The sequence below is a fragment of the Carassius auratus genome, chromosome 40 (genome assembly GCF_003368295.1).
Source record: "Carassius auratus strain Wakin chromosome 40, ASM336829v1, whole genome shotgun sequence".
In the NCBI taxonomy this organism is placed as follows: Eukaryota; Metazoa; Chordata; class Actinopteri; order Cypriniformes; family Cyprinidae; genus Carassius; species Carassius auratus.
Genome location: NC_039282.1, coordinates 4,928,371 through 5,200,941, shown reverse-complemented (window position 1 = coordinate 5,200,941; position 272,571 = coordinate 4,928,371). Strand labels below are relative to the sequence as shown.

The following is a 272,571-nucleotide window of genomic DNA, read 5'->3' as shown; positions in this document are numbered from 1 at the left end:
AATAAAACGATATGATTATTAATGAAGCCCTAAATGTGTCATATACATAAACCACCAACATATTTAGCATGCAATATATATGCTTCACCCTCTGTGCCTGTGTAACATTAACAGTATTACATAACCATCAGTTTAATAATGTAAAACAGAAATGAGAACAATCACAAAATGTGAATTCTGAGATCTATTAAAGAATATTACTGTTAATTATTACAAAGATATGCTTAAATACCATGTTGCTGGAAACACCTCGTAGTCCCCAAAACAAAAAACGAATAGGTTTCATTGTGTCTGAGGGGAACACATTATTGAGAAGATCTTCAACCAGGGTCACACTCATGACTCTGTATTATTTGTATAAATGGATCCTCAATATTACAAATTACAGCCACCATTAAGAAAAATCTTAATTTTATTAAAAAAAATTTATGAGCGTAAAAGTTAATAATAATTTAAAGCTTCTCACCTCAAACTATATTACATTTTTTTTTGCAACTATATTAAAAATTGTAATTACGCTTACCAGCCCAATATATATAAAAGGCTGGTAAGCGTAATTAAAATTGTTAATCTAATTAATTACATTATGTGGTGAATAATTGATCGAATTAATCACACATCAAATTTTTTTAGAAATTACCCTGAAAAGATCATTTAAATACATTGTTGTTCAACCGATCAAACAGAGATTACAAAAAGTAGGTTCAGCAAGAAATATTTTGTTTGATAATTTATTACATACTCTTTTGGACCATGTGAGTAAATGATGACAGAATTGTCATTTTTGGTTGGGTGAACTATAACTTTAATCATTTATTTTCTTGATTTTATTATTATTTCAAATATTAAATTAATTATGTAATGAAATAATACTCTAAATAATAAACTAAAACTAGTTGTAGTCCTGTCTCATATTAGTCATCAATCAACTGTATGAAAACATAAGTCTGGGGCGGGGCAAGTTCATTTTAACGTGATATCTTTCTCCATAATTAATTAATCTAATTAACGCGTTAACCAGCCTTAATATATATATATATATATATATATATATATATATATATATATATATATATATATATATATATATATATATATATATATATATATATATATATATATATATATATATATATATATATATATATATATATGTGTGTGTGTGTGTGTGTGTGTAATATATAAACACACTACCGTTCAAATGTTTGGAGTCTCTAAGATTTTTTAAATGTTTTTGAAATGAGCCTCTTATGCTAACCAAGACTACTATTATTTAATTCATAAAAAAGGAATACTGTGAAATATTAAATATTAATTATTTTCTATTTTATTTGCATTTTTTATTTCATCAGCCATTATCCCAGTCTTCCTTCTTTCAAAAACTTTACTGACTCCAAAGGTTTAAATTTGAGAACAATTTGTATAATTTATAATTATATATATATATATATATATATATATATATATATATATATATATATATATATATATATATATATATATATATATATGTGTGTGTGTGTGTGTGTGTGTGTGTGTGTGTGTGTGTTGTGCATACTGTTTTTTTTTTTTTTTTCTTTTTTTTTTTTTAATTTGTCTTCTAGATTTATTTCCATTGTTGTCACAGTTACTGTACTTTACCATTCTACCAGTATATATATAATCCATTACATTATCCTCAGTATCAAAAGTACTTGCTCTTGGAGCAAATAGGAACTGTGGCATTTGTCAGACTCATAGGTCTTTTTTCTTTTTTCTTTTACATTGTGCTACTCAAACGTAACTAACAGTGGAAGTTTCACAGAAACCAGCTAATGGGCAACCATTATGTTTTTGCTCAGCGATCCACCTCACTTTTCACCAGAACACTGAACAAAATCTACGGTTGCATAATACATAGCTTTACCACGGCTTGAAGACTCCCATCCTCCTTTTCCACAAAACAAGTTCACAATAACTAAAAATTGTGACATAAATGTACATTTTGCCTTCAATGCCAGGTAAAAGCTTGTATTCACTCAAAAACATTTACTGTCAGTTAACAGCCCTGCCTGGCTTGACAGAGAAAACAGCTCTTATTAGAAACAGCCACACATGTAGCCAAACCGCTTCCAAATCATGTTGTTTCTGGCCTGAGGAAAGAAAACCAATTAAATGATCACGTTTATAATTACGGCCATGACAGAAATTGTGACTACAAACATAAAATCAGTCAGTTTAACACCAAACTAAACAAGCTTTTATGCAGAACATCATTCATCAGAATTAAACATGCCTCACACCTTGATTTCATTTGACTGAAAGAAGGTTGCTTGTTCACACAGCTTGGGATCAACAGCTCCTTTCATTGGATTGAATGGACCCTGAACCTATATGAAAAACAAACAGACAAAGAGATGAAACTCCTCCTCAAGTGAATCATGTTGGGCAGCAGCATGTACTGAACGTCTCTCATTCTCACCGGAGTGTGTAAATAGCACTCCATTTGAAGGAGGCACTCTAGTGTTTCTATCATCTGCTCCTGATGAAGGGTGTGCAGTCTGACCCATCCCGCAGCTCCACACAGCTCCAGCTCCTTCACTGTGTGGTTAAGAGCTACTGCTGCACACTGCAGCGCACTGAGCCCTGCAAAGAAAATACCTTCAATCCAGGTTCTATACACAGGGCAGATGCTTTGATCAAAAGCAAGTTGAATGTGCAAGCTTATGGATTAAGCCAGGGTCAAAAATTTGCATATTTTGCCAATTAGTTTCTTTACCAAGAACTATTTCATGTTGCATCATTTAAATAAATGTAAGGTACACATACAGTAGTTGTATGTACGTGTATGTACGTGTATGTGTGTGTGTGTGTGTGTGTGTATAAATATATATATGCATCACCCTGACATTTTAGATTTCCACAAAATGTTGCAATGAATATTAATTCAGAAATTACAAACATGCTTATAATAGAGGAGGTGTATTCAAGCCGCTGTGTGTATGAATTTTTCATGTATTTCTGAATGAATTATTAGACAAAAAGTGTCATCACTGATCCATATTATTTACGTTAAACTATCTAAATGAGTGTATGAATGCTAATAGGTATTTTATTAGGCCTGGATGGCAAGACATATTGGTAGCACAATAAATCTTCATTTGTAAACAGTTAATTATACTGGTTAACATGAACTAACAATGATAAATACTTAAGTACTTATTAATCTTAGTGTTAAGTTCATTAAAATGTACATTACTAAGTTGGATCTGTTGGTATTATTTAATGGTCCTGAGTTATCATGAACTAAAAAAGCATTGTTGTATTTTATTAACTAACTAACTTTAATAACGTTCAATGAATAAATGAATACTGTGACAAATGCATTGATTATTGTTAGTGTTAGTTCATGCATTAACGAATGGAAGAATGAAGTTCATTCTTAATTCATTGGCTCAAAACGTATACTCTGCCAACAAAATTTCAACAACGATCTCATATCTTAAGTATCAAACCATTAAACCACACCACTTCTAAGCCTCTCTGATAACAAAACATGGTCGAATGTGACAGCTCTTTCACAACAAGGTAATAAAACAACAGGTTTGTGACTAGCGCTGCTGGATTCTTTTCAGGCGTATGCAGCAGGAATGCAGCCACAGCCTTACTGCAGCCAAAATGTCAACTTGACTTCTGAGAACAATATAAAAACAACCCTGCTGATTTTTACACAAATTAACAAAGCAATAACTGGTTATGCCATGCACATTTTAAATTATTAGCATAAAGTGAGCTAAACGCAACATACAGTACCGTTTGCATCTCTTTCCTCCAAATTAATATATACGCCATCTCTCATTAAACCTTTCAGGACCTGCCAACAAAAAGAAGAAAAAAAAGAAGAAGTTTTCTGTATGAGTGAGTGAACGTGTAGAAGAGTTCTGCTTGCTAACATTCCAGCACCACATAAAGATTTTACCTCCAAGACTCGAATATATCCATTCTCTGCACTGAGATGAAGACATGTTTTCCCATTCCGGTCCTTCACGTTGATTTCTGCACCAAGTGACACCAAATCAACCACAATTAAGTGTTGATTCGTCTGTGCAGCAAGATGAAGAGGAGTCTGGGAAGAAAAACAGGCCCATGTAACATTTCTGTGTGTTTGTCGAGTGACCGACACTCAGAGAATATGGACGTATGATTGTGTGTCACCTTTCCCTCCGAATCTTGGATATCCAGTTTATTCAAAGCCGCCATCCTCCTGGCCATAACATACACAAGGGATCTCTTTCCCTCCTCAACAGCTCTGTGTAAAAGACTGTGGAGAGGAAATGAAAGCTGTCACTTTCTATCACATGATTTGTTCGCTTTTCTATGTCATGGCTTCACTCATTGTAAACAGATGCATTCAATGGGTGGAGTACTATAGGGCCATTCCACTAAAAGGTAAACCCTGCTTGTATTTGCTTGACAACATTGTCATTTCATCTGGTGTAGTGTTTCAGGATGCTTATTAGATTTGTGCGGCCATTATCAATATCCATTGTTCAAATCATTTCATGCAAGAGGGCTTGTTTGAAGACCCTCTGTGCCATTTTTGTTGCGTCAGATTTCAAGCGGGTTCCCATTAATCTCTTTTATTCTGCTCTGCTTGAGAACTTAATAATGGGGTTTGTCATAAAGTTGGGAGTGGGAAACGAATGCCGTCGCTTATTGAGCGCGACAGCAACGATGGCAGACCCACTTTCGTTCTTTCTGTATTTCATAAAAAGTTTCAAATGATGAAGGTGGCACTGAAAAAGTACCCTTGCAATTCTTGGTACTTGAAGATTATTTCCAGAAACTGTGCATTTTCTTCATTTTTTTTAAAATTACAGCTGCCTTTGAAAGATTACTCATTAGGATCTGCATGAAGAAACCATCTGCAATGGCTTCAGTGAGTTTTTGAAGAAAAGTAAAATAATCTTACATCCTTCCGTTTCCGTCTACTGCGAGAAGCTCTTGGTCAGATATCCCTCGCAGCAGATTCTCCTCTCTTTCCAGTTGAGTCAAGAAGGTGGTCATACAGCTCCATTCTTTGTGCTGAGAATGTGGCCATGGTGGACAGTTCATCTTTTGAGAGGAAACCTCCCAAACTTCTGGGTTGGGACTGGCGTTGAATGACTCTTGTGGGGAGGGCACCTGGTATTCGCATGAGTTGGCAGGAGAGCAGCTCATTCTATATTGACCCTCATACCTGTAGCAATCCGACTCATAAATGCTATATTCTTCCTGATTCCCCAAGAAGACATCGGCACCCTGGCTGTAAGTTGGGGACGGGTAGGAGCTGCACACAGAGTGGACAGGGGAGGTCTCAGATGGGTAGCTTGGAGACAGAGGTATCTCATTCTCCTGGTCATTTGTGTTCATGAAACCCTGTGGAGATGCATCTTCAACCCGGAGCTCTGAAGAGCATGAAGCAGAAGGGCTTTTGTAATCTGGCAATCTGTATGACTGACAGGTCTTAAGATCCTCCTCCAACACTTCTACTATGATCGCAAGCTCCTCAAGACTTTTTGTTTGTTGTTTCTGTAACAGACATGAGGAATGTATCACAATCTGTCTGTCTAAACAAGGAGCTAGTTCTACAATAACAGAAAAAGATGCCACTCACTAGAAAACGTCTCCGGTTTCCACCTGTGTTGACTCGTTTCTTTTCCCCTTTGGGCCAAAGATAGTGCTAATTAGAAACACAATGAGGTTTAAATGATTATTCGTCTATGTCTAAAACTTACCTTCAGATGCCTTAGAATGATTTTCCTAAAAAAAACAGAGTCAGAACATGATGCGCCTGCCTCATTATGACCATAAAAGACTGTAAGACAAAGAATTATACCTGCAGATCTTTAGGCTCAATCCCTTTGGCTATCCGTATATTCTTGAGCATGTCCCGTACTGGCATTTTCACTCGGACTCCGAGGTATTTATTTTCAGAAGTGGACTTGTTTTTTTTGGATCCTAAAGGAGCACAGGCCTATTAGTGTTGTTGAACTTCAAGCCTGCATCCTTCAATATTACAAACTGCTAATTATAAACCTTTCATACTGCAACAGAATACATGTAACGTGATCAGTATGTATACGCCAGTCAAATTTCAGCCAGGAATTCATTTAAAGTAGAATTGATCATATTTATGCTAATGCTAAATCTATACAGAAAACACACTGGTACAGGTCATAACTTCCATAATGACTCCAGATTTAACACTGGCTTTTATGAAAATAAAACAGCATAAGGTGAATTTCTGCTAACTGTAGTTAAGAAGATCAGCTTAGGAATCAACATCAAACTCTCAGCCAACAATTTGGTCAAATTTATGTTTATTTATGTTTATTCATATGTCAGTCTTCCGTACTGAATATGTGGATGATTAAAAAAAACGATATATATGTGTGTGTGTGTATGTGTGTGTTTATTTATTTGTATTTATATTTTTAAGAAATAAATAATTTTATTCAGCAAGGATGTGTTCAATTTATTAAAAGTGATAATAAAGAATATTTTTGTTGTTAGAAAATATTTTTCTCTTAAATAATCATTGTTCTTTTAACTATATTAATCAAATAATCGTAAAAAAAAAAAAAAGTATCACAGGTTCTAAAAATATTTTAGAGGCAAAACTGTTTCCAACATTGATAATCAGTATATTAGAAGGATTTCTAAATGATCACGTGACACTAAAGAATGGAGTAATGATGCTGAAAATTCAGCTTTGCTGAAATAACAGAAATAACTTATATTTTAAAAGTATATTAAAATAGAAACCCATTAATTAAAATGGTAATAATATTTTACAATATTGTATTTTTGGTCATGATGAACAGAAGAGACTTCTTTAAAACACATTAAAAATCTTACTGACCCCAAACATTCGAACAGCAGTGTTTTCATCAAATTAGGTGACATCTTAAACCATTGAAAACGGGTTGATGGTCTTATGTATTGGACTGCTTTTAGAATGGTTTTGGTAAAGACAGACCAGCTTAAAACTAGCTTGGCCAAACAGAGAGACAATCCTAAACCAGAAAACACCATATTAAACCAGCACACCAACTCAGGCTGGCTTGAACTAGTTCCCCCAGCAGGAGCATCACAATGATAAATCTTTCCTGGACAGTGTTTTGGAGATATTTTGTACTCACCTGTTTGACAGCTGTTCTTGGCTTTACTGGCCTCTGACGCTTTCTGGGTCGGTTTCGGTAGATTCGGTATATTTGAATCTGAAGGGGGTTCTGCTGGCATCGGTGACCCTCCACAGGAATACTCGGGGTGTTCGGTGTCTTTGGGACCTGTGGCCTTGACTTGACTGCTCACCATCCTGATGTCCAGTTTTAAAGCTGACTATAGAGTGCCACGCGTTCAGACTGTTGTGATAGCAAACGTATAATGGTCGAGGAACGGGCTGCTTACCTGCTAGTCCTCATTCAACAGGTTTGTCCTGTCAGAGGCGGTTTGTTTTCATTACCTGATTTGAAGGGGCGGGACAGTCACCTATCTCCAACAGAACTCACCTGAGTTAACATGCGAGAACAGTGAACCCATGTGGAGCAAAGCTGTTCTATCCAATATGTGCTCTTTTATCTAATAATTAAATTAAATTATAATACACAATCTTGATTGTGTGTAAAAATGACAATATTCATTTTCCCTCTGAAATATAATAGTAGGCTACTGCAGTTATTGTTTTTGAAACAATAATCTATTGCAAAGTCTCAACTTCATTGCAACTATAACAAAATAAGTTATTATCATATGCAGGCCTATTTAATACAGTATATAGGGTGAAGTGCCCCAATGTGGGAATTTTTTTTTGCATTTCAGATTCTGTGACATATTGCAATATTTAACCAAAACATTAAATCCACAACTAATACCATTTTAAAAACCCCAGGATGTCTCCTTAATAAATCAAAAGAGAAAATGCAGATAACACATTCATAAAAGAAATGACAGACATATTAGTGCTCTTAGTGCAAATCGTTTGAGAAAATATGCAGCCTCCTAAAGTGGGACAGATGTGTTCCTAATGTGAGACACTGATAATAAAAGGCCAAAATAGCATTTTATGTAAAATAGTCAAATCTTAAATGTTAGTATTTATATTAGTTATGGGTGGATAAAATATGGATAATCAAACATCATCATACACATAATACAATATGATAGTCCCACATTATAGGCCTATGGAATGGATTTATTTTGAAGCATAATTAGCTACAGCATGTAATCATTTATTTTGTTGTCCAGAATAAGGTTATATTCAGTAAAATAATACGAATTCTCAAAGGTTTGAATAAACAAAACGAAGCCTTAATAAAGTAGAGAAAGTCATACATTTAGCAAGTAAACAAATTGAACTGAGGACATATTTTGACTGGCGTTATCTCCCGCCGTTGTCGCCCTCTCTCGCGTCATTATTAAACTGATACCATACTGACATCTATCGATGACATAAAAACACACACGCTGTAAAACAATATTCCTTTGACTTTTTTTAGCACTCCCTGCGATAGGCTACTGACTACCAATACATTTAGAAGCTACTGTACTCAAACTCAACGAGTTTAAAACGAACAAGCTAATTTAGGCTTAAGTTTCGTATTGTTTATCGGCAACGTTTTGTTTGTTTTCCTGCATGTGTCAGTCTCACAATAATAGTTTAACACCATCACACAATTAAAATAATAATAAAAAAAAACATACTATTTAAATAAGGATAACTAACTAACAAACTAACTTACTAACTGAATGAAAAAAATAAATAAATAGGTAGCCTACGCTTTCAAATAATTTAATTCACGTTAGTAACACGCAACACCAGAAAATCAGAATTACTGCATATTTCAGACTGCATATTTCAGCATATTGGTGGATAATGACATGTCAATATTCCGATATAAATTATTTGGCCAGTCGTATTATGTTTAGCCTTCACGCGTCACGTGTGCATTGACCTGACGGGTACAACTCATATACCAGTTTTATATATTAGAAATATATACCGTAAATAGATATTTATCTATATTTGTCTAATCTATGGTGTGGTTTCGTTATAGCTATTGTAGTTATTCAGAATTAGGTAACGTGAGCGAGCACAAGGAGTCCTAATCATCGCAGAGGAAAGCGCTGTCTCGCTGTATTAACACTAGGTGGCAGTGCTGCACTACACTGCACGCGCCACAGAACCAATCGACGTCTCTCAGTTTTCGTCAAATTTGTCTTTTGTTTCCAATAATCTAGCTCTACCCAGACAGATACATTCAGTGTTCTATATTCCACTGGGCTTCCTTAATCGTAGCCAATATAAATAATAAAACTGTTGCTAGTTGATAGGCTATTTCAGTTACATATGAATTGGCCTTTGGTTTAAGGACACATGGCAAGGTCTTTAGAAAGAGAATTTGACAGGCTATGCATTCTTTTTTATCTTTTTTTTTTTCAGCTACTTTTTTTTACTATATACTATTACTGTTTACTATTTTTACATTTTAAGCTTCTTCTGACAAACTTTTTACCTTTTTTTTCAGGCGTTGAAAGGATCAGTATGACCTATTTCAGACATTTTGACTGAATAATTTGATTTATGCACTTTATTAATGACGGTAGTAACAACGCTGATGCATAGCAGTGTCTACAAATCAATGTTGCATTAAATGGTTTTGTGATTTGCTTTCTATCATTTTACCAGCAAAGCTAATCTCTCATCTATCGCGCTTTCCCAATACTTCAAGATATAAACCTTGATAGGCTTTCCATAATGATGCGGGACAGATCGTCTTTTTCTTATCATTTTTACTGTCAAATATTCCCTAGAAGTTTAGAAGTGTCTGATAAAGATGGTGGAATAAGATGCATGAGTATCAATGACCTTTGTGACATCCCTGACTACATATTTATGTCTGCAAACAATGATGTTGGTGTTACAATTAATCATATCTTTTAATATTGCACACATTGTTAGTAGCACAAGCCCACACTGGCTGCAGAAAGTACTTCAATAATTTGACCTTAATTAGACCAACTGTCATTGAGAGATGTATGAACTCATTCAACTAATATTACAAGAGAAAGTGTTTAAAATCAAGAATGCAACCAAAAGCAGGATAGGAGGGAGATTGAGAATCTCATTTGGAACATGAATTTGAATATAGATCTTCTTGGTGTTTATGCTGTTGCTTTACTAGAGTTTTACAATCTTGTTGGTTTTATAAGATAAGGGATAGAAATGAAACCCCCAGCAGCTTAATACATTTAAAGTAAGTTCTGGAACAATAACTTGGAAGTTCCTTGGAAAAGCTGGACTGCTCCTTTTATTGAAATGTGCTGTTTAACTAAGATAAGCTTTAAAAAATCCCTGGCAACAAACCATTTGCTGTTTGTTCACAAAAGAGGAAGTATGTCACAGTTTGTGCCATTAAAAACAGAAACTGCAAAGTTTATGTATTCCTGAAATGATTAGCGATTTTATACCATTGTTTGTGTTAATGCTTAATCACGGTGTTACACAGAATTCAAGGATTTAAAACAAATAAATCTTTGATATAAATAACTGGTTTAGTTGAAGTTTGAAAATAGATACATCAAAAAAAAAAAAAAAAAAAAAAAAAAAAAAAAAAAACATAGCTACTCTTCACTTAAGTTTGTGATAACTGAAAGATGAAAAAAAGTAAGGAATTTCAAGATGGCAATAAAAAAAATTGCAAGGTTCATAAAAGGTTTATAATATCGATGACTCCTTACCATGAACAAATTAATATATCTCCAGTGGGCTGGTACGGGATGTTCTGACGATTTGTGCTATCTGCTCAAATTTGTTACCTCCCATTAAAAAGATAAGTAGAAAAGATAGGTTCAAGGATCCAGTAAGGGAATGCATTAGTTATAAGTTCAAAATAGCGCTAAAGCAGATAAATCATGGCTGATTTTATAGGCGAAATGGCAGAGAGAATATTGACTCACGTCCAGATGACAGTAAATTATTCTTTTCAGCATGAATTTGGCTTAAAAGCACAAGTGTTTTATAATTGATGCTGACTGAAGGTGATTTAGATTATGCAGTGATTAGTGGTTTAGTTATTCTGAATGGATCCATATAGTAGAATGTACAGTCAGGTTAAGGCCGGTGGTCTTTTGGTGTCTCTCTGTGGTCTTGTTTGGTATTGCTGATTAGTGATTATTATATTAAAGATGCTCTAAAGATTTTCTTTCTTTACATTCGTACATAACATACATTGTGAATTATGAAATTGTATAATTTATGTATGTATGTGTGTATTTGTGTATTTATTTAATCGCCATGTGCTTCTGTCACCAGAACAGGTCCAAAGATATCAGCACATGAGCAAGTTTAAAAAATGCCTTAAATGAGTCATCAGATGGCCATTTTCCTCAAGTTGATATGTTTCCTTAGGGTCTTAAGTCTGCAACATAGTTTGGTTAAAATTTCTCAATGGTATAACAACAGCCTTTATTTCCCCTGTCAAAAAAAAGCTCTTTTCAGAGCAAGCCATTTTGTAGCATTCTTCTTTAAATGTTAATGAGCTGTGCTGACTCCGCCCCTCTCTTCTGAGGTTTACTTATGTGCTTTCATTGTGAAACTTGCTAATTTGAACATTATTAGGAAAGGCGATATGTAAAGATTCATTAAAAGTCCTTACATTCACTTTTTTTGTTGGTGAAACTGGATCAGGAATGATTCTAGCGTAGACATTTATGTAGATGGGATCTGATATCGGCTTGATTTAAGAAAGGGGTAAATATTTTATTAGATTAAAAAAAAAACACTGGGTGGATTTTTATCATTATAGGGTGTTTGTAAGTGCATGTAGCATCCGATGACTCCTTTAATGATGGATTTGTTTCTTACACATACACAACCTTTCACTTCATGGATTCATGGACTGGATTCGTGTGGATTACTTGTGGATTATTGTGGTGTTTTTATCAGCTGTCTGAACTCTCATTCTGACGGCACCCATTCACTGCAGAGCAAGTGGTGTAATTCAGACTATCTCAAAATCTGTTCTGCTGAAAAAAGAAACTCATTTGCATCATAGTAAACTGCCAGAAAATTTTCTTTTTTTATGGGTGAACTAATCTTTTTCTCTCCAGTGCTATAATTTTTTGACAACTATACTGCACTAAGTTGAAGTGCTGTGAATTACAGCAAGGGTGATTACTTAAGAGCTTTTTGTTTAGATTGTCAAGTTGCATTAAATGATTATTGCTTGAATTTTGCTTTCTTGGCAAAAGAAAAAAAAATTATAACAATAAATAAACAAATAATTGAAATTTTTTTAATTAAATGAATCTTGAAAGGTTTATCTACTATCATTATTCTTCCCACAGATAAAACATGCTAATAGTGTTTCGTTACTGTGGTCTGGCCAGCAGGGGTGCTCATACCTGCAGTGCATTCACTTCACCCTGATGAGATGATGCTGTAGATCTGGGGAGCCAAACTCAGTTCCTGGAGGGCCGCAGCCCAGCAGATTTTAGCTCCAACTTGAATTAAGCACACCTGATTAAGCTAATAACGTCCTCCAGGCTCATTTTAAAACTACATGGTGTATGTGTTGTAGCAGGCTTGGAGCTTAACTCTGCAGGGCTGCGGCACTCCATGAACTGAGTTTGACACCCCTGCTCTAGACAGAGACATAAGGTGTGTTTCTGTGCCTGATTAGAATACAGAGAACAAATGCTGTTGGTCTTACATAGAGCACATCCAGCTTTGCCAGCTCATGTTCTGCTCTATTAATTCATCCATTGATTATTAACAAGTCATGCAGTAACACAAGTTTGTAGTTTGCTCAGTATGTAGCTTCACCATTTTTTTATTTTTTAAATAACAATCTGATCAAGACCTTTAATAACCTTTACTGACTTTTGGATTAATAAGCAATGGTATTAGTGGGGAAGTCGTGGCCTAGTGGTTAGAGATTTTGATTCCTAACCCTAGGGTTGTGTTTTCACTGCTCTGTGTGTGCACTTTGGATGGGTTAAATGCAGAGCACGAATTCTGAGTATGGGTTACCATACTTGGCTGTATGTCAACTCACTTAAGGAATTTTGATGCTTGTGATGGCAATGTACTGATTATGGCAATTTGCACTTTTAACTGTTTTTCAGGCTTGTTTAATTGCCTTAGTCTTTAAGACACTAATATTTTATAGATGGTAGGCAGTAACTAGGGACATTAAAGATACCTTTCTAGTGACACCGAAAAACACCATAAATAAACATGTGCAGAATTTCTTCTCACTTGGGTGAATATGCCATAACCGTGCTGCAGGAAGGCATGAGGACTGCAGATGTGGCCAGAGCAACAAACTGCAGAGTGTCTATAGTGTAAGAGGCCTAAGACAATGCTACAGGGAGACAGGAAGGTAGCAGTCACAAGCCAAGTGTGACCATCTGTCCCCCGAGATGTGTTCAAGAACTTGCAAGCACCTTGGTGAAAGAGTAAAGTAGCATCTCACTGCAAAAACTGGCAAATCTGATGCAGTCCATGAGGATGAGAGAGAACTGTAGTAGATGCACAAGATGCTCACTGAGACTTTTGATACTGATTTGCTGGGAATAAAAGATGCTGAATGTCAGAGGACATGTTTTGGTTAATGGTTCCATGAAGAACCTGCAACATCCATGGAACCTTTCCATTCAACAAAAGGTTCTTTAGATTATTTAACATTCTTCACAATAAGAAAATGGTTCTTTTATTAAGGACACCATGGGTAACCTGCAAAAGCCACTCTCTTACTCAAAATCCTTGAGATGAAAAAGTTCATCTCTCAAAAGTAAATATCTGTGTCAATGAACATGTCAGTGCCATCACATCGTCATTGTGTGCGAATAAAACAGTCAAATTGTTTAGTCATGTTGTCAAATTAACAGTTTACTCTGGAGGGATGTTCTGATGGAAACTATGGATAAAGTTTTGATGACAATTATTGTCAATTGTAAGTTACGTCTTAGTGTATGGAAAAGATTCAAATTTACACTGTTACTGTTTGTACTGTATTTTATTGACAGAACATGTCATTGAGATACAGAAATGAAAAGACAGCACTGAATAGCACACAAAAATAAACCAGGACAGATTTAGAAAAAAGTCTAATGGAAATATAGAAAGTATAGAAATATGCTTGACATATTATGATAACTTGTTCAACCATTTTGCATGTAAAGACTTTGAGCTTGTGCCTAAATGTTGTGGGGGGTGAGAGTATTCAACAGAGAACCAATATATTACATTTTGATCAACATGACATAAGCAACTGATAATGCAGGAAACAACAGAGAATTGTACATAATCATTTGCATGGATGCACCATAGCATTTGCATCTTGTTCAAAGAAATGAGAAACAGCTTTTTTGATGTGCACAAGTCAGTGACACAATGTTGGGAGAATTGAACAGGTAGTTTTGAGAATTTCAATTCTGATCTGAGAAATGTACCAAAGTGACTGGGAAAAAATGTATATTAATGATAAATGCCAATATGCCACACCATTAAACAGAAATTTATGTGCCAAAAATACATGCCAACCCTTTTTTTTAAGTAGTTAAAGTAAGATAATAGTAATCTTTAGTCAAGAAATTTGTCTTATCAGCCTTTAAACATTAACAGAATGAGCAAATTTCACGATAGCTTGAGGTGTTGTTCCTTGGCATGTTGCAACCAATTTATGGTTACAAAAAAAAAAAAAAAGCCTGTCCAACAATAATACTGATGTATCGAGTGACATCCTGTTCACAGGAAACCCAACTTTTCATAAGAATTTCGATACGGTATTTATTGTATTGGTATTTATTATCTTTGCATTTAACAGAACAATCTAATATCGGTATTTCCCTGTAGAGTCATTGCTGGTGTATGCAAACAAGCTGATTCATTTGAGACAATAGGAATTTAGTCTAGCCGCCTCGGGCCCTGCACTATGCTCCTGTCTTCATTCTTCTGTTCAGTTCCTTTCACTTATTCATTCTTTCTTTAACCCATCCCTCCCATCCAGCCCTCATGACACTAGTGAATCTACCGTGTGGCTTTGTGGCTGCAGATGAATCTATTGACATGATGTCTTTTCATAAAAGGTCTTTTGCTATTGTTGTATTGTGTATTAAGTCCTTAAAAGTTTTTTTCATAATGCTTTTGTTACATATCTGTTTAGTTGTAGCTTTTACTGCAGCTCGGTCATGTGCAACTACATGCCCCTTTTGTTTTGCAATACTAACAATATGCCATAAGAGAAAGGTAATCAATGGCTCTACTTTTTTTCCTCACAACAGTTCATGTCTGTACTTGAGTTCAGTTGAGTTCAGTACACATGAGATGTATTTGTCAATCTGTGGGGATTAGTTTCGGGTCCTCTGCTCGTGTATGTGGGAGGAGACACACGTGAACCAGGAGTTGTGTTTGGTGTCTGTTTCTTCATGTATCTGTTGAATTGTTGATAGAGTCGTGCAGGTTTGTTTGCTCAGCAGGCTCTTGTCTGAGAGTGGCATGTACACACAAGCTGTGACCTTGCCTGGCACACACGCTTAAGATTTCATTCATTTACATTTTCCTCAAAATAGATGAATTTAGTGGTCAAGTGATTCATTTAACCAAAGTTTGTGTTCTATTAAAATGTAATGTGTTAATTAAAATTATAATTTATGCAAAGCTTGATTTGTTGTTAGGTAATATGTAAAGACTCCTGCACTTAATAACAATTAAATAAATAACCATGTATATATATAAGCACAAAAATATTTCTTTGTAAAACAAAGTATAAAGCTTTGAAAGAAATTAATACTTTTTTAAATTAATACTTTTATTCTAATAAAATACTTTTATTTTATGATATCTAAAATTCATCAGATCAGTAAAAACTTTTCCAATGATATATATATATATATATAGAGAGAGAGAGAGAGAGAGAGAGAGATAGATAGATAGATAGATAGATAGATAGATAGATAGATAGATAGATAGATAGATAGATAGATAGATAGATAGATAGATAGATAGATAGATATAATTAATTATTAAATATATAAGCAATTGTGAAAAATGATGACAATCCCGCCAAAACCATAGCTGACCTAAAACATTCTTATGTTTGAGCATCATGTTAAAAAAATTATTACTTTTTTCCAAAACATTGCTTTATCTCATAATTTTTTCAAATTGCATTTTCAGCACATAGATCACTTTACATTTGTATTTACATTTGTAATAATTATTATTTGTTTTATCACTTGAAATAGAAACCAGTTATTTTTAATTGCAATAATAGTGTTATATTCTTTGTAATATTGTGGTTGTTGTATAAAATATTTGCGTGTGTGTGTGTTTGTGTGTGTATTTACATAATTCATATAATTAATATATACATATATATAATTTACTGTTTTACTGCAAATATTCTATTTTCTGTATAGAGCATCACAGTCCCGCCCACAGCTGGTGCCGGAAGTAAAGATTTGGGAAAATAAGCCATAAATGCATGTCAATGCAGAAATTGCATTGAATTTTTGCTTCCGGTACCAGCTGTGGGCGGGACTGGGATGCTCTATTGTCTGTATTTGTGTATTGTTTTAATGCTATGTGTTTTGTATTATATATGTATTAGCAATTTTGTAAATATTGACAATCATACCAAAAGCTTTGTTGATAATAAATATTTGAACATCACCATAAAAGATGAATTACTTCATTACTAAATCTTATCTTGTCTCATTATTTTTCAAAACAGCATTTTCAGCCTATAGATCACTAATATGAACCGATGGAGCGCCGTGACTCTGGAGCCCTGAGGCTGTTTTGTGGTACAGTATTTGCCCTCTTAGTAAAACACACAGAGCAGTGGGGTGTCTCTGCAGATGAGTGTGTGACCTGGCTCGCCTCTGCCCTCCTTACGCTGCTCTCCAGCGATGCTCCAGGTGAAAGATGACAGAGGATAAGACTCTTTTCATCCTTCACTGTCACACACAACACCTAAACATATAACCTAAAGTAACTGAACTTGTAAATTAGGATGTTCGAGTTGCCCGAAGCAACGCCGTACTTGTTTAATCACTTCCTCTTTTCTTTAAGTAACATCTTTCAAAAATAAAACAAGCTTGGTATAGTGATAAGTGATTTTTACATTGCATATTGTCTAGAAAGAGGGGTTAGACAACACTTCTAAAGGTCAAGACCTTATTTCCTCATCTGATAGTCCTCAATGGCTCTAGTTTGTGCTGGTGGTAAAAACACCTTTTCCCACAGTACTTCAGAAAATGTTTCATGTATTTGTGGAAAGAAACTGTGCTTTTTTAATAACTCCTCTTCACTGAGGTCTAATGAAAATTGCTTCTTTGCATTGAGCCCACACTGTAGTTTGCATTAGCGAATGCTTTCATGCATTAACCGTTGGCACTGTGTGGAATCTCATTTACGCTTTGTTTCTCAATTTAGAAGGAAGATCTGTCTTCGCACACATGGCTGAAGTAAGTATTTTTAGCCTTTTGACTTTTCCCTCATTAATACACCTTTGAGCGAGGCTGTTTCAAATACTGGCTACCAGGTTGAATACTGATGAGCCGAGAACTTTGAAGACGTCTTCAGAAATCCTGTGCGAGTCAGCTGTATTTTTAAATGTGCAGAGTTGAAGTGATTACATGACAGAGGATTACAAGCAGATGTATTTTGTTATTGTTATAAATAAAAAGCTGTTCCTTGTTTTTGTTGCTGAGATGTGTGATTGTTTGTGTAATAATAGAAAGAACTAAGCTGAGAAAAGGAACATGATGAGCTTCGTGGCTTAAGTGGTCAATGAAGCTCAAAGTATGTGCAGGTGTTTCCTTTAAACACTAATAAATTGACTAGCGTGGCAGTTTCACGTGGGTTACATCAGTTCTCAGCAGCCTAATATTAACTCCAATTTTAACAACTGCACCCAGGAAGAAACTACATTTATTTATTGCAGTAAAGTAAATATAAATCATATTTTGGAATGTAGTTAAACTGCCTCTGCTTTTTAATCACATAACATGTATTTATCAACCGAGCACGTCATGTATGGGTGCCTACAGACACCAAGTTATATAAAAAAAAATAAAAAATATAAGGAAATAAGCTATTTAATAAAATAAAATAGAATTCAGTTTGGTGGTCTCCAAGAAAAATTATATATATATATATATATATATATATATATATATATATATATATATATATATATATATATATATAGGTGTGTTTTAGTTGTAAAATTATACATTATTTTTTTTTTTAATTATTAACTTATTTGTTCCACAGCCATGCATTAAAATAAAATAAAATAAAAATGTTACATTTTAAATTTTAAATTTTAAATTTTAAATTTTAAATTTTAAATTTTACATTTTACATTTTACATTTTACATTTTACATTTTACATTTTAAATTAAATTAAACATTTCATTCAGATTTTCATTTGAATTTCAGTTTGAAATTTATTGGTGGGTTTTAGTTGTAAAATTATTGTTACTCAGTAATTTTGCTCCTGCTCATCAAAAGAAATTGATTGTGCATGTGTGCCACTGAGGTATGAAAATTATCTGATTGTCGTTGGATGGAGCAGTTATGGATATATACTTTGTAACTTTCATAAGATATGTTAAACTGAAACTTTAACATTGTGGTAAACTGGTGGTACTTAATGAATGTGAACTTCAGCTTCCCTTTGTAGTGACATCACTTGAAACTGCAATGCTGTTGCTTTTATAAGGCAGCCCACTCAAGCACCCACTCTACAATTATGAGATGATCTCAGGAAGTAAATAGAAAAGGTTTTTGACTAGATTCTATAAGAATTGAGTTTAGAGTATAAGACTGTGCACATGGGAAAATGTAAGTACAATTTCCGAATATCAATACAATATTTAGATTTGCACATTTCACACATTATTTTGAGTATGCAAATTTTAAGATATTTATTTACGAAATGCACTGCAAAAATCTGATGCAACAAAAAAAATATTTTTTAAGATGGAGCACAAAAATGCGAAACCTACCACACTCCTATTACATTATACAGACAGAAACCAATTGATCGTTTCTGTTGTTATCTGTTCAGATAAGTGGCATGATTAATTCATAACATAGTGTTTGCCTTTTCATAACCAGTAGAATTCAGGCTGATATTTGCCGTGTTTTATGATTTGACAATATCAATTTCGTTTAGCTATTTTCTTGTACAGGTGCAGATGGGTGACAGATACATTAATACAGAGGCCTAGTCTTTGGCTACTTGACAGAAACTCTAAATGTTCCTTTTGGGGTCATCTTATCAAATATATTATATATATATCTTGAAGTATCAATGTGATACTGCAATATTATCTAAGCATATAATATTTTAGAACATTCCAGACTTGATGACGCTCTTCGAAAGTTTTTTTTTTTTTTTTCTTCATCGTTCATGAAAAAAGTTCCAGTACTTTCTAGACATACATTTAAATGGGATTAAATTAAATGAATTATGGTCAAATTCTCTGACTGATGTAAAGATACTTATGCTGCTGCTTTTTTATTATTGTATTTTTCAAATGGAAGAAAAACAAGTTAATTATATGTATACCAGTCACATTCAGAAAATGCTTCTCTATTTTGAGCTGACACCGAAGGTTAAAGTTTAAAAAGAAAGAAAGAAAGAAAAAAAAAAGATTGGGTTTGAATCAGGGTTTTTATTGTTAACTAGAATAAAACTAAAACACATAAAAAAAAAATACAATACCTGAAATCAACTTAACTGAAAAAGAAATATTTATTAGGAATGTACAAAACAATTGCTGTATTCACTAAAACTTTAAAATTTAAGTAAAATTTAAATCGAAAGCTTAAATATTATAGAATCTCAATGATACTTAGGTGGACTAACTAACTAAATAAATATGGTTATTTTATCATTTCACATGCACAACTGTGGAATCTTATCTATTAACGGCAGTCCAATTTAAAAAAATTCTGAAATGGCTGTTCCTTCCACATCCTACATATCTTATGAAGTGAATGTGGATAGAAGTCAGCGGTGATGTTTGAGGTCATCACATGCATTGCCAATAAGTCCAGATAGACTTATGGTTATTACTTCTGATAGACCTCTTTGGAAACACGCATAGTACCATTTCAGAGACCAAGCATCCTGTGGAGTGGCTTAATCTTGATATGCAAAACCCTTCAATTACCCTCCTTCTGAAAGAAAAGACTTCACAGCTGCATAGCTTCCTCTTTTTTCAGCTTTTTAATTCATGCTGTACTTGTATTGCACAACTGTAGATGCCTCTTTGCCCTCCTTGTTATATATTTCCCTGTTTACAGTCAGTGTTCATCTGTGAATGTTGAAAATTAAAAAAATGAATAAATGACAAATCCTAAACAATCTCCACTCTATGAGAGAACAGTGCCTTACTGAAAGGAATTTTGATTGTTTGCACAATGACAATGTAGTAGACATTGATTAAAGAAAAAAAAAGACCTGACGGTTGTTTTGTTAAAGTTATGGAGAGTTACAGGTGGTTAGTTGCCAGCCTGTTCTAACAGAGACCAGTGTGTGTGGTGGATCTATGATGAATGGCACAGAACAGGTAGACTACTGATTCATTATTTGGTGATAAAACATTGAAACTTTAGCCTTAAGAAGTAACAGTTGTGAGAGAATTGGGTGTGGAGAGTGTGAGACTTTTAAGCAAACAATGTTTAGCAAACACCTCAAGCGATATCAGATTTTCACATTAAAGGACCTTGTTGAAGTTTGTGTGACTCACAAAATGACTGAATAATAAATCACAAATCATGACTTGAGTGATTCACTTAAAAACGGACCAAATTTACTGGGGGTGCAGAAATAAAACCGCTGGAGATTCATTTCAAATAAATAAAATAAAATAAAATAAAAACCCACAACTATACAAATATATCATTGAGATATACTGTACTGTTTTTATTTATCTTCATGGACATGCTGAAATGAAATCAACTCTGTTTGAATGACATTTTAATGGAGAAGAATGTGAAGATTCTGCAGGCTAACTGAATTAGTTACTTTGTGTGCTGTGAAAATAAATGGTAACAGTTTACAATAAAGTTAAACTCAGTAACTTATTTTAGTGCATTAGGAGTCATAACATAAAAATGCTTTTTTACAGATTATTAATGTTATTTTATAAACTATTGTTCATAATAGATTAATGCTATTAATTTTACATTAATGTAATTGAACATTTTAACTTGTAAATGTATTACTAAATATAGACATGAATGTTAACCAAATTCATAAAAGAAAAAACTGTTCATGTTAGCTATTAAATTATTACAAACAAGTTTAACTTTATTGAATAGTGTAACTAGAAACCTTAAGAAAGAAGTAATATAAAATTAAATTTGACAACATATTTTGATTTGTGATGAAAAATAACTTTCCCACATACCTTTGTGTAATGCATCACAACTGATAATACTTTATTTGCATATTGTGTCTATTTTTTGCTTTTTTTATATGTACACTACACAACGGCACATTATATTGATCAGAGGTGATAGGAAAGACATTTATAAAGTTTAAAATAAATGTTTTATCTTTTGAAAGTAAACCTGGAAAAAAATGTGTCACAGTTCCCACAAAAATATTATGTATAAACCATAGTTCACGGATAACATTTTTTTTTTTTTTTTCACAAAACAACTGTTTTCTGTTTGAAACAGATCTTGGATGTTATATTTCTGACTCTGAATTATATAGCTGTACAGAAAACAGTAGTACTCATCATGACATTTCTAAATGAAGTTTCTAAAATAAGACAAGCAGAAGAATTTGCTCAGAATCTACTACAACCATGTAACACCAACATATATGGTGCAGCATATGAGGACACGAGCAAGTGATATTTAATGAAAAATTATTATTAAACGTAGTTATATCCGACCATCTGCTTTGTTTGAATCGCTTAGGAAGTGGGATTTGTATAATTATATCTGCAAATAAGCTGATTTCAGTGTCACTCAGGCTCACTAGGTCAACACTATTCATTAATGGCTGAAATTGTTCAAGAAAGTAAGAGTTTGAGTGATTATTTTCTTGCAGTAGCTTTGTACTTCAGATTACATAATACAAAAAATGACGAAAGGTCCGGATAAAAGAAGTCTCTGTTGAGTGACTGAAACTTTCAACACTTTCAGACACACCTTGTTTAACTTGGCACCAGCAAAAAAATCAGTACGGTTCAAAGGATCTTTAAAGTGCATTAGAATACATTTTTTATACACTTGTCATGAGGTGTACTCATATCTGCCAGGTTTCTGTTTTTGTTTTTAATTTTCTTTTTTTTGTAACAGCACTGTCAGAGTCTTCTGCATCCAAGCCGTATCAGGGAGTGAGAGTCAAAGACCCAGTGAAGGAGCTTCTGCGGAGAAAAAGAGGCAATGCTGCTAGAACGACACCCCCCACTGCAGTAGGAACTAGAGCACACGTGTGTGAACTCACTTACTCAATAAGACACATGCTTCTGATTATAAAAACTCTCCCTTAACATTATCTCATTTGTTATTCATTCAAGTCCTAACTTGTTTTTTTTTTCTTGTTTTCTTCTTCTTCATCTAATCCATTCAATGCATAATGGTGATATCCAAATATGAGGCTGAAAAAGATTACTTATGAAATAAAAGAGGACCTCGGGCATTAAAGAAGGTTAATTGTTTGGTTGGTATCACTTAAGGCACCAAAAAAATGTTGCTCCAAACATGTAGGAGTTTCTTTCATCTGTGGAACACAAAAGAATACATTCTGAAGAATGATTAATGATCAAAGAGTCTTGGTTCTTTCATTGTATGGGCAAAAAAAAAAAAGACATTTCTCAAAATTTATTTTTTTGCATTCTACAGAAGAAATAAAGTGGCAAAGGTTTGGAATGGCATGATGGCGGGTAAATGATGACAGAATTTTCTTTTTTGGGTGAATAAATCCCTTTATTGCAATTGTAAATATGACAAATAATGGAGCCCAGGAGAAATAAAAACTCTCAAACTGGTTATAAGATTTGCGAAATATTGCAAAATATTGCAAGGACAAGTTGAGATGAGCTCACTTTAAAAGTCTAGTAACACTGTTTAAATGTCATTTTAATGAAAGAGAAGGCTACAATTTCACAATGAAATACTATTAATTGGCTAACTGCATTTCACCATGCAGTGAAAAAAATGTTAACACTTAACAAAACGAGACGAGCGAAAACAGTGTTTGTTTATGCTGAATCAATCAGTCATATTTTATTTATATAGTCCTTTTCCCACCAGATCAATGCAGTTCAAAGTGTTTTAAAGGCAAAAACAAGCGACTGACACTAGGCTTAAAAAAATGAAGTGAGGTGCATGTGATGATGCTTATATAAGAAGGGTTCCAATTGGTCCTTAAAATCCTTCAAAGTTTTTGAATCTGAAAAAAAAAAAATGTCAAGGTCCTAGAAATATTTTTAAAATAAACATACATAGAAACAGGTCCTTGCTTGATTTACATTAGTCATTGTGCATTTGCGTGTTTCCGGCATTAGACACTGCCATGATCTTCACACGCTCACAAAACTACTACAATGTTTCACAGACACACCGTGACATTAAAGGATTAGTTCACTTTCAAATTAAATTAACCTGGTCATTTACTCACCCCCTATGTCATCATCATGAGTAGAGTGAGCCTTGGCTCCCGACAGCGGGGGGCGACCAGAGGACTCATAGATGGCGTTGATAGCCTCGACTATCCAACGACTAATAGTCTGCTTAGAAGCAGGAGAACCCCTCTTGGGGGGACCGTAGCATACAAGCAATTGGTCAGTTTTTCTCCACAGGGCAGCTCTGTGGACGTATGCATCCAGCGCTTGAACTGGACACATACAATTTAGCTTCTCTTGGTCAGGCTCCCGAAAGGGAGGAGGACAGAAGGCCTGCAGCACTACAGGTGATGGTGTAACGGAGGGAACCTTAGGAATATATCCCGCTCGAGGGTATATGAACGCTTTGGTCATGCAAGGTGCAAACTCAAGATAAGTAGGGGCCACAGAGAGGGCCTGAAGATCTCCTACTCTCCGCAGAGAGGTGACAGCCAACAGAAAGGCGGTTTTAAGCGTAAGATGTCTGTCTGAAATATCTTGAATGGGTTCAAACGGGGGTTTGCACATTGCCTCTAACACCACAACCAAGTCCCACGGGGGAATACGGGACCGTACTGGAGGTCTCAGCCTCAGCTCACCACGGAGGAAACATGTAACTAGGGGGTGTCTTCCCAAAGACTGGCCATCGAGAAGGGCGTGGTAGGCCGTAATGGCATGGATGGGGTCAACCCTGCAGAGAGCCTGGCCTGTAGAAACTCCAGCACTGTACCAACTGGGCAGTTTGCTGGGTCTAGCTGGCGGTCTCTGCACCATGATGTGAAGAGCTTCCACCACAGGGTGTACAGTTTTCTCATTGAGGGAGCTCTGGATTGGAGGAGGGTCTCAACAACCTCGGTTTAGAGACCAGCTGCTAATAGTTGTGCCCCCTTAGGGGCCACACCCACAGCTTCCACAACTCCGTGCGAGGGTGAATTATCGTGCCCTGTGCCTGTGAGAGTAGGTCTGTCCTGATCGGTATCTGCCATGGAGAGCCGTCGAGGAGCGAGACCAGGTCTGCGGACCATACTCGGGCCGGCCAGAACGGGGCTACCAATAATAGACGGACCCCATCCCGGCGTACTCTCGCCAGAACTCCCGGGAGCACAGCAATAGGGGGAAAGGCGTACAGACGAAGCCTCTGCCAGGTCTGTACCATAGCGTCCAGTCCCAGAGGAGCTGGATGAACTAGAGAGAACCAAAGGGGACATTGTGATGTCTCTTGAGTCGCAAATAGGTCTACTTGAGCCCTGCCAAATACTCTCCATATCTGCTTCACCACCTCTGGATAAAGCCTCCATTCCCCGGGCCTCGGCCCCTGCCTCGACAGTATGTCTGCTCCCATATTTAGTTTCCCAGGAATATATACTGCTCTTAATGAGAGGGGTTTGCTCTGGGACCACACAAGGTTCTGGCGCGCCAGCTTGTACAAGGGGCGCGAACGCAGACCTCCCTGGTGGTTGATGTAAGAGACCACCGATGTGTTGTTGGTGCGCACCAACACATGGTGGCCCCTTAGGTCTGGGAGGAAGTGCTTCAGTGCACGAAAAACTGCTAGCATTTCTAGACAATTGATATACCATGTTAGATGGCGATCGCTCCACAGACCACGGGCAGGGTGGCCACTCATGACTGCACCCCAACCGGTGAGGGATGCATCCATCGCTAGTGTTACACGGCGACAAGGAGCTCCCAGCACCGGGCCCTGATTCAAGAACCAAGGTTTCTTCCACATGTCTAAGGCACGGAGGCAGTGCTGTATGACCTTGATAATGCGAAGTAGATTGCCCCTCGGGGAAAATCCCTTGGTCTCGAGCCACCACTGTAGGGGTCTCATGTACAACAGGCCAAGAGGTATCACGTTGGAAGCAGCTGCCATCTGACCCAACAATCTCTGAAATTGTTTGACAGTAAGTGACTGGCCTTCTCTGACTCTCTCGACTGAGATGAGGATTGACTCGATATGAGCAGGAGACAATCGTGCCTGCATCGCGGTCGAATCCCATACTACGCCTAGATAGGTGGTTCTCTGAACTGGAGAAAGTACACTCTTCTTGGCGTTTAGTCTCAAACCAAGCTCCCCCACATGTGCGAGAACGACATCTTGATGCCAAACCGCAACCTGCTCTGACTGAGCTAAAATCAACCAATCATCTATATAGTTGAGAATGCGGATGCCCTGCATGAGCAGGGGAACCAGAGCCATGTCTACACATTTTGTGAACATGCGGGGTGAGAGTGCAAGGCCGAAGGGAAGTACTTGATATTGGTAAGCTTCGCCCCCGAAAGCAAACCTCAGAAACTTTCAGTGTTGTGGAAGGATGGATATGTGGAAATATGCATCTTTGAGATCTATTGTGACAAACCAGTCCTCGGACCTGATCTGAGCTTCAACATGCTTGATCGTGAGCATTTTGAACTTCAGTGACTTGGAGCTCTAACTGGACAGACAAAAGTAAATAAAACTCACAAGACAAACAAGTGACATTCACACACAGAGCGCTTCCTAAAAGACACGAAGCTGACGGCAGCTGCGCGGCACATGCTTTTATAGCTTCCTGGTTGCTTGGTTGTCACCCCGCCTGTGACTTCACGCTCTTCCATTGGACTGATTACACACGATATTTAGCTCACGCTAAATGCGTTCCCCAAAGTGTTGTTTGACGCAGCTCGAGGTCCTGAAGTGGAACCCTGAATAACAGTTACATTGAAAAGTAAAAAAGTGCTGCAAATTATGTTGTTGAATCTGTTAGACAGTGTTTGTTTTATTTATAAAAGGCCTCTAACAATAGTTTGCTCTATTGTTTTTCTATTTCTATTTTCATTATTATATAATAATTAAAAAAAACGTGATAAGTGTACTGCGTTAAGTTAACTGAGACTTGTTATAGCACTTGCATATCATTGCTCTCTTGTTGATTTTGATCACTTCCATTTACCTCATTAAGCATATTTTTATATTCTTTTAATTTAACTTTAATATAATGTTATTTATCTTGACATTTTTTAAATGTACCAGTATATACAGAAATTAATGTTAAAAGATTAGTTATGAAAGAAGTGAGGACCTTGGGTTTTAAACATGGCTGATTGTTTGCTGACTGTGTCACTTATGAAACAGTTCACCCAAAAAAAAAAAAAATATGCTGTCGTTGTTCAATCACCCTCATGTCGTTTCAGACCTGTAAGACTTTCTCAAAATATCTTCTTGTATGTTCCACAGAAAAATAAAAAAAAATTAAGTACATGTTTGGATTGACATTAAGGTGAGTAAATGATGGCACAACCTTCATTCTGGGTGAACTATCCCTTTAATTGTAGTTGTTAAAATGACAAACACAAGTCAGGTCAGTTCATGGCACTTACTAATAACTGGCTGAATAATGGAGCCCAGGATGGCGAAGTATTGCAAAATACTGCATGGACATGTTGAGATGAGCTCACTTTAAAAGTCTAGCAACACTGTTCAAATTAAAATTCCACAATGAAATCCTGTTAACTGTTACCTCAAATTGATTATGTGATTGTGCAATATTCCAAAATCTATCTCAGCTTGAATTTTACAAGGAATTACTGAGTGCAGAAAGGCAGGCTCTCCAAACTCCAAGGGGATTTTGGTCTTATATAGTCCAGGTGTTTTTCCGTGACAGTTAAACTATTCCCCCACACAGCCGGAGGGGTTGGGCAAAGAGCCTTATGCAAATCCGGTTACGGATCTGCCAAGAGGCTTGCCTACCAACCTTCTAATTATTCTTGACAACACATAAAAACATATACATACAAACACACACACACTCAACAGCCTCCTTCTCACATTGAAAGCACATAATGGGTTAAACTCTGTTAAATGCCTTTAGCAAACTGTAGAAAAGCGTGAGATCTTATGAAGCATCTCTATGGCTCTTCTAATGCCATCCTGATTAATGCCCTTTAAGCTATTCTACAGAAGCTGATGACACTTCACTTAGTAATTGCGTCCTAAGTGGCATTACATATTATGGCAATAAGTGAAACCACACATTAGAATTAGACCTGCTCTCTGTTACTTTAGTGCTAACTAGGTTATCTGTAAGCCAGCCCCTTGATGTGCTCTCTGCCATTTCAATCAACACCTCTCTCGGTTTGGAGATGTGTGTTTTTAAACAGAACTGCCATTTGTTGGCTTGGGGGCCAAACACTGCAAACCACTTGATCCAAACAACTAGGTCTTAAATAAAAGTCCCTATCATCTGTTTAAGTGGAATCTAAGTGGAACGACTTGTCCTGACATGTTCATAATTTTACAAAGGTATTACATTGTGCTACAACTTAATTGTTTTGATCTGTTGTGTAAAAAGTAATGTATAGCAAGCTTGTCATTGTTATTGTTAAATAAACTGTGGTTAAGACAACTAGTTGTGCATTATCCTGCCAGATGCTGTTAAAATAACTACACACATGGACATAAAATATAGATTTATTCTGTAATTATTTCATTAACATACTTGTATATTAGTTTAAAGCATCCATTGAGTAAAACAGTCCATTACAATGTAGAAATTGGTCTAGCAAAGAGACAAGCACTGCAGTAATATTATAAATTCCAACAGTCTAGTTAACTAAAATATATAGCTACAATGTAACCTTTATTTCTCTATTTTAAGTTGTCTATCTTCGGTTTTTGTCTCTTACTTGTTTGTTGCTGTTTCGATGTATTCTTGTAAACTCCTGACTTTCTTCTATTCAAATGTGCTCACCGTAAAAGAAACACTTACATTTTTAGCTTTTCTAGAAAAAAATGATCATAAACTACATCTGGATAATATTCAGTACGATTATCAAAGCATAAATCCAGTAAATTGCTTCCATCAACGCCTCCAAAGCTTGCACAGACATATACCACCACCTGGATCAACATTTTACTCTTATTAACATTATGCAGTTTTCACTGATATCATGTGTCATTTGTCATTTACCAAAGATAGCATTATTTTTAATATGCATCTGTTTACATGAGAGATCGCTAATTTCTCCGTCCTGTCCATGTGTGGGTTTGTTCGGGAGCCTTTGTACTCATTCAGAAGATGTTTAATAGTGCCCCCGAGTGTATAACAGTAAAAACACGAAAAGCCGTAAAAACTCTTCTTTGGCGAGGAAACGTTGTCTTCTAAAAGACGCGATAACTCGTCAATGGCGGGGAAAGAGTTGTAATATCTTAAATGTAGCCTACCTTGATTCAAGAATATTTAGAAAATGTAATTATGTTTTATTTGTACTTTTTCTAGTTGATGGTTCCCAACAACACTCTGCCACCTTACACACATGCTGGTAAGTAACATATGAACTTTCTTTTTTAATTGATTAATGCAACTCCTTTTCATGCCATTTTTTCCCCCTCTGAAAGCATCTTCTAGCTTCGTAGAAGTCAACCAGAGCGCCCTTAATGATTCATTAGTGGATATCAGTGGGCTCTGCACAGGATGGTTTGCCCAGACCACCAGCACATCTGCTCTTCAACCTCTGAGTCACTGGAGTCCTCCTGACCAACACCACGACCCTGCCATCCCATCCCACGCAGATATGTACGTCCAGCCGATCTGTCCCAGTTACACTGTGGTGGGCCCTTCTCCTATGCTGACGTTACACACACCTCTCTTCACCAACCTTGCGGTGAGCCACAGACTGATGCTTAGCCACTGCTATTATTCATTGTCTAAAGATGTTAACTAGTCCCATATCTGGTTCCCTATTAGACCATGAGCACTTCCAGCTCAGCCCTGCCTCAGGTGGAGGCCCCGGACTCCTCCTTTACGTACATCCCTTGGGCTCAGCCTTTATCCACTATCTCCGGCTCCGTTGTGCAGGGCCCCTCGATGCCAGCGGCCCTGTCAGCCCCCCAGCTCTTCCCAGTGCCTCTGACCCTGCCAATTCTCTCCCCAGAACCTGAGCCTCAGCAGGTGGAGACCCCCCAGGCCCCCGAGGGCACTCTGGCCCTTGAGAAACTGCTGGAAGAAGATGAGGGCCAAAAAGAACCCTACATCTGCAGCTCCTCACTGTTTTCAGAAGATATTTAAGATATTCGCATTAGCACTCTTTTTGTGCAGCTTCTTAATATGTTGGATTTGCTAAGGTGATACAGATATTGAGCGTTTAGTACAGCATTTTGGCAGCTCTTATTAAAAATGTAATTTAGAAGAAATAACAAATTCTAGAAACTAATGTAAAAGGGATACACTCTGGTTCCATGAAGAACCTTTAAGAAACTCCATGGATCATTTCCATTGCAAACATTCTTTAGATTTATAAAATGTTCTTTACAAAACAATAAGTATATAAAATTAAATAAATAAATGTAAAAAAAAAAATGGTTCTTCTAAAGCATCTCTTTAGAGGACAGTGGTGTCATTATTCAGCTCAAATATATTTAAGTTTTATTCTCATCCAATAGTGACAGTGCTGTAAAATCGATAATATCAATGAATAAGAGAGCATATATTAATGTCAGTTTTAACTGGATTGTGTAGCTGCAATTAAAAAAAAATTATAATATCTGCAGGATCCCATAATCTGTTTACATTTGTTTAAATGCTAACATTTACAGAGTGCTCTTACTTCTTTACAGTTCATTAAAATGTCAGTTAGAAAGCCAGAAGTATTCTGAAAGTTGGAGAAATCCCCAGTGGATGTTATCATTTTATCTTCCCGTGTCCTTAACCTGCAGGCTTAGATGTCTCTCAAGTTAACACCTTTCTAATGAGATGTTTGAATAAGGGTCTACTCTGCACACGCTCCACCATTAAATCTGCTTCTTTAGAACTTCTGTACATAACGTAGCCTATAGTCTAAGGGTATGACAAGAAAGCGAATGAGCATTTGCAAGAATTTTTAGTGTGTGAGATGGTGGGGCTGTGTATGTGTGTGAGAATGTGAGAAATTTTCAATTGCTTCCATGTGGTTTTCATTGTTCATAAACAGTGTTTCTCAAACAAAACTGTGTTTATTTTGTGTTGCCAACAATTCACTATGCTTCACTAATTCAACACAGAGTCAGCAAAGATGATAAGTCAGGATCTAAGCCCAACACTATCCGCCCACTAACATAATAACTAAGGGATGACTTACTATATACAAATTCACCAATTGGAACATTCCATTTACATCAAATCAATTCTTGTCTCAATCTTTGAACAAGAGAGAGAGAGAGAGAGAGAGAGAGAGAGAGAGAGAAATCAGTTCATGTATAATGATGGATAACCCACTAAAATGAATGCTTCCCATGAGGTGCAGTTTTGTAAAGGCTGCATATAGTCTACTAAAACAGGAAATATAAAACAGCTTTAAACACTGAAAGTAAGCAATAAATATAAACCCAGTAAAATACATTGGCTGCACAGTCTCTCCATCACATATTGTTCTCCTGTGTCTCATAACTGATCATGAAGCATCTAATTTTAATATGAGCACATTCAAATCACATTGGCTGAGATTTGAAATCGTCAACAGATTGAAAGATTTTCAGTGATTCAAGTTGTTGGTCTGCTCCTCATAGTGGCTTCAGAAGATTTGAAATATAGCTTGTCTTTCATTGTTTGAAAAAGAGATGCAAACATACTACCTAACAGAAGAAAGAAATACCTGTTTGGAATAACACAAGGGTGAGTAAATTAGCATTTTTGGGTAAACTATTGATTTTACACGTGTGCTAGCTCTTTATTTTCATTTGCATTCAAATTTATGCATTCCCTGGGAATTTAATCCACAACCTTGGTATTGCTACTACTACTGGTTATAATTATTGTTTTAATGCTAGCAAGTCATAATTTAAACAAGCTTGGTCACAGTTCAAATCTTTAAAGCACATGAAATCTAGAAACAAGACAGAAGACACTGCTGTCATGACCCTCAGAGGTGAATGGGTGTTTTCAAACCTTAAACACTACTAAGAGTGAGTGAAACCAAGACACTGACATCTGCATTCATTTTTCTTGTTTCTCTTTTTTTTTTTTTTTTTGAGTGAATATTACCTTTGTGCACAAATTTTTGCACATGACTACTCAGGACACACTGTCCTGCCAAGATGCCTCTGCATACCTTTAAGGTGCCGCTGAATCTGCCTAACAGGATCCAAAGGCAAGTCTGCACAAAAGTTAAGAGATGGAAGGAGGTACAGGACAAGGTGTGACTTTTGAGGAGAAGCAGGGAAAGTGTGTGCTGGAGGCAGACGATATTTGGCACTTAGCTGAGCAGGATGAAAAGGAGGGAAACATCTAAATACCTGCTTAAATTGCTCCAATTACAGTCCATGCAGAAGTGTTCATTGAAGACTAAGCTAGATTTACTGTTTATTGCAAGCACTTTCACAACCGCCAAAGGAACAAAAATATGCCGTGATCATTGTTATGGGGCAGAAAACGGTTTGTATTTCTTTGTAGATTACTTGATAATTCTTTGGCAAACATTAACGGTAGATTTGTCTCTCTTCATGAGCCAACTCATTAATAATTCCCAGACACAATCTTCATAAGTGAGAAGGGATCCCAGTGATACAGAATCATGCCTGAAAAAACAAAAACATTTCCAAACTCCTCCTATCAAATGGCAGTTAGACAGTGCCAAGATCTCACACTTTTACTCTCTCCTTGGGAAAACTGCAGAAAAACCCAACTTTCTGGTTTTAAAGACAGATCATTGATGACAGTCAAAGAGCCGTGAGAAACTTCCGAGACTGCCAGGAAAACTGAAATTTAAGAAAAACATGGTAATTTGAACCATCTGTATGTTAGTTTTTTTTTTTAAGGTCTCTGTAAGTATTAAAATATATTTATCCATCCATACTGCAAACTGGGTGTCCTATGTAGGGTCATAGGGAATTGTATTATTATATTATATTAATACATATTAAATTTCCATATGTATAGTGGTCAAATCTAATTGGACATTTCTAGAAATATTTATTTATTTATTTTTATTAAATAGTGAAAATTCATGTTTGTAACTACTTCAAAGTTCTTCACCCTCCTTTGATTATCACAGGTGTTGGATCACCGATCACATGATATCTTTCAACACTGACCTCGCCATGGACATTAGGTGCTGCACTTTATTCTCCCTTTAAAAATTCATCATTTAGACTGCTGGATTAAATGGATGGGATCAAATACTACAGCAAAGATCACAAACCTATATACAAGAGGAACGAAGTGGTAAATAAACACAAACAAGTCTAGACCAAGCCATGCTGGCAAAGAGTCTATGAGAAAAATGTATCACCAACTCTTGAGAAATGTATTAGGAGAAAGCTGAGAGGGGCATGATACGACCTGCCCTCAGTTTCTCTAGGAAAAGAGATGACTTTTACTACTACCAATACTACAAAAAACTGGGTGACAGGCCATATAGACTGATTGCTAATAACAAAAAAACCCACTTCCAGCATTTTAGTGTAAAATACATTGAACCGTAAGTTCATTCTACTCCAGTTGTGTCAAAGAATAGATTTCCTCAACAGTTTCTGAGAGTTTTTATTGGTCAAATTAAAATTAATAATTTGTTAAATTGTCTTTTTGTCATAGATTCTGTTTAACTCAAGTTCTCTTCACTGTTGACATGTATCTGATCTTTTCAAACTTGAACAATCACTCCTTATACAATAAGAAAGTAATTTATGGCAGTGCCATTCAGGAAAGACCAATACTGGTATGTTAAAGAAGATGTTATGCATTCTGCCTGATTTATGCTGAATGCATGTTTTTTTTATATGTAAAAGACGGACAATAAGAGGCACTCTATCAGTGACAGTCAACGGTTTTCAATATTCTTAATGAACAGTAAAGGTTAATATATTGTTAAAGGTACAGGTTGTATGACCTGCCACAAGAGGGCGCACTAGCAAAACAATAACAATTGCGTGGTTTGATGACTCTAAGAAGGAGCGTGGAATGATGGGATTTGTTGTCTTCTACCCAACCGCTGAAGGCCATCAATCATATGGAAAGATAAATCATGGATTTAACGCGAGTTCAACGATTTGTGCGAGAAGATCACATAAAAAGTCAATGAAAAGACGCGATTATACTATGTATCAGACACGTCCTCGTGCGAGTCTAGAGACGCGATGCCCCAAGTTTGGCATGTATACCCCATTATACTAATCTTGTTGATCGTTATAATAGCATATGTATTCTGTAAAGATACGAATCAAAACAACTCACCTGTCGAGCAAAACACAATCGAGATCTGCATCTCTTTCTAGTTGAAGTTTGTCGCAAAGCTACTTCCACATTTGTCCACACACTGTTGTCATGTGGTTTCTACATCAGTAAAGGCGCTAACAAAGGGTAACTAACGTCATTGACAGGCGACCGCACTGCCCCTTGTCACTGTTTAGAATGGGAATTTTCTTATGATTTACAAGTAGTTGAAAACATTAGAGATATTGCTAGTAATCAGCTGGACAAAATATATAACACTAGCCTAGTGGCTTTCGAATGCAAATATCTTACAAATTGTACCTTTAATATAATAGACTACTATATTCCTTCAAATTTATAAAGTAAGAGTGGAACTGGTCATGCTTGAGAAAGGTGCTTTTAATTTTAATTAAACAATAAATAACACAAAATGTAAGGGGAGACCAGGTTAGCTGGCCATGGACAGTGTTGCAATATGGTTCATTTAATGTAACACTTACATGTGTGCCCTCTTGGCCTATACTCATTGTTTCTGTAAAGATATATTTTACTCCCTGTGTCAGTGTAGGTTTTGGCCCAAGTTCAGGAGATTTCCAGAAAAATAAGTCTACTTGTGATAGCTCATTGCATTTTCCTTCTAACGTTTTGCAGACTTTGTCTGTATCTCTCATAAATTTAAAACTACTCCAAAGTTCCCGAGAAGTCCCTTGTGAGGTTATGGAAATTATTAAGGCTTGAGAAAAATATGAAAAACAGCAGTCTTAAGCAAATGCATGTATTTGCAATCATCTAAACTAATTGGATCCAGGTGGAAAAGCACAGTAAACATATTGCTCAATACTCAGTTTTGCTGGATTGGAAATAAAAACTGCTGTAGAAGGATTTTTACTTATTGGAAAGAAACAAAAACGAAAACTGTGGTGATATAACAGGATGTCAGACAAGTGAGTTAGAATCAAACTAACGGGTTAATTGAGCAGTATAAAGGAGATGATGGAACTGATGATTATAGTGCAGGAGATGACACCGATACGGATATTCTATAGATTACTAGGTCTGTAGGAGATGATGAGGATAGAGGGCTTTCCAGAAGCTGGTGGAACTAAGCTGCATGCAGGGAAGTAGATGGAACACACACACAGATAGACACATTTTAACAATTTATTTAAGTCCACTTAAAATAAGTAACATAAATATTACATAAATTACATTAATATTATAGATGCAGTTAAATACATGTACAAGGTCATGGACCAGTGGCATGCAGCAGATCTTTACAATATGAGGCATATCACTCAGTTCTTATGGGTATAAATAACAGCGTCTCCTCCAAAAATATGATGGCTGCCTATGATAGCAGACAAAGCACTATACTTTGCTAGTCATTTGGCCCTCGTTTTGGCCATCCCAATTTGTTGAAGCCCTCTTATAACCAACCTGTGTGTGTGTCTTAAGCTGGCACATATAAAATCAAGTAATCTGCCTCGATAACCTATTTCTGAAATGGTATTTAGGAATTATTGATATTTAATGACTTTAGTCATGAAAGCTTCCTCCATACTACTGTAGAGTCAAAGGTGCCCGCAAACTACAAAACAAACACTTCTCTACACTCCTCATTAATCACAACAACATCTGGTGTGTTAGCAGACAAATGAGAAAAGATTTCAGAATTACTCAAACATGGATGAATTTACACAGGAATATTTGTATATTCTTCCTAAAGATGCATAACTTGATATATCTTTCACTATTAGGTCCACTATTCTGTCGTGGCGTGCTGTGTACATTCATTTGTAGGCATGACAGCCATTCAGGATATGTGGTAATGTTTCTTTGATCTGTTCTATAGTGTGATGCAGAGAGTGAGGAACCTGAGTTCTACTAAACCAGATAAAAATGGTTGAGCCTAGTAGGAAGTATTTGTAATCTGTTAAAATAACAATGTCCTCACTGAGTGAGAAATGAATGAGAAACAGCATGATCAGCAGAGGGAAGACACGCAAGTTTCCCTGAAGGATCAGTCCAGTCCAGTGTTGTTTTTGGTGATACTGATGTAATCCACGAGAGTTCGCCAGGCACCTGTGGATGTTAGTGGGTGGCTATACTCACCAAATGTGGCCGTTACTCTGACATAGATCAGGGGGTCAGCAATAATTTCCCTAAGACCCTCACTGTCCCAGAGTCAGACTGAGCCCTATCCAGTGATACTCCGGTTCCGTCCAGGAAGTCTGACCAGACACCAAAACCAACAGAGTGTGTTTCCAGTTTTCTGCTGGGTATTTTTTTGAAGCCAAGGAAATGGGGTCCTGACTAACGTCCCTGGCTAATGGCACCTTGCGTCTCCTGAGGTCCAGGAACAGGGAGGATCGAGCCAACTCCCTAACATCTTTGTCATCATTGTTCAGCATGTTCAGAAGGTGAGAAATCCTCATGATGGAATAAACCCATATCACGTTTGGCTTCCCCAACCCTCCTATAATAACACACACAGAAACACACACACACAGTGAGACACACACACAGAGACAGAGATTATCTGTAAGTATCTGTAATCACAATACAATACCTGCCTCTCGCCAGGCCACACTCAGATTAAACTCCGAGATGAGGACTGCCCTTACCAAAAAAGTAGTATACTTGAAGTTTATTTTACTTAGTACACTTAAGTAAAGTTCAAGTATATTTTTAAGTATATTTTATGTAGCAGGTATATAAGTGTACTGTTTCAATACTCCTTGGGACTAACTTGGACCACTTTAGTATATAAAAGTATACTTTTAAGTATATTTTAGGTATAACAGTAGCAAACATTGAAAACACAACATGTCTCTATGTTTGTAGTTTGTATTGCAATTATACTAAAAGTGAACTTATATGTATACTGATAGTTTACTAATTAAATGCTTTGTACTCTTTGAAGTATAGTCTCAGTAAACTACTAGTTTAGTAGTTTTATACTGCAAGTATACTCATAAGTTTTCTTTTATTTGAACTTTAAATCATACTTTAAATATACTACTATATCCCTCTTTAGTTTTGAATTTGTATATATTTTGTTGTATGAATATCTGAACATACATAACATCCGAAGAAAGAACAGTGTGTGCTTGTGCTACAAAAACATTTTGGTCTAGCTTCATGCATTCTTTTTTTTAAGTTTCATAAAAAATAAAGAAATAACATTTTGAACAAAATGCTGAAAAAAGACTATGAATTGGATTCAGAATGATAATCAAAACGTAGATTGAGTCGATCAACACCCCAAAACTTGACAAAACTTGTAATTATTACCTCTTCATCAGTCTACATTTTAGTCCATAAAGTTACAGTTTTGATGCTGTTTCATGTCAGAAGATCATGTTAGATTACATGTGTTAGTATCAAGTGTTTCTTTTTTCCTCTTCACTTGTGTTTTTTGGAAATTCTGTACAGAAGATGAGTACTAGCGCTCTCTACCGTATAACAATGAAAACACAGATTCTAGAAGCACAAGTATAGTTCAAATATATTTAGAATTTTTGTAAGTATAAGTCAAGCATACTTAAATGTAGCCCATTTCTGAGAAGTACATTTAAAAAAAATCTAAACGCATACCTTCCTATTTTTTTGTTTAAAAGAAGTATACTAATAGCACATTTGAATAAACTTATATTTCATAAGGATGGCCACTGCAAAACAAAATTAATTGTTATCATGTTCCACAGCAGTCCACAATGTTCTTGTTTAAACTAACGAGTCAGCAGGATCAGTTATAGTAGTGTCAACAGAAAGAATGATACAGCTACTTCAAAAAAAAAAAAAAAAAGTATTTCCTGTACTTATCAGGTCACGCTGCATATCCCACAAAAACAGGGACTTGTGTGTGGGGAGGGCTGGGGGCTTGTTTTAAATCTCATCAGCCTCTCTTCACAAAAAAATACATTTAAATAAATAAATAAAAAATTAAAAGTTTTTAATACTTTAAGATTAATATTGTACATAATTCTAAAGAATAACTACTGAATGTTTAAGAAACATCTTTCAATCAAACATTTGTATAATAGATTAGATTAGATTAGATTAGATTAGATTAGATTCGATTCGATTCGATTCGATTCGATTAGATTCAACTTTATTGTCATTATGCAGAGTACAAGTAAAGAGCTAATGAAATGTAGTAAAAATGCAATAGAATTTATATAATTAAAACAATGATACAACCATGAATGAAACATGTCTGCAACTGAATACACATACTTCCCTACTTCATAGGCAAAAGCAGTTTTTGAAAAGACTGGCTGAATTCACAGTCTTCTTGAAACAGTATGCGAAAAGCACCCAGATGACCCACACTTCCAGCAACATTCTGAAATGTGCATCCATTGGAATCTTTATTATTTCATGATCACAGGAGAGGAGTTGTGAATGACTGGTAGGTCACATGACAATGGCAACATTACAACTGAGCTTCTTGTCTTCCCTGCCTCTACAACTCTACAGCATGACTTCACCATCCAGCTAGGTTCTTTTACAGTTACCCCATCAACTTCATTCAGAAATATTGGTGTAATCTTTGATGACCAGCTGACCTTCAAAGAGCACATTACAAAGACTGCTAGATCTTGATGGTATGCATTGCACAACATCAGAAAGATCAGGCCCTGGGAAGGCCCTCACATGACCCTTCGGCAGCAATGCGCACATAGTCCTTTGTTCTGCTCACTTCAGACTGTCAGAAATTGTATATATCCTGTCAGTAAACTTTGAAGCACTCTTCACCTAGCCCACTATTAGTACCGCAACAATCAAGGACGTTCGGAAAAGAGAGATTGAACAATCGCCAATAAAGAATTTTCAATTTGGTTGTGGCTTGGACTGCAAGAGAAGAAATAGACTCTGCACTGAGCCCAGCACTTTGTGATCTACTTTTGGATATACAAACAACCAACGATTCTGTAAAAGAGCTAAAAACAGAAGTGGTAAAGCTGGCTAACGCAGGAAAGCAGTCACAGGACCAGATTGATTCCATTCAAGCAGCTGCACATAAGGATAGGAGGACAGTCACAGACTTAAGAAATCAGCTGGAACAACTCACAGAAAAATAACAGACACTGAATATAGGAGCAGGAGAAATAACATGACTGGTGGGGTTGCTGGAAGGGGCTGAGGGCTCCGATGAGATTGACTGGGCACATCACATGTTTGATGGAAGGAAAAACTCTGATTGGCCGCGTACACTTAGCATCCGTGAACTAAGTTGGCATAACACTTCGTCGATCATGAATGGTGCTCGGCAGGCATATCCGGTGAAACATATACAGGATAATGTCACACGATTATTTTTCTATAATGTTCAAAAGACATCAATACTTTTATTTATTTTGCTTTTCTTTTAAAAGGATTGTACATCTGGGTGGATTGGTATCTTTGATACATACTAACGTTTACATATCACTGGCAGTATTGCATTGCTTCTGTTTTTCTTCACATAGATATAATTTTGACATTGCGAGCACACAATGCATGTTCTGAATATTTTATAATTGAATGTCAATAGCTTAAATTTTCCTATTAAGTGCACCCAGATATTAGAATGTTTTCACCGTAAATCAATTCCATGTGCCCTGATACAAGAGTCCATTTTAAAACAATGCAATGTGGCACATTTTCAAAACAAGTATTACAAACTGGCAGCCTTCTCTTGTGCTCATAATAAAACTTAGGGGGTGCTTATCTTAGTCTATTGAACATAGTTAATGCACATACTCGACATGATGATGAAGGTAGATTTTTTTATACACTGTAAAATACATAGTGACAGGTTAGCACTGGTCTGCATTTACTGCCTGAATGAGGCAGAAAGTGCATTTTTCACAAATATTTCAAATATATTACTTAATTTATTGTTCTTTATTGATGGGTGGTGATTTTAATGCTGTCTTAAATTCTGCACTAGATAAATCGCTCCCTGACACTACAGCTTACCCATCCTCTAAGATTCATTTATCATGGAACTTAATGTAATCAATCTTACTAGAATCTAGAATACTACATCTAGGGACTTTCTCTAGGATAGATAACATATTTCTCAGTTTATCTCTAATTTCATCTAACTCTTCCATCTCTAATACAACCAATTTTATTGTCTGATCACTCTGCAGTGTTATGTAATGTTCACCTTTTCAACATTAAGACCAAGGCCCCTATATGGCGTCTTATCACATCATTACTAAATGATAAGACATTCATTAATTCTATCAAAGATCATATAAATTTGTTTCTTGAAATTAATATATCTTGTGATAGATCCTCAAATATTGTGGGAAACGATTAAGTGTGCAATACGAGGATTCTGTAGATCTTTCTCTTTTGCTCTTGCCAAAGCGAAAACCCACAAATTTACACAATTTGAAAATAAGATCCAATAAATAAAAAAAAAACTAAAAGTTTCTGATCAACAAGGTACACGATTGTCCTCCTTATAAGAGGAATATGAACAACTTTCACAATCAAAGGCAGAGTTTATTTTACACAGGATGAGGCAAAAATATTATTTTGAATCAGAGAAACCTAGTCACTTACTGGGCCTCAGGCTGAGGGAATATGAGTCTAAGGCATACATCAGTGCAATAAAATCTTCGGATGACCAGGTTAACACAAATCCTATGTTAATTAACAACATATTTAAGGGGTTTCACACAAATCTGTACAAAAACGAAACCGATTTTGATTAATCAGCTTGTAAAGAGTACTTTGATAAATTAGGGCTGCTTTGGATGACACAGATGGAGGCCCGGTTAAGTTTGGAGGAGATCCATGAAGCACTTAAAAGCCTTTAGAAGGGCACATCACCAGGCCTAGATGGCCTTCCTCCTGAATTATATTTAGAAATATGGGATGTGGTATGGACTCTTGTGTTTGATTCATTTAATTTTACAATTGAGCGTGGTATATTTCATAGAGGCCGAAAAAAAGTCTTTGATATAATTGCTTTTAAACCAAATGCTCCAAGATATTTTATATGCTGGCACGGGAAATAAAAAATGATAAATATAAATTTGATCTGGTTGTGGCCAATTCTATTAGGATCAAAAGGTAGGGTGGAATGTCTAATGGGAGGACCTTTCACTTTGTAACAACACATCCTTATGGCACAACTTAATTTTTTTATATGGAAATTGCCCATTTGTCCAGCCCTCTTTGTCTTCATTGATAACCAAAAACTCTGCTCATTTTAAGAACTAAGAACTAAGTTTTGTTTACCAGTATCATTATATTTTGTCTTTTTTTAATTACGTTCTGTTCTCAAGGCCTATGGAGTTTCCTGGGCATCCCATATTTCCTCTCATCCTATGTGGGATTGGATCGCACCATCCTCTGGTCGGCCATCTTTTCTTTAGTATATAATAAACTTAATTTTCACACTGCAAAGCCTCTTTTTTATTGAACCTATCCGGAATCGTGAAATTCACTGGTAACCTAAACTACATTCGAATGGAGATAGGCCCGTGGATGACAGAGTTGTTGACTCCAAGATGAAGGATTCTTCAGTCGAGAGAGAGTGTGTACACTGGTCCATGGCACTTAGTTCTCAGCTTTAGGGGTTTTTGGGAATGGAACGGTAGATCTACAGGGACCACAAGGATGGTTTGCTGGTTGGTTATGTCCGACCGATTGTGGTGGGCCAGTCTGAGCAAAAATGCCAGGGCCCTTTTATTTTGTCCCAGTCCAGCCCTGCTGGTTGTCCACCAAAGTCCCTGCGTTACCAACCATTAGAGTTTGTGATCGCCTCGACTCACCATCTGTGTTCTGGACTTCCTGTGTTGTTTGTTCTGTCTGACCTCTATTATTTACCTTGTCAATAAAGCACTTTGCTTTTGCATCCTGCCTTTGTCTCTGTTACAGCTACATGTTTTAACTGCATGTGTATTTTATTTTATTTAAACCTCCATTAAATTTAAAGTTAATCCATAATCGAGATTTAAATTTGAGTTTAAAGTTAGGTGCAACTGGATTTAAGTCTTAAATGGGCTATAGCTTAATTTAAATCCAGGATCAAACTGATGGGTTAAAATGTAAACCTGCTTATTTTTAAAGGTTTAAGGTTTGGTGCAACATAATAGATATACCTTGATTTAATCTAGATTTAAAATCAAAACCATTTAGCAACAATTTAATTTAAAAATAAAAATAAAAAGCAATATGAAACCTAATGACTGAAGTGGGCAAGCGACATAGGCCTATGATCATTTCAAATAGAATTTGAAGAAGTGTTTCATTCACAAAATGAGAACTGAATGACTATAAAATATACTTATATATAGGCTACTATATTTTTCTCCCTCTTCGCAGGCCCTTATGTCGCTTTCATTTCTTTCTGGATAAATGAATGAATCTGTTGTAGGCCTTTAGCACACATAATCCCTAAATTTAGCAATTTAGCAATTTAACTATGCATATTATAATCAACATTTAGCGTACAATATTTTTTAGCTTTTCTGTTAATAAAAAAAAAAAATCACTGCTTTTTCTATTTTGGCACAATCCCTGAATTTGAGTAAGGGCATCCATCTCACATGAAATTAAACGATGTTAAAACATATTCTACCTGCCTTCCTGAATTTAATTATTATACATTTGATATGGTAACTAACTCTGAGACTAATGAGCACAAAGAGCACTAATGACTTGTTTATGACTTGAAGCTAAAAGTTTAGGACTTGCAACTCGACTTTTGGACTTGCCTTTCTTGACTCGGGACTTGACTCGAGAATTGAATGCAAAGTCTCGAGAATTACTTGGGACTTCAAAAAACTTGATCACACCTCTGTTAGCCAGAAAAAAAAGAAAAGGAAGGAGAAAAAAACAGGTCAGCGGCCGAATCAACCGCCTGGACACCGGGAATTCTCCCGGTGCTCCCGATGGCCAGTATAGGCTTGGTTATTGCTATAATTAGTTAATTTATTAACTGACTGTTTACTTGTCTTTATGTATTATTTATTAAAATGCAAGGTTAAACGAGTCATTAAAAACTGTTAATAACAAATTCCTCTTTGTGTGTTGTTTTAAATATATTGCATATAAAACGGTAGCTATGTTGTAGGCTAATTGAAGAGAAAATGTACTAAAACCTCAAAACTCAGTTTTGCCCCCTTCCCCACCTGTCAGAGAGTTCCTCAGTGATGAGGACACAGCTGTTTCACGATTAGCCGGATTCACAAATGAAAACGATGATTTATTCACCTTCAGTTCCGCTAAAGCTCACAAATTTCTGTTTGTTTGTTTTTATGTAACCCTAGTGTTATATTGCCTCATGTTTATGAAGATATAACTGATAAAAACATACAGACCCCCACTTTGGTATTTAAATTGTGTAGTAAATTATTTGTGTAGCTTTGTTATTTTACGTCAAAGCGCTGTATTAAGCGATAAATAAAATATCGAATGCAAAGTGATTTTGTTGCTATACATGAAACCGTCCAAAACGTGTATTTGATAAATGTTGCAGATAACCAGATATGCAAACACCGAGCAATGATGGCAGTGATACCTATCAAACGTATATCAAGACTCTTAAAACACTCTTATTACTATTCTCAATTCAGCACCTGTTAACTGAGCTGACATAGGCCAAACTTTAGTGACAGATCTTACAAGGACGCTCATCGGATACGTGTTACAGCCAATCACAAAGAAGAGCATTACGCAACCACTGACTCACAAGATCCTGCAGCTTTTGGGTGCGGATTTTTTTCATAGCTCATTTAGACTGGTGAAAAAAGTCAGAAATCCTTTTCATTTCCCTACAAAAACGTAACCGGTTTGAACTGGAGTTCCCCGGACTATTCCACCCGCGTGCTGTAAGTCTGTTGGAAATTATATTGCTGGACTGCACACTCTGAGAAGAATAACAATTACCTTTTTTTCTCAGAAGGAAAAATAAAACGAGATAAGTTTGCTGGGATCAGTAGCTATCGCTATCAGACATCACGTTGTGCAGAGGAGAAGTGGGAGGGAAGCAGTTCTTAAAAATATACCAACGTGTGGATAGAGGAAGACTTCCTTGTCCTTTGCTTTCCCGAGGGGAATTCCAAGTTGGTGAGCAGCGGGCACAAAGCGTGTGCGTCTGCCAATTCTGGATCACTGTACACACCCTTCTGTTTGACTGCAAAACATTCCCGATGTCTTTAGTTAATGAATACACCTTTGCGTGACCGTTTAATTATTAAGTCGAAGTCGTGCCATGTTCCAAAGTTAAATACACGGGACATTTAATAGCTATAAAAAAAAAAATGATGTCTCGGCATGTTTAAAAACAGATATCCAAGCATGAATTGATTTCTAATTTCGGGACACTTAGGACAAGCTTAAAGTGAAAAGCCTTTGAGTGTGTATAGGTCATGCTTATCGTTAAGAAATCGTGTTTTATATAGGTACGATTGTCCCTTAGCAGTTTACATTATATGTGGAATTGTTAACCCCTTGAGATATCTCCACATTAAATTTAGTTTGTGGGATTCCTATTGTCTTTATTTAATTTAGCTTCATCTGAACCTCAGTTAACGGGACTGCGACTTTCATTCCATTTGATCTTTTGGTCAAAGTGTGTGATTACCGCACACTTTGAACAGTTTGTGGTGTGAGTGACAACCAGTTTATAGATCAATATTAAATCATCATCTATATTCTTATAGATAAGAAACTTCTACAAATTGACTTGTCTTGGTTTAATTTCGAACTAATTTTATGAGCTTTATAATTAATCAGTAAACCAGTTGGAAAAGTGCAATGCATGCTTTATTTTTACTTTAAAATAAAGAAGGCAGCAATTAAACGTTTGTTTTCAATGTGAGTTGACGTTTACCGTGTATTTGTTAAGAGCAAAGAAAAATGTTATTATCTGTAGTTACAAGACAAAATCTGTTTTCATAAATGACACATTTTAAGCTTCCTTCTGGTATTTTAACGACGTCGAATGTTGATATGCAAAATAATACATGAGCCCTCAGTACCACAGCCGCATTTGTACGTAAAAATAAAAAATAAATAAAAAATAAAAACTCGAAGCTCCGATGTACATTTAAAGAGTTAAAAAAAAAACTGCACACTGAAAATCAGAAATTTCCCCAATGCCAGTATAATTACGAAAAAAAAGTTTATTGTAAAAAAGATAAATGAGTAATTTGTAAATCATTCATTCAATCACTGCTTGTTCTTTTATCTAAACAAAAATACAACAAATGCATTCAAATAAATCAATTATGACACTGAATTTTCGCGCAAAGAGCTTCAAAATACATTTTATAAGTAACACATCTCTGAGTTTGAAGTATCCCTTCTGAAATAACTGTCGTTGCCATATGAATACAAACAGTCTGAAGAGCCATAGGGCGCAAACTCCGAAGTTGCCATGCCTTCCTGCAGATTGGACCAATGCGAAAGACAAAAGCAATTCTGTAAGTTGCAATGCTGGTAGTGGAAATTTTCTGGAGAGTAACTGGAGCTCAAATCCATCCGCGTTGGAGAGCTGTAGCACGAAGAAGATGAGGAGTTGGACTGAGGGGGAGAGTAACTGTTGTAGTCGACTGGACTTGAGAGATTGAAGGAATCTGAGGATGATCTCGATACCTGAGGGAAACATTTTAAAAGCACAAAAATGTTTCTTAAATAGGCCTATACTGCACGAGTGATTTTTTTTTTTTTTTTTTAGTGACAACATAGTCGAGCATCAGAACCGTCCAAATGCATCCCCCCCCCCCTTCAAAAAAAAAAACAGGTTTACTATAAAAATATTAAAAGCACCAAACACATACCATGCTAGTACTATAGAGGTCCGTATTAGAAGGTATATATCCATTCGACCACTGCGAAGAAGTGGGGCACACGAAATCACTGCCGCTGAAAGTCTCATGTGGCATCAGGTGCATCATCTGTTGATGATCATAAGCATTTTCCATCGGGACATTGACATTTTCGGTAAAGGGACGTGTGTGAAAATAGGGCTCTGGAGCTTGCATTCCAAAGACATCAAGGTGGGCTGTGGGTAAGACAGAAGAAAATGCTGGCTTGAGCACAGGAGAACATTTAAATTAGGCCAGCAAGACTTGAGATGATGTCACGAGACCATCAGCCAAACAGCTAAATCACATTTGAATAGTAGTTTATAAAAAGGAGATCATTCACGGATCTGTCAGGAACTCATAGATCTAGGTGTCATTGTTGTTTTATTTCATTTTCCCCCCGACAAGATTGTAAATGTAGAGCTGATGCCTGGCGGTGGATGAAAAGGGTTTCTATTTTGGAAAATAGTAAGTTGCATGCAGTCAGTATACTTCTTGTCTTTGCCTCAGGTTTCCTGATTAAAATTCAAGCTCTTACATGTTAGCAGGCAGAAGGTTTCTTAGCTACATTTACAAAAGGTGCTTGTAAATTTATTGAAATCTGATGCTTTTGTAAACAAGCTCTGTGAAATGTCTTGACTGCATGGGACAAAGGATTGAGATTACTATCAGTTATCATCGTCCAGTTAATTTGTTAGTATTTTAAACTTACTATTCATGGTCGTAGAGCAGACATCGCGAGCAGCCATGGCTTGGGATTTCTATAGGATTACAATTGTAAAAGAGAGAAAGAAGCAAAGAAAAATATTAATTACTGCTTTCGTTCAGTTGAAAAACAGCAGAAATCTGCCGTTAGTTTGTACAGTTATCTGGTAGGCTATCAACTGAAACCTCGAGCACAGATAAGGCCTGAGGGGGCGTGGTGCTTTAAGACAAATAGATGGTGATTAAAATCGGTATTGCACTGACCAGGCTTCGTTTTAGTTTGACTACCATAAACTTATATGTCAGTGTCTGACTTATGAGTTTTATTGGTATACAACACCATTGTTTACCGTTGCGGTTTTCTGTGCCTGCAGGGCTCTGTGCTTCTGCAGTAACTCCTTAACAGTGGTCTTCACACGCACACCCTGGTAAACCTTGGGTTTATCTGCTAGAAAAGAAAGGCAAAAAAGTTTATTTCATTTCCATTCACCGCTGGTATTAATTTTCAATATTTTTGTCCAAAATCAGATTCTGTAAAGCAGTTTTTTTTTTTTTTTTTTTTTTTTTTTTGTAAATAGGAAAATGTTAAAGTAGCCTATTGATATCAGAGTTTTTACATTCATCTTTAAGACAGTGTTTCTGGGTCAGTGAAGTGACTTTTGTTTGGATCTGATATGTCAATAAAACACACAAGAACTAAATAAATCTCTTCTATGAAGAACAAGCGTTCATTATCTAAATTTTGATATATGTGTATACATATGTGAGTATGTGTGTGTATGTATATATATGTAGCCTATATATATATATATATATATATATATATATATATATATATATATATATATATATATGTGTGTGTGTGTGTGTGTGTGTGTGTGTGTGTGTGTGTGTGTGTGTGTGTGTGTGTATATATATATATATATATATAGGCTATATATATATTGGGGGGGGGTTAATGTCCGTGTGGGAAGCGATTTAGTTGTTTTGCTATGTGCAAAATGTCTTTAAAACTGTTTTGAAAGAATAAAATAACGATCTCGTTGTCAAAAAGAAGTTGCAAGGAAAGTACCATTTTGCCACTTTTTACCTAATGGTTACACCATTAAACATTTTAGAGTCATTAAACGAATATATATATATATATATATATATATATATATATATATATATATATATATATATATATATATATATATATATATATATATATATTCGTTCTTAAATGTTATATATAAATGTTTTTAATGAATGAAAATGAATGAAACAACACCAAGACCTTGGGACATGTATTTAGTAGATCATTAAAATATTTCTCCTAAATATAATCTTCGACATCTTTATTTATCACTGCCCCTCATACACGGTTTCACCCTACACAGATATCATTCACTTTTTCCATATGCCATTGGAAAACGCCAATAAATATATAAGTTAAAATATAACACAAGATCAGAAAACTATGCCCGTCTTCCCAGTTGAGAGTCCATTTATCTGAGCGCACAGTCCGGCAGTGAATGGGTTAGTTTCGCATTACAATAGACTAGAGAGCTTGGAGAAACATGCTCTCCAGCCATCTTTACCTCGGGACGACGGTTTTGATTTGGAGATGGAGCAGTCTAGTTTTTGTAGCTGTAAATTAAAACCTGACTAAACTGGCGAGAAGCCTAATCTAATTATAGAGAGTTTGACTCGAGAGCAAAAAAGCGCAGAAAGTTGGTTTCGCGGGAGCGAAGAGAAAACACTGTAAAACTCTACTCGCGAGACAAGGAGAAAGAAGAAAAGCTTCTTTGGTAGACGTCTCTACGAATTACAACCGTAAGTAAACACGCTTGACACAGTAAAACGCTTTCAAGAGAACAGAGAATGTACTACATTGAAAAATAGATGGTAAACTCAAGCCGAAGTCCAACAGAAAGACAGTTTAGATTTGCTGGACCGAAGCCCGATTTATTTACGCGTGCGCTGTCGATAAACAACAGTTGGTTTTAATTCCCTAAAAACGTCCAGGGTCCAAGTTAGTTTTTGCTATCCGCTTGGTAAATGTGAAGTTAGGCTATTTCTTGATATAGTTAATGGGCAGTCCCCTTATCTCTTCTTACATGACATGAGTGAAGCCGCGCCTAATAACTTCCCCCAAACCGAAATGTGTAAAAAAAAAAAAAAGAAATAGATGAAAAATAGTTGTCGTTCTTTCCTAATTTTTTAATTGGTTGTTCAGCCCCGTGAAGACATACACAGTGGGACGTCTTCCTGATCCGCGTTAATATGGCTAGGATATATAAAAATTGAGTCTGAACATAAGTGATTCAAAACAACGCCACGCCATGGCTGAGTTCATGGAGGCAGTTGAGTTTACAGAGGACAAAAGTGGCTTCGCTGAGCGAAAACGTCCCTCGGCAGTGTTTTAATGAGCTTATTGACAACTAAACATATATTTAATAAGTAGCCTATTCATATGCGCTCTAAAGCAAAGTTTGGATTCTCGTCAAAATGTCTAAATTATATTCAGTCAGCGTTTAGCATACTGTTGGTTATTCAGGAAAACCTCTGCATTCAATAAATGTTGAAAATATAACGCCATAAACCAATCTTCAGGTAAATGCATGTTCAGTTTTGCTTGAAGAAAAGCTAAGTTTAAAATACAAAGCAGACAGGTAATTCAAGCTATGAAGAAAAATTTGAACTTGAGTGAATCACCAGAAATATTAGCCTGCTATTCCCATTAAACTGCAAGAAAGAAATGTAATGCAACAAACTTATCAAATTAACTGTATATATAAAAATGCACCAATTTGTTTTAAATGTAATCCATCACATGCTGTTTTAAAATATTTAAGTTTTGACCTATACATTTCCAAGAACTGTTTACCAATGCATTTAATTGTTTTAATTAATATATTTCTCTCTCTCAATGTTTTTCAGGTTGCTGAAGAAGAGAACATCTTATATGAAAGAAAAATATTTTTTTACTTACCAGACATATTGGTCTGAAAAGGAGGAAATCTCTGGAAGAGCTACAGTAAAATACCCCAACTTCACTTCTTTGCTCTGTTGTATGGGCAAGAACGAATTATTCACAAAAGTCTTAAAAAGTCTCAATAAAGTAAGCTCAAAACACTCTCAGGACATACAATTATACAGTAATATAGCTAGGGATATTTTAGTTTGAGTTTTTCTCCCCTCATCCCTACTATTTAAAACCCCAAGAACTCAATGATTTGACAATGATTTGATTGCGCGATACTTTCAATTTGAATATTCAAAGGCTTCGTAAAAAGACTTATTTCTGAGTGATATTCGCTATTAAAGTGCATTTAACAACATCTCTTTTAATAGAAGGTTAAGTTATTTCACACTTTGACATCAAGCAAATATATATTTTTAACATTTTATCATCATTTTGGTGTTGGTGGTTGGAGTCTCACTTAGAAGCACTATTTCAACTTTGCAGTGAGACTGAAGGCTCAAATGAGGTTTTACAAGCCATGACACATTTTAAATATCTTATGTAATAAGTAGTCATGTCAAAAAAATTAATATTGCGTTTTATGGATCAAATTTAGGTCGTTTTTAAGAATTATTGAAGTGGTGGGCGTGGCATAGGACAGCAGCCATGTTTGTCATCAGAACAATTGGGACATCTGCTGAAGTCAAGTTATTAGGACAGTGGATGCAGATATAACAAAGCTGAATATGAAATAAATTCAATTATAATTATAGATTTAATTGAAAGAGTCCTCGGCCATTCTTATAAATCAGAAGCCAAGTTAACTGAGACTCAAACGATCAGTGTTCACAATAATATTTATTAGTTTATTTTCTCAGGGTATTTTTTGTTTTAATGCAACATTTTATTTGATCATTGCATATAATCATCATTTAAATCCTTTAAAAATATATAAGTGGGGGTGTTTGATGCTGAGTGGTGCGGATCTCAAACAGAATCTCACACACCTGTCTTTAGTCACTTTTATTTCGGAAATAGCCTCATTTGCATCAAAAGCTCCAAGTGGCACATTTATATTTCGAGACCTGTGATATCACAAGGCCGTTGTTTATGTACTTGTGTCAGATTTAATTGTCGAATATTTAAGACTGAACGCATGTAAAATTATTAACCTATATGCAAAGGTTCTTTGTGTTAGGAAGGAGAAATCCGAAAACGTGACATGTAGTGCGGGATAATCTGTGAAAGAATATGCCTTTGTGAAATAGTTTTGTAGCGTTAATCCGCTGCACATAGACCTCCAGTTTCAAAATATTGTTTTCTTACCAGTCTTTTATTATCAGTCGAATTTATGAATAAATCTTCCATAAACCTCAGAAAATCCGGGTTGAGGAGGTCTGTTAGTTCGAGATAGTTAAATGTCGCCCCCTGCTGATCAGACAGTACACCTTCAGGTCATTTTGCAAGAGGCTTGCGTCTTTCATCTAACTCGGTTTATGTGATGATAAAGCATAATCACTTTATTTGGCAGTAGATATAATGCAATTTCTCCAAAAATTTTCACACGCAGAGAAAAATTCGATATAAATAAATTCTATATAAATAAATAAATAAAAATAAAAATGGAAAGATATTGCTATTGCATATTACTATTGAATTAGTAGCCTTTTCTAATTCAAAGAAATCTGTTTTAAATTATTGCTTGCAAGCTTTCAACTTTATAGCAGTTTTATTGTTTATTATTATTTAATTGATAATATTGTGAATTATAGTCTGATTTGTGCGCTCATTTCAGCAATCCTTCTGAAATGCTTTTCTTATATATGAAGTGAGTGTGTGTGTGTGTGTGTGTGTGTGTGTTATGCTAGTAGATAAATCAAAATTAATGTAATGTATTAGTTTTATATCGTATATTGTATGCGCATAAAAAGTTCATCCCAGACTCTTACTTTAGAATTGAACTGACATACAGTACATCTCTTTATCTCAGTGCCCTAACCATCAGGGAATAGCCCCCCGAATAAATAAAAATGGTAAAACTCTGAAAAAACAAAACGATATTTGAACTAGCCATTGTGTGTGTTCACTGCTGTGTGTGTATGCACTTCGGATGGGTTAAATGCAGAGCACAAATTCTGCGTATGGGTCACCGTACTTGGCTGTATGTCACATCACTTTAAACACTTTCACTCTGACCCAATGATGCAAACTACATGATTATTTCCACTTAAATATGGCCATTTTGAAAGAGACAGGATAAAAATTGCATGTGAATGATCTGTTCGTCTCAGCTTAACATTAGTTACTTTAAGAAACACCTCGTTGCTGCCGAGTCTTGAAAATATTTTATTATAATAAAAGGCAAGGGATAGTTTAGACAACATTTGTGCTTGCTTCTCAAACAGTATTAATTTTCATTTGTATAGGCTAATACATGGCATAGAAGAAGACAAAAGTGGATTGTGGGTCTATTTTCAGATGTTTAATGAGGCTCGGAGGTGGCATGAGTGCAATTAAATTCATAAATTTAAATTTAACACTTAATCACTTTGGATAAAAGAGTCAGGCTATCAAGTTTTACCTATCATGTGTTCCCAGGGGATCGAACAGGTAATGCTCTACCAATTGAGCTACAGGAACATGTTTTTATAAATATTCTATAATTGACTGAAATTATACTTTAAAAAGTGAACTAAAACTGCTGGTGGTAGCAGATCACTGATTTTATCATTGAATAATGATTTCAGTTGATTCACTGGAATAGCTGATTCCTACAGGAATGAAGCAATTATGAATAGGGAATCATGAATCATGAAACGCACGTTCTTTCATAAACAAAACACCACTGTGTTTGCTTTTAGAGATGCACAGCTTAGGCAAAAGTGTTACAGTCAGACAACGTAAATCACTTAATATTTCTTGTTTATTGAAATGCTGTCTTCAATCAGTTGCACTTTGCAAACTCCCTTAATAATCAATAAAAGCAGCCACTCTCCATAGTTCATCGCAATCTCACAAAGTTCCATCATAATCAGTACAAAAACACCTTTTACATATAAACCATATACATATATATTAGTCTAATTATTTGAATAAATAAAAAAAAGAAAAGAAAGGAAATGTTGTTATGTATTTTTTCCTAATCCTCTAAGCTGTATTTTAATAAGTATGAATATATTATGACTATATTAATGAAAAACTTGTTTTAATGTTTCCGTGTTCTTGAAAATATTTGTACATTCAATCATTAAATAAAATGTCTGAGATTTCATTAAATATAAAGTTTCTTTCTGTTCTTTGAATTCCATCATGCTGTAGAGTTACATCATTTGTTGTAATTCTAGTTTATTTACCCTTAAGACCATTTTCACAACAGGTTTTTGAAAAGAGTCACAAGAAGAGAAATCGGACTAGCTAGATATTACACACGGACTATAAATACTGTAACACTTAACGTTTGCAGGTAATATACATTGTCACAGTAATAAAAATGTGGATAAACAGACTCCTAATTATTCAGCTTAGACAAAATAAGTTGTGATGACAAAAAAAAGTACAAATATAATAAATGATACAAATAAATCTTTAAATTGAAGATATAATAATTTGTTCCCAATGTTACACCTTAGCTCTGCTGAGTAAAACTGGCAAAAATGTTTTAGTGCTAATTGTTGTGTATTGAAGTAGTGTTGATCTTCTAGGCTGGTAAGCCTTTATTTCCTTCCAGTTCAAGCTCAGAATGTCCTCCTGACCTCATACCGTGACCAAGTGCTAGCAGTGTCCTCCTTGCCCCAAGCCAGGCTGTCGCTCAAGGCTGAAGGGGCATGTTCAGTATCTTCTGAGGGCAGTACTGGCACTAGTTTGGATGCAGGCTCAGTCATGAATGAAGGGGAAGCAAAGCTGCCAGAGGTGGTTTGAAATGAGGAGTGATAATTGACTTCATCCAGTGAATGGAGAGAGTACGGCTGTGAAGGCGTCATGCTGGAGCCCCGGGACGATGAGCGGAACTGGGTCGGGCTGACGGTGTCGGGGTTGACCAGAGAACTGGGTGTAGATGGGGGCATGGGAGCCAGAGCATCTCCACACAGACCCTCCACGCCGTCGCTCCCCGTGGGCTCCCAGGAGTCCCTCTGCAGTGAGCACAAGCAAGAGTTCAATACCAAGAGTTCAATATCTATTGCTGTATCTCCTTTTACTAAAGACAAGATCTTTTAGAACAAGATGAATAACGATGGGAGAGATAACAGGCAACGGACAAAAATTTGAAAAATACACACAAAAAAGCCTGTATGATGTTATGAAGTGAGAACTGTTTAAAAGAACTGGTCAAAGCCCGAATAAACTTATGAAATAAAATAAAATATTTTTGTAAATTATTTAAATACTTGGATGACTGCAAACATTGTTATTTTTGTCAAAAATTTTAAATACACACACACACACACACACACACACACACACATATATATATATATATATATATATATATATATATATATATAATTATTAAAAAAAATCAGAAAATGTGTACCATTTGGTTAAAACGTCCGTATGATACTTGGATGAAACTGAAAAATATTTTAATATAAATAAATATAATAAAGTATATAGTATAATATATCTCAAAAGGAATATTATATATATATATATATATATATATATATATATATATATATATATATATATATATATATATATATATATATATATATATATATATATATATATATATATATATATATATATATACTAAAATTACTACTACATTTTTATATTTCTACCTTCCCCACACCACCAATTTTTTTTTTACATAAAACTAATGTTAATTTGAAATAAATTAATCAAATGAAAATATATATTTAATTGTAATCATATAAACATAGAAAATGTGATAATATTAATGTAATATATATATATATATGTATATTTTATTAATTACATAATTGTATTTTGTTTTCTAAAAACTTAGATTAAAACTTAGATTAAAATGCCTGCAAACTCATTTATTGATTCATTAGATTTTTGTCCCATATGCAAATAAAAGCAAAGAGAAAAAGAAGTCCCTTTATAGCTTAATATTGGCTGAATTACTAAATAGTTCTATCACAAAGCAGAACAAGTGTTGTCCCGCACTTGTAGACAGATGTTACACCATTTAAACAATTTTGGCTATACATTTAAACATCACTGACACTTCTGTAACTGTGCCACCTTACTCCATGTGCCATATCTTACCAGCAAATAATGCGATGTGTCACTGGAGTAAGAAGGAAGAAAAGAAGACAATGCAGAGGGCGAGAATATTGTACTTCCTCCGCTGGAGAAAGGTGTGCTGCGGTAGTCCCCAAATGACTCCGGGTAGTAGCTGTCTATAAGTGAGGAATACCCAGACATGCATCCGGGGTCAACCGGGAGAGACTTTCCCATAAGCGATGATGGGTAGACATCAGTAGAAAATGGTTTCGTTGAGGAACAATACTCTGTGTCTGCAATGAAAGGTCTTCTCATGCCGTAGTAACTCGGAAGCATGTGAGAACCTGAAGAGACCACAACAATCCTGATCATTACATGAAAATAATTCATGACCCAGACAGTATTATATAGAAATGGCATTGCATAGACCTGTTAAGTGTTTGGAGACTCACCAGTCATTTGAACAAATGGACTCGGAGGAGATGAGACACCCTGGAAAAAAAGGTTGATATCATCACTTTCCCATTAACCATCAGTTGTCTGTGATTATTTAGTTCATTTGACTAATGCAGTCCAGTCTTAATGGCACACGACAAGCTAACACGCCAAATATTTGCATGCATCCACTGAACTGCCGGAAATCTCAGAGAGATTGCAAAGAGTGTCTCACTTGCAAGTGTTTAAAACAAACAGCCTGGTCCCATGAACAACAAAACTCAAAAACACAATGATATCCATCAGTGCAGACTCTAAAACACAAAGATGTTGCATATCTCATGTTTTGCAAGACTAGATGATGCGACTAGTTAAGGTTCAGTTCTTCTACTACCAAAACACCAGTGGGAGCTAGAGATTTGTAGCTTACGATTGTGATATTAAATGGTTGAGAGCTATTGGTGAGGCAATAGACAGACACAGGCTCTCTTTCGTTTGCATATTACAAGCATAAAAGAGCTGATATAAACGCAGCACTGGCTAGAGGGCAAGCAAATTTTGAGGCTAGTATTTGAATGCTGTTTGCTCGTCCCAAGACTTCCCTGTGTGAACAGTCTATGCCTCAGTGCCTCTTTGAAGGCATGGTATGGAAATCGAGCTGTTGAAGAGCTCCATGGCTGTGGCACTTCACATGATACCTCCTCAAGATAAACCAAGCTGGAGTAGGTGAAAGTGGAGGGGTTGGTGGTTTTCAGGGTGGTCTCAAAATAACTCTACTGTACAAGAGTGTGAAACAGTCAAACGAAGATCAACCTGTGCATTAAGTTGGCAAGCACTTTATTCTCGTTTCATATTTACCATGATTCTGCTTTTGAAATGATGCCTGGATGATATGCATTATGTCCTTATGCATTATATGGAGAGTATTTGCTTATGCCAAGTTGTTAGAAATAAAGTGACGTTGTAGTGTAGATGCAAAAATTGTGTGATCCCCAGATTCCCAGTGTTTTTTTTTTTCTGTACTGATTCATTAATCATAGACTTGAAATCATTTTGAAATGGCTGTTACGATTGGTGCTTGTCAATTTATTTAATTTTAGTTTAACTTGGCACACTAAAATAACTATAACTATATATATATATATATATATATATATATATATATATATATATATATATATATATATATATATATATATATATATATATATATATATATATTACAATTCAAACTAATTTAAAATGTTAATAAAAATATAATACTGTCTCAATCCTACTAAAATACACTGACCACCAACACAATACTTAAAACAATATGTAAAATAAAATCCAGTCACATTCTGTAATATCAGCTCTCACTGTAAAATTTGTTTTATCTGATCCATGCAACTTTTATATTAAAACTCTTTTCTTTGACCAAAGATTATATAAGAGCAGTATTTTACTATTGTTCGTCTGGAACCCCTGGCAAGTGTCTGTATTGTTTTGGTCCTGTGTTTGGACATGACTTCTGTGGACAACATTTGCTGAAGTCTGCAGATGGCTCTTCTACCCCAAATAAAAGGCCATAGATACAGATGTAAGCTTATTATAAAGCAATTTTTGTTCTGCGTGGCCTCGACATGCTCCAGTTCTCCTGTGCAACCCTCCCCCTGCTCTGCCATTGTGGTACGTGTTTGGTCTCAGTCGTGTCCCCGTGGGCTCAAAATGATTGACACCTACATGCACGTCTTTTTATTATTATTTTATTACGTGTATACACTTGTGGTCACATTTACATTTTAAATTTAGTTACATTTTGACCACAACTGCATATTTAGACAAGTTTTAGACAGGTTAATTTTATTTCCACAATACTTAATACTGTTCAAGTATTATTTAGGACTGTCAAACCGTTTAATCGCGATTAAACGCATCCAAAATAAAAGTTTGTGTTAACATAATGTAAGTGTGTGAACTGTATATATTTATATTTTTATACAAACAAACATATATACATGTATATACTTTTTTACACACACATTTATATGCTTAAATATTTAAAATTTATTCCATAAATATTTTTATGTAAGTGTATTTATATTTATATAAACATAAAAATATATACAGAACACACACATATATTATGTAAACACAAACTTTTATTTTGGATTTGATCAATCGCAATTTTCCTTATGTTGAATACAAATGTTTTGTACAATTTAAATACAATGTTTACAATTTTGCAATACTATTAGTTTGTACAGTGACGAGCCAGAAGCCGAGCATTAAGCTACTTATTCAAACAAAAGCGAGTTCAGCGTGCCATTGACATGTAGAAAAGCTTTCTCTCTTGTGCAGCCAGATGTCTGCAAGTCTGATTTGTGCCTGTCTAAAGTGACGACAGGCGACTTGTCTGTGGTCTACAGGAGGAACAATACAGCGGAGCAGGTGTGCGAGTGTAAGACTTTGCATAGCCATACTACAGCAGCAAAAGAATGATTAACTCCCAAACCTCAGCAGCTCATGACCATCAGCACTGCTGCTATTGTCTGCCGCTCATGTGCAGGTATTCACTAACAGGCTTTGTTTCATCCCCCCCGTGTGAGAAAAGGACGAGGCTCCGCGGGCTTGTATCAGAGGCCATAAGCTCACCATTGGAATAAAAAAGATAAGCCAATGAGCAAATATAGTGGCCGGGCACAGAATATACCAACTGTTTTAAACTGTCTGTTTGCATATATGAAAGAAGAGTAGAGTGGCAGGGTGAATGGAGTGAAAGGAAGCATTGTGCATGACAGGGCGGGGTATGTTTCAGTTGAGGGTATTGACCAGGTGAGATTAAGTGCATGGTGGACTTACAGCGTAGCGCGGGCCGCTCGTCTGCCGTGACCTCTTTTCTGCCAGCAGATCTTTCACCGTGTGCTTCACCCTGACTCCCTGATACACTCTCTTCGTGAATTCTGCAGAGATATACACAGAGAGCATGACGTACTTGTAAACATGGAGGAAACATGCTGATTAACCATGGATGCCTGATGTTATTCCATTTGTGTAGGATATCGATCATATGAGTGAATGCCAGGCAAATGGCTTCACAGGAAGTCATATGCACGGAAAGACAGCTTGTGATAGCATTCAGTTCGAAGCTCTGGTTTGTTTTATAACTGCACGTTTATTATCACAAGTGTACAATAATTTATCATTTGCAGCTTGATTTTCGAGCAGGTACGGCATCTCTAGTCAGTTTTATGGCGTGCATCTATAACTGGCATGGAAATTATCTTTGGTTTTGGTCAATGCAAATTGATCAGTTTACAAACACTAACTCCGTCCAGTTGAAACGCCACTTTTACTTTTATGTGAAATATGCTATTACGACACCATAGTCAATGGCGGAAGATGGAAATGGAGTAAAAGAAGGTATCATCATTCAACATTTAAATATATATATGTATATACAATACGATGATTCCTGGGAAGCACAGATCCTAGTCAACAGAACAGTGTATTTGCAATTTAAAATGTCTGTGATAGGAAATTGCATGCAAAAATCATTGTAGCGTTATGTAAAAGACCCCAGCTTCATGAGTGCAGTTGAGGAGCTCTGAAGTCCTGCTGCCACTTACAAGCATCGAAGACTGTCCGATATATACATTTAATGCAATTTTCTGTTTTATAAGCAAGTTAAAACTGGTTGAAAGTGCACTGAGCCATGTCTATCATGACTTTGTCTTGTAATTAAGTAATCAGAGCGGTTAACATCCGAGTTAAATATTAAGTGATGTAGTTCAATCATTCCGAGAAGATTAATCTTAACCTTCCAAATAAACAGCATGACAAAAACAGAGCTCCAGCTACAGAGTTTTTAAATACCAATAACAGGTAAAACTACACCTCACCTGTCTCCATGATGCAGACACTAGATGTAAGTGACAGGATATAGTCAGCTATCTATCCCAGGGAAACAACTGTGTCTGCTTCCAAACTCCAGCTGAATTTGACCATTATACCAAAGACACAAAATCCAGCTCCGCTGTAGTGAACTATACTATAGATGCTGATCAGAAGTCAACTTTTGAAATGACCCTCACATATTTGTTTGCATGCAAATAATCAGCAGGACGTTTTTCAGGCATTTGCATCAACCTTCCAGATTAGCGAGGAGCATGCACGAATGACACGCCATCATCGTTGGTAATGTCAAGATTAACCATTGCTGGTCATTTTATTATAGCATGGTGCGATTCTCACACACCTTTGCTTAGCATTAGAGCACCATTCATGTTATATACTTACATTAAGGACAAAGGATGCCTACACATGATAGTTATAGACGTAGTGTTTCAGAACGAGGGATAAGTGTTGACCAGAAATGAAGATCTGATACCTCAGCTCTTACTAGTGAAGCCTTTTGTCTACACAGTAAATTCAAATGCCCTGGAGTATGTATGTAAGTTTTTTTAGTGACTTTTCATCTAGGGTTATTTAGACAGTGCGACTAGCAAAACATAGATTACCGTTTTTGTCCTCTCTGCGAGTGACTCATGTGCACACCTTCCTGTTTCTACATGGGTACCACCTCTTCCAGTTGGATATTTTTCCACCTCTCATGTAATCTCTTCTCACGCTAAGTGTGTCACTTACTAGAAACCTAAAATGGAAATGTATGAAAAAAATATTTGGTTGACTGAAAATACAGAGACGGCTAATTATTTTGCTTGTGTCAGGATAATAAGAAATCTTTCAACATTCAACATTCCTGATGGATGTTTTACACTACACGTCGAATTAAAGGGATTGAGATAATAAAAATCCAAATGAAAACTGCTGAAGGTGTTTAGAAAGTGGGCCACAGGTAAACACAGAATCAAACCAACAACACAAATTACAAAAATCACACACACACACACACACTGCAGGAGACTTTAGCGCTCCGTGATGTTCATTTCGCCTTCTCTGTCCGAAAAAAACATCAGGTCAATCGCAGACTATCCTGTCTCTTTGAGTTTAAATCTATATTTATTCACACCAACTCTTGAAAACCTCTATACCAACACACTTGTCCGACAAAGTGCGGGGGACGAAGTTCCGTGATGATAAAAGTGGGTCCCCCGTGTAATCTATGCCCCTGGGATGGGCATTATGTGGTGCACAGCTCTAGAAATGTAAGGCATTTTTATATTAACAATACATGACTTTTCTTTCTGACTTGCTGTCAAATATAGAAAAATGCAAATCTGACCGTGAGAGACTTTACAGTGAAAGTGAGTATGCATCTTACATTTTAAATAATGAGAACAGAAAGAATAATGTGATATTTTATTGTAAGGAAATTTTAACTTCCAGGGACAGAAATTTGCTCACTATAGTTGAATGATATAGCTTAATTCAAATTAATGCTGTTCAAAGAACAAAGCACATGTAATAATGGGATGTGATGCCCTAAATGTTCTTATTAAAAAAAAAAAAAAAAGATTATTATTTTTGTTGTCAGTCTGATAAATGTGTAACTATAATTTAACCTGTAAAATATTGTCAAACTGTCAAAAAAAAAAAAAAAAAAAAAAAAAAAAAAATCCAAAAGCAAATGCGGTGTGGTCATTATTTTAGAACACAAACTAACTGCATGGAATTATGATTATGCAAAGCAAGTCTCCATCTTTATTTCCAGCTAGCTACAGTGCTCTTTTATTAGATCAGTGACTCATTCCTGCTAAAGGATTAAGGATATGTGAGAATTTTCCATCAAGTAATATAAAATTACAACTGGCAACTGACTACACCTATCAGGTCTTCATTTGAAAGATGTAAAAATCACAATTCAACAGGTGTTGTCATTCTTTTAAAAACAATACATCTGTCAATGTCTGCAACACTATGTAAACACTAGGCCACACATTAACCTCACTTGCCCACAACCGACGTCTGTGGTTCATTTTGGGATCAATGCTGTCCTCTAGTGGACAAAGATAGACACTACATTTCAAAACGTTCTTCATTTAATGACAAGGTTAGCCTACTGATTCTTCATTTGATATATATATATATATAACTGTTGAATAAAGATATTTAAAGTTTGATTATAGTTTGAGCTTGATTATTGATTTATAGTTTGAGCTTGATTATGTTAATTTTGCTATATAGAGCCAAAATTTTTAATTAGTAGAGCTGTAATTTCTCACCAGTTAGCCTACAGTCATATAAATGGTAAGTAAAAACAAATAAATAATAATAATAAATATATTAATATTTATTATTTATTATGGAATAAAGCCTACAGTCATATAAATGGTAAGTAAAAATAAAAAAATAATAAAAAAAGATATATATATATTTTCCAAGGAAAGGAAACTAGTCCATCCCACTTCAAAGGAACAAAGTTTTATTGCATGCATAAAAAAAAACTCTAACTTTTGCTTGTAAAAATGAACACAAATTAAACTATATATAAAACAATAATTGTTATATTAACCGTGCACTGAGTACAACACAGAATAGTGATTAGACAAAATGCATTCTCCTAAAGTGTACCAGCAAGACTCAGATGCTTAAAATAAAATTCCAGGCTGGCATCACAATAAATTTATGCCTAGATAAAAGTGTATTTCAGTGTCCCCATAGGCTAGTATTTGTTTTATTAAAAGATCTCAGCTCATAAAGGGAGGCCTGTGAGAGGCCAATCGATGCTGGAAATGAAGCAAAACAATAAAACTAGCAGTTTGTGGCTGTAGATGAAAGTGCGTGACACATGAATAATCCAATAGAAAGTCTTCAACTCCAAAACTGGCAAATTAACTCGGGAGAACACAGGGCTTACATTAACTGAGACAAACCAGATAATTCATAAACACAGGTGGAACTGAATGAACTAATCAAGCAACACAGGAAACTATGGGTCAAGGCAGGTAGAACAGAAACTCAGGGATATCTAAACCAAAACAGAACACAAACGTGACAAAAAAAGAGTTTTGACTTTTCCAAAACAGTTAATTATTGCATGCAGAAGAAACATCTAACCTTTGCTGTATGTTGTGTGAAACATCTGTTATCAAAATATATGCTGAAGATTCCTGAATATGAATATTCAGTATATTTTCTGAACTATCAACTTGCAAATCCCTTGAAGCAGGGATAGTTCACAAAAAAAATGAAAATTAGCTGAAATTTCACCCTCAGGCCATCCAAATCCAAAATCCATCATGAAGGAAGTTTAACTTCAAATAAGTCCTCTGTCCATAATGTTGTTTTCTCCAATGAAAAAGTCATCTTTTGATGACTCTCGTGTTCATCTTCAGTTTTCTCTTTTCTCATTCATTCACGAACCGGACATCTCTACACTGCAGTGAACGCGCTCACAACAGACCAGGAAGAGAAGACAATGCTAAATAAAGTTTTTGTTATTTTTGGACCAAAATGTATTTTTGAATCCTCAAAAAATTCTAACTGATCCTCTGACCTCTGATCCTCTGATCCTCCGGACCACTTTGATGATGTTTTTCTTACCTTTCTGGACATGGACAGTAGACCGTACACACAGCTTCAATGGAGGGACTGAGAGCTCTCGGACTAAATCTAAAATATCTTAAACTGTGTTCCGAAGATAAACGGAGGTCTTACTGGTTTAGAACGACATGAAGCTGAGTTATTAATGACATAATTGTAATTTTTTAAGGATCTGCCTGTGAGACCTATCCAAGGCTTTGAGGGAGTGGACAGGTGTTTAAATCAATTCACTAATCACTGGCATACCTCAGGGTTCTGTCCATGGCCCTCTCCTTTTCTCGACCTGTAACATCTTTGAATCCTGTCATAAAGTCTCATGACTTTTCCTATTCATGTTACGCAGATAATAGAGAATCATTCCAGTTCAACAATCCCAAGATCCCTAGCTCAACCTTATGGAGGTCGACAACAATACAGCCAGACAGAAATTTTAATATTGTATTTGATATCCAGCTGAACTTTACAAACCACGTCTTAGCACGCATATCCATGCTCTGTAATATCAGGAAAATACGTGCCTTTCATATGTTTATATTTTACACATAAGTAGGAAAATAAGTAGCCAATTTATATGTTTATGTTTTGCACATACATTTTTGCTTTAGCTTTCTTCAATTAATTACATTCATCCAAAAAGATGTTTTTGTAATGTTTGAGCATTTTTATTTTCAGACATTTCATTGATAAGTTACAAAACAAAAGGAAAGCAACATCTGGAAACACTGCATAATTTGTATCCCATTTTATACAATAAAAATTTACAAAAATAAATAACTTTACAATGAAGAAGTAACAAATTACAATCCTTCACTGAAGGGATCATATATTTTATTGCATTTTTAATATGACTAATATGACTACAGCTGGGATGGTCAATACCATATTAACATTCATATATATGTGTGTGTGTGTGTGTGTGTGTGTGTGCTCTTGTTTTTGTGACATATCAGGACACAACTCTGTATAATGACTTGGGTATGACACAGGTATTACAAGGAGAGGGTGACTTATGAGGTCATAACCCATGTCCCCATTTTTCAAAACGCTTATAAATCATACAGAATGAGTTTTTTTGAGAAAGTAAAAATGCACAAGTTTCCTGTGAGGGTTAGGTGTAGGGTTGGTGTAGGCCCATAGAATATACAGTTTGTACAGTATAAAAAACATTACGCCTATGGGATGAACCCACTTTTCACAAAAACAAACGTGTGTGTGTGTGTGTGTGTGTGTGTGTAATCATTTTAAAGGAGCATTAACCATTTATCAGTTTAGTTTTATGTTGTACTTTTTTTCTTCATCTTCTTCTTTATTTCGTTTACATCTACACAGTTCTTTCAAGCTTTCAGATATTTCAACTCATGAAGTATGAAAAACCAGTAAGGACTGATGTTTCCAAACATCCAGTTTTTCATTCACATAGCAATTCACAACAATTTGTTATGTGCACTTTTGAAATAAAACAGTGTTTAATACAAATAACAGCTACAGTAAATCATAAGTTATACAACCTTCTGAATGGAAACAAACATTATGTTTTTTAAGGAATTTTTTTAAGTAGTTTCATAAGCTAGATCTAATTACCTATCTTTAATTATTAATGTTCCAGAATATAAATTAGGCTCAACCACTCTTAACCTCTGATACAGTTTTAAATATACTTGAAAATAGCTATAAAAATGTATATGATCATGCTTCATCAGGTGTTTTTGATACACTTCAACTCTGAAAGGGAAAATAAGACTCTGATAAATGCAAGCCAAGGTTTATAAAAAAAAATAAAATAAAATAAAATAACTAATCTAAAATTAATCATCTAAAATCAAAAATTACTGACCCAATCACAAAGTAAATCAATAAAAAAGAATGATATCACCTGCATTGCGACTTTCCATTCAAAGTAAAAAAAAAAAAAATTAATTTAGTAATTCCAAAAGTTTTTGGTATATCTGAATGTACAAATAGGCATACAAAAAAAATTGGAACTGATTTCTGTCCTTATTTAAAATAAAGTCAGCCTGACATTAATGTTATGTCTGAAATGATTTACTGTCGTACTGTTGAGAATCTTTAATATGACATACTTGAAAAATAATTTATGTGGAGTGCTCTAAGAAAGCAATTAGGCGACAGAAGTTAAGGAAACTACAAGAAAGCATTGCTTGCTGAGGTAGAGATCTATTAGATCAAACTTAGTGGTTATAAATATATATATATATTTAGATTGCGTCTATATCTGGAAAACCAAACCCAAAGTGATCAGTCCGTGCAAAATTCATAAAAGCTCAAATTTCCATCTAAAGCGAAATATTTCCTGCTCCAACCTGTTCACGGTCAAATGATGATCTTTATATTGTTTCTGGAGCATTTTATCACCTCTGAATAATTTGAAAGTCTGCATGATGTCCTCAACACTCTTGGTAGAAACACCTTTCAGATACTGATTCAGGCATCTTGGCAGGGTCACAGTTCTTCGGTTCCACAATTTTCCCAGCGTAATCAATGCAGAGAATCCTACGCTGGCGATCCCCGTGGCCACAAGTTTGTGAGCATGAAGACCAAGGCCCTATTTGCCATATAGGACATGGCAGGTCTGCGCAGGGCCTGATATCAGAGGGTCTGAGATCTTTATTGCAGTGGTTTGAATAAAAACCAGCATTGTCTTTACATTCCACATTTCTCCTGGACCATCCTGAACCACAAGTTTTGGAGCATTCAGACCACTCGCCCGAGACCCACTGTGGCACCCCAAATGGATGAATCAGTTTGCCAGCAATCTTTTTGTCTTTGGGTTTGCTAAAAGTTATGGTTTTGGGGATGTAGAAGTTGTATTTGACCTTCGGTGGGATGGTTTCCCCAGCGGTGGAGAGTAGCTGTATTGTGATTGGCTCCTGTAGCTGGTGGAAGCTCTGAAGTCTCTCCAGTGTGGTGGATGAGCCACTGTACTTCAGCACAGCCCCCAGCACTGGAATATACTGCTCCACTGTGGATACAGAGAAGTTGCCATTCAAGATATAATCACCATTTTCTCTTCGTACAGCCAGGTAATGCCCATCGTGTGGTATACTTCTATGGATCTGCTGTTTGATGTCAATGTTAGTGGCTCCACTTGGAATCGTCACAATGTCACTATATCCATTTCTAAAGAAATGGGAAAAAAAATTGACAGATTACAACAGTCGCCTTCCAGAAGTAAAAAAATGAATCCATTATCTCCATAGGGAAATATAACATTAACTTAAAAATATTTAAAGAAAACTCAGAAGTCGTTAAACAATGGTATATGCTTTTGATGAGGCCATCTGTTTTTTTTTTGTTTTGTTTTTTTTTTCAACTTATTTTGAAAATAAATGCATTTAACAGCGGAAGTCAGGGTAAACAAAAAAGAACATTACCAAAGTTGTGATTCCCCGTTTGGAGCATTTTTTTGTTTATTTGTTTGTTTTTTATTATTAAATGTACGTTTTAGTTTTTTTGCTAGCCGCAGACATTGAGGCTATGTTTGATCAGTTTAGCCTTCTCAGATTATCACAACTTGCCTAAAATAAGGTTCAAGCATATAACTGTGTGCATATAACATAGATAAATGTGTGCTGTATCCAGTAGTTTGCATGGAGAGTGGAAGCTAAAGCACACTTTGCAGTACATGGAGGCACCAGCGCAATCACTTACATTTTTTCAGTGGATACACCTTCTTTTTTGCTCATAAAGAAAAGAGTTATATATCATTCGTAACTGTAAAGGGTTTACTTTTATTTGTGTGCACTCACAATATCAACAAAAAGTTGTGCTTTTATAAAATAAAGAAAACAAACATGATGTGCTTTCTGCATCTCATCTTGAACAGGAGCACTTAAAAAAAATAAACCGAAACTCAGCAAATACATGCCTCACAGACATAATAAATATATCAATAGAAAGCTTTCAATTACTACTTATCGAAACAAATAAAAAAAAAAATCTCTTTCATTATACTCCTAATTATAATCCGTAAAAATGCACTTCTCTCTAAAAGTGTGTCTAATGAAGAGGTGGCGAGTCAGGATCTGTGACTTCATCCTTGCCACACCAACTCATAAAACACTAGTTATTAGTAAATTATTTAAATATCTATTTCCTATTTTTTGCCGATGCTTTGTGGCAATCCTAAGCTTATTGCGTATATTTGAACACAGAACTACTAATGCTGCTGCAGGACACTAAACAGCTTCGAGCCACTCTTGACATTCGCAGTAGCAAGATCTCGTGATGTTTCCACCGGAAGCCCACGTCTGAACTATGACATGAAAATTGGTCCAAAGCCCAGCCTGAGGGGCGTGAAAAAGTTGGTGGCCGTTTAAGGCTAGATGGCATTCAGCAAAAACTACTGGGTATTCGCACATCAATATAGCTAATTATTCCCACAAAGTACAACAATAATTACTATTTTTGCATTAATGTAAGTTTAGGGTTGGGGTAGGTGTAGACGTACATAATACACAATCTAATATAGGTAGAAAATTCAATTTATTGTTAGCTTCCGGTTTTTGCTGTATACCTTCTTGCTACAACCGTTTGGTTGGGGCTGAAATGCAGGGCTCTAATCTGATTGTCTGAAAAAAAAAACTGAGAAAATCATGTTTTTGTCTGGATAAGATTCAGATTGATGATCAGAACATAAATGTAATAGACTGCTTCCATAAACACATCCAAAGCTTGCAGGGTCCTATAGCACTTCCTTTAAAATCATTTTGTTTGGTAACATTAGGCAGTTTTGATTTATATGCTGTTTAATGTTAGATGATTGCGTTATTTTACACATGCATCTGCTTACATAAGCGTTCACTTATTTCTGCTTTTTCAGAAAGAAATTCTGTCAGAGATGGGGAAATAGTTAATTGTTTATAATGCTTTAATACAGAATTTTTCAAAATTCCCATGAGAAAAACTTGCAAATAGTATTTCTGGAGCCAACAAAGTTGAAAAAGTTGGCTGGCACTAATGCACTCTATCAGTATAGCCATAATAAACAAACTTTCATTAAAAAAAAAGCAGTGGGATATCCTTACATGACTTTATTGAATGAGCCAGATATCATCCTGCAGCTCTGCCCATTTCCACCACATACGCCACATTTATCCATCTTCTTATTAGAATCGATCTCCAGATCACAACCGGCTTTGATACAATGGCCTTGCACACAAAATGATGTGGTATCTGGACCACATGAGGTTCCATCAATTACCTAAGATTGAAATAATGTTTATACTTAAAACAAGATTTTTCTAATTTTACTGTTGTAGCTAAAACAGTAGAGCATGGTGCTAACAATGTCAAGGTCATGGGTTCGATTCCCAGAGAAAGTAGAAATCAATCAAATGTATACCTTGAATACAGTGTAAGTCAGACTGGATAAAAGTGTCTGCCGTCTGCCTAATGTATCATTTTAAATATTAAAATGGAAATTTCAAAAGTAAAATATTACTTACTTTAGCTGCAAACACTCTAAATTCACTGCTGCCCCTTGCTCTGCAAAAGAGTTTACACCTATCCCGCAATGATACTCCAGTGTATTTTGGTATCCACTGCTTCACATTTCCATGAACATCAAAATGATTTGGATTGTTGTACTTCTCGCATTGTTCCTCTCGGAAACTTTTCCCTGCAATAACAAAGAACTGTTACCTACTCTAATCACACAATATAAAAAGACAGATTACATTTACACACCTCGGTTATTCTCACAAGCCTGTTTGTTGCAGGACTGATACTTCACTCTCTGGCCCACACAGTATTTTCCAGCATTTTGAGGAGATGGCCGGGTGCACTCTCGGTAGGAGAACATCACTCCACCTCCACATGATCTGGAACACGGTTCCCATGGTCCCCACTCACCCCAGCCACCATCCACAGCTGGCTGAACCAGAAGAACCACACAACCAAATGAATGTCCAGCACTCCTGAAGTTGCTGTGTGTGATTTCAGTGGTACTAGCATTACCCAAGCAAATGCATTCTCAGAAAAAACAGTCACTGGAGTGGTACAAGCAGTACACCTTTGTACCTTTTTATGCATATTTGTACCTAAATGGTACATTTTAATACCTAAAGGGTACAATTAGTAAATTGTGAAAGGGTATTAGATACCTTAGGCCTCATGACTTCCTCAGAGGACATGCATGCACTGTTCAGGCAGGTCCTGTTGGGGCCACAGCTCGTGCCATCTGCCCAGGGAAGACTCCCGTTCCTGGTTGTGCACACAGACTGCCCTTCTCCCTGGCACCAGAGCTGTCCGCACACCTCACTGGCTGAAGTGTTGGGACAATGTGAAAACTCCTCTCCAAATATCTGTTGACACTGGCGGTCCAGGCTGTAAGTTATGCCTGGCAGCTCAGTGGGTAAAGCCACTGTCGTCTCAGGGGTGTCCAGTAAACAGTCTCCTGTTATTATCCAGAGGAAGAGTTAGAGTGTTGTAAATCATGAAATCAAAGGGTTGTGTAACAGTAGGAACACTGGGCTCCTGGAGCTGCATTTAGGGAGACTCGCAGGAATGCACATCTGGGGGAGTGAGCCGAAAGGAGGAACACGAGAGAGCAAAAATGCAATTGGGGAACATGGGCCACTGACCACTTCAAATGATACAGCAGTTCAAAAAGGAAATGTGCACAACTTATACTATAGAGAAAGAACACATTCGCTACATTCACGTTTTATGACCTGGAGTGAAGTGACAGGATTGCATTCTTACTGACATAACAGTAAGTAACAGAAAAAAATATGAATCTACATAATTACAAGCAAAAGTGTTTTACTATAAACAAGGGGAAACCCATGCTCAGTGCATAAGTTAAGCTGACTTTTTAATGATGTTCACAGGAATCAGTTCCCTGAGCTGTTACAAAGTCTTTCTCTTACTCAAGCTGGGTCACTGACAAATAAGACCACAATGAATTTAAAAACGAAAATATCAGGATTTGCCATTTTCAAGAAATCTTTCAATTGAATTACTCTAAAAATGTCATGCAGAGTTATTTTAGTATCACTAGTATAATTTTCATTTCATTTTTGAATCATTGTTTATTTTTATGTTTTCCGTTTTCATTTTAATTTGAGTAATTTGGCTGTTTTTGTCACTTTTAGCAGTTTTTATTCATCTTTAGTTCTGTTTTAGTTTTAGTTTAGTGTTGTTGTTGTTGTGGTTTAATACATCAAGTTAAACTAAATGAAAATGGTGCCTTGGCAACTGGCTATAATAAAATGCACATACCATGTCCATTGTCGAAAAACTCTGTGACGTACAAAGCACTGCAGGGAGACCAAGGCAAGGTCTTACTGAGCTGAGTGAATACAGGGGCCATGACATGGTGATCGTCAAGATATCCAAAAAGCTGCTCACAGTTCTTAGTGTCATCATGAGGCATACTCAAAACATGGCCTAAAAGCGGATCAAAATCATATTACTGAAGGTCAAATTAACTTGACAATTGCTTAGGGTCAGATTATCAGAGGACATCCACACCTAGCTCATGTGCAGTCGTGTAAGCAGCCTGAAGGCCATTGTCTTCAATCACAGAACAGCTCCTTTTGGTGTCACACATGGTTCCAACATCAGCTACACCCAAAGTGTCACAACTCTGATGTCCACAGATGTCCTGAAAGGCAGTTTAGGATACAAAAAAAAGAAGTCATTCTTACTGCTGTACCAGGTCTGTGGTTAAAAGTTAGCGCAAAAAACATATTTGCCAATTTTTCCATTATAAAACCAAGCAAATAGTTTTGGCAGGCAGCAGACTAATGAAGTGAGAAAACTAAACTGTATCTCAAAAACATGCCTGGAGTCTTTTCCTTCCTCTGCCCAGAGATCTGAGATGGAGACCATTGTTTCCAAAGCAGAAGACCACAAAACACACATGATTCAAGGCACATCTGGCCTTGGCACAGTTCAAGAGTCAGTCTCACATGTGTTCACCTTTCAGAGGAGCTCCTGTCTGTTCTTATTTTAGACTCGTTTTCGGTTTAATATGCCATTATGCCTGCTCTATTAATGAGAAACGCGGCAAACTATTAAAAATCTTATTTTTATTGAATGCACGCTTAAATCTTGCTCTCTACTTGCAGATAATATAATATTAATGAAATAAAAGGTCACTTAATAAGAATCTCATTTCATCATGGTCCCATAAATAGATATCACCTGACCCTGAAATACATAATAAATCACTGCTCACCTCTCTAGTAAAAAGTATGGCTGTATCGAAGTGCTCAGGATGCCTGTGGCTGGGCGGGTTGAACAGCTGTTGCCAGGCACAGAAGTTGCGCAAAGTGACGCCTCCATTGCTGGAGATGGACGGACCAACTTCTTCATCCTCCACGATCAGCATCTTCACAAGCACTATGTTGATTGAGTTCTTAATGCTGGGATGCTTGTAAATCTGAGCAGCCACTGACATCAAGGTCAGCATGTAGTGCTAAATAGAGAAAACCAACAGCTTGTTATTTGCCAACTCTGCAGCACAATGTTAAGATTAAAAGCATGACATCTTGGCAGGACAGCTAAAAAGTGCTGGAAAGGAGCAACTTTTACTCTACAGATTTTTCTGTGGATAGTAATATCTCCAGTTTTTAAGATCCAATACACTGCATTAGACGATGCATGTTTAAAAATAATAACATTTAATATTTTGATAAGAGAGAGAAGATTATTGATCACTTTTAGCAGGTATGTCAAAATCAATGTATTTCCTTCATTTATAGTAATCATCTGCAATACCACACACACACACACATACACATTTATGTGTGTGTATATATATATATATATATATATATATATATATATATATATATATATATATATATATATATATATATACACACACACACACACACACACACACATATATATATATATATATATAATTCAATGGGAATCATTTTAGCTGATACAGCCAAAAACCAGAGATTATTCTAGAGATTCTTTTCTGTTGACTCTACACAAATATGTGCTGTATTTGTCGGAAAGCCCTGACGTCAACATGAGGAACAGCTGGTGGTCCACACTAACATGAAGTTGTTCTATGAGGCATTTTGTTTCCATCTGCAAAGTTGGATCCCAAAATCAACATCTGGATTGCTATCTTCCTCATGATCCCGACCCGGACGACGCATTTTTTTCACACTCTAGTCTGCAGTCATTTGTTTTCAATGACTAGACGGAGGAGAATTTCAGGGGGCGGTGGATTGTATGTGGGTGTGAAGATCAGTATAGTACAATTCATATGAACCATGATGACTCACACTTCTCACACAACTGAAATCTATGGTATGTACATTTTGATAGGTCCCTCAAGGTTTAACAGCTCTTACTGTGAAAAGTTTGATCCTTCTTTTGAATTTAGAATAAGTCAAAACTAGGACTGTTATATCATCAGAGCTTTTAAATGAGGTCTAAAGAAATTTCATTATAATGTATGTAAAGACATTTATTAGCTGGAAGCCTACAAGCTGGTTGACAATCTTGGTCCAGAAAGTTACCAGTTTATCATGTCATCTTAAAATGGTCAGTCTGGCACCAGCACAGCTTAGATCAGCTATAAACCAGCTGCATGTTCTAAAACAGCTTCAACTAGATTTAAGATGAAACACATCTTTATATTTACAAATGTGACACCCTACCTTGATCTCGTCTCCATAGAAATGTGTCAAGGAAGCGTCACCGACCACCAAAGTCTCAATAAACCTGCGAGTAGAGACAAAACGCCTGCGTCTAGACATCAAATTCTGATCATAATCTCTGATATCTGACAGCGGTTCAGACACCTGAGGGGACTTCGTAAAACTTCTTCTTTTAATGACATGCAGCTGCTCAGTTAACTTTCCAGATGTTCCCAAGCCGAGAAGTTTGGGTTCGATTAGATATTCTTTACCATCTGTGATAAATGATCCTAAAATCCCATGACATAGACTGACTGAAACAATAGAGTCCTCATTGGAGTCAACAGAGCCGGTGTAAAAACAGCCTTTTAATAATTCTGCTCCAGTCTCTTCTGTTTGATTCAATGACTTGTAAAGATCTGTCAGCTTGCTAGCTGACTCAAGTCTTTTTTGTGGTGTGGCTTTGATGCGATAAACCTTCATTGCTGGCGATATAAAGGTGCTGTCCGGTGTCAAATTCAGGGTGAAATTCCGTCCGAAAGCCGTGAGTCTGAAGCTGGGCTGTTGCTCACTCCTCTTGGCCACTCGTCCAGCGGTGCGTTCATTCAGCCGTTCAGGTACAGTCTCCTCAGTCTCAAACCAGTGAGCAGATGTTTCAGCGAGGAGGCAAACTATTAATGAATATGTGAATACACACGACCACATTTTATTAAAATCTCGCTATTCCAAAAAAACAAAAAAAAAACAAAGAAAATAAAAGAAAAGGAAAAAAAGAAAAAGAAATAATGTATAATTGATTAGCTAATTGTTTGAATTTACTATTTAAAACAACTAATTATAAAATAATATCATAAACATTTATAATTACTGATCAGCATTTTCCTTCCTTATCTTAAATCTATTTTTGAAAATGAATAAATTATTAGCCTATTCAATGCAACCTAGGTGTAACCGAATTATAGCTAAAACGGAGCCAAGTTCGCGAGCTCTTATAAGTCCACCGGACTGTCTCTGGATTGAGGGGCTGGTATTTATACTTTCTGGGAAATGAGAGGTTTATTTTTTATGTCCAGTGCTGTAGTCTCTCCTCCCACTGTGCGCTCATGAAAAACCTCTGGATCGGGTTTGCCCAATGAAAACTGAGAAGCACTGCCCTTAAATAGCAGCAGTTTGTCAACCGAGTTAGTAGTGAATTTGTAGTTTTAAAGTGGTCTAATAATAATAATAGTAATATACAGTTATAATGTGTGTTGTTGTTGTTAATGAAACGTTGCTTAACTGTGTTGTGCATATGTAGCCTATGCATAATTTTATGTAATATAGCCAAGGTACTTAGTAAAATAACTTATTACGTTCAATTAACTACCAGCATTGTGCTTTGTTTGGAAAGAGCCTTGTTCAAGAGGGACTATATAACCTAGTGGGTTTTATTCAAACTGGATAAAAGCATCTTCTACAATGCTGTTTACTATTATACAGCGCTTTAAAAATAAAAAACTATGTTTGTCAGTAGTTGTCCGCAAGGAGGCAGTAAGGCATTGCATATGAATGTTCACACAACAGCTCATTCGTTTCATTCATGTTTTCGTTCTGATTCAGCAGTTTATGGATATTATCAGATTCAGACACTAGAGGGTGACGATGATTTAGAGGAGGTAGAAATAAGTCGAAAGACTGTGCGTTCGCAATATTTGAACCATTAGTAAATATAAATTAATTACGTAAAATATATTTAAATCTTTATACTGTAAGATAAACTGCATAATTGTAAGCCAGTATAATAACAACCAGTATTTATATATCGACTGAGAGTGAAAATAATATAGGCCTACACAAAGACAAGATATCAGTTGGTTTATAGCACATAGAGAACTTCTATTCTCTTATAACCTCAGCAGCAATGTTATACAGAATATGACATTTAGGTCAGCAATGAAGGACACAAACATGAGGAAAGGTCCTGATGTGCATTATAAAAACAGCAAACCAGCTGAGCTATTCCAATGACCACACAAGCTGGTATGTATATCTGACTTGTTCCACTGTGGGCAAGGGCAAATAAGATGCAGTGTTCCCTGATGTGGATCATCTGGTAGTTCTTGCAACAGTTCACAGTAGGTGTCATCATTGACAGTCATCTACTATTTGTGCTGCTTCCAGTGAGAGTGCAAGGCCCTGTCATGACCACATGTGTGGAGCTCAGCTGATAAGAGGGGGGTTGGGGGAAATAATGTGAAGGACTTTCTACAGCATCCAGCAGCAGCAGTACACAAGACTGCAGAGCTTGAAGTTATAAATATAAAAATAGTGCAATGATGGACCTGATTTATATGGTTTTTAATAACAAAGCACCACTCAAGGGAATGCATGATGGTTAAAAAAAAAAGGAAATCCTGTACATGCTCAGGTGCACATTTTTAAAATACCCTATTTACATATCATCATTTTTGGAGGTGTATTGATGACATTCATTTTGATTAATTCTTACAGTTAAATGACAATAATAATTGCCAGAACTTGGCCTGTTCAAAAATATAGCCAAATTTATTCAAACTTAGTTTACCATTATGCAATATTATATCTAAACTGCCAACCTCCACCCAAACTACTGAAACCATCACATCCTCCAAGAAGCAGCTAAGACACTTCCGCAAGCACAATCTAGTAAATCTGGCATTGTGTACTACAATAATTGTTGGCTCTGCGATGAACTGCTTTGTTCCTCTTTTTAAGATTGCTTTGGGTAAAGGCAATGCACAAATGTAAATGTAAATAAATGACTGTAAAAAAAAAATTATGTTGTAATAACAAATTAAATTAACAAATTAACAAAATTCCACAAAAAGCCTACTTTTTTTCAGATAGAGAACGTGCCATGCTGTATAAAAACTTAAAGTAGATTCAAAAAAAAAAAAACAGAGCACACCTTATGTAAAATAACTGCAGGTGATATGCAATTTTATATCACAACCATAGATGGCGACAGAGGGGAAAAGATTTTCGTTCAACTTTAAGTTGGCAATAGTTTTATATTAAAATAGATATTTAATGCAGTTACTAAGAGTATATATTTAAAATAATCTCTGTGTGATGTTTATGAATACATTTATGTGGTGACTCATAAGTGGTGACTTTAAATAATGGCCTACTTTCGAAAGTTCAAAACGTTCAGTTTTTCTTAGTTTAGTTAAAAAAATTTTATACTTTGGAAAATTCTCTGAACCATCTCCAACTAAAATGTTGCAGAAAAACGGCCCATAAATGTTTCTGAACTAACATTTTGAGAAGATTTATCAAAGCCCAGATTACTTTGAATGGACGTTCTATTATCTAATGAAATAAAATAATCAGAATTATTAGTATTATGTCTTATGATGCCTTTACCTCCTCTTATTAATAACGTAAATATAGTATTGGAATTGATTGTGCTTAACAAAACGTGCACATTAATTTTATGACATTTTATGAAATTGTTATAATTTTATTATTATTATTATTATTATTATTATTATTATTATTATTATTATGTAATTTATTTACATTTTTATTAGGATTTAATAATATATATATTTTAAAAAAATACGTATTTTAAAAACATGCCCCCTTACCATTTCCCCCCAAAGTCGTTTGCCAAGTATTCTCCAACTCCACAAATGACAAGCATTAGTTTGGAATGGGAGGTAACCTCTGAAGCGCTGCTGGTGCTTGATGCTCGTATTTAGAGCCAGAAGTTTCTGCGGTGTTCAACATGAATCATGATCTCTCATCTGAACTTCCCCAAAACTCTTACAATCTGCAATGTTTACATATGACGTAAAAGAATAAGAGAGAGAAAGAGAGAGAGAGCTGGTTTCACGAGAGATGGCGATTGTGGCAATGCTTAGTAGATCTCAGGACGGATACAGAACCGTGATCAACAGCATCACGGCGTGAATTACACTTTGAAGGATATATAATAATTACCAACAACGATGTCTTTTTACACCGTTGTTTTGTTTTGTCTCTTGCACATGCTGTTCTTAACGAAAATATACCTCTGTATGGAAACTGATTTTTGTGAACCTGTTCGACTTGACCGTGAAAATGACCCAAGTCATGACAAACTGAACAAAGAACTTGTTGTTTACAGAATAAACGCTTTCAATCAGGAATTGTATCTTAATCTTCTGCCTGACTCGAGTTTTCTGGCTGCTGATGGCACATTTCAATATAACACATCCTCTTCAAGTGCTTTTTTGGGAGATGATTTTAGAAGATGCTTTTACTCCGGTGATATTAATGCAGACAGGAATTCATATGCGGCTCTCAGTCTCTGTGGAAGCATCCGAGGAGCGTTCTCTTATAACGGGATGGAGTACTTCATAGAGCGCAGGTCGACCAACACAGCACCAGGACTGATCCCAGATGATGCTGAAAAAACGCACATCATCCGCAGAAGACATCTTCACGCCTCGACCTCAACATCTAGGTGCGGAGTTACATCCAGTTTAAACCAGGGCGTTTTGGACTCCATAGAAAAGTACAAACCTGTGAAGGGACACACCGAAACTTTGTTGAAAGGCATGAGCAGAACGAAAAGATTCGCCTCTATACCGAGGTACGTAGAGGTCCTGGTTGTCGCTGATGAGTCTATGGCAAAATTCCACGGCGACGACCTGAAGCATTACCTTTTGACTCTCATGTCTGTCACTGCAAAGCTGTACAAACACCCCAGTATCTTGAACGCCATCAGTATAGTGGTTGTAAAGCTTATGATGATTAACGAGGCAGAAAAAGGACCCAAAATATCCAGTAACGCGGCACTAACGCTGCGCAGTTTCTGCACCTGGCAGAAGAAGCTGAACAAGATCAACGACAAACACCCAGAGTACTGGGACACAGCGATTTTGTTTACAAAGCAGGTAAGAAATGATGTTCTCATATTAGTCAATGATTGTTTTTGTCTTCAAATAGTAGATTATTTAAAAGACATAAATAATTGTAATTCAATTCAAATCAATGCATCTCTATGATTAACTTTTTTCTGAATTAATGTTTTAATTTTTGTGGGTAATGTGTGAAAAAATGTCTTGATGCTGTGACTGTAGATTGCAAAACAAAATCAATCAATCAATCAATTTTCTGTATTTTTTAATCGTCTGATAAATTGAAGTCTGTGTGGTGTAACCAGGAATCTATTTTGTTGTCACCTGACAAGAACGTCATAAGACATCTGAGACCCCCTGAGACCCTCGTGAGAATTGAGAATTTGAATTTGATTTCAGTTCTTCATTTGCACCATTCAACATTTGTCATTCAGATGATTAAATCAAAACATTAAAAGAAACGTTTCACCTTTTAATCATCTCTAACATTACATCTTTCAGCAGTTTTGCCACAGTTGAAACACTTTCTATATGAACATGACATGCCATCTGAATAGAAAGTAGTAAAACATTTCTGGAAATATGTCAAAGCTTGTTGGAAATGCCCCTAAACGAAATAGTAATTCTCTACCATTTGATTCCAATATAAACTTAAGAGCACCATTACATCACCAGAAAGCTGAAAGCAGATGTCATAAGTTTAATAGTGACTCCAGCAGAGAAGTGATCCAAGTCAGCTGTCATTACACTTCTAACTATTATGCCAAAGTACCTGCGCGGCACCTGTTATTTTAACCAAATTAACTCTGTGCCTTTATAATACGTGAGAATACAGCAATGCAAAGTATTATTATTAGTATTAGGTAACATGTTTTTATGATTAAACTAAAAACAAACATATGACCATCATATGACCATCTCCTTTAAACTGCCCTATGTCTGACAGCATGAGAAAGTTTAAACATTTATGTCAAGACAATATTGGAATGTATTCACCCTTCCCGAAATTTTTCCCTTAAGTCTCCTGCACTATGATGCTCTCACATTGTTCCATCTGTCCATGTAACTATAGCTGTTTACAAGCATTCTTGGCCACCCTCACTGTTTCCTTATGCTTTTCATAATGTCAATACAAAATACGTTTGTATTTTGACCTGACAAATCAAAAATAGACAGTTCACACACACACTTTGGATCAGAAGTAATCACTGGGAAAAGCTCAGTGAGGAAGTATGGATTTCAGAGATGAATGAAGTGATGACAACTGAAACCCTGGCTATCATCTTCATACTGCTCCTGAAACACTTGATGCTTGTTATGTTACATAGTTTTTCATCACTGATTTCACACTATAATCATTTTCTTCACAGGACCTGTGTGGGGCTACCACATGTGACACTCTGGGTATGGCTGATGTAGGAACCATGTGTGATCCTAAGAGGAGCTGCTCAGTTATTGAAGATGATGGTCTTCCCTCAGCCTTCACCACCGCACATGAACTAGGTGAGAGCTTTGTTTGGCGTCAGAGTCAGTCTTTTGTGAGCAAAACAGGTGAACTGAAAGTCCCTGTCTGTGTTGTAATTAAGTTGAATCCTTTAGGTCGGTGGGATTTTGATGAGGCTTCTCACTCCTGAAATTCTAGCTCTGATTCCTTGATCTTTAAAGATGAATGTTGTGCCAGCTCTTTTCCAGAAAAAAAGTCCTGCCCTGCTTTATTATTAATTAAGAATAACAGTGACAACTGCATTCAGGAGTTTTCCACATCTCTTGATCCATGTGAAAACAAAGGTTTAATAAAAGACAGTTGGGAAAACATTAGCAGATGCTGAAGAACCATATTCACTGGGGCTGGTGCATCAGTGCCATCCTTATATGGTGTAGAGACAGACCTATGAAACTCTATGTGCATATATTAATCTGTTAGTTATCGTACACCTTACAAACAGATAAATAAATAGATGGATGGATGAAACCATAGAATGATGGATGGACGGAAGGGACAAATAGATAGACAGACAGACAGACAGTAGACAGATGTTGAATACATTTAAAGGATATTTTTATCAATGGACAAAAACTCTTAACTGTAACTATTAATGGCTTTTTCTGCTATGAAAATGAAAACAGACTTAGACGGCTTGACTATTTCTTCGGATCTTGTCCAGGGCATGTGTTCAGTATGCCACATGACAATGTGAAGGCTTGTGAGGAGGTATTTGGAAAGCTGAAGGACAACCATATGATGTCTCCCACACTGATCCAGATTGACCACACCAGACCCTGGTCTGTCTGCAGCGCTGCCATCATCACAAACTTCCTGGACGCTGGCCACGGTTAGTTTGACTGCTCTGCTGCAATCATCTTTGACGTGTGTCTCAGCCATGTCGAATAAATACATTGAGGATATGCTCAGCTATACAAATCACCAATATACTAAATGTAAAATCTGCATTAAGTACCTTTTGCTCACCAGGTGACTGTCTGCTGGATCAGCCCCAAAAGCTTTTGGCTCTTCCAGATGACCCTCCGGGCATCAGCTACTCTCTCAGCCGTCAATGTGAACTGGCTTTCGGCTCAGGATCCAAGCCCTGTCCATACATGCAGGCCTGCTCCAAACTGTGGTGCACGGGGAAAGCTAAAGGACAGCTGGTTTGTCAGACTCGCCACTTTCCCTGGGCTGAGGGTACTACCTGTGGCAGCAACAAGTTGTGCTATAGAGGGATCTGTACTGACAAGCAAAATACTACCAAAGACAAGGTGAGCGATGTGCTAACTACAGTATATCGGACTGCAGACAAATGTGCTGTTTTATTTGACACAAGCTTTTCAGTCAAGATGTTTTAGAAAAAAAATTTCTCTCATCAAGACTGCATTTATTTAATCAAAAATACAGTAAAAACAGTGATTATGTGAAATATTATTGCAATTTAAAAGGGTCAAGTTAAACTGATCAAAAGTAACAGTGAAGAAATATAATAGGACAAAAATATATATATATACTGATCAATTTAACTTGTCCCTGCTGAAAATCTTACTAACCCCAAATATTTGAACCCTGAAATTGAGATTTTTAACACTGAAAACTGAAACTGAAATTATTAAATTAGAGTATATTCCATTTATATATATTTATATTTCATTTATGGTGGGTAATGCATTTTTTGTTTAAGTTTCCAAAAAAAAAAAAAAAAAAAATCTAGTGTTGCTTCTCAAATAAATTTATATTTGTTGATCTTCTTTTAAGGATTTGTACATACTTTTTACTGAAAAAAGTAAAAGCTACTTGTAGTGGCAAAGAGTTCTTTAGATTATTAAAATATTGTTAACACTCATAAATAAAAAATCTGAAGTTCATCTCTGGCATCACTGCTGAAACCACTTTTTGGAACCTTCCCTTTTCAGAGTGTAAAAAAGTAGTTTGTTTTGTTTTATTATTTTATTTATTTAGTGCCGTATAAATGCTCATGATTTGATATTTCTGCTGACAATGAACATTTAAATGCTAGTCTTTTTGAAGAAGCAGCAGGGATGTAATTGTTTCTGAGACGTGTGGACTCTTTCCGCAGGCAGATGGACATTGGGGTCGGTGGGGTCCGTATGGTTTGTGCTCCTGTACTTGTGGGGGAGGGGTGCAGCTCGCCAAAAGGGACTGTAACAACCCCACCCCTGAAAACGGGGGCAAGTACTGCCAGGGACTGAGAGTGAAGTATCGCTCATGCAACTTAAAGCCCTGTAAAGACTCAGGTAAATTACATATTTTTCAGTCTAATGTTAAACAATATGCATAAGTCGATATCCGTGTCTGACAAAGACCATCTGTTTGTGACAGGAAAGAGCTTTCGCGAGGAGCAGTGTGAGGCGTTCAATGGCATCAGTCTGAACACTAGCAGACTGAGCCCGTCTGTGGTCTGGGTTCCGAAATACTCTGGAATCTCTGTTAAGGACAGATGCAAGCTCATCTGCCGAGCCAGCGGCACCGGCTACTTCTATGTCCTTGCACAGAAGGTAAATAAATGAAAATATATGCTTAAATACTGCAAAGTTGTTTGACATTCGATATTCATGAGTAAAAGGAGCCAGTGTGCGTTTCTTATCTCATGGAAAGAACAACATCCCCATTCCAAAGTGAACAAGATACTTTTAAAAAGTAATGGGGAGAGCTTATCTCTCAGATATGGCCATGTGGAAAGACACAGTGCAGGGCTGCTTCTCACAATCACTCGTGACGTAGATGGGAAGACAAAAAAACTCACAGTTTCAGTAACCTAGACAGCTATTGTTACACAACTAAAACTGTGTTCTAACTAGCTGCAATGCAGCAAAGTGACGAGTGATGCTATAATCTGTTAGTCACTGAGTTTCTGTGCTAGCCACACCCACATGACAACTCTTGGACCAAAATCTTGCTATGTGTCTTAAATATATATATATAAAAAAAAAAGAAATATTAACTTTTATTTAGCGTGGATGGATTCAGTTGATCAAAAGTGACAGTAAATACATTTATAACAAACATTTCTATTTCAAATAAATGCTGTTCGTTTTTAAATTTCTATTCATTAAAGAATCCAGCAATTAATATACTTTTAATTTTAAAATGCAAGTACTGCCCAGTAGCAATCCATATAATTCACCCATCGCAATATTTCAATCACTAAAAACAGCGGGACATTCTAAAACTTAATTTGAAAACACTTAAGGTGCCTTAAAATGGTGATCAAATTCAGTACAAACATTATTGTTGATGCGTGCTTTATGCAGGCAAGCAAATTAGCCCAGAATTGGAACGCAATGCACTAAATGGTTAAGCGTCTTGTTTATAATGGTTTTCTATGGGAAAATTTTTCATATCAAACTTTGAGCTTTGCGTTTATATTCTGAGTTAATTTGCTTGCCTGTAAAAAGAGTATGCATCATCAGTAAGATGTATACTGAATTTGGCCTTTAAATATCACTCTCTTACTGCATTACTAATTAATGCAAACCTTGTAAAAAATAATTGGTGGTCAGTGAAGGAAACAGTGTTTTGCCCTCCATGTGAGCATTCCTGTAAGGGTGTGACGTCACGTGAAAACTATCAATTGGTAGTATATGGCGCTAGCAAAACCAAGGTTATAGGCTTTAAGTTACCATACTTAAAAAGAGTGCAGAGAATGTGAAGATGTTATCTGTGTGACAGGTGGTGGATGGAACCCCTTGTTCTCCTGATACCTCGGCAGTCTGTGTTCAGGGAAAGTGCATTAAGGCTGGCTGTGATGGCAAACTGAGCTCCAACATGAAGTTTGACAAATGTGGTGTGTGTGGTGGAGACAACCACAACTGCAAGAAAGTCTCTGGAATGTTCACAAAACCCATGTAAGTGCTTTATCTCCGAGGATATGGTTTTACAAGATCTAAAGGACTAGAGTCAGCTGCAGCAATATCTTCAGGGTTGTTTGCCATTCAGAAGTGAATTACAAATTCCACTTCTGTTCTTGATTTTTATTAGAATTTAAATTTGTAATTTGTAAACTAAGTGGAGTAATTGTGATTTTAAATTGCAATTCGAATTTAAGGAAGCAAAATTAAAACTTGCAAGAATTTAAATTTTAAGGTGGCATAGTTACGTTACATGTACTTACTATAGTAATAACAGTAAATTATACATAATTACAAGTAACACTAAACCAAACCTTAACCCTATAGTAAGTACATGTAGTTAATGAATATTACAAAAAAGAAACCTTAAAATGAATTGAAATCCAAAGAAACTCATACATCTGCTAAAGGTGTAATTACCTAAAAATAGAAAAATAAAATTATCAAAAAAGAGATTTTAATTCTTTACATTTTATTTTAAAAATGTAATTTAAGAATGCAATCCTTTTTGGAACAACACTTCATTTAACATCATGCTATGATTTTTATTTTTACTGTATATTCCACTTTAACTTCATTCCAATTCAACTTCCAACTGAAATTCGGGAGTGGTGTCATCAATTCAAATTACAAATCATGAATCACAACGAAGTCAAATCTTAAATTCTGAATTTTGTCCAACTCTGTGATCTTATTTTTCAGGAATGGCTATAATTTTGTGGTGACTCTACCGGTCGGAGCTGCAAACGTGGATGTAAGGCAGCGTGGTTACCGTGGTTTGATTAACGATGACAACTATTTAGCAGTAAAGAACGATCACGGCAAATATCTCTTGAATGGAAACTTTGTGGTTTCAGCGGTAGAAAAAGACATTATCGTAAAGGGAAGTCTGCTTCGCTACAGTGGAACCGGGACATCAGTGGAAATACTGCAGGCCTTTAGACCTCTCAAAGAGTCTCTTACGGTGGAACTGTTGTCGGTGGGTAAAATGACACCTCCTCGTGTGCGCTACTCCTACTACCAGAATGTGGGACAGAAGGAGGGCAAGATCTTAAGGAAGGACGAAAGGAACCCTACACAGAACAGTGTGCTGGAAGACAGCAATATAGTGGAGCTAAAGAAGCCAGCCTATCATATGCCATCTTATAAATGGGTGCCAGCGGACTGGAATAAGTGCTCGGTTACCTGTGGGAATGGGGTTCAAAGTAGACAGATACAGTGTTTGGACTCGGATGGGAAAACAGCTACACACTGTGACGGCACACAAAAACCCAGTGCCATAAGGGTGTGTGGTGACCCTTGCCCAATGTGGAGTATTGGCGAATGGTCCTCATGCTCTAAAACCTGTGGGAAAGGCTTTAAGAGACGCCCAATGCAATGCACCACTCAGACTGGACTGCTTTTACCTAGAGACCACTGCTCAAGCAAAAGAAAGCCACAAGAACTCGACTTTTGCACTGTTCGGCCCTGCTAGTAAATGATTCGTTGTGTTCTGGAACGCATTTTATGGAGCCAAAGTGATCTTATTACATGTGCGTCCTAGGTTGCCTCATTTGAAATGGAAATATTCATGAAACAAAGACAAAAGATGTCTTTTACAATTACATTGTTACGTTAACGCACAGATATTGCCTACCTCGAAAAGGACAGGGTGTTTTAAAGCAACAAAATAAAATAAGATGCTGTGGCATTAAAACTGTCACAAAATAAAACTAGCATCACCTCTACATATGGTTATAGACAGTATCAAAATGTCTTTGAGTTTGAATTTAGATTTTAAATACATGTGAATAATTTTATCTAAATGGAAAGCATCTTATATGCAAAAATAGGGCAACTTGGTCCATGCACTATTGATCATTTGTATTCATATATTAGGCTCAGATAGTCAGTAGATTAAAATGTTCCAAATCAATGAAGTTTCAACGAGCAGAATAGAAAGAAGTAAGCCAGATAGAAAGTCTTTGGATATCTATATTTTCTTGTAAAACTGATCTCTGCTAAAATACACTGATGTTGATACAGCCTTGGTACTGCAAATGTTGTGCAAAAGCAACTTCATATACAATGCAATTTCAATATCTAAAATCTCCACAGTATACAGAGGGAAAAAAGGCAGAAATATTAAAAACTTTCAGCTGCTACAGCTGTGAAATCACCATGATGGAAATTCGGTATTGTTTTATTGTGCGTGTATTAGATGTATTCTCTGCTGGACTTATGAAGATACATAATAACTTGTGTTAACAACCCTTGTAAACCAAATGTTATTGCTAAGAGCATCTCATTCATTTCAAAGGTGCTTCCTTGTTTTATTTAGTTTTCTCATCTTTTGATGTTAATACAGCAAAAGGCACTTATGTTTTTTTATTGGAATCCATTGTATACTATGTATACATTCATCAACTGTGCACAAATAAATACAGAAACAGGAACTGCTCTGATGAATCTCCTCACTCAGCTGGGAACAATAACCTGACCTGACAATCCTCTTCTAGTGTGTGAAGGATCTAAACCATCTCTCAACCATCTTCACATACTGTACAGTATCAGGCCGAGCTGCAGGTTACAGTCTATACTGGTATTAACGTTGGTACAATGCATTTATTTAAAGCAAGTCTAAAAAAAAATAGATAAATGCATACAAATTAATATAAAAATGCAGTGAACGGAATGGGCAGTTTTTCAGGTGTAATCTTAAAGTGTATGAAAGCCATAAAACGTGAGTTATGAAAATAACTATGGATCTGTGAGACCGAAGGATTACCATCACTACGGGACCTAATATACCTAATATCTAATAGGATGATAACCTTCGTTCCGCCTTCTCTCGGGGCCTTATATAAACAAAGTCATGCCCATTACCCCGGAAGCAAAACGTCATGCACTATAAAAGGCGAGTTAAACTTCCGGCTTGTTCTCTTACCTTGAACGCCCTAGTATTTCCCGAGCGACAAGGATAGTGATGGTAATCCTTCGATCTCACAGATCCAAAGTTATATTCATAACTCATGATCTGTTTCGACCTCGCTCTGACCGTCACTACGGTCTAATAGGATGACTCATGTCAACAGGATCGCGAGGAACTACAGACTCTGAGCTATTCAAACCTCGCTGGGCAACTGACATCCAAACTGCAGTGCTAACAGGCGTTGAGCCAGTTACGTCCACTCTGTAAAGTTTTGCAAATGTACATGGTGTAGACCATGATGCTGCAGCACAAATATCCCCCACCGAAACTCCTTTTAGTGCAGCCCATGAAGTAGCTACACTTCTGGTTGAGTGGGAACTACCTCCGGAACTCGATTTCTGAATTGAGGATTAAGCACTTTTGGTAAAAAGGCAGCTTTGGGCCAGAGCATCACCCCTGTGCCACCTGGCCTCCAACTTAAACAATCCTCACTAATAGATAGCGCACACAACTCTCCTACCCTTTTATCAGAGCATATAGCCAAGAGAAAAGCTTTCTTGAGAGACAAAGCTTTTAAATCTGGATCCACCATAGGCTCTTATGGGGGCTTAGTGAGAGAGTCTAGTACAAAAGGCAAATCCCAATTGGGTACCCGTAAAGTGCAATTAGGACATAACCGACAAGCTCGCTTCAGAAACTGACCTACCAAGGGATGTCGGCCTAATGGCTGGCCATCCACTTCCCCATGAGATGCTGAAATAGCTGAAGCATAAACCCTGATTGTACTGGCAGCCTTTCACTGATCCAGTTGAGCTTGTAGGAATCTAAGGACAAGTGGCACAGAGCAGATTATTGGACCAACATTCATGCCTAAACACCAGTGTGAAAAAAATCTGCACTTTATAAAGTAATTAGCCCAAGTAGATGGAGCTCTGGCGTTGTGTGTTGTTCATCTAGCTGTTGAGGGACAGACTCTGCAGAGGCCATACCCACAATCGCAGTGCCATAGCATTTGAATGCCAAATCTGCCCGTCTACTTGGGACAGGAGATGCCCTCATGTTGGAAGTTGCCACGGAGGACCCTGCATCAGCTGAACTAGGTCCGGGAAACATGGTCTTCCTGGCCAGCATGGAGCAACTAGTAGAAATGTGCAATGACCCTTCCTGATTCTCTGGAGGACCTGGGAAATTAGAGGAAATTCGTTTCACTGGAAGCAAAGAGATCTACCTAAGCTGTCCCGTATCGGATCCAAATTTGGGCTATTACCCCTGCGTGCAACCGCCACTCTCCTGGGAGAGGCCCTGTTCTGGACAAAATGTTGGCTGCTCTGTTTGTCACCCCCGGGATGTGGACTGCTCTCAGTGAGGACAGCTGTAGCCATGTCCATGTCAGCAGATCCATTGCTACCTGGAGACAGTGTAGTGATTTCGTCCCTCCTTGGTGATTTATGTGGTAAACCGCTGAGGTAATGTCTGTTCTCACTAGCACATGTTTGTGGCAAAAAAATGGTAACAGACCTTTGAAAGCAAGATGAACAGCTCTCAGTTCGAGCACATTTATGTGTTCTGATGACCAAGGGGGATCCCATTTGCCCCTTACTGACCTGCCTTCCCAAATGGCTCCCCAGCCTGTCAGTGATGCATCTGTTGTTATCACTCATCTTCTGTGAAGATTCCCCAGTGGGGTTCCCTTGCAGAGAAAGTCCTTGTCCCTCCAAGGGAGTAAGGCCCGCATGCTGGCCTTTGTCACCAACAGCCCCGTTCTTCTGCACTTTTTTGGATGAAGATGAAAATAATTGAACCGTCTCTGTATCGGGCGTGTCCTCAGTAAGCCTAAGGGAATTGCCACTGATGCAAGCCCGCTGGACAGCTTCTCTCTTTGTAATGGAGCCCTTAGCCCTATCCAGCACCTCCTGAGAATTTGAATTAAAAACATGACCGGGAATTACCGGCAGATTCATTAGTTCACTTCTTATGGTCTCTGGCAAAGAAGTTTGTGTACAGGTGTGTCACGACTGTATACTTGTCATTTTTGCCGTGTCTGGGTGTGTTTTGCTCCTCTTACAGGTGTGCTGTGGAGCTGAGGCAATCAGGTGGATTGGGTGCACCGGTGCACAGGTGTGCCTGTCATTAAAAGCTTCCTGTTTGGCGTCCTCAGCGAGCGTTTCATTTTGTCACCTTGATCCCTGGCCAGGGCTGAGTGGAGCGTTTCATTTTGTCACCTTGATCCCTGACCAGGACCGAGATGTTGATCAACGTTGTGGCGTATTGTGTGAACTTGAGAGATAGTCTTTACCAGTGATGGAGTACTCGAGTCCTGGACTCGGACTCGAGTCCGACTCGAGTCACTATTCTTTGTACTCGAGTCCGACTCGAGACTCCATTCTCTGGACTCGTGACTCGACTTGGACTCATGGACTGATGACTCGTACTTGGACTAGGACTCGAGGATATATAAAATTTCACTTGAGCATTCATCACGTTCATCATTTTTATAAAAAATGTTTCGTGCCCAAGACCGGCTGCAATCTATTCTTTTCCCTCACAGACACTGCTACCGCTCACTCACTTTACTTTCACTTTACTTTTTTACTTTTTTCAAAGCGCTCGGGCACTTGCGGGAAAGGATGAAGCTGATTGGTTAGTTCTTGTCACATCACCCACGGTGCGCTTGCGGCATTCTGAAAAGTTGAGATGTTTTTAACTTGATGCGGTGCAGACGCACCTGGATTAGAGCTGTAGTCAAGTCCAGCTTTGTCGAGTCCAAGTCAAGTCCAAGTCCAGGACTAGTCGAGACCGAGTCAAGACCGAGTCCAAAGAGGTTCGAGTCCAAGTCAAGTCCAAGTCCAAAATTTTCGAGTCCAAGTCAAGACCGAGTCCAAATGAGAGAAAAAAGGGTCCTCTTCAAGACCACACACTTAACTACTGATAATGTTTGTGATGCAAGAGACAGCATATCTCCTATTCTAAGAAAATACATTTACATTATTATTTGTAATGATCAAAAAGCATGTGCAAAGTAAAAACTCTGTATGACAGGGGTCTCCAAACTACATCCTGGATGGCCAATGTCCTGAAAAGTTTAGCTCCAACTGGCCTTAACACACCTGGAAGATTAGTGTGTCTATTAAGAGCTTGATTAGATGGTTCAAGTGTGTATAATTAGGGTTGAAGCTAACAGGGGCGTTACACAAGATCCCGTGCCCTATGCATAGGCAGTCCTGATGGGCCCCCATGCCCCCCACCCATGAAAATATCCAGGTAAAATAAAATATATTTCAGATTCATAAAGGACACTGGCCCTCTAGAGCAAAGTTTGGAGCTGTAAGGTCAAATAATTTGTATGTACTTTATTTTCATTTTATTTACTTAATGCTGCTTTTGCTGACATTATGTCTGTGGTCAAAGATGTATATGACTGATGCCTTGGCACAGTGCACAGACACACGCAAAGCTCGGGATATGACAAATGTGCACTGCAAAGCTAGGCGAGGCAAGGCGTTTGGCTCTACTGGGCATGCGCACATAAATACAGCGACGTTTTTGTCATACTATACTAGTGTTTGCATAGACTAGTCGAGCACTGTCGGAAACAATCGACTACTCCAGCATGCATTAACCATAATGCATACAAAGTGTTGGCAAGTACGATGTGAATTTTAGAATTACAATATTGCGTGGAGCTGTTACTATATGACCTTATCTATGTTGCATGTAAAAAATAAAATATGTAATAATAAGGGTTGTGCCTGAAGCCGAATGCCTTATTCGGAATGGCAAGGTTAATGGCTTAAAAAACTAAAAACAGACAAGGAATAATTCTGCCTGAATACTCGACTGAAGCTGACACAGTCAGGTGTTTGCTAGACAACAGGTCAGTCAGGGGATCAGCGCCAGAAGTGAATGAGTGTAAACTTTATGAGTGAAAAGAGCGAAAATCAAACACGCTGTTGTCGCCTCTCTGTGCATCTTTCAGAAATCAGAGCGTTGCAAGAGTAATTTTACCTATATTGAATTGAATATATTTGTATATTATCCGCCGATTTTTGAACTAAAGTTCAATTAATTAGTTAGGCTCTATAACAGTGATCCTCAAATCTGGCTCGCGAGATCCAGTTTCCTGCAGAGTTTACCTCCGACTCTAATTAAACACACCTGCCTGTGATTTTCTAATGATCCTGAAGACACTGATTAGCAAACTCATGCGTGTTTGATTAGGGTTAGAGCTAAACTTCGCAGGAAAGTGGATCTCGCAAGCCAGATTTGAGGATCACTGCTCTATAACATGAGATGTTGGGTGTAGGCTATTTAAAGAACAAACCTTCCAGGTAGGTTTAGTGCGTGTTTTTGTGCACATAGTTTTTTTTTTATTTTAGTTTGTTATTTTTGGTTGGCTCGGGGCTTAGAGCAGTTGTCTTGGGGGCACAGCCGAGGTTTGGAGGGTGACTTGGTAATTGGTCGTCTTTCCAAACTTGCGAGATTTAGTGCATAAGTACCCGGTCTTAGGCCAACTGAAGACTAGGGTTTATTTAGTTTAAATGGATGGTTTAGTTTCTTTAAATAAACCTTGATTGTCATTAACAAAAAATAAATAAAAAAATAAGCTAGTCCTTGAAACTGCGCTGGTTGATCTTAAAATCTTGAGAGGATCTAAATTGCCTGCTTCAGCTGCGTTGCCTGCTGTAAGTACACCTATTTCAACTACCCTTCCGTTGTCTGCTTTAAGTTCTCTTTCATTTGAGCAACAGAAAGAGGTGCACAGGTGTGCCTGTCATTAAAAGCTTCCTGTTTGGCGTCCTCAGCAAGCGTTCCATTTTGTCACCTTGATCCCTGGCCAGGGCTGAGTGGAGCGTTCCATTTTGTCACCTTGATCCCTGGCCAGGACCGAGATGTTGATCGGCGTTGCGGCATATTGTGTGAACTTGAGAGATAGTCTTTACTATGAAGAATGTGAGAATAAAAAATAAACGTGTTATCCTCCTTCATTGTTGCTCCCTAATAAGGGCTTAACACAGCCATATCTGTCTACGACATAAAACAGCCGAAGACATAGCATCCCCCACATCACGTGTCAATTGTGAGTGGGCTGCCAAAGCAGAATCAACAAGGTTCCTAGAATTCTGGTCCTCCACACTTATTGTTTTCCATAAAGCTGCCAAGAGAATTGCCAAATCATTGCCTGTACGAGCTGCATGTGCCGTGGTATTAAAGAATTGTGAGATCAGACGGTCAGTTTTCGCACACTCCTTCTTGGGACAGTGAGGGATAGAAGATGCATAAGCTAGTCCCAGAGTCAACCATGATGCTATTTCATGTTCCACAGGTGGCATATCCCCCAGTCCAGTTTCTTTCCGGTAACGGGCATTGGCCAAATGTCTGCAGCCTGCATTGAATTGAGGCTTCTGAGATGTTTTCTTACATGCTGTCCTCAACATGGAGGTATTATCATCTGCCATTGGAATGCAAGACGGAGAATTAGTCTGAGGTATGCCTTCCAAGACACCTCCGACAGGAGCTGGGTCAGACACAGAAAGCTGTAAACACAGAATTTTTGCTGCACTAAATACTCTAGCAACAATCCTTCCTGATTGATTGGCCATCCACTTTGGCAGAATCTGAATGGGATAACGTTGCTGTGCAGGTGGAGGAATGCATTCCTGACCACGAGGTAATGATGGTGAAAATGAGTAATGAGCTTCAACTCAATCCACCCTCTGTGCTAAACTCTGAATAGCAACCAGGATCTGTAGTTGAGTGTCTGTGTTGACATCTTCCGCGGGAGTTGGGCGTTTAGCCACTTTCACCACCTTCTCATGGCTTGAGCTGTGTGATTCACAACAATCACGAGAGTGCCTGCTAGAACACTTATGACTATGCTTGTCCGATTAGTGTTCCCTCTCCCTATCACGCTCAGGTACAGAACTGCATAGTCTATTAGTACGGTGAAGTCGTTCCCCTTTAGGCAGGTCACAAGCCGCACTGCAGGGATTATCCACATTCTCTCTTAAATGAGTCATCCCTGGGCATGAAGGGCATTCCCTATGGCCATCACGGGGGTCCATTGCTGTTTGGCAATATCTGTAGCAATGAGAGGCCATGATACCCTCACACTAGGTAAGGCCACATACAATCCCACTGACTGCGCACAGTAGTAAAGGGAATATCCAGCCCACACAAAGCAAAGAAAGGCCTGGTCTAGTACGTGAACGTACAGTATTTAGCAGGCCTCTATCACACCCAAACAGCTGCGAACAGTGAAATAGAGCTCCAAAAGGCATAAATACTCACCCCATTTTTTGGATACTCTGAAAGAAAACAGAAATAACCCATAATATTGAATGGCTAGTATGTTAAAAACTAGCCTTAGAATATCTGAATAATACAATAACTAACCTCAATTATTGATTACATTTAGCATGAATTGAGTGTTCGTATTGAAATACTGAATGATTAGTATGTAGAAACCCTCAATATCAATATAGCTTATGACAATTATACATTGCAAAAATAACGCACCTACACCACTTTTGGGTGATGAATTGAATGGTGAATAGCAATATTAATTTGGTTCCTGCCTGTACTAGCTCTCTAAGGCGAGAAAGGTAAAGAGAACTCGCCTTTTATAGCACATGACATTCCGCTTCCGGGGTCATGGGCATGACTTTGTTTACATAAGGTCTCGAGAGATGGCAGAACGAAGATTATCCTCATTACACCATAGTGACGGTCATTATTCTTACATCATGATGCATACACACATGCACACTGCAAGGCTGCATTAAAAATAGTCTTTGGCTATGAAACTAATGGCTACATATATCAGGTTACTTCAGGATTACGTTCAACACCTACAGAGAAAAAAAGCATGCATGATGACAGACTTAAAGCAATTGATTAGTAATTAACTAATCCAGAAAACTCTTATTTTGTGAAGAGGTTTATCATTTTTTCTGACTAACTTCTGATAAAACTGTCTGCCCTCATCAAACACTGCACACAGTTTGTCCGACTCCACGATATTAAAACTCTCAGCTGCTTTGGATCTATTGTTCAAAAGGTTGACCTTGCCTACTCATGAACCTTGAGAACACCCATGAAAATTTTTATGATCAGCTTTGCTGAAGTTAATGATTGCTGACGTTTGGACGTTTTAAAATCAAAGAAATTAAAGAATAACAAATGTGTTTTGTCAGACGTGTCAAACACAGAGCACCCAAAGTATCTGCTGTGCATGCTGTCTCATAACTCCTCAAATTAAAATTGTATTCGTGATTTCAAAGTGAACTCCCTACATCTACATTGATACGTTTAGTGAATGTTAGAGGATGGCAAAACCTAATTTTACGCCTTTAACTTAACTTTAACGGACCAGCATACAAATCAAAAGCCAAGCGTAAAGACAGCGAGGAGGAAAAAAAGCTCTGTGAATCAAGAGGCCATGTTTCTTTCTTTGTCACTGCTTTTACAAGGTCATTTGGGAGTTCAAGCTTAGAAAATGAACAGGACTTTCTGTTATAGGGGTCTCACATATTGAGCTGTTGGACTGTAAAAAAAAAATGCTCAAATGCTAATTCTAGAGATCACATGAAGCAGCCACTACCAATGCTGCCTGATTCATTTAAAATCTCTTTTTGAAGTCTATTTTTAATTCTTGTAAATTCACTTTTACATTTTAAATATGTACATTTTATATATGTGTATTTATAAGATTCAAATTTACATTCACAAATTCATATACATATGGCTGAATATTATGGAAGTTGGTTTCCACCATGGGATAAAAGATACAAAAGGTCATTTCTACTTTTTTATCTCACAATTCAGACTTTTTCTCTCTCGCAATTCTGAGTTTATGTCTCACAATTCTCACAGCTGTGAGAAAAAAAAGTAAATACCGAATTTAAGAAAAAAAAATTGGTTTTATATCTCATATAAATTAATTAATTAATAAAAAAAAAAAAAAAAAACTTGAATAACTTAGATTTTTCTATGGAACACAAAAGGAAAATGTGTAACAAACAAACTAATGCCCATACAATGAAAGTCAATGGGGTAAGTGAAAATGGCAAAACACCACATTGACCTCACCCAGTGCATTAGTTAGTGGGCAAAAAATGGGGATTTTCCAGGGTTACTGCAGATTTAAGTTGCTATGGTGCAAAGGTATAACGCACACCAAAATAAGGGTTGTGCCTAATGTGTGTGAAACTTTAGCGACATTAGAGCAAGGTACAGAAAACTGGAACTGGTGAGATCACAGCCATTCCCTGATCATCAGCACAGAAATAGCCTCAGATTATGACATTTTGCAGCCATCATCATTTGCCCAGGCTGAGTTTGAAGTAAATAGCTCCTGTTGTTAACAACCAAGTTTACTGTTGTGATTGAGAAGTAAGTAAAAGGAAATAGATGATATATTGAATGTTAAAATGGAAATAGTGAGTCATTTCATATTTTAAAGGTCAGTCTAGTGTATTTAAAGAGAGTTTCATGACTGTTTCTCAATATACTATATTCCACTTAAAAAAAAGTGAACTTATAATAATGTAAAATTAAAGGTTTTACTTTAAAACATTGTTTAAATACTATTTTGTCATGCTTTTAAGAAGTACATTTTATTTTCTCAACTATAATGTTTATTTTTTAAGTAAATGTTTAATTTAATTTAATTGCATTTAACACAAAATTAAAGTAGCAGTTAACACACAATATGTTTATCATGTACAGTAATCATATTTTTTTACTCAACTTAGATTTAACCCTTCATATGGATTAATTTTACACTGCCTTTAATGTATGACGTATGATAAGTTTTGGTTACCTGGACTTTAAATGGAGGGACAGAAACCTCCAAGGTTTCATTAACAGTATCTTAATTTGTGTTTTGAAGATTGCATTTTGGGATTGAAAATTAAATGAGCGTGAGTAAATAATGACATGCTTAATTTTTGGGTGAGCTATCACTTTAAATGTTCAAAAACAACAACAACAACATAACATTCTGTTCACACTTACGTATTTTCCTTTAAAGTATGTTATTTCCATAAGTATTCTTTTTAAATGTACTGTATACTAAAGTGTACTTCTTTTTCACTAGGGCGTACTCCACTAGGGCGTGGAGTAAGAGTTTGGACATTGACAAACAGCATAAAGTTTTAAAAAACCTTTGTCAGGTCTGCAGACTTTTTCTATTCTTTTTTATTTTAAAATATTTTAGTGTGCGAGAAAAACAATGTTTTGATTAGCCCGAACTAAGGGAGGATTTAGATATCATTTTAAATGTCAAGAGGAATCTTACAGCAATGAGCTGAAGATGTAAAACAAGGCTGCTTCTCCAGCCAGCCAGTCTTCTAGCCCTTACACAACAAAACTGCCTTTTGTTATCTTAAGAAGATGGAACCAGTGGGTGCCAGGAATCCACAATCAATGCCAAAGCTTTGATCCCTTGGCCTGTCTTCACTGATGCTTGGCCTTTTTCAAGCTGGCAGCAGTAGTTCTTCATCAAAATATGATATTAACTCACATGTGCATTAAATTACATGCAAAATTACACTATGAATAGCCTCTACATTCAATAGCAGCTAATCAGTGGTACAATTGCATTGAAATAAAGGCACAGGTCTGCAATGCTGAGGCCTGCTGGTTTGTGTCTAATCACACAGCCCGATTACCCCCTCTCCTCAAACCCTGTGCAGACACAGGCTCTGATAAGAGTGCTGCGTGATGGAGTTAGTGAACCACGATCAATGTTGGCAGAGGAGACACTTATTTACCAGACACTTGCTCTGCCGTGACTGGATGAAATCATGTGGCTTTCACCCTTCAACTCATTTTAACAATATGGTTGAGAGATGCCTAATTAAGGAGTAACCCAGTGAATTGATTTCTCCTGCTGTTTGATAGCTCGGAGCCCACCCCCAGGACAGCACTGCAAAATATGCTTACTATTTGCTATCAGATTAGATGTAAGGGTGAACTCGTGAATGATAGTAATTTACCAAACTTTGTAGATTCCTACATTCGCAGGTTTTGGCCATTAAAAATGATACCATTACCATCTCAGTGTAAACTGCAAAAATTACTCTTTGTATGTGTGTTATCATGGTATGATTTCAAATCAAATTGCATCAATATGTTTTCGTCACATCTGTGGAAGCCCATTTCCGCCACAAAATAAAAAAATAAAAAAGGTCTCTTCAACTTTTTATTTCACAATTCTGAATTTTGAGGAGTTTTGAGATTTAAATTCAGAACCCGATCAGGTTTTTTTTGCCCTTTTTCTATATTATAATAAATGCTATGTCAGTTAGCACTGCATTATTCATATACTTTATTTATTACCTGCTGGAGATGACTTGAAAAACTATTTATTGTCGTGATCGTATATTATTGTCTTTGTGTTTGCTTAAGTGTCTGTTTTCCTGTGAAAACCACAGCGATAGCTGGATGCTTTTGTCCATATTAGGAATTTCCTGATATGACTATAAGTGCGAGAGCGCCCTCCGTCTTCTAGTATGAATGAAACACACACTGTATGAGAGTTTAGCGCTCCACAATGTTCATCTCGCTGTATTCTGGGTACAAATGAAATATCAGGTAATGCGCAGACTATCAGCCGCACACGTTGCTGTTTCTGTGTAGAGTCCAAACAGAGACAATTTTGTCAAAAGGGTCTAACTCTGTGTCACCGCATAACTAAAGATGTGTTAAAAATTAATGACTATATATACTGTAGATATATATATATATCCAATCGAGTATGAAACCATGTGATCGGGCCCAATTTCCGGATCTGGACATCCCTAATTTCAATTCTCTTTGCAACTTGTTTATCTCACAATTCTGACTTGGGAGTGAGATTGGAACCACATTGGAATCTAAATTTTATTTTATTTTTATTTATTTTTTAAACAGATGGAAAAAAATAGTAATGGCAAAATACAATCAAATTCACTACATCGACAGCATCAAATGAAAACTTGTTCTAAAAATTCATCTTCACTGAGTGATTCTGTAATTTGTCAACTAAAAACTTGGAACTCTACACCAGGAATCAAAACAGAAAGAAAAGAAACTTTCAAATTACACTTTGGTTCCTTTTAGTGGGTTTACCTGCAGTTTCTGAAGGCTAAAAATCAGGTGTGTCTTGTCAAAGCTTTCAGTATTTTGTCAGTGTTCTCGATCAATGGTCTGTCAGCGCATGAGGTAATGCATGTCCTGAGGCTTTGAGACGGTTCCCTGCTCAAATCATAGCTCTTGAATAACAGCTCAACTACATCAGCTCCACAAAGTTGCATTATGTCTTTGCTGCAGAAGGTTTTTCTGATGGAGGTGACTTATTATTTTGTACACCTCGGGAGTAGTAAAAATGTAAAAGGCCGTCCACACCAAATAAACCAATATGGCATGTGTTTCAGAAGGTGTGTGTGGTTTCAGGGAAGACTTAATCATGGCAATGTTTTGTTTTATGTCAGACAAAAAAACAGATATGTTATGCTGGCACGAGAGCATCTCATGTGTTAAAACTTCATAACTTCAAAGTATTCTCATTAAAAAGCAATTCAAAAACTACCTAACATACAGTACAGTAAGATTTAGCTATAACTTGAATGCTTTTAAGTTTCTTTCATTGACTTCCACCACATTCCCAGCACTTTTATTTAGTTCAAGTATGCCCAAGTACACTATGACAGTCCCATTGAGCTGAGTCCCAGACAAGATCCAGTACGCACTTATATCATTCAAAGCAAACTTCTACCATTTTGACCTACAAAACAATGTGGTTTCCATTTACAAACAACTGTGAAATTTATGTAGTTAAAATATGTTCTTCTTCTTTGAGAAAAAGAAGTTAAAGGAGTACAGTACTTATTATGTATACTTAAGTGTGAAGTGTATGTAATGTTTTTGGACACTTAATTGCATGTCAATGTATTAACAATTGCAAGGAAAGGTATAAAAGTTTAAAAAGTTTAAATTAATGCAATTAGCTTAATTCAGGAGTGCTTTTTGGCTATGGTCTAAATAAGTAGGACATAAGTAGATCTAAATCATACAGAATTAGTTTTTTTGAGAAAGTAAAAATGTTTCATGTGAGGCTTAGGGTTAGGTGTAGGGTTGGTGTAGGGCCATAGAATATACATTTTGTACAGTATAAAAACCATTACGCCTATGGGATGTATCCCACTTTTCACAAAAACAAACATGTTTGTGTGTGTGTTTTCTTCCTTTGTCTAAAGCAGCTCAGTATATGTGTACAGCCGAACAAGCAGCCTTTCAAACTATAGCCTACTTCACTGCACCATTGCAGCAATATCTTCTCAGGTAAAAGTTATTAGAACCGTGTCTCGGGATAAGCTGGACGCCACTGCTCTGACCTTATCAGTCTGTTTGTATACTATTATTTGATTTGCTCTTGTCAGTTATGACAGAACAGCTAATCACGATGATCTTGTCTTCGGAAAAGATTATTTTATTCCCTTTCTTTAGAAACAACTAATCTCTTTAAAAACTGTCTGTCACTACATTGCATTGTTGGCTGTTGTTACATAGACTTGCTAATGCATAATATATATATATATATATATATATATATATATATATATATATATATATATATATATATATATATATATATATGTATATATATATATATACATATATATATATATATATATATATATATATGTATATATATATATATATATATATATTTACACACACACACACACACACACACACACACACACACACAGAGGTGCTGGTCATATAATTAGAATATCATCAAAAAGTTGATTTCACTAATTCCATTCAAAAAGTGAAACTTGTATATTAATTCATTACACACAGACTGATATATTTCAAATGTTTATTTCTTTTAATTTTGATGATAAAATTAAATACAACTAAGGAAAATCGCAAATTCAGTATCTCAGATAATTAGAATATTGTGAAAAGGTTCAATATTGAAGACACCTGGTGCCACACTGTAATCACTTAATTAACTCAAAACACCTGCAAAGGCCTTTAAATGGTCTCTCAGTCTAGTTCTGTAGGCTACACAATCATGGGGAAGAGTGCTGACCTGACATTTGTCCAAAAGTTGACCATTGACACCTTGCACATGGAGGGCAAGACACAAAAGGTCATTGCAAAAGAGGCTGACTGTTCACAGAGCTCTGTGTCCAAACACATTAATAGAGAGGCGAAGGGAAGGAAAAGATGTGGTAGAAAATACAACAAAAAAGTGTACAAGCAATAGGGATAACCGCACCCTGGAGAGGATTGAGAAACAAAACCCATTCAAAAATATGGGGGAGATTTCACAAGCTGCAGCTGGAGTCAGTGCTTCAAGAACAACTGCACAGACGTATACAGACGGGGAGCAGTTGGGGGTTCGGTGCCTTGCTCAAGGGCACCTAAGTCATGGTATTGAAGGTGGAGAGAGCACTGTACATGCACTCCCCCCACCTACAATTCCTGCCGGCCCGAGACTCCAATTCACAACCCTTCGATTGCAAGTCTGACCAAAACCATTAGGCCACGACTTCCCCAGTTGCTGCAGTAATTCAGGCAAAAGGAGCCCCAACTAAGTATTGAGTGCTGTACATGCTCATACTTTTCATGTTCATACTTTTCAGTTGGCCAAGATTTCTAAAAATCCTTTATTTGTATTCGTCTTAAGTAATATTATAATTTTCAGAGAGACTGAATTTGGGATTTTCCTTAGTTGTCAGTTATAATCATCAAGTCAAGTCAAGTCAAGTCACATTTATTTATATAGCACTTTAAACAAAATACATTGCGTCAAAGCAACTGAAAAACAGTGTCTCAATAATGCAAAATGACAGTTAAAGGCAGTTCATCATTGAATTCAGTGATGTCATCTCTGTTCAGTTTAAATAGTGTCTGTGCATTAATTTGCAATCAAGTCAATGATATCGCTGTAGATGAAGTGACCCCAACTAAGCAAGCCAGAGGCGACAGCGGCAAGGAACCAAAACTCCACTGGTGACAGAATGGAGAAAAATACCTTGGGAGAAACCAGGCTCAGTCGGGGGGCCAGATCTCCTCTGACCAGATGAAACCAGTAGTTCAGTTCCAGGCTGCAGCAAAGTCAGATTGTGCAGAAGAATCATCTGTTTCCTGTGGTCTTGTCCTGGTGGTCATCTGAGACAAGGTCTTTACAGGGGATCTGAATCTGGGGCTCTAGTTGTCCTGGTCTCCGCTGTCTTTCAGGGCAGTAGAGGTCCTTTCTAGGTGCTGATCCACCATCTGGTTTGGATACGTACTGGATCTGGTGGCTATGGTGACCACGGAATAAGAGAGAAACAGACTAATATTAGCGTAGATGCCATTCTTCTATTGAGGTTGCAAGTACATAGGGTGTTATGTGAAGTGTTCCCGGTTCCGGTTTACCTAATTAATGCAGACTACAAATCGGATTATTTTACGGATTTGGATATTAGAAGCATATTAGTATGTTATGTGTAAGCCAGGTTAAAGAGATGGGTCTTTAATATAGATTTTTTAACTGCATATATATATATATAGCAAAATATGCAGTACTTATATCTTAAGAATTTATAATTTTAACATTTTCATGTTAAGTATCATTCAAGACTGAAAACTTCTGAAGAATTCTGAGGGGTGTGTCTTCCTCAGGGCCTTTCTCTTCTCCGGCCAGGTGTGACCCTGGGGTCACAGGATCCTGACAAACGGTCTTTTATGGATTTACAACTGATTTTAAGATTTGCTTGTTCTGGTCTGGATTTATAAGCGAAGTGGCACTACAGTCAAGTGGGATTCTGTAACCAGAAAACCCCCCACACTGTGTGTGTGAGTCTCTGGAGTTCTGCACTAGAACTCTAACATGCTGTTGTGTGTCTCATAGCTGTCAGGTTTGCATTTCTTTGTATTTTCATATTTTTAATTGAGTTAAACACGTGTTAATAAAACACACATTACAGTTTTTTGTGCTACTACATGTACACATAGGCTGAGTTTAAAACACATGATTGCTTTACTGTAATTGTGGCATATTGTAAAAGCTATGCATTCTAGATCGCGTGTCTCGTGTAAAATTAGAATAAATGTAGTACTGGAATTGTCCAGCAATTTCAAATTACATGTGTGACTATGCTGAATTTGAATGTGTCTCCTGCATGGAACAATTATTCCCATATCTTTTTCACATTTTTTAAATTATGTAATTGACATCATACATTTTTACCTGACAAATGATTATATTTGCTTTATTCTGAATTCTTCTGAAATCATTATGTCTAGTGCATCGTGTAGAGACTGATGTTACCTCAGATCTGTGTCCAGGACAGACTAAAGGTTTTAGACTGAGCGAAGCAGTATCAGAGATCTTTTGAATTCTGTCTATTGCCAACTTAGCAAGTTATATTGAAGTGACCTAACAAACTACACGTTTTGTTCTGAGCAAGCAGTAGTTTGCCGGCTGAAAGGTATTGCTTAACCCTGCAACACTTAACCGGGCCAACTGAGTGGTCCTTACAAAGTTTTCAATATGGATATTTTTCTTAAACAAACACATTGCTTTGCTTCAGAAGGCCTTTATTAACCCCCCGGAGCCAAGCAGAATACTTTTATGATGGATGGATGCACTTTTTTGGGCTTCAAAATCTTGACCCCCCATTCACTGCCATTATTAAGCTTGGAACTAAACACAGTTCTCTTTTTCACATGGGCCGACATTCTCAGATCTCAAGTCACAACTTCTCCCCTCGCTTGCTTACCAGCTGTGTGTTTTCACTGAGACAGATCAGCTAATATAATATAAACACTTTATATTTTGTAATTATAATGGTAGTTAAAGGGGGGGGGGGTGAAATGCTAATTCATGCATACTGAGTTTTTTACACTGTTAAAGAGTTGGATTCCCATGCTAAACATGGACAAAGTTTCAAAAATTAAGTTGTACGTTTGAAGGAGTATTTCTGTTCCAAAAATACTCCTTCCGGTTTGTCACAAGTTTCGGAAAGTTTTTTTCGAGTATGGCTCTGTGTGACTTTAGATGGAGTGGAAATTCCTTATATGGGTCCTAAGGGCACTTCTGCCGGAAGAGCACGCGCTCCCGTATAGCAGAGCAGAGAGAGCACAACAGACTTCACTGATCAGAGCGAGAGCGTCGCGAAATGTCACAAAAGAAGTGTGTTTTTGGTTGCCAGGGCAAGACAACCCTGCACAGATTACCAAAAAAAAAACAGCATTAAGGGACCAGTGGATGGAGTTTATTTTTACAGAGCATCAACGGAGTTGTGCAAGTGTTTTTGTTTGTTCCCTGCATTTTGAAGATGCTTGTTTTACAAACAAGGCTCAGTTTGACGTCGGATTTGCGTATCGTTTATTTCTTAAGGATGATGCAATCCCAACGAAAAGGGTCACGATCGTGTGTTGGAACCACAGGCGGTGAGTAAAACTGCTTAAAATATCTCTGCCTCCTTGTTAGTGCGTCCCCTCCCATGCCGGAGACCAGGGTTCGAGCCCCACTCGGAGCGAGTCGTTGCTGCTGCTGCTCTTATTCAGTTTCAGCCTCTGGATCTGATTCTGGATCATAAATAAACGGCTGAATCTGACTGTTAGTCATGGTTTGTTTTGGATGTTTTTTTCCTCACGGTAATGTCACAGCTTCCAAATGCTCTAAACGTAAAAGCCTACTGACGCTCGTGATTCTTTAGCTCCGCCCACACGTCACGCCTCCAGGTGGTCGTGTTTTTCCGGGAAAAATCGGTACAGACTATCTTTCTCTTATGAATATAATAAAACTAAAGACTTTTTGGAGTTATGAAGGATGCAGTACTACTCTATAGGTACTCAAGATTAACAGGATATTGAGTGAAAAGAGCATTTCACCCCCCTAAAAGGCATTTAGATCAAAACATGCTAGTTTAGGGAAGTCATTCCATCAGTTCTTGAATTTCTTGCATGTACTGGTAATACAGAAGTGAAGAGCACTCTTGAGACCTGGACGGTTGTGCTTAGTAATTGGATAATTAAGTCACCCCAGTGGTCCGAATCTAATCACAAGCACCTTTCACACTAAACATGAAAGCCACAGTCATACCCTTTATTTTCATCTGTATGGATGTGTTTTCAACACCACAATGCTGAGCCAATATCCTCTCATCACTTTTGAAGCCAAGAGGATTTTTGATGTCTAAATGATAGATTCTTGTTTTCCAGCATTCCAGCGTCTGAAATCCCATGTTCTTCTAAATGGATTACAGCCATCTAATACGACACACATCTCACAGCTGTCTCAACTTATCAGTCTAAAGCACTCATGGGCCAAGTATCTGAGAGAGCTTCTAATAAACAGTGTCTGTTTGAAGAGAAAAAGTCTGTTGTAGAAAAATATATTTCACTAAATTTCTATGTTGATGGACTTCATTTTTAAGATGATTCTTTCTAAAAACTACTTTTGTGAATCTGGCCCCAGCTCGCACTAATTATAACTGCATGGAGAAGAGCAGCCAGCATATTCTTCAAAGCTTCTCCTTTTTAAAATCACCCAGGTTTGGAATGACATGAGAGTTAAAAAAAGATGACAGATTGTATTTTTTGTCAACTGTCCCGTTAAAGCAATAGTTTCCCAAAAATGAAAATTAGCAGAAAATGTAATTACCCTCAGGCCATCAGAGATGTAGATGGATCCTATAAACATGCAGCTTTTTATTTCACAAGATGTTAATTGATGGACTGGAGTTGTGTGGATTACTTGTGTATTAATGTAATGTTTTTATCAGCATTTTGGAGTTTCATTCTGACGGCACCCATTCACTGCAAAGGATTCATCGGTGAGCAATTGATGTAATGCAAAATGTAATCTGTTCCGATGAAGAAACATATATAATGCTAAATGTCATCTGTTCCGATGAAGAAACAAACTCATCTACATCTTGGATGACCCACTGAAATTTTCTGTAAATGTTCATCTTTGGGTTGAACTTTACTCTGCAAGCATCCACATGTCCTTCTGACCCTCATTTATTACAGCTTTCCATACCACAGTATACATGACAAGACAAACAATCTTGTGTAGTTAAAACTAAATGTAAGCATTTCTCTTTAAGTTCTGAAATAACAGTTATACAGCCTCAGTATAAACACTTTTTAAGACAGATTGAGGTAAATGGCTCACTGTAAATCTCACTGTTGCAATTTGACTGCAGCCTGCAACTCTTCAGCTTATATTACCATTATGAAACTACAGAGTTCAGCTGCTCCTAATGCATCAACAGGGATAAAAGGCTAATCGTTTCAAGAGACACACAAATCTGTCTGTGGGTTATCCATCTGTGCTCCTTACTGCACTTTTCATTTCAGTCAGGTGCTCCGAGGAAGCAGACAGACCTCCGTGATGGCCTTCTGCTGACATTCCTTTGGATTTGGCCTGATGTATTTTTTCAAGTTAAAAAAAAAATAACAATGAAGTAACAAATGACTATACTACTAATGAAGGATTATAGAATTAATCATATTGCATTCTAATCAAATTATGGATTTTATAATAGTTTAATTATGAGCCATAAAAGAAACTCATTTTGACAAGCATTTTTTCTTCATTTTAACTAAGATACCAGGAATTGTCACATGTTTGTTTGTGGAAACTTGGCTCTTTTACACATGTGGAAACCTGACCGTTTGATCATTTGATCATTTGAAACTAGATTTTCCAAGAACTAACACTAATTTCTGAAGAAAAGGCCAGGAATACTATGGAATGGAAACCTGAGATAAGAATTAAGCAAAAGATACTTCTAAATGTATATTTTGTTGTTGATGCATCTGTGTAGCTCCAGAGACTGGTTCATTAATTATAATGTATTTTAATGCACATTTAGATTTTTACACACTTTAAACTAGTATTAAAAATAATGCAGCCAGCTCACTGATTGTACTGTAATTCTGAACAAATTATTTCCTTGTCACTGTCTGCTTTGTTTATTCTGGTTCTTATGTGGTTTACTCTACTTATGTGTGCTGGGTTCTGGATTTTGTTTAGCTTAACTTTTAATAAATCTTTGTGTGTGGATCCTCAGTTTCATCTGAGTGAGACCAAAGACTTTGGCCAAAAATGGATCATGCAATGATTCAGAGAAAACACACTGCGTTTATCTAATAGAAAAGTCCTCTGTCGATAACACAAAAGCTGACCATAGCCAGCTTTGTTTCCATGAAGCAAAGACAATATATCTTATAGTTGCACTAATATGGTTTCATTTATGAGCATGCACATAAATCCACATTTCACATCATTAATATCCTGTATATGTTACACATGAACATGACTGAAAAAACAGGACCGTGTGTCCATTCTATATACATACTACATATCAGTATATGCATGAGGGAAAAACACTGAACACTCTTTGCAAATAATAATAATAATAATATATACAAATATTATATTATAATTGCAATATTACATATTACACTTTTGTTTTTGTTTTTTACATTTTTTACTTTAGATGGACCGGTTGCCTATTCTATATACATACTACATATCTGTAACAGCACATGGAGCTGATTACACTGTGAAAGCCAAAGCATTGATCCTCAATTACCTCACTACCAAACACTGGCTGTTAAGATCATGACCCGCATGGGAGAGACAAAGTGCTAACTTTTAACAGCTGCCTTTTTTACAAACTATACCAACCTGCAGAATGCAGGTCCAATTGTGACAACTTTACTGTTCATTTGAGCTAATTTTATGGTACAACCACTGTTCCTCAATCCAGTAAAACTGAGCCTCATTCATGACTGCTACACAGTGGCTTTGTGCAGTTTACCAAGAACTGCTTTGCTAAGGCTAGCATATTTTAGGGAACACATGTTAGGAGAAATTTTTTAGCCTGAATGCAATGCAAGTCGCTTTGGATAAAAGCGTCTGCTAAATGCATAAATGTAAAATGTAAATGTAAATGGTTTGTACAACACATCTTGCATTAAGTTACTGGATTATCCATGTTATCACCCACATCTATAAAAGTCTGATGGACAGATCAAATGATCATAAGAATAGAATTATGCTTTAGAATTTATGAAGTGTCAGTCTATCATACTATTGTTCTAACATTCTATCTGTTGTTCTACCTATGGTTCTATTTCTATTTACCATTTGGTCTATGGTTCTATGGCACATAAACATATTATCACTCTTTCCAAGTAGTGCCTGTGCATGATTGATCACAAAAGGTGGCTTTTGGAAATAGCTACCGTTCTAAACAGGCTTTAGCAAGTAGCAGCAGTTTCTTGAGTGGTTGGAGTGAGTGATTCCAGTTCATCTTAGGCATGTAGTGGCCAGGAAAGAGCCAGTGGTGCTAACAGATAGATGACAAATGTACAACTCAATGACCATTTTTCATCCAACATCTGTCATATTTTATTTTAATATTATTATTACCAAGTTTTGAAACAGAAACCAGCTGCATATTGTTATTATTGTGCATACTCTGTATGCCAGTTGACATCTCGAAAATGCACATGTACATATATGTAGAACAAATCAGGCAAGAATCTAAATAACCAAAAACAGACTGATTTTGGAAGTAACACCCTGAATGTTATAGTGAGTATAAACAGGGAGTATGTAGAGGAATGAGAAACAGGTTTGGAGGTCCAGCGAGAGGGTCCTTAGGTGGGGAGCTCTATGAGTAGGAGGTCTGATTGTGATGTGTTCCTCTCTGTGAGTACTGTAGTTCCTGACGCTGAACTCGTGTATCTCCTGGGTCTTCCTCTCAGTTTAGAAGTTGTAGTAGATTATTGAATGGCTCTGGAACAAATAGGATTACCAGCAGCAGCTGCTACATGAGCAGACTGAAGCAAAGGAGTCGTGGAAATGTTAAATTGTAGAAACCTGGTCGGTGTCAGTGAATTTTTTTGGCTGCTCTTTCTTATATGTTGCAGTGATCTACTTTTATGATGCTCAGTACAGTTTAAAGAATAAAAAAAGAACATCCAGAAATGAAAGTCTGCTGAAAATCCACTGACCTTCGGGACATCCAATATGTAAATGAGTTGTTCTCTTCATCAGAACAGATTTGGAGAAGTTTAGCATTACATCACTTGCTAAACTATAAGATACATTGTCTTTGCTTCATGTGTTATCGACAGTGGACATTTCTATTAGATAAACACAGTGTGTTTTCTCTGAATCATTGTATGATCCATTTTTGGCCAAAGTCTTTGGTCTCACTCAGATGAAACTAAGGATCCACACACAAAGATTTATTAACAGTTAAGCTAAACAAAACTCCAGAACCCAGCAAACATAAGTAGAATAAACCACATAAGAACCAGACTTAACAAATTAACTGTACATTAATGCCCGAGTTCCATTTTCAACATAGTGTGAAAAAAATGTGCAATATATGTAATATTGCAATTATAATATAATATTTGTAAATATTTGTCCATCAAATATAAATCTATTAGGCAAAATATAGCAATGAAAAAAAATTGTTTTGATAAAAATTAAATTGAAAGATAATCAGTTGATCATACTTGCTAAAAGTTTTAAACATTAAATATGAAAACTTTAACATTTATATTCTTATGTTCATATACAAAACATAACCCAGAATAGTTTTACATGTATGGGGGAAAAAATGCAATGCAATTGTCAAGACTGATTCAATTCTGCAACAGCGAATGACTGTGACTGGTTAGGCTTGATTGCCATTTAAGCTTCACTGACTAAAGGGTCCATTAATTTCTGTTCAATTTGATTTTCACTGGCTTGTTCGAGTTCTGTGACTGTATGATTTTCACAAATCCTCGAATGAAACACCATACATAACATATTCATGCATGTAATCAATCTTAGTGACACATTCCTGAAGACTGTAGCAACATGATGTGAGACAGCTCAAATTGGATTGTTAAGCAGAAACTAAATCATGCAGCTTTACATAGAGGAAGACAGGTTCTCCTGAAACAATTTAAAGGGATAGTTAACCCCAAAATTAAAATTCTGTCATTAATTCATCAAAATCACGTTAATCCAAACCTGTAAGACCTTTGTTCATCTTCAGAACACAAATAAAGATATTTTTGATAAAATCAAAGAGCTTTCTGAGCCTGCACTTACAGTAATGTAACTACCATGCTCAAGGCCCAGAAAGATGGTGAGGACATTGTTAAAATAGTCCATGTGACATCAGTGGCTCAACCTTAATTTTATGAAACTATGAGAATAATTTTTGTGCACAAAGAAAACAAAAATAATGACTTTATTCAACAATTTCTTCTCATCTTTGTCAGTCTTTTTTATGCACGTTCACAACACCTTTTTGTGCATTCCTCTGCTTTCAAACAAGGAATAGGGCATCTGGGTTCTACATTAGAACTCCTGCTCCTATGTCAGCAGAACCACACACATGCATCTTGTTCTCTCATGAATACATGGCAATGACTGACACGGAAGAGAAGAAATTGTTGAATGAAGTAATTCTTTTTATTTTGTAAATGTCTTAATTTGTGTTCTGAAGATGAACGAAAGTCTAACAGGTTGGAATGACATGAGTTTGAGGAATTAATGACAGAATTTTCATTTTTGGGTGAACTATCCCTTTAAACTACTCAGCTGTCCTATTAGCTGATTTGCATGGTTATATGCCCATTCCATGTATTTTCCTTGGTCTATTAGGATATAGTACTACTTTTACATATTTAGTGATGTTGGTTCAGCTCAAGCTCACAGTGAGAGCAGTTTGAGATGTGCTGTTAGATTTTACTGCAGGGCTCTATACGACTTTAATTTATAACAGAGATCAAGCCAATTCTCAAGCGCTCCAGCAATGATGTTATCGGCAATGTGTTTTCCACTTACAGTTTGTTTAAGTAAAGTGGTCTGCTCAAGTCTAAATGGTCGTTGAATGTTCTTTTTTGTACATTGTTTAATTAACTTAAATGTGCACATTGTGATTTATGGTTATAAAAGCTTTTCATTTGCTATAGATAATCTGGAGTAACAAAATAAAATGTAAAGGTTACAGAGCTGAGTAAGAGTATAAAAAATTAATTACAGTCACAGAATGCATTGTGTTATAGAATTATAGACCTATAATTGTGAGTATATGGGTGAGCAGAATGAAAAAAAATACATATGAATATTTTCTGCTGGGTTGAAATGGGGATTTCCATTCTAGAAATCACAAATGCATTGGACCGCAAACAGAATGAGTCAATGGAACATCCATTACATAATGGGCCTGTGAAAGTGAAGCACATATGATGCTGTATGTGAAATAAATCACAGTCATGCTGTCAGTAGTCCCTGTGTGAATATAAAAGTTATATCCTGCATCATCAGGACACAGTTGCTAAGAAATGCAAACTACAAATGTTACCAGTATTCTTCATCAGTTAATTTAACGACAACAACACATATTGTAAAAACTGTAAAATAATTAATTGCTCTTTAATATACAGTACTGTTCAAAGGTTGGGGCTGCTATGATTTTATTAATGTTTATAAAATAAATCTCTTAAGCTCTCATATTATTACTATATACATATTCTATTGTGAATAAAATTTAAGTTTATGAGATTTGTAAATTATTCCGTTCCTTTTTTAACTCACAATTTGTACAGTTTCCCAACTTTTTTGGAATCGGGTTTGTATATGAATATATTCAGAAATCATTCTAATATGATGACTTCCTGCTCAATAAACATTCATTTGTATCAATGTTGAAAACATTGTGCTGCTTAATATTTTGGAGGAAATGTGTTTTGGGAGAAATAAGTCAGAACTGAGATAAAAAAGTCACATTAATAAAATATATAAACTCAGATTTCTGTCAAGCTCTCTCCCAATTCTGAGTTCACATCTCACAGTTCTCACACTACACCCATTGACTGTCATTGTAAATGTATACTGGAAAAAAAAGAAAACACTGAGACATTTTAGGCTTAGAAGAGTACAATGGCAGGATTTTCATGTTTTAATGAACTATGCCTTGAAGTCAAAAGAGATGCTCCAGTATTGACACCCATCCTGAAGAAAAATTGTACATTAGACTGTCATCATTGCTTTCTATGTCAAATTGCACAACATTAGTGAAGTGGAACCCAACTTCAAAGTGATCAACATATCACTGACATCCGTCTTCTACCCTAGACCTGTTTAGGCACATTTGAACATTAACACACTAAACACTGCTAACTAAGTTCATCCTCCTCCTCCATGGAAGGATTCCCAATCTCTTCTTAAGTAATGCTTTAAACAGTTCCTTCACATTTGATGCATGCATGGAACTGTCTGTATTTGTTTTGAGTCAAGTTTTCCAATAAAAACTCAGGAGGAAAAGTCGAACTCACACACATTACGTTTTATTAGAATAACTCATAAACAATTACTATTGTAGCACTTCCGTAGCAGCTGGCTGCAGTTGGAAATATGCTCAGGTGTTTCCCACTGATTCCTGGGAGAGCTCGGATCACTGTTTTTCACATACGCATATATTGAAGTGCTATTTTAAAACCTTTCCCTACATGACAGGCCTGAGTCATTAATCAAGAGCTAAACTACACTGAAGTTTCTATAGGAGCCTTTAAGACCACTGACATTCCAATCTGTGCTACGCTGAAATTATTAGGCTTGCTGTTTTCATTTAGCTCTTTCATCCATCATATTCTAATTGGCCGCTCAAGGGAGAGATTCTGCAAGATCCTTAACCTGTGTTTTGGACTTTCTTGAAGAGCACTCGTTCACTGCTAACAATGTCCTTTCAGACTTGACATAATGAAGTGCCGTTAGAGATTTTCATGGCATTTTGTACTACACTTCTTTGCTGCATTCAGCAGTATTTAACATGTCACCTTTTAGAAACTGCCATAGAAAAGGTTTTCTTTGAAGACATTTTTCAAAAGCAATACCTAGTCATCTTTTGATTTTAATATTCAGACTTTAATTGGTTTGTAGCATCATTGCATCTATATGCATAAGAAGCGAAATGAAATGAAATGAAATGAAATTAAATTAAATTAAATTAAATTAAATTAAATTAAATTAAATTAAATTAAATTAAATTAAATTAAATTAAATTAAATTAAATTAAATTCCAAAAAGAAGATGGAACTGTTTGGATCACATTGTAAAACTAAAATATCAGACTGACAAAATTAACACATTTAAATTGTGACATAAAAAAAGAGTACAGTTCACACAGTAAATTATGTCATTATTTATTGTCATTATTAAGTCAAAGTTATGTCATTATTTATGATGTATTCACACTCTAATAAGTTAAATAAATAAAAAAACATTAAATATATGATAATTTTACAACACAATTTTGTTTCCATCACATCTCAAATTCTATATTGTGTTTAATATCATTTTGTAATGAAAAATACATTTTAAACACTTTGCATAAAATCGTCGACCCCTGCCTTGCAATGGTTTATTTATAGCTTCAATTTTAGGTGTCCTGAATACACACAATTAAATAATATTTTCACACATTTTTTATAAATTGACAAAATTACAGCTTAATTGGAAAAATGTATAAATATTCTGTATTATGCAGAGACAATTTTTTTTTTTAATTTATGGATTAATCAATTTAACAATATATATTAAAATGCACCAATTAGATTGCAATCGATCAACAGTTTTAAATATGTAGCAAGTCATAATTTTATGATGGATTTTTATATTTACAAACTCTAGGTTCATGACAAAATCTGTCAATTTTACACTTTTCTATAGAATATAATCACTGAAATAAAATGCAACCGAAAAGCAAATAATATTTATTTATTTTTAGTTTTCATGTAATTTGGCACATAAAAGTGCCTGAAACTGGGGAAATAAAACATAGCATTGATATGCAGGTGAATTACATTAGCTTTTGAAGTTGTTCAGCCAGTATTAGATGTTCAACCTCAAAGGTTAATATGCCATATAATGTGCCTGTTCAAACGTAATGTTCACATAAGTAGTCATTGTTTTAGTACACACAAGTGACTCAAAGACGATTGTATCAGCATCTGTAAGAGGTTTAACACCGGTACAAGGGTACAAAAAAAATTTCCTTCTCTGAAATGTAAGCATGGCTCACAGATGTTTTCAAAGCTATCAAAACAACTATGCTAATACAACCATGTGCCTCTCCGAGGTCACTAATTATAAAAAGCCTTTAGATGGCAGAACACCAATATTCTCAGAGCAGAGGTGACAGCGTGCAGGCCCACTTGCAAATTTTTTTTTTTTTTTTTTTTTTTGACCTTTTTCTTACAAGTCACCAGTGTTTCTCATGTCAACACCGATTTAGACAGGCTAATACATAAAAGTGTGAAAACGCATACATTACAGCTCTAAAATTTCAATGGCTGGAGAGGAAGAAGCATTTTATGTAGAATGTAATGTCTTTTCTAGTAGAGAACCACTGTTGTGGATCATTTAAACAGAACATAGAGCTTCATCTGCATGAGAACATGTGTTAAGAGAAAATACATATTCTGCCCTTGGAAGGAATTGCAAACAGATTCGCATCCTCCATAAATGTAGACATGTTCTGTACAATAAAAAGCACATGTGGAATAGTATGTTATAAATACAAAAAAACATAGTTTATCATGTGCATTGATTCATGTATTTTGCTGTAGGTCATGTAGGTGACTTGCATGTCTCTTCTGGACAATTCAAGAATAATTGTCTGTATAACCTATGACACTGACTGCGCTTCAACTATGTTGCCTCCAAATACTTGCTTGAAAGTAACAATTTGGCATTTTTCCTCTACTCAGTCCACTTCACTTGAAGGGAACATGCATAAGCTTGAGTATTCAGTTCTTGTTTTGATCGTGTAAGCTGATAACAGCATCTAAAAGCAGTTGTGTTGTTAAACAACAGAACTTTGGGAATGAGAGAGGTCGTGTGGGCCATTAGTGTCACTCAATTATGCTAAGAGCCCTGGAGTAAAACTAAACAATCTGCTAACGGCGTAACAAATGAGTGTTTGTTGTAGACATTTAAACAGTAAAGATAAATCTAAGTTTTTATAGTTCTACAACATTTATCATGATGACTGCAAACTGGATCAGACGACTTGATTTACTTGCACTATATTGCACAGCAGACACGAGCCCCTTTTATTTGCTTAAAAGTAACATTATCAGCAGGGAATGTGCCACAGTATATTGCTGTATTAATATTTTGAGCACAGTCATGTTTCATGTGCCCTTTTTATACTTTGAGCATCTGCTCTCCACACTGTCAAAACCTGGCCAGGCAACCTAAAATTCACTTGATGTAGTCAATGTCTGAATTAACAGATTTCTTAAAGTCATTTAATTTATTTACATTAACTGAAGCATCCTGACAACATTAGGTTGGAGGTTTTACATTAAGATTTAGGTTAGGACCTGAGATACGCATTCATGTGACATATTCGATTGATTTGCAGATGATAAAACCATTTGGATTCTCTGACCATTTCTGAGACATGACTCACCCCTAATATCATCACCCACAATGCACTGCAGAGCTCCACCAGCTCTCCTCCATTAGATGATCTAACTCACTGGCTCTTCTTAGACCATGTCATAAAAAGCAAGAACACAAGAGGAATGCAGAGAGAAAGAGGCCAGTAATCTCTGAGCCGGAAGGTGGGACTCGTGCCTGAACAGGGCTGGCCGGTTTCCCCAATGCTGCGAGAAAGCGGCGTGGTAACGCAGTGTTTGGGTGGACAGGGAGTTTAAATAGCAGAGGAACGCCAGAGAAGCAGATGTATGTTGGAGGTCAGCTGAACACCTGTCTCCAGCTCTCTCACAACGCAGCCAAACTTCTCACTCATTACCCTCAGTTACGTGTGTTTAGAAAAAAAAGGTACGTATATCTTGTGTTGTTTTAGTTCTCCACCGGTTATGGTCCCAATTATGTCATTGTGAAGTTTAAACAGACTGCTGATTTCATATGAAATACTGCACCATCATTAACTGTCGTTATTGAGCAAACACCACGATTAAACATCTAGCGCTCGTGTTTCACATGTATGTTTTTGATTATGTCAAATGAGGGCCCACCTAACATGATCTACATTACGTCATTCATGAGAAAGGTCCAGGTTCTTGCTGCCAATTCTATGTAAACGAAAAGGGACAGGCTGCCACATATGACATCCAGTGCACTTTGATAATTAAAATCTTTCCAGCACTTCTTTCAGCGTTTAGAACATTGTGTGCTCTGGCAACACGCTCCACGAGAGACGTCACAGCTAGTGAGTTTTATTCTGCAAAACCAAAACATCAGACTTGTATCCAAACGGCATTCAGACTTTATATTCACCTTTGCTTTGGAGAAATTCATTACTTCTTCCAAAGATATGTTTTAGAGGGTAAAATAAAAATTTGTCATCAATTATGCACCATCATGTCATCCAAATCTACAAAAGACAGATTTTTTTTTCTTCTTCTTTTGGCCAGAATCTCTAAGCTGCTCTTTTGAGCATAGAAGTAGTCCATCCCATTTGTGCACTATATAAAAATAAAAATCTATAAAGTAAAATCAAATGACTTTGTGGAATAAAATTACCCTTTAGATTTATTAAAATATTGTTTAAATCAGATTTATGAAAGACAGATTCAGCTATACCGCTAAAGTGTCATGAGCATACAAAGCTTTTGAGTTGTGATTGTCTGCAAAATCGACATTATATCTACATTATATCTATGCCAGCAGTGTGATGAAGCAGAAAAGTACCATACTTTTTACAGAATTAATATTTTTAATGCAAACTTATTCCAATGTCAGCTCTATCAAACCACTCAGGCATCAGAACAGACTACCTGTTGTTAAGTGCCTAAACAAAAGTGACCACTACCAGCTTTAAAGCCAAAGACTGAACAAAACTAACCTTCTTTACACAACCGTTCCTGCCTTGATCACAACGTGAGCCAAGATCTCAATAACCTTTCCTCTGAGGCACGTTATCCATCTCAGCTGTAGATTCTCCGCCTCTCTAACAGAAATGCTTATTATGATCATTTGCACTTCAGATGAACAAAACGAGCATCTAGAGAGAAGGTGTGGTGGACAATAAGAGTCCAATCTGAGTCCTTTATCGCCTGTCCTTTGAGCTCATGTTTGGTTATGGAGATTAGCAATGAAAACAATATCTCATTTAATTGTGCTTGGCTGCATAAAATTGACCTTATCTTTTGGCTGTGTCCCTCAGAATGGGTTTTTAATGCATTCATTTGCACATGAAAATGGAAAGCATGTGCAGAGATTCCATATAATGCTCAGTTCAGCAAGTGCTTTGAGGATTTGGTGGTCTTATAATAATTGCACAAGCAGAGGTGGTCTCATATATGCAGTGGGCTGGCTGTGGGCTCCAGCCTCTCTCATGATGTCATGAGGGATGAGGTCACTGTTGTCATTATGTGTCCTGTCCAGAAGGAGCAGGGGTCCTGCATGTCTCTCTGTAAGAGCACAGGTGCAGGGCTCTGGCTGTTACCACTCTAGTCTCGGTCCTGCTGAACAGCAGCTCATTGAAAACATCATACAGCATGCACTAAGAAAGACAAACACGTCATTCTTATCTACAACTAAACTTCACTTCACTGAGAGCATTTGTGAATACATTTCTACATATACAAATATACTTTTTACATTATATATATATATATATATATATATATATATATATATATATATATATATATATATATATATATTAATATATTAACATTTGATATTTGTATTATTGTAATTGTATTGTAACATTTTAACATTTGATAATGTATTACAAATAAACAGTGAACAACTTAATGAATGAATCTTTATGGTAGTGAATGAAATGGAAAATGTTACAGTTATATGTTTTTTATTTATATATAAAATTATACTTAATATTCTCTAATCCTTTGTTAGTAACTGTATAATTATATATATATATATATATATATATATATATATATATATATATATATATATATATATATATATATATATGTATATTGCACCTAAAAATATATTATACTTTAAGTAATTTTTTTATTATATAGAATGTTAATAATATTATGTATTAAGTAGTTGAAATCAATACACACACATACACTAAATACAATGACACTTAATGTACTATGAAATAAAATGATTATAAATGTATATTTCTAACCATTTTAATACTTGCATATTTTATTATATGATATATTACAATATTTAATCTTTTTTTTTTTGTTTGTTTGTCTGTCTGCTTGGAGAAGTAATAGCATGATTTGATGATGAAGTGTATAGCACCAAAGAGTTAGATGAAAAAGTATGAGTAAAAAATGCTACATTCAACAAAGTGTTGTTGCTGCTCTTGCACAAACACGGCTGATATGGTGCTTGTATCTGAGATCCACCGAAATGGGAATAATTTATGGCAAATTCCATGAAAGGTGAGTCATACTGATGCAATCATTTTTCATGTGTGATAATTATATTTTGCATCTCCCCTGTTGAATGAGGAGGAGAGACGGCTCCCATTCTACAGAATTTCACTCAGGATTCAACTTATCATTAAACTGACAGTACAGGACACTTCAGTCTCCCGTTGAAAATCACACATAGCTGCTGTCAAGATTCAGAGTTGTGTGAAGTTTGATTGAGCCTGGTATAATCGTATCATTCAGTCGAAACCTTAGACACACCGGAGGAAACATGCTATGAGTCACATCAACACCCAGCATCCTTCAGTCTATACATTTGGTCAGAAGGGCAATGTTGCTGTGCAAGAGTGCATTACCTTATTAACCAAACATGTGAGCCGACAAAAGATACTGTAATTCTGTTATTATTTCTGTCCCTTAATTGTTCATGAATGCTTCTTAAGTCATTGCCACAAAATGTTCAGTGTAACCATGCTGTAGGGAAATTTCCCTCACCCTTAAAATGCTAAGGTAACCGAATTTACCATGTGAAGGCAGCCTTTTGTGATTATAACAACCAAGTGAGATTTGGACAGAAAAATGCAAGCTATTGGGCAATGGAATGGGGGAAAAGGCCTGAAGATGTGTGAAGAAAAGAAACTGAACTTGAAATATCATATCACAGTTTGAATCAGAATCTCTACAAACATACAATAATTACCATGACAACAGTTACCATTCTTTCAAGGATTGAAAGCAATACAATACAAAAAAAAAAATATATATATATATATATATATATATATATATATATATATATATATATATATATATATATATATCTTGCTCATGAAATATGTAATTACTTCATTTCTTGTCCTCTGAGAGCATCTCAAATCAGTAATCAGAGGAACAACATCTCCTCCTTGCTCTCGTGCATCTAAAAACCAGCACATCCATTCAAAAGGGATGCAAACGCACCAAACTTCCCCTGCACACAAGCCAGACCAGATGAGGGACGGATCACTAATCGCTGAAACAGCCTCCGTTTCCTTCCCGAAGCAAGCATGATGTCACTGCAAATGTTGTAACATACTGCAGCGTTACTTTCATCTGAAGACCGCTATTAAGTGTTCTCATGTTCCTTGTAATAATAAAGTGCCATAACAGTACATTCAGCAAAATCTGACGTCCATTATTCACTCTGAAACTATTACCCTAAAATGACAGGAAATGATTAAAAATAAAGTTTTGCTGTAGCAACTGAACTTTTTGGGATTTCCTAATTTTCCTGAATAGATATAAGCATTTGGCTGGTTCATATTGTTTTAATATCCTGCATTTGGACTGGAAAACTACTGAATACACTTACTTTTTTAACCAAGAACTACTAATTAAAGAAGTGCGCTTGTTTTTAATCATTCGGCAAACCCTACAAATCCTGGTTCATGGTCTAGTGAAGAGGGAAAGAAACAAGGCTTGGTGGTTTTGCATTGCTACAAATGTTTTATTGCTGCATCGAGATGTACTAGAGCTGTTAAGAAATAAACTAGCAGCAAGTCATTTATGTACAAAACAATGCACACATACAAAGAAAGAAGTGAGTGAGCGAAAGCATGATAGAAGCAAACAGCAGCTGCAGCTGAAAGTGTGCTATAAATCAGGAATTTATCAAACACATACCAGATTCCTGAGAAACTTTCCTCTCTAACAGATGGCATTGTCATGCTTTATACAGAGTGGATCAGCTGTTTTCAGAAAGTAAAGTCATCTCCTGAATGGTACATGGACTGTAGTCTACACACAAACACAAACGGATACTACTGTTTCAGTAGTCTGACTGTAGTCTTAATTTGTAAGAATTTTACAATTTGGTGTGATTTCATATGAATTTGTAGTTTTTGTTTGTTTGTTTTGGTTTGTTACAACACGGTTATTGAGGGTTAAGTTTTAACTATAAATCTGATTCATATCAAATTACCAACTAGTACTATACTATAAATTTCTAAATAAATTAAATTCAAAATAATTGAATTTTGCTAGTAAAAAAATTCATTTTGAAAATTGACAGAAAAGCTTTTTGAATTTTTGAAAACTTTCAGTTTGTTAATTATTACTGAATTCTTCTTTATAGATTTGATCTAAAAAGGAAATATCAGATTTAATATTTTTTTTCAGTATTTCCTGCACTCCTGCTTGTGTGAAACACATTAAATGTGCACAAATCTCAAATCTATAATAATGACATATTGCTTCTCAGCAGGGTTATATATAAACAAAGTTAAAAAAAATATATAAAAAAAATAAACTATAAAACATAAAAGTAAATAAACTCATTTTATTTCAGAAAACTGTCAAAAAAATTTTTTCTCATTTTCATTTAGTTAAATTAAAATAATTAAAACTAAAAAGAAAAAATGTTCAAAACAAAATAATTGTATGTGTGTGTGTGTGAGATGAAAACAGTAAGTATAAAATGAAAACAAATTCAAACTTTTAATACAATATATATATATATATACGTATATATATATATAGTATAATAGTATTTCCTTGATACAAAAATAACATCTTACTAAAATCAGTAAATTTAGTAAATACTAAAATGTGCTTCTAACACTTTGCTTAACATCATTATGTCTTGAATAAGTCCATAAGTTTGTCAAAGTGATCTTGTTTTTATCTTGTTTACAGTGCAAAACTAGTACATATGAATTGGGTTGGGGAAGAGTTAAGTTGAGTTGAGGTAATAAACAAATCACAAGCACAACTTTCATAATCTGGCAATAAATCATCTGAATTTTCTCCATCATATTGAGGTGTTACTGTCTGCGTTCCAACTGATAACATCTGTATGATTTCTTATAATCGAAAAACGTTCTTATGTTATTACACAAAGACCACCAAAGGCTCTGCTGGAATTCAAAGCAAGAAGAGCAACACAGAACACATCGTCTAAATCCTGGATCGCCCCCACAAGCCCCTCAGCAGATAATGGCTCATTCTGCTTCAATCTGCTCATAAACGCTGCTATGTGAATGTCTCCTGAAACATGGAAGATCAAAACAGGTTCAGGCTTTGATCACGCGCCAATGTAAAGCATGGTACAGACAGCGGCCGTCCGAAAGATTTATCCGAGCGTGATCACAGCCCTTTTAAACTGTGTTAAACAGAGATGACCTGAAGAGCGCAGGCATTTAGGGACAAGCTGTCCCAGACATGTCATGAGGTACTACAGTGTCTCCCTACCCTCATAACACTCCTCAGACGCCTTCGTACTTCTTAGCCAAAGCGAGTTCAGTGTGGTTCTGGTTAAAAAATGAATGCATCATTGTGAAAGCCGAGCTTTTATTTAGCTGAGCAGATGTTGGTTGAGGTGTTGAAGAAAGAAAAGAAAGGGCAAACTGACCTTAGGACAGCAAAAAGGAGAAAAACAACAAAGATTTATATTAACTGCGAGAATAAGAGGGATTTACGGTTTAATGTTGCTCTTCTGTAGTCCCACAAGCAGTCTTTCATCAACCACATACAAGTCTGTGCTGGAGGGACCACTGTAAGGATCTGGACGGTGTTGGGTTTTCCTGGAAGACCAGAACAAATGACAGCACAGCACAGAACCTTTTATGGCTCATATTATATAACAAAACATCAAACCAAATGACATTCATTTTGAAGACGGACAGTGCAGGTTTTAAATTATATATATATATATTAAGAACTAAATATTTTTATTCACAAAAAAAAACATTAAATTGATAAAAGTGACAGAACAGACAAAAAATAAATACAAATACAATGCTGTTCTTTTGAACTTTTGATCAATAATCCTCCATATATATATATATATATATATATATATATATATATATATATATATATATATATATATATATATATATCATGGATTTTCATAAAAATATTAAGCAGCAGAACAGTTTTCAACATTGATAATAATATGAAATGTTAACTGAGCAGTAAATCAGCAGATTAGGATGATTTCTGAAGGAAGACTGGAGTAATGCTGAAAATTCAGCTTTGACATCACAGGAATAAATGACATTTTAGATAGTAATATTCCACTATATTCCTGTTTTTACTATATTTTGATCAAATAAATGCAGTCTCTGTTAGCATAAGACACATTATTATAAAAAAAAACAATTAATGGTAGTGTACATATTTAGTTATAAACATTTGGTGGAAAATCACCTTGACATAATTTTAAAGGTTTAAGAGTAAAGGCAAAGATGTTTCAGAAAAGTGAATAGTTCTGAGAAAAGCTCATTTGTTTCCACTTGATTTTATATTTTCTTATCTAGACGTGTTTTGGGTCTTTGTGCCGCAAAGAACAACAACTTTTAGTCTTTGCTTATGCTGCCACCTTGTGGTTGGAAACCAGACTATCCTAAAAATGGCAACAGCTCTAAGACTCCCTCTGCTGGCAGAACAAGAACAAAAACTCCATTTAGATGAGTTATGAACGTTCTAAATGCACGTAAACACTAATTATGTGATGAATAACCAACTGCGAGTTGAAAAATGTATTGCATTGCGTTTTCACACCGCTGACTATACATAAAAATGAGAGAAAGAGTGAAGAGCGAATGCTGAATATAAGCACCAGGCGGTCAGCAGGAGGCACGGTCACAGAAAACTACACCAGTCTTTATTCCACAACAGGTACAATATACTGTCCTTTATTATTACAAAAGTATAAAGACACTAAAAAGACATGACAGATCCAGTGATGTGTTAAACACTTCTCGTTGGCCAGGTCTAAAGCCGCTGGATAACACAAACCAGAGACCAGATGACACTTTCTTTGGCATCAACACGAGTGTCTTAATCTAACACATACACGCTTATATTTTGTTGCATAAGATCATGAGAGACAAACATTAAGAAATATAAAAAAATATGCATCTCATTTTGCCAAAACTAAAGCTTGTCAATCGGTCCTGGAGAATAAACGTTCATCAAGTGGTTGCATAACCTCTGTGAAAGCCATGTGTTTTCCACACAGATGAGGATGTGCTTGAGGTTCATGCTAATCTTCAATTATTCAACAGGCCTACAAAAAATAAATCTAATTATTACTGTATAAATGTTCAACATGAACAAAAGTACAAAAAGGCAGGATCAATTATGAGTGTTTTTTCGTCATTGCAGTAGCTACAGTTGATGATTTATTGGTTTAATGACTGAAGTGCTCACACTCCACATGGATGAATGAACGAACACTACCACTAGCCAGTCTGGGCAGGATGTAACTTAATATGAAGTCAAACTAAAATATTTTGAAATGACTCAAAAGCTCTAAATCCTGAGCCAGTAATAATCAAACACACAGCCGTCTGGTTTTTCATCATCTTCACCTGCAGCTCTAAGGTGTTGACATTCTTTTCCTGTCTATTCCCATGCACTGAAACAGAACAAGCCTTAAAGGGTTAGTTCACCCAAAAATCAAAATTAATGTCATTAATGACTCACCCTCATGTCGTTCCAAACCAGTGAGACCTCCGTTCATCACATTAAAAAAGTTAACAGCTTAAGTCATTTGTTGATTAATGCGTATTGGAGACGTGAACCGATTTCAAATGATTCAGTTCGATTTGGTGAACTGGTTCAAAAAGATCCGGTTACATCAAATGATTCGTTCACAAACCAGATATCACTACACTGCAGTGAACACGCTCACAACAGACCTGAAAGAGAAGACAATGCTGAATAAAGTAGTATCTATTTTTGGACCAAAATGTATTTTTGATGCTTCAAAAAATTCTAACTGACCCTCTCATGTCACATGGACTACTTTGATGATGTTTTTCTTACCTTTCTGGACATGGACAGTAAACCGTACACACAGCTTCAATGGAGGGACTGAGAGCTCTCGGACTAAATCTAAAATATCTTAAACTGTTTTCCAAAGATGAGGTTTCACGGGTTTGGAATGACATGAGGGTGAGTTATTAATGACAGAATTTGGATTTTTGGGTGAACTAACCCTTTAAGGTCTGCCTTAAAGGGACAGTTCAATCAAAAACGCAAGTTCTGTCATCTTTTACTCACATTTTTGTAATGCCAAAACGGTATGACGTTCTGTTTTCTGTGAAACACAAATGGAGATATTTAGAAAACTAGATGCACTTTTACATACAATTAAATTGGATGGTGACCAATTGCTACCAACCTTCAAAATGGACATAAAGCACATTAAAAACGCTTATAAAAGTATTTAGTTTTGGATTCTAAAAGGTTAGTTTACCCAAAAAATTTAAATTAGCCCATAAATGACTCACCCTCAAGGCATCCTAGGTTCAAATAGGCCCTTTCGCACTGCTTTACTTCCAGAACTAAATGTACAGCACTAAAATCCTTGGAAGATTTTGCGCAAACTATTTCCCAGTACCATTCAAAGGGTTGCATTCACACGACAGTGTGTACTAGGACGTGACGTAAGCCGGTCAACAATGATGTTATTTGGCGTTAACACAACGCCAAATTTTTGCGTTTTGACAACGTTTGACAACGTTAACAAAGAAGAACAATGGAACAACAGAAAGATGGAGAATGCCGTGACCCGAGCTGTGTTTTTGTTGTGTCTTGCGGGTTTCACAATAATAGACATGGAATGTTGACGGATACATAAAAAATTTAAATTAAATAAAACATAAAGCGATTGAAAGAATGGAAAGGAGGACTAAGAATCTCCAACAACAACTGGCAGTGCTACATTTGCTACAAGTGCATGCGTCCATACATTTATCGCTGTTCACCATACTTGCGAAATAAATTGACACGTTTACAGTGTTACACAGCGTTTTAAATCATTTTATTAAGTTTTAAATTAATAAAAAGTAATAGTTAAGAATTATACACTGTTACGATGTTTCAATCATATTCAATCAATTTCTATTAATCAAAAAACACAGAAAAACATAAATATTTCCACACACACAAAAAAAATATTAAGTGGTTTCATTCATAAGAAATGTTTCTTGAGAAGCAAATCAGTATATCAGTGTAGCATCTGCTTAGGATCATGTAAGATCGTTTGGGCTTTATTCTTTTTAGCCTTTTGCCATTTGCATGTAAATCGTAGACATGGCCTCACATCATGTGGTTTTATTAACAAAGTTCGGGAGAAGCACGATCAGATAATCATCCAATTTGGTACAGGTGCATCTCGTTTAGCTAATCATCTTATAGCACGCACGCGTATATATATCCAGTCTTCCTACCTCCTGTCCCACGACAGTTTTTCGGCATAGACCGTCTGTCAGCATTCGGTTCGCTCTGTCAGCATTCGGTTCGCTCTGTCAGCATTCGGTTCGCTCTGTCAGCATTCGGTTCGCGCTGTCCGTCATCTTATCACAGGCCCAATCTTCCTTCCGACGAAGATATCTATCCGCCGAACACCAAGCGTCATCGGTCAGCTGCTCTTCTCGCCAAGCCACACGTTGTGGCCAAAAGCTCGTGCAAATCCTTGAGCTCGCCTCACTCGGCAACACGATTTTCTCGCCAGGACCGGGCTCTATTATAATGCTGGATCGCAGCCGTGCTCCAGTTCTCCCCGCAGTAAACCTCTCTCGCTTTTTCTGCCGTGTCGCAGTTCGATGCTGCCTCCACTAGCGGCGAAGACCGTGCGTTGTTGTAGTGGCATGTCGTTCGTGAAAGAATCGTTTTTTCGAATGAATCTTCTAGGCGAACGAATCGTTCTCGGTTTACACTCATTCATGAAGAATTTTTCAGAGTTGTCATCCACAATGAACGAGTTTCATATGAGTCTCAGAGATCGAGAGCTCTCATTCGTGAACGAAAGGACTAAACCGGTATACATGTCGAGTTGATTAAACAGATACATGTCGTTCGTAAACGCAAGGAACTCTTATCAATTTTGTTAAGATGAGAGTAAACCGGGTCAGTTAGCCATTTAGCATGTCAATCTTGCAAAATGTAAAGCGCAGTTATAGGTACTGTGCACATATTGTTTACATATTTAGCATACAAAAGATACATTCCACGTTTAATCCCCGATTTATGAACGTGAATATATAGATCAATATATGAACCGTCTGACCAAACAATTAAAATGCTAATCATGCAAGAAAACCTCGTGATTTGCTCATCTGAACAATTTAAATAGACGTTATATATAGAATGCGCTTATGAAGACGCCAAAATTTGTTAAACGGCGTTATGACTTAACTCTGTCCGATGACGATGCCACTTTTTAACCACGAAGCAAAGGCTTTTTGCAGAGTTGTCATCCACACCGAAATGTCTAAAGACATTACATTTGCTTTACTGTGCATGTTTAAACCTCACTGAGATGATACAGACATAAGTTTCATGCAATTATTCCGGCAGGATCAATTATTTAGGGACATATTTCACCATTTACTGGCATGATTATTCAGAATTTTTCACGCTACTGCCTCGTGTTTGGCTGCAGAACAACAAGTGTGAGTAAATTTTCTATCGTCTTTTTTAGGACTGTTATATGAAAAGCATGCAAAGTAAATGTCTTTAGAAACGGCTTGAATTTGAATTACTGCAATTAACGTTACTGCTATAGACATGTCTATTGGTACAATGGTTTATAAAACTAAACATGCTACATTGTTTCAAAGCCTCTATTTTCACAGTCCATACTACAACAGGAAAACAGCATCCCAAATTTATCTGCTCCGGAGGCTGTTTAAAAGGGCCCAAAGGCCAAAACAAGAGGAAAAGATGCTTTTCCAACAGGACTGTATTAATTCAGACAAGGTTTGAGCAATTGTCAAATCAGCCAACAACTACAGCAGCCAAAGCAAGCATGAAGCTACTTTTACTTGCAACACGGGCCTGCACATCTCAGTATTTCCATCCTGTTACTTCTGCTAGCAGTGCAGGCTACACAGGTTCTTCAAGACATCACACACCCCAGCCCCTTCCCACGTCCCACAGCTACAGCAGCTGAAGCAAACGTGAGGCCGCCTCCATTCGTAAACGCGCCCTCAACTCTTCCGCTCCCTCATGCTACTAACCATTTTTCTGTTCAGTGGCCTCCAGCTCCAGATTTGCCAGAAGGCAGAGGGTACCAAGACCTATTATTGGTCAGGCCGATTATTTTATTTATTTATATATCTATCTCGAACCCTCTTCAGCCAACCCCTCTAACGCCAGCTCATCCCCTTTCACTAAAACTCCTAATCTACCATAGCTAACTCTCCTAACATGCCCTATCTATCTGTAATGGTCAATCCTCACTTCAGCCATCCTTCCGCAGGAGCTTTCTCTGTATCTCCCCACCGCCGCAGCATTGTCCGCTCCTGCAGGAGCTTTTTCTGTTTTTTCCTCACTGCCGCAGCAGTCTCCGCTTCCGCAGGAGCCTCTACCTATATTTCACCATTGCCGCAGCAGTGTCTGCTCCCGCAGGAGCCTCTACCTATATTTCACCACTGCCATAGCAGTGTCTGCTCCCGCAGGAGCCCTTTCCATCCTTCCCTACTGCCGCAATTCTCGCTGCCGCAAGAGCCTCAAAAATAAATAAATAAATAAATAAATAAATAAATATATATATTTTATGTCCATTCTCCAATTCAACCTCATCAGGCTCGCTTTTGTCTAACTCCGGAACGCCCAATCTAAATTCACGATGGTCCCTCATTTCATCAACGACTCTGGTTAAAAAAAAAAAAAAAAAAAAAAAAAAAAAATTTATCGAGTAACAAAATGTGTTGTTGCTTAATTATACTGATGTGCGCATGCACAGTAAATCTGATGGGTAGGATAAAATGTCAGGACCCCGGACCTTTATTTAGTCGGGTTGACGTACCTTTTCAGTTCTGTGTATGTGATGTGACGCTAGTTTTACTTAAAGTCAAATGCTCATGAACTGACTGTCAGAGCAGTTCTGGAGATGTTGTTCATGTGTTCAAGTCCTCATTTAGTGAGACAGCAGACGCAGAAATTACCGTGAGAGTAATGCGCGCTTCAGTGTGTGTGTGAAAAAGGAAGTCGCGCTCCTGCTCCATTCATTAACAGAGACACACAGAACATGCAGGATTTACATTTAAACACTGTTCCGTCTTAATATTTAGAGATATTAATTCGTGAATCGGATGTAAGTGCAATTACCTATTTTGATTAATTCATTCAAAAAAAAAAAAAAAAAAAAAAAAAAAAAAAAAAAAAAAAAAAAAAAAAAAATTCATTGCGAAAGAACCCGACGTGAGATTTAGAATAAATTAAAAGAGGCTTCGAAGCAGAGGAATTTGCCTACATCATTTTTTGTAATCGCGTTACTCAAGGAATCGTTTCAGCCCTAATCTTAAGCAGCTCAAAAGGGGCCTCTCACATAATCCGATAGATGCCCTCGGTTGTTGTTCATCAGACATTTAAAAAAAAAAAAAAAAAAAAAAAAAAAAAAAATTCTATATATTCCTCCTTAAATCATGTTGTGTACTTGAATAATAGAAGCCTCTCAGTTATCGTTTCTTCGGCCAAAGTAAGGGCCCTCCAGCCATCGTTACAATCTCCTTGCCTATTTCAGCATCGGACAGGGCTCTCCCTTCCGGTGCAGCTGGGCAGTGGCTCCCTTCGGTCGCAGTGTGAGCCTTTCATCTGTCATTGAGTTGCGCTGCGCGCTCAGCGGCAGATGGGGGTATCCCTCCCGGTGCAGCAGAGCCACAGGCCCCCTTCGGTCGTTGTGACAGCCCTCCATCCGATGCATCAAATTAAGCCGCTTATACAGTCGCAAGGGGGACTCTCCCTTCCGGTGCAGCAGAGCCGCAGCTCCCTTCGGACGCAGCGAGAGTCCCTCCATCAGTCGCGTTTTCTTGCCTACTCCGTATCGGACGGGGCTCCCCTACCGGTGCAGCAGACCCACGGCTCCCTTCGGTCGCAGGGTGAACCCCCCGTCTGAGTTATGTTGCATGCTCAAGGGCGGACCGGGATCTCCCTCCCGGGGGAACACAGCCGCTGGCTCCCTTCGGTCGCAGCAGGAGCCCTCCATCCGATGCACCAAACCGTTCCTCGAATCTTCTTGCCTATTCTGCATCTGATGGGGCTCTCCCTTCCGGTGCAGCAGACCCACGGCTCCCTTCGGTCGCAGGGTGAACCCCCCGTCTGAGTTATGTTGCATGCTCAAGGGCGGATAGGGTTCTCCCTCCCGGGGGAATAGAGCTGCTGGCTCCCTTCGGTCGCAGTGAGAGCCCTCCATCAGACGCATCAAGCCATGCCTCGCATCGCAAGGGGGACTCGCCTTTCCGGTGCAGCAGAGCCGCAGCTCCCTTCGGACGCAGCAAAAGTCCCTCCAACAGTCGTATTCTAGTTAGCGTCAATCAGGGCTCTCCCCTCCGGGGCAGCACTCCTGCTGCAGAGTTGCGAACCCCCTACGGAGGCTGGGAGAACCCTCAGAGGCAAAAAACCGTGCCTCCATAAACCCGCAATGGGGGACTCCCCCTTCCGGTGCAGCAGAGCCGCAGCTCCCTTCGGATGCAGCGGGAGTCCCTCCAACAGTCGCGTCTCTTTGCCTTCTCAGCATCGGACTAGGGCTCCTCTTCCGGTGCAGCAGACCCACAGCTCCCTTCGGTCGCAGTGTGAACCCCCCATCTGAGTTATGTTGCATGCTCCACGATGGCTAGGGATCTCCCTCCCGATGGGGTACAGCCGCTGGCTCCCTTCGGTTGCATTAGGAGCCCTTCATCCGACGCGCCAAACCGCGGCTCGAATCTCATTGCCTATTTAGCATCTGACGGGGCTCTCCCTTCTGGTGCAGCAGACCCACGGCTCCCTTCGGTCGCAGTGTGAACCCCCCGTCCGAGTTATGTTGCATACTCTATGGCGGCCAGGGATCTCCCTCCCGATGGGATACAGTCGCTGGCTCCCTTCAGTCGCAGTGAGAGCCCTCCATCAGATGCAACAAACCGCGCCTCGTACTCAGCCGCAAGAGGGACTCTCCCTTCCGGTGCAGCAGAGCCGCAGCTCCCTTCGGAGGCAGCAAGAGTCCCTCATTTCTTGATATCTGGCATTGTGCTCCTCCCATAAGCGGCATGGAGGGCTCGCTGGTAAGACGTTGCGAGCCGCAGCTCTCGTCGAACACTGCACGGGCTCTCCAGGTCGCTCTGCATTTTCTTCCCAACATGCATATTTTGGGGGGCAACTAAATTTTATCTCTCTGGCTGCTGTCCTATGGCTTTAAGCTTCTTTTGGGGAGTTATTTGGGTTCGGGCTATGCTCCGGGCCCGGACCCCTCCCCCAGGACAGCACGCCAAAATATGCCTACTATTTGCCTTCAGATTAGATGTAAGGGTGAACTCGTGAAATGTGGTTTTATTAACAAAGTTCGGGAGAAGCACGATCAGATAATCATCCAATTTGGTACAGGTGCATCTCGTTTAGCTAATCATCTTATAGCACGCACGCGTATATATATCCAGTCTTCCTACCTCCTGTCCCACGACAGTTTTTCGGCAACCCTCCTCCACCCCAACTCCTCACTTCTAATCTATTTATCCCAAATTGGGATAGGGGGAGTTATTTGGGTTCGGGCTATGCTCCGGGCCCGGACCCCTCCCCCAGGACAGCACGCCAAAATATGCCTACTATTTGCCTTCAGATTAGATGTAAGGGTGAACTCGTGAACTACATTTATGGGGGCTAAATTATTGCCAAGGCTTTCCCCACCACTATCAAGATGATGTTAAACAGCAACTCTCTGCTCCTCTCCATCGGACTTCAAACACATTTAAAGATACGTTAATGACCCTCAGGGCCTAGACACCTCGGCCTAGCTGACCAGAGGACACCTCCACACTTAGAAATACACATAAAAACATTTACTTTATTTAGACTACAATTTATCAGTTACAAATGTATCTGGCATATGCATGTTTTGTCTGTATGCTTCCTTATTTCATTAGTCTAGTAACCACTGTTAAGCTCTAAATGCTAATATTCAGGTGGATGAATGCCTGGTTTAATATCTTCTAGATGTTTCATTCTTATTATCAAAACAATCTGCTTTTATTCCTCAAACCATGATGTACACTATGTGATTGTGAAATGCACCATACTATTTGTACCACATTTTGGGTAAAACTACACCAATTATTCAGGACAGTAATAAAACATGTAAATGAGGTGTCACAGGGACTAAGAAACACTTTCCTGCTGAAACTATACACCTTGTTACTGGTCAGTCTATCCAAAATGGGTGTTACAGGGAAACCAGATAAAACCTCTTCCACACACAAAAAGTGGACTTCTCTTAACTTGGGGTTCCCTGGAGACACCCATCACCTTGGAAAACTTGCGACCCCCCGGGGTGGGTGTAGTCCGATCTTCTGGCAGTTTTCAGCAACTTTGTTGATTGACTTCGGAGCAGTCAACCCATGAATGAAATGGTGTGATTAGTTGATGATCTTTTTTTTGTGTGTGTGTGTTTTGCACCTTACTGGGTTGAACCCAAAATCATTCAGTTACCTTCCCAGATTTGTAAAGACTGGGCCACATTAACCCACTACAAATTCCATGAGAAACTTAATAACCATTATATGTTTTAAACATGCTGTGGACACTGGATATTGACAGTGTGGTCTTCAAGACAGGCCTACTTCTTCCACTGAGCAAGACGTCACTGTTGACTAAGTGTAAAGTGAACGGTTCCAAGTCTGTAATACCTCAGGAAACATTCCTGTGCTCTGTGGTCAAACACTATATTATTACTTCTCTGCTGAGTGTTTCCCAATATTTGTAGGAACTGCTTGTGGGGATGTACTGGCAAATATACAATTCACACAGTGCAAAGGTCAAAAGAACATGATTTGAGGTTTCTGTAAATAAATAAGATACTATTGAAATTGTTAGTTTGTACTGTATTCACGTGCCATGTGTGTTTACTTTAAATATACACATTCAAAACTGATATTACAATGTGCTTGACCTTCAAAGACGTAATATACAATTAATTTAAGAGTTACACATGTTATTACACAGTAGAACACATTCAAACAAATAAATAAAACTAGACAGTTTTCTGGAAAAAAAAAAGTGTGGAGTGTTGTTACACTATTTGGGGGCTGTGGGTGAACAACAGAATGATAGATAGAACTACAGACAGACAGATGTTTGTCTGTTTATCAGTGTGGGAATGCATTAGCAGGATTTATGTTGTATTTTGTTGTGACAGGGATCAGTGATCTCTAAGATAAAGGGCCATGACTACTCGCTCTTGAGACTTGCCAACTTGCCAAACTCATTTTGTCGACCTCCAAAATTAGTCCCAGATACATGATCTGATTTCAATAATCCGACGTCTCTTTGTTAGGATCTAGAACTTTTTTCCGAGAGATGTTTTCCACTAAATTCTAGGAAATCTGGATGTTTAGCTCCAAGATGTCTGTGCTCGATATCCCATAGCACAGTATTATTTAGCATTAGCAGGATTGAGCATGTTTTTAACTGACCATGTGAATTAACATGATGATGCACAGATGTTTTCACTTTAATAGTGGGGGGGGGGGGGGGTGACTGAATGGAATAAAACAGATACACAAGAGGTGACGGCATGTCAATGAAGAAACAGCTGTTTGAAGCAGTAGGACTTCCTTAGAAAGTGTTAACAAATTATGTATGTTCATTCAAAAGGTTTCCAATAGAATTATATTGTTTGTGGTTTCATTACATCATTTTGGTTGAGAAGTGCTGTTTCAAATCATAGTTCACTAAACTTCGGCCATTTGATAAAATAATCTTTATCACTTGAGGCTCATGTATTACTAACAACTGTAGAATATAATGCCAAAATGTTTACAAAAAATAATAATAATTGAAACACTGAAACACATGGTCAAACAATTTACATCATTTAATATCTTAGGTTTTTTTTTTTTTTTTTTTTTTTTTTTTGGTACCAGCTGTTTTACAGTTTTAAATGCAAACTGAATCACAATTAAGCTTAAATAAGTTAATACAAATTAATGTAACATGCTAACCGAAACTGAAAGCACTTAAAAAAATAAGTGTCAATTTTTTCTGTTAAATTTATCTCCACTGAATTCAATGACAATATCAACTGCTTTATAATGTTACTTCAGTATACAGCAGAACCACACGAGGCCTACAACATAAATGGCCAAATCACTCACAAAATTACAAATAGTGCAACATTCAGCGCTTTAAGCACAAGTAGAGTGTAACAAAGCCATAAAGCTACTGTACTTTATACTGGGCAACAGGGTTCACAGTGCAAAACTTTGAATCTAAATCTGCATGCAGTGACACAAGGCTCACACCATCACGCACGGAAAGGACAGGACCATTTTATGCAACAACTAGGTAGTTTGTGCAAGCGGAATTGTGACTAGATGACATATTAATGTAAAAACAAAATTTGACAGTAATACTTTTAAGATTTTTGAAAGGAATGACAAGGCTGTTTTTTTTCTTCAGACTTTGAGTTAGATGTGCATCAATTTGATAGCTTTTTTTTTTTTTTACTAATTTAAATGATTTATACACATTAAGGCAATTAATACAATTTCATTGTGCTAGAATTCTAAGAAAATACACAAACCCCAAACCAGAACCATGAAATTCTCTATTATTTGTTTTTAGACCTCAGCTGCTTTGTATTGCACATCGAAATAAATAAATACATTTAAAATGAGTAATTCACCCAAAAATGTTATCCAAACCTGTATGACTTATTTTTTTCTTGCAAAACACAAAATACATTTTATAGTGTTGGTAACAGTTTTGATGACTACTTACTTCCACTATAAGAAAAAAAAACATCAAAACATCAAAAGAAATAATAATATTACACAAAAAAAAGGTGATACAGGAAAAAACTGGCCGTTTTTGCTGAATCAATATGACCTTTTTTCTGTAAAGGCTTTATGTCAGCATCAAACCCCTTAATTAGAGGCTGTGGATAGAGACATTACATTTAAAGGCTTCACAAGCTAGCTGATAGCACACAATGCATTTACAGCCTTACTGTGACACCAGACGCAGATGTGACGAATTTCATACTTAAAGAGGAATCTTGTGGAAAAATAGGCTTCATCTTAGAGATAAGGCCGATACAGCCTCTAAAGCATCTCTGAAGAAGGTGTGAAGCAAAATTATCGATTGCACAAGTGCACAAGAAGGGAATGTGTGTAAACTCAAGGTATATCAAGACTGAGAGGCCGGAAACACATAATAGGAAGTGGCAGAAATGATCTGCGCAGTCCATCTGTAAGAGCTTTGTCCAAAGCTGAAGTGGGAACAAGGTGGATAAAAGTTGGAGAACTTGCGACTAAATCAGATCCGGTATTTCAGGCTTTAGAGATTGGACTTGTGGTTTGATAAAACACAAAACAGGTGGCCATTAATCAATGCCTGCACGGATCTGCGCAGTGTGTCCCAGAAACAGGGAGAGCAAATCAGTGCCAGACACAGGCTGTCATCAATCCAAATCCACACTTTCTTGATCACATGTTCCTGCCTGTATTTCCACCTAATATTTTAACCTATCACATGTTTGTATGAGACACGCATGTATGCAGGCAAGTGATTTTAAGAGTCCAGTCCACCCCAGCACACTTATGGTGGCAGCTTCTCAGCGTTTTTGGACAGGCTGTGCAGAAGTGTTTTCTGAAAGTCCCCATCAGATGCCTCAGGGACAAGAAACTCGATAAGCAGATCCCAGATGCAGTACACAAGATGCCTGCAAAATATAAACAGTCACAGGAGGTCACAAGCACAGCTACATCCTGAACACACAAACTGTATTATCAAGACCCATGGGAAGACATTACTTTGCAATTTCAAAAATTCTAAGCAAAGTTTTGAAGAAAATTCCAGCGGATTGAAAAGAATCGGCTCAATAATGTTCATAAAATGTGTATCAGAGAAGTACGGGCCCCTAAAGGGGTCATTGTGGTGGGGAAAATTATTTTTTAGATTTTCTGGTTCTCTCGCAAAACGTTTGCGTTCTCTGAAGAAAATGTGCAGTCCCTCGCAAAACTTTTGCGTTCTCTCGCAAAGATATTTGCGTTCGGACAAACACTTCCTGTTTACTTTACAGCTTGTAGTGTTTCATACAGGTCCAAAAGTTCACAATGGAGCAGTTCATAGAGTTTTGTTTTGAACTTGGATGAAATATTCAGTGCATGCTTATTAAAGCACGGTTTTGGAACATACTAAAACGCTTAATGTAAAACACTATGTGACGAGAGCCATGGGAACGGAGCGAGGCCGGTGGAGCACCTGGCCATTCACCAGTCTCGAGTCCCGTTTAGGACCTCAAAAGGAGAACTGAAAGAGGGACTGATGACAGTGTTGGATGAGAGAGGACCAGGCTCAGACTTTATTTTGTGTTTTGGTTCTGTTCGACAGTCTTCCCGCCTCCTTCTTCCCATGACTACGAACGTTTGTTAAAAACTGGATGAATAATTCAGTACACAGATTACACACCATATTATTAAAGCAGACAGACAAGCAGAATAGCCCAGAATAGCCCTGTCCATCTGTGTAAACAATGTGCAAATAATTAAACCAAAAAGTACACGATTTATAAAGTTATTGGCTTCTAAAGTAAGGAGTCGACTCTGAATCGCTGAAACGAGTCGTTATAGATTTCAAATCTTTTGCCCATCTCTATGTACGTCACTAGGAACACTTTGCATAATAATCTCCGCCTACCGTCTTGAGAGAAACTGAACTCTGACCTGCCCCACCCCCCACACAGACGCTCTGCTTGGTGTGAGAGCATCATGTCGAGGAGACAGTGTGTTTTATTTTCACTGCCAAAGAATGAAGATCAGAAGAACCAATGGCTAAAATTCATTTTCACCACAATACCAGAGCAGTACAACAGATCCCTTTTGTTGTGTTCACAACATTTCACTGATGACTGCTTTTCTAATCTCGGTGAGTACAGCGGGATTTTCAAAGCGTTTAGCCATAAAATATGGTTCATTACCAACTTTATTTAGGACAACGAGCAAGTATGATTATGAAGTTATGTGTCTGTTTTCTCCCGAGCGTCTTATCAGTATATGTGCTGTCTGCAGCCTTTGTTTGTGCTGATCGTCATGTACAAACACGTCATTAAAATGAAGTGTAACTCCGTGAATACTCAACGAAGAGACATGAGAGAGTAATAGACAGGTCTACTTTAAAACTAAACAAATGCTGCCGAAAACAGATATTCTGTGATAAAGTAATCCATATGAAAACAACGCGATGTCTGTTTTTCATGTCTCCCTTCGTGACCACGCCCCCGCGCTGAACGCACTATTCAGATTCAAACTGAAGCACGCGGCTTGAATACACCCACACAGAAGAAAAAGCAACGAGACTGTTCAAGTTTTTTATTTTACTGTTTGCTTCGCGGTGAGAGGAATAAGACATAATTCACCCCAAACAGAAGCTAACGCATAGTTTACAGTGGAGGTGTGTGCGGAACAACCAATCAAACCTGACTATGTTAGTTGACCAATCAGAACACAGTATGCTACCGAAAGGTGGGGTTTAAGGAAACTGAATTGAACTGAACAGCTTCGCGCAAACCGTTTGGGGATCTCTGAGAATTGAGGTAATTTTAAAATGATATTTTGACAAAATGACAATGTTTTTTAACCTTGGATGGATTTAAACCTAATGTACAGGACTTATAAACAGTGATAGGAAGGTTAGAATTTTCATCTTACTGGCTCTTTAATAACCTTATTAATAGCTATCAGTAAAGCAAATAGCCATAATACATAGTTTCTCCCCCATTTAAAACCGTCAAAAGGTTTAAAAACCACTGGCTTAATTGATTACAGTGTTGATTGCCTGTAGAAGCCTATATTTTCAATACAATATAATTTTTTTCTTATATTATGCCTCGTTAAGTGCGTTTTCTATGGGGAATCAAAACGCTTATGCAATTATGTTTGCACGCAAACAGAATATATATTTTTATAAATTCTATATCATTTTTGGTCTTTTTTTCATAACTGTCTTCATTAAGCTGCATTTTCTTTATCAATCTGTGAAGTAAACAGGAAGTGTTTGTCTGAGCTCAGCTGGTTTTGCGAGAGAATGCAAATATCTTTGGGAGAAAACACAAATGTTTTGTGAGGGAAAGCAAAAGTTCTGTCAGAGAACGCAAATATCTTTGCGAGAGAGCGCAAAAGTTTTGCGAGAGAATGCAAAAAAAATCAAAAATATATATTTTTCCTCCCACCCCAAACTTTTTCACTCACTCCGATTTTTTTCCACCACAATGACCCTTTAGGGGCTCCGTAGAGAAGATACCAATTTAATATATTCATTTAATATAAATAGATTATACTTTATAAGGTTTATTTCAGTATTTGACTGAAGTGGCTGAGAGATTTTCGGATCTGGTTAGAGTTAGGAATAAGTCAAAATGTGATGTTTTTTAAATTTTGGCTGCCCCTGAAACTGGTCATATCAGAAGTTATGAATGGCTTATTCAAGGATATGAATTTATTAAATGGACTGAGTAAAAACATGAAAAAGTGTCTAAAATTCATGCACATCACTGATCTCTAAATAGAACCACTGAATGATATATAAAAGTTTAACTTAACACTGTTAAAATTTATGAAACTTAACAACTGCACTAAAATAAGAGCACGATGCGCATGAAATTGTGTTTGTTACAATAGCAACAGATTACAGGTATATCCTTTCATAATCATCACTGGCAGGTTAACAGAATAAATATTATCAAGTTTTGATTTCATGTGTACTTTAAAAGCATGTAACAAAAGCAGAGTAACAAAAACATTTATTTCATGATAGAAATGGAGTTGTAAGTTCATAAAATGGAAAAGATGGACATCACAAATTAACCCCTCATTCAGAGTGTATGGTTTCCATCAAGAGTCCCAAAGTAGTGAATGATGCACCTGTGCTGCCTTCAAAATCCAACCAAATTAAGGTTTCTTAGTGGACAGAATGTTACGCAGACACTGGATTTGGACGTCCTTGTTGCCGTCTCTCCTCTGTATACTGTCTGCTAAGGTCACAGCTCATAAAGCAAAGGATACTATGTCAATGTGTAAGTGATTGTAACAGCATCTGCTTCATCTGGACATTTACAGCAGACTACAGCATGTTCTACTAAATCAAAGAGCAGCTCTCTTGAAATCCAAGCCGGTGAGAATAAATCATGCATCCAACGGTGTTAATAATAGTCTACAAAGATATCACGAGGCACCCTGATAACCGTGCACAGCAATTTATCTATTGAAAACACATTTTTTGCTTTCTTTTATCAGCATCGCTTACTTTATTGTGCCATAACAAGATGATGTAAGTAAATTACAACCTGACCATTAAAGCCACATGTTCACTAGGCCCTGTCTGCTGGCCTCATTACATATTAATGCACTTTTACAGCCACATACAGTTAAAAACACTCAAAATGCTACTATTTTTAAAACTATATGGAATTTCCAATCAATCTTATTAACCTCATAAATGTGACCCTAGACCACAAAACCAGCCTTAAATCGCTGGGGTATATTTTTAGCAATGGCCAAAAAAAAACAATCTATGGGTCAAAATGTTCAATTTTTATTTTATGCCAAAAATCATAAGGATATTAAGCAAAGATCATGTTCCATTAAGGTATTTTGTACATTTCCTACCGTAAATATGTAAAAACTTAATTTTCGATTAGTAATATGCATTGCTAATAATTCATTTGGACAACTTCAAAGGAGATTTTCTCAGTGTTTTGATATTTTTGTACCCTCAGATTAAAGATTTTCAAACAGTTGTATCTCTGCCAAAATTGTCCGATTATAGTAAACCATACATCAATGGAAAGATTATTTATAAATTGTATATTATTATATAAATAGACACTTAAGACTGGTTTTGTGGTCCAGGGTCACAAATATGTAAATAGGAATGTTGGAGTGTGACATATTTCATTTAAGTGACTGTAATGCTGATTCTCCATCTGTTTAGTATTTAAACACACCTGTTTATTGTGGGGTCCTGAAAAGAATCAACAACCATCTGCCAAGACATCTTGTACTTCTCAGACCCCAGAATATCAGACATCAGATCTGTAAAACCACAGAAGCACACAACAAACTCGGTCAAGGAACAAAGAGATGTGCTGGACTGCACCAAACTACTGATGAAGAACAGGCATTTTCTGTTTCCCCTGAACTTCTCTTGTTTATGTTTTGATTCATTGATTCATCTCCTGAGCAATGATGTCGTGTTACTAAACAGCTGCTTGTCCGAATCACTATTTTCAATTTTCCAAAGCAAGCTTGATTGCGAAATTTGCAAGCTTTTTTTTCCAAGCTCTAATTTTACTCATTCCATCCAAAACCAAATGCTAAAAAGAATTTTGAATCAAAAATGTTCACTCAGAAGTTAAAACTCTTTAAGAAACTTTTTTTATGGTTTTAGTTAACTAGTTTAGTTCAGTTTTAGTTCATTTTTGCAGTCTCTCATGCTCACCAAGGTTACATTTATCTTAGAAAAAATACAATAAAAACAGTAATATTTTGAAATATCACAATTTACTGTTTTCTATTTGTGATAATATTTTACAATTTTACTGTTTTTATTGTATTTTTATCTTCGCTAAATAGAAGGTGAGACCATTCATTTTAAATATAAATTTTAGTTAAATTACAAATGTCTTTGCTGTCACTTTGTATGAATTTAATGCGTCTTTGCTGAATAAAAGCATTAATTTCTTTAAAAAAACATCTCCAAACTATTGAACAATAGTTTATCAGTACATATTATGTGATGTCTCACCTGGCAGTAGTTTCATAAGGCACTGCAGAGCCTGCTGTCTGCTCTCCTGTTTCTGCTGCTGGCTGCAATGGGGTCTGGGTTGAGCTGGCAGACTTCCTCCAGGCCAGATGGCCTCCTGAAGCACCCGCAGATAAACCACCCAATACTGCGTACAGGTTAGGTTAACCACACCCACCTCCAGCCACCTGCAGGCCAATAACAACTATTTAATAGGATGCTATCAGAAGCATTCAGAACATTGTCTTGTGACCATGTGTTTGTCAGGATTGCTGGTGAATTGGACTGTGATGATGTGCTGCATGCAAACAGCACAAAACATGCTACAAACCATGAGTGATTAAAATATATTCGAAAAGTCTACCAAAAGGAAAAGGAAAGTCAAAGAGAACATCATGCATTTGGACTTCATCTTTCACAGATGTCCCTCAGCAAGTCGCAGTTCACATGTGCCACTGTAATGTACTTTGTCTATTCCAATTAAAATATCTGACGGGCCTCATCTGGATATAGTTTATACTAAAAAATCTTTCAGAGTATCAATGCAAAATTACTTTTGGCTACTTTATGCTGAAGAAATTACAGTTAACTTAGGGACTGCATAACATTACTGTGAATGAGACCATTTGATCTTAATAATAATCATTTTGGCAGACAGTCATCTTAACAAATGAAACTGAAAAAAAGATGTGAAAATTTTTTATGAGAGGCTATTAAGATACAAAAATAAAAAATAAAAAATAATAAAAAATAATTACGATCAATCCAGTGTCATTTTATTATCATCGAAACACTATTACAGTGTTTGTTAATATTTTGACAATATTCAAAATAGGGGCACTAATGAAAACAAGTAATGTTGCCTGGGTAACTAGCTAAATTAATATTATATATATATATATATATATATATATATATATATATATATATATATATATATATATATATATATATATAAGAGGTGGGCATAGATACATATTTTTAATCTAGATTAATCGCACTGTGATTTTGAAATTAATCTAGATTAAAATGGCTTCGAATTGTCGTAGCTGGTAAAGGTTGTACCAGTGGGCACTGTTTGAAATTGTTTAATTTGTATGTTCGTTTATTTTTATTTATTTGTGCTATTTACACAATGTTTAAGTTTTTTTCAAGTTTGTAGGTGTCAAGGTACAGAAACCAAATAATTAAATGTAAAATAGCACTGGATAGACTTCAATGTAAAAATGAAATATACAATCAAACTTACATTTATTCAGACACATTTCTAACATTATTACAGTTTTGCTGTTATCTGGTGTCTGAATAATTTTTGGTTTGACTGTTAAAACTACAAAGTAGCATTTTCTTGGAATAACATTACAGCAGCTAGTAGCTAAATTATGCGCGGTCACTTTAAGAAACGATGAACGCATCCAATATAATCATAATCCCATTTTTCCTCAACTGTTTACTTTCACTTAAGAAATAACTGACAGTTTTTTCGAGCATAATTTCCAAGGTGGATATTTTGACATATTTTGTATGTATTTGTCGGCACAAGAGCAAAAATAAGCAAATTCGATGTTCAAGTGTTTTGAGACGCCTTTCTCTGCGTGAGCCCTGAACACCAAAACACCGCGAGGACTGAATTGGGCTCTTTCACACCTTTTTGTTGGTTCAAATTACGATTTGTATTTGTCCATTCAGGTGCAGGAGGGACTTCGAGGAGAACTTCGCAGAAGAGAGCTCGATTCAGTGTCGCTGTCCGTGATACACGGCTCTCTCTCTCCGAACCGAACACAGCGAGAGTTACTCTGTTCAGCTTTCCCGCGTCTTGTGTTTGGATGCTTTAATGTTTAAATCGACAAGCGGTACGGCTTAAAAACACGTGAAAAAGATAAGCTTTCGTGACGATGCGCAGCAGTGGCCCGTCAACTGTCCTGAGCGTCTTTTTAGGCAGCCCTCAGTCAGTCGGTTATATGAAATATCAAGGTGAAAGTCATCATAGCTTGCTTTGTATAGACCCAGCTCTCAACCCAACTTTGAAAATAGATTATCGCCGATAAGAGTCTCACATAAACGCAGCACATTAATGCCGATAACGGCCCACCACTAATATATATATATATATATATATATATATATATATATATATATATATATATATATATATATATATATATATATATATATATAATTAATGACCCACAAGGTCAAGAGATGTTGTTTTCTTTCCAAGTTAAACTACTTTTACCTTGATCCCATTTTTGAAATGCTGTGTCATGCACAAGAAGATGCAAAAGACACAAGTAAAATGGTTATTCACACCTGTGCATGCTTGCATAGAAAAACATATGAAAAATTAGTGGAGTGAAATGTAAAAAACATGGTCTGTCTGTGTGAACTGTTTTTGAATTGTTGCTTATAATTATTTCCAAAGAATAATAATAAAAATATAAAAAGATGTTGTGTGTCTTCTATGCAGATGATTTAATGTAGCAGAGAAATATTATTCACATAATAATAAAAAAAATAAGTGACTGGTCAAGAAAATTTATGGGTGAAACAAGTGACGAAAAACCACGCAAATTCATAGTGCTATAAAATATACAGCACCATTAGGGCTCTAATCATAAACGCAACTGGGAAAACAAGTGCTTTCACCTGAGACTTTTCTTCTCTCATGAATACTATGTGAAGTGGACCCAGGAATTTCCTGCGTCAATGATTTAAATTGGTCCTGCTCTTCAATTACATAGCTGGTTTATTTTAGTCCTGACTCTCTGAAGTGCCACTAATGCTACGTGGTGACAGAGCCTAAGATGCAGAGAATCTCTTAATGTCATATATCACTTACTCAGTGGCAAATAAAAGTCAGTTAACCAATATTTCATTTTCTAAATACTCAGAATCTGGACATACAGCTTGTTCCCAGTGGGGGTTTCAGTCCAAAATGCATATTTCTTATGTTTTTTGACAGAGGGAATACAGTGCTTGTGAAAGCATGTGGAAGCCAAAGTCTGCTTCACTTCATGGCTATGTGTCTAGCATAGCTCCCTTTATACTCTCAATCAGAATGATGCGTTTCCTAGTGGTCATTAAACAACAATTATGGTCAAATTTCAGTGACCTAGAAACAACATGACAAAGTTTCATTTGCATTGCCTGTCTATGTCTACTAATGCATAGATTTTCTATGCACTTAATGGGTTGGGTCACTCAAAAATGAAAATTAGCCCATGAATTACTCACCCTCAAGGCATCCTAGATGTATATGACTTTCTTCTTTCAGACGAAACCAGTCAGAGTTATATTTAAAAAAATATATATATCTTTGATCTTTCAAACCATTTAATGGCACTCAGTGGGTGTTGCAGTGCATCAGTCGGAAATAAGCAAAATAAAAAGTGCCCATCCATAATAAAAGCATCTCACACAGCTCTGGATGGTGAACAAAGGCCTCCTGTAGCAAATCGATGCATTTTTGTAAGAAAAATATCCCTATTTGAAAATAAATATCCATATCCAATGTAAGTAATTTATGGGCTAATTTTCATTTTTGGGTGAAATTACCCTTTAAATGGACAAAAAAGGTCTACAATAGTACAAAAACATCAAACCCCAATGTTTTCAAATAGGATTGCTATTCTGTTCCATGACAAAATGATATTTTTAGACCCTACAGTAGGTTTAATACATTTTACGTCAGTTTAATAGTTTTTATAGGTTTTTATTTCCTTGAATGACATGAAAAGTGCCTTTGTATAAAGGTGTCATCCAAAATTCTAGCTTGCTGCCCAAACAAGAGTACTAAGTCAGTCTGCAGTTCTAACAGAGCTTCTGACTGAGGATGTATGCGATTCTCCAGAAGCTCTGATGTAAGGTGATGGAACAAAAGCTAGCTGTTCCAAAACAACAAGGGGAGCATTTTATTCCATTTATACTGCCATTATAAAGGGCAGTTTATGTGGTCTGGCACGGCCTTTGATGGAGACGTGTAGCTTTTGAGGGGGAAGACATTTCTCAAGCAAACAGGAGTGGAAAACAAGGGGGCCTGGAGCTCACTGGAGCCAATTAAGTTTACACTACCCTTTTCAGATTTTAATGTGAACCTTCATGTCTTCTGACACTCCAAAAATATAAACATGATAAATATATTCCATTCAGAGCCTTGTCTGATCTGCATCTCACATAAACTTGGAAAAACTGATGTGAACGTTTTCCTTCATGATTCCCCTGTTTATTTACTCTCTAAATCTATCTTGGACCTGCTGAAAAGCATCATCTGAACAACATGATGCCACCACCGCCACCACGCTTCACAGTTGGGATGATGTGTTTCTGATGATGTTTGGCTTACACCAGACATGCCATGTAGTCTGATGGCAAAAAAGACCACAGGACAGCTGGCTTCAGAGTCTCCCACATGCCTATTTGAAACAGTAGCCGAGATGTCACATGACATTTTTTTAACAGTGGCTTTCCACTCTGTCACTCATTCATTAAGCTGTGACTAGTGAGGCAGTAGTTGTAAGCAGTTTCTATAATCTTGGCCACTGAAGCCAATAACTCTTCAGAGTTGTCACTGATCTCTTTGTGGGCTCCTTACGCAGTTTCCTTCTTACACGGTCACTTTCCATTTCTTAATCAATGATTCAACTGTACTCCAAGGAATAATCAATCAGTGACTTGGAAATTATCTTGTTTCCATGTCATGTGCTTTTCCATTTTTTTATTGACTTGTTTAAAATATTTTGCAACATTTCTGACTCACCAGTTCCACCAGATAGAGGTGCATTTATACTACAATGAACAGATTTTGTGCTGTTGCGATTTTAACAGCAAAAGTTGGTAAAAATGCTAAAGAAAAACTGTTAATAGGTCAACATTAGGTTCCCTTAATTTATGTTTCTTTTTATTTTTTTATTTTCAGTTATGTTCATTAGGGTTTTATGTTACATTTGATGTTGTTAAATTAATGTTAATTGTATCATTGTATATTTCTTTAACTTTAAACAAAGTATCAACTAACAATGATTACAGATGCAATATAATATATATATATTTGTTGATATTCTATATGCAGATATTATTTAATTCATATTGGCCGATAGCCAATTTTTTTTTTTTTTAAATAAATTAATGAAAAACCTCTCCTGTGCAGAAATTATAATTATAATTATAACTTATAACCAAAAACTAACTTGTTAAAACTAATAAACATTGTTAAATGAGGCCGATAAGTTTGGTGTCGTCTGCAAACTTCAGGAGCTTGACAGAGGGGTCTTTAGATGTGCAGTCATTAGCCGCTTTTCCACTGTCGGGCCAGTGTGAGCTAGTGCTTTATACGAGTGGGGCGGGGCTTTTGTTTTACTATAATAAGTGATACATTGATCATAATGAAATAATTTATCAAGATTGAAAATGAATCACACAGAGATAAAGCGTTATGAACATAGCTTATTCAGTTGAGTCTGTTTCTGTTTATTTGTAGTCACAGTAGCTTATATACATCACATTTATAAAGAATTATCATTTTTATATTTTGATAAAAGCTCCCGAACAAAAACCATTATTATATTTTTATGACATGGGCTACGTGGAGCTAAACTCTTGAGACGAGACTTATGACAGATACAATATGTTACTAAATAAATACACAATTGTGATAGGGAATAAGAAGCTTTCTTCAACTGGTCGCATTTACCATGTTTACTATGGTAACTTTAATGCCTAGAATGCATCTTTCGCATAGTTTAGAAAAAAATAATAATAATTTCTGCCTTGTAAGTTATTTCAAACACTTGCTGTTGACTGAAATTAAGTTTTGAGCTCAACTTATTTTAAAAAGTTTTTGAGATGGGCACGGAGAGCTAAGTTAGTTTGGACAGGAGAAGGTTTGGAATGATAGTGTTAAAGGCAGAGCTGAAGTCAACAAACAGGATTTCACTTTCAAAATCAACTGCGGGCAGCAGATCTTTTTCCTATTTAGCGCCAAACTATGGAACAATCTACCTAGTGTTGTTCGGGTGACAGACACATTCTGTCAAATTAAATCTACGTAGATTAAAGGCCAATCTCTTTAACCCTGGCATACACATAACACACTATCGCATTTCTAAAATCTGTTAAAGAATTTTTAGGCTGCATTAATTAGGTCAACCAGAACCAAGAACACTTCCCAAAACACCTGATGTACTCATTACATCTTAAAAAGAATGGCATCTACGCTAATATTTGTCTCATTCATTCTTCAAGGTGTCTGTATCCAGTCCAGACAGTGGACCAGCACCTACATCCCTGAATGTCAGCGGTGATCATGTCAACTAGATGAGCCTTAAAGAAAGATTCCCTGCGAAGACCACGTCAACTAGACGGCCATCCGAACAAGGCCATGGGACCATGGGAGAAGTGCAGGGGAAGTCCTTTTCACAATCTGACCTGTGTTGCAATCTGGAATTAAACCACACCGTGCTGGTTCCCGTCTGTCTAGGAAAACTGGCCCCTTGACTAAACCTGGTTTCTCCCAAGGTTTTTTGTCCATTTCGGTCACCAGTGTAGTTTTGGTTCCTTGCCTCTGTCGCCTTTGGCTTGCTTAGTTAGGGATGCTTGACTGATTGCACAGGCACCATTAGAAGAGAGCTGAACTTGACTTTAACTTGTTTGTTGTTGTCCTTATATTATTGAAATAAACGTGGGACCTTCAGGCATCTGGAAATTGCACCTAAGGATGAGCCACACTTGTGGAGGTCCACAATTCCTTTTCTGATTGCTTGGTTGATTTCTCTTGATTTTCCCATGATGTCAAAGAAAGAGGCTCTGTGTTTAAGGTGTGCCTTTATATGCAGCCACAGGTGTGCCACCAGTTAACTCAAATGGAATCAATTAACCTATCAAAAGGTTCTTAAGCTCAGAATGGTATCATCTGGAGTTTTCTTTTTTTGTTTAAAGACACATTAAACTTAGTGTATGTATACTTCTGATTTTGATGAAAGTGATAAAAAAAAATACATAAAAGTACTCCCTCGCTGAATTCTGACATTTAACAAATGCAAAAAATATGTTAATATTTATTGATCTAAAACAGAAAAAGTTTACTCTGGTTTAATGTATGACAGTAAAGAAATAAAAGTTTTTGTGTTTTTTTTCTTAAGTGTATGTAAATATCTGGTTTTAACTGTATGTTTTTGAAAGAATGCTCAATAAAGCTGCATTTATTCAGGAAACCAGTGAAAACAATAGTAAACAGAAATATTATAACAATTTAAAATAAATGTAATTTAGTCTTTTGAGGTCAAACAAGCTGAATTTTCAGCTTGTTTACTCCAGTTATCAGTCACATGATCCTACAGAGATCATTCTAATATGCAAATTTGCTGCTCAAGAACCATTTCTCATTATTATCAATAATGGTATATAAGTTTTAGTGTGAACCATTCCTTTCATGATGGAACACATCCATTAAGTATAATGTATTATCAATATTAGTAACTGATCTGATCATGAACATGTCCGGTAAAACATCCATCACAACATACTGTGGATCAATACTCCATAAGAACACATTTATGTTAATTTTAGAACAGCCAATCAAAAGATGAAAAGTATTTCTATAACTTCTTGAAACCGTCAAACAGCATTTGACAGCAGACACCGCAAGATCCAACTCTAATGCAACACACCTGAGCCAGATAATCAAGGTCTTTAAGTCCGCTCGAAAATTACAGGCAGGTGTGTAAGTGCCACAAGAATCAGTCCCACATGTTATATAAGAACAGACAGGTTGTCTGTTTGTCTCAGGAGTCAGAAGTCAAAGCAGGTGCATGTTTCGCAGTCATTTCCGAGCAGTGGGCTAAAGTTAGGGATCAATATGGTGGTTAATCTTGATCGCAGTTAACATTCTATCACTGTTATCAAGGGCACAGGCATATATTTAAAAATAATTCTCATCAGGCGCCAGAGTGGTATAACTGCAATGAACTCATGTCTCGTGGCCGTATAATAAGAAGTCTGACTTTCCTGAAGTGATGATTGATTTATTGCTAATAAAAGCAACAATATTTCATCTATGTCCTTTTGTTTTCAATCTGGATCACTTTGTAAAAAAGCATGCCTGAGGATCGTGTAGCAGAATGTGTACATTTCCATTTGGAAATGGCGTTTCCCTCTGCAAATGCAGGTACTATTTTATTGATTGAATGATTACGTATTAACTAGCAATAGATCATTCATAACTTTTAAATGTTCCTTTCTAAAACAGCTTACCGCTTATACACTCAAAAAGTCTCCAGTTTTGTGGACAGTCACTATTCAGTTGGCTATACTGTAATTACACAGCAAACTGGATTTACAAAAACTATTTCAATTTCAAGAAGCATTTTCTCAACATTTAAAAAATGCATCATGGACCTTTACTGATAAACGCTTTTTTTTTATTACTCTATAGGTTATTTAACCATCTATTACCATGTCTTTGAAAGGGTTTTGTTTTTGAAACACATTAAAATGCATTCATGTTATTATTTGTTTACATATTTCATATTTGCAGGGATTCCCAAACTTTGTTGTTGTTGTTGTCATCATCTGAATCTCTTTCACCTAATATATTTACTTTTTCTATTTAAAATAATTAAAAATAGTTAAAGTATCATTAATAATATTTCATTAATATTAAAAATAATATCATTAATAAGTATCATTAATAATAATTAAATGAATGGTCACATGACATGCAGGTAAACAAATAGAATATACATGACATGAATGAAACGTTAGGGCAGATTTAATCGCTTCCAGGCAGAGTGAGCATTTTGCAGTAAAGAAAGAACCAAATATATCACAAACACTTTCAAGACCCAGAAAATTTTAAAAATGTGTTCTCATCTCGTCCAGCAGACGTGGTTCAGTCAAAACGCTGCATCTGTAAATACTTGAGAATAATATATGAGCTGTAAGATTCCCGCTGACATGCAAGCTTTATTTTACATTACAACTAACAACAAATGGAATACTCGGAGTCAACTCGAGGTAAACGTATCGTTGAAAGTCGACTAATATTAAATGATTTGCAGCTTCATCTTCTCTCGCTCTCTGCTTCTGTGAACAGTAAACCCCACCTACTTTGATTTGATTGGCCATCTCAGTAGTCGTGTGCATATCCATAGAATAGCACAAGTTAATTCTCACACTTTAATAGTATTTATAGCTCCTAACTGGCTGTATGACTATGATAAGTTATTACCTCAAAATGTACACCAATATTCAGTTTTTCCAATTGCTCGCGTGCCAGCGATTATCCGTGCAGTAGTTTGCCAACCCCTGCTGCAGACTGTAGCTTCAGTACACCCTGAACCATCTAATCAAGATCTTAAGGATTACTAGAGAGTTCTAGGCAAGTGTGATGGGGCAGTTCATAGGGAGATGTTTTACCTTCAAAAAAATTATGGTTGTCTGCCTCATGAAATCAAACTAAATATTGTATTTGAATTTATTTAATACAAGGTTTGAAATTTTTGCACCCTGTTATCAAAATGTGGGACACTTATGTCGGTTTTATTTATTTTCTATTAATATACAGCATATATAAAATGGTTAAAAGTTATTCATTAATAAATGCTAAATCATTTTTCTTAAAATAACTTAACAGGGTTCAAAACATAACAAACCATAAAGAAATGTATCGAATGCTGATAAAACCAAACATTTCTTATTTTACCCTGAGTCCTGGTGACTTGGACAGATTATAAAATCTTTCCAGCAATGAAAAAATATGATTATTTAATTCTGCTTAATTGTGCCATAAATTCTGCAGTTCATTACCAAAAACCAATATTATTTAAACCAACATTACTAAAATTGAATTTGTGTATAAATGAACAGAATAAAAACATGTTTTTTGTACATACTTCCAGGAAAAACACTGATAGGGAATTGTCCAAGAATTATCCTGTTTTCGAAAGTAATATATGTAAGGCCTGTAAACAAGGTGCGTGCACAAATTGGCAGTAGTATTAATCTTACCAAATACAAAACCTCTTTACGTAAATGTGCCTTCAGAAGCTCTACAAAGGGACTGTGATTACATACTAAACGGTCATCACTTATGTTTCTCTAGTTTGTTACCATAACTACCATAGACTGTATAAAACCTGGACGTAATATTTGTTTCCAAAGAGCGTTTTTGAAAGTGGGCGGAGCTGGCAACGGCAATGCACCTGTCACTCAAGTGGCGGCTCCATTAATTATGCAGAAGTTTAAGGCTTAATATAATTTAAACAGATGAGTTATAAAAAAAATTCACCCCCCTTACAGTTGTCACAAAGGCCAAAATTAGCTATATAGACCTAAACCAGAACCAGACTGTAAACCAGTTTTTTTCCTGCTGTAAAGTTGGACATTTAAACATGGGGAGTCTATGGCTACGTTTACATGCACCCAAATAATCCGTTTGTAATCGGATTGACAGCTCAATCGGATTGAAAAACATTCATATAAACACTTTATATGATAATACTCGATCTAATTGAGCTCAATCCGAATGAAATTTCCATCGGATTGAAGGGGGTGGTTTATTCGTCTTCTAATACGATTGAGCATGCATGTAAACACTCGATCGGATTGAACCATGAAACCATAAGGACATGTGCAATGATGCAGAAATGGCGTATGATGCAAAAATAACGTAATGTATGACGCACGGAACAAGTATATCTTCCTTTTGAAGAAAGTGTTGTATAAATGCATGTCCTGTCATTATAAAACTCATTTCACTCGGCAACTGTGAAGTGGAGCAGGACAGCCTTGTTTCATCCACAGGCAACCCGTTTTGGGTACAGGGAGGGGCTTTTTTTTTTTTATGTGATAAATATGAGCAGCACAGTACATCGGTTTATATGTTTATTTATCCATAAATTCCAAAATAATTCTGCTGTTAAAAACAAATAAAGAAACCATGTAGGGGAGTGGTTATTGTGTGCAAACAGTGAGAAACTCAATATTATCTATATGTCACTTTTTTTCACTATTTGAGCAGAGTGTGCATGTCTAAAAAATCTATTCCGATTTTAAGCTTGTGATATATAAACGGTACAATCAGATTCATCAATCGTAAATAATTCAGTCCGATTGAACCAAAAAGCGTACATGTAAAAGTAGCCTATGAGATGGACTCCCTTTTCGAGCCAGTGGCCAGTCAATGAATTACAGTTTTAGTCACTTCTTTTTTGCCTTCACGAGAGAGAGCAGGAGGTTGATCTCAAACTATGATCTCAAAATAATATTTTGTGAACAAAATAAAAAAGATTTTGGCAAAAACACAACATCAAGTCCAAGTTAGTCAATCCAGAACACCATCGTGATGTTTTCCCCCAAATCTTTGTACCGCAAATCCCGCCCCAAAGCTAATTTCATTGGTAAAACTAAACATGCTGTCATCTGTCAAGAAAAGTTACATAAACTAAGCCTTTATGTTAAAATAGTGTCCTTTTAAGTACAAGTTTGACCAACTAGCAGTTAGCCAATAAGTAATCAGTCTTATTTTTGGAATTAACTAATCTTTACATTTATGTAACTGAATAAAAGAAAAACAAAACAAAAAAATTATGAATAGTCTTAAAGGAACACTCCACCGTTTTTTGAAATAGGGTTTATTCGCATTATTTCCTGCATTTAGATAGGTGGGCAAATGCATTTTTGTGTCAGTGCATGCATTGTTTTAGTTTGACTGGGTCAGCGTTAACTTAGCTTAGCACAATGAATGGAATCCTTTGTTGCCAGCTAGCATGGCCTGAGTAAAAGTGATCAAAAAAAAAAAAAAAAAAACACCTAATTACTTCTTGTGGCCTGCGTATTCACAGCGAGTACAAATAGCGATCCAGATTAACACTAGGCGATTTCCTAGGCAGATATTGACTTGGGACTATATTATGGGGAAGCACAGGCGAAGCACTGCTGCTTAGGCGAAGCACTGCTACTTCGGCGCAGAGAATCACGCAACACATGAAATCCCACGACTTCTGTCAACATACCGGCGTGAATAGTAGCTGCCTGGCTATTTTCCTTACAGTACACGAATGGCGATGAACATGGCTGATTTTGAGAGAGACGAAGAGGGTGACTTCTCAGACAGTCAAGAACCAGAACCATACCTATTTGAACCAGAGTTTACAGAAGACGAGCTGCGTGCTTTGGAAATAGAACGACAGGAGGAGGAGGTTGAGATCGCTCAACAGCCTGAGGACGTGAGGATGAGAGCCAACATGAACTGGTGGTGTGAATGTGGGGGAATATGCCAATCTATAACCGACGGAAATAGAGTGTCTGTGCTGTAGAGAGTTGATGACCAGGCTCAACACGTCAGATCAAGATGAGCGTGCCCGAAGTCGTGTCACATCTACAGAGGATTTCACGGCGCTGATCCATTCTGCAGTACTCGATTTTTTTTTCCGGTGTGACAAAGTGAACTGGAAAAAACGCCCCACGCCGAATGGACCAAATGGACAGCTGTCCAGAGAGTAAGTGATTATTTTAATCATGACGCATGTATAGATCGACCCATATTATACCTGTATTCACATAGAGTTGATGTTTTCATGTGTTGCGTGATACCTCTGCGCCAAAGTAGCAGTGCTTCACCTGTGCTTCCCCATAATATAGTCCCAAGTCAATATCTGCCTAGGAAATCGCCTAGTGTTAATCTGGATCGCTATTTGTACTCGTTGTGAATACGCAGGCCACAAGAAGTAATTAGGTGGGTTTTTTTAATTTTTTGATCACTTTTACTCAGGCCATGCTAGCTGGCAACAAAGGATTCCATTCATTGTGCTAAGCTAAGTTAACGCTGACCCAGTCAAACTAAAACAATGCATGCACTGACACAAAAATGCATTTGCCCACCTATCTAAATGCAGGAAATAATGCGAATAAGCCCTATTTCAAAAAACGGTGGAGTGTTCCTTTAAAGGAACAAAATAGATGACTAACTTGTAAGACCAGTCTAATACTTTTATGCAACTTGCCCCAGACTTCATGGATTCAGTTCAGATTTCAATAAACATTAGTTTGGTCCAATTTGGTCCAATGACAAACAGTAATGCTATCTATCAAGATGTGCTACCAATGCTTTGCAACACTGATTATGGGAAAGTGGAAGCATTTAGGAACAGCAGTCATTAATCCAAAAAGTCACAGAATCACAAAAAATAATAATAATAATAATAATAATAAGATTCGCCAAAGCTTTGCTGATTCTATATAGCTTATAGCATTTATATCAGCACAAAATCTGTGTGGCTGGAGCTGAACATGCCAAACGTGGCTGGGAGCTGGTCAGCTGACAGGTGTTTAATACAAAGCCTCACAAATGAGTCATTTGAAATGGCTAGACATCACAACCCAAGGATCTGCAAAACAGATGCGTATGGAGCTGAGGGCTTGCGTGTGTTATTTAATGTGAGGCCTGACCTTTCAGCTTCAATCCTCAAGGACGGATGGGATGGTTTCAAAGAAACCAAGAAAAAACCCTCTCTTTTATAGCACAAGGTTTCTGTAACCTCTCTGCATTACTGTGCCACAGGATAAATCTGCACTCCAGACATTCGGTCATTGCTAAACAGAGTAGCAAAAACACCAAGTACTTTAATGAAAGCAGAGCAGAAAGCTTCAACAACAAACTGAAACTGAAGGTGGCTCAGCGGGACATCCCATGACTGTTATTAATTCGCAAAGGATGGGGGAAAGCCGCCTGTTGACAGCTTTAAAACACACAGTTCGCACTTCCTACATCAAGTTGTCATCGGTCCCCACCTCAGAACTTGTTTAATAAAGTATTTATATTCATAGTTAAAAATAAGAATGATCACGCAATTGTACAACAGTTTGGAGAGAGAATGAGTGATGCCTTCAGTGACACCTCATCGAGTCACTCCATCTGTCGGCCGTGTCTGTCTTTAGGCCCTGTTGAGCCTCGGTGGATTATTTATACACTACTGTTCAGAAGTTTAAAGGGGTCATATAATCCTACATGCACTTTTACAAGTTGTTTGAACTGAAATGTGTGTTGGCAGTGTGTGTACACAACCACCCTATAACGATAAAAATCCACCAAGTGTTTTTTTTTTTTTTTTTTTTTGTAATCTCAGTAAATGTTTTCCCCTTTCTCAAATCGAGCCGTCTGACCGTGTGACGTAACACAGTCGGAGGCCCCTCCCACGATTGTTTGATTGACAGCAGCGTTTCAGCACAGACTGGACTTGTGCCTTACCTCAGATCCTGTTCCAGTCATGATACAAATGTTTGAGATTTCAGCCAATAGATCTGCACTAGCTGATCTGCACAAACGAAACTTTAACAAATGTCCTAATGTCCTACTTCACACTTGTATTTTTAAAATTATAGATAAGGTCTAGATTTATGGCACGCACTAAGTTGAAAACACTTCTTTCCAGATCGGAGATGTGCTAAATCTCTTAGCAGCTGATTAAAGAGACGAGTGAATGCAGTGAGCTTTTGCTTGGCAGGGTTGAACTTTCTGTGTGCTATTATGACTAAATTATGCTTGATCAGTTTTCCACCGTTAAAATAAAACATCAAGAATGTAATTCGAAATGCATTGAAGAAATGATTCAACAGTTGGTTCAGCTTTGAAATCTAATCCAAATACTGCAAAACTGGGTATGTTAATCTGAAATTAATTCAAGAAGCTACTAAATATTAATTACACCGGGAACTGGTCATATCAGTGGGGTGGACACACCTTTCAATGAGGGTCCCAAACAGCATTCTGATGGTCCTCTGGATGTTCTCTGTGCAAAGCCAGCTCCACTGATCCTTCATGAGCACACACAGGATATTCAGGGCCTGGTCAGATAGAGGTGTCTCACTAGCTGTGTACACAATACAAAGACATCAGTCATGGCTGGAAAAGACATTGTTCAGAATCTTTGAAAATGTGTTTGTAAAATAATTCCTAGAATAAGAGCACATCATGTCCACAGGTACAACTAAAATAACACAATATGAAAACACACATATCCAATCGCTTGTTTTTATATAACGCAGCTTGAAATTACTTTTTATTTTTCATGTTTATTTTTTTTTTCCTGTGCAAAAATAAAGAGCTGGTATTTGTCAATGGCAAAGGGATACTAAGGAACACTATGAAAGTACACTGCTGCCCTCTAGAGTTAATTTACATAATAATGCAGATTAATCCTACTGACCCAACACTCTTATAAAATAAAAGTTCTTAATTGGCATCAATGGTTCCATGAAGAACCTTTAACATCCCATTGCACAAGAGGTTCTTCATAGTGAAAAGGGTTCTTCAGATTATTAAAATGTTCTTCACAAGGAGAAAAAAAAGTGGTTCTTTTAAGAATTGTCCATTGAAAGTTTCTTTGGGAAATCCAAAATGCTTCGTCTATGGCAGTGGTGCCAAATCCGGTTCTTGGAGATCTACCTACCAGCACAGTACAGTGCCAACCCTGATCTGTAATCATCAAGCACTCCTGAATATTTAATTAGCTGGTTTGGTTGTGTTTGATCAGGGTTGGAGCTGAACTTTGTGAAAAGGTAGATCTCTAGGAACAGGATTGGACACCCCTGTTCTATGGCTGTGAAAACGCAGTATTTCAATCAAATTACTATTAATTATTTTCATATTTTAAAATAATATAATCCTAATATAATTTAAAATTCATGAAAAAAAAATTATTATTATGAAAAGAACAGCGGTGATTGGATTAATGTGTCATTGAGTTGAGCTCATGTATTATTATATTAACTATAATGATTTCTCCATTATTCAAGAGTCATTACCAGAGTCACTGATGGCAGGTGCATTCTGTAGCTGTGCTCTGGCACATGTGCATGTTCTCATATCCCCTTTAGGTCCTGGGCCTCCACTTCTCTCTGCATCAGGATCAAACCCTGCTTTACCCTCTAAACGCTCCTTGTCTGAGATGAAGCTCTCAAACTCATTTAACGAGAAGCCATTGAAAACCTTCAAAAACAACAACAAATCAATGCGTTTTCCCAGTGTTGCTGACCAGTAGTGACTATTGCAGACTAAGTGGAAATTGCAGATCAAAGTGGAAATGAACAGAAGAGATTTTCCATTTCTCGTTTGCTTCCTTCTAATGGTGCTCTTTAAAAGGCTCAGATACTGAAGACTGCTACTTACAGAGCTGCTTTCATCAAAGCAGTAAATCACTTTGGGTTTCATGTCTGACACATTGAGAGCAGGGGCAATTTTACTAGAGAACCTCATTCTAGACCTAGAAATGAAACAAAGAAAAACGTGTTTTAGTTATACAGGAAAATAATAACAGCTATAAACATTCAGACTAACAAACTTTAAAAAAGCAGCTTTCTTGCCATACTTGGATTTCTTGTCAGTGGACAGTTTCCCATCAGGATCTCCGTCAATTTCATCAGTAGGGCTTTGTGGTTCTGAGCGAGGGAAGGCCGTCTTCAGGGTGTCCACTATAGCGTTCACCACAATCTGCCAAGACACATATTATGTCACGAAAGAAGTGAAAGAAGTGCTTCAGTCAAAACAAACAATGTGCATTTTGAAAATTACCCTGTCTATGCGTGAAACAATGAAGGGCTTCTTCACGAAGGCAATTCTTGCATCAGTGTTTAGAGCGAGAAATTCTTGCATTTCCTCACTGTTGGCCGTTTCAGGAATAGCACAAAGTTGCTGTAATAAAAGAAAACGTGAATAAACATTTAAAAGAAGTTTTGTGGAATAGAATACTAATATTTAATATAGTCAGGTTTATGTAATTTACACACACACACACACACACACATATAAGGAATTCAAAGAACATACTCTAAGGAATGTTTCCAAAAGACTTTTCCTGGCCTCGACTTTGTCACTGTCCATGTTTCCAAATGGAAGCTCAGGAAATATTTTCTTTGGTCCTTTCACATCTACAATAACCAGAACAAGACAACCAATAAAACAGTGCTTTGGTAAGCTTTAAACTGACAGGACTATTGTGCTCTGCTCACTTTTAAGAATCTTGCGTAACTCTGGTTTCTCCTCCAAACGGGTCTGAAGGTTGAGGAATTCGCTGTAGCGTCGGTTGACAGTGTGATAGGCCATGGGCTGCAGAGCTTCAGGATTCTCAGTGTCCATGGCTGTCTCATACTGCAAGACAAACACATCATTAAGTAACCATATTATAATGACTTTCTGCTCCGCCCCCTTGATTACGATTACCAACTTAAGCTTTACAAAACAACCAAGAAGAATAAACTGGGAATTTCCACGAATAGTGTGATGTGCTAATTGTTAAATTAGATAGAATTAAGATTAAATACTGTTGAGAATTAAATTACAATCAAGGCACTTCAGAAAAAGGCCAATAAAATTTAAATTCTGTCATATATAATAATTATTTCTATGTCTAAACACTGAAATTAAAACTAATATCGATAGTTTCATTGAAAAATTCTAAAATATGAAGTAAAAAAAACTAATAATTATTATTAAAATCTAATTTTATTTAAAAGTATCGTTCATATGTAATAAGTATACAATATTAAAACCCTATACAGTATTGTGTGAATTTATAAAAAAAAAAAATGAATCCTTCATACTACAATCGATTGTTTTAAATGTTTCACATGAATTTAGGGAGCAAAACATTATAATGTACAGAATGATAAATGGAAATTCTGAATATATTAACATTATATATTGATATAAAAAATCATATTAATTTTCAAATTGGTCAAAGATTAAAATTGACAGTAAAATAAGTCATGTTTTAAAGAAGACTTGAAGTCTGCTTTACATGAAGGCACAGGTAATCTCAGAATCTCAGCATTATTGGCAACTGTTTTTACAAACACAAGGAATTCGTCTTGGTGTCAGAAACTTCCGGTACAGAAAGTACTAAATGTAAAATTTGGAGAAATGAGTTTGAACTATTAAATATCAAACATCATCCAATTTTGGTAAACTTAAACCACAATTTAACTAACTTAAATTGTGAGAACCAATTCACCTTTACAGTGTAGAGAGTGTAGGGATGTGAGCCAGTGCCTCGGTGCTCCTTGGCAGTGATGGTGCCAGTGATGCGGAGGTTCTGGATAATGACCGGACCCTCTGGGCTGCTAAGGGGCTCGAAGCTGAAAGGTGCCAGGGATGCCATCCCAGCTGGGGAAGAATCCTGGACGGGTGCAGTCAAAGCCAGCTCACAGGGGTTCACCAGGCCTGGGTGGTCTGCACTCGGGTTGCTCTTCTCCAACTGCGGGAGAGAGCAGAAGCTTGATGCTTCTTCCTCAGGCACACAGGTGGAATGTACTGATAGCTCCTTCTCTGTCGTATTGGTGTATGTTGAATGTTCATCCTCGAGGTCTAACACAGCATCAACTGGAGTGGTGCATTCTGCCAGTCTTTCTGAAAGGGTCTCCTCTGAACCAATCAGAACCAGTGATTCTAGGGAGCTTCGCTTGAAGTCCGTTAGAGGAGAATCCAAATCGGAGTCGTTTTCTTGATAGAAAGGATTGGACTTGTCGAGCCTCAGATAATCCCTGGGGCTAAACCCCAATGGAAATGGTTTAGTCAACCGTAGCTCATCTTCCTCCAGGTTGTGTGGAGAATAAAGATCAGTGGAGTCAATGACATCGTAAACGGCAAGTTCTGGCGTTGGGGCTTCCATTGCTGTGGGGGTCTCTGGGGTGACTTTTAGGGTCAGAACGCAAGGAATTTCAAGTTCTTTCAGTGCGTTTTCTTGATCAGATGCAACTTGTGGTGGAGCTTGAACTTCTACTTGTTCTGGCTCTGGGGCTGGTTCACTGGATTTACTGAAGATGCTTACAATCAACATGTTTAGCCAGTCTGGGTCGGACAGTTTTGCAATTAAAGGCAGCAGAACATTGCATGTGATAAGTTCACCCACCACAAATCGACCTGTTCTGGTTTCTAAATGTGGAGGAGGTACAAGAACATGGAGAAGCAGGTCTACAATGGCCCGTACGTAATTCACCTCGACAGCAGAGCTCTGAAGGGCGGGATGATGAGGGCAGAGTTTGCTGTACGCCTCCCAGAGATCTCCATCTTTGTTCACCTCTTGATGTTTAACTGCTTCCTTGGCACTCAAATAACACTGAAGGTGGCATCCAGATAGGTCTAAAACCCTCTGGGATAAAGCTTTCCTGTCAACTCTTGCAGCTCGACCCTTCAGCTCCATCGCAATGGAGATCATGGCATTGTGCACCTCATCCTCAAACTCTTTTTCTCTGGAAATGGTGCAGTACCACGAGGTGACAAAGTCACGTATGATCTTGGCAACTGTCTTCTGGATCTCATCTTCCAGTTGTTGCTCGCTCTCGGCATTATGCGGGATCTCCTCCAGCCTAGCAAAGCGCTCCAGATGAATAACGCTGTCTGAGTCCAGGACAGCCTGGGAACCAAGCCAACCACCTAAGACCACTAAGAGGCTTGTGAAGACACAGAGGAGCCAAACGTTGACCAGCAGGTGGAACAAGACCATCCAGGCCAGTAGCGCCCCAAAACCAAGCAGCCTCCTCTGGACCAAAAACTCAGACAAGCCCCATGGGCTCATCTCGAGATGCTCTGGTGGAGACATTGCAGATGTTTACATGATTCTGTGAGGGAGAAATGGAAAGACTGACCAACCAAATAACTGTGGTTCCCATTGACTTCCATTGTATGGACAAAATCACTTAGACATTTATCAAAATATAGTCTTCGAATTTCCACAGAAACAAGTCATTTTATTTTGGAAGAACATTAGGGATGACCACTGATCTACAAATATATATATATATATATATATATATATATATATATATATATATATATATATGGGGGGGGGGGTAACAGAATGTTCATTTTTGGGTGAACTGTCTCTGAAACAGATGGATTAGTGTTTGATCATTGTTTCTAAACTGCAGTAAAATTGCGGTAACTTGACAGCAGCCACCACTGTCATTAAAATCAGAAATTAAACAATTACAATGTTAAATTGACATGGTTTTACAGAAGAAGAAAAAACAATGCACTACGCCTTTAGAGGAAACTGTGGTTACCATGGCGATGGCTTATAATGGGCGTCTAATGTGCAGTGTGCAGATATCGATTTGATATCAAATTTACTTGAATACTGTAAATATACATTATTAAAACACACAAAAGATCAAGCTTAACAGAAAAAGACTAGTTTTACTAATCTGGTTATCATAACTTAATGCTTATAATGACGTTGCTGTGTGTTTTGATGGGTATCAAGCTGGCGTTTCGTAATTGTTAAAAAAAAATTATATATATACATATATGCGAAACCGTGAAAGGTTAATGAATGAAAATGAACTTACCTTAACAGCACATGTTATCAAAGTTGCAAATTTGGAGCATTACCAATTGATGTTTAAATGCCGACTCAAACGGCCTTACAGTGTTTTGGCATCTTCTTCCTCGTCATCTCCGCCTCAACTGCATTTAGTGTTTTGTCGCCCTCTAGAGGTCATACAGCTCCCTGCAGCGCCCCCCGCCTCAGACCACGTTTACTATCTCTGTATTTTTTCCACACAATGAAAGTGCAAGGGAGACAGTCATTCTGCCTCACATCTCCCTTTGTGTTCCACAAGACATGAGTGTGATATATGAGTTTGTATGTTTGTGTGTGTATATATATATATATATATATATATATATATATATATATATATATATATATATATATATATATATATATATATATATATATGTATGTGTGTGTGTGTGTGTGTGTGTGTGTGTGTGTATTATGTGTGTATATATATATATATATATATATATATATATATATATATATATATATATATATGGGGGGGGGGGGGTAAATGTCTCTTTTGCTCATGAATGCTGCATTTATTTGATTAAAAAATATAGTAAAACCAGTAATATTGCGAAATGTTATTGCATCTAAAATGAATTGTTTTCTGTTTTAAAATATAATTTATTCCTCTGATGCAAAGCTGAATTTTCAGCATCATGAATCCAGTCTTCAGTGTCACATGATCCTTCAGAAAGCACCCTAATTACATTACAGTTTTTACTGTATGTTTAACTGCATGATAAAATCATGCAACCTTGATGAGCATAGCAAAAACATAACTTACATTTGTGTATATATATATAGACAGAGATGAAAAGACAAATGTAGCATAGTTTCAACAAATATACTAAGCAGCAAAAAATGCTTTCAACAATGATAATAATAAGAAGCATAATTAATAACTGAGCAGAAAATCAGCATGTGTCACTAAAGACTGGAGTAATGATGCAGAAAATTCAGCTTTGCATCACAGGAATACTTTTTTGTAATACATAGATTATATAAAACCTGTTTTAAATTGTAATAATATTTCAAAATATCTTACTGTATTAAGTCAAAAAAAATATGAAATTGTAAAATAAAAACCGTATCAGTAAATAATTGTCATGTTTTTTAACATTTCTTATGCTGTCCAAGGCTGCATTTAGTTGATCAAAACAGCTAAATTGTGAAATATTATTGCAATTTAAAAGAACTATTTTCTATTAGAATATACTTTAAAATATTATTTATTTATGTGATGCTAAGCTGAATTTTCAGTATTACTCCCGTTAGAAAAGAATTCTGTTTTGAATAAATGCTGTTCTTTTTAACTTTTTATTAATCAAAGAATCTCGAAAAAGGTATCACAGATTTCAGCAATATTAAGCAGCAAAAAAAAAAAAAAGAAAAAGTTTCAAACATTAATAACAAATCAGCATGTTCAAATGATTTCTACACTGAAGACTGAAGTAATGATGCTGAAAATTCCTCTTCAAAATGCAGCCTTGATAAGCATAAGAGACTTCTTTAAAAAGTCATAAAAACCTTACTGATCCCAAACTTTTGAATGGCAGGATCGAGCTGTTAGACCTCGTGCTGCAGTACCACATCACAAGTCTGAAAGTCAAAGCAGTCGGCATGAATCACCCAGTGCTGTTAAAACTGTTAGTCCTGCCACAACTGATGTTCAACATCTGTTTCCAGACACAGACAGTTATTTCCGTTATGCTGTAAATTTTAGGGAATCCCCTGGAAAACACAGATGAGACAACCATATTGTTTGTCATAGGCAAATACCATTAATGTTCTCCCCAGATTATACTTCCTCAAACAGACAACCAAGAAATCCCCATCAGCAATCACATGATTCTTGAAGAAAGCATTCAAATCAGCACCACAGCTGTTGCTGAAAAATCAGAAATATCACTAGACTTGGCATGGCCAGATAAATAGGGTGATTTCAAGGGAAACAGGACCATTTTTCTTTAAAAACTTACCAATCTGGCCAGTCAATGCCATTTGGACTCCGTCCAGCTGGACAGTGACCTACAGTGGCTCAGAAAACCTGCTCATGCTAGCAAGAGCACAGAAGTGATGTTTATGTGGCCATTCCTCAACACACAGATACAAATGAAGACTGTTCAGAAGGGTCTCCTCTATGCTGATTGGACACAAAAGAGGTTTTTCCAGGCATTATATTGAACCATAAACTACACTTAACAAAATTATAAACGCAACACTTTTGTTTTTGCCCCCATTTTTCATGAGCTGGACTAAAAAAAGACTTTTTCTATGTACACAAAAGGCCTATTTCTCTCTTCACAAATCGGTCTAAATCTGCGTTAGTGAGCACTTCTCCTTTGCCGAGATAATCCATCCACCTCACAGGTGTGGCATATCAAGATGGTGATTAGGCGGCATTACTATTGCACAGGTGTGCCTTATGCTGGCCACAAAAAAAGGCCACTCTGAAATGTGCAGTTTTATCACACAGGACAATGCCACAGATGTTGCAAGTTTTGAGGGAGCGTGCAATTGCATGTTGACTGCAGGAATGTCCACCAGAGCTGTTGCCCGTGAATTGAATGTTAATTTCTCTATCATAAGCCGTCTCCAAAGGCATTTTAAAGAATTTGGCAGTAAATCCAACCGGCCTCACAACCGCAGACCACCTGTAACCACACCAGCCCAGGACCTCCACATCCAGCATCTTCACCTCCTAGATCGTCTGACACCAGCCACCCGGACAGCTGCTGCAAGAATCAGTTTGCATACTGTCTATATTACAGTTAGATGAGGTTGGTTAGATATAGTTCTCAAATAAACAAACGTTTAAGACATTACATGTGGAAAGCCTTTTCATTCAGTTATTTCCTGCTTACAGCCCCTGTATGTACAAGAATAGTTAACAAGCTTGTACTAATTAAATATCAATAAATGGGTTCTATAATATTCCATTTTATTATTTAATGTAATTCAGAAATAAAAATTAAATATTTGTCATATAAAAAGCTTTTACATTTAAAAACAGATGCCAGCATTTTTTTTGCATGCAGGTCATAGCTGTTAAAACCTATAACAAAAATAAACTTGTGTCCATGTGATTATGTCATTTTACCATAGTAACGTTAACTAAATCACATTGTTTGTCTTTTTTATTATTAGTCACTATATAAGCCCTGTATTTGCTGCTTGGAGATACCTCAGGTAGCATTCTCACCACTAAATTGGAAACTACTTTGTCTCTTCATTTGACAACTAATTGTGCCTAAAATTGACACTTACAATTTTTTTTGTATCTAGTTAGTTTACTGGAAGACTACGGGAGGTCGAAGAACAGCTCATATGTTTGGTTGACCATCCTGTATTAGATCCAGTCTACCTCAGTGTCTGCTCTGTGCATTTGCGGTGTACACCAGTTAGTTGTGCTGAACTGAAGTTACTAAAATAAGAAATTAAGTCTTGTTTTGAGTCTTGACTGTTTATTCCAACAACCAACCTTGTGTCTAATTTTCATTCAGTAGTGTAGACAGTGTCAATATTTATTTACAACAAGAGAAAATAAAAACTTGAAAAATGTTACAAAACAAGCATTGAATATGATCCATAGGAGCAAAGTAATATTTGTATAATAACACAAACAATGTTAGATCTCTGCCAGACTAAATATCAATTGTTCAGTGGCTACAGATATCTCTCCTATCGTTTGTTTGTGAGCTGGTGCTGAGGACTCCTGGGACGCAGAATCCGGTTCATTATTCCAGCTTGTGTGAATTTCCTGATGAAGAAAGGCCACTACGTATGGTTTAAACTGTTCTCCACAGAAAACAAAGCTGGCAATGACCTCCTCCTCATCGAGCTTCTCAAACTCAGGGACTCAGGTCCTCTGGGACAGGGATGGCCAACAGCGCATCGGTGTATGGCACAGGGTTAACAAAGACTTTCTCAAAAATGAGGTCCATCGTGTCAGCAACATAACCTGTATCATAAAACACCATTTTCTTTTTAATTGGTTGGGTTTTGTTTTTGTATTTAATTGATTCTTCATCAAGATAAATACATTTTTTAATTCCAGAAAAGAGGTGTTGTTTGAATCGATCTGAACCCTTACCAAAGGTCGGCTGTGTCTTTTGAGGTTTAACTCTGCACTCTTCCTTCCTAGACTTCGGAAATGAGATTTTGAAGAGAGGTACACCTTCCTCCGTTTCGGCCTGTGGTCGGTCCGCATTTTCATTATAATGCATAGCAGCCAGGTATAGTCTGTAAGTACAAGACAAAACGTGTTAATATTGACAGATATTTTAGGCTACAATTCCCAAAAGTATCGAGTAAACAAACTTTCTTTTACCTACACAACCTCCCAATAAAGGGAAAGACAACATTCTTTGGGGCAAAACGAAGGATGACGGCACGGAAAGCCTCTAAAGATGAAGTTTGGTGGTGGGGGCTCAGTTTTGCAACATCCTTCAGCGTTCTTTTTTTTGTCAGCAACTTCTCCAACTTGTAGAAAGCTAGAGTATCTGCAGACAATTAGAAAATATCATATTAAAAAACACTACAGTAGAGAATATTACAACGATGATCTCTGGTCAATTTCTGAAAGTGACTAAATAACTGTATTGTTTTGACGTTTAGCCTGTATATTGATTAAATACCTGCTTGGAGCCATTTACTCTTGTCAGTTGTCTTGCGGATCACATGCTCACACTTGGGGTAAAGAGGATCCTCATGTGTATGAACATCTCGAACATGGTTCAGGATCGTGGTCCACTTTGCAATCCTCTGTGGTTCGGAGGTTGAGCTAGCTGCAGTCCAGTATATGTGACTGATGATGCTTTTCATCCACTTCTTGAGTTTCTCACAGTCTTTCTGCTTACTGATTGCTTCCAGTTTCTTGGAAATTCCTTACAATTAAAGCAAAATACATTCCACTTAGTTAAGATACTCATAAACTGAGTGATTACTCTATTGTAGCAATTCATAATCCTTTTATAAGCATTTGTTACCATTTACTCACAGTGTCACAATTTCTAATTAAGGACAAGTCTTTTTACCAAATAGGATATTTACACAAGCTTCAAAAAAATCTGACATCAGGTCCTTCTCAAGTATATCACTAACAACTCAAAGAAAGGAAAGGCTGGAGCAAAACTGATAGATTTTGTATGGTGTAATGGACTATTGACACTGACAATGTACCTTTTGCCATGTGCCAGACATCGTAGTAATGGGTTATGTTTCTCTCTCTGAGGAACTTCTGTACTTGTGGATGGCGATCAGTGACGATGCAATCAAGATTGACGCCACGCGACTCCAGTAAAGCTAGACTCCTTTTCAGGCCCTCTTTTTCCATGTGGCAGCTACCACCAACCTCGTTGCTCTGTTAACACAGAAAAACAATAAATTAACAGAACTTTGCTTTTAAAATTATAACCAATAACCGCTTTTCGAAATAATTTTTTAAGGCTCACCTGAACCAACTGAATGTCCACAACGGTGTTAGTACGGAGATCCATCGTTGCATAACTGCCGTACTTTGCAGAGTGGGCTGTTTTAGATCAAATAGTTACATTAGTGATCAACATTCAATACTTTGGTATTATGTCTAGCATTTTATTTAGGTCACTCCTTATAACTTCAAACGATACGTAACCCCTGTATAAACCACACTATTTCAGTAAAGTATCAATACCTGGAGAGTCAGCTCTCATGTCACCACCAACTATCACTTTTTCCTCCTGACTCAGCGACTGCAGATTCACATCCTGTGTGGCTTTCCAGTGGTGAATAACTGCCGGCTCAATGAAAGCTCTGGCGTGGCGTTGAAATGTTTCATACCTAAACAACTGTAGCTTCATTGCCTTGAAGACCTGTTGGTGTGGGAGGATAAATAATACATGTAATTTGATCCAAATTTAAGTAATTCACAGTCAAAGTAACTACAGTTGCACATGATTTACCTTTTCGATTTGTATGAAAGATGCACCACTCAGATACACGGCGGCAGAAAGGTGCAGATTTCCAGACGGCACGCTCCCAATGACAGGCTGGCTATTCCAGTGTCTTGTAAATGTGCAGCGGGGACACCACTGCTTCACAGACAGGAATGTCCCCAGCCTTTGGGTCCTCACATCACATGCCCGGGTGCAGACTGGACATACATTAAACAACTCCATGATGCAGCTCTCGTACACTATGAACTTTTTGCTGTTGTGGGTGGGAGTGGATGAATCTGCTCTATATCAAACCAGAATGAAAGGAAAACTCATTTTGAGTTAAACAGATTGAGCTTTCATGTGGACTGTAATTTAAACCAGCACCCTGTTTGCATCTGGTTAAATAATATTTATGCACATAAACAATCCTAAAAGTAATGCTATAAACAACAACAGACTAATTCTTTATGTTAGAATGAAAGCCACGCATATATCTTCACACTCAGTAACTTACGACTTAAGTGAAGAGTCTAACGAAGTGGAATCCTGTCCCTTTAAAGCTTCCTCTAAAGAGCTGTGCTCCAATGCATCGTCCTCCAGCTGTTCATCGAGGTCTAGACGAGGTCTCTTCACAGGTGTCGATGACAGGCCCAAATGGTCTGCATTGGACATCCCAACACCGAAATCTTTGCAGGAGACATTTGCCTGGACACCTGTGTTTATTAATGAAAGCAAAGAGAAATGCCAGAAAATGTTTACTAACTAGATCAAAAGTAAATGTCGTGAAGATGGCGGGTACATACCTTCACTTCTAAAGTGGGGCAGCAGAGTCTTTAAGGAGAGCTGTGTGCCTACAGTATGTGTTTCCAGGGGGTCTGTCTGACAGGAAACATCCCTTGAGAGAGGCAGCTGAATACAAGCACTTGATGTGCTGGCCTGTGTAGAGACAGTGAGGTCAAATTAGTACTCGATTTATTACTTTGCATATATTCCAGGTGCAAGTTGTAATAGCATAGAAGATAAGCATGTTTACTGAATAACATTAATACTTAAAATGATATCTATGAAATGATTGAAGGATATTACTTCACTTTTTTTTGTATACATATTTTATATTTTTAAAGTTTTTACGATCTGTCTTATTACAATTACATCAAGCTTTGCAATCTGTAAAGGACTGCGATAAAGTTATGGATATATAACTAACTGATATATCAAGTATACATTTATTATTTGTATATTTCATTAACAATCTGTGCCTCAAGTGTAAAAGATTTAGCTTTTACTGTGTTAATTGCTGTGGTTTCGTCTATGACACATGTTTAAGTTCAATAGCTTTTAAAAGGCTTGATGGACTGCTCCTGAACACATTGGAAAATCTTAACTTGACCCTAATAAACATACTATAAGTCTTTATTGTGCAGCAATTTTCTTTATATGGTCAGTGTCTACTACTTCATAATGTGTTGTATTGGTTTATTTAATGGCACGACATCCAGTTCAATAGCTTTTAAAAAGAGGGTCACACCGCTCCAAAACAAGTTGCTAAATATTTATTTGACCCAAAAGAACACCCTACAAGTCTTTAATGTAAAATTATTTGCTCTATATGTTCAATTTCTACCATTACTGTATTATATGGGGTTCTTCAGTGCAACACAGTTCAATAACCTTTGAAGAAAGATACTGACTTACCTTATACATATTATAAAATATAAATTTTACATTAAATAACACTACAGCTTTTGAATGTACTATTATTTGCTCTACGTGTACATTTGACACTGCAAGTGCCTTGCATTTGATTCTTCTATCATCCAGTTTGTTCACTTTCAAAAGGCTTGATGGACTGTTCTAGAACATGGTGGGAAATCTTAATTTGGCCCTAATACACATACTATAAACTCTTTATTTTGCAATCATTTGCTTTATATGGTCAATAACTACTCTTAACCTGTTGCATTGGTTTCCTAAATGATAAATAATTCAGTTTAGGAGAAGTCATGGCTTAGTGGTTAGAGAGTTTGACTCCTAACCCTAAGGTCCTAATATTCCAGTCTCAGAAACTTCTAGTGACATTTTGCATTGGTACTACTATCTATTTGAACCAATAGCCCGTGCCGTGACTGTGGACGAAAACATTGACGAACCGGAGGCTGCGCGGATGGGAGAAGTGTCAGAATGGTAGCTAGCTGCTAGCTAACTAATCAGAGAATACTAAAAACTCTTCTGCAGGTATAATTTTGCAATAGGTGTACTTGTGGTCACTGTACCAGGCTGTCTCCAAGAGAAAACTTGTGCTGTAGAGAAGTGGCACAGGTAAACACAACTCGATTCACTGTATTGCAATTCAGTATGTAATCAGTCAAAATACGCGTTTTAACATATGTAGGTTTTGGACATATTTCTCAAACATATTTAAATATATTACATATTTAATTACACGAATTAAGCATTCAATTGAGGTATTATCGAAATATCAAATATTTTAATAACGAGTGCTTATTTAACAAAAGGCAAGTAAAACTATCAGGTTTAAATTTTAGACACACACACACCTCTGAAAGGATAGAAAAGTCCTCGGGACTTGGCACCGCATCAATCGCAAGACGCAACTTGCATTGGTAGTCAACAAGGCCAAAGTCCACCATTCTCCAATTCTCGAAGCTCTCTCTCGAGAAATGTTTGCTGCACACATATAATTTAGATGTGTCTGTGGTTGATGGCCAACCAACCGCCCGCAGCCAGAGTCTAGCCCTGGCAGCATCGCGGGGAAACATATGAAACCCATTTGAACTTTTGCACCACGGAAACAAACACTTACGTCCCATGATTGCCTCACTCATCTACTGCGCGATATTACAGCTAGCTTGACATGTCTGTCATTGGAAAGAGCCACGTGGTGTCATGAATAATTAAGAAAGTGTCTTCTCATTGGATAAAAAACTCAGTCTCATTAATAATTAATAGACACAGATGAGTCATCAAAGTACTATCGCGCTCTGCCACGTCACAGCCTGTGACGTGGACAGGATGAAGATTTTAAACCTGGAAGACGAAAATAGCGTATAAAAACTAAAATTTAACCATTTCCCCCCTACTATTATATCTAACAGATGCTAACATAGTCTTCAATGGTTTTCAACATACATACCTCTGTTAAAATCTCAGAAATTTTGGTTTAGGGTTTCATGACCCTTTAAATAGGCCTGAATTTTCTGAAGAAATTGTTTCTAAAGACCTTCAGAACCTTTTCAACCCAAAATTATTTGGGATAACAATACACATTCATTCACATTTATTCACACACACACACACACACATATTTTTTTTTACTTGCACTGTTTTAAGCAGGCCATTATAACGTGGATACTCAGCTGATTATTTATTTTTAGTCTGTTTAATCTAGAAATATTGAACCATGTAATGTGACAATCAAGAAACAAACCAATGCAACAGATTGGGAGAATTGACCATATAAAGCAAATAATACACAGAAAACTTTTAGTGTGTTATTTAAAGTAAAATGACTATTTTACCATGTTTAATGGTTAAATCAGTGTCTTTCTTCAAAGGTTATTGAACTGCAACTCAAAAAACAACAATACATTAATGGTAATATAATTTGCAAATAATTGTACATTAAAGACATGTAGTGTGTTCTTCAGGGTCAAATAAATATTTAGCAACTTGTTTTGTAGCGGTGTGACCCTCCTTTGGAAAGTTATTAAACTGGATGGTGTGTCATTGAAGAAAACCATAAGGTGCAAAATAACCATCTTGAAAATCGTTTTGCCACTAATCTTTTAACTAGGGCCGGGACTTTAACGCGTTAATTGAGATTAATTAATTACACAAAAAATAACGCGTTAACTAAGATTAATTAATTACAGAAAAAAATTCCCGCATTTTTAATAACTTATTTTTGCACCGCGGAACGTTTCTCACTGGATGAGTTTTGGCGGACCGATTATACTGAAGCACCAACTAGTGTTCGCTTCGCATATCACCGCAGCAGCACATCGAGCCTCAAGTATCACCTCAACGCAAAACATATAGCAGCTAGCGTGGACTTTATGTTGAACTATGTATTATTTTGTTGTTGCAACTGGCACTTTATGTTGAACTCTTTATTGTTTTGGCCAAGGTTATTGAGAGTTGGACTTAGTATGTTATGGCCTCTGAAGCAACAGAGAGATGTTTTCTAATAGTCAGTGTTTCCAATGTTCTGAATGTAATTGACAGTATTGTGTTTTACTTAAAAAAGCACTTTACAGAAGGTTCCAGCAACTATAAGCTTCCTGAATTTCTGAAATGTACTATTTCTAAATTGTTTCTAAATATGCTATTGCTACACTTCATGGCAAAAATTGCACTGTTCTGCTAGACTTGGTTGAACAAAAATAAACAATATTTTGTTGCTTAAGCTTATGTATTCAGTCATTATTCAATGGTATACTATAAATCCATGTGAAAAAAATAACTTCTCACTGTTCTCAGGTCAAATATTTATATGCGATTAAAATGCGATTAATTAATTACAAAGCCTCTAATTAATTAGATTAATTTTTTTAATCGAGTACCGGCCCTACTTTTAACCATTCACCCAAAATAAACATTCTGTTTGCGGTCAAGCTTTGAGTACCTGTCAGTAATCTGATGGATTCAGTACCATGGACAGCGATATTTCTGTAGGACTGTAAACATCATTTGATGCACTTGAATTGTAATATTGTGAAAGTTTAATATTGAAATTAACTAATGAACTAAGTCGTAGAACAGGGAAACAAAAGTTTAGCCGTTTTTTACATTCAACACCTGGAGAACACGGTTACACTGTTAATTCATTATCACACATAAAACCAGAAAAACAGAGGTGACTAAAACAGCAAGACATGGGCTGTAGTATGTTCTGTAGGGGTCCAGACAAGATGTTCCAACTTGCTTTGGAGCAGTCGGCCCATGCTTTCAAAACCTATTGAAATAAATCATATGTCACTGTAAAAACCAACATACCAACACAGTTCTTGTTCATTTTGAGGCAAATAAATAAATAGAAAGAGTTGACAAATTAAGTGCAGGAGATTACATGTGATTTTGCACTTATCTGGAATTTCACCAAATTACAGTTCATGTAGGCTAAACATCTTCAAACAATATTTATAATGCACGTTTTATTGCTGTTATAGGAAAATCTATACACAAATCCACCGCAAACTCTATGAGCGCCGCCATCTTGCCTGTCGCCATTACTGCATGCCTGCGAAGTGTAACGGTGTGACATTTGCCGGTGCCCTCTTATGACGTCAATGAAAGCAGATCCTGCTTATCAAATAAAATGTCTGGTGAAAGGGAACATCGGGTAGATGATGTCAGGCAGTGGCCAAAACTTACTGATAAAGGTAATTTATTGACAACATAATGTAATAATGTAAAAATATGTAATGTAATGTAATTAAGAAGTGTATTGATGACAACAATAAACCCAAACGCTGTCATTACTAGCAGTGTTGCCAATATGTTCACAAGTTTCAAATAACTATTAGGCCATCCTTAAAACTATTTTACCTACTTACATGACATTCATAACCCATGAATAACACAGGATAGGGATTTTCTCTTGTAGGTTGTCCGTCAGGAAAATGTATCCCACACACCTTAGAGTGGTAATGAAGATGAATACATAATGAGTGATGCATTGGTGGTAATAGTACTTCTCAAACAAGTGTGAACAAGACAGCACTCTAGCACTCTGCCCTTTCTCTTAACAAACGTCAAACATGCACAATTGCACTTTACCATCCTATTTATGATGCGTGAAAGGGGGTGTATATGATTGTTATTCTTTTTGTGGGGTGTGGAACAAAACTGTTGTTTATCCCGTCCCGTCCATCTTATTTGTTTTGTCTAGTATTTTGTGATAAGTCTCCTGTTGTATCAGATGTACTATATGGCACATATTAGGTTTCTGCAAGGACGAACATCTATCTATATATAGCTGACATAGTAGTTTATCTTTTTATCCAAAGCAAACAACGAGGACTAACATTTAAGCTGATGCAAAGAGAGGAACTTCATTTTATCAAGCAGTAACGTAAGAGCTTGAGAAATTTCCAGTTACACAGCAACAAGATACTGCTACAAAACTTAGCTAGCGCCGTTTCACTGTATGTTACACCAACTGCGTGCAATCTGTGACATTAACGGAATGAATAGTCAGAGCCAAACTTACCACAGTATTCTTGTTTGGCTTGAAGCCATCTCGGTTTATGTGTTTCATCCACTTTTGACGCACATCCTGGTCCTCCGCTCGACCAGGGACTCTGTGTAATCCGTATGGCCGTAAACATGGGCAGTCAATGTGCAACAACGGTTTGTGAATTTCACAAACGGTTTTATTCCAGGTCTGTAGTTTTGTGCTGTTGTTAAAACAGCCAACCACACAACACGCTCTTCCCGGCATCACTGGACAGCATACGTACAACAACAAAAAACTAAATAAAAATAACTTTTCGTACAACTAACATCTGCTACAACCGCCTACGGGATCAAGACGCTACTTCTGCTACTTCCTTAGTAGCAAGGCACGCAGTAATGGCGGCGCTGCTTTACTGCCGTGTTTCGACGGATTTGTGATAATGTAAGTGATATTTGCGGTCACATCTATAGTTGGCTGTTTGCACACTATGGAAAAAAGAGAAACTTTTTAGACGGTCCCTATCTTTTTTGCCACACTACGTTGGACATTCAGTGGCAAGTATGCCATTTAAACAATACTTGGCCATTTGTATCGAATGTAGTAGGTTGAGATTCATGTCGCTGAATTGAATTAGTAAAAAATAATTTTATTGCACATTAAATTAATAAGTTATTGAACCGAATGTGTGCATACAAAACTTTACCGCCGCGTGCGCAATAACACCAACAGAAAAAAGGTTATCCAAACAAAGAAATGTACAACACTCGCCTTAGGGTGTGTATTCACACACATGTGATGCCACCTACCTTTACATTAGCGACAGTAAGTGGGCTGTTAGCCGCGAAGCTAATGTTACAGCCAGATAACAAGCCAGGTAACATATACAGTAGCGCAACAACATTGTATGGGGCTAGTTGACTTACTTGTCCGAGGTTTGCAGCCGAGCCGAGGAGAGTTGGTACTGAACCAGGTTTTATTTTCAGACGCTCAGCAAGGCCAGCTCTGTACTGACCCAAGTTGAGGAAACAGTCGCTGGTGAAATGTTTGCCGCAGACATACATAACTTTGGGAAGATGTGTCGGAGCATTACCAGAGAAAATAAAATGAACCCATTGTTTCTTTACAGGCTCGGATGAAGGAACTAAAAAAATACTTCGGTGTTCATTTGTACATTCCAACACAGAGCAATTGCCATGCTTCGCTCGTTTGCAAGCCATGATGTCTCTCGAGGGAAAAGACATAAATATTGTGCTTGCCTCAAACAGTAGAAGCTCATTTGACGATGCGACAAATTCTCTGGGTAAGAAAAACAGAGAAATGGGAGGTAACCTTTCCCTGTATGATGACACAAAGGGGAGGTTCCAGATTGGCTCATCTGACATTTAATTTTCTCAAAGACTTAAGCATATCAGCATATTAGAATGATAGCTGAAGGATCATGTGACATCACAGACATAAATGTTAAAATATGTTCAAATAGAAAGCAGTTATTTTAATTAGTAATGATATTCCACAATGTTACTGTATTTTTGATCAAATAAATGCAGCCTTGAGCAAAACAGAGATCTACGTTTGAATTGTAGCGTATTGTATGATTATGATCTTGTAATGCACATCCCTTTGTAAAATTACAAACAAAAGGAACAAATTTGACACCCCAGCTCATAATAAAATATCAAAGGTCAGTGTTTTTGTTTTTTATTGAGGCTCATGTACTTATCCAGCATCTATACAGCACTGTGGGATACACTCATTTAAAAATGTATAAGACTTAAGTCAGGTTGCGAAGCTCCGCTGGACCAAACTCCCACAAACCCATCTCATTCTTCAATCCACAATGTTTTTTACAATTATTTAACAGCTGGAAAGCGATTCAGCTTTCCTCGGAAATACTGTAAAAACTCAAAGCATCCCACTTGAAGCAATTCCTCAACATCACTTGATCATCTTGCAGGCAGCATCTACTCATTTGCACATTTGCAAATAGTGTCTCCTTTATTTATTTTTTTGTTAGTTTGTTTCATGTTCCTTTTATGGTAAAATCATGTAAAAAAAAAGTTGACAATCCAAAAAAGGCCCAATCCTGATAATCCATTTGATATGTAATGACAGGAATCATCTAAGAATGCGCTCTGAGGTTTTTGGATGTGAGGAACTGTAGCAGTTTCTCAAACTCAGTGAAAGACACATGCTCATCAGATGTGAAGGACAGTATATAGAAGATGGTAGTGATGGTGGGGGACCTTTCTTCTCCCCAAGTGTCCATATAAAAGAAATAGAGAAGGCAAAAGGAAAACTAAGTTGGACTAATGGTCATAGGTTCATTCGTAGATGATCTGGCCTTTTGGAGATCACAGGGTAGGTCTGCTGCTTAAACTGGCCCACGCTGGAGCCAGCGGGTTGCCTGATGGGAAGAGGGGCGGTAGCTTCGGAACTAGCCTGGACCTCCATCTGATCCACGGTGGACACTTCCATAGTGAGCTCTGTGGGGGACTGAAGGGTGGAGGATCCGGGTAAAGTGGGTCCTCGTGGCCAACAATCTCCTGAGAACTTAACCGGGCTGAAAGACAGGAGACAAAAGCGAGGAAATTGGTTTTCAATTTGATTTGCATCAAAATCTGTGACATTTATAAGTCAAAAGCTGGGATTACCTGAGAGGCGTTCGAGGGCTTCCCAAAAACCGGCGAGGTGAACGAATTTTTGGCTCAAATGAGAACTTCTTTATATTTTCCAACACCGATGGAGCTACATAGGTAAAACCCTGCAAGAATTAAAAGAAAATATAAGGACAGCACCAACATTTTTCAAAATGGATAAGCAGGACGGTGGCTTCCTTACCAAAAAGGCCTGATTTGCACTTTCGCTCAGCGTGGAGTCATCGGGACTGTCAACGGGAGTCTGGCTGGTGAACTTGGAATCAAACTGGCTCACATCGTCAGCAGATTGCTGTCGAACAAAACATCAGGTCGTGTAATTCATATATACTCAGTTAAGCTGTAAGATGGTGGAACAGACCACAAAAAGAGACTATAGTTACCAAGAAAGGCTTGAATGGTGGTTCTACTTTACGAGCGAGAAGGTCATCCCAATTAACATGTCGGAAGAAGGGATGAGTCTAGAAGACAAATTCAGGTAAATTAAAATCACACACTAAAGCCCAGCACTTCCTGAATTCAAGTTAAACATTAAAACCACCAGAAAAATCAATATTCATAGTCAATCTTCACCATTTGATCATATCTGACATACAAACGTTTCTAAGACCTCGATATTATCAACACGATCAAAACTTGCTGAAAAATCTGTTGTACACAAACTACTTAATGCCTTCTGTCATCTGACTGATATCGTTTATGCTTTTAACAAGTAAACTGTCTTTGAGAATAACTCTAAATCGTTCCCGTTCAGGTAATGGAATTTTACACAGTAAACATATGAATAACTTGTATTCTTAGTAATGCTTCTAGATGAACAGTTACCCGATTAGGTTTAATTGATTTTTTTTGTATTTTTTTGTACTTTTTAGTATTTAAGTTAAAATGTATCAAATATGTAGTAAATATTTTGGCCACAACAATAAAAACTTAAGTGCTAAGATCATAAAACTGAGCATTTAAGTATCTTAGTAAGACACATTATTGGAAAATATACAGTGAGTTTTTTTAATGCAAGTAGTCAGCTTAACTGTTATAAAGATCCCACAAATAACGGGTTTCAGAATCTTTTTGCCAAAAATGAAAAAACAGCAACTGCACAAAACTGCATAGTTCAGTATGGGCTTCTGGATAAAGTGTATGTTTATGTCATACTTATATGAGCCATAAAAGCCTGATGCATCAAATATGACACTCAACTTTTTCGAGTTGCATTACAGGTTTCAAATATTGACTTTATCAAATGCTCATAAACAGACCTGTACTTCTGTTGCATCTCCAGGTCCAGCCCCGAGTCGAGATGAGGCACTTCTTTTCAGTAGCTGAACACAGTAAAACTATTATTACAATATAACATAAAAAGACTTCATAAAAAAACTTCAAAAATCAAATGCACAACACACAATAAGTGTTATAATGGGGAAAAATAAAATAATGTTCACCTACCCTTTTGAGAAGGTCCCTGGCTTCTTGTGTGAGGTAGGGTGGGAGGTTCAGTTTGCATTTAAGAATTTTGTCAATGGTCTTTTTCCGGTTTTCTCCAGTAAAGGGAGGCTAGAAAGGCAAGAAGAAGAAAAACATTCACGAAAGGAAACCTCCATTTATAGTAGGGAAGTTCAAAAACTTCAAAATGGACTAGACCAAGGGTTCACAAACTTTTTGATGCTAAGAAGCCCAAATACAGTGACCCCATTGTGAGAGACCTCACTGACAAATATAAAGCTAAATGTATTGTGTTATGGATAGAAATCAATTTATACTGTGTGAGAAAAAAATGAAGTGTAAATTTTGTGACCACAAATTATTGATTAAAATAAATTTATCGGCTTATACATTGTCAATACAGAAAAATAATTTTCTTCTTAGTTAGCAGTAAAAGAGATAAACTGGAGAAATATATTTAGAAAAATAAATTTTTTCTGACAAGTCTTTAGAAATCATAATGAAATTATATTGTATATATAAACAATTGAAACAATGTAATGGACCCCTTACTAGATGGTGTGCTGCACTAAACAACTAGCTTATTAAAAGGGGTCATCGGATGCTACATGCACTTTTACAAGCTGTTTGAATGGAAATGTACACAACTACCAAGTGTTATTTTTTATCTCGTTAATTCATTTCCCCTCTCTCAAATCAAGCCAATCTCAGATGCCTGTCTGTGTGATGTCACAAAGAAATTCCCCTCCCACAATAGTTCAATAATTCCCCTCCCACAGTAGTGTTTCAGCACAGACTGGGCTGGTATCTTCTCTTAGACCCTCCCTGAGTGAGCCGTCATCAGTCTACCATTTTCACACCGTCGGAGCAGATGTAGACAAGAATGACTCCTAAGAGACTGAAGTATTTTGTTGTTGGATGTAATAATGAACATAGCAGTCCTCATTTACTCCCGACATCTGAGCCACTGAAGACACAGTGGATAACATTTGTTTTTGAAGGGAATGCGCACCCAATCTAAATGCGTTTATGTTCTCGCTAATTATTTGTGATCCAGCTTCACCAGCAGAAAAAGTGAGTATAAGTTCTTGTAATGAATCCTTGCAAATCGATTTTCCAAATATTATTAAGATAGCTAGTTTCACAATGAATGCCGCTAAAGTAAATAGACCTCAGTTAGCTGCTCAGAAGAGAGGGGCGGGGTCAGCAGAGCTCATTAACATTTAAAGGACAATGCTACAAAATGGCTTGCTCTGAAAAGAGCTGTTTTTAAACCCTACCATTGAGAAATCAACAAAACTATGTTACAGACTTTTCATTAAGACCCTATCAACTTGTGGGAAAAGGGCATCCGATGACCCCTTTAAAGAGTCAGTAAACTTGCACCAAGGCCAATTCACCAGACATTTATACTCACTGCTCCAGTTAACATGTCGTACATCAAAGCCCCCAGACTCCACCAGTCAACAGCCCGATTGTGTCCGCTTCTCATGAGGATCTCTGGAGCCCTGAAACAAAGAGACTTCTCACACTACTGTAGAATCCATCTAAATGCATGTCACAGGCATGTAAGGCAATGAAAAGAGACATTTTCAAAACAGGAATTAGCTACTATGGATGTCAAAAGGATGTTAAAGTTTCTTTAAAATGTCTCACATGTATTCAATAGTGCCACAGAAAGTGTGTGTCACTGTGCCATCATGAATCGATTCCTTACACAGCCCGAAATCAGTCAGTTTTACATGTCCTGTGAAAAGACAAAATACAGAGACTATTATAATTATGCATTTCTCAGTTAATATTCAAATTACTCCTATATAAACTACAATACGAAGCGACCAAACCTTGGTTATTGAGCATGATGTTCTCCGGTTTGAGATCTCTGTAGATGATGCCTTTCTGATGCAGATGCCCGAGAGCCATAGAGATTTCAGCCAAGTAAAAGCTGCGTGTAAAAACCCTGAGCATCATTCTGATTATCTTCGTTCATCTCATCATGTTGAATGTAAGGCCTATTGTATGCATGTGTCGGTGTTCATGTGTCCTTGAAAATTGTTTAAAAAGTTGAAACTTCAATAAAACACTACATGTTTAAAGCGTTAATCATGATTCAAAGTTAACATGGCAAGTTTATGCTTTAGAAGTCGCAACTCATCAAAATTGCGCTTTCTTACCAGGCTGTGTCCTCCATGAAAATCCCCTCTCGCTCAAGCTGCATGAAAAGCTCCCCACCTGCAAAAGAAAAAAGGCTTTTACCACAAACATCACATCACATTTTAAGCACAAACACAGATGGATTTTCTATACGTAAAGCTTCACATCATCATGTCTCAAAAGAACACACTGAAAATCTAATATCTCAGCACACAAATGACCAAAAAAAAGGGTTTCAACATTATTAATTAAATAAAATTTTGCATAAAATGTTTAAATGAATGAAAAAAAAAAAACATTCAGAGAAGAAATGCCTTCAAGGGCAGAATGTATTCCTTAGCAACTCCGCAGCTACAGAAGGACAATGGAAAGAATGAGTAGTTATGTGACAAAGGTTGTTCTTGACGAACCACTTAGGTATTCAAGGATGAGGTAAAGCTTGCCGCCTGTCTGAAAAGCATAGATTAGATCAACGATGAAAGGATGCTTGACTTCCTCTAAGATGTTCCTCTCTGCTTTAGTATGCGCTGTGTCCTTGGCGTTGCGTACAATCATAGCCTACAAGCAGCAGAACAAAGTGACATTGAGACATTGCCACAAATCTTAATCACTGCATTCCAATCGAAGGAATTTGCTTAACCTTTTTTAAGACTTTCATTGCAAATATTTTTCCTGACCCTGCACCAGATACTTTCCGAACCTGGAAAACCTATAAAAAAAAAAAAAAAAGAAGGGGCTAAATTCAAGCCTAGTCAGGTTCAAAGGTACACTGCTCCACAGTGTTATTTTAGTGGAATCGTGTGAAAAGTGCTTTAAAAGGCAATCAAATGAAAATATTAGAAAGTGCTACATTTATAATTAAAAAAATAAATAAAATACCTTTCCATAACCTCCTTTCCCCAACACACGCAGAAGCTCAAAACACTCTGGGCGGATGTTCTCAGCACCTTGGTTCACACTGTCCTCTGATATCTCGATCTTCTCACAGTCGTCCATGTTACTATAAGAATAAACCAGAAATAAAGTGATAATGTGCATTATTCCTTTCATCTGAATTTAGAATACTGATTATTTTTAGTCAATTCCTTTTTAAAAATTATTTTAATCATTTAAATTAAAATACGAAAAAACGTATTGCAACCACTGCACATACTTACAACTCAAAGCCACTGCACTGATCCATGAGGTCACTGATCTGAGCCTGCAGAAGAGAAGAGTTAAATGCATAATCAATGAAGGCTCAATTCACTGCAATAGTGAACAGCGTTATGTCGGGTGGAGAGATGACCAGTGCACGAGCAGATAACGTTACGAGGCAACAGCTGGCAGCACTTCTAGACTGAACACGAAAGCGTAAGGGCTCGGATTTCGCAATACTATTCCCAGAGCTCCCATTAGGTGACATGCACCATCTATGGTCTTGCAACTCCTAATTGACTAATCCTCGTAAATATAACATGCATATTACCATGACAATAAATTATGTTAAGCAGTGTGCATGTATATATTTAAGGTATGTTGCACTGCATGTTTCGATGTGAAAGGAAACCCATGCACCCAGCCCTTTAAATTGCTTGCACTGTACTGTACTGTACTGTCAAGAGGTAGGCTCACATAGAACCCTATTAACTCCAGCTCGTATATTTGAATACTGCATATTAAACACATTTCAACAAGTAATACTCAAATATATCTGACACATGTGCTGACAAGAAGAAAATATCAGTTTTTCAGTACACAAAACACACTGTAGGGTAATCGGGTTAGCCTGTTAGCATAACATAATGCAGCTCGACGCTTGTTCCTCGGGCCTCGGGCCTGCACACTCAACACTCCCGCGTGCACTTCAAAACACCGCCCGTCCTTTACCTCCTCCAGCTCATCATCGGAGACATTTTCCTCCGGCTGGTCCAGATCGATGTCGAAGACGCCAGCCATCGCTGATTTCGCTGTCTGGGATCCCTTCAAACCGCGTGAGGAGCTCGCGCTTCCCGCCTCATGGACATGAACGCACCGTCGCCATGACCGGCATGACGCGATCTGACGCCCCCGCGCGGAGGAACTCGGGAAATGAGTCACGCACGCTCGACTTCAAACTGTTTTTATGCATGTCATTGCACAAAAAAAGAAAAAAAGAAAGAAAAATAATTGTATCAGAGTACAATACCCATAAATAAAATAAATAATATTATTAATGTAATATAAATAATGTTATTATATAATCTATATAAAAATAATATCAGAATACAAAACAGACAAATAGCAATAAATACTTAAATATTATTTATTTATATTATTTAATATCACAAACACACACACACACACACACACACACACACACACATATATATATATATATATATATATATATATATATATATATATATATATATATATATATACAGTGTTGGGAAAGTTCAACATGAACTAGTTCAAAGTTCAATTCACAAATTTTAAAATGAACTAGTTCAGTTCATAGTTCAAACTACAAAATTTTGAACTAAGTTCACTAAGTTCCAAAAATGAACTAGTTCATAGTTCTTTTTTTCCATATGTTGGTGCGAGCTATTATTTTTCAAAATTATTGCCACAGCCCATATAGAATCACAGACAGCAATTATTTTATCAATTTTAACAATGAAACTAGCGTCAGATTTCATCTTCATATCCAATTTTGAATCCTTATCCAACCAGGGTTAACAATAGCATTGAGGGGACAGCATTTCCCCATTGTTGCTTTAATGCTTTGTCTCCCATTCTCACCGACCTTGTCATAAACATCATGAAATTATTTTAAATGATGATACGCCTTCTTGCTACATGCTGCTGTCGCCTGCATGCTTTTTTTTTTTTTTTCACAGTTCACAGTCACGTTCATCAGGCAGTAATACAGCACGTTCAGTTCACGTTCGCCCAAAATATGAACGAGTTCATGAACTATCGTTCAATGAACGCGTTCAGGCACAACACTGTATATGTATATGTATATATAAGCAATACAATATATATATATATATATATATATATATATATATATATATATATATATATATATATATATATATATATATATATATATATATATATATATATATATAATATAAGCACATATTGTATGTAAAAAAATACAATAATAAAAAAACCGTAATAAAAATAATATCAGAATACAAAACAAACAAATGACAATAAATACTTAAATATTTTATTGTATATTTTTTCAAAGAACTTGAAAATGACTGGTTGCATTAGGCTATTTGCTTTTTTAAAAACATCGCATATTTGGTTAAATAATCACAACGAATAGAATACGCTTTCTTTGTAATTCCTATGTAATATCTTTTTTGTAGGCATGTTTTGGCGAAAATGTTGTTTTGTGCGCCATCTGATGTTTTGGACTCTAACTCCCATCATGCATCAGTTCCTCCGACGCGAACTACAAACATGCGCGCGCCTTGACTCGCTTCAACTGCTCGCTCAGATCCTCCGCTTTTTAAAAGAGTTCAAATGTAGTGTCTTAATGTTATTTAATATTGCGCGGTAGTTTTTACCTTCCACACAGTAAACTGAGATCCAGTCTATCTGTACTGACGTCTCCTTGAGTGAAAAGGTGACCGTTGCTATAGCCACACTTCCAGGTTTTGTGTTTTATCAGCGCGTTTGTAGTATCGTTTGAAGCTTCATGTCGATAGATAGATCGATATGTCAATTGTATGTTTACAGTTGGGTCAGTGTGGGAATCAGATAGGACACGAGCTCTTCAGTGTCATAAGCGATGATTCCAATGGAGCGAACAGAAAGAAGTACAAACAGTGCAGTGATGAGAGATTCTTCTATGAGACATCTACTGGAGGTAACTTCAGGCTCATATCTGCCAATGCTTCTGTAATACTTGATATTTATTGAGTTCTTTATGTTCTACAGAACTTGTGGCGCGGTCAGTGCTTGTTGATATGGAGCCCAAAGTGATCTCTCAAGCAATAGCCAAGGCTTCAAAATCTGGACGTTGGAGATATGGAGACAAGGCAGATTTCTCCCAGAAGCAGGGCTCTGGAAACAACTGGGCGAGTGGGTAAGAAGGCCAGCTCTCGGTCTGTGTGTTGAAATGTGTGTTTGTCATGTCTGAGAGTTTCTTGCTGTTCTCTTGAAGGTTCTGTGTTCATGGACCACGTCATGAAGAGGCTGTGGAGGATCTGGTGCGGATGGAGATTGAGCGCTGTGATCGTCTGGCTGGGATCTTCACCATGATGAGTGTTGCAGGGGGCACTGGTTCTGGTGTGGGCACCTACATCACTCAGCGTTTGAGAGACTTGTACCCCAGCTCCTTCATCCTGAATCAAGTAACATGGCCCTATGAGGCTGGCGAGGTAGTGAGCAGTTTGTATTTTAAAGTGCCAGTAATGCAGAAGCAGTTCGGGTCAATTAAAAGGTTCATTTATTCAGAAATGGCTTAACATGCAATTTATACGTACATTGATTTGAATACATCTCTTCTGCTATGAAAATGTTTATAATTTCTGAGCTAAAAATTCATGAGTTTTTTTTATGTTTATAAAGTCGAAAATTTCAGGTTGAAAACGGTCATGACTGTCAAGGCTAATACGTTTTACTATACGTTTCATGAAAAGGCAAAGTTGGTTCAGTTTGTAAAATCTCCTCAAAAACATTTTTTTTGATATTGATGAATTCCTGAATTATATTTTATGAAGATAAAAGAAAAATAAATATTTTATTAGAAAAAAAAATCAAGGTTTTACCTTGAAAAATGAATTTACAAACTTTTATTTTCTTTTTTGAAAACAAAATTATTATAAATATTATTAAAAGGTTTCATAAAGCAAGACACTACAGGCAAAACTTTTTTTCATGCACTGGTCAATTTGGATATTGGTTATTTAGCTTTTTACAATGACACGTCTTTTTTAAAGTAGTAAAAACGAAGAAAACATTTTAAAAATACTTGTTTATTTTATTACACCTTATTGATTTACACTTTCATTTAAGGCCACTTTCTCAAAATTATTATATATATATAAAAATATCTCTCTTACATAAACCAAACATTACAGTTGTATTCCCAACTATATTCTGAAAGTATTTAAAGAGGGGTTTGTTCATATATAATTTGCCTGATTTATAATTTATTAAAAAAGAATCTTACATTTTATTTCACACACACACACACACACACACACACACACACACACATATATTCATTTATTTATTTGTTTTATTTTTGGGCTGTTGACAGTATTTTCTGATACATGAAATGATTAAAAATGAAACAAAAATCTAAAACCTGGCTTTATCCAGTGTTCAGATTCCTGTTATGGATATTAATGCAAATTAGTCCATATGTAATTACATTATGCCACTTTTGCATATATAATCATAACACTCTAGAACAAAACTTGTAATACAAAACCTTTTAATGTGCTGTACTGGTGAAATCTGGTTATATCTATTAGTTTCACCTGTGGTGTCTTGCCTTGAGTGGAATAAAAAGTGTTAAAACCATATTAAAACAACATGAATACAAAGAGTACATCTTCAAGAACTAACACGTACATGTGTTTAAAAAAAAAAAAAGAAAAACTTGTTTTTTTGTTTTGTTTTTTTGAATAGACTCTTATTATTCTAATCACTGTATTTGTTATTTTGTTTTTTCTTTCCAGGTGATCGTGCAAAACTACAACTCTGTGTTGACGCTGTCACACCTCTACCAGCTCTCTGATGCTATTCTGGTTCACGAGAATGACACTGTGCACACGATCTGCAGCCGGCTGATGAACATCAAACACATCTCCATCAGTGACGTTAATAAGGTGATCGCTCACCAGCTGGCCAGTGTACTTCAGCCCGCTTATACCGCTGATTCACCCTGCCATTACAGCACAAACCCCATAGGTACAAATGACTCGCAGTTTCTCTCTAATTTCAGACAGTCATTGGTCAATATAACACTCTTTGACCAGTGTTTATCTGCTGTCTGCAGGGGAACTACTGACGTCTTTGGTGTGTCACCCCGAGTACAAACTGCTCAGCTTGTGTAACATTCCTCAGATGTCCAGCACGTCTCTGGCCTACAGTGTGTTTAACTGGCCTGGGCTGCTGAAGCATCTACGTCAAATGCTCATCGCCAGCGCTAGGATGGAGGAGGGTGAGTGCTGTGATGTCATATATCCATGTTATATTAGGAAGGATATTTTTCTGAAATGACACGTAAGAATTAATTTTTTTTAAATAGCACTTCATTGATTGTCTGCAGAATGGTTTTGTGAAACTTACCGTATTTTTCGGACTATGAGTCGCACCTGAGTATAAGTCGCAACAAGCACCAGGAGAAAACATTACCGTCTCCAGCCGCGAGAGGGTACACTATAGCCGTTTCTCAATATGTGTACTTGTCTGTACTTGTGTTCTTGTGGACTTGTGAAACGTTATCAGTCGCTGCCCAAGTACTGTTCCAATTCAAAGTTCACATCTAGCCAAGTCCAGTTCAAATCCCCGGATGTGTTCTTGATCTGCCCCTTTTTCCGAGGATGCATGGAGAGGTGACTTGTGCGGACTTGATACGGGCCATAACCCAGAATTCAGTTCGCGCGAATGAGGCGAATTCGCGTCTTCCGCGCCGTGCTAAACGCATCTCATTCGCCCCATGAGACCTCCAGACGTGCATAAACGCACCTTTGCATTGACTTTACATTGAAATCATTCGCGCCAGACGCTCTATTCACGTTTGGTGTGAACACAGCATTAGTAATACATTTTGAAATACTATTGTTTGTTTGTTATACTATTGTTTTCACGTTTTTTTTTTTTATTTAAATTGTAGCGGAGTGGGTTTATTGCTAGATTGTTCATGGAAAAAGGTATTTGTTTCCACATATTTTATTTTAAACGATGAAAATATAAAAATCACAGTAGTAATGTTACCTGAACCACATATTAATATGTTTAATAGTTTTTTAAATAAGAGGCAGTGGTTTAATATTATATTAAATTTCATTATAAAAATATAGTGAAAATAAATCAGAGTAGGTACGTATTCGTTTTTTTAATAGTAATATATTTAATATATTGAAAATAAAGTTAATTCAAGTAAAGCATGCAGGCCTACTGCATGCTAAGTGACGCTATCAATTACGCTGCCATTCCATTTGTAGAATGACTGGACTCGCGTCCTTCCGCCCTCGAGAGTTCGTTCTTCTGAGTCGAACTTGGCAAGTCCAAACTCGGAAGAATGGAAGTCCAGACTCTGCAAACTTGGTATTGAGAAATGCCCTATGTCTTCAGTGTAGGCTACAGGAGCAGTGAGCAGCATAGAGCGCCCTCTCGCGGCTGGAGACGGTAATGTTTTCTCTTGGTTCATTTCTCTCGGTTCATGTCAAATTAATTTTGAGAAATAAGTCTGACTATAAGTCGCAGGACCAGCCAAACTATGAAAAAAAAGTGCGACTTATAGTCCGGAAAATAAGGTAACACTCTTTCTTGAAGGAATCGACTGGACGGTCAGCGCCCCGTCAGCAGTCACATCTGCAGGAGAGAGTGGAACAAACAGCAGGCAGAAAAGTTTCAATTTATCACTTGCTAATCTTCTGATACTACGGGGGAAAGATGTGTCTACTGCGGTCACAGGTAAGCAGATCTCCAAGATACTTTCATTCATTAAACCGATAGTTCGCCTAAAAATGAAAAATTGTGATCATTTACTAACTCTCATGGCATTTCTTTCTTTTGATAACACAAAAGAAGATATTTTGAAGAATGCGTGTAACCAAAGTTGCTGACTTCCACTCCATAGTATTTTTTTTCTCATAAGATTGTAGTCAGTTTTGTTCAACAGAAGAAACTCGCACAGGTTTGGAATGACATGAAAGTCAGTAAATGAAGGGGGTGAACTGTCCCTTTAACATTCACATAACATATATATATAGCATGCTAAGAGAGCTGACGTAGTGTACATGGAGTACACATGCATGTACTTGCAATTGGAGCAACATTTTAAAGTTTTAGAAGTATAGTAACTAACATGTAGAATACTTAAATCAACAGATGGTTTTAGGGATCCTGCGTTATATGTGCCGTGGCTTAAAACAGAAAATAGTTTCAGCACATGGACCTCTCCTGTAGCCTTCAATGGATATGAAAAGTCTGCCACTTTGGTCAGTAACAACCAGTCCCTTTTGAAACCCCTGGACAATATAGTCAGGAAAGCTTGGAACATGTTTGCATCAAGGTGAGAAATACAGTAACATTAACACCAGACAGAATTCTATAGTTGTTTTTATTGTATTGTTTTTTTACTGATCATTTCTCCTGTAGGGCCTATGTTCATCAGTATACAAAGTTTGGAATCTGTGAGGAGGATTTTCTGGACAGTTTTACGGCACTAGAACAGATCATCTCCAGCTACACACATCTCTGATTTACCTGATCAGAAAGATTGTGATAATGATGTGCCTTTACCTGACCCTGGAGAAAATTACATTTCTTAATATAGGCCAATATAGTTTTGTGAAAAAATCTTTATTTCGGACTTTCAAAGTTGTAAATATATAACAGATATTTTCTATTTGATTTGAAAATATGTTAAAAGTACATTCATCTAATCTGTTAAAAGTATATTCATCTAATCTCGCTATATAATCGTCATCCCTACTCCACCTTTTCTTTACATTTCTTAGTTTTCATTTCTCAGTAATGTGATTTTTCTGATTCTGAAGTAAGCACAGACCCTACCGAAACCATCTTTAGACTGGGAATTAGTTATATATAAATGTCTTCAAGTGTTAGATTTGGTAAGGATTGTGCCAACTTGAATTATTAAAAGATTATCGGAATTAATAAAAAGTAAATAAATAAAGTATTAACCTTCTACTACTTTACTGTCACCCATTTATCCTAAAGAAAAATTTTGTGAATAAGGCGGATAAATAAAAATATATATATATATATATTGCCGTTGTTATTAGTAATAAGAGGTTTGTTGAGTTTTAAAATGATTGTTTATTGTACAAATTACAATTGTGTATTTAGTGTCTGTTTTTTGTATAGATTTGTTTGTGAATTTTTCCATCTTTCTTTGATATTTATGACATCTTTCTTTGATATTTATGATTACATATCACTGAGTTGGTTGAATATTAAAAAAAAGAAATGTCTGCTCATAATAAACTTCACACTCAACACTAATAATTTGTTATTATAATTTCCCTTTTCGTTATCGGATTAACAAGATGTACGTAATATTGTTAAATAAATTTATGGTAAAATAATCACTTACAGAGCTGACTGTTACTGATAAGGTGCAAATATCTGCATGTCTTATCAACTCAACCTTCTGTAGCTCAGAGGATTATAAACCTTTATGTGAAATATAAATTACTATAGGATTAGAAATCGTAAACGTCACTGTATATCACGGAGAAAGACTGTAGAAACTGTCTCACAACTGAAGTAAACATTCTGTAAAGATGGACGGACCCAAATACAGAAAACATCCTGAAAGAATCTGCACGTGCAGCTGGAAATTCATTCATCTTACAACAGCTATGTTTGCAAGCCACAGGAAACCCTTCAATACAATGATGCAACTGAATTTGCACTGAGAAGTTTTGTTCAATAATGGCCCCGTCCAAGGTTTTACCATAAAAAAATATTCTCCTAAACCGAAAGTAATTATGGCTTAAATCTGCAGTAGGTAACTTTTGTAAAAAATATATATTTTTACATATTTGTTGAACCTGTCATTATGTCCTGAAAGTAGAATATGAGAGAGATAATCTGTGAAAAAATCAAGCTCCTCTGGCTCCTCCCAGTGGTCCTATTCGCTTGTTAAGTCTGACGTCACGTAGCAGCGCTGTCCAAATGCTCTATCAGTTACCATGAGAAAACAAATTAAACAAAACAATCAAATTATTTCATTATTTTAACTTTAATGCAGACCCCTAAGTGTTTTTCAATTATGTATCTATGTGTTTTTTATTTATTTATTTATTTATTTTTTCTATTTTATTTCAGATCTTTTCCTGTCTCTTATTTTGTTCTTGTTAAGATCAGATTTATGAAGCTGTATATTGATTCAACTTGGTTTACGTTTTAAAATTGTATTTTGACAAAATGTTAATTAAAAAAAAAAAAAAAGTTACCATGAGAAAACAACAAAAGGTGCTAATATAAACTCACAGTGTGATAGAATATTAGCGAAAAAGTTATAATCTTAACCTTTAACTCCATACCGAAGTCCCAGATAGCCAGAAAATGAAAATATAAATATTAAAAAAATATAAAAATTATTTGTGTTTGGGACGCTGTGAGCATGGAGACTGTAGTGTATACCGTAAGTTTGAAAGCCTTTAGCTTAAATGATTAATATGACTAAAACAGTGCTCATAAACGGCTGTGAAGTGAGTTGAGGCTTGGACCCGGAAGCAGCGCTTCTTACGTCATCACTTAGCAACCGAATTGTCATTTGCAGAAAGTCATGCGCTCCCGGTAAAAAACAACCAATTAGAGCTGCGGTCGGTAACTTTGTTTGTGTTCAAAATGTAGAAAAATTTATATAATATGCGAGTACACCATGAATCCATTTTCCAAACCGTGTTTTTAACTTGCCCTGAATCACTAGGGTGCACCTATAATAAGTGTTTATATTCGGACTATTTAAGATTGCTTCGGGGGTACCGCGGCGGAGTAACCCAGTACCTTTGTGATTCTTCATTGACATAAACAGAGAGAAGTAGTTCCGGCTACGATGTTCTTCCGCAAGACGCAAGCAGTTCTGTTTATTAACCGCTAGAGCGTCAAAAGTTACCGACTGCAGCTTTAATGTTAATTTTTAAATAAGTGGCAAACGATGTAAGGAGGAAACTAGTTTATTGTGGAAAAAACTACAGCAGAAAAACTTTATAGCCATTACAAACTGAAAAAAAGTTTATTAGTTACAAAATGAAACCGGATCTTGATAGATAACATATTTACTCTCTTAAATAAACAATTCAATTTAATGAGAAACAAATCAACAGTTTGCAAGTTTCAGTTAATTATGTTCACATATGATCTGCTTACTTGAGGAAAACCTCCTTTAGATACTCAGATCCATAGTACACTGCAGAGCACATTCACTAGTTAGTAAATATATCAGCTGAACATTTCTAGCACAAAATTCAGCCTGAAAATATGCATATGGTGACTAAACCCAAAATTTCAGGCAGCCTATCAAAGTGATGTTGCCATATAATATCCAGCCAACACCAGTCTGATAAGCTAGCTGACAGAATGGGACACTTGCGACTGGATGAGCAGAACACACTGAAACGGGACACTTCTCAAAGTTTATATACAGTATGTGAGCAGATAGACATAGATAATCTTCCACATACCTTCTTTTAGGTCACATCCTCCAACTTCTGTCATTCTTTGGTCTGATCCCAGAGATCTGATTTTACATTATGTATTTGTTTTAGCGTAAGATGCAAATGTAACACAGCAGATGTATTAATGAATTTAATGTCAAACAAATTATGCAACAATAGTTTTGAGAGAAATCATAATTAGCTACACAAATACTTCAGCCCGGACTTAAGAGGAAAGTATGGGTCAACTTATGGTTTTAGTTCAAAGGTCAAAAAAAAAAAGATGCACAAACATATGCAAATATTACATCTTAATTTTCTTAAGTTAAAAGTTACATCCTCTAGTTTGTGACATTTTGGTTTAAGACCGGAGAATAAACATCATGTTCGCATAGTCAAAACATTATTTTACAAGATGTGCAACCCACTGAAAAAGCACAATGATCTGAGTTGATATTGCGGTCCGCTTCAAACAGTTAAAGAAATACAAAATGACATCAATATTGATTAAAAAAAAAAACTATCTCTGAAAATTCCAAACACAAAGCAGACCCTGCCCATCCATACCTGTATGTTAGAAATTAAATAAATCTATTCACTTCAATGGAAGCATGACCTCCAAATGTTGCATAAGGCATTGCAACGAATCTGACTCCACACAGCCTGTCAGCTAGACTACCTCGGTTCTGTTGATGTTAATCTGATTTTAAATAGCCGAGCACACTACAGACAAATGAAGAGGGACTCCGTGTAACTAAAGGGATCTGAATGAACATTAACATACAGAAGCGCACATAAATCAGTGCTCATGTAGTTTTAGCTTCGATATTTCGTAGGTTCCATAACAGGAGCGTGAGATGTTTTTCTTTGAGTCCGTCATTTTGTTTTCTCCTCTGAGTACTGCTTCTGCTGGAGACGCTTGGCATAGCTCTGTGCCATGGAGTTAATAATGGACAGAATAAAGTAGCACACCATGACCAGCACAACTTTCTCAAAAACCCATGAGAGCCAGCTTTCACCCTGCACAGAGAGAGAGAGAGAGAGAAAAAAAGTATAAATACATAATTATTGAATTTTTTTTTTTTAATCTGAAAAGACATTTGGGCTACATTACATTTTAGAATTAAGATATATTTTAAATTATATATATATATATATATATATATATATATATATATATATATATATATATATATATATATATATATATATATATATATATATATATATATATATATATATATATATATAAAGATTTTGTGGCGATATAAAATTTCTTTCATATTTTTATTCATTTGTCATCAAGAAATATATATTTATATTTTTAATCTGAATTACTAAATGAAGATTTTGGGCCATATAAAATTTTTCTTTTATATTTTTAGAATTAAGAAATACGATAAAAAATAAAAAAAATAAAAAACTTAATGAAGATTTCTGGACAAAATTAAATTTCAAGGATTAAGAAATACCATTCAAAAATAAGTCTAATTTGTTTAATTTGTTTTTGTTTTCTTCCATAAAAAAATTATTATATAAAAAAAAAAAATCTGAATTACTTAGGATTTTGGGGCCAAATTAAGTTTGCCTTTAATGCTTTTAAAATCAAGAAAAAGGTTTCTTAATAAAGTAAAAAAATTAAATAAAATGTGAGAAATAAATTGAATGAGAATAAACTTTTTTTTTTATATATTAAATTAAACTTAAAAAAAAAAAAAGTAAATTAAATTAAATGAGGAATCATTGGTTGATTCTTACTGCTGCTGCTCCATCGCCCGCTGGGTTATGAAGCTTGGCTCTCTGGGCCTCCAAGTACTCCCTAAAAGGTTTCTGAAGAGATGCTCCGATTCCAGGGATAATACTGTCCGAAAAACAAAGATATGATTAGCAAAGCCTTACCAGGAACTCCACCAGATCCCCCAACCGCTGTCCTCCAGTGAAACCTCCAGCACAATGAGACAGAAGCTCTCTGAAGCCTCATTTATAACAGCCAGGCTTCTGTAGGAACTGCTCTAAAGCAATTAATGAGGAAGTGACTCAATATTGTGTCATCACTGCAATGTAGAAAGAACCGCCCAGTTTTGGGTGGGTGTCAATGTCAGTGAAGCCAAACCATCATGTAGGATCAATTAGAATACTTCTGCACCACATATCTTCACAGTTTAAGATGCAATTATCATATCTTTATTAGATCAAAAAGCACAGAAATGCTATTGAAAGCAACCACAATATATAGTCTGAACATTGCTGGTCTCAATCACATGAGCTCACCACAAGAACTGTTGATTAACAACCTCGAGTCTGAGCAGCACATCAGATTCAAAGGATCTAGTCTCAATCATGTGACGAAACATGCTGACTGCATTCTTCAATCGTAATTAGGAAGTGCTTTCGATGTGGCTTGATTATAAAGCTATAAATGTCTTTCCTCCTTCAAAGTTAAATAGTAGTTTCATTTTTACTTTAGAGTGCCGTTTAAAGTTCCAACATGGAGACCACATCTCTTCTTTTGAGTCACTCTTCTACATCATCTCAATTCTGAGAGCATCTCATGCTGAACCCACAGACATCGCCATAAATGGTGAAGATGACTTGGGCTTACTAATAAGTGGCTTCAGTATGCGATGCTAATATAGTGTTGGTGTATCTCAAGGTCTCATTTCACTCTAGAATCAAATGAAGAAAAAAAACACATTATAAAGATGATACCGAGATGATAAAGTCTTAACAACATGTTTTTAAGATTTATTTTAAATAACAATTAAGCATATCTTCCCTCCCCCTGGGTTTTACCTTTGAGCTCTGATGCACTTTAATGCCATGATATGGAAAAAAATCTTAATGGTCTTAAAATAGGATCAGATTAAGCAACATGATTTCTTCTTCCTTTATGATTTTGGAGTGAACCATGTGACCTGGACAGATTCAGCCCTTCACATGTCCTATATGTCAGTATGGAGGAACAGAAACTATATGTGTCTCTATAGATGATTCAGACTAAACAATGGTATGAATCTTGCCGGTGTGAAAGGGGGCTGCATGCATGCATTAAAATAAGCTGCCCACAGTTCATGAAAGAGTTCAATGAACCCTGCTAGATCCGTTTTTTTGGTTTCCTTTTGTGCATTTACATGCACAATGACATTTCTTTCTTATAGGTAAAGAACTGTTCTTTATTTTCATCTATACACTAGTTTTTTTGTGCGCGTTTAAAAAAAACAACAACAAGTTTCTTATTCTCAACAAGGCTGGATTTAGTTGATCGAAAATGCAACAACAGTAATATTTGTGAAATAGTACTAAAATTTAAAAGAGCTATATATTTTATAATATAATGTATTCCTGTGATGCAAAGCTGAATTTTCAGCATCATTACTCCAGTCTTCAGTGTCACACAATCCTTCAGAAATCATTTTGATATGATGACCTGATGCTCAATAATTTTGTAATACATTAAGAAAAATGATATATATACATATATATATATATATACATATATATATACATATATACATATATATATATACATATACATATATACATATACATATATATATATACATATACATATATACATATACATATATATATATACATATACACATATACACATATATATATATATATATATATATATATATATATATATATATATATATATATATATACATATATATATATATATATATATGCATGTATATATATCATTTTTCTATATATATATATATATATATATATATATATATATATATATATATATATATATACACGTTTACTGTCATTTTTTACCGATTTAATGCATCATTGCTTGATAAAAGTATTAATAAAAAAAAAAAATAATGGCTGACCCCAAAACCTTTTAACAGTAATTTTTATATATTATTTTCACTCAACGGTTTCATTCAATGTGCAAAAGTAAATTACTTATAATACATTTATTCTTATATGCCTAAGAAGCATTTTGACCTGCCACTCTTCAAGCCGAAAGTGAACAAATCCATCTTGAGAATGTGCACAACTGCTTTAATTGAATGTGTTCTTGTTTATTCGCTGTAGTTTACCATCGGTCACACATTGTGTCCATATTCATCTCACGCCGGTGTCGTTACTCACCCGATCAGAGAGACCATCTGCTCCACTATGTGCTTGCTGAATGTTATGATAACAAACAGTTTCTGTAGAGAAGCAAAAAGCAGATAAACATTGTTAGACAATGAATCAACAGCGTGTTCCTCAAGGCTGGGGCAGACAGGGAGACAATAACTCCGTGGTGAGACATGTGACACCCGGTGAGATCACCGACTCGCTCATGTTCATGATCTGATCATCTGGATGAAATAAGCAGATCTGAAGATATCAGATGCGCCGCTGTCTACAATCAGCTGAGTCAACATTTAAGTCGCAGGGGAGGTACATGCAAAGATGATCTAATGGCACTGGTCAACAGAAAAATTGCTTTGATATTTATGAGAATCATCATTAGTTATGACTCACTCAAAAAGCAAAACACTTCAGTTTGGAAGTGCTTCATAAATGTGTAACAGGCATTTGTTTTTGCACTCGCTGCATACCTGAATGTGCATCTTAATAAAGGCCTTTCCGATGAGAGTTGCACCAAAGAAGGTCCAAAAGGGAATCAGGAAATGACCGCAGGTGATTCCAGCCAGGTCAAACAAGGGATTTGGGATCTGAGAAACATTGTAAGCACTGAGAGATACTATACTGGAAAATGCATGGTGAACTCAGAATATCAACTGCTTATTCACAACAAACACACTCCCTGGATACGCAACTGTAAACCACTTACATGTGAAATATGGAATTATAAAATAAGCAAAAATAACTGCATTTTATAAATAAAAAAAAATTATAGGGTTAATAGAGACATTGCATTAATGGCTCTTGAAAGATTTTATATTTAGAAGCTAATCATATAATGTATACACATAAAAAAAATATTTTGCAACTAATTGCAACTTCTTTCATTTATGACTTTTTTTTCCCCCACATCTTGCAATTTTGACTGAGTTTGCATTTCACATTAGTTTTTTTGTTTCCGCATTAAAAGTTAAAGTTTTAATCATAATTCAGACTTTCCTTCTCAGAAAAGATTATTTATTGCAATATAATATTTCTCACAATTCTGTGTTAATATCTCAGAATTGTGAGGAAAATAATCAGAAATATGAGATAAAAAGGACAAAAATGTTCAAGATTGATACTTACAGAGGCGCAAGCTAGAATTCCAAAGAATCCCACTTTCTGCACCATGTTTTGCACTGCAAGCTTGCCTCTTGTTGCAAAATCCTGTAAGAAAAGTGAAAAAAAAAAGATCTTGATAAAATATTTGGGCTTAAAATGGACAACTGGTCTTGGGAGCTACATGACTTCTTATACTGCTATATAAATCGGACTTAATATTGTAAATAATAAACTAATAGTTTATTTAAAATCTAAAATTACATAAAAAATATTAAATAATTAGGAACAATTGTATAAATTCAAAAATAAATATCAGTACTATTATGCATTATATTCATTAATTGTTTACATAAAAAAACGTGTTTATTGTATATTGTTTCAGCAGAACAATTTCTGAAATTCAACTTTCAGTTACTGTACAATAATAAGGCAAAATGACAAAGAAAAAGTCAATATTATACAAAAAAAAAAGTTATTTAAAATAAATACTTTTATGTGCAACAGAAAAAAAGTGACATTTCGCTGATTAATCACTAAACTCTGAGGTGCAGCACACCATATTAAATTCCTCCAATTAAAAATCTTTGTGTGAAGACGCAGACCATGTGGGGTCCACTTAGACACTAAAAGGCCGTGATTAAAAGGAAGCTCTGACTCTGAGTCACCCGCTGCTCAAGGGGTTTACTGGAAGTCAGGGGAGAGCCCTTCCAAGAAATCATGTGACCCGCATAAGTGAACCACAATAGTGAGGCCTCATGGGAATGAGACACTGGAACACCTCCCTCTAACAGGATACAGTATCTGCTGCTTCACGGGGGGCATCACTGTCGGCTTCATAAAGGCATGACCACTGGAAGGAAATGGTTAGTTAAGCTTTGAACATCTAGAGGAGCCCCTGATGAAGATCAAAAGGAGCTGCTGTCTGTATGAAGGGGAAGGTTTGGACATGAGATGCAGACCTGTGGGCTCTGTGCCTGCTCCAGCATCTCCTCAAATTCCTCATAATCTTCATCATCAGGATCTGCTCCAGACAGCCGTGCCGCCCGTGCCATGAAGTAAGGAGGCAGCTCTCCAATAGCTGTGCCTGCGCCCTGCAAATGCAGTCACAAATGATGAGCCTAACGGGGACACAATGTGTGATTCTTCTCAGCTCTGCAAGTCTTCACAAACAAAGCTTCTTGAAGTTGGGATGATCACACTAGGTTTTTGAGAACATAGGCATATGTGCAAAAGACTTTCACTGATTATCTTCTGATAATCAAACAAGGAGGATACACATCTATTCTGTGTGTGTGTATATATAAATATATACACATATAATATAATATATGTTAACAAAAAAATAATAATTTAAATCTACTTAATTATAATTATATCTATTATAAATTCACAGATTTTATATTATAGATCTGTTCCAAATTATTAATATTATATTGTATTGTAAATAGTGTATTATATATAAATAAACAATGAATTATGTATACACAATTATATTAAAATTACAAATAATAATATTATAGTAATACTTTTATAATATACATTTTTGTTATAAATATACTATAAATCATGAACAAATTTTTACACACACACACACACACACACATATATATATTTTTTTATAATATCAAAAATATCAAAATATTCACTCTTATAAATTATCAACATTTTATTACAAAGATATTTGCTATATTTTAAATATATTCTGCTGTACATTGTAAAGCTACAAAATATTTGTATATAAATTTCAATTATTATATATTTCAATAAATCATTTGAACGTTTAATTATTTATTTTTATTTTTTTTTTTAAACCGAGATGGTGACGTCGTACTTGTCGCAGGGTCTGAAATATGTCCACAAAATCTAGTATGATCGCTTTTTACACTTGGCAAGAGTTCTGACGTCTGCGAGTGCCTTAAGTGAGCAGCTTTAGTAGTCGATGGGGAAAGAGTGCGCTGTAAAACACTCACCCACATGCAGGCCTCCAGGCGAACCTTCGACATGATGGTCCATAGTGTGATGCTCTCCTGCAGGACCTCCTCCTCCGGACACACTATCTGAGCTGGGTAGGGCGGCTCGGGGAAATTCACAGAGCCGCATTCATATGCAGCCAGGGTGACTGAAGCTATGTGTGGACCCTGGAGGAAATGATGCAATCCCATGTTTACAGACTGAAATAATACTTCAGGTGAGCATGAACATTTCTTTTCTATGAGCGCTGGCACATGCACCACTCGATACATTTCTTAGATTAGTTCTTCAGCAAGTAAAATAAAAACTTGTCCGTTGACAAAGTACGTTAAACATTGTGGTTCAATGCAAGGTCGAAAATCTTGTGGCCTCAATACAGTGCGATGGAAAAACTGCAACAGCTTCTGAATGACAATTCATTTGCTAAGTGAAAACAGACATTGATGTCATTCATTCCCACCGTCGGTCGGTCAGTCTGTGGGGGATTATACGTGGGAGAGAAGACTGGACAATACACCACGTCTAGCATTTTGAACACATGATTAACCTTGCTTACCCGAAGGAAACAGGAATGATTCAGGTGGAACCGTTTAGTGAACTGATCCATTCAAATCAAACTTAATCCAGAAGAAAACATTCAACAGATGAAACAAGTGGTACGGAAACCTTTATTTTCTCACTTCAAAAGTTGCTTTATTATGACCGTAAAGCAACAAGATACCAAAACCTGCACTAAAAAGCCTGTTAAACCTAAACCCAGTCTAACTGTTGATCTTCGGTTCCTCTGCAGACTGCTGGGATCTGTACAGGCGGAGGTGATGTCAGTCAGTCAGGACCACTTTTTAGTCTCTTCTCAGAGAAATGAGCTCATGACAGTGTTTTATCTGGTTACTCTCTGAAATTGAGTTCATTTCCCAGACTCGGAAACCTGACACAAGCCACTTCTCAAACTCTTTTTATTCATCCTTGATGAATAATCTTTTTTTATTCAACTAGGAGGATGCATTAAATTGATTAAAAAATGACAGCAAAGGATTTCTTAACGTTACAATAAAATAATTTCAAATAAGAAATAATCAGTTTCCAAAAAAATATTAAGCTGCTCAACTTTTTTTCAACATTGATAGTAATAAGAAATATTTTTTTTGAGCAGCAAATCAGCAGATTAGAGTGATTTCTGCAGGATCATGTGACACCGAAGACTGGAGTAATGATGCTGGAAATTCAGCTTTGCATCAAATTACATTTGAAAACATATTCAAATAGAAAATAATTACTTTAAATTACAATAATACAATTTGATTGGGGAGAGAACTTCTTTCAAACTCCAAAATTTCAAACTGTAGACTATGAAAGACCATGTTGTACAATGAATGTAATTTCTGGCTTTTATACTGTCATTCTACTACTTAATATAAAAATATTATCTGGAAAATGCTGAAGTGTATTTTCCCCCCTCTTAAAGTTATGCTATGTGAATAAAACTAAAAATAAGTTGTTATCATTACTTCTGACAGCTCTAAAAAAACATATATTATGATGATAATTATTTTGTGTGTGCTTCTCTGTCTCTACAGTTTTTGTCCTTCAAAAATTCCAAAAGCTAAACATTCAGTTTGACGTGAAAAATGCTCATCTTTGTACATAAGTCTGGTGGTGAAACATTGTGCATATCTGCACTTTCACATCCCATTCTTTCACAATGCCACCCATGCAAAACAAACGGAGCACAAAGTACTAGAGTTCTCTGGCGAAAAAAAAAGAAGGGGTGTGATTTTACCACAGCCAGTGGAAGTGGATACTACTGACCACGGTCTCGCAGTTCGGTCTGAGTCAGTGGAAACTGGTGAAAGGTTCTGATTACGAGATCTGCTGTAGAGAAGCAGAGGAGCACATGCTTTCACTGTCACACTATTAATATACTTCAGTGGAACATCGACCACAAATACACTTCCCTTTTGACTGACGGCCCCTGACAGTTACTTTAAGGGAATATCTGCCTGTACTCTATGTAAAGACCCCATGGGAGGTTTTCAGACCATGTTTGTAAACCACTGAGGTCAAGGATATGCTTGTAGACTCCTAAAGGTTGATTAAACTGCTGGCACACATACACATGCATATATGCAGCAGTCCAGAAGTCTCACCAGGTAAAGAAGGAAAGTGTGCAGTCCAGTGCCAAGACCGACCGAAGACAAAATACCCAGGCCTACCCAGTAGGCGCACCACAGGAACTTCTTCTCCAGGTACTGTACATACTGCAAACAATACAAACACTGTAAATTCATCAAGAATCAAGACGCTTCACAGTAATCATTTCACTAGTAAAGCATGTGAGTAAATACAAACCAAATGACTACCTTACAGAAGCTTAGGAAAGACTCTGATCTTAAAAAGATTACAATAATTCAATTACATTAACAATACAACAATTCTGGCTATTAAATGGAGATCAAAGCAGTAGGTAAATACAAGGGTTCCCACACCTTGATTAACATCAAATTCAAGGACCTTTCAAGGACTTTACATGTCCAATACCCTCAAATTCAAGGACTTAATGTGGGGACACATTTCAAGTGAGAGCAGGGTTACATTGTGTTATCTTGTAAGATACATTGTTACAGTTTTTATGTCAAACACAACTATGCAACAACAACAAAAATTGGCCAGAGATCTGATATTGTATTTGTTGTATTTCTGTTTTGCATGAAACTGAAGAATATTCAGTACATCCTATGCTGTATTCTAAAATGATTTAAAATGAACTTTTGCATGGATCTTACTGAAAAGAGCTTAGGATCGTGTAACCAGAAGTTTTAAGACATATGAATATGCTTTTAAGTTTTTCTAGCCTCATGGGTTTCCATTATCTTTACAAGCAAAGCAAAGCAATGCAACATTCATTTCTGGGTGTGTCTGTGAAACATAAAGGTACCATCTTAGTAGTTTTGTGTGTGCATGAACCATATTGACCGTATTTTAGTTTTCCAAAAAGAGGACAGTGGGTGTGGGCGGGGCGGGGCGGGGGGCTGGGGTGTGGTTGGTTGGTGGTTAAATTTGTGCAATGACCATATCCCAAATATCAAAACATGCCATTTCCATACCTAAAGTATATATTTTACAGTCACAGTCACGCATATTGATCATAAACACAGCTAAAGGCTGATTCATACTTCTGCGTTGGACCTACACCGTGGGCTATGCGTCAGTTTTCATTTATACTTCTGCGTCATTGTCTGCGTAGATGTGCTGTACACATGCAAACCGCTAGTCTGCAGTGTCCACGGACATGTTGCTGGTGTAACCTGCAGTATCACGGCAAAAGCAATGTTTTGAGGACGTCAGGTTTTGGCCCTCTTTTTGACGCCCCTGTTTCGTCCCTCATCCGCCATTTCCATTACAACACGCCCATGCATGGGATTTTATCATCAGATCTGACCAGTTTTGGGGAGGAACTACATGTAGGTCTAACTAAAATACGTAATTTCATTACAAAATAAATGCAACTGTAATCGGTTACAGTTAGGCTACTGAGAAGGAGAAAAAAAAAGTATAATTAAATTACAGTTACTTATGAAAATGTTAATGAATGAAAATGTTGATAATGAATAAAAATGTTAATGGTAAATAACTGTTTTATTTCTTATTTTGGTTTATGTGTATGATTTTTTTTCTTTCTTTTTTTTCCAAGGCATTGTTTGATGCTAGTGTTTCCTGTCATGGATATGCAAAGATTTGATTTCAAAAACAGTATCATGGCTATTACACTATATCTTCAGATCTCAAAGTAAAAAGAGCTGCTAAAGTCAGATTTTTGAGGCTTTAAACAATTAAATGATTATATTCTTAATTCAAGTGAAGAAGGATTCTGAAAGTCTGACAGTAATCAGTGTTAAGTGTTAAGCAGGCCTTGCATTCAACACGATTTGACTGATCACAGGATGAGGAGAGAGAGATTTAAATAAAAATCCCTGATGCACGAAAATTATGCAATATAAGAATGTTTGCAGGAAGCGGGCAGGATTGCGAAACACTTAACGTAACATGTAAATGTGCGTAACGAATTTAAATCAAGCAAGCTTCTATGCATAGGCCATGAAATGTTGGCGAAATAACACATTAGTGGACCAGAGGGAACATGGATTTTTTTCCAGAAACTTCTTGCAATAAATAAATTGAAGAACATACAAGGACCTGTATCAATGTAGATTTTTTTTTCAGATTCACAAACTTTTAAGGATTTTTTTGTAAAAAGCGCTATACAAATAAACTTGAATTGATTTCAAGGACCCCGTGGGAACCCTATAAATACTGTATAGGCCCCTGAGCTCACCTGTTGATGTTCTCCTTCTATTGAGTAAGCCATTGAGAAAAGTGAAAATAGGACTACGGCCAAAAATACCACACCTCTTCTCTGCCAAAGCCTGTTAATAAATACATAATTATATATATATATATATATATATATATATATATATATATATATACACATACATATACATTTTTATATTTCAAAGCATTTTAAAATGTCATTTATCATTGTGATGGTAAAGCAGAATTTTCAATAACTCCAGTCTTAAGTGCCACATGATCCTTCAGAAATCTTTCTAATATGCTAATATGCTGATTTGCTGCTCAAGAAAAATTAAAATTAAAATTACTTTCAGCAATGCTGCAAAACAGTTGCTTGACATTTTTATGGAAACTGAGATTGCACTTTTTTCAGGATTCTTTGATGAACAGAGCTTTTAAAAGAACAGCATTTTTTTTTATAGAAATGTTTTGTAACACTTTAAATGTCTTCATGTTATTTTCCATCAATTTAATGCATCCTTGCTACATAAAAGTATAAATTTCTTATTCTTCATTTAAAAAAAAAGAATCCTGAAAGACACTTGTAAATATATCGCTGGGTGACATTTTCACTTTTTAAGCATCAGTAGGAATTTAACTTCACCATACAAGGGTAGGTGCAAATAATTAGGTTAAACTTTCCTTAAACTATATATAAAAGACACTTAGAATTATGAATGTACGATAAAAAAACTGAACGCTTACTTCCATGTCCATTCTTTCAGGGTAATGAGGGTTTCTATGAAGAAATACTGTAGTGTGGTAAAAGGCCTCTTCCACATCACTAAAGAAAGCCGCTCTTCCCTGTCCTGCTGCTTTCTCTCTCTCAGAGATGAATCTGTGGGTACAATCCACAAGCTTTCAAAATATAATTCAATTATATGTCAAAACAACTTGCAGAGGATCCATTGGTACCATTTCTCCAAATCTGTTCTGATTAAACAAACTCATCTTCATCTCATAAGCCCTGAGGGTGAGACGACTTTCAGCTAATTTTTGGGGAAACTAATCCTTTAAGATCAATGAAGACAGATCAATCTATTAGTGTAACTAGGGCATGTCCATAGGATGTTTTATCTCTGGTCCTGACCCTTGATTAGCTCATCTGAGGGTTACACAGTGGCTGCCAGCAGGTACGTGATTAAATCATCTTAACAAACCTGTAGAACTGCCATTCTGCTTGTCTTTGGGTCCTAGTCTTTTCTGTGGCTGTTCACATTCTGCTCCATTTGCAGCCATCTCCCACTACTGTTTACAGTTCAGACACCTGCGCACAGAAACAAACCCTGTGATGACAGCAGAGAAAACACGACTCACCGAGGCCTTTGTGAGTTTGCTGAGGGCAGACAAACATCCCAAATCAAACTTTGGTTAGTGTTGATGGTGGTGTGTCCTCTCAAGAAAACCTTGAGTGATTAGTAGCTAGTCTTTAGGGAATAAATTAAGAAATGCTGATTTAAATAATAATAATAATAATAAATATCAGAAGAAAAGAAAACATTAAAATCAATGACACTGACAAACAAAAATATCTAATGTATTCTAGTAGCAGGGTATTCATTTATTTCCATCACAGGACACTAATCACTGTACAAGTGTACCAGGACCTTTAATAGCACTTAAGCAAACCTAAGATATAACTTAATAGCAAAGGATAAGCAACTGATTAAGTGGGGTAGTTACCAATTATTTTAAATAAACTAAATACCATTTTCAGATTTCTTTTACAGGTTTCTAGCAGCCCATGTGGGTGATGAACCGGCAAGAATTAGCTTCGAGTCCACTATTGCTGTTTAGAATTGATTTGAGACTCAGCATCGATTATATAGTGAGGTTTACATACTCTTAGGCTAAAAAGAGAGAAAAGAGTCATAACAGAGGTAAAGTGAAGGGACACAGTCATACCTGCAACCCACTCTACCGTCCTGACAGAAGCAGTAGTAAGCCACAGCAGCCACAGGAAATGACTCACGTTCAGCTGCAGTGCAGTCATTTCAAAATAAAAGTCCTCGAGACAACCACTGCACTGGCATCTGTTCCGTCAGCGAGTTTAGAGTGACAAATAATTTGCGCCAAACTCTCAGTATTACAGAACACTTGTATTGAAATATATTACTGTATGATGTAGCTCAGCAGCTTCGCTCTATGGCTTGCGGGTCGTTTTGTTTTTTATTAACGAGACGAAAACTGAAAGGTTATTTTGATGACCAAGAAGATCTTTTATCCTGTCGTCTGCGTATCTGGGATTTTCTAGCGTACGCCGAAGAAAGTTCATGTCCTTTTTCACTGAGACTATTTATAGGCGTCTAAAACGTGTTTTGAACTTTCAACATTTTTTTCTTTTTTTGCAGGCTTCTTATAGATTGATACAATTAAGCACTGTTTATACAAAGATCCACTAATACATTTCAGCAAAATTAAGTTCCCTCGTTATTTTTTATAAAAAAATATTTCTGTATAATGCATTGTTTAAAAAGACATTTCTCGCATCACTGGCCCAGTAAATGATTTATTGAACATCGAGGTGGTCGTCTCATGTTGAGATCACATGATCAGCTAAATTTTATTTGTTTACAGGATAAAGTCAATTATGCTAACTACACATTTCTTCAAAGATAACTGCAATGTTGACCAGCATGACACCTTGAGAGAGAGAGAAAAAAAAAACACTGCACCTTTAATGGCTTCTGCATGATCTGTGAAAAAAATAAAGTGTCAAGATATATGATGGAGAATGGATGGGTTTCATTTTAATCTTTGCCGGTTTACAATCAAGCCACCAAAGTAATCACAATCCTGTGAATTTATTCCCGAATCTGCAGACCGCACACAAATCTTACAGATGGACAAAGCATTGGTCTCCATTTGTGTATTCATTCTTCTGTACACTCGAATAGTGAGCAAGAACAGCACGACACCTGGCACACACAAACCCCAATACAAAGAATCGGATGAGTAAACACACAAGTCAGAAGAATCGATGCATCCCTTGCTCATTTATGGAAATGGATTCACACAAGAAAGAGCACTGTATTCAATACAAGAAAAGGTCACCTGTTACACATGGAGTGAATGAGATGTTAACAACTACGAGGTCAATCCGGGAAACCCGTTTAGGCTAAGGGATTAAAATCATTTACTATATTCATGTCTGTATGTGCTTAAAATTTCCATACAGCTACATATTCGTGTAGGGTATCAGATTTTTTACTTAGTGTTAGCTCAATGTACCCATGGATGCATACGTTCATGTTCAAATATTGTTTAACCTTTTTTTCAGAATATACAATAATGAAATGCATTAAACAGACTGACAGTGTAAGCTCTTCACATACAATACATCAAAATTAAGAGATTCTACATTAGTTTCCTCTCACGACAGAGTGCAAATCAGATGCTTCACGACATATTTTAAGGTTAATTGCTCTTCTTGACACTCCACTTACATACACAACCCATGCCCCCTTAAAAAAAAGAAAATCAGCTCACAAAAAAAAAATGAAAAGAAAAACTAGTAGATAGAAGTAGCCTTAAATATGGAATGTGAAATAACAAAAATGTGGTCTGATAATTTCTTTGACAACACAAATAAAAATGAAGTCCTTCATTGCATTTTAAGGAAAATAATTTAAAACTTGTAACTTTTTTTTTTTTTTTGACTGTATATAACCTTGTGAGTAGATCACAATAAGCTAGTAAGGAACTTAAGGAGAGATGGATGGACAGCTGTGGCAGGAGGGCTTCACATGCCGTAGCCGAAGCCTGGCTGTGCGGGTTGGCCGTATCCAGTCGCTGTGGGGTAACCGTAGCCGTAAGGCTGCTGAGGGGGGACTGCGACACTGGGGCCTGCGGTGAGCATCAGCTGGGGTGTGCCTGCGAACAAAATGATTGAACACAGGAGCATTAATACAAAAACTACTAATTATATATATACACACACACACACACACACACACACACACACACAGTGGCATATTGAGGATACAGCAAAACATTAAGTGAAAACATTACATTATATGTGAATTAAATATAAATTCCATTCATACTTGCTAGCAAACAAAACATAACCAAAAACTAAATAAATAATTATTGTTAAAACATAGTTAAATAAATGAGTACATTTGGACATTTGGCCAAAGAAATACTATATATCTTGATGAATAATTTGTAGAGGAAACCTTGTTAAATGAAGGAAAAGTGTAAAGGTCCTACCGTAGACAATGGGTTGTGCCTCTGTGAGCTGTTCTTCCTCTTTCCTCAAAGACTCAGAAGCATCCAACTTATCAACCTGAATGAGTGCAAAAGAGGGACGAGAGAGGAACAATGAGAAGAGATGAATACTCCGAAGAAAGGGGGTCATGACTGATGGATGGGACCATTCTTGGGAGATGCATAAAGCCAAGCTTAACAAAAGGTGCACACGCTTTCAAAGCAGGTCTCAGGGCACAAGCTTCTTGCCAAGGCACTCCATGCCCAATGACAAACACTTCCCACTCAAATAAGCACCCTATTATGTACTACTGGTCTATGCATTTCACATGATCACTATGGCTTTATATGTCCTCTGTGATTCAGTCGATAACAAAGACATGGTAAAAGCAGTAGATGGTCCCCCATCCAGTCAGTCAGTATCCTTTTAATTAATAGTGCATATGTAGAAAACAGAACCCTCTTAATGTGCAATCACATGAGTAAAAAAGTCCAGCGTCAATACTGTAGTGATGTATAAAGCACAGCTCAGACAGAAGTCACTTTTAAATCGAGCAGCTTTATGTTGCTCACTGAGGTGAATTCAAGTGAAAGGTCTCACTTGATGTGCTAAACCATACTGTGTGAATATTTAAATCAGAGGACGCTGCTCATTGGACAGATTCTGTGAAAGATGCCCCTGTGAGAAAAAGGAAGCCATCGTGCGAATAATAGAAACGGAAACTTACAAAAGAGCTATAGGTGCCTTACCACCATAAAACAACCAAAATCATAATCTGATGTAGCTGATAAATATGACGTTATAAAGGTTAGACTGTCCTGGGTCTCTTACCCATCCTTCAGGGATATGAATTATGATTCAACAGTGATATGAATTATGATTTAAAGCAATAATTCTCCTGAAAAGTACAATTTGGTCTATTTATTCACCCTCATGTCATTCCAAATGTACATGACTTCATTTTTTGTATTAGTTCAGTCGAACACAAAAGTAGATATTTTGAAGATCATTCAAGCCGTTCTCTCTCATATAATGAAACTGAATGGGGACCGGAGTTGTTGAGCTCCAAAAAAATAAATAACAAAGGACCATAAAAGTGGCTCTTGTGACTTATGTGCAACATTCAGAGTCTCCTAAAGTCATATAATAACTTTATAGTAGTTTTATGGTACTTTTTTAGTTCTTATTTAAGCCTGAAAGCCCCAGTCTGATTTTTTTTACGTTATGGAAAAGAGCACCTGGGACATTAAAAAAATTCTCCATTAGTGTTTCACAGAAGAAAGTCAATTGTACAGGTTAGGGACATCATGAGAGTAAATAAATGATAAAGTTCACTTTTTTTTTCCCACTATTCCTTTAAATGTTGCAATTGGGTTCAGTTCTCTACATACAAACGGTGTCAGTGTTTTAAATAAAAAAAACACAATTATTATATTGTTGAGCAGGTTTAAAAAGATATTGGCAAGTCAATGTTTGGTTGAGAGGAAGAAATCATGCCAAAGGTGTAGTTTGTTATTCCTATGTTAAAAAGAGTGCATGAGAGAAAGGCAGAGTAAGAGTGAAGGTGTGACGGGGTGAGAGATGGTTTAAACAGCCATTCATGGCTTCCAGAGGCAGGCAAAGCCAACAGCCACAACTCCTGACCTTTCAAGGGTGCTACTAACACGCTAAAACACATGCTAGTAAAGTATCTATGGTTTTATTTTTGTGAAGGACCACACTTTATCATAGCTGTCGCTACATTATAGTTAGAAAAACAAATCAAGCAACCATGCAACTCTTAGTTTAATACAAATAGCAAATATACAGGTGCTGGTCATATAATTAGAATATCATCAAAAAGTTGATTTCACTAATTCCATTCAAAAAGCGAAACTTGTATATTATATTTCATTACACACAGACTGATATATTTCAAATATTTATTTCTTTTAATTCTAAGGAAAATCCCAAATTCAGTATCTCAGAAAATTAGAATATTGTGAAAAGGTTCAATATTGAAGACACCTGGTGCCACACTGTAATCAGCCAATTAACTCAAAACACCTGCAAAGGCCTTTAAATGGTCTCTCAGTCTGGTTCTGTAGGCTACACAATCATGGGGAAGACTGCTGAATTGACAGTTGTCCAAAAGACGACCATTGACACCTTGCACAAGGAGGGCAAGACACAAAAGGTCATTCACAGAGCTCTGTGTGTCCAAGCACATTAATAGAGAGGCGAAGGGATGGAAAAGATGTGGTAGAAAAAAAAAAAAAAAAGTGTATAAGCAATAGAGATAACCGCACCCTGGGGAGGATTGTGAAACAAAACATTCAAAAATGTGGGGGAGATTCACAAATAGTGGACTGCAGCTGGAGTCAGTGCTTCAAGAACCACTACACACAAACACATGGGTTTCAGCTGTCGGATTCCTTGTGTCAAGGCACTCTTGAACAACAGACAGCGTCAGAAGCGTCAAAGACAAAAAGGACTGGAAAAAAAGAACATTTTGTATTTTCTTTGGAAATCAGGGTCCCAAAGTCTGGAGGAAGAGAGGAGAGGCTCACAATCCATGTTGCTTGAGGTCCAGTGTAGTTTCCACAGTCAGTGATGGTTTGGGGAGCCATGTGATCTGCTGGTGTTGGTCCACTATGTTTTCTGAGGTCCAAGGTCAACGCAGCCGTATCTCAGAAAGTTTTAGGGCACTTCATGCTTCCTGCTGCTAACCAACATTATGCAGATGCAGATTTCATTTTCCAACAGGACTTGGCACCTGCACACAGTGCCAAAGCTACCAGTACCTGGTTTAAGGACCATGGTATCCCTGTTCTTAATTGGCCAGCAAACTCGCCTGACCTTAAAAAAAATCTATGGGGTATTGTGAAGAGGAAGATGCGATATGCCAGACCCAATAATGCAGAAGAGCTGAAGGCCACTATCAGAGGAACCTGAGCTCTCTTAACACCTGAGCAGTGACACAGACTGATCAACTCCATGCCCACGCCGCATTGCTGCAGTAATTCAGGCAAAAGGAGCCCCAACTAAGTATTGAGTGCTGTACATGCTCATACCTTCCATTTTCATACTTTTTAGTTGACCAAGACTTCTAAAAATCCTTTCTTTGTTTTGTTCTTAAGTAATATTCTAATAAGAGTCTGAATTTGGGATTTTCCTTATTTGTTTAAAATTAAAAGAAATAAACATTTGAAATATATCAAGTCTGTGTGTAATTAATGAATATAATAATTAATATAAATAATATAATAATATAAAAGTTTCACTTTTTGAATGGAATTAGTGAAATCAATCAACTTTTTGATGATATTTTAATTATATGACCAGCACCTGTAATTCTGTAAAAAAAAAAATGTGGTCCCTTTATTTTGCAGTCTTCGCATTTTGAACCTAGTTACCTAAATCAGTCTACAACTGAATTAGCTGAGGAACTTTAACAGTTTATGATTCAAAATATCTAGTTGACAGTCAATCAAATAACAATTTAGTGGCGTTCATCAGCTAATTCCAGTTTTCTACCATCTACAGGTCTGAGGGCAAATACCACAGCGTCTGGCAAACGGATGGTCAGTAATCTAGAAGAAACTCAAGGAAAGTCTAGTTAAAAGCAGCAGAGTGACATGGGAGGGAAGAACTCATGCAGATTCTTCAAAGTTTCAGTCTTCCAAACTACAAGGGTTAAAGACGGAATAAGAGTGAACCTTCACCTTTTCCTTAATTGCATCAACCTGAAAGGGAATTTAAGAGTGGCAGCTTAAGAAAAAAAGCAAATTTAACAGTCCAGCATTGCAAAAAGCAGGTAGAGAACAAATGCAGCAATCACCAGAAGTGTTAACAGCAGGAAATCACAGAAGATACTAATCAAACGTCCTCCCTGTTGCTTCACTATCATTTGTTTTTCACTAGATGTTCAAATTAATCAGTATAGTGTGATCATAAATCTAAACTTACTGAAAAAAGAAAGGTAATGGTTAAAGGAATTAAATATTCCTGATGAATAAAATGTCTTGTCCGAATATGTTCATGAATGAAAGGAGAAACAAAACTATAAAACTCCCAAGAAAGATTCCAAATTATACTAATATGGAAAGAATGAACTAAAATATGTTTCAAAACCTAGCGAGCCGAGCAGCCTTTAAATAATTATACTCTGGATGCACAATATATTGATATATAAATTAATAATGGAAATAAATGAATACATTTATTCACAAAGAATAAATAAAGATTTATAATATTACCAAGGATTTAGATTTCTAATAAATGCAGTTCAATTTAACTTCCTATTCATAAAATAATGCTGAAAATTATTATTTATTTTTTTAGCATTAAATCAACATATTAGAATGCTATTATGACACTGAAGGCTTGTGTAATATTGAAAAAAAAAAATTGAAAATTTTGCTTGCTGAAAATGTAACAATATTAAAATATCTAAATATAGAAAACCGCTATTTTAAATTGTAACAGTATTTCACAATAGTTAAGTTTATCCTTATTTTTGATCAAATTAGCACAGTCTTGATAAGTAATAGAGACATCATTCAAAACCAAAAAATAAAAAAATCTTACTAACCCCAGTCTTTTGAAAGGTATTTTATATCATATCGGTTTTATCATAATCTATCATTATCTGCTGATATTGCATATGTAGTTATACATGTTCAGTTCCCCTACTCATACAAGTGAGCATTAGACAACGATAAAGTTAATCCTTTAAAATACTAATAATTTAATGAGACTCTTAAAATGTAATCTAAAGCAAATCTCAAAATTAATTATATTCCTCATACTACACTTTTGATATGACTAGATTAACGTGACATTTAAAATGAATGATTTTAGGTTTTAGTGTTCTATTTTTAATGTAGAGAAAATAAATAAGTCAATCATCAATCATAAAATGAAAATAATTAACTGTCTGTAATATTTTTACTCAAAGGTCTCAATAAAAAGATAGTAATCGACAGTTTTTACTTAGCAGGTAGTGCAGGCAGGTGCTATGTATTTTTGTTTATTATAATACTGGGTTATTAGTTTAGCAATATGTTAACACCAAACTATATGAGAATCAACTGCGAGTCGAATCTATCAGAAGGCAGCCGCGGCATGTAAGCAGTCGGCTGTAAAGCAGCTCACTGCGTTTTGAAACAGATCTAAAGCGTTTCCACTGAGAAAAGGCTGAGACTAAAGCATTTAACATCCCAAACCGTGTCCATCATGAGACCCAGAGGATGGAGGCTCACCTTGCTGAGGTATTCCCTCATGACCTGGATGAAGTAGGGCATGGAGAAGTCCATGAGGTTGTGCCTCCAGGCGGTCTCCAGCACCACGTCGGGCCTCAGCAGGTCGTAGCAGGTGAACAGGCAGGCAGCAAAACACTCTTTCTTGTCTTCCTGCAAGAACCACTGCAGCAGCTCCTCAGCCAGCTCTGTGTCCTTTGACTCTGAAGCATACTGCATTGCGTCCTGTGGAGGACCAGAACAAACATAGTTTACAAGATCCAGCAAGTAAAAATTGGATTAAACCTACTATGACTTAATGCAACTTCTATTTTAGATTTATTTATAATATACATTTTTCACACCATAAATTCTTTACACAAAGAACTATATAGATGTGTTTTCAATTTTAGCATGGGAGTCCCTCACATAAAGATGGTCATATTTGGGATCCCTGCCATCTAAACTATTGAAAACTAAAATGATGGTTGGCTGAGGGCGAGACCTTGTAGAGTTTGTCTTTCTTGCACAGTTCCACGCTCTGTTTCCAGCGGTTGTTGCCTTTGAACAGGTAGGCGGCGATTCGCCTGAACTCGATGAGTTCGTGCCTCTCCAAGCTCTGAGCCAGAGATATGTTGTCGAAGTTATCGTAAGCATCAATGGATGTACGCAGAGCCTGTGGAGGAAAAAAAATAAACAAAAGACGACAGATTGCAAAGGTGCCAACCAAGAGATTGCTTATAAAAATACAGGCTGTGTCCAAAATGGTGCGTATATATACCTGATAATCCTCCTCAGTGATGAAGAGATTATTTAGAGCCTCATTTACAGCCTTGTTGTTGTGGTTCTGTACAGATCTCAGGTATGGTTTCACCAACGACAATTGCTTGACCTTAAAAAAAAGGAAACAAATTAACCATTCGTTAAAAACAACCAACTGGTCGATTTTTAAAGAGATGTAACGGTGAGCAAAGGTCGCACACAGTACCTTGCTGAAGAAGTTGACGGCACGAGTGTGGTCGAGACGTGGGGACAATATGATCAACAGGTCATTCAGTAACAGCGGTTTGAACTCCAGGTAGAACTGGGTGGCTTTGTAATACAGCTCAACATTAGCAACCTGCAGAAAGAGTTAACAGAAAAGGTTTAATTTCATTAAAAAAAAAAAAAAAAAAAAAAAAAAAAAAAAAAGCATTTCAGTCAAAATGAGTGAACAGTTTGACAAAGTCCTAATCTAATGTGTGAAAATACCTTGGTTATGATGTCCTTGAACTGGCTCTCCTTCCAGGCATCTGAAGGATGGCTCATCATGGTGATAATGGCGTTGTCAAACTCCTCATACTTATCATACAGGAAGACTAGCTCTCCCCACAGGTGAGCCTGTTCTGCTGCCCTCAAAACCTGAACAGACATTTGAAACGGTTCATCAATTTGTCCCATTAGTCAATACATAAAATGTACCACCATGCCTATCCTGGATTTTAAATGCTAACTAGTTTGAACCAAATAGAAGAATTCCATTTACATCAATCAGTTTATTAGAAGCAGACAGACCTTGGGAATGTTGACTCTGGACCAGAAGAGCTCCAGGTGCTCCCTCATCTTCTGCGGTTTGAATTTGGAGTAGAGGATTGCCAGTTCTGTGAACATGCCCATGTGAGCGCGCTCCAACCCCAGCGCCGCCTCCAACATGGTGATCAGCTCCTCGAAATAGCCACGGTCCTGATGGAGAAACCATAAATATCAATCCTGCTGGACTCTGCGATGGATAGACACATTCAAGGCAACCTGAAATTAATTCTAGGATTTTGAGTTGTTTGTGAAAACTGGATCGTTTTACAAAAACTCTTATCCAGACAATAATAATTACTATTATTTCCCTATAGTCTGCTCTGTTTGTTTGTGATACTATAGTAGGACTTGGTTTATAAATGCAGTAAAAATTATTAAACTCACAAAAGAGCATCATTTCAAAAAAACATTCAGACCTGGAAATAGTCATTTTAAAAATACATTTATATTTTCAGGCTTTCAAGGCTATGAAAGATGCCATCAAACCTAAATGAAATAATTCTCACCTGGTAGTAGTTGATGAGCTCCTCAAGTTCATCAGCATGAACGACAATATGTAATCCACACATCTGAGCCAGACGAAACTCCTTCCCATCAACACAGGCAAAGCAAACCTACAAGCAGACAACATCTTTGACACTAATGTAAACAGAATATATAGAGATGGGATCAGAGCTATTAACAAACACAAGTGAACCTGCGACTTAAAGGGGGGGCACGTCTGCCAGAAGAGCGCGCGCTCCCGTATAGCGAGGCAGAGCAGCCTACTGTCTATGTGAGCAGCACAGACTTTCACTGATCAGAGCGATTCACTGATCAGAGCGAGAGCGTTGCGAAAAGTCACAAAAGAAGTGTGTTTTTGGTTGCCAGGGCAAGACAACCCTGCACAGATTACCAAAAAAAAAAAAAACAGCATTAAGGGACCAGTGGATGGAGTTTATTTTTACAGAGCATCAACGGAGTTGTGTAAGTGTTTGTGTTTGTTCCCTGCATTTCGAAGATGCTTGTTTTACAAACAAGCCTCAGTTTGACGACGGATTTGCGTATCGTTTATTTCTTAAGGATGATGCAATCCCAACGAAAAAGGGTCACGATCGTGTGTTGGAACCACAGGCGGTGAGTAAAACTGCTTAAAATATCTCTGCCTCCTTGTTAGTGCGTCCCCTCCCATGCCGGAGACCTGGGTTCGAGCCCCGCTCGGAGCGAGTCGTTGCTGCTGCTGCTCTCGTTCAGTTTCAGCCTCTGGATCTGATTCTGGATCATAAATAAACGGCTGAATCAGACTGTTAGCCATGGTTTGTTTTGGATGATGGGTTTTCCCTCACGGTAATGTCACAGCTTCCACATGCTCTCAACACAAAAGCCTACTGGCGCTCGTGATTCTTTAGCTCCGCCCACACGTCACGCCTCCAGCCGGTCGTGTTTTTCCGGGAAAAATCCGGTACAGACTATCTTTCTCTTATGAATTTAATAAAACTAAGGACTTTTTGGAGTTATGAAGGATGCAGTACTACTCTATAGGTACTCAAGATTAACAGGATATTGAGTGAAAACGAGCATTTCACCCCCCCCTTTAAAATGCTGTGTAACTGTAGAAAAGAGCAAGATCCTAGAATGTGTAACCAGACCTCTTTCCAGGTCCTTGTGCTGTTGGCCTTGCGGGCCCCATCGACAGCAGCCTGATACTCGCCGAGATGCACCAGAGTGGAGGCCAGACGGCCAAAGTTGGATACATTGTTATAAAGTAGTTTTGCTGCCTCGTACATCTTCTCGTCATAGCATCGGTCACCAACCTAGACAGAAAGAGAGCAAAATAAGATCAGACATGTACAAAAAAACTGACAGGAATTTGTCATCCTTTAATTAAATTTGCCCAATTAATTTCTAACCAAGCAGTATAATACTCTACAAAGTAGGAGACTCTTACTTGTTGAATGTGTGCGTTGTTTGGCCCATTGATAAACTCCTCCAGTTCAGCCAGACGGTTAGTCTTGGCCAGGGCAAAGATCAGCTCGGTCTCCACATACGATTCACGAGCCTTCTTACGAGCCATCTGCAGAAACTTGACCAGATCCTCCCAGTTTCCTGAGGAAAAAAACAACATGAAATCTCATTACTAGAACATTTCCCATGCTTATGAACACCTCAACTTGGACATTTTGTATTGAGTCAAGAATCAGGCACTTTTTATTGGTTCTTACCACTTTGGGCTGCAGCTTGTCCCACTTCCATGTAGGCTGAAGGGTCGTCAGCTTTGATGTAAGAGTCGATGGCCTCTTTCACCAGCCCCTTCTGCAGCTGTGCTTTAGCCAGCTGACTCCACACGGCCGGCTCATTACAGCGCTCAGCAAACTCATAAGCCCGGTCCAGATTCCCAATGTGTTCGATGAGAACCTACAGTCAAGAAAGACAACAAATTATGAGACTGCAGAAACAGAGAAAGTGTGTTCACATCGATTATATTTTAGCCCAAAGATAACTGATATGAAAGATGTACCTGCACTGCTGAGGTGTTCACATCGAACTTCCTGAAGATTGCAAAAGCCTCCTCGAAGAGCTCATTGCTAATGGCAATGTTAGCGATGTCTGGGGCGTCATAGTTGTCGAGGCGGTTGATGTACTCCATGACACGAGTGCGGTCAGCTTTAATGGCGGTGAGGATCAGGAGGTTCTGCAGGTTCCTGGGACACAAATAATGGAAAAAGAAAACGTTTAACACTCTAAAATAATTTTATGTTCTGTCATCGCTCAAATGTCTCTAACAGATGAAATCACCTGTGTTCGCTGAAAATAGAGTTGTCCAGGACGATCTTCTCCAGGAGTTCAATGAGTTCATTGGGCAGGTCAGCAGTCATGAAAGCTTTGACAGTAACTGAGACTTCTTCAGGGTCCTGGGTCTCAGACAGGGCAGTCTGAACAACCTGTGGTGGGCGGGAACATAAATTGGACTTAATCTTTATGTTTAAAGCACTTTTTGAAGTTATAATTTATAAATGTATTTGAAGTCAACATGAACTGCCCCATTTTCTTTCCTAAAGCATTGACATGGTATCCCTAAACTTCCGTATATTTATTGCTCTTCATCATACTGGCGAAATAAGTTGACAATGTTTACAGTATGTTTACACTGTGTTTTAAATCTTGGTCTGGCCAATCAATGTATGCTTATGTCAAGGTTAGTACCAGCTGTGCTGGTTAAACCCTGCTCCAGAGTAGGAGCTACCGTATGTTCTACACTATAAGGCGCACCGTATTATAAGGTGCACCTTCAATGAATGGCCTATTTTAGAACTGTATTCATATATGTAGGGCGCACCGGACTATAAGGAACATAGAATAGAAGATACTGCAGATGGAGCTGTGCTAAAGGGAATGTCAACAAAACCTTGATCCATATATAAGGTGCTCCAGATTATAAGGCGCACTGTCATTTTTTGAGAAAATTAAAGGCTTTAAAGTGCGCCTTATAGTGTGGAAAATACGGTAATTTGGTTTTCGAAAAAGGCAGTCCATTACTAAAATCAAACCCAGTTCCGGCGGTGAGAAAACGCCCAAAAGTGGTTAGTTTCACAATTAGTTCTGGTACTATGAAAAGGTTCCTAATGTTAGATTTCTGTTGACATCATCAAACCCTCATTCTGTAGCCCCTCCCCTTCAACCATCTGATTATATTCTGGAACACCAATTTTTCCAAATTACAAATAATTTTCAATTGATATAGTTTTTTTTTAAGTTGTGCAGGAAATGTGAATTAAAAAAAAAAAAAAAAAAAAAAAACTAAAATAGGTAGCAAATAAAGCTTCCTGTTGAAATGTTATTTTCTAATTCGCACCTGGTCGATTAGGGGTCTCCTGTAGGGGTTGCTTTCCAGAAGCACACTAGCCCACAGCTCAGGGTCCTTACGCCGCACAAGGTATCGGGACAGACTCTTGAAGAGCGAGTTCTCGTTGCAAACCTATTAATGTGAAAGAAAAAAACATTTACAGCAATTTCCTTCCATTTTATAAACTGGATTTTCCAATGCCCAATCTCTTAAAATATTCTACTGCAACAAACGGCTAAAACAAAAGCACCATTGTTCCTTACATGGATGAGCTCTTGGTCACACTGTCCTCTCTCATAAGCCACACAGGCCAAATGGGGGTCCCTCTTCTCACAGTACTTCCCCACAACACGACTGTCATAATATGGGTTTTCTCGAAGGAAGCGCTCAGGGTTGTTGTTGCTGTCGATGTAGATCTTAGCCAGGGCATTATGGGTAGCAGGTTCCTCACAGCCCTCGTGGATACGGGCCTCCAACCACGGAAGAAGCAGCTTCAGTCTGCCATAGATCAAAATAGTCAATTATAGACTAAAGCAGACCAAAATTACACAAATATCAGCCAAATCAGACCAATGCCAACAATATAAAACACTAATACTGGCCAATCTGAATCATGTCCAACAAGTGTTACTTATACTTATTAAATTGAACCATTTTAAAAAAAAGTGTTTTTAATTTTCTACCTGTTTCTTTTCTCCACCTCGGCCACAAGCTCATCAGTGGAGAACTGGCCTCTGACCACCAGAATGAGATTCTTAATGACGTCCTCGGAGCAGTCCACGTCCAGCAGCCCTCCAATCACCACGGGTAAACGGCTGGGGTTAACCTGACAAAACCAGTTAATTGCGCAATCAGCCACCGCTACAGAAACAGAGAGCCGAGAACATCCCCTGAGGATCACAAGAGTTGTTGCAATCATGTCTGGAGTACCTTCTGAACATAGATCTCAATGTACTTCTGCAGGTTGTTGCGGTACAAGTAGAGCACCAGGTCGTGGACAAAGTCAAAGCGGTCACACACAATGATGAGGGGCAGCTGGTCGGTCAGTTTTGCTTCCTGTTAAAGACAAGGTACATTGTTCTTAATAACAAAATGAACTTTTCCATTAAGTTGCTTGTTTAGAGCACAAAACAGAAATTCAAGAACTCGTACCTTGAGGAAGTTCTTGACACGCTCGGGATCGTAACAGTTGCTCTCTCTGCAGATTCTCTCCACTTCCTTGATTTGACCAGTTTTACAGGCAGCCTGGATGTATTTGAAGTGAACCTCTGGATCCTGGCTGAAGTTCACAATGGAGCCCAGAAAGTAGAACAGACCTGCAGGGCACACAATCATAGATGTTCATGCGATCTGATTTACTTCCTTGGTAATCAATTCAAAACGCTTATTTAAACTTGTTCAGGGAACTGTCCATTTGGCACTTCATTTTAAAAACATAGTAATGTACGGTTGTTAAAATGATATGAACATGTCAGATCAAATACACCAATATGAAGGTACACAATGAATATGGTTCAAACTAAAACTAAAATAAAGATATCATACTTTAAGCTATATTGTCCTGCCCTACTTTTAAGACAATCAGTTGTGGTGCATTGTTACCCTCAAAGCTCTTGAAGGACTCGAAGAGCTCTGTGAGCGACTGGGTGGAGAGCTGCTCGTGATACTTGGAGGCCACCTGGACGCAGATCTGGAGGTTCTGCCTGATGTTAGCAGATAGCATGGCTCTCAGACACTCCAGAGAGTCCTCCACTGACAGAGAGCCGAAGTAGTTCACCAGCCACTGCAAAGAGAGTACAACATTTTACAACATCATTCAGTGCAGAAGTACCATGTTCTCACAAAATACTGATAGCCATGACACCACTATCAACATTTAAGAGTCGTATTCCTTTCAAATAAATGCGAATGAATGATACAGTAACACTGAGTGCAAAAGTTTAAGCAGAATGTGGGCCGTACCTCTGGGTTTAGCAGGTGGGTGTGGACCACGGCCCGTTTGATGTCATACAAGTCAGTGTAGTGCTCCAGAGCTCGCTGTAGAAGACCTGCCTTCTCACACAGCTGAGCCACATGGGCCCGGTCGTAGTGGGTGAACATCTGGTTCCCCAGGATGGCATCTGCCACCTGAATGGGATAATATGTTTGCAAAAAATAACGTCATCACACAATTTTTTTGCAAAAAAGGGATCTAAGCGAGGTGTGTGATGTTTATAGCGAGCACCTGTGGGGCATGCATCAAGTTCATTTCCAACAGACGGGTCTGCAAAGGACTCTCAGTGGGACGGTTGTTCTTCAGCGCGTCCAACAGGAAAGAAGTGCACTGCTGGATCAGGTTATACTCCATGAACACATCCACAATCTGTAGAATAAAACAAAAAATTGTTTGCAAATTCATTGGTTATTAAAAGTCCACCTACTTTATCATCGGAAATGCCAGTTTTTATCAAATAAAATAAACCCTGCTCTTAGACCTGAGTGATGTCAGCCAGAGGTTCCTCATCTTGAACGAGCATTTGGGAGAACTGCAGGCCTTGTTCTGGACTGACCCGCATGACGTTCCTCAACAGGAAGATCCAGTCTGGAGTGTAGCCAACCTGCACACAGATGGCCACGCATTAGAGGATGGAGCTCAGATTTTAAATCACTCACACAAATAGAGCAGTTTATTGAGCAACGGCAAATCTAGCGCCAGGAAAAACATTTAAACTCACCTTTTTTGCATACAGTACAATTTTCTGGAACTGCCCAGTCTCTGCGAAACACTGGATCACTTTGTTGGGAACGTTGGCCCTTAGATAAACGCTAAGCGCAAGAGTTGGATCCACAGACTTCACCAGATCACCCAACTCCTCAGAGCACTCCAGCTGCACGAACCCAAAACAGCAGGATTTCATTCCATATCATAACATTAAGCAACAATAATTACATTATTCACAGAGATATCAGGGTTTAAACACTTTTTTTTACAAATTAACAAAATGCAGAGAGTAAACGGTGACAGTTAAAAAATTTTGGGTGAAAGATCCCTTTTCAAAATGGCAATAAAAAGAATGATTTACTCACTTTTACTATAAAACAGAAAGAAATCTCTAATAAAATATTTTAAAGCACAGGACACTACAGCAATTTCTATGACTTTTCCATATATTAATTATTATTATTAATAGATTGTTTTTCCACTCTGGAAACACAAAGCACAATATTATAATAATGTATGAAAACCTGGAGTATGACTATTTTATTGAATATTATTATTTTTGACTGTTTAGTTTCATTCATTATGACTACATATTTCTTCAGAAGAGGATCTACCTTGTCTTCTTTCAGCCATTTCTCCAGGAGCTGTTTGCGGCCTTGCTGCAGGACGGGCCTGCAAAGCTCCAGTGACTCAAACTTGTTCAGCTGGCCCTGGTCCAGCAGGATCCCAAAGTACTGCAGCAGGGGTGAAGTCTGACCGGGCTGAGCAGGAACACTCTGGAACCGACGGATGGTGTCTGGGGTGCGCAGGATGCCCTGCAAGAACCCAACAGCCAATCAGAAACCCCAACACTTGCCTGACGAAGACTGAGGCATCAGGTTGTGTGATGCAGACTGCTGTACCTTCGGTGCATTGGCAGCCACTTTGGCAGCTTCAGAGTAGTTTCCACCAGCAAACAGATTGTTGAATTTGCGAGCAAAGAGCTCCTCGGCACCTGCCAAGTTGTTGCGGACGGCCATCCTGAGGGCCAGATCAGGGTTCTGCAGCACGTTAGTGATGTAAGGGATGATGTTTTCTTCCTCCACGCACACAGACAGCACCTGATAAGAAAAACATTATAGTGTCAGACACGGAATGCAGACAGCAACAGTATAATTCCCACTACAAATAAATAGAATTATAGAATTTTGACTTTCTCAGATCTCTTTAAATCTCTGTGTGCCGAGACCAGCCCATAATCTCCATTGCATTACCAAATCAGTGCCAATGATGGTTAATCTCTATTCATAAACACCTAATAATGCACTGATTAGCTCCAAATGATGCTGATCTGGGCCCATAAACACCTAAAGCAACCCTCAGGGTAATGCATACATGAATGGGCCGGTATCCCATTATGCACTTATTTTAGTTTGCAGCACAGCGTGTGACAGAGCTGGTCTTCAGTCAGTGACTGAGGCTGAGTGAACACAGTGCAGACTACAGTAAGAGGATTACCGGGCCGTCTCTACCTCCAGCTGAGTGGCACACACTGTTCTCACTGTACGTGTCGAGGGCTCAACAAACTCTTATTACCGCGATTCCTTCGCCCCAGTTACAGCATCAGAATGCATTATGGACTGCGACACACATAAACACTGAAACTGGAATATAGGTATGTAATATAGTTTAAAAAAAAAAGCAAATAGGAAAATATTTATAATCAAAATAATATTCATAATAATAAAAAAATAAATAAATAAATGTACCATCATTCCAAACAAATGTGCACCTCCAAGATAATTCAAAATGTTTAATGCAAGTAATAACGTTAATGCATACAATTAACTTCTGTTTTTTTTTTACATGTATTTTTTGTTAAGTGAGCAAAACCTATATTTCCCATTTTCATTTATATTCAACAATATAATAAATAGTTATAGAGCATCATCTACATTTACCAACATTTTTAAAATTTAATTAAAAGTATATAGTAATATCTGTGCTGAGAAATTTTGAACAATTCAGCTATGAATCAGGAAATGATTCAATCTAATAAAATGTAACGCATACTGAAGTCTGAAATAGAAATGTTATTAAAACATTCCTTAACTCATGAATCATGAGAAAAGGATGGTCTGTTTGATTATTAAATGTCAAGTCTGGCTATTTTCCAGTCAAAAAACATACTTGAGTTATTAAAGAACCTAAATATGATATTCAAAACCTATTTTTCCTAATAAATTAATCAAAATGAAAAGTAAAGACTGCAAGAATCTTTGTAGTGATGATCTTTAGGAAACGCTCTGAAAGTTGACTGACGTGTGGTGAAGTTTGACGAAAACACTGGACTGACAGTTGTGTGGTTTGAGGAGGGAAAACAAACGGGAGACTAACAACGAGCAGGGATCACATTTCTGCACTCTCTCTGCATGTTTTATGACACTTGGGTCTGAGCTCCAAAATAATTCATCAACTGAAAGCATCCTGTTGCGGCAGACTACAGGACACAAGCCAGTGTGTTTGCACAGACTAACCACAGAGAAACAAACGCCTGCTGTCTGTCTGGAACTAGCTCAGCTGCTCCATTCAAATATGCTGACCAATCAAGCCTAAATGTTCAAGCTTAAACAAAGCCAATGCACCACTTTCTTCTGACTGTCTGCGATAACAGCAGATAAAGCGGTCAGTACCTGTCCTTTCCGGTTCACGCCAATAATGCCAGATGTGGCTTCATGGGAGGCGGTGACAAAAATGGTCTCTCCACTGATCCGGTTCATGTAGATGCAGGTGCCCATCTCAAGGTCATACAGGTGGATGTAGCCGTATTTGGTGATGAGAAAGACAACATCATGCTTGGAGCTTATCTAGAAGAAGACACGTATGCACAGACATAAATGAGTCTCCTACCTTTTTTGAAAATGTATTAAGTAAATAAATAAAAGACATATCGCTCCCCATTTATTTATTCTTTTTTAAAGAGCTGTTGTTCCGTTCTGATGGCCATGGAAATTCTATGGTTAAACCTAACGCCCCAACAGACACATTTTAATAATATTCATTAAATATTCAAACTATAAATACCTGCATGGCAACTGGAAAATCGTTCTGGGCCTCTGGAGGGAAAAACACGTCGACGGCTTTCTTTGGAAACGGCTGATTACCTGACGGAGGTGTTCCAACTTCAATAATGTGCAACTACATTGGGGAAAAAAATACACGAGTGACTTTAAATTGACACTTGTGTAGACTCAAAGACTTAACTGTAATTCATTCCACGCAAACGTTCATTTTAAAAGGATAACCAGACCTTTCCTCCAGCTTGTCCCCGAACAGCGAAGCAGAAAAGGGTGGATTCCTCAGCATTTCCCTCCATTTTAAACTGAGCAAATCCAGCAGCGTGGCCTTCGATCGGCTGCGACACCTTTCTGTCCACTGAGTAAAGTTGCATTGCACCCACAACACGGTTTTGCTTACAGGAAAAGGTTTAAAAATGGCATTTCAGCAGGAAAACGACAACCACTTTGACATGCAGGTAAAAATGAGAACGGATTGAAATCCACAATTATACAAAATCAAATTGTTATTTGTACCTGTGCAGAAATTCCAATCAGAAGCAGCCATTTCTGTTTGGCGTCAGTGCGGTAATTGATAATTTGGCAGCCTGCTAAACTGGAGTGTCGGTCAAAGACTTTGATGGGCTGCGAATCTCCTTCCATACTCCAGTGATAGACCGCATTGTCTGTCACAAGTGCTACGGTATTGAGAGAGATCCACTTCCAAAACGTAACGTCCTCGGTCATGGTGTGGGCCTTCATCTTACTCTTCATTTCAATGTTGAAAATCTGAAGGGTTTTTGCCGCTGAAATTCAGGAACAGGGGTCATTTGAAAAAAAACTGTGACCATTTTTTTTGTATAGTTTATGAAAGGTGTGATTTAAACTAGCTAAAATACAGACATCAAGTGCAATGCTAACAACATGTGTATGTGAAGTCGTGAGTGTAAAGTAACGACAAAGATATGGACAACATTACAAAGCAGTTACAATGCAAAAGAAACAGCTACAGGGCAAACACTGCAAACATTTACAAACATCAAGCTGAGTTTAGATCTGCATTTAGTAGGACAATTTTTATTGTTCTAAATCTTGTACGCTTATCAATTATTAATTAGTAAAGAACTCGTATGCATATACTCTGCACTCCAGAAAAAGATAATGCAGATTGTTTCATGTAAAAAAATAAACATTTTTTTGTATAAAATTCAAATCCATAATGTTATTCTTGTATGCAATCACGAGTCACCTTACCTCAGGTATAAGATAATTTTTTTCTCGCCTAAAATGTGTAATGCAATTAGCTAAATCTACAGATATGTACTGTACTTTTATAAAAATACAGTGTCCCCAAAATGCATTAGGACACTTAAAGCCACACTTAAATGTATGAATATTACTACAATAAAAATAAAATAGTAGCATTTATTTCAAAGTTAGCAGAAGCACACTTTTTAATCAAAGCAAATCACTGAAATAAAATTAAGAAAGTATTTGGACACTTTCTGGTTATCAATTGCCTTTAGAAATTTTGGGGAGTAGACTTCAAACAGCCACTAAAAATCTAATTAGATCTGAGAAAGGTTGGAGTATGATTTGTTTGCACTTATCTTGCCATGGCAGTCAAACCTTTTAAGTGTCCAAATATTTTAGGGGGCACTGTATATTTGATTTAATTTCTGTAAACCACTTTAGGCTATTTAACAAAAACTAAATACAAAAAAAAAAAAAAAAAACTCTGGCCTTGTACATTACAATGTCATCGGGGGGAAACACCATAAATTCTGAATATTATTAAGAAATGCATTTATTATATAATCTCACGGTTAAAAAAAAAAAAAAGAGTATTGATTCAAAAAAATATGAACGCATTTAAAAGTTTAGGGTCAGTAAAAAAAAAAATTTTTTTTAAATAAGTTTCTTGTGCTTATCAAGACTGCATTTATTTGTTCAAAAAACAAAACAAAAAAACAGTAATAACCACAATTTAAAAAAATAGTTTTCTATTTAAGGATTCAAGAATCAAAAACTTTGTGTATCAACCAGTAATAGAAATCTGTCTGAACGGCACACATACACAACACAAAAATCACACACAACAGAACACTATTTATATAAAGAAAACCCCTTTAAGCATGAATAAACAGAGACTAAAATACAATATACAACTATAGGGCCTTATCTAAAACACATAATGCAGGAATTTATTCCTGTGATGCAAAGCTGAATTTTCACATGATCCTTCAGAAATCATTCCAAAAAGCTGATTTGCTGCTCAAGAAACATTTCTCATTATAATCAATGTTAAAAATGTTACTTAATTTTTTGTTTTTTAGGATTTCTTCAGATAAAAGTTCAAAGGAACAGCATTTACTTAAATCTTTTGTAAAACGGTAAATGTTTTACTGTAATTATTTTGGTCAATTTAATGTATTCATTCTAAAGTATTGATATCTTTCTTAAAACAACAACTCTTACTAACCCCAAACTTTTGAATACTCAAGATTTAAAAAATTATTATAATCATAAACAAAACAGAACTGCAACTATAAAACAATCTTACAACATTCGGTATGTGAGGTCATAATCCACTTTTCACTCTTACAGCTGACTTGCGGAGTGAAGTATATTTAGGAAGTTACCTTGCAAATCTATCAGTTTACAGACATATCCATACTTTGCATTGCATAAACAGTAATCTGCCAAGCGCCAAAACAAAAATACATAAAGTGCTAAATAGTGTTATTTCAACTAACAACAACAAAATGTATTTAATTTTACACTAAACATGGAAAATCAGGCTGTTGCCATGTTACATGCATGTTACACAATCTCAACCCCCTCTGTACATGGCTAACCTATCATTCAACAAAAGCATTCAGATTGACCCCACATTTCACGATTCAAAATCCCACAACTCAGGATAGATGAAATTCAACTCACCGTCTGCAAACATAAGAAAGCAGTAAGAAACAAAAAAATAAAAAAAGAACAAAAACAAGCAAGAACAGACAAAGCATTTATGATGGCAAGACATTTCCAATAAGCATTTTAAAAGCTATTCTTAACCCAAATATTACAGCAAGAAGCTTTAATACGTAACGAGACAGAGATGGCTGAGAATATGAACGAACTTGTTGGAATTATGAAGGGTATTTTAAAATAATTACGTCATTTGACATCACAAAAGTCTCATACTATGTTACACTAAACTGTCTCGTTGAGAAATATAGTCAGTCAAAGATACTGTATTCATCTTATACATTGAGGGGGTGGGAGGGAGGAGGTTGCAGGAACACACGCCCTTATGGAAATTTCTATATTCATGCCAAAAATTATCATAACATTTCATTAATGCCATGCCTTAATGTGTCCCCCCATTTTCCAAATGGCTTCAGTGCCCCTGTGTCTTACCTTTAAGAGCAATGACTTTGCTGGCTGGGTTCATGATGGCACTGTCTGCAGAGATGGGCCTGCGGATGGGGGTATTCGGATCACTCATGTCGATGATCACCACCTGGGCCTGTTCGCCCACCTTCTCCCGGATGCAGATGAACTTATCCGACTCCATCGTGAGGGTGCTGAACCCAATGTTCGCTGGGTTTATACCCAGGTTTTGGAGCTGTAAGAGGTTGATAGGAATCATTTACCATTGTTAAATATGACAATAGTATTTTTTAATATTCATGTGACTTATTTTTGGCATTAAAATGCTCTCTAGTTAGGCTTTATTTTTAATACACTGCCTAGAGGTCATAAATGTGTCTGCTCTGAGTCTATTTCAATGATTATGGGATGTTTTGAGATAAAAATAGGGATCTACGGGTCCAATCTCACAAGCCCCATCATCCTCCTGTTATGAGGCTGCGAAAATGACACAGTACACTATAATGACTCAGGTCGGGCCTGTTGATTACATTAACTATCCCAGATGAATCACCTTCGATAATGAATGCGATATTGCGTAGCTTGTCAGTGATCTACGGCTCTGTCTATTAAATGCCGCTCCATTTGATAGCAGTTGATGTCGATTTAGCGGTAATCACGGAACCAGATTTACTGCCCTGCCCTATGCATATATACACATTTTTTTTTAACCAAAAGGGCTGGGTTGGCCATTTCAAATAATTGATTTTAATGTAATATAAATTCTTAAGTTCCAAAATCAATCATTTAGCATATGCAGTTTATATTTGACGCATGATCAGAACAATAAGTTTTATGCTTTACTTTTGAAATGAAGTCTCAGCTTTCAAAATTCTGTCCATTTTATCACGAAGTAACATATTTGATTGTAATTCTCTTTAATGTGTAATGTGGCGACTAGTATTTCTCTTCAATACTAGTTATAGCATGAAATAGACATGAATGAACATCAGAAGGTGTGTTGAAAGAAACATGTAATCGCTGGCGTTTCAACCACAAAAAGACTAAAACAGCTTGAAAACAATATCAAGAAAAATTTAACTCAGAAAAGCCATTTAATGTCCATAACTTGTTTGTTAGGTAGAAAAATAATTCTAAAGAGAAGAATTCTGCTAAATATATGCAACATATTTATACTTGACCTGTGAGGGAGGTCTCATTTAATATAAGTTAGGGGGAAAAACAACTGCTGTAGAAACATAAGTATACCACTAATAAATGTAAAATGTTTGGATAAGTTTCCTGTACAGTTTACAACACTAGTAGACTGATTTTTTATTTTTATTTTTTAACTTCTGTATCTGATATGCATCAAAATCGAATTAAGATCTGAATCGACTAGTTAAATATGCGAATACACACTCATATATTTTACATATAATTTTTGCGTCATTGGGACTTTAGCTTATTCACAGTATCCCCCAGAGTTAGATAAGCCCATACATACCTTTTTCATTTCTGTGCGTTCTGTAATAAGTGTTATTTGACGCACCCACCGTTAGCCTAGCTTAGCACAAAGACTGGATGTAAATGGATAATGGTAGCATAGTAATCCCAATAAGTAACAAAATAATGCAAACATTTTCCTATTTACATGTTGTGATCTGTATAGTCACAGCGTGTACAAATAACAAGGCTATATGAGACAGATACCATTTTTAATCTTATAAATACTGGGAACTATATTCTCACTAGGCGTAGGAGCACAGCTAATGTTACTTGGGCGGAGTGATTAGCGCAGCACCCGAGACGCGGCGAGGAGCAGACAGTTCACTCAGAGTTGGAGTAATAGTCAGCAATTACTAGACAGTAAATTTATAGTTTACAAACATGGGTGTTCGCTGTATTGTAAAGAGCTGCGACAATAAACAGGGGAGACCAGGTAATACTATGATGTTTCATAGAATTCCAACCAAAAACGCTGACCTGATGAATCGATGGCTACTTGTTCTGGGTATAGTTCCAAACACACCTGTAAACACCATCACGAAGTATTTCGTTTGCTCTGAACATTTTACTGTGGACGACTATTTTGAAAAAATGCAAGTTGCCACACGGACCATGAAACGTGTGCTAAAGGATACAGCCATCCCATCGATAATAAAGACAGGACAAATTGGATCACCTGTTGTTGCGGTAAGTGTTCCGTTATGTTTTGAGATGACTAACATTAGCCATACTGTAACAGTGCCATGCTAATGTAATATAACCTTACTACTGATCACTGCATGTACCTGCACAGGCTGTGTCCAAAATCCTAGTGACCTGCCTGACGTTACTCAGGCTGCTTATCTTCAGCATCATGAGCTGGTTCGATTCGAACATCGGACGTTTCGTATTCTCTGTCTGAACGGCGGTTACGAACTTTTAAATTCAAACACCCAGCAGTTTTCAGAATCATACACGCATTACATTCGCTGGTTTAAAAGATGCTGATCGACAGCTCGCGAGTTTTTTGGTACAGAGTCGTTGAAATGGCTGGGAGGTCATTCATTAAGCTAGCGCTAAAGCTAACGAGCTCTGTTACAGCAGAGCCGCCGATTATTAACGCTGTGACCGAGTAAAAACCCACCTGCAGGTGCTCCTGGAAGCGGATAGGCAGGATTTGAGCCATGGTTTGGGCTTTCTGTTCTCAATCCTCCCGGCCGGACTCCTCGAAAAATTTCTGCCTGGCTTTAGCGCGCGACGACCTCCTCTCCGCGGACACCCCCGAGTCAAAACCGATCAAAGGCGGGTCTGTCGGCTTGATTAGACAGAGAAATCAACCGTCGTGCTGTCGTCGTGTCAAGCCAATCCGCCAGATGGTCGGTGTGTTTTTTCTTCTCCCCTCTCTGCGCGGATGGGACTCACTCAAACCCGCAATGGCGGCGGAAACAGCTCAGACTGAACATCCGGAAGCAGCGGCGGAAGGACATTCGCGATTTCAGCGCTTTTGTCAATCAAGCGGGCGATGCGCGAAGCTCTGATTCGATGTGTGTGAGCGCTCGGGTTGCTGATGTTTTAGATGTGATTAATGAGCGCAGGTATAAGTAGTCTAGTCGGTATTATATCATTCGTTTCATTTTTGCCACATCATTCAGTTCTTCATACTCTATGTACGTCAGTTCCGGCTGCGTCTCAATCAGCTCCCTTGTTCAGTAGTAAGGGCACTGATCAGGGAGTCGGCTATTTTAAGAGCTGTCTCAATCGCGAAATCCTTCCAGTGCACTGGGAGCGTCCGCTTCCTGCGCTCCCTTACCGGAAATAACGTCACATTTCTGAAGCACTTAAAGGTCCCATGGCATGAACATTTTACTTTTGAGTTTTTTTCATCATTAATATGATTTCCACCAGCATTGATTCGAGTAACGTCTCCTTTTTTTTCATTACAATATATGTTATAAAAACGTCTGAGTGCTGCCATCTTCCGGTTGAACGGTGGCTGCGGTGGGACGTAACGTAAGGAGTGACAGGTGACGTAAGCAGTTTCCAGCTCTCCACGCCCTTGGCAGTATAAAATCATCTTGTTCCGTCAAAGTCAGTGTAGGGAGGAGCTGAACTCGCAGCGCCGGATGAAACTGTATGAAGCCTTGGTGCGGGTAAATAAGGAGAATTTATGTTGGTTGAGAGGTTATAGAATAGGAAGTGTCAATGGTCCATTTCAAGATAGATGGCGGTAATGCACATATTTGTCTGCGATCCGCCGTAAAAAAAAAAAAAGCAAGAAGAAGAAGAAAGTCAGTGTAGTGAGTCAAGAGTTGGAATTGCGAGTATTGAAAACAATCAGGAGGATATAATGTGTTAAGCGTCTATTTAGCATAGCATTTATAAAGTTATTTAGAATATTTCGTGTAGCCTATGTAGTAAATTAGCATAGTTGTTAGTGTAACGTTAGTACATTTACAATTATTCATTTAGCAGACGCTTTTATCCAAAGCGACTAGAAGCATAGTTATAGTATTGCATCAGTTAGGATAGCTTAGTTAGCGTAGATTTGGCTTTATTTAGTACAGTGGTCAGGATGGTACGTAAGTGTAGCGTTGCTGGTTGCAACAACACTGCTGGACTGCATAGTTTTCCAGCAGACTTGAAAATTAGGCGCCAGTGGTTGCATGCACTTGGCCTGGAAGACCGCGAGTTCCCGCCTAGAGCTGGAGTGTGCAAACTGCATTTTACGCGAGATTGCTTCTCCAACGCAATGCAGGTGGAAATGGGCTTCTCCTCACAGCTCATGCTGAAAAGCGACGCAGTGCCTTACGCTAACGTTACTCCTCCTGCAAGGACTCCACGACCGCAGCGGCGCCCCGGGGTGAGTGATCATATATACAATTTATGATTTGTCAAAAGTTAAGCCTCTGGGGTCGACAAACGGGCAGGTGTTGTGTTCCCGTGGAAAAACTGTTCCTGTGGGTGGAGTTTACATGAATAATCATTAGTTCCCTTGTTGTGGGCGTGTCCTTGAAACCTTGCAAACAAATGGAAATATCAGTGCACGCTCTTACTTGTTTAATGGATTATTTTGAACAGTTAATGAAGTTTCCGTGTTCTACATTATGTAGCATTAACTGCAACAGTACCAACACAATGAATAGTTTGTGTACTATGATAAATTGTCTAATGTTTTGCTTGATTAATCACAGACACACAGCAAAACAATCAATAAGCGAATAATCTATCTTACGTAATATAGTTTTTACTATTTGGTGTATTTTGCTTTTTATATATTTCATATATGCTTTATTTTTAATAGTTTGGTTTGTTCCCGTGGGTGGAGTTTACGTCATTAGTTCCCTTGTTGTGGGCGTGTCCTTGAAACAACGTGCAAACAAATGGAACGGAAAATATCATCAGTGCACGCTCCTCAAATCGCTACTTGTTTGATTGATTACTTTGAACAGATAATGAGGTGTAAGTTTTAAGCATTGAAGCATTTCAACAGTGTCAAAAGTTTTATTATTGTGTAATATATGATAAATCGTCTGTAAGCTGTTTTGCTTGTTTGATTCCAGGCACACTGCAAAACAACAAGCGAATAACCTATGCTAACCTTGGGATATAGTTTATAATTTTCTGGATGTGTTTAGCTTTTTATACATTTAATTTGTGGGGCATTAATTGCTTTTTTTTATTAGCCTATAATTAGGCTACTGGTGACTATTAATGCAGTGTGTTCACAACTATGCTTGAAACAAATGTAGCCTATCTGTTTATTAAATATAGGCCTAGCTATCCTTGTGTCATTTATAAACTCTTGTTTAGTTTGTATGTATGTAGCCAGTGTTTCTGTCACCTAATAAGCTACATACACACTGAAAAAAATTTTCTTGCAGTGAAAATGCTAATATTGTAATCATTCTAATTTGTAACTGATTATATAAGACAGTGCATAAACCTTAAAGCATTGTTCTGAAGTGGCCTTTTTGGACATAAGTCAGCAGCTACTCTAAGAATATTATTTTTACATTTGGATAAGAAATCATATGTCTCATTAACAATGTTATAATATTGCTTTGATTTGTTTTTGTGATGTTTCCACATATATTGATCATTATGTAAAGCCACTGTCTGTTTTAGATTGGATGAGAGAGCTGAAGTCACTGGTACAATAGTTGATCATTTTATGAACTGGACATTTATGGATGCTGTTCTCATCGAGAGAAAATAAATATCTCAGACACTGACTTAATTTTGCATTGCTTCATTCCTCATGCAAACATTCACACAACTCTTCTTGTATTTTCAATTTGAGTTATATTCATAAAGCAATTACTTCCATACTTATCATAGTAACATTTAATTTATATAATATCTATGTGATCTACAATATCATTGAGTATAATTTTAAACTGTAAAATTAAAACACTTTAAAGATAGTATGTTATTTGTTAATCTGCATGTCATGTTACTATTAATACACATGATAGAACTGTCAACATTAAAGTGTGTTATTAAATTAGTGAAATATTAACTTTAATTACTCACAGAGGATATTAATCTCAGTAGGCGACAAGAGAACAGAGTTTGGCTGAAAAAACACATTTGGGTTTCAATGTATGAAATGGTAAAATGTGAAAATGATTTTGAAGAAGATGTTCAAATGTTAAACATTATTTACACAGTGGATCACTATTCCCTATTCTTAAACATGACATGAAGAGGTTGTTTTTCAGTGCCTATGGTCAAAGAACAAACACAATGTATGCTTAGATATGATATTCATTTTTATAGTATTTATTAGTAGTTCTTTCTCAGATTCCCTAAACCGTGAAGCTCTGTATTCCACTTAACTAAATAAAACAAAGAAAAATGTGTCCATTTTAAAAAGACCGTTCATTTAAATTATAAAAATTAACTCGCTGTTATCTTGTTTCAATGTTGCATGAGTCATTCTGTAGAAGATATTTAAAATCTTCTAATAGGAGAAAATATGTATACAAAAAATGATGTCTTTTAATAATTTCATAGATATAATTTCAGTATTGTTATTCAGTAAACATGCTTATCTTATTATGACTTGCACCTGGAATATATGCAAAGTAATAAATCGAGTACTAATTTGACCTCACTGTCTCTACACAGGCCAGCACATCAAGTGCTTGTATTCAGCTGCCTCTCTCAAGGGATGTTTCCTGCCAGACAGACCCCCTGGAAACACATACTGTAGGCACACAGCTCTCCTTAAAGACTCTGCTGCCCCACTTTAGAAGTGAAGGTATGTACCCGCCATCTTCACAACATTTACTTTTGATCTAGTTAGTAAACATTTTCTGGCATTTCTCTTTGCTTTCATTAATAAACACAGGTGTCCAGGCAAATGTCTCCTGCAAAGATTTCGGTGTTGGGATGTCCAATGCAGACCCTTTGGGCCTGTCATCGACACCTGTGAAGAGACCTCGTCTAGACCTCGATGAACAGCTGGAGGACGATGCATTGGAGCACAGCTCTTTAGAGGAAGCTTTAAAGGGACAGGATTCCACTCATGATCCCGCTTCGTTAGACTCTTCACTTAAGTCGTAAGTTACTGAGTGTGAAGATATATGCGTGGCTTTCATTCTAACATAAAGAATTAGTCTGGTGTTGTTTATAGCATTACTTTTAGGATTGTTTATGTGCATAAATATTATTTAACCAGATGCAAACAGGGTGCTGGTTTAAATTACAGTCCAGATGAAAGCTCAATCTGTTTAACTCAAAATGAGTTTTCCTTTCTTTCTGGTTTGATATAGAGCAGATTCATCCACTCCCACCCACAACAGCAAAAAGTACATAGTGTACGAGAGCTGCATCATGGAGTTGTTTAATGTATGTCCAGTCTGCACCCGGGCATGTGATGTGAGGACCCAAAGGCTGGGGACATTCCTGTCTGTGAAGCAGTGGTGTCCCCGCTGCACATTTACAAGACACTGGAATAGCCAGCCTGTCATTGGGAGCGTGCCGTCTGGAAATCTGCACCTTTCTGCCGCCGTGTACCTGAGTGGTGCATCTTTCATACTAATCGAAAAGGTAAATCATGTGCAACTGTAGTTACTTTGACTGTGAATTACTTAAATTTGGATCAAATTACATGTATTATTTATCCCCCACACCAACAGGTCTTCAAGGCAATGAAGCTACAGTTGTTTAGGTATGAAACATTTCAACGCCACGCCAGAGCTTTCATTGAGCCGGCAGTTATTCACCACTGGAAAGCCACACAGGATGTGAATCTGCAGTCACTGAGTCAGGAGGAAAAAGTGATAGTTGGTGGTGACATGAGAGCTGACTCTCCAGGTATTGATACTTTACTGAAATAGTGTAGTTTATACAGGGTATGGGTGTAACGGTACGGAAAAATCACGGTTCGGTACATACCTCGGTTTTAAAGTCACTTTTCGGTACAGTAAGGGAGAGAAATGCAAACATTAAACTGCAAGCTCTAACCTGTTAACATGGGAGTAGAATTAAAAACAGACACGCCACGCAGCTGAGACGCTTGCACCACGCATCCAGTGATTCATCGGCCTGAATCAGCTGCAGGGCGGGATTTGCGCTGAATGCAGAGACTTCCGCCACTTAATATGTTCGTTTGGAAGCACCAAAATGTACTTATTTTCCGCACACAAAATGTACGTGTATTCGTACCCTGTACCGAAACGGTCCGGTACGAATACACGTACCATTACACCCCTAATACAGGGGTTACGTATTGTTTGAAGTTAAAATGAGTGACCTAAATAAAATGCTAGACATAATACCAAAGTATTGAATGTTGATCACTAATGTAACTATTTGATCTAAAACAGCACACTCTGCAAAGTACGGCAGTTATGCAACGATGGATCTCCGTACTAACACCGTTGTGGACATTCAGTTGGTTCAGGTGAGCCTTAAAAAATTATTTCGAAAAGTGGTTATTGGTTATAATTTTAAAAGCAAAGTTCTGTTAATTTATTGTTTTTCTGTGTTAACAGAGCAACGAGGTTGGTGGTAGCTGCCACATGGAAAAAGAGGGCCTGAAAAGGAGTCTAGCTTTACTGGAGTCGCGTGGCATCAATCTTGATTGCATCGTCACTGATCGCCATCCACAAGTACAGAAGTTCCTCAGAGAGAGAAACATAACCCATTACTACGATGTCTGGCACATGGCAAAAGGTACATTGTCAGTGTCAATAGTCCATTACACCATACAAAATCTATCAGTTTTGCTCCAGCCTTTCCTTTCTTTGAGTTTATAGTAGGGCTGGGACAACGTTCGTCGACCGGTTTTTATTTCTCTAAAAAACGTTTGCAAAACGTTTACCTTATGTGCGCTGAATATACGCGATGGCCAGATCAACATTCTGTCCAACGTTATATAACCAATCCAGGGGTTTTTCTGCATTGATCTTTGTTTTTTTGTTTTTTTGGCGGCTGTCAAAGCCTTATTTGATCGATGAGTGATGTAGAATAGAGTGACTGGTGCGCCTGACAGGGCGCGTACGAGAGAGAGCCCCGGCTGCGCGCGTGCTCTAACAGTCTTCAAACAACATGAGCGCTTCTTGCTCTCTCTCTAATCGTTAGATTAATCGATTCATCGAAAAAATAATCGCTAGATTAATCGTTTAAAAAATAATAGTTTATCCCAGCCCTAGTTTATAATGATACTGGTGAGAAGGACCTGATGTTAGATTTAGTTTGTGTAAATATCCTATTCGGTAAAAAGACTTGTCCTTATGCTACAATAGAGTAATCACTCAGTTTATGAGTATCTTAACTAAGTGGAATGTATTTTGCTTTAATTGTAAGGAATTTCCAAGAAACTGGAAGCAATCAGTAAGCAGAAAGACTGTGAGAAACTCAAGAAGTGGATGAAAAGCATCATCAATCACATATACTGGACTGCAGCTAGCTCAACCTCCGAACCAGAGAGAATTGCAAAGTGGACCACGATCCTGAACCATGTTCGAGATGTTCATACACATGAGGATCCTCTTTACCCCAAGTGTGAGCATGTGATCCGCAAGACAACTGACAAGAGTAAATGGCTCCAAGCAGGTATTAAATCAATATACAGGTTAAACATCAAAACAATACAGTTATTTAGTCACTTTCAGAAATTGACCAGAGATCATCGTTGTAATATTCTGTACTGTATTGTTTTCTAATATGATATTTTCTAATTGTCTGCAGATACTCTAGCTTTTTACAAGTTGGAGAAGTTGCTGACAAAAAAAAGAACGCTGAAGGATGTTGCAAAACTGAGCCCCCACCACCAAACTTCATCTTTAGAGGCTTTCCGTGCCGTCATCCTTCGTTTTGCCCCGAAGAATGTTGTCTTTCCTTTTATTGGGATGTTGTGCAGGTAAAAGACAGTTTGTTTACTCGATAATTTTGGGAATTGTAGCCTAAAATATCTGTCAATATTAACACGTTTTGTCTTGAACTTACAGACTATACCTGGCTGCTATGCATTATAATGAAAATGTGGACCGACCACTGGCCGAAACGGAGGAAGGTGTACCTCTCTTCAAAATCTCATTTCCGAAGTCTAGGAAGGAAGAGTGCAGAGTTAAACCTCAAAAGACACAGCCGACCTTTGGTAAGGGTTCAGATCGATTCAAACAACACATCTTTTCTGGAATTAAAAAATGTATTTATCTTGATGAAGAATCAATTAAATACAAAAACAAAACCCAACCAATTAAAAAGAAAAAAAAAGTTTGTGCTTGTGTTTTATGATACAGGTTATGTTGCTGACACGATGGACCTCATTTTTGAGAAAGTCTTTGTTAACCCTGTGCCATACACCGATGCGCTGTTGGCCATCCCTGTCCCAGAGGACCTGAGTCCCTGAGTTTGAGAAGCTCGATGAGGAGGAGGTCATTGCCAGCTTTGTTTTCTGTGGAGGACAGTTTAAACCAGACGTAGTGGCCTTTCCTCATCAGGAAATTCACACAAGCTGGAATAATGACCCGGATTCTGCGTCCCAGGAGTCCTCAGCACCAGCTCACAAACGAACGATAGGAGAGATATCTGTAGCCACTGAACAATTGATATTTAGTCTGGCAGAGATCTAACATTGTTTGTGTTATTATACAAATATTCCTTTGCTCCTATGGATCATATTCAATGCTTGTTTTGTAACATTTTTCAAGTTTTTATTTTCTCTTGTTGTAAATAAATATTGACACTGTCTACACTACTGAATGAAAATTAGACACAAGGTTGGTTGTTGGAATAAACAGTCAAGACTCAAAACAAGACTGTATTTCTTATTTTATTAACTTCAGTAACCAAGCACAGCTTACTGGTGTATTCCTCTCAAATGTAGAGGACCGTAATCAGCTCTGTGTATCTGCAGAGAGCAGACAGGATACGATCCAGGATGGTCAACCAAACATGTGAGCTGTTCTTTGACCTCCCGTAGTCTTCTCGTAAGACGTAAAAATCTCAGTATCAAAAAAAAAAATAATATACTGTTTATTTACATGAAAGATATAAAATGTGTTTATTACATATTGTGACTTGAGCCATATTCAAAATCCACCGGGACCGGTGCTGTGGCATTAAAAGGAGATTATGTTCTCAAATCTGAGATAATAAAATCTTTCATATTTGTATTCAGCAACTGCAGAATCTGTGGTGAATATTTGATCCTCTCATGTGCCCTTTCTTTGTAGCCGATGCTGTTTTCGCTCCATGTAGCGAGCTCGAGCCTCTGTTATTGAGCTTTCATCGTTTCTCTTTTCCAATTTCTTTGCTGCATCCTCTGTGGCTTCTGTTTCAACACAAAAAAAAATGTGTTACAAAAATATGACAATTTGACTTCCTCAAAATGCTCAGCCTCTTCAAACGCACCTGCTTGTCTTTTTGCTGCCTCTTTCTTCTCCCACTGGGCCATCTCTTCATCGGTTACTTCTTTCCTAGCGACACTACTCAGCTCATAGACGTCGATTTCATGCAGCTTCGGCAACAGGTCCTGCACCCACTCGTAACGGATGGGACAAACTGTTCTCACGTACACCCGTGAGGTGACCAACACGTCATGGAAGATGATCCAATCCAGATGCAATTCTTGACCAAAGAGCTGAATAAAAGTAGTTACAGTAGGTGTTAGGTTAAAACAATCGAAAAGGAAAACAGGCTTAGAAATTTAAAACTTTAAAACTTTTGCAAGGCTTTATTTCCTTACACATGATGAGGGGTGAATGAGAACGCTGGACCCATGTCCATCCATGGTGCAAAAAGATTTCCCAATAGATCTGAGGAAAACCGTACAGTTTAATACTGGCTTTAATGAATAGACTTTATGTGATGAAATAACAGCGTGGCGCTCACCTCCTGGCTACATTGGTGAAATAACCCAGGCAAAGGCACTGCCGCAGCAGTTCACTCCGGCTGCCTTCAAACGTCTCATGTGGAAAGTCGTTCTGCTACATAAACAGTCAAGAACTAGTACAGATTCAACTAATAACAGTAAAAGCAAATAGAGTTGTAGAGAAACTCTTACCTGCTTTAGGCGTAGGAGAATCTCTCTCAGTTGAGTCTCAACGCTGAAGGCTGACTTCACTGCTCGCCAGTGGATCCAGTGCTCTTTGCACCAGGCCGATGGATTGTCACTATTAGAAGAACCAAAGAACGAATGAATGGCAACATTTCACATGATTTCCATAAAGAGCTGTGGACTTATTTAGTCATTTGGTCAGTCTTTATGGTCTACCTCGCTCTGCACTTCTCAAACACACAGAGCAGCATGAGGAAATCATTGGAGCTGCCAGCACAAGCTGCTATTTCTTTATGTCTGATCTCTGCTTCCTTTTGTCCTTCTGGTTTACCTAAAAAACAACAAGAAGCAACATTTTATTTATCTAATACATTAGATTTAACAGGAAGTGACATTTTATTTTAATGTAAAATACTGTTAAAATATTAATATTGTGGAAAAAAGTATCAGTTACCATTTAACTTATAGTGAATGTCTGCATATAAACAATAAATTATAATGTTGTAATGGCCAGTTTCGTTTATAACCGTTTTAGGTTTGTCTTATTTCTCATATACTTACACAATGCAGTCGAGAATATTTTACAATAGGCCATTTATCAGTTTTCAGGCCATAATGTTAAAATAATTTCAGAAATGTATTATCAGTGAATCCTTATTTTTACCAGTACATTAACAGGATTTTTTAAATATATTAACAGGATGTGCTCCGTTAAAACCGATTATGTGACATGGAGTAACTACCTTAAAGTTGCAATGAATCCGAAGGAGCAACAATTTATAATTTTTTTGTACTGTGGCACATCAAGTGTCGTAAAAGAAGAAAAATGTAAGGGCAGGGACTTGGCTGTATTCATCAGTTGTTGATTAGATTTCGAGATGTTAAGTTTTAAGCCTTCAACACACTGCACAAGTCACTAGGTGTCATTATTGTATAGTCTGCATACATATTTGTATCCAAGTTTATCAGATCCATGTCACACAGTGTGATGTGTAATGCTCTTATAAGATTGCTGAAATCATGCATAAGAGGATAAAATGATTGAAGATGTCCTGCATACAATTCCAGAGAGAATTGTCTCATTTTATATTACAGGAGCTCAAAAAGTGTCAAAATTAAACACTAATATTTATTTCATGCCGACTTTATGTAATAGACGTGTGATGACAAACAGAAATGATTACCTGGTCGAATGAAGATGTTCTCCACTGAGAGCATGGCGGCCGCAGGCAGCATGATGTCTTCACAGCCGAGAGCGGCAGCTTTGAGCAAAGCACGAGTAAGATTAGGAGGAAGAGGAAACTCCACCATCAACCTCCCCAACCTGGTCACGTCACCCCTCCTGCAACAAAAAGACGATATTAGCACTTAAATTAAGAACTGAAACAGTGAACAATATGTGCCATTAAATAAAAAAAATGTAATTACATTTATGCACTTTTTTTCCAAAGCGACTTACAGTGCATTCACGCTAAAATGTGTACACTGGGAATTGAACCCACAACCTTTTGCACTGTTAACGCAATGCTCTACCACTGAGCCACAGGAACACTGATGTTCATATTGATGTACTGTGAACATCAGCAGGACCGGGGGCAAGATGGGCCTCTGGAAATATGCAGCTGGCAGTATTCTACAGTATTCTCAGCTTTTTTTCTCACATAACAGGCAACAGTTTGTGGAACGCATGTCACTCACCTGTCAATAGCATCATACTGATACAGCTGTTTCAGAGCGGTCAGGATAAACCGTTCCTCTGGACTGTCCAGGTAAGGAAATCTAAAATAACGTAATTGGAAAAAAAAAAAAAAGTGTTCAAATTTAAATTATTAACAAACCAATTAAACAATATAAAAGGAATGGAGACTGGCAATACCTAATCACATCATGGATACCGAGACATTTCAGCGTGAGAATGACAGACGTTAGACTGGTCCGCTGGATCTCTGGAATGGTGTACTCGGGCATGCATGTGTCCCAGAAGTCTTTACTGTAAATCCTGAAGCATTTTCCTGCAGAGGTTCGTCCAGCCCTGCCTGCTCTCTGCTGAGCCTCGCACCTGTGTGGAAAAACATCATCAGAACCTTTATTAAAATACAATAAATGAAAAAAATATATATATTGTTTGGATAAGCTAGTTAATTCCTCACTAAACAGTTAATATAGTACTGTACAATTAGCATAACATACTTTTTGATCACAATAGTCACAGAAACATATAGTAATAAAAAAAAAAAAAGTATAATAAAAAAAATTCAACGAACAATAAAAGGTATATATAAAAATTATATACATATTTAAAAAAAAAATCTAGATTTTCACTGGATACTCACTTTGATATAGGTACCACTTCCAAAATATCCAAACCAACATTTGAGTTGTGATTCAGTTGTTTCACAAATCCACTGTCAACGATGTATCTACAACACAGAGAGAGAAAATAATAACACTACAAGAGTTCCTCTGGGCATAAATACATCATTTTTTATATCTGCATATTTACTCATTGAGCAAATGATGCTTGTTTAATATCGTACGACTTGTATCTACCTGATTCCATCAATTGTGAGTGAAGTTGCAGCAATATTCGTCGCTACCACACACTTTCTCACCCCTTTCGGTGGAGGCTGGAATATTTGCCTTTGCTGATCTGTAAAAAAAAACATGAAATATCACAAAACATGTATTGAGTACTCCGTGATTAAGCACGAAATTTCACTCCGTTACGTCTTTTAAGACAAATCTAAAGGCAGGCTAACCTGTTGGCATGGACCCATATAAAGGCAGGATAAGAAGCCCTTCAACAGTTTGGTCATGGACATCATAACGGTAGTCCAAGATCTCAGCCTTATCAAAGAGCAGATCACAGGCTTTCTCGATTTCAGACTGCCCTGTTCAAAACACAAGCACAGGGCTAAAAACAACAGAAAATCTGCAAACTACTGTAAAACTGAAACATCTTGTAACTATACATGACTTTGCTGCCACTTATGGTCATATAATATGTCTGTGCTGAATAAAAGTACTAATTTCTTGCTGACCCTAAAGATTTGAACAATGGAGTATTTACCTGTCAGGAAGACCAAAATATCACCGGCTGCTTCATTTGTGTGCACATCTAAAGCCACCTTTACCACCTATGGATATCAGACAGAACACATTTACAGTCTGGGAGTTTTGTAGTGAAGTAAAGTTTATGATAATGTATATTGTCCCCACACACCTCTTTGACATAGACCGAACTATCTTTGTCTTTTGGGCCAATAAGATTACAGAATTTCTCCTTGACTGGATATGTACGCCCAGGAATCGTGAATACTGGACAGTTCTCATAAAAAGAGCTGAGCTTTTCCGTTTCTAATGTTGCTGACATCACAACCACTTTGAAGGGGGGTTACTACCACAGGACCTTTTTGACAGAGTTTTCTTGAGTAACCCAAGCAAGACATCCTGCAAAACAAACCCTCTTATTAAAGATGTATGCATACATATATATATACACACACACATACACACCACAGTATTACCAAGGTGTTTGTGGATATTATTTTATATATATACTACAGTCTCCATGCTCACAGCGTCCCAAACACAAATAATTTTTATATATTTTTTTTATATTTATATTTTCATTGTCTGGCTATCTGGGACTTCGGTATGGAGTTAAAGGTTAAGATTATAACTTTTTCGCTAATATTCTATCACATTGTGAGTTTATATTAGCACCTTTTGTTGTTTTCTGATGGTAACTGATAGAGCGTTTGGACACGAAAGCGCTGCTACGTGACGTCAGACTTAACAAGCGAATAACTTGGAACCACTGTAGTGCTTTTTTATACAAGGAAACTACAAAATAAAAAAGAAATGATAACATCTTCCAAAAATGTAACTAGGGTAATTTCCCAAGTAAAACCACAAATTTCAAATATATAGTCCACATACTGTATTCAGGCTCCTCTCATGGGCTTCATCCAGGATCACAATGCTGTACTGTGATAAACTGGGGTCTGCGAGAATCTCCCTCAGCATACAGCCATCTGTCATGTATTTAATCATAGTGTCCTGACATGAGAAAAATGCAAAAGACATTAAAAAGTACACTAAATGCATAATTTTGAAATAGGCTAGAATGTTGAAAGCATGATACTTTTTTCAGGGCCCTTGATGTATAGAACAGCGTTTATTTAAAATATATTTTTTGTAACATTATAAAATGTAAATGTCGCTTCTGATCTATTTTAAGCATCCTCGCCAAATAAAACCATTAATTTTCTTTTAAGATTAAATCGTACACAAACTACTGAATGGTAGTGTATATTATTGAAATTTTGGCATAGAATATTGCAAAACTTCAAGGTACAAAAGCTCTCACTTTTCGGAACCTACTAATATATAACATTTAGGTAGTAATGTGAACATTTTAGGTAGTGATGTGTACTTTTAAGGTACTTCGAAAAAGAAAACAAAAAGTATATATACGTTTAACTTTTAAAAAGGTACTGCCCCAGTTACAGCTTTTGGATCTATTTTTCTGAGAATGTCGATACAAACGTTGAAATGTTAAATAAGAGTGTAATCTCGTACCTTTGTTGAGCAGTCATCGAAACGCACTTGGTACCCCACCTCCTCACCCAGCCGGACCCCCATCTCATGGGAGACCCTCTGGGCAACAGTGATGGCTGCAACCCTCCTGGGCTGAGTCACACCGATCCTACCATTCCTGCAAAGACCTGACGAAAACACACACAGACACACACACATATACGCACGCACGCACGCACACACACACACACACACACAGACAGACAGACAGATACACACACACACACACAGAGAGAGAGAGAGAGAGAGAGAGAGAGAGAGAGAGAGAGAGAGAGAGAGAGAGAGAGAGAGAGAGAGAGAGAGAGAGAGAGAGAGAGAGAGAGAGAGAGATGCTGCAGAAGATGAATGGATCCCACACACAGGAAACGAACAGACCTGCAGTTCATTAGTACGTTAACGTTAGTAATGTTCATTCATACCTGCTTTAAACAAGTACTGAGGCAGCTGAGTGGTCTTTCCGCAGCCAGTTTCACCCGTTACGATCAAGAAGGTGTTTTCCTTCACTGCCTGAATGAGTTTTTCTTTGTGCTGATAAATAGGCAGCTTTCTTGATTCACTACTGTGCTCTGTTTCTCTGCTCTTCTCTGATTTTGACATGTCTATGACCGTTCGTGTGCCGTTTATCACTTCCCAACGTTGCTCAGCGGAATTTTTCACCTCTTGCGATTTCTTAAAGCTCAGCTGAATATTAATAAGTCATAATCACACGTTATCTGGCGTAATCAGAAGACATTATACCATGCTGTTTACAAGTTGTTGGCTAGTTTACGTCAGCGTTCTTCTTCGTCTTTTCTGGAGTTTTTCTTGGCGGTTGGCACACGACGAAAATGTGCATTACCGCCACCAACTGATATGGAGTGTGGATCTGAACGTCTGCTACTTTTTTATTCCAAACAAAATAAAACTATTCTCTCTATTCCAAACAAAATAAAACTATAAACCGAGTCAACAAAACAAAAATTAAGACTCAAATCTTCTGAATCATATTGATTATTCTAAGAAAATTAAAAACAATTCCATAGCTCTTATCTCCTGAATTTTTTCTAATAATTTCTGTTAGATCAAAATGTATTCTTTCCATTCTAAGGTTTCGGATCATTCCCCTACTTTTATTTACATTAGCGTTTGAACCATTGTGTCTATGGTTTTAACCATAGACAGTAAAAGAAATGGACACAGCGACCCCATTGGAACTCAACTGAGACAATTGAAGCCCATTTTTAGCGTTTTTTAGCACTTCCGTTTCTGACGCGCAGACTCAAACGAAGCTTGACGACGTCAGCAACCTGTCTGACAGATGTAAATCTTCTAGTAGCTGTGCGTGCAAACTGCCATCGTTAATCTTGCAGAGACGGCGAGCTTGAGCGAGGAGTTCTTTGGCGTGAGTGAGCAGGAGTAAGTATTCTGATTAATTATTTTGTATAGTATTTTAAAATGTAACGCCAGTACGCCATATTAAGTTAATTGCCTGCGAGCTTCTCCTCCTGTCTGTACGGCAATGCGACAGAGAGTTGAGTGGTTATGACGCAATCGTTAGCCTATTTTTTACAAAAACTGTTTCTACGGGGCCTTAATGTAACATAGAAGGTAATGGAGCCCTTTATACATTGTCGTGTATCTTTAGAAATAAATAATGGACAAACCGAGTCTTTAAACACCTCAGATGTAAAGTTATTCGCTGTCAAAGTGACGCCTAAATGAATGGGAGTCAATGGGAATGCTAACGCAAGTGAAGTTCTGCTACAAGATGGCAGCACGCAGCCGACTTCAACTTCCGGTCGACTTCCTTGCCGCCTGGTTTGAACCCTCTTCTCTTCTTACGCACACAGCTCGCGAAAACACATTAGCGCCACCAGCAGCACTAGAGGACATGTGGCTGCTCCGTTCACTGCAGGTGTTCAACCTGTTTTTATGCAGTCTATGGTTCAACCGTATATACACTCACCTAAAGGATTATTAGGAACACCATACTAATACTGTGTTTGATCCCCTTTCGCCTTCAGAACTGCCTTAATTCTATGTGGTATTGATTCAACAAGGTGCTGAAAGCATTCTTTAGAAATGTTGGCCCATATTGATAGGATAGCATCTTGCAGTTGATGGAGATTTGTGGGATGCACATCCAGGGCACGAAGCTCCCGTTCCACCACATCCCAAAGATGCTCTTTCTATTGGGTTGAGATCTGGTGACAGTGGGGGACATTTTAGTACAGTGAACTCATTGTCATGTTCAAGAAACCAATTTGAAATGATTCAATTGTGACATTATGCATTATCCTGCTGGAAGTAGCCATCAGAGGATGGGTACATGGTGGTCATAAAGGGATTGACATGGTCAGAAACAATGCTCAGGTAGGCCGTGACATTCAAACGATGCCCAATTGGCACTAAGGGGCCTAAAGTGTGCAAAGAAAACATCCCCCACACCAATACACCACCACCAGCAGCCTGCACAGTGGTAACAAGGCATGATGGATCCACGTTCTCATTCTGTTTACACCAAATTCTGACTCTACCATCTGAATGTCTCAACAGAAATCAAGACTCATCAGACCAGGCAACATTTTTCCAGTCTTCAGCTGTCCAATTTTGGTGAGCTCGTGCAAATTGTAGCCTCTTCTTCCTATTTGTAGTGGAGATGAGTTTTCCCCGGTGGGGTCTTCTGCTGTTGTAGCCCATCTGCCTCAAGGTTGTGCGTGTTGTGGCTTCACAAATTCTTTGCTGCATACCTCGGTTGTAGTGGTTATTTCAGTCAAAGTTGCTCTTTTATCAGCTTGAATCAGTCGACCCATTCTCCTCTGACCTCGAGCATCAACAAGGCATTTTCACCCACAGGACAGCCGCATACTGGATGTTTTTCCCTTTTCACACCATTCTTTGTAAATGGTTGTGCATGAAAATCCCATTAACTGAGCAGATTGTGAATTACTCAGACCGGCCCGTCTGGCACCAACAACCATGCCATGCTCAAAATTGCTTTCCCATTCTGACATTCAGTTTGGAGTTCAGGAGATTGTCTTGACCAGGACCACACCTCTAAATGCATTGAAGCAACTGCCATGTGATTGGTTGATTAGATAATTGCATTAATGAGAAATTGAACAGGTGTTACTAATAATCCTTTAGGTGAGTGTATGTCAATGTGTTCAACGGTAGCAGCTGTTGTGTAAAAATCATAAGACTGTATAAAATGTGTATTCCGGTTTGGAGTGCATTACATTATATATATGTTCAAAATAAATACAATACATTTAAATATTCAGCCCTTTAGAACCATATAGTTCTTTAGGCTACTTCCTATAAATAAATGCTAATTGCCAGATGTACATTTAGACAAGTTAAAATAATTTTTATTTAAAAGAGAAAATTTAATGGATAATTATGTTCAGAAAACGAGTGGCCTCCAGATCAAAGTCTCAAACAATGTATTTGCTAATTTCTGAAAACTTGTCAACTTGTGACAAACTGAAAGTTCTCACCATATGTTTGCTAACCAACTAATATTAGTTAATTACTGTTTGTAATATGCTAAACAAAGGAGGCAGAAGGATAATAATAATTCGGAAGCATTCATTTTTCATTCATTGTTTTATGCACATCACTTCACAAACAGATTTTTCTTTATGTATATGAATTATTCACATGAATCATTGTTAAACATAAGAATTTATTGAGATGTTGAACTGTTTATAATTAACAATTATGTTATGCAGACTGAAACATGGATTCTGTGGAACTGGATTCTGCTGTCAAAGTCTCACTTATATTGGATTATTAAACTGATAATCTGTCAGATAAATGAAAGAAAACAGTATAATTACACTTTTAGCTACAGTAAATTGTTTGAAAATGTGCCATGTAATAAACATTCTTTCATATACAAAATAAAATGACATTTAATGCAGAACAATGAAAAGTAGTTACATTTTAGTTTTTTCCGTTTTTTGCCTTCATTTACTGAAATGGAGAGCTCTGCCTGGTTGACTGAAATATTTCAAATAGATGTTCAGATTATTTCTAATCGTAGCATATACAGTTAAAAAAAAAAATTCCAAGCACAAATATTGGTTTACCGTAGTATGGTTTTGCATCCAAAGCATGACTTTTTGTTGGGTCGGGATTGGCTCTGAAGGCTTATTTTTCAAAATTAGATTTGCATCATTTATCAAGTAAAGTGATATAATAAAATAAAAAAATAAGAAAAATGATGGTTCACCTCTCTGAGGATGTTGCCCCAGCTGCACAGCAGAACTTTGATTTGGAGCGTGTATGTCATTTTCTACAGATATACAAATCATAGAAATTTGTTTTATTTTTTTATTTATATAAACATTTATGTTAAGTTCACAGTGAAAATAGTCAAAATACATCATTCATACCATAAACAGTTGTAGGGCCCCTCATCACACCTTCAGAAATAAGATCAACAGACAAATAAAATGTTTATTCTGATGTAATCTAAACCATATCATAACATTTATATATATATATATATATATATATATATATATATATATATATATATATATATATATATATATATATATATATATTCTGAAATGGAATGCATAGCACATATGAAACCAGGAACAATGTATAATATGTTGACATGATAAACCCTCCATGTTCTAGAAATACTATTCTAATCGATGTCTGAAACTTTGAAGAACAAAACACTTCTTCAGTTTATTTTACCTCTCTATCATGCATTGGTTGTTGTATTCCTCATTTGTAAGTCGCTTTGGATAAAAGCATATTTTAAATTAATAAATGTAATTGAAAAAATTTAATTCAGCATTTATTTGAAATAAAAAACAATAATAAAAAAAACTTGTGTAATGATATGAATATATTTTTGCCACATTCTTATATATTTTGTGCAAATAAAAGTAGTAATTTCTTTCTTTCTTTTTTTATTTTACACTGACACTAAATACTGGATAAATATAATACAAGTATAATACAAGTAAACACTTATAAAATAAATAAATAATAAATATTTATAATTATAAATATTTTACAATTTTAATGTTTTTAATGTATTTTTAATTAAATAAATGCAATAATCTTTTTCACCCAAGAAAACAATCTGCATTTTTGTTTTTTATTTCACATAACAGATTTTCTAATCTCTCTCTCTCTCTGTCAAATATTCTTGGATTCATATTTTGTATGAAATGCAATGACATGAATTTTTATGATCACCATGAAGACCATATAGTGGTAAGAAAAGCAATTAAGATATGTTTCTTACCTCTCCTGTTTTTGTTTCTATGCTCACTGCTTTCTGTATTCTGTGTTTCTTCGGGGGAATTAGCACCTAAAAATGATTTTCAGATGTCAAGAAACTCACAGAATGTTACAAAACATCAAGCAGTTATCAGGTGTGTTATACTGCTCACCTTCACGCTGTACTCCATTAACTGGATTCGATTTGGATGATGTATTTACACACTTTTCTGTATACAATTGATTTATTTATTTTCATATATTTTAGTAATTACAATGATAATAATAATAAATTATTATTTTTATTTATTTTCTAGATTCTGTTAAAATTATACTATCTAAGAAGTGTAAAGAAACAATGCTCACCACAGAACTTTGACAACAGGCTGAATGCAATAAAAAGGAGAATAAATAATCCAGCTCCAGCTGCAAAGTAGAACCAGGGGTTTGACTCACTGAATCCTACAAAGAAAATTAGTTATAATGTAACAGTTTCAATATCATACAGTTTTGATTAATAACCATGGTGTCTGCAAAATGTACATGTACAACTGTAATTTTGTAGAAATTAATGTCTGTACATGCACTTAAATACTAAATACGAAAATATACATAGAATAATTCTGTATATTTCAACATCTCCAAAGTTATTTCTTGGCATGTTGTCACACTATATAAGTTAAGTTGTCAAATTGGAACATGCTTTTAAACATCACATTTCTGTGAATTAGTACATATAATTGTTAAACAAAAGGTCATGCATCTGCGAGAATGTAAAAGGTAATAAAATATTTTTGTAATATATTTTATACATTTACTTTAACGTGAATGCACGCTTGTGCAGTTCTATATAGTACTAATGACAATAAGACCCCTTAACTTGCTGTACGGACGTTTAATGATCGTCACCCTCCAGCATTCACTGTTCAGCTCACAGAAGTAGGTGCCAATGTCTGAAGACTGCAGGTCATGGATGAAGATGGAGAAGTTTCCATGTTTAGACAGAAGGGGAAAAACATTCACTCGTCCTTCACTAGGATTATGAAAGATGATTTTGCCATCAGTCATGATCGTTACAAGACGGTCAGTAGCGGAAGAGTGGCTCCAATTCACTGTCAGTGTTCCATTGTAATGGTTTATATTGAAGTGACATGGGAGAAAGACTTCAGATTTCAGAGAGGCGTTGACGGTGACATCTATACATCTTGTATTCCACTGGTCCAGAGCTTCAATTGACAGGGATAAAAAATAAAATAATAATAATAATTATTAAGTCATTTACTCCAAACATTACATAATGTTAAAGAAATTTAGTTTGTTAGCTGTAAACACAACAATGTAATAAATAAATATATCTCAGAATCAGAACTGCTAACACAGAGACAATATTATATTATTATTTTGCGTTCTTTTATTAATACTTTTATAAATAATAGTTTAGTCAAAATTATCACTATTTCTTTCATCCCCAATTTCAAATAAACTACATTATAATTGACAATAAATACTGGTATTTTGAACCTACCATTTGAAGACACCAAAGCACCAAAAAATATCCAAAAATGTGAAATGTACATGATGCATGACACTCAAGATGTCAAAGCTGCAAGACCAAGAAAGAGAAAGTGGCTGACGACCTCCACAAGTTATTTCCTGTAAATACACACACACAAACACACACACACACACACCTCTTACATGTGGCAGCCTGGAGCTGCGATTTCACAGCGTATAGTGCCTTGTCTTTTAGCTGCCTGTGGCTGAAGTGTTTTTCTACTGCAAGATTAGTGATGCAGCTACGACCAAACAGTGAAAAATGTGTCTGCAAAATGTACATGTATACATAATTGTAATTTTGTAGACATTAATGTCTCTACATGCACTTAAATACTAAATACAAAAATACTAATAATAATTCTTCAAAATGTTTTTGAAACTCTCCAAAGATATTGCTTGGCATGTTGTCACACTATAAGTTAAGTTGTTAAATTGCTGGGACTGCAATTACAAAAAAAACTTGTCTTTTAGCTGCCTGTGGCTGACATGTTTCTCTACTGCAAAAATGTGATTTGTGATGGATTTGATAACATTAAAGGCTGAAGGTAGATTCACGTTTGGATTAATGTATTCTGAGGTTGTAGAGTCAAATGCTGGGCTACTTACCTTTCAAACAACAGGTTTCCAGTTTTACCACATCCTGTAGCAAAGTCAATGTGAGATCACCTCAAATTATTATATGCATGCCATTGTTATAAAACTAGTCAGTGCAGTATTGCCAACAATTATACTTGAACTCACTCACAGAGCATTTAATTAGGCTGCACAGTTTCTTTGCATAATAGATCCAACATATTGTTGGAGAACTAGGCAATCTCTGCCTTAATCTGCATATTTTGACAAATTTAATGCAAAAATTTCTTGATGATAAACAATGATGTTTAGTGTTACATCAAACATGCAGATTATGTGACTGAAAAGAAGTCAAATTCATTTGTTCCTGGCCAAAGCAGCAGGTTTTCCCCTTTTCTGAGGTCATATGTAGCTTTACCTTTGCTTACTTCATAGTTATTTTAAGATCTGCTTACAACAACCACAGCATTAGCATATGTGTTGAGATTGAGAATTGCTAACCAGTGTGTCCTCTAAATGGCTTTAAAGCAGGGATCCTCAAATCTGGCCCATGAGATGCACTTTCCTGCAGAGTTCAGGTCTAACCCTAATCAAAACCATCTGAAGATGTTAATCAGTGTCTTCAGGATCATTAGAAAATCACAGGTAGGTGAGGTTGATCAGGGTTGGAGCTAAACGCTGCAGCGCATTTGCTAACCAGGCTGAGATTTGAGGAGCACTAATTTAAAGTAACACTGGAGGCTCACTCTCAGATAGAAAGGTAGACAAAATGTCACTTATCTAAAGGGTTCATATTGGTCAATTAAAGATTCATATTATAAAGCGTACATATTTTATAAAACATATTTTAGTGAGAGTGTTTATGTTATTATATGTCATATGTTATCATATGTTATTATGTTGTTATATGTTATTATACTATAGTGTCACAAGAACAGAAGAGAATCTGCTGTAGGCCTTTAAACAGAATAAACATTAATGTTTAAAAAATAACTTAAATTTAAGTCCAAATAAGTAGTTGTAATCTCATCAAATCTGGGATTTGTAGAGAGAAAGAGAGATCATAATTTTGTCTATGAAAAGATTTAAAGGTGTCATATGATATTTAAATTTTTCTTTTCTCTTTGTAGTGTTACAAGCTCTTGGTGCATAAAGAAGATCTGTAAAGTCTCAAAGACTAAAGTCTCAAATCCAAAGAGATATTCTTTATAAAAGTTAACTGTGAACCACACCCCCCAAAACGGCTCATTTTAACATGCCCCCACATGTCTACGTCATGATGTATTAAAAATTTTCATAACGCCGCCCATATTTTCATGCAAAGAAAGGCGTAAGTTTTATTCTTTCTCTTTTATTCTTTCTCACCATGCCGTGGAGTCGCTGTGTGTTTCCTTGTGAAAGCGAAACTTAGTTTGGCCTTCCAAAAAAGGACAAGACTAGAAATCAGTTGAGTTGAATTTCAACACTGTTCCAGAACAAATATTGTCCAACCCAAATATTCCAATGTGTGCTGCGCATTTTGTGGAAGATGAGGACTGTTTCCTGTGAGAGTAGCCATCAATGTGTCCGTGGCACAGAGGCTGTTTCTGTCAAGTTGGGCAGTTCAAACTTCGCAAGGACAGTCTGGTGCTTCTTACTCATAGCCTGTAAGTACATATTTTATATTGAAATAATTTGCCAATGATGATTCAAACGCAAGTTTTGAGCAGTGTAGAGGAGGCTTGTTGTTTGTTGTTTCTCAGATCACAAATGCAGACGTGGTTTTATGTTTACACAGCACGATATGCAACACATAAAAAGAGAGTAGTCATTATAATCAGTAATTATGTTCCCACTGGATGCAACAACTGCATCATTTTTAAAGGGTTTTTTTAGTTTTGTCTCATTTAGTGATGTCCGGATTGCAAACTAATCTTAAGTTATTTGGTTTATAAACTGGTTTTTTATAAACACTCCCTCTCATGTGAAATAAACCAATATCCGGAGTTATTCAGTTACTCCTAACAGTACATCGACTGAACTTTGAAGGGGCATAACATTTCCGTCACACGCTTGAGGCATTCGGCCAATCACAATGGACTGGATAGCTGGCCAATCAGAGCACAACTCGCTTTTTCAGATGATAAGCCTTTTAAAAATGTACGCGATTTAGAAGGCGGGGCATAGAGGAGAAACAATAATGTGCATTATGTGGGAAATTATTATTTTTTTACCTTAAAGAGGTGGTGAAATGCTCGTTTTCACTCAATATCCTGTTAATCTTGAGTACATATAGAGTAGTACTGCATCCTTCATAAATCCAAAAAGTCTTTAGTTTTATTATATTCATAAGAGAAAGATAGTCTGTACCGATTTTTCCCAGAAAAACACGACCGACTGGAGGCGTGACGTGTGGGCGGAGCTAAAGAATCACGAGCGCGAATAGGCTTTTGCGTTGAGAGCATGTGGAAGCTGTGACATTACCGTGAGGGAAAACCCATCATCCAAAACAAACCATGGCTTACAGTCAGATTCAGCCGTTTGGGCTCGAACCCGGGTCTCCGGCATGGGAGGGGACGCACTAACAAGGAGGCAGAGATATTTGAAGCAGTTTTACTCACCGTCTGCGGTTCCAACACACGATCGTGACCCTTTTTCCTTGGGATTGCATCATCCTTAAAAAATAAACGATGTGCAAATCCGTGTTAAACTGGGCCTTGTGAACGAGCATCTTCGAAATGCAGGGAACAAACAAAAACACTTACACAACTCCGTTAATGCTCTGTAAAAATAAACTCCATCCACTGGTCCCTTAATGCTGTTTTTTTTTTTGGTAATCTGTGCAGGGTTGTCTTGCCCTGGCAACCAAAAACACACTTCTTTTGTGACATTTCGCGACGCTCTCGCTCTGATCAGTGAAAGTCTGTGCTGCTCTGCTCTGCTATACGGGAGCGCGCGCTCTTCTGGCAGAAGTGCGTCAGGACCCATATAAGGAAATTCCGCTCCATCTAAAGTCACACAGAGCCATACTCGAAAAAAACTTTCCGAAACTTGTGACAAACCGGAAGGAGTATTTTGGGGACAAAAATACTCCTTCAAATGTACAACTTAATTTTTGAAACTTTGCCCATGTTTAGCATGGGAATCCAACTCAGTATGTAGTAAAAAACTCAGTATGAATGAAATAGCATTTCACCCCCCCTTTAAACCGCATAAAAACGTTGCATTACATCAAATACACAAAATAATGTTATTTTTGGCAGCATCATATGACCCCTTTTATAACGGTTACATGGTCTAGCAACATCTGTGAGGTAAACTAAAGATGGATATTTTAAATAAAAAATTATATTACATATACACTTTATAAGTAAATGCAGACTATATAGGCTACTAAATGTACTAAATGTAACTAGCGTGACCTAATGGACGGTACAGCCAATAGCAAAATTCTTGTGATGCTTGCCAAGTTTCCTGTTTTTGGTTTTGTTCTTTAAAGCCATTTTAGAATTTCCATCTTGTACCTACTGAAGTAAGAATAAGAATATAAGAATTTGGATACAATTTTTCAAAGCTTCCTTCAGATAACCCTTTTCAGAAATGGTATATGAGGATGATTAAGAGAGATATTACTCAACACAATACTCTTTTTGTGTATTTGTATTCATATCATTTGTGCACAACATTACAAATAATGACAAAGAATTTCAAAAGAAAAGTTAATTAAAGTCAATGTACAATGAAAATGTGAACAAAAATTCACATACAGTTTGTGGTTTACAAAAGTATTCAGTTATTTGAGAATCAACCCATTTTAAACACTAAAAATCAATGAATGATAATAGAAGACATTTCAAAACATGAAGGACAACAGTTGTCCTTCAACAGATTATTGAAGGACAACAGTGTTTACTGATAGACAAAATGACAGATTTATAATCTGAAATAGGAAATCATGATTTTTATTTTCCTCTCTTGCCGGCACCTTCTAAACTGAAGTATTAAGCCGGGATCACTAAAACATATCAAACAGATATTTAGTTATTTTTTTGTCATTATAGATATTCTCAGCTTTATAATTACAAATTTTATAAAAACACATTTTCCAAACATCCACATACAAATTGTGTCTTACCATAGTATATTGTAGATGTCGTAAAATCATTTGGATCTGGAGTTCTGAATGCTGTTTAAAAAATAATAATAAATATTGGTTTGCTAATTTTATTATTTGAGCTTAATTTATTGTCATACTAAACATGTATCTTATTTTATAATATATAATGGAAATAGAAAATCACCTCGCTGTTTGATATTAGATGTTTGACTTGAAGAACCATGTTCTTGAAAAGCAAAATATTTATAGCACAAAATTATATATTTGTTCATATCACATATTACACACTATAAAATGTTTCTTTATTAGCATCTCTGGTTCCACACGGAACACAAGAAACTTTAACATCCAATCTCAGCTCCACCTTACGAGTGGAAAATGTTTCTTTAGATTTTTTTAAACATCCTTCACACTAAGAAAAAAAATTTTCTTTGAGATGTTTACTGAAATATTCACTGTTAAAAAAGGAGTATTATGTTAAGAGTGTATGTTATATTTTGATATCACATAATATTAATAACCTATTAGCAGGAATGTTTCACTGCATTATAAGCTTTCAAACAATAATCAGCAATCTAATTAAATTAAATTAAATATGCATTTACTTAGGATAGGTTTTGTAATCACCGCATGCAGTTTAATGCCAATAATTAACCTGTTTATACTTTATTCAGAATTAAAATAATAATAAATCTTAAAATCTTGAATAATTATATTTTACTGAATTTACCTTCATGGCATTCTTCTTTCGTAGAGCTAGATTTGGATGATCTCATGCACTTTTCTGTTGAAGACTGTAAACAGTTTTGTAAGCCTGAATATTGTTTTAAAAACAAATAAACAGGAGGATTTATTATTTGGCTAATACTGGTTATTTGAATTTGGCTGTGGATAGTGAATTAAAAGTACTGCTTACCAATGCGATTGAATATAACAAAAAGAAGAGTGAAAATTCCAGCTCCAGCAAAAAAGTATAACCAGGAGTTGTGATTAGAGTTCAGCTGTTCAGTTTCTGAAAAAGGCAATTAATGTTGTAAATCATTCATCTGATGTCTTACTAATTTATTATTTGTCTCCAATAAATTAATTAATCTTACTTTCTGGCAATTCCATGATCTTCACCCTCCAGCATTCACTGTTCAGCTCACAAAAGTAGGTGCCGATGTCTGAAGACTGCAGATCATGGATGAGGATGGAGAAGTTTCCTCCCCTGGCCAGATTAGGAAAAGAGCTCACTCGTCCTTCACTAGGATTATGGAAGTAGATAATGCCATTGTTTTTGATCGTTACAAGACTGGAATGGTGGCTCCATTTTATTTCCTCTGTTTTATTGTAATGGCTTATATTAAAGTGACATGGGAGAGAGACTTCAGATTTCAGAGAGGCTCTGATGGTAACGTCTGTGCATCTTGTATTCCTGAGGTCCAGAGCTAAACAGAACAACAGCATCAAAATGTTATTGATCCGATCTCTCACAGTTATTGACACAGAAGACATATTTCTATCTATAACTTACTGTTTGAAGACATCAGAGCACCAAAAAATATCCAAAGCTGTGAAATGTACATCATACTTGTGAAGCAAGAATGCCAGTGACATTCACCAAGAACTAATAGAAGCCTAAGTCAAAGTAGTAGTCAAAAATTCACACAAATATTCACGTGTTATTTCCTGTAAAAGCACATATAGACACGCACTGCTCTTCATGATATATCATGCAATATCCACCAACTCTTTGTCCTGCAAAAGACCTGTAGTTGTCTGTTAATATAGCATTCACCCTCACCTCACAAGAATCGTCCCTTTTAAAAAAAGATCTTTACTTTTTTTTTTTTTAGAAATGTGTGTTGATACAGTGATAGGCAGTGTTCTTCAAAATATCTTCTTTTAATGTCCCACAGAATAAAGAAAGTCATAAAAGTTTGGAATGACATGAGGGTGAGTAAATTATGACAGAATTGCATTTTGGGGTGTACTATCCAATTAGAAAGAAAGAAATGAATGAATGAATGAAACTTGAACACATATACAAAGACACAAAGGCATGGTAATCTAACTGAACTAATTGTGGTTGGAATGGCCACAACAGTCTCAAACACATCTACCCTGCCCCAGCTAAAGCCAAGTTGCCTTTCTCAAGTGATGTTTTTTTTTCTTTTCTTTTTTTCATTTATTTGCAGGACCACACAAAGCATGTGACAGTTTTGAAACTGGCTAACCACAGAGTTTCCTTTAAGCACTCTTGAGATTCACTTCTGTGTTAGGAGTCCCAGAAACCCATGTGGCATGTGTCACGGTTGGGTGAAGGGATGAGGTGAGGACTCAAATGCAGGAAGATAAGAGCATTTACTTATAACTCACCAAATAAAATAAAAAAAACACAAAAAAAAAACTACCCAGAGGGGTAAGAACAGGCAGGCAGGCCAAGACAGGGCACAGTACGGCAAGGCAAGGCAAGGGGCATGCGTAACATTGTCAATATCATTGTTTCGTCAACACACGGGAACCATGAGTGGCAGGGGAACATTGATATGTGCTGGATATGTGGTGAACTACACCATGCAATGAACATAAATGCAGTTGTCATTCACTATGCTGTGCATAATAGAACCAAAATAACAAAACAAATTACAACTATGCTCAGTTGCGTTCTGTTCTTCATGCGTTTCCGTGTGCGTTTGACATAAGTTGACTGCAAAAGCACCTGGGTTCGATACAACTATTAAGTGTGAAAGCAGACCAATGCTGCGGGCAGCACCGGGAACAATCACGCTCGGTCTCGGACCGCAACAAACGAGCCCAGTGTAAAAGCCCCCTAAGACAGGGTTCCTCAAATCTTGCTCTGGAGGGCCAATGCGCTGCAGAATTTAGCTCCAACCCTGATCAAATTCACCTACCTGTGATTTTCTTAATGATCCTGAAGACATTGATTAGCATGCTCAGATGTGTTTGATTAGGGTTAGAGCTTAACTCTGCAGGAAAGTGGATCTCGTGGGCCAGATTTGAGGATCCTTGCTCCAAGACATAGCATTGAACAACAATATGTGGGAAGTCGTGGCCTAATGGTTAGAGAGTCGGTCTCGCAATCGAAGGGTGAGTTCGCGTCTCGGGTCGGCAGGAATTGTGGGTGAGGCAGTGCATGTACAGTGGCATCGAACCCCCAACTGCTCCCCGGGTGCCGCAGCATAAATGTCACGGTTCATGGATTGATTGACTCGCTGTCACGATCGGAGATACAGGAATACACAGAGAGATCCAAGTGCGGGTATGATATTTATTAAGGGGTAATCCAAAGGGGTAAACAGTCCAGGCAGGGTCAAAACCAGAGTATCCAATCAACATGAAAAACAGACAAAAACACACGGCAAGAGCAAGACTATGGATTAGCATAAGACATAAGACAAGGACTCCGTGACACATACTCAGACAGACCGGTTATAAATACACAGAAAGTAATTAGGGAACTGGAGACAGGTGGGGAATAATCAATTAACCCAAACAAGGAGGAAGGTGACCAAATAAGGGAACAGACAGTTCATAAAGTGTCAGACACCGTGGGAAAGGAGGACATCAAGTGGAATCCCAGGGAATCCCCCCCCCCTACGGAGCGGCTCTCAGACTCTCCACGACAGACACAAAACAGTGACCAGGAGAAAGGCGGACAGGTGGAGGCTCAGGTGGAGGGACGGAGGGACGGAGGGCCAGAAAGGAAAAACATGGGGAACAGACACCAGGGGCCTGTTCTTCGTTGCTTATTACATCCGAGATCAAATGACACATCCAAGATGATATCATAGTGCTAATCATGATCCGGCTAATTGGGTTCTTCGAACACACCTTTTGTGTATGATTAGTATCGCTGGATTGAGTTATCTGAGATAATTGCGCATTCATGTGTTGTCTTAAAAGGGGTTATGTATCGATACTTGAAACCATGATCAGCAGTGCAGCGATTGGCTGGTGGCAAGACGGCAATGTAATGACGTCATATAATTTAAAACGACACCTGAAGAAAAACTTGACAAATTTCTGGACTTTTATAAGGAAACAGCCAAGCAAACAAAACTACATAAATGTTATAATAGATACACGAAACAGATAATAGATACATGTTTTTATTTTATTTTTTTCATGATTCCCAATTATTTAGATTCACAATTTATAATAGTTGTGCAGTCTTTACATTTTTATTTCAATGTAGAAATTATCTATTCATTTCATTTTATATTTGGACAGATTTGTTATGTGACCGCATTAATGAAAGTTTCTTAAGGATCAATATCATGTTATCTGCATCTGCGCTCCATCAAGCCACTCTTATAATAGCAGTCATCACTCAAAATAATGCACGACTCCATTATCTGTAGCATGTGTGTAAGACTCTAATACAGTAATGAAGTAATAATTTTATGACAAATAAATATTTCAGTGAGTGAAACTGGCTGTGTCTATAGTATGCTGTTATGGACTACACAGCATTTTTATATAATTTAAAAACATTTTTTTTAATGATTATTATTTTAAATTATTGTCCCTGGATCAGTACGATACTCTTGTAATAAAGTAGCGGTGGTAGCAGACATATTTTGAGTATCAGTTCTGGTTGAAAAGAAGCGATCTAATCCTGTTTACATGAAATAAGCCTGCTCCCGAGCAGGTTTAAGCTTACGGACCTGTTGCTATGACAGCAGCTCCAGGATTAGCTTCGAAGAACCAAATGATCCAAGATCACGCCAAATCGTCAACATTCAAATCCAGCTAACTGAGTTAGCAACGTACGAAGAACAGGCCCCAGAAGTGTGAACACAAAACAGGGAGACCAGGAGGGAGGAGGACCGGAGGGGGTTCAGGGGGAGGGACGGAGGGCCAGACTAACAGAGAGGAACAGGGACAGGTGTGAACATAAAAACAAAAAGCAAAAAACAACATGAAGCCCCCCAGGGCGGAGCAGAAGACCACCACGTCCTTGTGGTCGAGACCAGAGTCCTCCAGGGCAGGGCTGAAGACCACCACAACCGTGTAGTCAGGGCGAGAGACCCTCAGGTCAGAGCAGAAGACCACCACATCCTTGTGGTCGAAGCCAGAGTTCTCCAGGGTGGGGCAGAAGACCACCACAACCATGTAGTCAGGGCGAGAGTCCCCCAGGGTGGAGCAGAAGACCACCATGTCCTTGTGGTCGAAGCCAAAGTCCTCCAGGGCGGAACGGAAGACCACCACAACCGTGTGGTCCGACCAACGGGAGGAAGACAATCTGGCAATCCCACGGTGTGCATACTGGACTCCAGAAGATCGGTGCTGAGTCGACACTGCTCATGAAGATCCTTGGTGAATTTACTCTGTCCTTGAAGATCACCAGTGACTTGACTCAATCCTTGAAGATCACCAGTGACTAGCCCTGACTCTGGAAGGTCATCGATGACTAACCCTGACTCTGGAAGGTCATCGATGACTAGCCCTGACTCTGGAAGGCCATCGATGACTAGCCCTGACTCTGGAAGGTCAGCGGTGACTGGCCCTGACTCTGGAAGGTCAGCAGTGACTAGCCCTGACTCTGGAAGGTCAGCGGTGACTAGCCCTGACTCTGGAGGGTCATCTGGAACCTGACTCGACTCTGGAGGGTCAACTGGAACCTGACTCGACTCTGGAGGGTCAACTGGAACCTGACTCGACTCTGGAGGGTCAACTGGAACCTGACTCGACTCCAGAGGGTCAGCTGTGACTGTCATCCTGTGCAGCGGCACTGGGCAAGCAGCCATCTTGGGCCATGACTCTGTCCAGGCAGCCATCTTGGGCTGTGGTGCTGGGCTGGCGACTATCTTGTGCTGTGGCACTGGACCGGTGGCCAATTTGGGCATTGGCGCTGGGTTTAGCGGCCATCTTGTGCTGTGGCGCTGGACTGGCGGCCATTTTGGGCCATTACTCTGGACGGGCGGCCATCTTGGACCGTGGCTCTGGACCAGTGGCCATCTTGGGCATTGGCGCAGGGTTAGCGGCCATCTTGTGCTGTGGTACTAGGCTGGCGGCCATCTTGGGTTGTGGCGCTGGACCGGTGGCCATCTTGGGTGAACAGTTTTGGGAATCTCGAGGATCTTTGACAGCATAGAGAAATAATCCAGAAATGTGTCAGTGGCCATCTTGGGCTTTGGCGCTGAGCTGGCAGCCATCTTGCACCGTGGCGCTGGACTGGTGACCACTTTGTGCTGTGGCGCTGTGCTGGCATCCATCCTGCCTCGTGGCGCTGGACTGGCGGCCATCATTGGCAGTGGCGCCACCATTGCGGATGTGCGCTTCTCCCCTCTCCGTCCGCCATGGTGAGACGGTGGCTCTGGTCCGTCCCATACTAGCCTTTGGTCGAAGGGAGGCCACGGTGGAGAGCGATGTTGAGCCTCCTCTCGGCCGTTCCCTCCTGGGAACACGACCAGGCGGGTTCCCTCAAAACGAGCGCTTCTCTCCCGTTCGGTGGCTGGGGAAGAAGCAACAACCGACATACCGCTGGATCTTCGCTTTGACGGAGTCCTTCTGTCACGATACAGGAATACACAGAGAGATCCAAGTGCGGGTATGGTGTTTATTAAGGGGTAATCCAAAGGGGTAAACAGTCCATCCAGGGTCAAAACCAGAGTATCCAATCAACATGAAAAACAGACAAGAACACACGGCAAGAGCAAGACTACGGATTGCGTAAGACATAAGACAAGGACTCCGTGACACATACTCAGACAGGCCGGATATAAATACACAGAAAGTAATTAGGGAACTGGAGACAGGTGGGGAATAATCAATTAACCCAAAAAAGGAGGAAGGTGACCAAATAAAGGAACAGACAGTTCATAAAGTGACAGACACTGTGGGAAAGGAGGACATCTAGTGGAAACCCAGGGAACACAACCCAGACACTGTGACACTCGCCCTCGCTATGTGGGTGCACGTGGGTTGAATGATTGCGGCTCATGAGTGCGGCTCGGATTCTGCTGATGAACTGATCAGCGCCAGCTGTTTTGAATGAGTATGTCCTACATATTGTTTGTCACTCCGTCTTGTCTTTGACAGATGGTTGTGGAGGTTCTCTGGTCGGAAAGCTCCTAATTTCTCCTCGCCCCAGTTCCTGGTGTCTGTTTGGATTTCTGCCTTGTTAGGAGGATTGTGTGCTGGTCTCCTGCTAGCTGTCTGCCCCTGAGTCCTGCGTTGCCGAGCCCGGGTATTGGATTCTGCTTGCGTTCTTTGGACCTACTCTACCTCTGTTCTTTTGTGTCAATAAACACTATTCACTTGCTATTGAATCCTTGACTGTTCTTTCGAGCCATGACAGAACCATCTGACCACACCATGGATTCAGCGAGTGCAGCCAGTCTGAAACAGATGTTCGCCGGTAACCACGGCCGCATGGATCGTCAGGATGAACAGATCGGAGCTTATGGACATTGACATGCAAACATCACTGTCTGGGGCCCCTGAAGATTGCCTTTTATTCAGAGTTTTGAAAAATTTTCATCAAATAAAAAAAATGTAATCACTGTCTGGGTTAAGTAAACTTTAATTTTTTAACATTAAATTCAGTTTTGATTGTAAAAGTTTTTTGTAATATGCTAAAATACATTTGTTGCCATATGGCAACTATATGCAAATATGGAAACGTCCTGGTGCATTCAACCTAATGGAGTCCCATTGAGCATGAAACTACTCTTAGACTATGTTTACAACTTTTGCTTATATTTTAAAGGTAAAAACATTATAATTTTTATTATTTTGTAATTTAAGCTAGATCCTGTCTGCAGAAACCACACAGACCACTGGGCATTGCGAGAAGCAAGTGCTCCAAGTGTGCAGTTTTCCTCTGCTTCACTGCAGAGAGGAACTGCTTTGTTGACTTTCACAAAGCATGAAGAGAATGAAATGAAATTAAACTAATGAATAGTGTATTTCAGCGAGACAGGTTCCGGGTTCCAGGTTCCTGGTTATTATTACCAGACATTTCAGATAACTGTTGAAATTATATAATGTTTTCACTGTATAAATGTTTGTTTAAACATTTCACTAAGTATGAGATGGATTTGTTGAGTCTTGTTTTATATAAAATTAGTTTTATGAAAATAATGTTGATTTTATGGTACTTTCCACATGGCAACAATTATACCAACGACCCCCGTTTAAACTTTTTTTACATTTTTTTTTTATATATCTGTTATTTAGCTAATTTTAAGTAATAAAAACATGCAAAACATTTTTTACCATATCTAAGTAATATTTCATGCAATAGAGGGTTAATTTCTATAGGCCCTATTTTAACAATCTAAACGCAAAGTGTAAAGCGCACGGCACAGGTGCACTCAGGGCATATCCAAATCCTTTTGCTATTTTAATGATGAAAAAACAGTTGGCGCGCCTGGGCGCATGGTCTAAACAGGTTGTCCCTATTCTCTTAATGAATTATGGGTGTTTTTTGGGCGTGACGTGCAATAAACCAATCAGAGCTTCTTCTTTCATTCCCTTTAATATCCAGTTGCGCTCGTGCCATGAAAGATTTGCTATTTATTCAAGATTCAACATTCTTATTTGTCACATACACAATTAGCATATTTAACCAGCAGTGAAATGGGAGTCAGGTCTGCTCCATGGACAGTGCAATTAATAAAGAATACAACACAGATGAAAATATACATAAATATAGCTATGAAAGATTGAAATAAAAGTAAACAATAAAAATATAAGAATAAAATATTTAGAATTAAACATAGAACGGAAATAATGTGCATGAAAGTAAACTGTAGTCTTAAATATTAAGATACCCAGGGATGTACAAGAGGCAATGTGCATATGTGCATTATACTGTAGTCTTAAATATTAAGATACACTGGGATGTACAAGAGGCAAATGTGCAAACAGGTGGACACTTCCAGTATGTCAATGTGAGGTAGAGAATGATGAAAATCTTACTAATAAGTGAATATTAAGTGGAGACGTGAAGATGTTAAGAGGCTGGTTTCGAGTTTAAGAGCCTGATGGCCTGGGGGAAGAAACTCCTCCTGAGTGTCTGTTTTTGCCATCAGGCTACAGAAGCGCTTACCAGATGGCAGCAAAGTGAAAAGATGGTTACTGGGCTGGGTGGAGTCTTTAATGATTTTACCAGCTCTGCTTCTGCAGCGTTTGAGGTAGATGTCCTGCAGAGAGGTGAGAGTAGACCCGGAGATGCGCTCTGATAAGCGCACAACTCTCTGCAGGGCTTTACAGTGTTGACTGGAGCTGTTCTCTATGAAGGTATTTTTGATTCAAATTAACTGAGCACCTGTGGCAGTGCGATTTGTAGTTGTAGAGAAAAGCCACACATGTGTATCAGTAAATTTGAAGTCACAGAGTGAAATGTTTTAAGAGTTGCAAACCTGTAGCCTTTTTTTCTCTCCCACAAACACAACACAACAGTTACACCTTCTCAAATTCTTCATTGCAGGTGCACAAATCCTATTCTACAAATCACACATTTAGAAACTTGTACGCTCACATTTTTGAAACAATTGCTGCAGTGAATGTGGTGCAAAACGCATTTACACACCCGCATCAAGAAATGTGCAGTCGTGGAGAAATGTTGAACATCCGCAAATCAGTACGTGAATTCATCAAATGAGAGTTGCACACTTGTAGAATATTTTCTCAGAATGTCTTGTATATTTTTCTAACACAAACACAAAGTACATAACTACAGCTGCTTGAATCTGCTGCGATGAAGCTCAAACACTGTTTTTTCGCTTTCAAGCGACAAGTTTCGCGCTCTCCCTTTTGCACCGAGATATTTGGTTCAAAAGTGATTTGTGCATCTGTAGAGGTAGTGGGCGGGACTGTTTAGAGATTACAGAATTTCAGCCAATCAGAAGAGCTTACTGAGCCAGTAGATATATGCCCCAAGCAGTTTTACGCCCCTGTTGTTCCTCATGCGTCCAGTAGGGGAAGGCTGCAGACCTATGACCTACTGTAAAATGTATTATTTATATATATTTATAAACTGTTTTTATATACAGAGATTGAATGATATATGTTGTGAATTTATATTAAGTTATATTTAGATATTAACCATATTCAGGCCATTAGACATACAGTACTGTGTAATCATATGGATCCTAAATGAAATATTTGCTTTACAATTCACAATTGCTCGTTATACAGCAACAGAACATGTTCTACATAGCATTTTATGAAGACCAACAAAATTTAACAATTTTCTAAAGTTCCAAGGGTCATTTAAAAGAAAGACAATATTGTTGTTCACAAAAAATTTTTATTAACACCATGACTTGGTTATTTCTTAACAGCATGACTCCTGTAGATGACTCTCCAATGGTTTGCCACTCTTCTTTAATTGTTTCTTTATCCTGCGGTCAAAGTGATCCCACTCACTGATAAAAATAAATAAAAAAGCAAAAGTTGCATAGTGGTAGAAAACAATGGTTATTTATAAAATTATTTATAAATAATGGCAGGATGTCATGTTTCTTTTCTTTTTTTTGTCCATTGATGATAGACTGTGGTTAGTTAAGTTTGAGTCAGACAGAACATCTGACTCAATCAAGTACTTTTGCCTCTCGAAATAAACTGATCCATCTTTTGAATTGATATCGCTATTCTTTCTTATTTAATTGATCAATCTTTTATAAATAATAAATGTTGCATCATTACACAATACAATCAACAACAAGTACTTTAGCAGATTATTTAACATACCTCATCCGTATCGCTACAAGAAGGTCTGCTGCTATCATACATATAGATATGGTCTGCTGTTCTTATAAATGACTGGGCTCATATACTAATATACTGCCTTCCCCTACTGGACGCATGAGGAACAACAGGGGCGTAAAACTGCTTGGGGCGTATATCTACTGGCTCAGTAAGCTCTTCTGATTGGCTGAAATTCTGTAATCTCTAAACAGTCCCGCCCACTACCTCTACAGATGCACACATCACTTTTGAACCAAATATCTCGGTGCAAAAGGGAGAGCGCGAAACTTGTCGCTTGAAAGCGAAAAAACAGTGTTTGAGCTTCATCGCAGCAGATTCAAGCAGCTGTAGTTATGTACTTTGTGTTTGTGTTAGAAAAATATACAAGACATTCTGAGAAAATATTCTACAAGTGTGCAACTCTCATTTGATGAATTCACGTACTGATTTGCGGATGTTCAACATTTCTCCACGACTGCACATTTCTTGATGCGGGTGTGTAAATGCGTTTTGCACCACATTCACTGCAGCAATTGTTTCAAAAATGTGAGCGTACAAGTTTCTAAATGTGTGATTTGTAGAATAGGATTTGTGCACCTGCAATGAAGAATTTGAGAAGGTGTAACTGTTGTGTTGTGTTTGTGGGAGAGAAAAAAAGGCTACAGGTTTGCAACTCTTAAAACATTTCACTCTGTGACTTCAAATTTACTGATACACATGTGTGGCTTTTCTCTACAACTACAAATCGCACTGCCACAGGTGCTCAGTTAATTTGAATCAAAAATACCTTCATAGTTCTCATACCACACTGAGATACACTGAGTCACACAAGTCACTGAGTTACATGGCGGAATTTGGCAAGCGAAAAGACAGAAATCGTCTCAGAGATGAAATGGAGCTGCTTGTGTGCGAGCAAATAGATAGCCTAATTCTGATACATGCGATGACAATACATTATGACATGTAGGCATTAATATATACCAAACTAGTTCTATATACCAAACTATATATTTCTATAAACTCCTGTTTAATCAGGATGATACTGAAGCAAGATTTGTTTAATTTAGTGTGGCTGCACAAACCAACGGAGCTTCAACCCACCAAATGGGGTGGAGCTGACAGCTATATAAGTTGACCCTGAGAGCCATTTCGTCAGAATTTTTCAAATGATAGTGACAGTCATTGACTCTCATGCAGCCTTATAGCATGGCAACTTACACAATGCTTGTTCCCTTATCTCAAGAAACTAAGATTACATTAGTAACAAGAGCATTCCCTTTTGAATGATCTTTTCTGTTGCATGAGCTAATAATGAGACCCAAGGCCGAGGACTATATAATAAAACCTTCTCCACTTAGAGAGGGAATTAGGTAAACTTAAGTGGACAAAATTCACACCTGCAAGGCGGGGACATCCAAATTATAAAACCTTGTGATGCAAACGATCAGTTGGCGGATGCACAGATATCACCAATAGAAATCTCACTGAACCAAGCCTAGATGTAGGCCATTCCACTGCTGGAGTAGGCTCTCACTCCTACAGGACACTGTAAGCCTGTGAGGCATATGCCAGGACACAAAAATCTGCTCTGAGAGGTGAAATGGGCCAGAGGTCCTGATGCAGCATGATGCCTCCCACATACACTTTTAACGTGGAAGGGGTGCGCCCCTTGTCCAGCAGCTCCTGTAGAAAGATTAGCACTTAGGACACGTTACAAGAGGACGGGTCCTTGTTCCGTGCTGCAGACCAGTCAGAAGAGAATGAACATTCGAGGGTATAGAGGCGTATCGTAGATAGGGCTCTAGGCTCCGAAATGGTATTGGTCAAACTGGCGGGGAATTGTAAAGAGTCCTTTCAAGGGACCAAACTTGAAGTCTCCATAGCTCTGGCCGGGAATGCCAAATCATGCTTCTTGCTTGAGAGAGGAGGTCTGTCTTCAGCAGAATCAACTTTTGTGAACCGTTTGTGATTCCTCCAGAGTGGGGCCAAAAGGAGGACTGAAAATCTGACTTCCTTGTCCCATCTGATGTCCTGAGGGCAACCAGGGGAAAGGCGTACAAGTTAATGCTGGGCCAATCGTGAGCAGTGAAAATTACCACTCCCATTCTGAGAAAAAAAGAAAATATCGATACACGTGAGTATCACAATATTCTGTTTGGTGATACTGTATCGATTCTCAAAAATGGAATATAAAAAAAAAAAAAAAAAAAAATCATGGCATCCATGACATTATAGATTCATGGCAGTTGTTTCGTTTTGAGTTTATATCCCGACCACTAAATAGCAGTCTTCATCTCTGTACTTAAACATCGACAGGAAATACTAGCATTAAGTAATGCCACTATAAATCTAAGAACTCTTATAACATATCTTGAATTATGTTATAACTGCATTCTAATAGATTTCATCCAGCAGTAAAAACTCTCAGGATGTGTTTTTGTTTTTTGCAACGTGAGTTACGTAATGTCAGCTCATACATTACTATAATAAAGTAATTGTTGTTTTAACAAAGGATAAATATGGCACACCCTAGCTCATTTATTTTTTCATCCTAACCTGTCCATCACGTTTCATAGTGTTTAATATCACACACTTTTACCACAGCCATGGGTTGGGGACACACTAGCCCCCTTCCTCTTCATCATATTCCTTGATTATGCGCTCAAGAAGGCAATCAGTGGGCGAGAGCAGGAACTTGGCTTCACGCTGACACCAAGGAAGTCAAGTCGACACCCGGCAGTAGTCTTGACAGACCTTGACTATGCAGATGACATCAGTCTGCTCTCCGACAACATGGAACAAGCACAGGAACTACTACACAGGGTAGGGCTAGAGTGCACCAAGGTTGGCCTTAGGATAAATGCAAAGAAAACTGAGGTCATGACCTAAAACCTTCCACCAGAACATCAACCTCTGATAACAGCAGGAGACACTGTGCTGAAAGAAGTTGAGGACTTCAAATACCTGGGCGCATGGGTCAACTCAACTGAGCAAGATCTAGAAGTGAGGAAGGCACTTGCATGGAGGGCCCTGAACGGCACGAACAGTGTATGGAACTCGGTAGAGTCCGTTCTCCTCTATGGCAGTGAATGCTGGACCCTGAATCCAACCTTAGAGAAGTCCCTGGACGGGTGCTACACCAGGATGCTGCGTGCAGTGCTTAACATCAGCAAGAGTGAGCATGTAACCAATAAAATCCTGTATGAGGGAGTACCAAGAGTGAGCAATAAGATTGCTGTGAGGAGAATGAGACTTGCAGGACATTGCCGAAGGCATTGAGAGCTGCCAGCCAGCAAGCTGGTGCTATGGGAACCAACACATGGCCATCGGTCAAGAGGACGTCCCACGCTAACGTACGTGGACATACTCAAGAGGGATGCAGGAGCCCAGAGCACCAATGAACTGGCCAGATGCATGGAGAATCGGGATGACTGGAGGCAACGATGGAAGGCTCGTCTGAGGACGACCTAGAGAGACGGGTTGTGATTAATCAGACCGGTGGATGTTAGTTTCACAGAACAAATACCTTCCAGTTCAAATTTCTTCTTTTGGACATGTTTGAAATCACAAGTAACTTGTCACACAAACATTTGCAAAGCAGCTATTATCAGTTATGTGTTGTTCGAGATTCTAGTGGGTTGTGTCTAGGGATACAACTATGGTCCTTAAGAGATTCAAAATCCTTACATTAATATCAATACATTTAATTTGCTACTTATTAGATTGTGTTTTATTAACATCTACACCTACCCCAACCCTAAACCTACCCTTACAATAATACAAATACAGTAATTAATTGTTGTTGTTTTGCATAACAAAAATGAACCCATATTAATGTGTGCATACACAGTAGGACAATCTGGCCGTAGCTGTATCCCTTCTAGCCCCAAACATAGTGCCGCTTTATAACTTTATAACAGTGTGATAGGTGTCCAAAGGTGTAACATCAATGCAAACGAATTAGCAATCTGTTCCACTTTAATTAAAAATAAATTATTGTAGCGAATCCACTTAGTCCACATAGTGCCATGATTGTGTTCTTCCAATTGGGCCTGCAGGAGTTTGGGTGGGACTTTAACACGCAGCTCCAGCTCACAATCATGAAGACTCAGGCTCCAAATTAACAATTTAAATCAGAACAAGATGAGAGTCACCTGGGACGTTTTGGCTTCACTTTCTGCAGTGAAAGGAAGTGGAGAAGTGTCATTCAACTTTTCTTACAGTCTATGTAATGATGCACTCTGTCAGTAGGGAAGAGCAATATGACTGCTCCACCACTTCCTGTGGCCTCACCACTTGATGACATTTAGGATGAAATGAGCAATTCAGTCATTTATAAAGATCATTGATTTCCACTCAAAACCATAATGACAGCACTTCCCCAGTGAAAACTGTTCTTAAAATAACACTTTTCTCTTAGTTATGTCTCAAAGTGATTCTGTCTCTGTGAGTTAATAAAAAAAAACATTAAAAAGACATTAAAATTTATTTGATGAACATTACAGTGGAATATGAAAGGGAATGACTTTTGTGAAGATTAAACTAAATATTTAGATCTGTGTCTATGTTTTTATCTCAAGATGTGTAATGAAGTTTGCATAAAGAAGTCAGTAATTGAGGATTTAAATGGAGATAGCAAACTGATGGGAAATCCCACTGGGAAAGATGAAATGAATCAGGCTGAATTCGGTAAGATTGGATGATTTATAATGGTTTTTCAGATGGAATTTCAAACAGATGAAATACTAACCTGATTTTGTTAAATCTCTTTCATCTCAGTCAACAACAAAAACAACAACAACAATCATTATCAAGATAAATGGATTGGTCAAGGTGAGCCCATCTGAGAGAATATCTTAGTTTGACTCTTCTAAAAGATCTGGGAGAGACAGTGACACAAAAGATAAAGTTAAGGATTATGATGGTACTAATCTTTGTTCAGCCTTTAAAAATAAATTACTTCATTACATCAGGATGGTGGCATGGAAAACAAAGAAAAACAAGAAACCATCATTTCTGTGCATATTTTGTAGATGCTGGGACAGAGATTGCTTTTGTGCTGGACGGCTCTGGTAGCATTGAACAGGAGGACTTTCAGAGAGATAAAGACTTCATCCACAATGTCATGTCCAATGTTTGGAAAACATGTTTCAATGCAAGTATAAACTAAAGCATTTAAATGAGACACATTTATAGTCATTTTTGTTTTTAAGCTAAGTTGTTTTAAGTTTATTAATAAGTTTTGTTTATAAAATTTAAAAGGTATAATATATATTTTAAAACCCCTCTGTCTTCAGTGTAACTTTGCAATAGTGCAATTTGGTACAAAGATCAGGACAGAGCTGTCACTGTTAGACAGTAAGGATCATGTCAGAGCTTTGCTAAAGGTCAAAGATATACAGCAACTTGGCAAGATCACCAAGACCGCCTCAGCCATCCATCATGTCCTGTGAGTTTACAGATTATGATGTGAAATACTTGACATTTTACACCTTAACACCTTAAGTGTTTGATTGACATGCAGCTCTTTTGTTGGTGATACATTGATTTCATGGTTTCATTGGTTGTTTACAGCACAGATATTTTCATCCCTGAGAATGGATAAAAAAATAACTCCAAAAAATCAATAATTGTATTGTCTGACGGGAAAATGGCAGGAGACTCAATGGGTCTTACAGATGTTTTGAACATGCCACAAATGAAAGGTGTCACCCGCTATTCCATAGGAGTAAGTGTCCTGTTAACTGTTTATTACAGCCGCATTTTAGATAATAAATCACACTTAAGATGTTTTTAAAAGGTACATCCTCTGTTAGAATTACAATTGCACATTACTGTCATTTATTTTAATTTTGAAGACACTTCTAGGTTCACGAGTCCAACTAAAACATTCATATCAGTTATATTACATTTGTTATTCTATAGTTATTGATTTTATTGTGGTTTTACAAAATAAACCTAAAAATCCACACTCTTGCACTAACATTGTGTTATCTTTAGGTTGGTAGCGGCATTCTGGATAAACCTGAAGCAATAGAAGAGATGACACAAATAGCAGATCCTGATAAGTTTTACAAGGTTTCCAAATATGCAGAATTAGGTGACATTGAGTCCTCACTGGAACAAAGTTTAATTGATGGTAAGAATGTTTTCATCAAACATTACATTATATAGTAGAGAAAGGCAGTTTTGTCTTATATATTGGATAGTTCCCATTCTAAAATCTGACATTATGAAATTAATCATAGCTTTATCAAGCATAGAACAGACATGAGAAACATCAAAAGAGTCTTCAACAAAATAAAAAAAGAGCTACAAAACTGCAAAATACAAAAATGTGATTTGTAAACGTGAACCCATGAATGAGTGTCTAATGTTTTTAACTTATCTTGGCTGACGAAGGTTCTAAGCCATGCAATTACAGCTAAAGTATCATTTCGCCAAATGACTTCAGTTTTTCAAAAGTCCTCACAGGCTACAGCAGCAAAATAACCAAAACGCACAATGACACGGACCTAGCAAATAAATATAGTAAACAATTGGATAAAAGCAAGAAATTCTTTCCATGTTTTTGCCACATGGAAAGCACATAATCTCTTTCTCCTGCTCTCTCCTCTTTACAAGGGCACACACATACAGTACGGGCACACAGAAACCTGTAGTAAGCAGTACTATGACAATGTTATCAGTAAAATAGTTTAGAAACTTAAAAGTTACATGACATTTCTCACTAGTAAGGTAATAATGGCACTCTTGTTGGAGCAGATGAACTTACAGTCTCACTATTTGTTAAGACACTGCTGCCGAACACTTATATGAGAGATGCTCAGACTCACATGTACTTGTGTAAATCACACATGCTTAATCTCTCTCTCTCTCTCTCTCTTTCTCTCTAATAACTGCATTATTAACTGCATTAGGCCCCCAATAGACAGAACAAGTTTTTCAGGATGGTCTATCAATTTTTTTCCTTTCTTCTGTACATTTTAACCCCCAATTATACAACTAGGGAAGCAATTACAAACTAATCTGTGCACAATGATTAACTCTAAACAAAAAAAAGTGAAGTGTGTGAGCGTGCTGGCTGCTTCATCTCAAGGAGAAAACTTCACCTTTGGAGTTTCTAAGGTTTATTCAGTCTTTATACTGTAGACATGTAGAACATATCCGCGTTTGTGCATCAATGACTGTAATGTGTTCTGTATGTGTGAAACTTTTTGGAATCTTATCCAAGGCTAGTCAGTCATATCTGACAAGGGATCCGCGAATGAAACTGTGACACAAACACCATTAACTTCACATTTTCATTTTGTTGAGCCTTGATATGCCATGCCAACAGTCTTTCAGCCTTTCTCCTTGGTTATAATATGTTAACGTTTAGTTGTATTAGCTGATGATTAGTGTAAGGGAAACAGGTAAATTTAGCTCAAAGGGAATCATTTAAGATTTTAAAGGGAATTTGGACAGAATCAATGTTTTACGGCTGGTCACTGAGATGCCCAGCATTTCATTGACTGAGTCATAGAACATCAAATCTGCATTGGATATTAATATCCAAAGTATAGGGAAAACACTTAATTAGCAGAGTAACAAGATCTGCAGTTTAAGACATTATCTTGTAATCACAAAACACAAGATACTTTTCAATATGAATAAGGTTTTAGATAAGTTTAAGGCATATAAACTAATCTAACACAATGCACACGCACTCACACATTCACACAAGTTGCAGGAAGAGAGAAAGTTAGGAAAGAATGAGTTTAAGAGAAAATATGAAAATATGAAATCCCAAGTTTACAGCAATACCTGAAATTGCATGGACATGAACAGCCATCAATCACTTAATTAACCCTCTGTCACGGTGCGGAAGGAACGGGGTCTGGGTCCAAGTGCAGGGAAGAAACTTATTTTTAATAAATGAGAACAACAATGCAAAAACAAAACAGAACCAAACAACAGGGACATGAGCAGAAGCAACCAACAAATCACAATAAACATTAATCCAGCCAGACAGAGTGGTGTGAGAGAGGAGAATATATAGCCAAGGGCAATGGGCACCAGGTGTGTGTGAGTGAGTGAAACAGGTGTGCGAAGTGAAGGTAATGAGTCCGGGAGCAAGGGAGAAACACAGGTGCAACTAAACAATAATGAGGTCACAAGGTGGGCGGGGTCAGAAAAAGACAGGAGAGAGCACATGGCACCAAACAAACACAACACTCACAGAAGACAGTGACGGAAAGACAGAAGACTGTGACACCCTCGCATTGAGTTCCTCAAGGAAGTTAAAATTATATTAGATACACCAGTGCAGTCACAGTGTTTGGCAAAACTTAACTCAGAACATGAAACTCTCAACGGAAAAGCAAAGAAACTAAAGTAAAAGAACAGAAGTAAAGTTTGATGAGACTATGTGGTGTTTCTTCTCATCGTGTCTAAGTAGCAGTGGCTGAAGCACGCTGGAATGGCACTCAAAGAATGCAAAAAGTAATGGCAAAAAACATGGCTAAAAGTCATGACTAAAAGCAAAAGCTAAGAGAAAAATTTGATGGTGTCCTGGGTATTTAGACTCAAATGTTGTCTTGACCAATTATAAACTGTCTTCTCGTGGGGTGTTGCGATGTTTCTCCACCCCCATAGATAGATGCAGGGTATAATTTTGGACATGATTCCTAAAACAAGAATATGATACATTTGACAAATAATTGGTTGTCAGAAACGTTTCAAGCAAGAAGATTCAAACACACATACTAAACATATATGAATCCTTAAAGGGTTATAAATCAAAATTATGTCATTAATAACTCACCATCATGTTGTTCCAAACCCATGAGACCTCCGTTCATCTTAGGAACACAGTTTAAGACATTTTATATTTAGTCAGAGAGCATTTTCTATTTAAGAAAGGGAGTCGTGGCCTAATGGTTAGAGATTCGGACCTATATTCGCTCTCTCCACCCGCAATACCATGACTGAGGTGCCCCTGAGCAAGGCACTGAACCCCCAACTGCTTCCTGGGCGCGGCAGCATAAATTTGGCTGGCCACTGGTCCGGGTGTGTGCTCACAGTGTATGTGTGTGTGCACTTTGGATGGGTGAAATGCAGAGCACAAATTCTGAGTATGGGTCAATATACTGTATGTCACTTTACTTTCACTTTTAAACAAAAAATTGCTTCAAACAAAGCCACCACAGAATCAAATTGTGTGTCTTTTGTAGATGCTGGGACAGAGATTGCTTTTGTGCTGGATGGCTCTGGTAGCATTGAACATGATGACTTTCAGAGAGCCAAAGACTTCATCTACAAAGTCATGTCCAATGTTTGGAAAACATGTTTCAATGCGAGTATAAACTAAAACATTTTATGAAACACACATTTACAGCCATTTTGTTTCCAAGTACAAAAAAACTAACTATCTCTTCTCTTCAGTGTGACTTTGCGATATGGTGTAGAGATCAGGACCGAACTCTCACTGCTAGACAGTAAGAATCATGCTAGAGCCTTTCAAAAGGTCAAAGAAATACAGCAAATATTCAGTATCAGAAAGACCGCCTCAGCCATCCATCATGTCCTGTAAGTTCACAGATTATGATTTAAAACAAATTAAAGATTTTCCACCTCAAGTGTTTGACTGGCATGCAGCACTTTTGTTGGTGATATATTAATATGGTCAATACTGGTTTCATTGTTTACAGCACAGATATTTTCATGCCTTAGAATGGATCAAAAAATAATAAAAAAATTATAATTGTATTGTCTGATGGACAAATGCTGGGAGATCCAATGAATCTTACAGATGTTTTGAACATGCCACAAATGAAAGGTGTCACTCGCTATTCCATAGGAGTAAGTACCCAGCTTACTGCAGTAGCATTTAAGATAATCTCATTTTAAAGATTTAAAGCTACAATTATAGATTACTGTAATTTATTTAATCTTGTCCTAGTTCAACATGCATATCAAATATATTACTTACAGTTTGTTACTGAATAGTTAATACATTTATTATGGTTTATCAAAATAAATCAGAACCCAGACAACTGCACTAACATCATGTTATCTTTAGGTTGGTCAAGGCATTCTGTCTAACCCCAAAGTAATACAAGAGATGAGGGAAATAGCAGATCCAAATAGGTTTTTTAATGTTTCCAATTATGCTGCATTAGAAGACTTTCTTTCCTTAATGGACCTAAGTGGTAAGAACGTTTTGATTCAAGTTGTGATTCAACTTCAAGAAACACTAATAAATCTTAAATGATCCAATAGATTTTTCCTTAATAATTTACTATTTGTCTATAATAAATTATGTAATTCCTGTTCTAAGTTTAATTTGAAAGTCTTTCCCATGCAGGGACTGATTTTAACCCTCCTGCTCAGCTCCTAAAAATATGTGTCAAAGTCTGAAGGCTCCAGAACATGGATGAAGATGAAGTAGATTCTTTCTTCAAATACATGTGGAAAACCGTTTACTCTTCTTTTTATATGATTAGGAAAGTATATTTAGGCATTAGTTGTTATAGTTAGAAAAGTGGCTTCACTGACAGACATTTAGTCTGTTTTAAGTTTAGGGCTTATACAGTACCAAAGTGTCATGGTGGAAAGATGTAATATTGAAGATAGAAGGCACATTTTATCTACAGTATTTACTTTTATCTTACATTTAGCTTTCTTTAGAAAATAATAACAATAACGATAATGGCTTATACATACCACTGTGCCAGTTTTGTGGTTTTATAAATGGTATATTATGAATATTTTTATAAAGCTTCATTTGTTTGTGATCATGAAATACTATTAAAATACTGCATCCAAAAATTGAATATATCCTTACTACATAGTATGCAAAAAACAGTACACCAAGAGTATTTTGTCCAAATTAATTGTGAAATTCAAACATACTACCAGCCTCAATCATGTTTTTCACA

At 37.1% G+C, this 272,571-nt stretch overlaps 15 protein-coding genes and 4 long non-coding RNA genes across 38 annotated transcripts; 6 read left to right on the top strand and 13 right to left on the bottom strand.

Annotated features, from left to right (window-relative positions):
* Positions 1-1,764: 1,764 nt before the first annotated feature.
* Positions 1,765-7,437, bottom strand: LOC113058356 (uncharacterized). 2 transcript variants are annotated; one of them, XM_026226165.1, is made up of 11 exons: positions 7,164-7,437; positions 5,858-5,979; positions 5,757-5,781; positions 5,636-5,682; positions 4,952-5,550; positions 4,195-4,300; positions 3,959-4,105; positions 3,793-3,853; positions 2,462-2,625; positions 2,283-2,369; positions 1,765-2,132 (listed from the first exon to the last, which is right to left on the bottom strand). In XM_026226165.1, the coding sequence occupies exons 1-11, from the start codon at positions 7,336-7,338 to the stop codon at positions 2,079-2,081; spliced, it is 1,587 nt and encodes a 528-aa protein (XP_026081950.1). In that variant the 5' UTR covers positions 7,339-7,437; the 3' UTR covers positions 1,765-2,078. The 2 variants fall into 2 exon arrangements, with proteins under 2 accessions (XP_026081950.1, XP_026081951.1); XM_026226166.1 differs by lacking the exon at positions 5,757-5,781 and having other exon boundaries at positions 5,636-5,701.
* A 9,969-nt stretch (positions 7,438-17,406) lies between these two features.
* Positions 17,407-30,225, top strand: LOC113058355 (POU domain class 2-associating factor 1-like). Of its 2 annotated transcripts, none has more exons than XM_026226163.1 (5): positions 17,407-17,496; positions 22,364-22,497; positions 28,932-28,974; positions 29,051-29,316; positions 29,400-30,225. In XM_026226163.1, the coding sequence occupies exons 3-5, from the start codon at positions 28,935-28,937 to the stop codon at positions 29,718-29,720; spliced, it is 627 nt and encodes a 208-aa protein (XP_026081948.1). In that variant the 5' UTR covers positions 17,407-17,496; positions 22,364-22,497; positions 28,932-28,934; the 3' UTR covers positions 29,721-30,225. The 2 variants fall into 2 exon arrangements, with proteins under 2 accessions (XP_026081948.1, XP_026081947.1); XM_026226162.1 differs by lacking the exon at positions 17,407-17,496 and adding an exon at positions 18,749-18,880.
* A 728-nt stretch (positions 30,226-30,953) lies between these two features.
* On the top strand, positions 30,954-33,201 carry LOC113058988 (uncharacterized). Its single transcript, XR_003278047.1, has 2 exons — positions 30,954-32,404; positions 32,680-33,201. It is a non-coding gene; the product is annotated as an uncharacterized LOC113058988 (long non-coding RNA).
* Positions 33,202-44,956: 11,755 nt separating this feature from the next.
* Positions 44,957-50,427, bottom strand: LOC113058353 (uncharacterized). 2 transcript variants are annotated; one of them, XM_026226160.1, is made up of 5 exons: positions 49,341-50,427; positions 46,714-46,811; positions 46,371-46,419; positions 45,632-45,855; positions 44,957-45,446 (listed from the first exon to the last, which is right to left on the bottom strand). In XM_026226160.1, exons 1-5 carry the CDS (start codon positions 49,345-49,347, stop codon positions 45,120-45,122), a joined length of 705 nt encoding a protein of 234 aa, XP_026081945.1. In that variant the 5' UTR covers positions 49,348-50,427; the 3' UTR covers positions 44,957-45,119. The 2 variants fall into 2 exon arrangements, with proteins under 2 accessions (XP_026081945.1, XP_026081946.1); XM_026226161.1 differs by having other exon boundaries at positions 46,714-46,808.
* A 1,838-nt stretch (positions 50,428-52,265) lies between these two features.
* On the bottom strand, positions 52,266-63,438 carry LOC113058352 (uncharacterized protein C11orf53 homolog). 2 transcript variants are annotated; one of them, XM_026226159.1, is made up of 5 exons: positions 58,823-63,438; positions 57,783-57,883; positions 54,959-54,998; positions 54,549-54,850; positions 52,266-53,443 (listed from the first exon to the last, which is right to left on the bottom strand). In XM_026226159.1, the coding sequence occupies exons 1-5, from the start codon at positions 58,830-58,832 to the stop codon at positions 53,048-53,050; spliced, it is 849 nt and encodes a 282-aa protein (XP_026081944.1). In that variant the 5' UTR covers positions 58,833-63,438; the 3' UTR covers positions 52,266-53,047. The 2 variants fall into 2 exon arrangements, with proteins under 2 accessions (XP_026081944.1, XP_026081943.1); XM_026226158.1 differs by having other exon boundaries at positions 57,783-63,438.
* Positions 63,439-63,544: 106 nt separating this feature from the next.
* LOC113058351 (A disintegrin and metalloproteinase with thrombospondin motifs 8) lies at positions 63,545-75,489 on the bottom strand. The gene is made up of 9 exons (XM_026226157.1): positions 72,077-75,489; positions 70,630-70,869; positions 69,921-70,053; positions 69,669-69,836; positions 68,549-68,841; positions 68,133-68,319; positions 67,892-68,064; positions 67,472-67,647; positions 63,545-65,564 (listed from the first exon to the last, which is right to left on the bottom strand). Exons 1-9 carry the CDS (start codon positions 72,758-72,760, stop codon positions 64,832-64,834), a joined length of 2,787 nt encoding a protein of 928 aa, XP_026081942.1. The 5' UTR covers positions 72,761-75,489; the 3' UTR covers positions 63,545-64,831.
* Positions 75,490-75,671: 182 nt separating this feature from the next.
* adamts15b (ADAM metallopeptidase with thrombospondin type 1 motif, 15b) lies at positions 75,672-84,795 on the top strand. The gene is made up of 8 exons (XM_026226155.1): positions 75,672-76,956; positions 78,291-78,423; positions 79,086-79,253; positions 79,394-79,677; positions 80,487-80,664; positions 80,750-80,925; positions 82,100-82,275; positions 82,981-84,795. The coding sequence occupies exons 1-8, from the start codon at positions 76,027-76,029 to the stop codon at positions 83,750-83,752; spliced, it is 2,817 nt and encodes a 938-aa protein (XP_026081940.1). The 5' UTR covers positions 75,672-76,026; the 3' UTR covers positions 83,753-84,795.
* A 45,848-nt stretch (positions 84,796-130,643) lies between these two features.
* Positions 130,644-157,840, bottom strand: snx19b (sorting nexin 19b). The gene is made up of 12 exons (XM_026226144.1): positions 157,709-157,840; positions 155,374-156,979; positions 154,373-154,511; positions 154,191-154,291; positions 153,936-154,055; positions 153,733-153,854; positions 153,534-153,627; positions 153,170-153,353; positions 152,106-152,235; positions 137,375-137,559; positions 136,575-136,662; positions 130,644-132,293 (listed from the first exon to the last, which is right to left on the bottom strand). The coding sequence occupies exons 2-12, from the start codon at positions 156,958-156,960 to the stop codon at positions 132,170-132,172; spliced, it is 2,874 nt and encodes a 957-aa protein (XP_026081929.1). The 5' UTR covers positions 156,961-156,979; positions 157,709-157,840; the 3' UTR covers positions 130,644-132,169.
* Positions 157,841-161,157: 3,317 nt separating this feature from the next.
* LOC113058347 (uncharacterized) lies at positions 161,158-171,255 on the bottom strand. 8 transcript variants are annotated; one of them, XM_026226149.1, is made up of 14 exons: positions 169,861-169,919; positions 169,205-169,285; positions 168,228-168,603; positions 166,187-167,438; positions 164,432-164,564; positions 164,143-164,341; positions 163,653-163,929; positions 163,385-163,562; positions 163,164-163,240; positions 162,892-163,072; positions 162,348-162,596; positions 162,041-162,212; positions 161,804-161,952; positions 161,158-161,671 (listed from the first exon to the last, which is right to left on the bottom strand). In XM_026226149.1, exons 4-14 carry the CDS (start codon positions 166,472-166,474, stop codon positions 161,562-161,564), a joined length of 2,013 nt encoding a protein of 670 aa, XP_026081934.1. In that variant the 5' UTR covers positions 166,475-167,438; positions 168,228-168,603; positions 169,205-169,285; positions 169,861-169,919; the 3' UTR covers positions 161,158-161,561. The 8 variants fall into 8 exon arrangements, with proteins under 8 accessions (XP_026081934.1, XP_026081935.1, XP_026081932.1 ...); XM_026226150.1 differs by having other exon boundaries at positions 168,228-168,970; positions 169,861-169,896; XM_026226147.1 differs by lacking the exons at positions 166,187-167,438; positions 168,228-168,603 and adding an exon at positions 170,751-170,958 and having other exon boundaries at positions 169,861-170,093.
* A 254-nt stretch (positions 171,256-171,509) lies between these two features.
* On the bottom strand, positions 171,510-178,142 carry rps6kb1b (ribosomal protein S6 kinase b, polypeptide 1b). The gene is made up of 15 exons (XM_026226154.1): positions 177,948-178,142; positions 177,236-177,279; positions 176,958-177,078; positions 176,719-176,787; positions 176,489-176,636; positions 176,099-176,156; positions 175,769-175,869; positions 175,581-175,671; positions 175,342-175,432; positions 173,928-174,035; positions 173,741-173,803; positions 172,865-172,942; positions 172,666-172,773; positions 172,479-172,588; positions 171,510-172,387 (listed from the first exon to the last, which is right to left on the bottom strand). The coding sequence occupies exons 1-15, from the start codon at positions 178,014-178,016 to the stop codon at positions 172,141-172,143; spliced, it is 1,506 nt and encodes a 501-aa protein (XP_026081939.1). The 5' UTR covers positions 178,017-178,142; the 3' UTR covers positions 171,510-172,140.
* Positions 178,143-179,458: 1,316 nt separating this feature from the next.
* Positions 179,459-184,953, top strand: tubd1 (tubulin, delta 1). 2 transcript variants are annotated; one of them, XM_026226142.1, is made up of 8 exons: positions 179,459-179,928; positions 180,000-180,147; positions 180,226-180,442; positions 181,751-181,982; positions 182,071-182,235; positions 183,573-183,713; positions 184,131-184,314; positions 184,401-184,953. In XM_026226142.1, the coding sequence occupies exons 1-8, from the start codon at positions 179,778-179,780 to the stop codon at positions 184,501-184,503; spliced, it is 1,341 nt and encodes a 446-aa protein (XP_026081927.1). In that variant the 5' UTR covers positions 179,459-179,777; the 3' UTR covers positions 184,504-184,953. The 2 variants fall into 2 exon arrangements, with proteins under 2 accessions (XP_026081927.1, XP_026081928.1); XM_026226143.1 differs by lacking the exon at positions 179,459-179,928 and having other exon boundaries at positions 180,007-180,143.
* Positions 184,954-186,936: 1,983 nt separating this feature from the next.
* vmp1 (vacuole membrane protein 1) lies at positions 186,937-201,015 on the bottom strand. 2 transcript variants are annotated; one of them, XM_026226140.1, is made up of 12 exons: positions 200,864-201,015; positions 200,119-200,225; positions 199,664-199,796; positions 198,939-199,029; positions 196,753-196,863; positions 194,605-194,772; positions 193,594-193,725; positions 192,659-192,739; positions 192,004-192,120; positions 191,546-191,607; positions 189,191-189,293; positions 186,937-188,452 (listed from the first exon to the last, which is right to left on the bottom strand). In XM_026226140.1, the coding sequence occupies exons 2-12, from the start codon at positions 200,195-200,197 to the stop codon at positions 188,309-188,311; spliced, it is 1,221 nt and encodes a 406-aa protein (XP_026081925.1). In that variant the 5' UTR covers positions 200,198-200,225; positions 200,864-201,015; the 3' UTR covers positions 186,937-188,308. The 2 variants fall into 2 exon arrangements, with proteins under 2 accessions (XP_026081925.1, XP_026081926.1); XM_026226141.1 differs by lacking the exon at positions 200,864-201,015 and adding an exon at positions 200,667-200,813.
* Positions 201,016-201,684: 669 nt separating this feature from the next.
* On the bottom strand, positions 201,685-226,018 carry cltcb (clathrin, heavy chain b (Hc)). 4 transcript variants are annotated; one of them, XM_026226133.1, is made up of 34 exons: positions 225,517-226,018; positions 222,933-223,140; positions 222,462-222,464; positions 220,056-220,324; positions 219,773-219,934; positions 219,547-219,660; positions 219,156-219,329; positions 217,386-217,583; positions 217,098-217,298; positions 216,497-216,649; positions 216,257-216,379; positions 216,007-216,144; positions 215,745-215,909; positions 215,385-215,565; positions 214,935-215,098; positions 214,713-214,838; positions 214,466-214,608; positions 214,046-214,280; positions 213,792-213,914; positions 212,735-212,880; positions 212,457-212,640; positions 212,161-212,353; positions 211,887-212,044; positions 211,588-211,752; positions 210,466-210,573; positions 209,942-210,109; positions 209,639-209,788; positions 209,376-209,507; positions 209,169-209,279; positions 208,893-209,063; positions 208,412-208,633; positions 206,873-206,893; positions 203,171-203,246; positions 201,685-202,831 (listed from the first exon to the last, which is right to left on the bottom strand). In XM_026226133.1, the coding sequence occupies exons 1-34, from the start codon at positions 225,556-225,558 to the stop codon at positions 202,701-202,703; spliced, it is 5,058 nt and encodes a 1,685-aa protein (XP_026081918.1). In that variant the 5' UTR covers positions 225,559-226,018; the 3' UTR covers positions 201,685-202,700. The 4 variants fall into 4 exon arrangements, with proteins under 4 accessions (XP_026081918.1, XP_026081920.1, XP_026081919.1 ...); XM_026226135.1 differs by lacking the exon at positions 206,873-206,893; XM_026226134.1 differs by lacking the exon at positions 222,462-222,464.
* Positions 226,019-226,344: 326 nt separating this feature from the next.
* Positions 226,345-233,639, top strand: LOC113058343 (uncharacterized). 2 transcript variants are annotated; one of them, XR_003277960.1, is made up of 11 exons: positions 226,345-227,232; positions 229,503-229,635; positions 229,726-229,936; positions 230,150-230,426; positions 230,516-230,693; positions 231,206-231,282; positions 231,374-231,554; positions 232,188-232,436; positions 232,562-232,743; positions 232,832-232,980; positions 233,126-233,639. XR_003277960.1 is itself a non-coding variant. In XM_026226139.1 (11 exons), the coding sequence occupies exons 1-11, from the start codon at positions 226,945-226,947 to the stop codon at positions 233,233-233,235; spliced, it is 2,025 nt and encodes a 674-aa protein (XP_026081924.1). In that variant the 5' UTR covers positions 226,345-226,944; the 3' UTR covers positions 233,236-233,639. The 2 variants fall into 2 exon arrangements, 1 of the variants encoding a protein (XP_026081924.1); XM_026226139.1 differs by having other exon boundaries at positions 232,572-232,743.
* A 3-nt stretch (positions 233,640-233,642) lies between these two features.
* On the bottom strand, positions 233,643-240,328 carry dhx40 (DEAH (Asp-Glu-Ala-His) box polypeptide 40). The gene is given in 18 exon segments (XM_026226137.1): positions 233,643-234,159; positions 234,240-234,468; positions 234,574-234,643; positions 234,720-234,814; positions 234,892-235,000; positions 235,102-235,216; positions 236,070-236,227; positions 236,584-236,664; positions 236,762-236,944; positions 237,219-237,305; positions 237,436-237,535; positions 237,645-237,776; positions 237,956-238,022; positions 238,109-238,275; positions 238,278-238,335; positions 238,828-238,947; positions 239,470-239,615; positions 239,907-240,328. Coding segments are annotated over 18 exon segments (2,214 nt in total). The 5' UTR covers positions 240,085-240,328; the 3' UTR covers positions 233,643-234,040.
* Positions 240,329-243,143: 2,815 nt separating this feature from the next.
* Positions 243,144-246,334, bottom strand: LOC113058987 (uncharacterized). 3 transcript variants are annotated; one of them, XR_003278046.1, is made up of 9 exons: positions 246,242-246,334; positions 245,652-245,942; positions 245,083-245,178; positions 244,890-244,946; positions 244,742-244,807; positions 243,867-243,896; positions 243,704-243,766; positions 243,561-243,620; positions 243,144-243,471 (listed from the first exon to the last, which is right to left on the bottom strand). XR_003278046.1 is itself a non-coding variant. In XM_026227226.1 (9 exons), the coding sequence occupies exons 1-9, from the start codon at positions 246,291-246,293 to the stop codon at positions 243,317-243,319; spliced, it is 912 nt and encodes a 303-aa protein (XP_026083011.1). In that variant the 5' UTR covers positions 246,294-246,334; the 3' UTR covers positions 243,144-243,316. The 3 variants fall into 3 exon arrangements, 2 of the variants coding, with proteins under 2 accessions (XP_026083011.1, XP_026083012.1); XM_026227226.1 differs by having other exon boundaries at positions 245,610-245,942; XM_026227227.1 differs by lacking the exon at positions 243,867-243,896 and having other exon boundaries at positions 245,610-245,942.
* A 4,231-nt stretch (positions 246,335-250,565) lies between these two features.
* On the bottom strand, positions 250,566-251,171 carry LOC113058986 (uncharacterized). Its single transcript, XR_003278045.1, has 3 exons — positions 251,127-251,171; positions 250,961-251,011; positions 250,566-250,840 (listed from the first exon to the last, which is right to left on the bottom strand). It is a non-coding gene; the product is annotated as an uncharacterized LOC113058986 (long non-coding RNA).
* A 501-nt stretch (positions 251,172-251,672) lies between these two features.
* On the bottom strand, positions 251,673-269,546 carry LOC113058985 (uncharacterized). The gene is made up of 4 exons (XR_003278044.1): positions 269,456-269,546; positions 252,040-252,372; positions 251,859-251,954; positions 251,673-251,756 (listed from the first exon to the last, which is right to left on the bottom strand). It is a non-coding gene; the product is annotated as an uncharacterized LOC113058985 (long non-coding RNA).
* On the top strand, positions 266,973-267,736 carry LOC113058984 (uncharacterized). The gene is made up of 3 exons (XR_003278043.1): positions 266,973-267,098; positions 267,224-267,377; positions 267,650-267,736. It is a non-coding gene; the product is annotated as an uncharacterized LOC113058984 (long non-coding RNA).
* Positions 269,547-272,571: the final 3,025 nt, after the last annotated feature.

What these genes read in the sequence shown, in the direction of transcription:
- snx19b (XM_026226144.1), bottom strand. Translation starts at nt 156,960, where the DNA reads ATGTCTCCACCAGAGCATCTCGAGATGAGCCCATGGGGCTTGTCTGAG. An exon ending in TCCACTGACAAGAAATCCAA is followed by an intron (nt 153,628 to 153,732) that starts GTATGGCAAGAA and finishes TTTCATTTCTAG; the next exon opens with GTCTAGAATGAGGTTCTCTA. An exon ending in ACCTGCCATCAGTGACTCTG is followed by an intron (nt 152,236 to 153,169) that starts GTAATGACTCTT and finishes TTGTGTACACAG; the next exon opens with CTAGTGAGACACCTCTATCT.
- rps6kb1b (XM_026226154.1), bottom strand. Translation starts at nt 178,016, where the DNA reads ATGGCTGGCGTCTTCGACATCGATCTGGACCAGCCGGAGGAAAATGTC. An exon ending in GGAAAGGAGGTTATGGAAAG is followed by an intron (nt 176,788 to 176,957) that starts GTATTTTATTTA and finishes TTTTTTTTATAG; the next exon opens with GTTTTCCAGGTTCGGAAAGT. An exon ending in CAATGAAAGTCTTAAAAAAG is followed by an intron (nt 176,637 to 176,718) that starts GTTAAGCAAATT and finishes TGCTGCTTGTAG; the next exon opens with GCTATGATTGTACGCAACGC.
- LOC113058347 (XM_026226145.1), bottom strand. Translation starts at nt 171,209, where the DNA reads ATGTCAGATGAGCCAATCTGGAACCTCCCCTTTGTGTCATCATACAGG. An exon ending in GAGTAAATGGCTCCAAGCAG is followed by an intron (nt 162,213 to 162,347) that starts GTATTTAATCAA and finishes AATTGTCTGCAG; the next exon opens with ATACTCTAGCTTTCTACAAG. An exon ending in AAAGACACAGCCGACCTTTG is followed by an intron (nt 161,672 to 161,803) that starts GTAAGGGTTCAG and finishes TTTATGATACAG; the next exon opens with GTTATGTTGCTGACACGATG.
- LOC113058352 (XM_026226158.1), bottom strand. Translation starts at nt 57,908, where the DNA reads ATGCTCTCTGTGTATATCTCTGCAGAATTCACGAAGAGAGTGTATCAG. An exon ending in TCCATTTGTTCAAATGACTG is followed by an intron (nt 54,851 to 54,958) that starts GTGAGTCTCCAA and finishes TGGTCTCTTCAG; the next exon opens with GTTCTCACATGCTTCCGAGT. An exon ending in ACACATCGCATTATTTGCTG is followed by an intron (nt 53,444 to 54,548) that starts GTAAGATATGGC and finishes TGCTCACTGCAG; the next exon opens with AGGGACTCCTGGGAGCCCAC.
- LOC113058987 (XM_026227226.1), bottom strand. Translation starts at nt 246,293, where the DNA reads ATGTACATTTCACATTTTTGGATATTTTTTGGTGCTTTGGTGTCTTCA. An exon ending in TAATGGAGTACAGCGTGAAG is followed by an intron (nt 244,808 to 244,889) that starts GTGAGCAGTATA and finishes AATCATTTTTAG; the next exon opens with GTGCTAATTCCCCCGAAGAA. An exon ending in TAGAAACAAAAACAGGAGAG is followed by an intron (nt 243,897 to 244,741) that starts GTAAGAAACATA and finishes TTATTTCTGAAG; the next exon opens with GTGTGATGAGGGGCCCTACA.
- LOC113058356 (XM_026226165.1), bottom strand. Translation starts at nt 7,338, where the DNA reads ATGGTGAGCAGTCAAGTCAAGGCCACAGGTCCCAAAGACACCGAACAC. An exon ending in CAAGAACAGCTGTCAAACAG is followed by an intron (nt 5,980 to 7,163) that starts GTGAGTACAAAA and finishes GTGCTCCTTTAG; the next exon opens with GATCCAAAAAAAACAAGTCC. An exon ending in TTGAGCCTAAAGATCTGCAG is followed by an intron (nt 5,782 to 5,857) that starts GTATAATTCTTT and finishes TGTTTTTTTTAG; the next exon opens with GAAAATCATTCTAAGGCATC.
- adamts15b (XM_026226155.1), top strand. Translation starts at nt 76,027, where the DNA reads ATGTCTTTTTACACCGTTGTTTTGTTTTGTCTCTTGCACATGCTGTTC. An exon ending in AAAATACTACCAAAGACAAG is followed by an intron (nt 79,678 to 80,486) that starts GTGAGCGATGTG and finishes CTCTTTCCGCAG; the next exon opens with GCAGATGGACATTGGGGTCG. An exon ending in TCTATGTCCTTGCACAGAAG is followed by an intron (nt 80,926 to 82,099) that starts GTAAATAAATGA and finishes TCTGTGTGACAG; the next exon opens with GTGGTGGATGGAACCCCTTG.
- LOC113058351 (XM_026226157.1), bottom strand. Translation starts at nt 72,760, where the DNA reads ATGTGGTCGTGTGTATTCACATATTCATTAATAGTTTGCCTCCTCGCT. An exon ending in CACGACTGCACATGAGCTAG is followed by an intron (nt 69,837 to 69,920) that starts GTGTGGATGTCC and finishes ATCCGCTTTTAG; the next exon opens with GCCATGTTTTGAGTATGCCT. An exon ending in GGCTCATTCAATAAAGTCAT is followed by an intron (nt 65,565 to 67,471) that starts GTAAGGATATCC and finishes CCATTTCTTTAG; the next exon opens with AAATGGATATAGTGACATTG.
- cltcb (XM_026226133.1), bottom strand. Translation starts at nt 225,558, where the DNA reads ATGGCTCAAATCCTGCCTATCCGCTTCCAGGAGCACCTGCAG. An exon ending in GCGTGAACCGGAAAGGACAG is followed by an intron (nt 217,584 to 219,155) that starts GTACTGACCGCT and finishes TTTTCTTATCAG; the next exon opens with GTGCTGTCTGTGTGCGTGGA. An exon ending in CCCACCTGCTAAACCCAGAG is followed by an intron (nt 215,566 to 215,744) that starts GTACGGCCCACA and finishes CTCTCTTTGCAG; the next exon opens with TGGCTGGTGAACTACTTCGG.
- LOC113058343 (XM_026226139.1), top strand. Translation starts at nt 226,945, where the DNA reads ATGGTACGTAAGTGTAGCGTTGCTGGTTGCAACAACACTGCTGGACTG. An exon ending in GACCGCAGCGGCGCCCCGGG is followed by an intron (nt 227,233 to 229,502) that starts GTGAGTGATCAT and finishes GTCTCTACACAG; the next exon opens with GCCAGCACATCAAGTGCTTG. An exon ending in CTTTCATACTAATCGAAAAG is followed by an intron (nt 230,427 to 230,515) that starts GTAAATCATGTG and finishes CCACACCAACAG; the next exon opens with GTCTTCAAGGCAATGAAGCT.
- LOC113058355 (XM_026226162.1), top strand. An exon ending in GCCACCTTACACACATGCTG is followed by an intron (nt 28,975 to 29,050) that starts GTAAGTAACATA and finishes CCCCTCTGAAAG; the next exon opens with CATCTTCTAGCTTCGTAGAA. An exon ending in CTCTCTTCACCAACCTTGCG is followed by an intron (nt 29,317 to 29,399) that starts GTGAGCCACAGA and finishes GTTCCCTATTAG; the next exon opens with ACCATGAGCACTTCCAGCTC.
- tubd1 (XM_026226142.1), top strand. Translation starts at nt 179,778, where the DNA reads ATGTCAATTGTATGTTTACAGTTGGGTCAGTGTGGGAATCAGATAGGA. An exon ending in CAGCGCTAGGATGGAGGAGG is followed by an intron (nt 182,236 to 183,572) that starts GTGAGTGCTGTG and finishes TCTTTCTTGAAG; the next exon opens with GAATCGACTGGACGGTCAGC. An exon ending in TGGAACATGTTTGCATCAAG is followed by an intron (nt 184,315 to 184,400) that starts GTGAGAAATACA and finishes TTTCTCCTGTAG; the next exon opens with GGCCTATGTTCATCAGTATA.
- LOC113058353 (XM_026226160.1), bottom strand. An exon ending in AGGCACAGAAAACCGCAACG is followed by an intron (nt 46,420 to 46,713) that starts GTAAACAATGGT and finishes GTAATCCTATAG; the next exon opens with AAATCCCAAGCCATGGCTGC. An exon ending in ACCTCTATAGTACTAGCATG is followed by an intron (nt 45,447 to 45,631) that starts GTATGTGTTTGG and finishes TGTTTCCCTCAG; the next exon opens with GTATCGAGATCATCCTCAGA.
- vmp1 (XM_026226140.1), bottom strand. Translation starts at nt 200,197, where the DNA reads ATGGCTGCAAATGGAGCAGAATGTGAACAGCCACAGAAAAGACTAGGA. An exon ending in ACACTTTCCTTCTTTACCTG is followed by an intron (nt 194,773 to 196,752) that starts GTGAGACTTCTG and finishes CATTTCCTCCAG; the next exon opens with GGTCCACACATAGCTTCAGT. An exon ending in GAATTCTAGCTTGCGCCTCT is followed by an intron (nt 192,121 to 192,658) that starts GTAAGTATCAAT and finishes AATGTTTCTCAG; the next exon opens with ATCCCAAATCCCTTGTTTGA.